Source organism: Haliotis rubra, unplaced genomic scaffold (genome assembly GCF_003918875.1).
Source record: "Haliotis rubra isolate DU_JTF1 unplaced genomic scaffold, ASM391887v1 Scf247, whole genome shotgun sequence".
Taxonomy (NCBI): Eukaryota; Metazoa; Mollusca; class Gastropoda; order Lepetellida; family Haliotidae; genus Haliotis; species Haliotis rubra.
Window position 1 is genome coordinate 314,125 of NW_025766525.1, and position 288,358 is coordinate 602,482.

At 43.9% G+C, this 288,358-nt stretch overlaps 13 protein-coding genes and 1 long non-coding RNA gene across 24 annotated transcripts; 10 read left to right on the forward strand and 4 right to left on the reverse strand.

Annotated features, from left to right (window-relative positions):
- Positions 1 to 1,693: 1,693 nt before the first annotated feature.
- On the reverse strand, positions 1,694 to 27,844 carry LOC124279135 (WD and tetratricopeptide repeats protein 1-like). Of its 2 annotated transcripts, none has more exons than XM_046714927.1 (14): positions 27,451 to 27,844; positions 25,000 to 25,083; positions 17,971 to 18,017; positions 17,239 to 17,350; positions 16,878 to 17,065; positions 12,260 to 12,484; positions 12,007 to 12,092; positions 10,303 to 10,503; positions 9,823 to 9,988; positions 8,496 to 8,678; positions 7,084 to 7,319; positions 5,925 to 6,093; positions 4,160 to 4,352; positions 1,694 to 3,508 (listed from the first exon to the last, which is right to left on the reverse strand). In XM_046714927.1, the coding sequence occupies exons 1-14, from the start codon at positions 27,496 to 27,498 to the stop codon at positions 3,320 to 3,322; spliced, it is 2,127 nt and encodes a 708-aa protein (XP_046570883.1). In that variant the 5' UTR covers positions 27,499 to 27,844; the 3' UTR covers positions 1,694 to 3,319. The 2 variants fall into 2 exon arrangements, with proteins under 2 accessions (XP_046570883.1, XP_046570882.1); XM_046714926.1 differs by having other exon boundaries at positions 9,823 to 9,994.
- A 160-nt stretch (positions 27,845 to 28,004) lies between these two features.
- LOC124279136 (proteasomal ATPase-associated factor 1-like) lies at positions 28,005 to 36,090 on the forward strand. Its single transcript, XM_046714929.1, has 11 exons — positions 28,005 to 28,083; positions 28,643 to 28,683; positions 29,289 to 29,392; positions 30,217 to 30,316; positions 30,919 to 31,016; positions 31,598 to 31,748; positions 32,119 to 32,313; positions 32,448 to 32,539; positions 32,850 to 32,965; positions 34,656 to 34,738; positions 35,765 to 36,090. Exons 1-11 carry the CDS (start codon positions 28,028 to 28,030, stop codon positions 35,923 to 35,925), a joined length of 1,197 nt encoding a protein of 398 aa, XP_046570885.1. The 5' UTR covers positions 28,005 to 28,027; the 3' UTR covers positions 35,926 to 36,090.
- Positions 36,091 to 36,478: 388 nt separating this feature from the next.
- On the forward strand, positions 36,479 to 40,336 carry LOC124279157 (agglutinin-like protein ARB_02240). Its single transcript, XM_046714958.1, has 2 exons — positions 36,479 to 36,575; positions 39,111 to 40,336. Exons 1-2 carry the CDS (start codon positions 36,479 to 36,481, stop codon positions 40,334 to 40,336), a joined length of 1,323 nt encoding a protein of 440 aa, XP_046570914.1.
- Positions 40,337 to 50,756: 10,420 nt separating this feature from the next.
- On the forward strand, positions 50,757 to 122,544 carry LOC124279137. 9 transcript variants are annotated; one of them, XM_046714930.1, is made up of 4 exons: positions 50,757 to 51,358; positions 76,887 to 76,943; positions 113,877 to 120,571; positions 120,609 to 122,544. In XM_046714930.1, the coding sequence occupies exon 3, from the start codon at positions 114,119 to 114,121 to the stop codon at positions 115,220 to 115,222; it is 1,104 nt and encodes a 367-aa protein (XP_046570886.1). In that variant the 5' UTR covers positions 50,757 to 51,358; positions 76,887 to 76,943; positions 113,877 to 114,118; the 3' UTR covers positions 115,223 to 120,571; positions 120,609 to 122,544. The 9 variants fall into 9 exon arrangements, with proteins under 9 accessions (XP_046570886.1, XP_046570889.1, XP_046570891.1 ...); XM_046714931.1 differs by lacking the exons at positions 50,757 to 51,358; positions 76,887 to 76,943 and adding exons at positions 89,466 to 89,568; positions 89,931 to 90,137; XM_046714938.1 differs by lacking the exons at positions 50,757 to 51,358; positions 76,887 to 76,943 and adding exons at positions 104,487 to 104,498; positions 111,927 to 111,937.
- LOC124279158 (proline-rich receptor-like protein kinase PERK2) lies at positions 79,173 to 86,754 on the reverse strand. The gene is made up of 3 exons (XM_046714959.1): positions 86,535 to 86,754; positions 80,145 to 80,164; positions 79,173 to 79,760 (listed from the first exon to the last, which is right to left on the reverse strand). Exons 1-3 carry the CDS (start codon positions 86,752 to 86,754, stop codon positions 79,173 to 79,175), a joined length of 828 nt encoding a protein of 275 aa, XP_046570915.1.
- Positions 122,545 to 133,863: 11,319 nt separating the features above from the next.
- Positions 133,864 to 135,262, reverse strand: LOC124279160 (proteoglycan 4-like). Its single transcript, XM_046714960.1, has 3 exons — positions 134,895 to 135,262; positions 134,662 to 134,778; positions 133,864 to 134,191 (listed from the first exon to the last, which is right to left on the reverse strand). Exons 1-3 carry the CDS (start codon positions 135,260 to 135,262, stop codon positions 133,864 to 133,866), a joined length of 813 nt encoding a protein of 270 aa, XP_046570916.1.
- Positions 135,263 to 137,254: 1,992 nt separating this feature from the next.
- LOC124279139 (WD repeat and coiled-coil-containing protein-like) lies at positions 137,255 to 184,119 on the forward strand. Its single transcript, XM_046714939.1, is given in 17 exon segments — positions 137,255 to 137,433; positions 151,855 to 151,972; positions 160,041 to 160,201; positions 165,987 to 166,101; positions 169,341 to 169,413; positions 170,472 to 170,539; positions 174,857 to 174,911; positions 174,913 to 174,982; positions 175,875 to 175,990; positions 178,345 to 178,467; positions 179,037 to 179,132; positions 179,472 to 179,649; positions 179,929 to 180,464; positions 181,289 to 181,335; positions 181,884 to 181,942; positions 182,457 to 182,588; positions 183,714 to 184,119. Coding segments are annotated over 17 exon segments (2,175 nt in total). The 5' UTR covers positions 137,255 to 137,378; the 3' UTR covers positions 183,887 to 184,119.
- Positions 184,120 to 189,111: 4,992 nt separating this feature from the next.
- Positions 189,112 to 201,423, reverse strand: LOC124279141. 2 transcript variants are annotated; one of them, XM_046714941.1, is made up of 4 exons: positions 201,325 to 201,423; positions 194,899 to 195,092; positions 193,730 to 194,117; positions 189,112 to 189,873 (listed from the first exon to the last, which is right to left on the reverse strand). In XM_046714941.1, exons 1-4 carry the CDS (start codon positions 201,415 to 201,417, stop codon positions 189,805 to 189,807), a joined length of 744 nt encoding a protein of 247 aa, XP_046570897.1. In that variant the 5' UTR covers positions 201,418 to 201,423; the 3' UTR covers positions 189,112 to 189,804. The 2 variants fall into 2 exon arrangements, with proteins under 2 accessions (XP_046570897.1, XP_046570899.1); XM_046714943.1 differs by lacking the exon at positions 201,325 to 201,423 and adding an exon at positions 199,799 to 200,095.
- A 142-nt stretch (positions 201,424 to 201,565) lies between these two features.
- Positions 201,566 to 239,917, forward strand: LOC124279143 (protein mono-ADP-ribosyltransferase PARP4-like). Its single transcript, XM_046714945.1, has 28 exons — positions 201,566 to 201,682; positions 207,294 to 207,431; positions 208,156 to 208,356; positions 208,748 to 208,890; positions 211,949 to 212,086; positions 212,500 to 212,664; positions 213,044 to 213,181; positions 216,377 to 216,544; positions 216,836 to 216,996; positions 217,345 to 217,482; positions 217,918 to 218,016; positions 220,853 to 221,036; positions 222,027 to 222,183; positions 222,437 to 222,570; positions 223,055 to 223,279; positions 226,117 to 226,281; positions 226,490 to 226,603; positions 226,726 to 226,840; positions 227,548 to 227,567; positions 228,891 to 229,077; positions 232,200 to 232,273; positions 232,984 to 233,171; positions 234,756 to 234,855; positions 237,657 to 237,827; positions 237,942 to 238,022; positions 238,393 to 238,473; positions 238,954 to 239,055; positions 239,610 to 239,917. Exons 2-28 carry the CDS (start codon positions 207,305 to 207,307, stop codon positions 239,781 to 239,783), a joined length of 3,750 nt encoding a protein of 1,249 aa, XP_046570901.1. The 5' UTR covers positions 201,566 to 201,682; positions 207,294 to 207,304; the 3' UTR covers positions 239,784 to 239,917.
- A 13,308-nt stretch (positions 239,918 to 253,225) lies between these two features.
- Positions 253,226 to 257,869, forward strand: LOC124279161 (sialidase-like). Its single transcript, XM_046714961.1, has 3 exons — positions 253,226 to 253,259; positions 253,433 to 254,260; positions 256,521 to 257,869. The coding sequence occupies exons 1-3, from the start codon at positions 253,226 to 253,228 to the stop codon at positions 257,867 to 257,869; spliced, it is 2,211 nt and encodes a 736-aa protein (XP_046570917.1).
- Positions 257,870 to 257,882: 13 nt separating this feature from the next.
- On the forward strand, positions 257,883 to 263,691 carry LOC124279140. The gene is made up of 3 exons (XM_046714940.1): positions 257,883 to 258,383; positions 258,643 to 258,742; positions 261,841 to 263,691. The coding sequence occupies exons 1-3, from the start codon at positions 257,949 to 257,951 to the stop codon at positions 262,257 to 262,259; spliced, it is 954 nt and encodes a 317-aa protein (XP_046570896.1). The 5' UTR covers positions 257,883 to 257,948; the 3' UTR covers positions 262,260 to 263,691.
- Positions 263,692 to 270,342: 6,651 nt separating this feature from the next.
- On the forward strand, positions 270,343 to 271,312 carry LOC124279144. The gene is made up of 2 exons (XR_006899302.1): positions 270,343 to 270,726; positions 270,788 to 271,312. It is a non-coding gene; the product is annotated as an uncharacterized LOC124279144 (long non-coding RNA).
- Positions 271,313 to 275,919: 4,607 nt separating this feature from the next.
- LOC124279162 (DNA-directed RNA polymerase II subunit RPB1-like) lies at positions 275,920 to 278,486 on the forward strand. The gene is made up of 2 exons (XM_046714962.1): positions 275,920 to 275,956; positions 276,556 to 278,486. Exons 1-2 carry the CDS (start codon positions 275,920 to 275,922, stop codon positions 278,016 to 278,018), a joined length of 1,500 nt encoding a protein of 499 aa, XP_046570918.1. The 3' UTR covers positions 278,019 to 278,486.
- Positions 278,487 to 279,571: 1,085 nt separating this feature from the next.
- LOC124279142 (DNA-directed RNA polymerase II subunit RPB1-like) lies at positions 279,572 to 287,389 on the forward strand (the record flags this gene model as incomplete). The annotated part of the gene is made up of 2 exons (XM_046714944.1): positions 279,572 to 280,950; positions 287,281 to 287,389. A coding segment is annotated over one exon (1,254 nt), but the record flags the coding sequence as incomplete, so codon positions are not given.
- Between the last annotated feature and the right edge of the window lie 969 nt (positions 287,390 to 288,358).

Genomic DNA, 288,358 nt, shown 5'->3' on the forward strand with positions numbered 1-288,358 from the left:
CAATATTACCAATATGACAGCGAGACACAAACCATTCCAGTCATACTACCCCGTGTTCGACTCAAGTAGAAGGGAGACTTAATGATAACACTGTGAGGATGTACCACAGCATCCTGCTTACAACCCTACACATATACTCAGCCTATCAGGGGTCGGAACCAGTGATTATCCTACATAATCTAAGGTACCATATCTCCTTTCCACACCCATTGTTTCATTTGAGCCTGATGCTAATAACATCCATCTGATCAAATCACTCACATTTCTTGGACATTGTATATAAGGAGGTGGTTACTTCCAGAGCAAGGCCTGGCGGTTCAGGGTACTGTAGCATGGAGGTGTGATTCCCGGGACTTACAGAGCAAGGCCTGGCGGTTCAGGGTGCTGTAACATGGAGGTGTGATTCCCGGGACTTACAGAGCAAGGCCTGGCGGTTCAGGGTGCTGTAACATGGAGATGTGATTCCCGGGACTTACAGAGCAAGGCCTGGCGGTTCAGGGTGCTGTTACATGGAGGTGTGATTCCCGGGACTACCCAGGATGGAGGTACAGATGTTGCCTCGTCAGCAGAGACCATCGTCACCCGAACACACACTGTTTAAATAAGTTTCCATGTCTGACACACAGTGACGCTGCCATGGAGATACTCCTAATGAGGATGGCCAATGGCCGAGTGTGTTAGTGGTCAGCTATACGACAGATTCATAAGGGTGATACCTGGTTGTATACACAGAAGTCTTGAAGTGATTCCACTGTTCATCAGTAGAGTTTACGGCAAATAATTAACATCTGATCATTCACAAATATTTGAAAGATATTCCAGATAGGTGTGCTGACTATATAGTGTACGTAGTTGTATGATATAACTATAGAACAATACATCCATGCTTCATCCATACTGCTTAGTTGTACCCAATACCTAACCAGTCACATATCTGTGGCTTTACAGACTGAACTGATCACCACTAACATTTGATCTAATTGAATCATTACATGAATAGCTGGAAGATCTGTCGTGAAGCAATATGAACTCTCTTGCCATAATCTGATCACTAGCCTCCTGTTGATTTCAGTCTACCTTTCAAACCTTTCAACTGTTCAGTAAAAGTGAAAACTTTCTGTTCTCTCTTGTTTAATTAAAGTTAATGTTTGTAAACACAATATTCATCATTAGTCATGCTGTGGAAATCCTTGCATCACATATAACCAGAAAGCAGACAGATACACAAGTATCCATCCTCTGGAGTTGAATGAAATTAATGTCCTAACAAGTGCTCCAAGGTCTTCTTGATCTGAAATACTTGCAGGGGATGTGTATATTTATACTACCCATTAAAAGTTTAAACTCACTTAAAGCACTCACCATATGTTAAGTATATATATATATATATACTTAACATATGGTGAGTGCTTTAAGTGATGTATATGAATTTCTCCACTAACTTGGGTGAACCAACTGCAAACCTTATGCAGATGAATTGCACGAGGATCATGCATCAAATTGCTGAAAAGCATGTGTACATATAGAGCATGTGAACAGCAGCGTTTAGGTGTAAAGTTTTGTTAAGAATTCGCCAATTTTCACTGAGTTTCATCATTTATTTAACTCATAACAATAATCTTTTCAACGTTACGAATTTGTTTTCCAATACATCAGTTCATGTGTAAACAGTACCTTTAAACAGTATGGAATATTTTGCAAAATCTAGTCAAGAACAGTTGACTGTAAGTGGCTACATTTAGGCTAGTGAGTGTAAACTTTTGATGGGTAGTATATATCAGAGAAGCTGTGGAAGGCAAGAACAAGCACCCCTATTGTTTCAAGCATCACTAGCATGTCGTCAGCTGAAGATGTGCTGGTCACTGTAATATCAGCACATGTCAATGGTTAAAATATACATGTGACTAAATTTAATGCTTTGGACCTCATTTTCAGGAAACAGTTCTTTTAATTGATCATTTCTAACGGGCGGAGGGGAATGAAAATGTAACCATTTGTAACTCTGCTCTAGTTGCATGCTCAACTAAGGGGTTAGGGTAAGCTTATCCGTAGAACAAGAACTTGTCTGGCCCTCACAGTAAGGTGTTAGGGTAAGCTTATCCGTAGAACAAGAACTTGTCTGGCCCTCACAGAGCAAACCATTACAGTCAGTAGTTGAACGACACACTCATGAAACAAATCAGTAGTGGAAATTAAACCAGGGTAGCAACACATCCATGTTGATGCTCATATAGAAAACAAACCCCTCTTTGAGACCAGTGGGCTTGCCAACTGAAATAATTCAGCCTCGGTCAGCAGTAGGAAAATAAAGTACATGAGGTCCAGTGAGTTTAGTTTCTTCTCACTGGTCACGGTTTAGATATTCTGTTCATACAAGCAAAACATTATCAACAGTATGAACATCAACAAATATGGCATTAGTCCTGGGGAACACTTTACCCAGACAATAAAACATGACGCTGTTTATCTACTTCTGACATCTTGGAGCACAACTGTGACCCATCCTAACCATATATAGACAGTGCCGTGTACCAAGCAAGCAGAGCTGGTGTGTCCAGAGAAAACATCTCACAGTTACTGATGTTCTCACATCTAGAAAGTAAATAGTATTGAAACAACCAAAAGTATATTATTGACATTGAAAGAATGTACACAATAGGAGAAAGCATACTTCGTCCAACACCCTTGTCACTCTGCAGTCACAACAAGCCTTCCTAACACTCACATTACGGTCATTTTGACAGACATTTTATCTTCTTGTGTATCTTATCATGTTCAACAAATCAGGCGTTTATCTTAAGATGTATTCAAGGATTTAAGGTACAATAACTAGAAGCAGACTTTTGGTCCAGTGGAAAATCATGAGATCTCACAGAATCAGTTTTAAATGCAACAAAATGTGCATCTGACTACGTCTTACTTGTCAGTGTTACTTAAATCAGTTCTTCACTGCCCAAACCTGACTGAGAGCCAAGCATTATTTCTGGTATAAAAGCAGTATTGTTGTGTTGTAGCAAGCAGGACCAGTGTGAGGATCTCTCTTCCCCAATCAATCCAACACTACACAGTGTCAGATCACAACACAACTTCCTTCAGAAACAAATATGACAAACAAGATCACCTATGATCACAATCCTGACATTTTGAAAAATTGTTCAATTAATGGAGAGTGTGCCTTCAAACACAAGCTAGCCATAACCAACTAAAAAAATGATTCATGTTAAAAATGATATGTGAACTTCTGACACATTCCCTGGGGAAATGCTGACATCTACTTGGTTGTCATGGTAACCAGGTCATGACACATAATGCTAGGTGATCAGGTAGGTCTACAGTTGACAGGCTGCTCGCCTCGTTCCGAGTCATCTTCGTCTACATCAAGGAATCCAGTGATACGATAACCCATATTCATGAGCATCACTTCAAGAGGATCTGCATTCATCCGCTTCTGATTGGCTGATGCAGCATCATCAGAGTTGTCAATTTCACGTTCATTTTTACTGCCATCCTTAAAAGAAGTGAAAATTCTTATCAGCACCACTGAATTCTCAAATTGATATTTAGTGTTAGTGGATGGGTAGATATTGTTTTACACTAAGTCAGCATTACTCCATCACAATCAAATAACACAGTAAGATGCAGGTATCACACGTTCCTTGTCTTAGTCTGCTTGTACAATTTGTACACAATCAACAGGATCAACTTCTTTATATTGTACCATTTTCTGTGATGCTTTGTTTTCCCACCTTTCTTATTGTTATCACATGATCATATGTACATGTATCTTGTCTATAAACTAGTGTACCCAATCATTCCCCCATATGCTTGAAAACGGTATAAGAATCTATACCGAAACGTCGCCATTGCCACAGTAAAGAAGTTGATCATCATAAAGTTTGTCATCTCTTTTTTCTGTGTAAATGAAACAATATATCACATGATCAGATGACTGAATTTAGGTGCACGACAACCTAACACACTCCTCCCCTCTGTAAGCACTCCTACTCTATGATCATTATAAGTCAAGTGTGTATAATGAAAGTTGTGGATGTATGGATGAACAGGACCCGAAAACACTTTCCAAACTGTTTTCACCAAACTGGCATATAATTCTCACTCCTCTTTGGAAACCAAACCAGAAAATCCTCACGGTAATTACCTCTGCTTTAGGACTCCAGAGTCGAACTACAGGATCAATGCCACTGGTTGCTAGGAGACATGAGTTTGGATGGGGTTGTAGACAGTTAACAATAGAGTCATCTCCCCTTAGCACCCTCACAATGTTGGTTGTCTCCTTCTCCCAGATGAAGAAGGATCCATCGTCTGATCCAGCCACAATGTACTGCCCGTTGCTGTAAGAGTTCCAGGAATCAAACAACATGTGTAAATACAAGGCTGTAACTGCCATACAGCAATGTCTGGACTGATATCCTAGTGAGTGGGAACGAAGGATGATACAGGTGTAACTGCCATACAGCAATGTCTGGACTGATATCCTAGTGAGTGGGAACGAAGGATGATACAGGTGTAACTGCCATACAGCAATGTCTGGACTGATATCCTAGTGAGTGGGAACGAAGGATGATACAGGTGTAACTGCCATACAGTAATGTCTGGACTGATATCCTAGTGAGTGGGAACGAAGGATGATACAGGTGTAACTGCCATACAGCAGTGTCTGGACTGATATCCTAGTGAGCGGGAACGAAGGATGATACAGGTGTAACTGCCATACAGTTATGTCTGGACTGATATCCTAGTGAGTGGGAACGAAGGATGATACAGGTGTAACTGCCATACAGTTATGTCTGGACTGATATCCTAGTGAGTGGGAACGAAGGATGATACAGGTGTAACTGCCATACAGCAGTGTCTGGACTGATATCCTAGTGAGTGGGAACGAAGGATGATACAGGTGTAACTGCCATACAGGAATGTCTGGACTGATATCCTAGTGAGTGGGAACGAAGGATGATACAGGTGTAACTGCCATACAGGAATGTCTGGACTGATATCCTAGTGTGTGGGAACGAAGGATGATACAGGTGTAACTGCCATACAGCAATGTCTGGACTGATATCCTAGTGAGTGGGTGGGGCGATACAAGATGATGCCATACAGATGATACAGGTGTAACCCGCCATTATGTCTGACTGATATCCTAGTGAGTGGGAGCGAAGGATGATACAGGTGTGCCATACAGCAATGTCTGGACTGATATCCTAGTGAGTGGGAACGAAGGATGATACAGGTGTAACTGCCATACAGCAATGTCTGGACTGATATCCTAGTGAGTGGGAACGAAGGATGATACAGGTGTAACTGCCATACAGCAATGTCTGGACTGATATCCTAGTGAGTGGGAACGAAGGATGATACAGGTGTAACTGCCATACAGCAATGTCTGGACTGACTGATATCCTACAGCAATGTCTGGACTGATATCCTAGTGAGTGGGAATGAAGGATGATACAGGTGTAACTGCCATACAGTAATGTCTGGACTGATATCCTAGTGAGTGGGAATGAAGGATGATACAGGTATTCTGTTTGTTGACTTACTTACAGGCCAGCAAAAGTCGGCCATTCACAACAACAGAGTCTGCTTGCTAGAAGATATACAGTAAGTGCATCAGTGTATGCTACCATGCTTCTGTGTTCGTGTTTAGAAGTCCCAAACTATTTACTGCTGATCTTTAAGTCAGTGGCTGCAGTGGAGCAGCTTGACACATTTATCAATCACATCTCAACTCAATCACAAAACACAAATAGAACTATTACCTGTACTATAAGAGGAACAAGCTGCTGCTTGTCATATGTCATGAACCAAAATATAACAAAAATAATCAAGGGCACCAGTTCAACCCTAAGATTACAAATATAGGAACGAACTATGAATAAGTTCATGGTCATTTCTAAACTCACCTGCCGAAGAAATTTGCCTCCTTGATGTCAGTTGTTGTGTTACAATGTCCACAAAAACGGAACTCATAGTCACAGGCGGTGTCTCGGAGGATCTTCTCCTGGTCTGAGATGACCGGTGTGCCGCGCCGGTTCCCGCCCTCGTCCCCCTTCCCACTCTCCTTCTCCTCACCTGTAGATCAGTGCAGGTATATACCTTCAACATGACTAAGCACTTGTTCACAAATTACAGGGACGGTGGGGTAGCCTGGTGGTTAAAGCGTTCGCTCGTCACGCCGAAGACCCGGGTTCGATTCCCCACATGGGCACAATGTGTGAAGCTCATTTCTGGTGTCCCCCGCCGTGATATTGCTGGAATATTGCTAAAAGCGGCGTAAAACCAAACTCACTCACTCACTCACTCACAAATTACAACTTTCCTTTACTTTTAACTCCTCCCATGAACATAATGTACTGATACATGTAACTAATGTTCTGTACATACACATGACATACTGACAATACACACTCTCACCATAAATAGCATTTTGCCTCTGCTGGATTTAGATAGATTTATAGGAAGATATTTCACCATAATAAACAGTGCTTGCACATCATCTTAAGAATTGACTTCTATATTATGAAATCATTCCTTACAAATAACTACGTCAACAATTATACCCTGGCAGATTGTTTCTATAATCATTAACACACAAGGCTGTAGAAACCAGGATGGAATCAATGACATCACTTCGATATATCACAAGCCCCACCCAGTCTATTGTCAGCCAATCAGGAGATAGCAGCCTAATAGTGGACATGCCCTAGTTGGTTTTGGTATGAGTGAGTGAGTGAGTTTAGCTTTACACTGGACTCCACAATATTCCAGCTATATTGCAGCAGTTTGTAAATAATCGAGTCTGGATCAGACAATCCAGTGATCAACAGCATGAGCATCAATCTACGCAACTGGGATACAATGACATGTGTCACCCAAGTCAGCGAGCCTGACCACCTGATCCCGTTAGTCACCTCTTACGACAAGCATGGGTCACTGAAGATCAATTCCAACCCGGACCTTCACGAGTTTTGGGTATGAAACATAAATGCAAACATAATGGCTTGTTAGCCAATCAAATGTCATGGAGTAACCTGTAATGTATATATTTCAGTACAACTGTACCTGGATCTGTCCATGAGAATATGGCTGCCTTTATGTCTCTGTCCAGGGCTTCACATGCGTGGCTCTTGGCATAGTCAGGAAACTTGGACTTGAAGTGTTTCAGACACTCATGTGCCTCCTGCGGCCATGCCAGCTCATACAGACATCGGGCCAGACGGAAGTGTGCCTTCAGATGGTTTGAGTCTAGACGTAAGGCACTGTGGCAGTCTCGCATGGCTGCATATAGGTCTCCGTCCCTGGAAACATGGCCGAGGAATAGAGATATACACAAATACAGAGAAACAACAATGGCTCCTAGATATTTCCACAGAATATTTCTGCTGTTCATTCCTTCAGCCAGTTAGAACAATGTCTCAAGCCACATCTTCCATACTTGGTGAGCAAAAACTTCCCCGACCCATACCAAAATACAACAAGTGTTTGCCACTAATATGGCAATGTACCCCGCCGCTAAAGAAGAATGAAATATTTATAACATATTTACTAGTTTTTATTTTTGGGTCACATACAAGATTCCTAAAATGACTGGTGTCTGCATAATTACTCAATGTAGGCTGTCAAAGATTGAAGACATTGGGTGCAATGTTTTATGAGATATCGCATTTGAAAATAAGGTCAAGGTCACCCAAATCGACTTGTGTCTGCGTATACCCCAAATGCAGGCTGTTACCAAATTCGAATATATCGGGTACAACAGTTCATGAGATATCACGTTAACAAGAATCTGGACGTACGTACGTACAGACACAGCTGAACACACAGTCCCCCTTTACACGTTGCAGCAGGGGGAAATTAACCAAAAAAGGGCTTTATGTCATTCAGTTTTACAGTGCCAAAATTGCTGGTAACTGCAAAATGGGAAACAATACACTCTCACTGTCTGAGTATATATTGCCAGACATATTACTTAAAACTTGATCAAACCTTCTAACAAACCACAAATTACTCAGCATGTAATTCAATCAATACAAATAGTAAAACTTGAAACAATTTGTTTAAACTTCTCTTACATTGCATTTGAAATGCAAGCAACCATACTGACTGGTTTTCTGTTACTAAATGGCATCATATGAAAACAACTATGGCATGACATGATCAGGGAGCCGATTTCACCAAAACTATACTTTCACTAACTAACACAAATGTTTGAAGAGCAGACCACAACATAACTGAATAAGGACAAAACATACATAAGCACCCCTGACCAGCTATTGTACAGCAAATAATTCTGCTGCCACCTGAAGGGTTGAACTTGTCCGCCAGTCAAAAGTAGAACCAGAATAAAATACTTCAAGACTATTTAAATATGACAACCATAATGTTGATGTGCCTGTAATCAGGCCGAGTTATCTCCCCTGTTGCAACATCCCTTCCATCAAGGAATACCCCATAGTGTAGGAGCAGATACACACCACTTCCTCTTCATGTATGCTGCGGCCCGGTTGCCATACAGAACTGGCCCGTGGGGGGCTCGGGCAATGGCCTGGTTGTACAACATGATAGCCTTCGTATACTGTTCCTTCTCAAAACAACTATTAGCTCGTTTCTTGAGGGTCTCCACCAGTGGGCCCAGGTTCTTGGTGTCAGCTTTGTGTCTGCAATTGTCATGTATTAAGGTAAGGTATGTGATATTCATTGTCAAGTACAGTCAAGCCCCTCTAATCTAACATTTGCATAATACACTGATCCTAACTACATTTCACATGTATTCCACTAATTTTATGTTGATTACCATAATTAAAATACTGAAATCATGTATAAATTTTAAAATTTTAATCAGGAATTGTTTATAACTTTTCCTTTCTCACTAAATCACTGATACACTTATCCCATGGTTGGATGGTGGGCCACAGATCACCCTAGTCTGTGAAATACAACAACAGTGAGAACGTGTAATGGGTTGTTTCAGAAATCACTTCGCAACACTTGACTTTACTCCCAAAGACTGGGCGATCCCGACCACCATGATTCCAGACTGTGTCATTACCAAAATGACAATGACACAGCTCAGAGACAGGAAGTATTGCTCCGCTTTGATTTCCAGCACGCCCAAGAATAGAAAGACCTTTCAGTCCTCAGACCTAGATGGCCAGTTCTTCAATACTGCACAAACGCATAGAGGTGACAAGTGGAGAATCTCAGTAATCTCTCCCTTCATGCATGTGGTTATGGATCACCCCAGTCATTACGGTTGGCTTGCCTCAGAGCCATTAGACTTTACAGCCTGTGATGATACCAGTGTCATGGCTGCACTTAGACACAACAGTAGAACACTAAGGGAGGTTGAACCCTTGAAAGGTGAGGTGAGGTGAATTGGGTTTAACGTCCTGCTTGAGAATATTTCGCTCATATGACGACGTGCATGCGTGTGTATGTGTATGTGCGGCTGCTTGTACTAGTCCAGACTGAAGCTGGTTTTATAGTGCTAGCCCACTGAGATACCACGCCGCAGTGAAGCATGAATTCCCCACTCAGACACATTATACTGACTCCGAGCCGACCAGTTGTACCCATTAATGCTGAGCGCCAGGCAGGGACCACCACCACCCTTGTAAGACAAGCCAATCAACGATAGTCATCATTCTTTATAGTAATCTACAAATGGTCTTCACAGTAGCTCTGGGTAAATATGTCTATCTGTGTCGCCAGGCTGTCCGTTGCTGTTGAGCCAGGACGAAAGGAGTTTTGGGTGGATATTTTAGACATCCGATACTGATACGTCCTGTAGATGGAACCTACCTCTTTATTGTTTTGGGCATGGCATCATCACTGTCTCTGGCTGCTACACAGGCCGCTGAAGATGTCAACACCGAATGCTTGGTTACACCGTTCGTCACGCCGTTGGTGGTGGTTCCATTTCGATGTAAGCTGAATCCGTTGGTGTGGGAACATGCTGCTGCTGCTGCTGCTTCTAGAACACGGAGGTACGAGGATGTGAACCGTACGAGGATGTGAACCGCACGAGGATGTGAACCCGTGAGGATGTGAACCGTACGAGGATGTGAACATACATCAGAGGTGACAGTGAATACGTCAGTGTATCCATACAATGTAGGCCCGCTGTTACAGATGCTCATGACATTTAATTTGGGGTAAAGGACAACTATTTTCTTACAGGCAAGTGTACACTTTAAAAGCCCATATGTTACCATTAAACCCTTTTCATAATGTTGCTGATAAACGAGTATATTTCAATAAGCTCAGTGTGATCAGTCCCACCTTTGACTACTCCATTAGGTGAGAGGAAGTTCGTCAGGTCAAACTTCTGTGCCTGCCTCTTCCTGTTGACATCAAACAGGTAGATCTGCTCCCCTCCAAGATTGACCAGGAGCTCGGCGCCATCAGGACTGAATGTGACGTACGTTGCAGCCAGTGTGCGGTATTTCTTCTTGTAGTCAGACTGCTTCTGGGGTAAATGACCTGAAAACAAGAAACGAAAATAGTTCATTTTGGAACTATCTTTGTCAATGAACACTGTGTGCTTGCAAGTGGCGTAAATGAACTTTTGATCCACAAAATTTTAACATCCAAACATTTTGGTTTTCAGCAAAACAGCAAAACCAAAACGCCATAACATCCAAATGAAAATCCACAATTCTTAGTGAATATTGTATGGAAGCGTATATAGGACGCCATGGAGGTGTATACAGGAAGCCATGGAAGTGTGTATAGGAAGCCACGTGAGTGTGTATAGAAAGCTATGGAATTGTGAATAGGAAGCTATGGAAGTGTGTATAGGAGGCCATGTGAGTGTGTATAGGAAGCCATGGAAGTGTGTATAGGAAGCCATGGAAGTGGAAATAGGAGGTTATGAAAGTGGATATAGGACTGTTTGACTGACTGACTGAGTTTGGTTTTACGCCGTTTTTAGCAATATTCCAGCAATATCACGTCGGGGGACACCAGAAATGGGCTGCACAAATTGTACCCATGTGGGGAATCGAACCCGGGCCTTCGGCGTGACGAGCGAACGCTTTAACCACTAGGTTACCCCACCGCCCGTGGATATAGGAAGCCATGGAAGTGGATATAGGAAGCCATGGAGGTGGAAATAGGAAGCCATGGAAGTGGATACAGGAAGCCATGGAAGTGGATATAGGAAGCCATGGAAGTGGAAATAAGAAGCCATGGAGTGTGTACAGGAAGCCATGGAAGTGGATGTAGGAAGCCATGGAAGTGGATATAGGAAGCCATGGAAGTAGAAATAGGAGACCATGAAAGTGGATATAGGAAGGGAAGCCATGGAGACCATGAGAAGTGGATATAGGAAGCCATGGAAGTGGAAATAGAAGCCATGGAAGTGGATATAGGAAGCCATGGAAGTGGAGATAGGAAGCCATGGAAGTGGAGATAGGAAGCCATGGAAGTGGAAATAGGAAGCCATGGAAGTGGAAATAGGAGGCAATGGAAGTGGATATAGGAAGCCAATGTGGTGTATATACTTGGTTATGCTTGAGGCCTTAGTAGTGTAAATAGGAAGTCAAAGTAGCGTATACAAGTCAAATTACTGTATATAGTAGAGTATAACTCTTGATGTATAAATAGGAAACCAGGTGGTGTAAATGCCATGGTGGTGTTTATAGGAAGCCACAGTGAAGTAGAATGGTGTAGAAGAAGCTATAGTGGTGTATACAGGAAGCTAAGGTGGTGTATATAAGAAGCTAGGGTGGTGTATATAGGAAACTAGGGTGGTGTATGCAGGAAACTAGGGTGGTGTATATAGTGAATGGGAAGCTATAGTGGTGGATATAGGAAGCAATGGTGGTGTATAAAGAAAGATACAGAGGAGTATACAGGAAGCCATGGTGGTATATACAGGAAGCTTTAGTTGAGTATCCAGGAAGCCATGGTGGTGTATATAGGGAGACACAGTGGAGTAGATAGGAAGCTATAGTGGTGTGTATAGGAAGCCAGGTGATGTACCTGCGACGTAAAAGCTGACGCAGCCAGGAGGCAGGGTGTAGTCTTCCCCATCCATCAGCTCCAGGTGAGGATGCTCCCATGGGAATCTGTAATCAAATGGTGAATTAGAGAGACCCCTTGTACTCCCAGGCATCACATCATGTTACTGGCTGCAAGATTTATCATGACAATAAGGTTTACCTACTGATTTAATACCCAGGGGACAGAGGAAGCGTGCAACCACTGTTACCGATGAAGTGGCGTATGTACTCACCTGTTGTTGAAGTCTCCAGGGAACTTCATGCTGCGGCAGGTGAGCATGCGTCTGTCGTACACCCTCACATACGGGTCATTGGCCCCGACCGCTATAAGTTCCGGGCGCAGCTGGTTGATAGAGATACACTTTGCCTCAGCATACTCTCCCATGTGAGCAAGGAGGTTGATGAGGACATTCCGTGGGTTGTTTTGACTCGACTCAGGGCTGCGGAGGTCAAACTGCCTGTAAATGTCAAGAGAAACATTAAGGACAGTGTTACTGTCAAGTATAAGCAGGCTATAATCTAGAATTCACTACTTGGCAGGCAAAGTCGGCATCAGTATTTCTTTAAAGGTGCTGTCTTAACATGTTGCCTGCTTAGATTAACTGACTAGCCCAGCCTAGCTTCAAACTGGCAATACAAAAGCGTCATGGCTCTTATAGTAATCAAAAACAGAGCCCCCAGTAGAGGCTTCCTACTCATCAAAACACATGACACTGCCATCAACATAACGATGCCATCCACGGCCACCATAATTAGTATCTCACATAACGATGCCATCCACGGCCACCATAATCAGTATCTCACATAACGATGCCATCCCACCATAATCACATACTATGCCATCCACGGCCACCATAATCAGTAACTCATATAACGATGCCATCCACGGCCACCATAATCAGTAACTCACATAACGATGCCATCCACGGCCACCATAATCAGTAACTCACATAACGATGCCATCCACGGCCACCATAATCAGTATCTCACATAATGATGCCATCCACGGCCACCATAATCAGTAACTCACATAACGATGCCATCCACGGCCACCATAATCAGTGCCATCCACGCCACCATAATCAGTAACTCACATAACGATGCCATCCACGGCCACCATAATCAGTATCTCACATAACGATGCCATCCACGCCACCATAATCAGTATCTCACATAACGATGCCATCCACGGCCACCATAATCAGTATCTCTCTCACATAACGATGCCATCCACGGCCACCATAATCAGTAATCTAACTCACATAACGATGCCATCCACGGCCACCATAATCAGTATCTCACATAACGATGCCATCCACGGCCACCATAATCAGTAACTCACATAACGATGCCATCCACGGCCACCATAATCAGTATCTCACATAACGATGCCATCCACGGCCACCATAATCAGTAACTCACATAACGATGCCATCCACGGCCACCATAATCAGTATCTCACATAACGATGCCATCCACGGCCACCATAATCAGTATCTCACATAACGATGCCATCCACGCCACCATAATCAGTACTCATATATGATGCCATCCACGGCCACCATAATCAGTATCTCACATAATGATGCCATCCACGGCCACCATAATCAGTATCTCACATAACGATGCCATCCACGGCCACCATAATCAGTATCTCACATAACTATGCCATCCACGGCCACCATAATCAGTAACTCACATAACGATGCCATCCACGGCCACCATAATCAGTAACTCATATAACGATGCCATCCACGGCCACCATAATCAGTAACTCATATAACGATGCCATCCACGGCCACCATAATCAGTAACTCACATAATGATGCCATCCACGGCCACCATAATCAGTAACTCACATAACGATGCCATCCACGGCCACCATAATCAGTAACTCACATAACGATGCCATCCACGGCCACCATAATCAGTAACTCACATAACGATGCCATCCGGCCACCATAATCAGTAACTCCATGCCATCCACGGCCACCATAATCAGTAACTCACATAATGATGCCATCCTCACCATAACACCATAATCCATAGCGGCCATCCACGGCCACCATAATTAGTAACTCACATAACGATGCCATCCATGGCCACCATAATTTATACAAACCTTTATACAGAGAATTCATAACCTCTACAGGTTTGTATAATTCCTCTTGGGGTACATATAAGCATATGACAGACTCCCAAAGATATTAGGACCGCCTCCGTGGTGTAGTGGTTAGAGCGTCCGCCCGGAGAGCGGAAGGTCGCGGGTTCGATACCCGACCACGTCATACCAAAAGACGTTAAAATATGGTACTTGTTGGTCCCTGCCTGGCGTTCGGCATTAATGGGTACAACAAGGACTGGTCGGCTCGGAGTCAGTATAATGTGTCTGAGTGGGGTATTCATGCTTCACTGCGGCATGGTATCTCAGTGGGCTAGCACTATAAAACCAGCTTAAGTCTGGGCTAGTACAAGCAGCCGCACTCATACATATACACACGCATGCACGTCGTCATATGAGCGAAATATTCTCAAGCACGACGTTAAACCCAATCTCACTTCACCTCACCTCACCTCACCCAAAGATATTAGAGACGGGAGTGGCATTCTGTCTGGCAACAACTAAACCCGTGGTGGAGTGAAATCTACAACCCGATACGGAAATAGAAAACACACACTTACCGAGCCACCTGACCGCTGATGTCAATCAGGTGGGGGCATGGCTAGGGCGGGAACTAGAGAGCCCAAGCTTATACGTCAATTGGCTCAAACAATTATGACATAAAACCCCACCCCCGACCATTACAATCGAAAGGAATGTATGGGGACATGCCGAAACAACTCCCAACCCTAATATAGCCCCAACCAGAGAAGTGTGGCGAGAGGTATAAGGGTAGGGAAAGTGTAAAAATTTAAACGCTTAAAAGCCAAGCTAATAAGTACTGCAAACTAATGCTCGAATGCACCCCTCCTGTTTGGAAGAGGGCTTGCCGGGACCTCAATAAAACCCAGAGAAATTATTAGCCTCGCTAAAAACTTTCTGAGGAAATCGAACGAGTACAAACGCCATGCATTGTACGAGTGAAAAACAGGATAAAACACCCTCACCAAACACTCTCAGCGTGAGGAGGGTAAGTGTAGACCACCATCCCACAAAGTGCTGATTAACACAGACTCCCAAATACCGAAGTCTCGGGAAGAGGGAAAAAACTGTTAGCGTACAAAAATCCCCTGAATAGCGAAAAGCGTAGCCGAACATGTGTTGGCTCACTATTACACTAACCATGTCACGTGACATGCATCTCGAAGAGAGGCATACCAAACAGTGACCCGTGGGGGGTTCGTACCCAATTCCGTCGCAAGACGGGTTAATAGCATATGACTGGTTAAAGTGCTCAAAACCGGCCCCGCCCTCTTGCCTTTAAGTGAAGAGGACGTAAGGGACGTATATACACCCAAACCCGACCCAACCGGAAAGGGTGGTAAGGCTTATACGATGTAGTGATATGAACCATATCGACATTGAACACAGATCCGATACCAATGACCAGTTACTAACTTGGTCAGGGTGGTAGGACACTCTCCACTGGAGAGAACCGAAAGGCCAAACCGAGCACGATCCTTAGAATGCGTATCAAGTCGGTAATGGCGAATGAAGGCGTTCTGCCGGGTCCAAAGAGCGACAGAACCGATCTCTTCATTGAGCAGTGCCGCTGTGAATTGCCAACAAAGCGGCATCTGCCCTACCCAGTCTGCCTTCAACCCCTCGGGGGAAGGTAGACCTTTGCATTGTAACCGAACAATTACGGAAACGAGCCAACAACGAAAGTCCGCTTGCTTGCAGACTCCCCAGTCTGGGTACCCGTACGGATTCCTTTCGTTCGTTCGTCGTCACGGGTGAGCAATCAAAAGATTGGTCCCTGGTGTGGAAGGCTGGGTAAGGTGTGGAAGTTCGATATGAACAGTCACGTGGAAAGCAATATCGAACTGAGAGTGGTAGGTATCCAGGAGGCGAATACGGACATGATCAGTATAAAATACTGTCAGTGTCGGGTCAGTGGGTATCGCATGGATGTACCCCACCACAAGTAAAGCCGTCTTCCACGTCAACAAGTGAAGTGAGAGAGACGATATACTTGAAAAGTCAGGACCAGACAGCCAATTGAGAATAATTGGCAATTATAAGGTGGGCTGGGTCGCCGCCGAGGCGGTCGAACCCTGTTCATGCCAGCTACGCAGCGCTGTACGAGAGGGTGCTGCCTAGGCAGAGCACCATCGAACGAGGTGTGAAGCGAACACCACGAACGTCTATTCAACAGAACGACAGCATGAAAAGTGACGTGCTCTTGGCTGTAGGGGGTCCAGTGGGGCCCTGTAGGGGTGGTCTCACAAGACAAAACAAGTGTTTTGTTTTGTAAATATTTTATTGAAAAATATTCAAGTTACAACTGTCGTAGGATTTAAAATGGACATTTAAATGCCTATATGTACCCCAAGAAGGACTTCTTCTGAAAAAGAATAGTAACTCACAGAATGGTTCCATCCTCAGCCACCATAATCAGTAACTCACACAAAGGTGCCATCCACGGCCACCATATTCAGTAACTCACATAACGATGCCATCCACAGCCACCATAATCAGTAACTCACAGAATCGGTTCCATCCACTGCCACCATAATCAGTAACTCACACAAAGGTGCCATCCAGGGCTACCATAATCAGTAACTCACAGAACGGTTCCATCTTCAGCCACCATAATCGGTAACTCACATAACGATGCCATCCACAGCCACCATAATCAGTAACTCACACAAAGGTGCCATCCGCGGCTATGATAATCAGTAACTCACATAACGGTCCCATCCTCCGCAGCGCTCCAAAACATGAAGGGCACATTGGGTGCAGTGGCGATCCTCTTGACCCTCCCAGCATGGCAGCTGAACACTTGCGTTGTGTCCTTGAGGTTGAGGTCATGGACCCGAATCTTGCAGTCAGCTGCCCCAGTCACCACAATGGAGTCATTACAGTTGGGTAGGAACTGCACATCAAAAGTCAGTGTAAATCTCTCAAAGACAAGCAATTCAAATCTCTCACTGAAAACCAATTCAAATCTCACATCAATAACCAATTTAAATCTCTTACAACCAGTTCAAATCTTTCACTGATAACTAATCTGACAGAGATAGTATTTTCCTAATAACTTGTTCTCACCTTGACAGAGAAGATGTTTCCCTGATGACCTGTTCTCACTGTAGTCTGACTGCGATGATGGAACGGGTCCCAGATGATCACCTGAACATCATCCGAGCCACTTGCCAGTCGCCTGCAGACACAAATATTCTGATAGATCAACCTGTATCAACACTGAAATATGATTCATGATTTTCCTGAATTTGTTACACACTCGTAGCAAAGGTTATCTGTTGATAAATCTTGCATAATTGAATTTGAACACATCATGCAGCAATCAATCATGCATGTTTCAATCAGGTATTTGGTTTTGAAAAACTTTTGATTGACCAATAAAAACAGCATTTTCCAAATTCCTGATAGAATTATTTCTATATGAGGCTTAGTTATTAGTAAGTTTTTGATCAACAAACATAATGGTCGCTAAGATAGCACAGCATCTATTCTCAGGACTATGATGACAGCGTGTTGACCATTAGTGAGTGAGTGAGTGATTTTAGTTTTACCCTGCTTTTAGCAATATTCCAGCAATACCATGGTGGGGGACTCCAGAAATGGGCTTCACGCATTGTACCCATTTGGGGAATCGAACCTGGGTCTTCGGGGCAAATACTTTAACCTCCAGGTCACCCCACCGCCCTGTTGACCATTACAAACATGGAAACATTAATAACAATAAAATAGTATGAATAGAATCATGTAACAACCACACTTTACCGTGTCCATATTCTGAATGTTTTGGTTGGTACTTACGTGCCATCTTCATTCCACTCCAGGCAGTTCACACAGCCTTGGTGCCCCTACAACACCACAACACAATCACATGGCAAGTGCTTGCTGGGACCCTATAACTACTCACTATTACATAAAAGCAGGTACTTGCTGAACCCCCTATAACTATTCACTATATCAAAACTGCAGGTACTTGCTGGGACCCTCCAACTACTCACTATCACATAACAGCAAGTACTTGCTGGGACCATCCAACTACTCACTATGACATAACAGCAAGTATTTGCTGGGACCCTGCAACTACTCACTATGACATACCAGCAAGTATTTGCTGGGACCCTCCAACTACTCACTATTACATAACAGCAAGTACTTGCTGGGACCCTCCAACTACTCACTATGACATAACAGCAAGTACTTGCTGGGACCATCCAACTACTCACTATTACATAACAGCAAGTACTTGCTGGGACCATCCAACCACTCACTATGACATAACAGCAAGTACTTGCTGGGACCCTCCAACTACTCACTATGACATAACAGCAAGGACTTGCTGGGATCCTATAACTACTCACTATGACATAACAGCAGGTACTTGCTGGGACCCAATAACTACTCACTATTACATAAAAGCAGGTACTTGCTGGGACCCTCCAACTACTCACTATTACAAAACAACAGGTACTTGCTGGGACCCTCAAACTACTCACTATTACATAAAAGCAGGTACTTGCTGAACCCCCTATATATTCACTATTACAAAACAACAGGTACTTGCTGGGACCCTATAACTACTAACTATGACATAACAGCAGGTACTTGCTGGGACCCTCCAACTACTCACTATGACATAACAGCAAGTACTTGCTGGGACCCTCCAACTACTCACTATGACATAACAGCAGGTACTATACTCACTATGACATAACAGCAGGTACTTGCTGGGACCCTCCAACTACTCACTATGACATAACAGCAGGTAGTTGCTGGGACCCTCCAACTACTCACTATGACATAACAGCAAGTACTTACTGGGGCCCTCCAACTACTCACTATGACATAACAGCAAGTACTTGCTGGGACCATCCAACTACTCACTATTACATAATAGCAAGTACTTGCTGGGACCATCCAACTACTCACTATTACATAACAGCAAGTACTTGCTGGGACCCTCAACTACTCACTATGACATAACAGCAAGTACTTGCTGGGACCCTCCAACTACTCACTATGACATAACAGCAAGTATTTGCTGGGACCCTCCAACTACTCACTATGACATACCAGCAAGTACTTGCTGGGACCATCCAACTTCTCACTATTACACAACAGCAAGTACTTACTGGGGCCCTCCAACTACTCACTATGACATAACGGCAGGTACTTACTGGGGCCCTCCAACTACTCACTATTACATAACAGCAGGTACTTACTTGGGCCCTCCAACTACTCACTATTACAGAACAGCAGGTACTTACTGGGGTCCTCCAACTACTCACTATGACATAACAGCAAAAGTACAGGTTTGCTGGGACCATACTCAACTACTCACTATTACATAATAGCAACAAGTACTTACTGGGACCATCCAACTACTCACTATTACATAACAGCAAGTACTTGATGGGGACCTCCAACTACTCACTATGACATAACAGCAAGTACTTGCTGGGACCCTCCAACTACTCACTATGACATAACAGCAAGTACTTGCTGGGACCCTCCAACTACTCACAATGACATAACAGCAAGTACTTACTGGGGACATCCAACTACTCACTATGACATAACAGCAAGTACTTACTGGGGTCCTCCAACTACTCACTATTACAGAACAGCAGGTACTTCCTGGGGCCCTCCAACTACTCACTATGACATAACAGCAGGTACTTGCTGGGACCCTACAACTACTCACTATGACATAACAGCAAGTACTTACTGGGGACATCCAACTACTCACTATGACATAACAGCAAGTACTTACTGGGGTCCTCCAACTACTCACTATTACAGAACAGCAGGTACTTGCTGGGACCCTCCAACTACTCACTATGACATAACAGCAAGTACTTGCTGGGACCATCCAACTACTCACTATGACATAACAGCAGGTACTTTCTGGGACCCTCCAACTACTCACTATGACATAACAGCAAGTACTTGCTGGGACCCTCCAACTACTCACTATGACATAACAGCAAGGACTTGCTGGGATCCTATAACTACTCACTATGACATAACAGCAGGTACTTGCTGGGACCCAATAACTACTCACTATTACATAAAAGCAGGTACTTGCTGGGACCCTCCAACTACTCACTATTACAAAACAACAGGTACTTGCTGGGACCCTCAAACTACTCACTATTACATAAAAGCAGGTACTTGCTGAACCCCCTATATATTCACTATTACAAAACAACAGGTACTTGCTGGGACCCTATAACTACTCACTATGACATAACAGCAGGTACTTGCTGGGACCCTCCAACTACTCACTATGACATAACAGCAGGTAGTTGCTGGGGCCCTCCAACTACTCACTATGACATAACAGCAAGTACTTGCTGGGGCCCTCCAACTACTCACTATTACATAACAGCAGGTACTTGCTGGGGCCCTCCAACTACTCACTATGACATAACAGCAGGTACTTGCTGGGACCCTCCAACTACTCACTATTACATAACAGCAAGTACTTGCTGGGGCCCTCCAACTACTCACTATTACAGAACAGCAGGTACTTGCTGGGACCCTCTACTAACTACTCACTATGACATAACAGCAGGTACTTGCTGGGACCCTCCAACTACTCACTATGACATAACAGCAGGTAGTTGCTGGGGCCCTCCAAATACTCACTATGACATAACAGCAAGTACTTACTGGGGCCCTCCAACTACTCACTATGACATAACAGCAAGTACTTGCTGGGACCATCCAACTACTCACTATTACATAATAGCAAGTACTTGCTGGGACCATCCAACTACTCACTATTACATAACAGCAAGTACTTGCTGGGACCCTCAACTACTCACTATGACATAACAGCAAGTACTTGCTGGGACCCTCCAACTACTCACTATGACATAACAGCAAGTATTTGCTGGGACCCTCCAACTACTCACTATGACATAACAGCAAGTACTTGCTGGGACCATCCAACTACTCACTATTACATAACAGCAAGTACTTGCTGGGACCCTCAACTACTCACTATGACATAACAGCAAGTACTTGCTGGGACCCTCCAACTACTCACTATGACATAACAGCAAGTACTTGCTGGGACCCTCCAACTACTCACTATGACATACCAGCAAGTACTTGCAGGGACCATCCAACTTCTCACTATTACACAACAGCAAGTACTTACTGGGGCCCTCCAACTACTCACTATGACATAACAGCAAGTATTTGCTGGGACCCTCCAACTACTCACTATGACATAACAGCAAGTACTTGCTGGGACCCTCCAACTACTCACTATTACACAACAGCAAGTACTTGCTGGGACCATCCAACTACTCACTATGACATACCAGCAAGTACTTGTTGGGACCCTCCAACTACTCACTATGACATAACAGCAGGTACTTGCTGGGACCCTCCAACTACTCACTATGACATAACAGCAAGTACTTGCTGGGACCATCCAACTTCTCACTATTACACAACAGCAAGTACTTACTGGGGCCCTCCAACTACTCACTATGACATAACGGCAGGTACTTACTGGGGCCCTCCAACTACTCACCATTACATAACAGCAGGTACTTACTTGGGCCCTCCAACTACTCACTATTACAGAACAGCAGGTACTTACTGGGGTCCTCCAACTACTCACTATGACATAACAGCAGGTACTTGCTGGGACCATCCAACTACTCACTATGACATAATAGCAAGTACTTACTGGGACCATCCAACTACTCACTATTACATAACAGCAAGTACTTGCTGGGACCCTCCAACTACTCACTATGACATAACAGCAGGTACTTGCTGGGGCCCTCCAACTACTCACTATGACATAACAGCAGGTACTTGCTGGGGCCCTCCAACTACTCACTATTACATAACAGCAAGTACTTACTGGGACCATCCAACTACTCACTATTACATAACAGCAAGTACTTGATGGGACCCTCCAACTACTCACTATGACATAACAGCAAGTACTTGCTGGGACCATCCAACTACTCACTATGACATAACAGCAGGTACTTTCTGGGACCCTCCAACTACTCACTATGACATAACAGCAAGTACTTGCTGGGACCCTCCAACTACTCACTATGACATAACAGCAAGGACTTGCTGGGATCCTATAACTACTCACTATGACATAACAGCAGGTACTTGCTGGGACCCAATAACTACTCACTATTACATAAAAGCAGGTACTTGCTGGGACCCTCCAACTACTCACTATTACAAAACAACAGGTACTTGCTGGGACCCTCAAACTACTCACTATTACATAACAGCAGGTACTTGCTGGGACCCCCTAACTACTCACTATTACAAAACAACAGGTACTTGCTGGGACCCTCCAACTACTCACTATGACATAACAGCAGGTACTTGCTGGGACCCTCCAACTACTCACTATGACATAACAGCAGGTACTTGCTGGGACCCTCCAACTACTCACTATGACATAACAGCAAGTACTTGCTGGGGCCCTCCAACTACTCACTATGACATAACAGCAAGTACTTGCTGGGACCATCCAACTACTCACTATTACATAACAGCAAGTACTTGCTGGGACCATCCAACTACTCACTATTACATAACAGCAAGTACTTGCTGGGACCCTCAACTACTCACTATGACATAACAGCAAGTACTTGCTGGGACCCTCCAACTACTCACTATGACATAACAGCAAGTATTTGCTGGGACCCTCCAACTACTCACTATGACATAACAGCAAGTACTTGCTGGGACCTCAACTACTCACTATTACATAACAGCAAGTACTTGCTGGGACCATCCAACTACTCACTATGACATAACAGCAAGTACTTGCTGGGACCCTCCAACAACTCACTATGACATAACAGCAAGTACTTGCTGGGACCCTCCAACTACTCACTATGACATAACAGCAGGTACTTGCTGGGACCCTCCAACTACTCACTATGACATAACAGCAAGTACTTGCTGGGACCATCCAACTACTCACTATTACACAACAGCAAGTACTTGCTGGGGCCCTCCAACTACTCACTGCTATGACATAACAGCAGGTACTTACTGGGACCCTCCAACTACTCACTATTACATAACAGCAGGTACTTGCTTGGGACCCTCCAACTACTCACTATTACATAACAGCAGGTACTTGCTGGGACCCTCCAACTACTCACTATGACATAACAGCAGGTACTTGCTGGGACCCTCCAACTACTCACTATTACATAACAGCAAGTACTTGCTGGGACCCTCCAACTACTCACTATGACATAACAGCAAGTACTTGCTGGGGACCCTCAACTACTCACTATGACATAACAGCAAGTACTTGCTGGGACCATCAACTTCTCACTATTCCTGGGACCATCCAACTACTCACTATTACATAACAGCAAGTACTTGCTTGGACCCTCCAACTACTCACTATGACATAACAGCAGGTACTTGCTGGGGCCCTCCAACTACTCACTATGACATAACAGCAGGTAGTTGCTGGGGCCCTCCAACTACTCACTATTACATAACAGCAAGTACTTACTGGGACCATCCAACTACTCACTATTACATAACAGCAAGTACTTGATGGGGACCTCCAACTACTCACTATGACATAACAGCAAGTACTTGCTGGGGCTCTCCAACTACTCACAATGACATAACAGCAAGTACTTACTGGGGACATCCAACTACTCACTATGACATAACAGCAAGTACTTACTGGGGTCCTCCAACTACTCACTATTACATAACAGCAGGTACTTGCTGGGACCCTCCAACTACTCACTATGACATAACAGCAGGTACTTGCTGGGACCCTCCAACTACTCACTATGACATAACAGCAAGTACTTGCTGGGACCCTCCAACTACTCACTATGACATAACAGCAAGTACTTGCTGGGGCCCTCCAACTACTCACTATTACATAACAGCAGGTACTTGCTGGGACCCTCCAACTACTCACTATTACAGAACAGCAGGTACTTGCTGGGACCCTCCAACTACTCACTATGACATAACAGCAGGTACTTGCTGGGACCCTCCAACTACTCACTATGACATAACAGCAAGTACTTACTGGGGCCCTCCAACTACTCACTATTACATAACAGCAAGTACTTGCTGGGACCCTCCAACTACTCACTATTACATAACAGCAAGTACTTACTGGGGCTCTCAACTACTCACTATGACATAACAGCAGGTACTTGCTGGGACCCCTCCAACTACTCACTATTACATAACAGCAGGTACTTGCTGGGACCCTATAACTACTCACTATGACATAACAGCAAAGTACTTGCTGGAACCTCAACTACTCACTATGACATAACAGCAGGTACTTTCTGGGACCCTCCAACTACTCACTATGACATAACAGCAAGTACTTGCTGGGACCCTCCAACTACTCACTATTACATAACAGCAAGTACTTGCTGGGACCCTCCAACTACTCACTATGACATAACAGCAAGTACTTGCTGGGACCCTCCAACTACTCACTATGACATAACAGCAAGTACTTGCTGGGACCCTCCAACTACTCACTATGACATAACAGCAAGTACTTGCTGGGACCCTGCAACTACTCACTATGACATAACAGCAAGTACTTACTGGGGCCCTCCAACTACTCACTATGACATAACAGCAGGTAGTTGCTGGGACCCTCCAACTACTCACTATGATATAACAGCAGGTAGTTGCAATAAAATCAGCACAGTGCTCTAAACCTTAAGAAAATCACTTTAAGAGCATGATGAACTTTCATGGGTTGGTAATTATTAACAAAAACAAACATATCTTATTTGAGGATCTAGGATGATGAAAGCATACCTCTAATTCTTTTTCCAACCCAAGACGATTGATCAAATCTGGGGTGACCTGCAGAACACGTTGGAAACCTGTGTGCAGTTTCTCCTGAAAGAAAATTAAATCTAGTTACCTAACAACTTACATACTTAGACACATGTTACGAAAAGTAAAAAACAATTTGACACACATACTCCTCCTCGCCTTGTGTGTAGAAGAGAAGTACGAACAACTCTCAAGGAGGTGATTATACAAAATATGAATCTACCTGCATAAAACTTTCCAGTTGACTAAGAAGATACTTTGTGTATTTATGAATACAATATGGTGTAATACACCTGTATTTCCATCATGAAGACCCCACGACTGCAAATGTGGTCCAACAACAGTTGAAAAGATGCTGAAGTTGTACATATGATGTTGTTCTTTTGAGGAGTCATTATTTAAAAATTGACGTCATAAGCAGGAAATGGTGACAAATATTAGACTAGAAAGTATTTACACGTTTCATGTTAACATAGGTGAGTTATGAGAAGAGTTCCACCATTCCAGGAGTTTACAGCTTGAGACCATTACAAGAGTTTAATTTCACTGTATGCAGCCTAATGCTGTGAGAGTCAAAACACACAAAAATTGGGTTTTAGCTACTTTTAGTTCTTTGAAAAACATTTCCTAACTGAATTCACTAAACTAAGGGGAAGACCCATGTAAACCTGAACACAAGAAAATACCTGATGGAACAATTGATGAAATCATCGTCAGAAGGACTGTTCTTACTGATCTGAGAATCTACTGAAATCTACATGGAAGTTTGTCTGAGATCATTTTGTATATGAAGCATTAAATATTTAATTCACTGTCCATCGTATATTATGGTCTGTTTGCTTGGCATTTTAGAAGCTGATGAATACTAAGAAAGGTAGGATACTCTATGGATAACAACTTCTTTATTAGATTATGCTGCAACGTTTTGGCATAAATTCTAAATAAGAATCTATACCTAAATATTGCATCACAATATAATACAGAAGTGGTTATCTATAAAATATCATACTTTTCTTAGTATATTATGGTGTAAAAAAAAAAAGGTAACCTACCTGACAGGTGTCATTTCATATCAAATTAAAAAAATACATTAAAGTATGGTTCTTGGCGAGTGTGGCAGACTCCCATTACAGCATTTGTACATGTCAAGAGTGATTAAATTCTGGTGTAGACTTATACATATGCCACAAAATAGACTCCCACATCAATTTTATTTAATGTTAAGATCATTAGATAGCTTAGGCTATAATACCTGGGTAACAAAATTTCGACACATCCCATTTTAATATGAACTTGGTTATGCTTGCCTAAGCCAAGAAATTGGAAATGTGGAGTATTTTGTTTATCTATTCAAGCTAAGGCTAGGAGATAATTTAAAACAATCTTAGTATTCATCAATCTGTGAATCTCCTAAATGTATATTTTATAAGGAATTTAAAACTTTGTTATATGTTGAAAGATATTTGTGTTGTGATATCCCTATGCATTTATTCATTTAAGAATTGCTATATCAAGGTTTAGATTCAGTAATGTTAATACTGCGGTTGAATGTGGTAGGTATAATGAAATTGAATATAACGAAAGACTATGCCCATTTTGTAAAACCAGAGGTCAGCATTATATAGAAAATCAATATCATGTACTATATATTTGTAATGCCTATGATAAACTTAGAGCTAAATATATAACTAATATGTTTATTACTCTTTTGTAAATCTCTTGCAAAACAAAAATGATAATGTTACATACAAGTTGGCCTATACTTTTATCATGTACAGAAATTGATAAAATCCAGGAAGTAGAGTTGCAAAGTTAAACTGCACACCCACTAAATACATTGTCATCTGATTGTTTTATGCCTCTTTACTGAATAAACATTGTCTGTCTGCAAACTAGGTCTAAAGCAAATTGTGTTTAGCCATTATTTAATAAGAACACTAAAGCTTATTGTAAGTCAAACTAATCATTAGTTCATGCTGCTTGTGATCTAAAAGTTCAAGAGGTCTTTTACTATGATTGCTAAGATAATGCAGAAAAGTCAGTAACATTTTCATACCATGCACACCAAAAATATTCTGTCAATGTGGGTGTGTGGCAAGAAAGGAAGATGGCACTTTGGGTCTTAAATCGGTAAAGATAGATAACCTAAAGACTAATGACTTGAGCTGGAAAATCTCAGAAAGCTATCCATGTTTATGCACTAAATATTGTTGACAGATCCTTCTGTACAGATGCTGTCCACATCAAAGCACATAAGAAACAGAAAATCTGAAGGAAAACTCCTAGTAACATGAAATCATATGGTTACCTAAATGTATGCAACTGCAACTCAGCAGTTTCCCAACATCTCAAACAAAAAAGATGAAAAGGTCTTTGTGCATGACAGTAAATCCTTCATATCAACTATAGTTTTAAGTCGTTTTTACTCACATCAATTTCTCGTTGGAACTTCCTCTTGAGAGCCCAGGAAGTGTTCATAATGGTGTAATAGCCGTGAAAATGTCTCCGTTCACATCAGGTAAGAACTATTATTGCTTGTAACATTGTAGTTCACGTGGTAAATTGTTTGTAAACAAAACTACCTACGCATGAGTGATTGTGCGGCGCAGTCTGACGTTTCCTGTTAGGTGAAATAAAAAAGGTATTCCTACGTACTGAGTCTCGATTGACAGTATCTATCGACTACACATGAAAACAAAGACTAAACTTGTAAACAAATCCCAACACGACAACCTCCGTATGTTGATTACAGTCCGTCTAAAGAATCTGTATGAAACGTCAATCAAAACATTACAGAACAAAACCGGAAGTTGTAATTTAGTAAGCTATTCATTTATGGCTGTTGTTACAAAAGTAAAGTTTACTCTTTGAGCATAATAGCGGAATTAGAGGCTTTTTGTTTCGACGATAACCTTGTTATTATAATTATTTGAAATTAATATTTTTGGTGAAACTGAATAATTTGTTTGTGTCGCAAATCATCCTTTTCGTGTAACTTTCCGGCAAAATGGCTGCGCCCATGGAGCGAATGATTTTGCAAAGTGACTGGCAGTATTCTTTGAGGTAAGTACGCGATAAAGAAACATCTATTTATACCATCTCCTACGATTTTTTAATGAATAGACCTTTCTCATTTGTGATGAGTTGCATATGTGAAATGTCAGTGATGTAGGCTATTTTCAGCAACGTTAGTAAATCGTTTCAACCTATGGGCACCAAATTCACCATTTTTCAGCTGTAGCTAGCTGTAGATCCCATATATTTTGGGTAAGACTTCCGCCCGTATCCCCCCTAGATGTTAACGATAAAGAAACATGTCTTTGAGTGGCATTTCTAGAAGTTGAATGTGTCTTTCAGTATGTTTACATACAATTAAAGAAACATGTTAAAACTCATCCTTATCCAGATGAAGAATATTTATTCAGGTGATATGATTTTACAAAAATGAAATTTAAGGGGGTATATGGGCGGAAGTCTTTCCATATTTTGGAAACCCAATTAAGATATGATTATGAATATGTACATGGATAGCCATTTCTAAATGTATTTTTGTTTGCCCAATATGTCTGATAGTATTGAATATGCAACATGAGATAGCCGAGATATATCATTTGAATTTCAGAGAAGAGAAGGGTCGAGCATGGATAACATACAAGGGTACAAGTGAGTGAGATATTTTCATTTTGCAAATATATGCCCTGGTATGCATATTTCGAACTCTTGCACTTGTCATGCAAGAACATAAAATATATTGCGATTCCAGGTTAAAGCCTCAGTTGGTCATAATGCTAATAGGTAACCAGATAAGTGGATAGACTCAGGCACTTCATGTGCTCATACCATGCTCATACTATCAGTCACTGGTCATAAACAGACACGTTTTTGAGTGACATGCAGGATTTCCCTGTCCATGGTCAGATGGTCACGCGAATGAGTGACCCCTCTCAGGTAATCTTCTACTGAGACTCAGTTGTTTACAGGCCACTGTGACACAAGAACCAAAGACAACAACAAAATAGTGACACCTGATGTTTGATGTGTTTCCATTTCAAACTTATGGCATGAAATGAATTTTCAAATGAAATACTATAGAATGTAGCAATGTGTTTTATATTTGTTTGTATGTATAATTCAGTCTTCAGTATGATGGCATTAGTTTATCAATACTCAGCCGTGAGAGGGGGATTGGTTTCACTTATGGATAAGCCAACCATGATGCTGAGCTGCTGATAACAGTAAAGAGTTATTTACTGAGGTATATGTTGTAGACTGTCCGAGTGTGCATGGCCACCTGGACACACAGGGCATATCCCGGGAAGGGCTTCCGGAACTCACTGGTACAGATGGCTTCACTGTACACAACATCTCTAAAGTAAGTTGACATCATGTTCAGAACTGTTCATCTGGTAGGTAGATAATTCTACTTGGTACGCTCCATTATTGTTTTAATGGGCTTCAAAGGGAGAAGGGGAGGCCCATTCCTCAACAGCATGGCAATTGGTATCAAAAGTTACATCCCTTTTATATCATATGGGCATACCAGATGTATCTGATAACGGGTTGGAATCTCGTGTTGGACCTTATAGTTACACATTGTCAGCTACCATTGCTACAATACTCACTGTTTTGGGCTTCACCATAGTGGTAACATTTAAGACATGACATTTGAGTTTTCTTTCCATATCAAACTAGCACTTCAAATGTAAGTGAAACATTGTCCAAAGCATCATCATTATTAAACTACCGTTAGTCACTCACTGATAGGCTTATCACTAGTACAGTCTCAGAGACTGTTTGATAATGTTATTGTTTGCTGAGTGATTAATACTGATATGTTGGACCAGCAAAATGTTTTAGCAACAGATGCTGTAGCTTAATTTGAATTAAACATGGGATTGTTATTGTCCATTTATTTGTTTACTGCAGTGGTATGTGTTCCTGAATTTATTAATTTGAAAGCTACTTAATCTAGACAGTGGTCATCCACAATCAGAGATAGGAATTATCATTACCCTATACACCTTCCAAAAGACTGTTGGTAGTAAAACAGGAGGCAGTGTGACATGTGGAGGGTTGTGTTACACTGTAAGCATGGTAAGTGAACACTGTTTGGCGTGGTGGAGTTTACAGGTTAAAGTACTCGTTACTATCGAACCTACCTCGACTGTAACATGTGTTCCCACTGTGTATTTCCAGTACACACTAACAGCCCAATACAGCGGGGAGCTTGGAAGCCTCACCAGGAAGTTTGTGGCCCCACAGATCTCATTCTCAGCAATACATAAACAGAACAAAAGTGTAAGTCTATTGTTTACATTTTGTTTTTTGAACAAGACAGACAACTGGTCCGGCTGACAGTTGTTTGTTTTTTCCCGGATGCCATGTGTCGATGTGACAACCGGTTGTCTGGGAGTGTCATGTGACACTTGTTTGTTTATTCCCAGGTGCCGTGTGTGGACGTGACAGCCGGTGGTCTGGGTGTGCCATGAGACAGTTGTTTGTTTTTTCCCAGGTGCTGTGTGTGGACGTGACGGCCAGTGGTCTGGGTGTGTCATGTGACACTTGTTTGTTTATTGCCAGGTGCCAGGTGTGTGTGTGACAACCCGGTGGTCTGGGTGTGTGGCTCGGGCGGTGGTCTGGTGTGGATGTGACAGCCCGGTGGTGTGTCATGTGACACTTGTTTGTTTATTCCCAGGTGCCGTGTGTGGATGTGACAGCCGGTGGTCTGGGTGTGTCATGTGACAGTTGTTTGTTTATTCCCAGGTGCCGTGTGTGGACATGACAGCCGGTGGTCTGGGTGTGTCATGTGACACTTGTTTGTTTATTCCCGGTGCCGTGTGTGGACATGACAGTCGGTGGTCTGGGTGTGTCATGTGACACTTGTTTGTTTATTGCCAGGTGCCGTGTGTGGATACGTGACAGCCGGTGGTCTGGGTGTGTCATGTGACAGTGGGAACCAGCTTCTGGTGTGGCAGACCAGTGATGGAGAAGTGAGGGTATGTACATCCGGCCAGCAAAGGTAGCGTGTGAGTTACATGATCAAGTATTTGTCAAGTATCAAGTATTTGTAAGTATTAAGTGTCAGTCGACACAATTCACACTTCTAGTTTGCATCTGAACATCTGGAGGTAGTCATGTCATACACAAATATCACTGAAAACAATTCATTGCAGTTTTTGAATGCATTATTTGTTTGATGTGTTCAACTTAATCTCGAGGTATGCTGGATTTTATGAGAAGCATGTTTGTGTAAATTCTTCAATCTCATGTTGTTCAAGCGTAGCCATCTTGTAAGATCCTGTACAACCCTGTAGTGATACATGCATGTCATGGCATGACTGTGATCTAATGGCCGTTAAGAGGCCTTGTATGTTAAAGCCAGGACTGTAACACACATCATACATCAGCACAGCCTCTGGAAACAATTATTTGAAGTCTTGCTTGATTCATATCAAGTTGGCATGGTTAATGGTATTTGGCTTTCTCATGACTTTTATATTGCCATAAATTTTGTTCTTCAGAGTTTGTGTTCATGTTTGTGTTCTTTATATATCGTCTACATGTTTGTTGCTGTCAGCGGAGACTTGAAGGCCACAAGGGTGACGTGTACACGTGTCAGTTCTTCCCGTCGGGCGTGGTCATCCTGACCGGTGGGGCAGACATGCAGCTGAAGATATGGTCGGCGGAGACAGCAAAGTGTGCAGCAACACTCGTGGGACATACAGCTGGTTTGTAGCCTCATGTTGCCATTTACTTGGATATGTTTTACATCAGTGACGTTCATGTGTATATCATAACTGTTAACATGGTTCATGATGTGTAGCCTGTTGCAACTGCCGAGTTTGGATCCAAGTGATTGATTTATGTTACGGATACGAGAAACATCAGGTAAGACACACAAACCATTTTCTCTTGTTTTCTTTGTCAGACTTTCAAATATGTTAAATGATGCTCAGGTTAACTTCTTTGAGTGGCATTTTAGAAGTCAATTTTGATGCTCAGGTTTTCGGGACAGATATACATGTATCCAAATTGTTTGTCAAAGCCCATAATAAAGAGAAATTGCATGGATAAATTGATGGATGCCATCTGATGTAGGTATCCTGGAGACAGCAGTGATCGACAGAGGTCGGAACATTGTGTCCTGTGGCAGGGACGGCACTGCCAAACTGTGGGATGTAGGTCAGAGTTCAGTGCTGACAACTTTCAAGGACTGTGGCGGCATCGTGAACAGCTGCTCCGTGGAAGTGATGGACAACTCCATTGACCTTGGTGCGCCTGACAACCCTCCCAGTAAGTGAAACTCACAAGTAGGTGATGTCTCCCGATATATTGTTGTTTTACCATTAAAATCATAGCTAGTTCACATAATTGTTTCCAGGTGTCTTTGTTTGAAGGAAATCACTTCCTATATGTGTTGTCCCCAGGTGAGAGAGAGGTGTCAACAGAAGGCAAGATGCTGCTCCTGGGATGTGAGAATGCTACACTGCAGGGTTACGGGCTACGCAGTCGTCAGAAGGTGAGTCTCACAGTGTTTCACTACAGATTCAGTCTAGAGTATTTATCGTTGTACCATCTATAACTTGGATAACCCGAGATGGTGATCAGCAGTTTCATGTCCCTGTCGTCCCCCTGATTTGTAGGATAACTATTACTGCAGCCAACCAGCCATTACAGACCAACACAACACAACACAATCTATTGCCAACACAAGCCATTCCCATCTCAACACAACACATTCCCAACACAACACAACTCAAGAGATTAAAAGATTTAAAGATTAAGATTTAGTTAAATATTGTTAACCCATGTTTTTTGTTTTCATCCAGATATTTGAACTTGACTGCCACTCTGCTGTCAACGTTGTAACCTTCCTATCAGACGTTCAGGCAGTATGTGGGACACAGGATGGTCACGTGACCGTTGTGGACATCAGAAATGTGAGGTAAAGGGAGATAACTTTTGACATGCTGAACACACACGCAACAGTAGTGAAGACAACCATGATCTCCCACTTCATCTGAATATACTGTTGTGATCATGTCAGTAGAGATCATATGCTGGGTTTTACAACTGGTGATCAGGTGACCAAACTGTCTGACAGTATTGATTCAGAGACTGACTGCAGCAGGTGTGTAAATGATTGCCTGGCTAGCCACAGGGATGAGAATACTGTAGATGGTGTGAAGCAATTCTGTAAGCCACGTCACTACATCACTTAGTAAGGGACATGTGTGATAAACAGACAGTTCCTTAGCTTCTGGATGGTATTTTCAGTTCACCTTGACATTGTCAGAATGTTGTGCCCTTGAGCATGTTGACCCTTCATGGTATAGTGGCTAGAGCACCTGCCTTGAGTGCCAGTGGTTCAATCCTCTGCCGTGTCATACTGAAAGATGTTTAAAGATGGCACTTGTTCTCCTGCCAGGTGTCTGTATTAGGGGATATAACAAGATGGTCCACTTGTACGTGTTAACCTGCAGCGTGGACGAGTACGATCAGCCACACACACCTCACACATGTGCTGGTATCTCGCTATGTCATGTATACATTGTATCCTGAGTCTGTGGGGGAGCATTGTGGTTAAAACATACCCTCAGCATACGGATGCACATACCCACTCTAATGTTTTAAGAAACAACCTAGTCCACGATCTGTTTCTTGGAATTAATTTTAAACAACATCTTTGTTCTGTCAAAGTATAGGTAAATTGATTTTTAACATTATAACAGAAATCTGATGTTATGCAATGACTTGATGCATGTGTAGTGTAATATAATATATTTGCACGGGGTATGGGTCCTATGGCCTTGTGGTCAGGCTTGCTGACTTGGATGACACATGTCATCGGTTCCCTATTGAGCAGATCGATGCTCATGCTGTGGATCACTGGATTGTCTGGTCCAGACTTGATTATTTACAGACCGCCACCATATAGCTGGAATATTGCTGAGTGCGGCATAAAACTAAACTCACTCACTCACTCCTATGGCCTTGAAAACAATAAACTGATTAATCGCATAACATAGACAATGTTAGCCATTTCTGTTTTCTGTATTGTAGTGAGTGAGTGAGTTCAGTTTTACACCACTTTAGCAATATTCCAGCAATATCACGGCAGGAGACGTCAGAAATTCTACATTGTAAATATCGTGTATTATTAATATGAATTGTATTATGCAAAGGTAATAATCTTTGGGAAGCTGTATCTAAACACAATGGGAACATCAGTCTATAGTTTCCTGACAAACAAAACATTGATGTACTGAGTGTGAAAACAGTTCCTGTGTGGTGACTTCTTTTGCATATTAAATTGGAGCATTATGTGAAGTTTATCAATGTTTATAACTATTAACAGTATTAACACCCCAAACACAAGTCTCTTGGTGATGAAGCCTACAAGCTGTAGTTCATACTACATCCCTTAAAAGTTTTTGTGATGCCAGATGTGGTAGGAGAACTTCACAGACAATCCAGACAATGGATACTGGTGCTGACACAACGTTCGTCATAATGAAGTGTGTGTGACCACATATTGGTGCCTAAAGACATAACTCACAGATTGTTGCCGTGGTTACATTGTGTTGATGTTTTGATGTTGTGCTGATGCGTTGACACCATATTGTATTTGTCAGAGTGCCGCTGAAGGAGTGGCAGGAGTCTCGGTCGGCCATCTTGTCTCTGCTGCCACACAAACAGGGCTTCTTCGCATCAACAGGTAGTCTGCTTCCTGACAGTCCGTGGTACATCAGCACTGTAAAACTGGATAAGAAATGTGTCTATTCTCCAAGGAAATGTGTTTCAAGATATATTTGTACCTTCTTCAACAACAACAACCCTAACTTGAATGATGGACAGAAAGACAAGGGACTTGCCTGTCTGCTGGTGTAGTTTCTTCTCAGGCGATTGACAACATCATGTGGGCTGGGCTGGGCTGGGCTCTGGGTGTGTGTGTGTGTGTGTGTGTGTGTGTGTGTGTGTGTGACTCACTCACTTTGTGCAGGCATGAAGGCAGTGAGACAGGACAAAGAGTGTGTCTGTGTTGTGTCTCTTTGTGTTTGTGTGTGCATACATGTTTATCTGTGTCTTTGTTTGTGTTTGTATGTGTGAGTGTGTGTGTGTTTTGTGTGCACACATGTTTATCTGTGTCTGTGTTGTCACTGTGTGTGTTTGGCTCTCTGTGTGTTTGTGTATGTTTGTGTATGTTTGTGTGTGTGTGGTTTGAGGTTTGAGGTGAACGAGTTATACAGGCCAGTAGACCTTCCTGGCAACTGATGCAGGGCAGTACTGGGTTTGATTCTCAGCAGTAAGGACCGCCGCTGTGCTGTTCTGAGCTGCAGTTCCATAGTTGTAGTTAATGTGTTAGGATGAAACCAGGCCACTGTTGTAATTATTGTCCACTTTGAGGTACTGGCATAGTTGAGTGTTTTCCTGCTTTTTGTATATTGTAGCATTCACTCTATGTATTCTGTTTAGTAACTGAAGAAAGAATTATAGCAATTTCGTAAAAACATAAAAAGCAAGCAGGTGCATAAAAACTAATTCTAATTGTATTCTACTATGACTTTCAAAATACTCTTTTATCAGTTATTCAGACGTAGGTCTCAAATCGCAATAAGAAGAAATAGAAACACCTCATTTTAAAGATCAGTTCAAAATTCATTCAAGCCCCATTCAGTTGGCATTACATGCCATAGTCCTACACAAATAATGTTTTGATGATGATGAGTTGGCTAACTTCCAGGAGATGGTTCCTGCTTCTACGTGGACGAGCGTCAGGAGACGAGGGCTGAGCTGACCGGTGCGGACTGCGACCCAGTGTACAAGACTGTGTGTGACGGTAGCCACGTGTACACCTCCTGCCGAGATGGCACCATCAGGCGCTACAGTTTGCTACATGTCTGACACTGACTTGTACTACCCATGGCTTTGTTCATGAAGGCCTGAGAGACACGAAGCAGGTGCTACAATTACTGTGTGTGGGTACAAGAGACACCATTGTTGAGTTTAGCAGACTTTACATTGCTGTTAGGTTGGACAGTTTGATGATAGCTGAGGTTCAGAAAAATAAAGTTCCAGCATGAAGCCTTCCTACCTGTCTGTGCAAGTGCTTGCAGGTCATGTGATCAGTTCCAGAGGCTCTTTTGTACAGGTAACCGAGCATCTCCTTGAAGTACCTGCTGCTGACATAAGCTTTATTTAGACATGATAAGAAACCATACATCTACCAAGTGAAGCGAGTGAGTTACAAACTATGACTGCATCAGTATTATGTGATACAGTGACCAGACCAACTGAAGGCGACGGTGAAACCTGCACAGGGACAGCACAACGTGCGCATGGATGACTTCCTGCTCAACCAATAGCTTTGTTGAATTTGGACTTGTTGAACTACAGTTAATTCTAAACTTTAATTCTAATTCCATTTAGTTTACGTTTAATCAGCACACAAACTTGAATGTACATTGCAAATTCCAAAGACAAGTTCTGTTTCTCGTATCCATCTTGGAAGATCCACTTCAGGTTCCACATCCCAGCAGAGCTGTGTTCCTTCAGTAATGCTGTATATATGTGGATGTCATGTTGTAGCCTCCCCCTTGTTGTTAATGTCATCTTTGTAAGTTACAACATTTTGTAAATTGAACACTTGTTTTACTGCATAAAGATTGTAATATGGCAATGGCAATTCTGTTCTGGTATTCTCCAAATCCATACAACCTCACTCACCACCACCCGGTCCTCCTCTCATCCAACCTCACACACCACCACCCGTACCTCCTCTCATCCAACCTCACACACCACCACCCGGGCCTCCTCTCATCCAACCTCACACACCACCACCCGGGCCTCCTCTCATCCAACCTCTCACACCACCACCCGGGCCTCCTCTCATCCAACCTCACACACCACCACCCGGGCCTCCTCTCATCCAACCTCACACACCACCACCCGGGCCTCCTTTCATCCAACCTCACACACCACCACCCAGGCCTCCTCTCATCCAACCTCTCACACCACACCCCGGGACCTCCTTTCATTCAACCCTCACACACCACCACCGGGCCTCCTCTCATCCAACCTCTCACACCACCACCCGGACCTCCCTCATCCAACCTCACACACCACAACCCGGGCCTCCTTTCATTCAACCTCACACACCACCGACCGGACCTCCTCTCATCCAACCTCACACACCACAACCCAGGCCTCCTTTCATCCAACCTCACACACCACCACCCGGGCCTCCTCCTCTCATCCAACCTCACACACCACCACCCGGGCTCTCCTCATCCAACCTCTCACACCAACCCGGGCCTCCTCTCATCCAACCTCTCACACCACCAGCCGGGCCTCCTCTCATCCAACCTCTCACACCACCACCGGGCCTCCTCTCATCCAACCTCACACCACCACCCGTGCTCCTCCTCTCATCCAACCTCTCACACCACCACCCGGGCCTCCTCTCATCCAACCTCTCACACCACCACCGGGCCTCCTCTCATCCAACCTCACACCACACCACCACCCGGACCTCCTTTCATCCAACCTCTCACACACCACCGACTGGACCTCCTCTCATCCAACTCCTCTCACACCACCACCCGGGCCTCCTTTCATCCAACCCCTCACACACCACCACCCGGCCTCCTCTCATCCAACCTCACACACACCACCCGGCCTCCCTCATCCAACCTCACACACAACCACCCGGGCCTCCTCTCATCCAACCTCACACACCACCACCCGGGCCTCCTCTCATCCAACCTCACACACCACCACCCGGGCCTCCTCTCATCCAACCTCACACACCACCACCCGGGCCTCCTCTCATCCAACCTCACACACCAACACCCGGGCCTCCTCTCATCCAACCTCTCACACACCACCACCGGGCCTCCTCTCATCCAACCTCTCACACCACCACCCGGGCCTCCTCTCATCCAACCTCTCACACCACCACCCGGGCCTCCTCTCATCCAACTCCTCTCACACACCAACACCCGGCCTCCTCTCATCCAACCCTCACACACCACCACCCGGCCACCTCCTCATCCAACCTCACACACCAACACCGGCTTTCATCCCTCCTCTCATCCAACTCCTCTCACACCACCACCCGGGCCTCCTCTCATCAAACCTCACACACCAACACCCGGGCCTCCTCTCATCCAACCTCACACACCACCACCCGGGCCTCCTCTCATCCAACCTCACACACCACCACCCGGGCCTCCTTTCATCCAACCTCTCACACCACCACCCGGGCCTCCTCTCATCCAACCTCACACCACCACCACCCTTCCTCCTCTCATCCAACCTCTCACACCACCACCACCCTCCTCTCATCCAACCTCTCACACCACCACCGGGCCTCTCTCATCCAACCTCACACACCACCACCCGGGCCTCCTCTCATCCAACCTCACACACCACCACCCGGGCCTCCTCTCATCCAACCTCTCACACCACCACCCGGGCCTCCTCTCATCCAACCTCACACACCACCACCCGGGCCTCCTCTCATCCAACCTCACACACCACCACCCGGGCCTCCTCTCATCCAACCTCACACTCCACCACTCGGGCCTCCTCTCATCCTAACCACCCACGCAGCTACCCACCTACCCACTTATCTCTATACTGCCTCGTGCATTGAGAATACTGTCCGCATTGAGAATACTGTCCTCCCGGAGAATACTGCATTCTCCGAGAATACCGTCCTCACTGACAATACTGCTCTCCCTGAGAATACCGTCCTAACTGACAATACTGCTCTCCCTGAGAATACTGTCCTCCCTGAGAATAGTACTCTTCCCGAGAATTCTGTCCTAACTGAGAATACTTTCCTCCCTGAGAATGGTACTCTTCCGGAGAATACCGTCTTTTCTGAGAATACTGGTCTCCCTGAGAATGCCGTCCTAACTGAGAAAACTGCTCTCCCTGAGAATACTGTCCTCACTGAGAATACTACTCTCTCCTAGAATACCCTCCTCACTGACAATACTGCTCTCCCTGAGAATACCGTCCTAACTGAGAATACTGGTCTCCCGAGAATACTGTCCTCATTGAGAATACTGCTCTCCCCTGAGAATACCGTACTGCTCTCCCTGAGAATACCGTCCTCACTGACAATACTGCTCTCCCTGAGAATACCGTCCTCACTGACAATACTGCTCTCCCTGAGAATACCGTCCTAACTGAGAATACTGCTCTCCCTGAGAATACCGTCCTCACTGACAATACTGCTCTCCCCGAGAATACCGTCCTCACTGACAATAATGCTCTCGAGAATACTGTCCTAACTGAGAATATTGCCCTCCCCAAGAATACCGTCCTCACTGACAATAATGCTCTCCCTGATAAAACCGTCCTCACTGACAATACTGCTCTCCCCGAGAATACCGTCCTCACTGACAATACTGCTCTCCCAGTGAATACCGTCCTCACTGAGAATACTGCTCTCCCCGAGAATACCGTCCTAACTGAGAATACTGCTCTCGCCGAGAATACTGTCCTAACTGAGAATATTGCTCTCCCCGAGAATACCGTCCTCACTGAGAATACTGCTCTCCCCGAGAATACCGTCCTAACTGACAATACTCCTCTCCCTGAGAATACTGTCGTTCCTGAGAATAGTACTCCTCCCGAGAATACCCTCCTTACTGAGAATACTGCTCTCCCTGAGAATACCGTCCTAACTGAGAATACTGGTCTCCCAGAGAATAGTACTCTTCCCGCGAATACCGTCCTTACTGAGAATACTGCTCTCCCTGAGAATACTGTCCTCACTGAGAATACTGCTCTCCCAGTGAATACCGTCCTCACTGACAATACTGCTCTCCCCGAGAATACCGTCCTAACTGAGAATACTGCTCTCCCCGAGAATACCGTCCTAACTGAGAATACTGCTCTCCCCGAGAATACCGCCCTAACTGAGAATACCGTCCTTACTGAGAATACTGCTCTCCCTGAGAATACCGTCCTAACTGAGAATACTGCTCTCCCTGAGAATACTGTCCTCACTGAGAATACTGCTCTCCTTGAGAATACGGTCCTAACTGAGAATACTGCTCTCCCCGAGAATACCGTGCTTACTGAGAATACTGCTCTCCCTGAGAATACCGTCCTAACTGAGAATACTGCTCTCCCCGAGAATACCGTCCTCATTGAGAATATTACTCTCCCCGAGAATAATGTCCTCACTGAGAATAGGACTCTCCCGAGAATACTGTCCTCACTGAGAATACTGCCCTCCCAGAGAACACCCTCCTCCCAGAGAATACTGCTCTCCCCGAGAATACTGTTGAGCTTTTAACTAGTCAGACAAGTGTGTTTTCACACGTACTTTGGATAGACGAAAACATTGCCAAGTGCGTCTAGTGAAGCGTAACGCCAGGCTACATCCACCCTTCTCGACTCCTTGTCTCTGCCCATGTAAACAGGTTGTTTACCGCTGATGGGTGGTGATAGGTACAGACTGCAGTATTCACAGCGAGCACCGACTTCACTCGGGTCACGAAACTCCCTCCCCAAACACAGCTTTCCCAATCACCACCAATATCAGCTGAGTGTGAGATAATATCCAAAGTGATGAGACCCATGACCCAGGTTTCACTCCTACAGACAAGGGATGGTGTTTCCTCCGAAGCTTACAGTCAAACTCAGATCAGCAAATCCTAACATTACTAAAGGGACACAACTCTATGTAGATGATTTCCGCGCCTTAAACCAATGTAACCTTTGCTATCGAGCTTATTTATAAACGATTCACGCGTAGTGTCAAGTTTTGATGTTCAAACGAAAAGCTATTTCATTTAAGCTGATCCAATTCACAATAATTTCATCGCAATCCCCATTCTCAGCTTGCATCAACAAGACTCTGCTGACGTCACTAGTTCATCTTGTGTAGACGGAGAGACTCCAGACGACCTCCATGTTTGTGTATAGAGCTCCTGACCCGAGAGCATGAGGTCACCATATGAAATGCGTTGAAAGGCGGTACTAGAGTTCCTGTATGGCACGTGACATTCATGGGATAAAACAGGGCCTGATGAGCTCCAAGATGGTAGACTGTATGTCAGTGGGTCTCCATGTTACCCGGCGGTCTGGTATCCCTGTTGTAGCACGTGGAATCCGCCATTAGACCACTCTCGTATAAACAAAGAAGTACGCACATGCGTTAAAACTGTTTTCATATTTCATTATTAAGTGTAAAACTCAACCTGTGTTAGCCTTCCGCTTAAGGCCTAACGTTTACCCAATACAGCCTCGAGTTGACAGACTCCAAAAATGGTTAGACCTCTTGCTCCCAACAGAGTTGTGACATCCGAACAGGGGTCCACTGGACATTTGCCAATGTGTCCCTACAATTGTTCATGCTGTCAGTCATCAATGTCTAGGACCAGACACGGCAGTAATAAGTTGAGACTGTGAGATATATGGGTCATGTATCATGCTTTGTCAATCTGTTCAGAGTGATGTGTGGTTTAACATGAAGCCTGATGTATACACTGAGCGTATTTGTGTAAGACATTCCACGACACTAACAAGGAGACATTTTTTTTGCTGCCACTTCTTCCACAAGTGTTTACGATCTGTTCAGTGACTAGTGACTACTAAAGACATAATAGGTATTTAACTTTCCTGAAATGTTGTACACTGTGTGTCTGTCTTTCTACAGTAATGCGTTAGTAGTATTATACTCAGGTGTGGTTACACATTAGTGTTACATGAGTACCGTAGCGTTATTGGCTTGGCGCCACCCCGACAATGTGAGTATGTTGTTATGTATTTGATCTACTCTGAGGCGACGACAATACAGAAGAGAGGGTATAGTCCAAACTGAATAGACTGTTACACTACGTTGTACTTGTTCCAAACATTTATGGCCATCCAACAGCTGCCGAGGTGCGTCGAGATGCTGATGTTTATACCGTGTTAATAGACTGACGTGATACAGCTGGAACAGTGCAGACTACTTCAGCCAATCACGAACCACTGTCGGGGCAGTTCACACTACTTCAGCCAATCACGAACCACTGACAGTGCAGACTACTTCAGCAAATCACGAACCACTGTCGGGACAATTCACACTACTTCAGCCAATCACGAACCACTGACAGTGCAGACTACTTCAGCCAATCACGAACCACTGTCGGGGCAGTTCACACTACTTCAGCCAATCACGAACCACTGACAGTGCAGACTACTTCAGCCAATCACGAACCACTGTCGGGACAATTCACACTACTTCAGCCAATCACGAACCACTGACAGTTCAGACTTCTTCAGCCAATCACGAACCACTGTTGGGACAGTGCAGACTACTTCAGCCAATCACGAACCACTGTTGGGACAGTTCAGACTTCTTCAGCCAATCACGAACCACTGTCGGGACAGTTCAGACTTCTTTAGCCAATCACGAACCACTGTTGGGACAGTGTAGACTACTTCAGCCAATCACGAACCACTGTTGGGACAGTTCAGACTTCTTCAGCCAATCACGAACCACTGTCCGGACAGATTAACCTTACTGGATGTATTACCGTCTTCCCACAGCATGGGGCTTTGCTCCGAATATCAACCATTGGTTTATCTGGTCCATACTCGTTGAATAGGCAGCAAACGTCAAAACAGGTGGACTATTGTTGACAGCAGCGTTAAACAACATGGTGTTGTCAGACCGACAGGTACCAGCACAGTGTTGTACTTTCATGGCTTTGTATTCCCTTATTCGTTTTTATGAGTATATATGACGTGATTACACAATGCCATTTAGAAAGTGATCAAGTGTAACATATGTATTTGGGCTTATACTTTCTCAGTAAAGTACAGATTCTAGTACTTTTGTTGGGTTGAGTCCCATCCGGGATTCGAACCCACACCCTCAGAGTCAGGCACCTAATCGCCAGCACACAAAGTCAGCCGCCTAACCCGCTCAGCCACCGCGACGTCCAATGGAGCGGGTGTAATCCCAAATATAACATATGTTACATAGAGTATATATGACGTATGAGTCACTGTTATAAGAAGAGATGATTATCCTTTTGAGTCAATCTGTATGATTGTAAATCATCTCACGTTTCTCTCCTTTATAGACTTCCAGACACCCGAGAAGTACATTTGTGGAAACCGGTTTGACAACAACGTGTTTGTCCCTCGGAGATACAAATAATAATATCTTGGCCCTGTACCCGTGTTTGGTATAGTGCACGTAGAACTAGTCGATTGCAGTGCAGCTGTCAACGCGATACAGTGCAGGTTCCACATGAGGTGACGCAATCACAATGACACTTATTTCTGGTCAGTGCTGTAGTCACTGATTCCTTGCAATACACTCTGTATACGTCGTTACTCAATCATACTGGCACTTATTTCCGACCAGTCTTGTATTTATCGCCTCCCATGCACTACAGTCTGTATATTCCACTGCTACGGGTCATTCAGACCAGCATGTATCCATGCTTTCACAGACCGGGATTTAAATGAATTTAAATGACTCGAGCCTGTTCTGGGAGATTAAAGACTTATCACCAAGCCTGTGGTTCCTGTGGGAACTGTTTCAGACAACGGCGCAAGGCATTCTCCCTATTGTACATTATTCAATTGTTTGAATAATGTATGATTTAAGTATTTTCGCTCCATAATTTGTCTGCAAAATATGCAAATTGTTGATTGTAGTTTCGCACTTTAATTTAGTCCGAGCATATTTAGTTTGTTGTCAGTTACAGAATTGTAGTTAAATAACAACTAATGTGTCAAAAATGTGGATACTTTACGAAGTATTCTTTTGATCTGGATTATTCATCGTTTCACTACCACTTGTCTTCGATCAATTGCTTAAATATAATCATGTCCTGCGAAATGAACAATGTTGCCCAGTGTGGACCCTTCAGGTCTGGGTTGACCATCTGACTTTCTAGGTAGGACTGGGATTGGATTTTTTTAAAATTAATTCCAGTAAACGCTAATATCTAGTTTAGTTAGTTCCCTGTTTATGCTGAATGTCCAGAGCAATTGTCTTGTTCCTCCCTTCTTCAATGAAAGAAATGTCTTTCAATAAAATAGCAGTTTTATATAAATTTATTAGTTACATGTAACAACAAAAGAGCGTTACTGGTGCGTTCAGCCAGGCAACATTGGCTAATTTAATGAAAATGTATAAAAACATATCAGATCCATTATTCAAGGCCGACGCCGGATAATTCATGTAACACTATTCTCAACCTGTTTGTATATCAAAGTGTTTTTGTGAATCGATATTTTAAAATTCAATATGTCCCGAGTGGAGCAGACCGTAAAATGTTTATCATGTATTTCCTTTTTTCAGTCACGAACCATAATGATCACATATGATCAATGATGGAAGTGTCAACTGTATATGGTTCCAGGTGACAATATTCAAATGTACTGTGTATTTGTACAGATGTTTCTGCCACGCAGAGTGAGTGAGTGAACATCAAGTCCCAACAACAGGTCTGCTGTAACAGGACAGCCTTGTCTTCATAGCTAGTTAATTGACTAGATATCTCACATTCCCGTCTTGTAAAATACTTGGCCGGAGAGAGTTGGCCATCTTGTCTGTCACACAAACACCATCCACTTCCACCAACTGTCACTGACAAGAATGGATACGGACGTTGTGGACAAGGTGGGACATGTTTGTAGTATTTCATATGTGGGTTTTAAATATCACAGAATGATCAAGGTGTAGAATTTTTCTACGATTATCACTACGTTTAATACAAGGTTTTGGGCAATAATCACGCACTCCCCTTTTCTATCAATGTATGGAGTATGTAGATTCTGGGTAGCGTTTACAAATGTGAGAGTGAGTTTGGATTTACCCCGCTCATGGCAATATTCGACTTTTACCCCGACACCAAGAACTGGCATTGTAATAACCACATCGGGAATCGACGTGACGAACGAGCGCTTCACCCACTTCGCCATTCTTCCCTCTCGACGGCATTGCTGACATCCTGTGACCGAGTAACTGTCTTTATAGACTGGTCACGTGTCCTTCTAACCGCTGTGCGGCCAGCTGGTAGCCGAGTATTATACCGGTCACATGCCTCTATATTAGTAAATATGACATATAAGTAACATTAACCTGTGTAGATAACTGCCATACTGTGTACAAATGGACGTTAGAGGCACCTGTGGCTCGACTCCCAGCAGGGGGCGCTGATGATACACGTATACATGCTTCTCCCACTCGCCTATAATGTCGCTCCAGCACCCGTTTGCGTGTTTGTACCACTGCATGTCCGACAAACAGAAAGCACAGAACAAAACTGTTATTGTCGCTGACCGAATTCTTTGGCATGCGAGGTACAAATGTCAGTGTACACAATGTGGATGGTGGATACAAGCTTGGCAGGATGTGTTAGTATGTTCCGACGTAAATGTCTTTAAGATAATACTTCTGACGGATTCGTATAATTAAATGGTTGCTTGAATTTCACATGTTTCGTCTTAAATATCCTGTTGGTATATACCCTGAATGTATATTATCCAAGTGGTTAAACATGCCACAAGTCCGTGTGTGCAATGGAGTCATTCAGACGTATTGGTTTGAATCTCAGCCTCGTGATCCTTACTTTACCAGATAAACGTATAGATTCATAGGAAGCATTAAGGTAGCCTAGTGGTTAAAGCGTTCGCGGGTTCGATTCCACGTATCAGTACGGTATGTGAGCCCAATGCTGGAACAATGCGGCGTAAAACCATACTCACTCACGGGACCAATAGTCCGTACTGCCATGTAACTTAGAAATACAGGACATATGTTGATGTTATGGTCTCAATAAGTCTAAATAAGTGAGTAGAAATCGGTCTCAGTAAGTCTCAGTAAGTGAGTAGAAATCGGTCTCAATAAGTCTCAGTAAGTGAGTAGAAATCGGTCTCAGTAAGTCTCAGTAAGTGAGTAGAAATCGGTCTCAATAAGTCTCAGTAAGTGAGTAGAAATCGGTCTCAATAAGTCTCAGTAAGTGAGTAGAAATCGGTCTCAATAAGTGAGTAGAAAAGTCTCAGTAAGTGAGTAGAAATCAATAAGTCTCAATGAAGTCTCAGTAAGTGAGTAGAAATCGGTCTCAATAAGTCTCAATAAGTGAGTAGAAATCGGTCTCAATAAGTCTCAGTAAGTGAGTAGAAATCGGTCTCAATAAGTCTCAGTAAGTGAGTAGAAATCGGTCTCAATAAGTCTCAATAAGTGAGTAGAAATCGGTCTCAATAAGTCTCAATAAGTGAGTAGAAATCGGTCTCAATAAGTCTCAGTAAGTGAGTAGAAATCGGTCTCAATAAGTCTCAGTAAGTGAGTAGAAATCAGTCTCAATAAGTCTCAGTAAGTGAGTAGAAATCGGTCTCAATAAGTCTCAGTAAGTGAGTAGAAATCGGTCTCAATAAGTCTCAATAAGTGAGTAGAAATCAGTCTCAACAAGTCTCAGTAAGTGTCTCAATAAGAGTAGAAATCGGTCTCAATAAGTCTCAGTAAGTGTCTCAATAGAAATCGGTCTCTCAATAAGTGAGTAGAAAATAAATGAGTAGAAAGTAGTCGGTCAGTAAGTAAGAGTAGAAAGTCTCAATAAGTGAGTAGAAATCGGTCTCAATAAGTGAGTAGAAATCGGTCTCAATAAGAAATCAGTCTCAATAAAGTGAGTAGAAATCGGTAGAAATCGGTCTCAGTGGAAATCAGTCTCAATAAGTGAGTAGAAATCGGTCTCAATAAGTCTCAATAAGTGAGTAGAAATCGGTCTCAATAAGTCTCAGTAAGTGAGTAGAAATCGGTCTCAATAAGTCTCAATAAGTGAGTAGAAATCGGTCTCAATAAGTCTCAATAAGTGAGTAGAAATCGGTCTCAATAAGTCTCAGTAAGTGAGTAGAAATCGGTCTCAATAAGTCTCAGTAAGTGAGTAGAAATCGGTCTCAATAAGTCTCAATAAGTGAGTAGAAATCGGTCTCAAATAGAAGTCTCAGTAAGTGAGTAGAAATCGGTCTCAAGTAGTGGAAAGTCTCAATAGTCTCAAAGTGAGTAGAAATCGGTCTCAATAAGTCTCAGTAAGTGAGTAGAAATCGGTCTCAATAAGTCTCAATAGTCTCAGTAAGTGAGTAGAAATCGGTCTCAATAAGTCTCAGTAAGTGAGTAGAAATCGGTCTCAATAAGTCTCAATAAGTGAGTAGAAATCGGTCTCAATAAGTGAGTAGAAATCGGTCTCAATAAGTGAGTAGAAATAAGTCTCAATAAGTGAGTAGAAATCGGTCTCAATAAGTCTCAAGTAGAAAGTCTCAATAAGTGAGTAGAAATCGGTCTCAATAAGTCTCGGTAAGTGAGTAGAAATCGGTCTCAATAGAAAGTCTCAAGTAAGTGAGTGAGTAGAAATCGGTCTCAATAGAAAGTCTCAATAAGTGAGTAAGTAAGTGAGTAGAAATCGGTCTCAATAAGTGAGTAGAAATCGGTCTCAATAAGTGAGTAGAAATCGGTCTCAATAAGTGAGTAGAAATCGGTCTCAATAAGTCTCAGTAAGTGAGTAGAAATCGGTCTCAATAAGTCTCAGTAAGTGAGTAGAAATCGGTCTCAATAAGTCTCAATAAGTGAGTAGAAATCGGTCTCAGTAAGTCTCAGTAAGTGAGTAGAAATCGGTCTCAATAAGTCTCAATAAGTGAGTAGAAATCGGTCTCAAATAAGTCTCAATAAAGAGGTAGAAATCGGTAGAAATAAGTCTCAAGTAGAAATCGGTCTCAATAAGTCTCAATAAGTGAGTAGAAATCAGTCTCAATAAGTCTCGGTAAGTGAGGTCTCAATAAGTCTCAATAAGTGAGTAGAAATCGGTCTCAATAAGTCTCAATAAGTGAGTAGAAATCGGTCTCAATAAGTCTCAATAAGTGAGTAGAAATCGGTCTCAATAAGTCTCAATAAGTGAGTAGAAATCGGTCTCAATAAGTCTCAATAAGTGAGTAGAAATCGGTCTCAAGTCTCAAGTAAGTGAGTCGGTCTCAATAAAGTCTCAGTAAGTGAGTAGAAATCGGTCTCAATAAGTCTCAATAAGTGAGTAGAAATCGGTCTCAATAAGTCTCAATAAGTGAGTAGAAATCGGTCTCAATAAGTCTCAATAAGTGAGTAGAAATCGGTCTCAGTCGGTCTCAATAAGAAATCGGTCTCAATAAGTCTCAATAAGTGAAAGTAGAAATCGGTCTAGAAATCAATAAGTCTCAGTAAGTGAGTAGAAATCGGTCTCAATAAGTCTCAGTAAGTGAGTAGAAATCGGTCTCAAGTAGAAATCGGTCTCAGTAAAGTGAGTAGAAATCGGTCTCAATAAGTCTCAATAAGTGAGTAGAAATCGGTCTCAATAAGTCTCAGTAAGTGAGTAGAAATCGGTCTCAATAAGTGAGTAGAAATCGGTCTCAATAAGTCTCAATAAGTGAGTAGAAATCGGTCTCAATAAGTCTCGGTAAGTGAGTAGAAATCGGTCTCAATAAGTCTCAATAAGTGAGTAGAAGTGAGTCAGTCCGCAGTATCAGTCTTCCAGCAATCGCAGGTGACACCTTCACTGTGACGATAGCCTCAGGACACACCTGTTATAAGCTGTAGTACAGCACAGTCGCTCCATACTATAACTTTACTGTAAGTAGATTGATTTATTCTATATTATAAACAATGTAACTACTTTTATCAAGCCTTTTCAACTTGTGAAAAACAACGTTTCAAAGGTCGTTTTCAGGACCTGAGTATTTAAAGCACTAGGACAATGCCGTCAAAGAAAAACAAAACGGCTATTACATGTCCGTATGTCAGTGAGATGGCGGAGTTGCCGGAGTTCACAGTGGGTGAAGTCAACCTCTTGTGTCGGACGCTGTGGTATTGATGGAACTATTCTGAAAGTGGTGAAGCCCCATACTCACTCACTCTGTACGACTGGTGTATAGAGGCAACATTGGTTAACACTGAACTCACAATGACCCTATTGACGTGGGTACCCTATTGGCGTGGATCGTTGTTGATCGGGTGTCTGGGTACCCTATTGGCGTGGATCGTTTGTTGATCGGGTGTCTGGGTACCCTATTGGCGTGGATCGTTGTTGATCGGGTGTCTGGGTACCCTGTCGGCGTGGATCGTTGTTGATCGGGTGTCTGGGTACCCTGTGGGCGTGGATCGTTGTTGATCGGGTGTCTGGGTACCCTATTGGCGTGGATCGGTGTTGATCGGGTGTTTGGGTACCCTGTGGGCGTGGATCGTTGTTGATCGGGTGTCTGGGTACCCTGTGGGCGTGGATCGTTGTTGATCGGGTGTCTGGGTACCCTGTCGGCGTTGATCGTTGTTGATCGGGTGTCTGGGTACCCTGTGGGCGTGGATCGTTGTTGATCGGGTGTCTGGGTACCCTGTCGGCGTGGATCGTTGTTGATCGGGTGTCTGGGTACGTTGTTGATCAGGTGTCTGGGTACCCTATTGGCGTGGATCGTTGTTGATCGGGTGTCTGGGTACCCTGTCGGCGTGGATCGTTGTTGATCGGGTGTCTGGGTACCCTGTCGGCGTGGATCGTTGTTGATCGGGTGTCTGGGTACCCTATTGGCGTGGATCGGTGTTGATCGGGTGTCTGGGTACCCTGTGGGCGTGGATCGTTGTTGATCGGGTGTCTGGGTACCCTGTCGGCGTGGATCGTTGTTGATCGGGTGTCTGGGTACCCTGTCGGCGTTGATCGTTGTTGATCGGGTGTGTGGGTACCCTGTGGGCGTGGATCGTTGTTGATCGGGTGTCTGGGTCCCTGTCGACGTGGATCGTTGTTGATCGGGTGTCTGGGTACCCTATTGGCGTGGATCGGTGTTGATCGGGTGTCTGGGTACCCTGTGGGCGTGGATCGTTGTTGATCGGGTGTCTGGGTACCCTGTCGGCGTGGATCGTTTGTTGATCGGGTGTCTGGGTACACTGTCGGCGTGGATCGTTGCTCATAATCTCAATCACTGGATTGTCTGTACATAGTCGAGAATTACCTGCCGTCGTCATGTAGCTGTATATTATTCGGCAACAAACACACAGGCAGTTTTCAGGGCCAGATCTCAGTATAGCGAGTTAGGCAATTCTCAACACGCACTGCTCCCATTCACGTCTATGCATATATCAGGATTGTAAGTTTAATTGTGTCGTTCCTCTGATAGACGTATCTGTCATGCATATGCTAGACATCTCATGTTCCCAGTGAAGATAATGTTAGATGCACTGTACAGAGACAGCTGTGATGTGTCACGAATCACATGGCGATGTTGGAACTGCTAGCCTGTCCTTGTTCCTGTATTTATATGACAGCTGGATTATAATCAATTTTAGCATCCCGTCAATTTGAACCCCCGATAATTTGCTACTGCGACGTTTTGAACGCGTTTGGCTGACAAGAACCTGTCCAGATTAATCAGGTTGCACGGTAATGTATGCGCATGGCAAAAGGTCGCCCAGAGTTACAGTACAGTAATGTGGAGACATCCTGCCAGTTGATATGATCACGTTCACAGTGACTTCACAACACCATCATGGCAACACATCCATCATCCTAACACATGTGAGTAGGCCAAAACGTTGCCTTATTACACAGCCATTACATCAGACAGTAATATACGTATTCCTGTCATGGGTCACCAGGGAGGTCACTTTGACCCGATGAACCAAACTCTCGATCCCTTGAACCCTCACATTCCATCAGACCTTCAGATCGGCTAGGTTATCGAGAAACACGTTGTCCAGTAGCCGCTAATTCCGCAGTGGAGTCTGGTGTAATTACAGTCGCTGGTTCCGCTGTAGGTGTGCTGCATGTGAGTGTAAGCAGATCCAGCCAATATGCATACGATGACAGACGATAAAACACAAGCAGACGATCGATCGGGAATGATTGCTCAGCAGTTTCTGTGTACCAGGGCTTGCATCAGAAACCCAGCAGGATGATTACATCATTACATGTTACAAACTTATCGGACAGACAGTTGGAAAGTGCTGGGAGACGTCTGGTATAATAATATTCCCTGTTTGCTATAGGGTATATACCCGAAAGGAAGGTGGGCTTATTTGGCGGGGTGATAATCTCGTCTGCTCGCACACACCGCCAGGACAGTTGGACTGCCACGTCCGTTGCAGTAGTCGTGGGATCAGCTGGCTGCCAAATATACCTGTGGTTTCACTGACAGCGTGGAGACCCCGATATACCGCCGTCCTACATTGGAAGTGTCACGTGACCTATTCACGGTAGCTGTTTGCCAGTGGAGAAGCGACTGTGATATTGTGTAGTCTGTTTTTGTTGCAACTTAATTAATCTGGATTCTTCAGCAGTGACAACCAGTGATTATAACAGATAAGGTAGGTGTGAGGCTATTTGTACTTTATATCTACTGTAACATAAAACGTCTTGTGTCCACCGGTGTATTTATATGTATACTACAGGTACATACGGTGTTGTGCCCACCGGCCCGCCATTCAGGTGAAGTCTTATCGTATCAAGATCTGGCAATATGACGAGAGGGGCTAATGTTTTATATATATTTAATGAAATGTGCCATATCACTTCACGTGTCTCCGATAGTGTTCGTGTTAACAGAAATTACCTGACACGTATCCTATTTCAGGATTAAAGTGTCGGAAGCTTGATGTGAACTTGAAACATGTTGTCTCTAAGGAACTAACGCTTGGTGTTCTATCCTGGGTTCAGTTCCTCGCTCATTCTCATCAATTCCCTGACTGATTACTGTTTCTGTACTGAAATATTGCGTGGGTGAGCTACTCGCCCAAACGATAAACAACGGTCGTCCTCGGTGAGACGAGCCGGAAGCACTGGCGCGTGAAGCGACGAGCAGACGACATGGAGACCAATGAAGGGTGACACTATAACATGATGGCGGAACCAACGTAAAACCTGAATCGCAAACTACTGTCATTATATTGATGTTTTTACTGATTCTATGGTCCTGAGGTATACATGATTTCATCGTTGGGGTGGTAGTTCACTAGTCCCGCATTTTTATAGAAAAACCTCCCAATATTTAGCAGACGACAAATTAGCATTCTGACGAACGTGTAGCAATGCTACTTTATGTCAATGTTAACTACTCAATTCTAAAAACAGTGGTTTTGTTTGAATATAAGGTTTACTAGGTTGGGAAATACTTAACTTATGCTGAGAATACATATCTTCGGGAGAAATAATCCATACTGCTTTATATGAAACGTGTCATCCAGTTCTCCTCCCGTAACAGTTCTCTATTTTATTTATTTGGACACTTCAACACATCGATGTGTCCATGGAAACCGGTAAACACTCACATTAATGTATCCATTTACCTTGATAAAATGTAGAAATTCGTCTCAAAAGTATTGTCGAAAACATACGTGATATTATATTGATGCTACCTGTTTTCCGCGCAGGATTAAATATTTTATCCTGACATCACATAGGCTTGGCAATCTTTGCAATAGTTTGTTGTTTAAAGAACCAGTTAGACTCATCTGTTGGTGATACCCTTAATTTAGCGATGAAAATTTCAGATAAATATGACAGGCCTTGTGAAAAGTCCTCATGGTTTCCTTATGCAGTGAACGTCAATGTGAAATATATTATGCACACGTGTATTTTGAAACTTGCTGTGGATATACCCACCATGCAGTTCTGGAATATGTGCAACAGCAGGCCCACTCTCACCGTGATCTATTTACGTACCCTGGATATTCACACTACACAGCTTCTAAATACAGTGTTCGGGAGATGGGTGTCCTGTGTTATTGGAAATATCCCTCACAATAAGTTCACCAACATCATTTCAGCGTGGGTGACTTAACAGCGCAGTGTTAACTAGTCACGCCGACTATTGACCAGTATCAGACATAAGTAGCCCATCTATAAACTGCTGAGTGAGCTATCGACCCGCTCTATTGTGTGTGTATAGGCTGTCTAACATAAATATATGTAAAGACGGGATATATTGAACTATCTGTCCCACACTGTCCTCATTGCCGATCAGACAGTAAACAGTTTATACTCTACTGTACTTTATATAGAGTAGTATATATATCAATGTGATGGATTAAAGATACGAGAGCCCGAGGCAGTGACGAAATATGTCAATGACTTTAATAGAGGCTTCATTGTAGCCCCGCTCGTCAGTTTGTCTCGGGGAGAGTTTTTTCACCTTAATCTGACCTGTCAGTGTTAGGTATGAGTCTCCCCGGGCCTCTCTAGGGCTGAGTGGCAGGCTGGGACATCATGGCGATCACCTAGTTTATTGGAGCTCGTAATATGAACACTACCTTCGTTTCCTTATCTTCACATATTTACCTGAGTAGTAAATTGGGTGATTTCTCCATGTGACTGCAGAAAGGTGCTGGTATGGCCTCTGGTTGTACACCTGACTGTGTGAACCACCCCACGGTGTTGTGGACGTCCGTGTGATATTGATTGTATGTTATATATGTGCTGGTATTGAAGTCGTTATAAAGTTATATCGACACCGCTGAATACAATAAAGGGTCTGACCAAAATATTTAGTTTTTCTCAGAAGTGACACCTTCTGGTAGATTACAGATGGACTTGTCAAATGTGAGTGATTAGAGTATCTATGTATATTCATATATATTTTCCCAAGTCCCTACCCCTGTGGTAATACCCACACTGTTGTATATACCCTGATACAGGGGGGGCGTGGGGTAGCCTAGACGTTAGAGCGCTCGCTCGTCACGCCAAAGGACCGTTTTCGATTTCCCACATGGGTACAATGTGCGAAGCCGATTTCTGGTGATCCCAGTAAAATTGCTGGAATATTGCTAAAAGCGGCGTAAAACCAAACTCACTCACTGATACAGTCGGAGTCTTACGACGTAGAACCATACTCACTCACTCGTTGTAGCCATGTAAGTTTATGTATTTGGTTTACATTTTTGCCGAGTTATCAGTAGAACATTACAGCTCTATTCTGAAAGTTGCGAAGTCTGAGAAAACTCACTACAGACTCGTCGGTGGCAGAAGATATCACGAGTTATCTGGTTGATGTGTGGTCACACCCTCTGGTCGTTAACCCTGGTAGTTGTCAATTTATGCTGGAACATGGCTCCTGTGGCTGTACGAGGTTCCACCGAATTGCGGGTGCTACTGGCGGCAGGGTCACGTGATACACAGTACAGGTGGCGGGAATATTACGTGTATCCCTCGGCATCCACTAAATATGGAAATGTCCACGATCAGGGATATCTATAAGTGTGATGTTGGGCCAGGTGCAGTATTGATTGCACGTGTGCAGAATATATAGCCAGCCCTGTGTTAAACTGTACTGTACGTTCACCCCCCAGGTACACACAACGTCCCCGCGATGGTGGGTGTATGTGGGTTGGCCTCCTGAGCTTGTACCGAATACAGTCAGGACCACTCGAAGAGTCCGTCACATGTACACCTAGTACAATAAATAATCCATAAAATACATCTCAGCAACAATCTGCCGATATCACAGTCTTCTCCACTCGTATTCGTTGTCCCTGTCCATCGAGCCTTCCATCATTCATGTTCCACGTTTTTCTATAAACGACCCCTTGACCCTGTTGATGTCAAAGGGAGTTCTTCAGAGGGACAGATTCAGTATAGACAGAAGGACACACGACAATACTACCAGAAGATATTGCTAATATATTTGATGTTCTATAACAGCGGTGCAAAACGTCAGCATTGTGGCCAAGTGCCCTTGAATACATCTGTTCACAAGGGATACAATGCCTGTCTGTGTTGGACAACCTCAAGCAAGATCTGCGATTAAGATATGGCGATGACAGGGCTAAGATTTACAACCCACCTGGATATAGATACGAGGGTCGTAGTGGACCTTTTCCAACGCTATGTTTACAATCATACACAGGAGCCCACACGCCAATGTTTGCCATGTATAGTACTGTGATTGTTACATCGAGTTTCACCGTGCACCGTAAGTCTGACCTGAAGTCTCAGCACCGGAACCTGTTGCTGCCAGCTCCTCATTGTTCTCCCCGGGGCTGACACCAAACTGTGGGTTCCACATGCGATTGTGCTCCTCACAGTTAGTTCATTGTTGGTGTAATACGATTGTTCTAGTAATTGTCTCCCATGAATTTATTTCACTAAATAAGTATTTCAAGAAGAATTTGCTGATGTGCTCCACATTGTAACAAGTCTATTCCTGACAAGGACATACTATCTTGGAAGCTTCATGTTACGTATGGTCTGTGGTCACAAATGTACAAAGCCACCATCTGATTGTTCATTTTCATCAAGCTTTACCTATAGTTTTGTTTGCATTTTAACAAGAAAAGAAACAGTTTAAAGTCAGAGCGGGTTCTTTCGGGAATAAAATAGTGTAGTATTGTGTGTTAGCAGGACACCAATAATTCAGCAGTGTATTTCTAGTGACATATATCACAGTGGATTCCCGGGAACATTCCGGGTCGCCAGGTGTGTTTCCGTACTGTCGGATCTTCCTTATTTGTACAAGCCCAACTATCTTGTTAACAGTGTTTTTGATTATCAGAAACACCTTACTGAGGACGAGTTGAAGGTACGGAATATCTCCCTTATTACAACCTAATGCTCATAGGAAATATACTCTCGACGAGCAAATGCAGATGTAACTTGACTACCATGATTTGTATTGTTTATCGCCGCACTCTGAAACACAACCCAGTGACTGACATCATGAGCATCGATCTGCACAGTCAGGATACGATTACTTGCATCAGCCAATCCACTCAGCCTGACCACCCGATCCAACTAGCAGCATTGTATGAGAAACATTGGCTGCCAAGTCTAACCTTGATCATGAATACGTGAAATGTTTAATACTGGGGCCACCTCTGTGATTGAACGCTTCTAAATCAAGAGTCATTGAAGGGCATGTAGAAGGGCTTCTAAATCAGTTCAGCTTGTTGACCTCAAGTATGCACATAAAGGGTAATGTTTACTTGATAAGGAATGTCCTTTGTTTAGTACGTACATGCAAGAAACAGTCATGACTCACAAATACACAGTGTCAGATGAATCAGATTTGGTTACCAGTGCACCAGACTGCCAGGGGGCTAGACACTGACCCCTGAAAATAACATTCGGGTCCCCTGGAGAGAGATTTCTAACACCCTGCCTGTTATGTTCAGCTAATTGGTCACGTGTGCCATGTATTATGTCCGTGAATGTGGAGGTGTGTCTGCTACGGCACTGTGACCAAACCGGAGTACGGAGGTGTTTATGTTGCCCCACTGTCGGGGAGGGACTTACGTGAGACAAATTTTCAGTCCGCCTTACAAGACGGCGCTTTTTCATATTCCAGCATTGTTAACAGCAGAGTACTGGGAAAGTCGCTAGTGTGGAGGGACGGCTCCCAAATAGCATCAATAAAACCACCTCGATATGGACATGCCTCATGAATCTACGTCATCCGATGTGGTCAGCTGGACAGAAGTATCGATAAACTGGTGTTTATCTACAATAAAGTCGGACAGCGCCACGGGCGTCGACTACGGCGGTCCGTCGGTGACCGCATAATTGCGCTAGTTATGCGCTTATCGCTGTTCAGGGGGTGTCAGGGGAATCAGATGGAGCCGGTGCCTTGTTTTGTCTTGTCAAGGCATGGGGATTCTGTTCAGCTATCCCAATCATTAGATAACCTCGTACATATGTGAGGTGCAGGTTCCCGGCGACGGAGGTATTCTCAGTAATGTCAGTACAACATTGCTCGACATAGCTCTGGATTCACTGACCACGTCCTCCGATACCCGCATTCACTTGACCATGCCTTGCATTCACCTCGGTATAACCCTGCATTCACAGCATCCAACCCTTGATACGCCCTTGGTCAACACATTCATTTGACCATGCCTTGCATTCACCTCAGTATAGCCTTGCATTCGCGGCATCCAACCCTTGATACGCCCTTGATCCACGCCTTCATTTGGCCATGCCTTGCATTCACCTCGGTATAACCTTGCATTCACAGCATCCAACCCCTGATACGCCCTTGATCCACACATTCATTTGACCATGCCTTGCATTCATCTCAGTATAGCCTTGCATTCACGGCATCCAACCCCTGATACGCCCTTGATCCACACATTCATTTGACCATGTCTTGCATTCATCTCAGTATAACCTTGCATTCACGGCATCCAACCCCTGATACGCCCTTGATCCACACATTCATTTGACCATGCCTTGCATTCATCTCAGTATAGCCTTGCATTCACGGCATCAACCCTGATACGCCCTTGATCCACACATTCATTTGACCATGCCTTGCATTCATCTCAGTATAGCCTTGCATTCACGGCATCCAACCCTGATACGCCCTTGATCCCATTCATTTGACCATGCCTTGCATTCATCTCAGTATAGCCTTGCATTCACGGCATCCAACCCCTGATACGCCCTTGATCCACACATTCATTTGACCATGTCTTGCATTCATCTCAGTATAACCTTGCATTCACGGCATCCAACCCCTGATACGCCCTTGATCCACACATTCATTTGACCATGCCTTGCATTCATCTCGGTATAACCTTGCATTCGCAGCATCCAACCCTTGATACGCCCTTGATCCACACATTCATTTGACCATGCCTTGCATTCATCTCAGTATAGCCTTGCATTCGCGGCATCCAACCCTTGATACGCCCTTGATCCACGCCTTCATTTGGCCATGCCTTGCATTCACCTCGGTATAACCTTGCATTCACAGCATCCAACCCTTGATACGCCCTTGATCCACACATTCATTTGACTATGCCTTGCATTCATCTCAGTATAGCCTTGCAGTCACGGCATCCAACCCTAATGGGGCGTTGGGGTAGCCTAGTGGTTAAGGCGTTCGCTTGTCACACCGAAGACCCGGGTTCGATTCCCCACATGGGTACAATGTGTTAAGCCCATTTCTGGTGTCCTCCGCCGTGATATTGCTGGAATATTGCTAAAAGCGGCGAAAAACCAAACTCACTCACTCACTCCAACCCTTGATACGCCTTTGATCCACGCATTCATTTGACCATGCCTTGCATTCACCTCAGTATAGCCTTGCATTCACGGTATCCAACCCTTGATACACCATTGGTCCACACATTCATTTGACCTTGCCTTGCATTCACCTCAATATAGCCTTGCATTCAGGGCATCCAACCCTTGATACGCCTTTGATCCACACATTCACTTGACAATGCCTTGAATTCACCTCACCACGACTTACATGCCCAGCACCATGCCCAGGATTAACTGGCCACGCCCGCTATCCCAACATTCCTATGCTTGGTGTATGCAGAAGGCGCAGATCCAGTACAACTCCTCACAAACACAGCAGCCATGGAATCACCTCCTTTATCCTAATGCTAGCTCACATTAAGGTATGATTGGAAGTCTGTTTTGGAAATTCTGACCTGTGGGCTTAGGAGAAAGTTTTTCGCATAAATAATTTGATGGTATTTGATGATAAGCTGATGTACTCAATAAACTATTTCTGTTTGAATCGGATACCTAAGATAAATACAACTTTTCTTCCTTGACTTTAACCTTTCCCTGGATTACCTTTCACCTGACCCCGACCTTGACCCTGACCCTATGTCTTTCGTGTTGCAATGTTACCGTGTGGTTGGTTCGCCACGTGTTGTGTCTGGCAGCCGTGGGTGTGTGTCCGCTACCACCCACAGAGCATTAATGTTGGATAGACTACGTCACTCAGCCTCGAAGTCCTGTTATATTGTATAGGTTAACACATATTAATCCAGTCTTCATTAGCCAGTACAGGGGTTTTGTGAGACGTTTGGTCCTGTATACAATACCTGACACGGCGTTAATTAAAGTTAGTGTGTTGAGGGTATAGGGACTCAGCGAGCTAGTCACCCCCAGATAGGGGTTTTAGTCACCTAGCTCATCTGCTGTTTGTAAGACTAAAGCGAAAAAACACTCACCAAACACAACTGCGTAAAGCATATGTCGATATTTGTGTTGGTGTGGGTTTGACCACATTTGTAATTAGTGGCCTTAATTCCAGGTGAAGACCCATGTAGAATTTCAGTTTTGGAATAGTTTGTTTGCCATTAGTGTAATACCGTTCCCAGGAGGGGTTGAATGGATAGGCTAATCAGAAGATGGGGACAACCCGGCGAGGAATGTCGCCTTTATCGACATTATTATATACGTTTAATCACCTCGTTAAGTACATAGTTAAAACCAACCCCGTCTAGATCCAATATAACTAAATAATTAAAGCATGAAGACGGATCAGATGAAAGAGCCCTTACGTCAGATGTGTTAGACGCGCTTTGCTGCCGGCATTACTGCCCTGCTATTGGCTGAGATCAATACGAACTCCACCGCAGTGCTGAGTGGAAACGTTGCTGTATTGTCCACATCCACTCGGACTTGGGGCGCCCTTTTTCTTCTGGGTACATGGAAGATTGTGCAATATAACTTTCCAGGACTGTAAATCTGTTACTAACGACTGATATATAACTGGAATCTATTCACACTCTTTGTTTACTTTAATAATGTATTCATTTAGAAATATTAGTTTAGAATGCCGCACACTTTTTACAAACCTTAGTCGGTATTGATTGGCGTGAAGACATTAAAACCATTTTTGTTTCATTGATTTGACAATTCTCTTTTCAAAATTTTCACCCAACTCAATATTACTCAATAAAGTTCTCAGTTGAACAAATGCACCCACCGACTGCTACATTGACGGGACTCAGCGACTGGGGGGGTCCAGCGGGCACAGCTAATGATGCCATTGACGCCGTTGGGAGCGACTTCATCGCCTACCCAACAGAAATCCGCTGAATGATTAAGCACTAGCACTGAGTGCGGAGAGCAGATTCCTATTCATTCCATTGAAATTATATTCCAAGGTTTAACATTATCGGACGTCAAGGTGGTAGGTGGAGGTTAGAACTAAGTGCGCCATATTGATGCCACTGTATACGGCTGATGCACCCATAGAATCTTCATGTAACATCACCTCAGTCACGGTGTAATTCCTTTGTTTCACAATCAGTTGTGCCTTTCAGTACAGATAGAGGGTGAGTAGAAGGTAAAATCTCTGAGAACGTTTACCTAACAACGATTTGTGTAGGTCAGGCACGATGTATGCAACAGGTTATGATGGAGCACTCACTCACTCACTCACTCACTACCTCACTCACTCAACGTGTGACGGACATGGTGTTCAGTGACACCTCGTGCACCTGTTACTGATCGATAATGTCTCGAGCTATCCGAGGTTCGGCATAACAAGACTACCAATGCAGGACTAAAGTTCATCCACTGATACAACGTTTCACAACTTACTGTATACGTCTTTCATTACGACATCTGAACAGTCGGTGTGAGGACATATATTGTTATGTCCAGTGGGGCAGTTGCTGTGTGATATTACGATGTAGTGTAGTAGGGACCACGGTATTGGCCAGTTGTCCCACAGAAGCTTTAGATGCGTGGTCTTATCGCTGAGTCCTCTGACAGCAAATCTATGCGCGATGTTTTCAGCACCTACTCAAAGAAAAGGGGGCACATCATGGAGGTACCGAGGGCAGAATGTTAACGATCTGGATAAATTAACTACTGTTGTTTTAATTTTCTTTTTTCCTACTAGTTTATGTAAAGAGGGTATTTCCTCCTGTGTCCTGGCTCCGCCAGTAGATCCAAGCTCTCATGTTGGTCTTTCAACCTGTGGTCGGCAGTCAGTGTCTGTTGACTTGCGTCTCACCTCAGTGTTGACACGTGGCTTAGAATCCCGGCCTTACCTTAATTAAGAAACTCTTGTAACGTACAGGTAACACACAGGTAAATGGCGGCTTCTTGACTCAGGTGTTGTCAACAGTCAGTATGTTGGGCCATAATGTACAACGTGAATGACCCCCACCACCCCTAAAATATATGTACAAAGTAAGTGACCCTGGCCTGCATGTCATGTACAAAATCAATGACCCCCTTCCCCTCCCTTCCCATAATGTTTAAGCATAAGTTTTTAATACTTCTATGTACAAAATTGCTGACACACCCCACACCCCGCCTATTACATGTGTACAAAATTGATGACCCCTTCTGCCTCCCCAGCGTGGAGCTACCAGCGGAACTTAATGTGGTCAGAACATTTACAATCATATCCCTTGTGTTTATAGTCTTGTCCTTTATAATCGGGACATTCTGAATCTGATTCTGACATTCTAATACTCAGACTAGCCCGCCCTGCATGTCTGCATTATATCACTGTCACCTCGGGAGAAAAACGCTTCGTCTAATCTCCTACTTGTCGTCTGCACACAGGGAACGCTCGATCACAGAAAACAGTTCCTAACTGGACCGGAGAGTTATCTGCTCCTCGATATTGACAGTTGACCTTGACTGATGAAAGGCGGTAGTAACAACGTATGACGTCACAACGCGCGCGAGGTGTGATGACTCCACGGTGATTTTGATTCTCGCAGATCACAACGGGGACTGTGTTTCCTTTGGGCGGGAAATGCCGATCAAACTCTACCACGCGCCGTGACCAACAGGCGGGTATGCGTGACATCCTGCAAATGTCAGGTCATTGTAGAAAACTGGTCAGTGCAAATATTGCGGGTGGGCCTCACTTTGCACGGAGTGTGGATGATGGACAGTACAATGCTAGTGAGTACAAGCACTGTTTGTCTGACCAAAGGTCGGCTTGGTAGTTCGCCATGTATATATGCTTCTGTGTTATTTCTCCAAGCAACACTTGAATTGTCAACGGGAGTCCACCATCAGCAGTCATTACCTAGATTCGAATGATAATGTCTGCCGTCATAAGGTCCGCCTGAGTGATTGGCACGTCCTGAATAGTCAGCTAAGATAGTACACTTATTCCTTACCCGTATCCAGGGGAACGACGCAAGGTAAGCTGTCATTGATGTGTATGTCGTTTCCACACTCGACCAGTTTGTCAGATGTGGCGTGTATATCCGCGTGTTCTACAATGTATTTACTACGTCGACCCGTGAGGTAGACTCATAGTTAAAGCATTTTCTTGTCACACCGACGGCTCGGCTCTGATCAACGGATGGAGCAGAGGGTGAAGCCGATTTCTGATGCCCCCGCTGGAGTTTACGAGGGAGATATGGCAGTCGTAAGTGTATGTTGAAGTATGGGTGTTATGACAGACGTACGCGTGTTTACGAGGGAGTTACGGCAGTCGTAAGTCTATGTTGAAGTATGGGTGTTACGACAGACGTACGCGTGTTTACGAGGGAGTTACGACAGTCGTAAGTCTATGTTGAAGTAGGTGTTTACGAGGGAGTTACGGCAGTCGTAAGTCTATGTTGAAGTATGGGTGTTACGACAGACGTACACGTGTGTACGAGGGAGTTACGACAGTCGTAAGTCTATGTTGAAGTAGGTGTATTACAACAGACGTACACGTGTGTACGAGGGAGTTACGGCAGTCGTAAGTCTATGTTGAAGTATTGGTGTTACGACAGACGTACGCGTTACGAGGGAGTTACGACAGTCGTAAGTCTATGTTGAAGTAGGTGTATTACAACAGACGTACGCGTGTTTACGAGGGAGTTACGGCAGTCGTAAGTCTATGTTGAAGTATTGGTGTTACGACAGTCGTATTACGAGGGAACAGAGTCGTATTACAACAGACGTACACGTGTACGAGGGAGTTACGCAGTCAGTCTATGTTGAAGTATTGGTGTTACGACAGTCGTACGCGTGTTTACGAGGGAGTTACGGCAGTCGTTAGTCTATGTTGAAGTAGGTGTATTACAACAGACGTACGCGTGTGTACGAGGGAGTTACGACAGTCGTAAGTCTATGTTGAAGTAGGTGTATTACAACAGACGTACACGTGTGTACGAGGGAGTTACGGCAGTCGTTAGTCTATGTTAAAGTATGGTGGCTGTAGGGTTGAGATTGCCAGGGCCATGCACCTGTATCCTGCAATGGGGAACAATGGGGAGATTTCTGGTTTCTTGAGGTACTTTGCCCGTCCGGCACCATCAATGGATGGCGACACTCTGATTCTCAAGCTAACTTGGTATGTTTCATGCTGTCCTGAAACTGTTACAGGTCATCAAGACAAGAATCTACGTACAGATAAATACATTATGTGTAGGGTTATATTATTATTATTATATTATTATTAATATAGGATATTTATATAGCGCACATATCCATGCAACCATTGCTTGCTCAAGGCGCTGGTATTTGTTTCCCTCGATCATTGGATGTCAATCTCAACGTCACATCGTGTTATCAATCTCAACTCCCTGGGGAGTATACAACTCTTGCTGCCACTAGGCGCACCGAGTTTATTGTGGCTCTCTCATCCTAACGAGGTACCCAATTCACAGCTGGGTGGACTGGGACACATAGTCACAGTACTTTTCACTGCACGTTGCTGTACCCGCAACTAGGTGTTTGCACGTATTCATGTGGCCACCATCTGGTCATATACCAACGGATTCGTGGGTTCTTTTAAGTGCACAGGGTTGTGTACTGTACACTAGGGGTTGTGACTACACGGAAAGAGTCTGCACACAAAGTTGACTCCAAGGTTTTTACACCCCGGTCACAGGTGGGCTCGATCCCGACATCTTCAACCTCGCTGGATCACTAGCCTGGCGCTTTAGCCAGCTCGCCCACCGCGCCCCCATCGCTCGTGAGTACGTCAAGCAAATCCAATAATTCTTTGGAGACATTGTTCTTAACTATTGCTTGTATAAAGTAAAGGGAGAGGGCTTTTTCATGATAGACAGATGCATGTATTATTCATTTAAAATCCTGTCTTAACGTTAACGAAACCACGGTACTTCAAAACAACACCATTCTGAACAGCATGCCATGCATGATACCTTCCGCTTTGGTGAACGCAATACGATTAATTAACCAGACGTTTCAGTTCTTGAATGTCCCTGAACTATCACTGCCATGTCGCCTGGCTCATAAGGAACCTTTTGTTGCTATCTCTTGTTCTTCAAATTCTTCGTCCGCCCACCGTCTCCCTGGAGACACGTGCTGCTAGTTGACAACCGGTCTTCCAGAACGTGCCCCAAGTGACGTCACAATACGTGGCCTCGCCAGAGAAGGTCTTTGTGTACTGCTACCTTTAATTTAAAACGTAATCTAGATTTAGGCGTGGCTTACGTTCTACATTGTTGATATTTGTGACACGAACCCGACAACTCTCGCCATGTCATCACACATCGTCTTTGGTGGCGACCTCTACTCGGTGATCGTGGCAGATCAGACACGTTACATAAGAAGGCAATCACATGAGGAGAGATCAAGGGCACACGTACTGATACCACGTTTGCCTGGTCTGTTATTTGTGTTCAGTCTGTGTTGTACAGGCACTCTGCAAGGAGTCAAGTCTGGATCAGACATTCCCGTGATTGATGTTGTGAGCATGGCTCACTAAGCCAGTATACAAAGACACCATATCCACCATAGCGACCGTTTATAGCGTTCAATTCCAACTTATTTTCCTGCCGGACACAACTTTATCATTTCACCTTATGGGATGGTTCTGGTCAGTCGGCAGACAGGGGCACCGATGGTCCAGCCGTGTTGTCGAGAGTTTTGTCCCTTTGGCGTGCCAGACAACAATGATCTGGGTTCGAATCCCAGTTCTCCCAGATTATGTTTGTAGTTTTGCCAGCACCATACCGGTGTTTGTAGGTTTAGGAAATGCATTAGTTGAGACTTTCTTCTCACTTCAAGCTCAAACACATAGATGTAACTGGGTTACTGCTGACAGAGGCGTTAAACTTAATTCACCCTCTTATCGTCAACGTTTCCAAACAGGACGTTTCATTCTGACACTTGAACATGAGTCGCCACTATTCGCCATGTTTCAGGCTTCTAGACAATTGTTCTGCTGTTCGATAGCACTTCAAGACAGAGGTCCTGCACTGTTTGCCCAGATGGATGACCTTTCATCTTTTTCAAGCAAAGCTCCTTTCATTAAAACACGCTTTCAAAACAAGCAAGATAAATCTGGTTATAGAATCTAACTGTGAATGCTATCATGTCGCGGGTATAGTCATCAATAGCACCTTTGTCATTGTGCAACGTACCCGCACAGATAACCAGGCAGGTCAAGGACGTCCGGGATGTATTCAACAGCTTACACTGGAAAAACCTGTTTAAATTTGTTTTTTAACAAAAATGATATTTTGGGATACCTATTTGAAGCACAACATCAATAAACATCTACCTGAGAAGTGAAATAGGAGACACTGACTAAAGCAAATAGATTAAATGGAAGGACTATTACATTTTTTTAAATACTTCAGGTTTTCATGACAGAAAGCAGACAAGTGAGTGCACCGTTCCAACGCATAATCACACAATAGAAGTATACTATTATTTGTCGAAATTTTGTAATTGTTACAAGTATACGCCCTGTGGGATTCCAAGTGCACAAATAATCGCTTGTTGTGTGTCTGACAGTAATACATAGGATACATGCCTCCGTGAACACCCGGGCTAGAACTGATCTTCACACACACAGTGTTTGTGGTAAGAGTCGACTTACAGGCTATGTTGATGGATGTTGTTTTGTTACCTGGTATGAATCAGGATGTTAGTCAGTTGACTGTGTGGTCCACACTGGATTAGTTACAGGTGTAAACCCATATACGGTCCCAGAGGTGTAGCACTGTTGCCTAAAACCGCACTTACTCACTCACTACACACCCGTCAGATGACATATCTGCCCCATGAATCATCCAAAGATTATGCACTGCGTTAAACTTATTTTCGATAGAAGATCACAATATAAACTTTTATCTCATTATCACCGGCAGATTTATCGTGGTTGTGTTGACAAGAAAATTGTTAATCTCCGCCTGCTTTCTTCCCATGTCAGATGGCGGAGTCCTGACATGTCATTACTGGCAACAATGCAGGACAATTTCCACTTTATACCGTCCGTAGTAAATAATAAACCACAATCCATTTTCCCCCGCCTACCTATTGCCAGACGTGCTTCAGTAAACCTGCCTCAATCTGGCAACACACAGTCATTTATAGCCAAACATAATAGTCTTTACTTCAATATGTAGCAACTTGCCCAAAGTTACGGTTAATATGGTGTCATATCTTAAATGAAAACCTATTGTAATCATCTGTTATTATGTGTCTTGTTATTTATGGACGTCTAGCTACATAGTGTTAACATCATTGATTCTAATAAAGGGAAGGTGGAGTAGGCCTGTGGGTAAAGTGTTCATCATCACCAAGAGGGTGTACAGTGAACGGACAAAAGGACTGTTTGTTTTCTGAATAGTTGGACGTCGATCTGCAGAGGGGAGAGACTTTATCGCTATAGTAAGGATACAGGTTTGCTGCCGATTTGGAACTGCTGCCTCGTGTCCTGCAATGGTACTATGTGTGATGGCTGATTGTCGTGGAGCCTCCAGGACGTGACAGGTCGTTCTTGTACACGGGGTGACATGGCTAGAACTTTGCCTGGCGGCGGCGTCAAACGACAACTACACTTTTATCAGCGGCTGTGGACGCACCGTGGTCCACGAGCGTGGATATTAAGGTTGAGTCTTCCTTCCGATACAGTGTATTAAGGCTCTGTGTATTTCATATAGGTCTTCCATAACTTGTTAGCTAGGATATTCAGCAACATGGCAGACAAGATATCATCGTGTAGTATTGACGGTTTTTCACAATTATTATACATTATCTATCGACCATATAAATTATTTTATTTCATCATGCCAAATAATATTAGTAAACCTTGAAATATAAGTTTAACAGGCTAGTTTGATATAGTAAAGGAAGACACAACCACGTGCACTGGTGACTAAATGCCTGCTGCAAGAGGTGGCATACGTTACCTGCAGGCACGAGGTTGTTCCCGCGCGTCCCGAGGTCAATCAGGGTATCGTATCGATCTTTCGGAATTCAGCAAGTGGTGTCTGTGCACCGTTGCTTCGTAGTCTGCATCATCAATACCAAATATGGTAGCAGGTTGTGAGGTTAAAATCTATCGATTGGTATGTTATTGAACAGACGGCATGACATCCCCCTTTCGTGGATGCTGAACAATGGTGTTGTAGGCCTTACGGGTTTAATGAGGGTAGCGACCGGCATGCGTGACATCTCCCTTTCGTGGATGCTGAACAATGAAGCTGTAGGCCTTACAGGTTTAATGAGGGTAGCGGAGTTTGTGGGGACACGGTGCTTATGATTAAATGAAATAACAAATGCTAAATACTAGATGGACAAAGTTTTCTGCCCTATTTTATCAAAATATCATTTTATTCTAATTGTATGATAATGCTGAGCCTTGAAGCAATGCCTGATGTACCTATATTCATGATTGGTAACTCCCAGTTATTGCTGTTATGCGCTCATGTTGGTTTATGCTTTTGCGAAAATATCTGCTTGGTTAGGTGTTAATGGTTTTGGTAGAATCATTACAGTCATAGAAACGTCAACCAGTAGCAGAAATGCAAGCTGAAAGCCAATATTTTACCCGGTTAAACTAGAATGGTCCTAATGGAGAGGTCGTATGCGTACATTCTGGATATGTAACAATCATGAACAGGTTTCCATTTATGAGGTGGAGACTGCCTACTGTCTCCTATGACGAGAATACTATGCAACTGGTGTTGCTAATGCCAGTCTTTGTGCGCCTGAGTGTAAGGCTGTATATCATACAGTGATGCTGCTAATGGTTTGATGGCGCTGTGACACAAATACTGCACTGCAAAACGACACAGACACTAAATGTCATTTTTGCGGCTGTACTTCCGGTCTGTTGGACAGACGAGACCGAGGCTGTCACCTGAAACTACTTGTTGTTCGTAAGACATTTATCGCAAATCAACGAAGATTTTTTTTCAGTTTAAAAATGGAGTTATGACTGACGACTTCTCGTGGCGTCCACGATTTTCACTAACCGTCTGCACTGCCGTTATCTGCATCTTGAACAATAGGGCACTTTGCTGGCTTTTCTACACATTTTGGTCAGACCAGTGAATATGACATAGGTATAGTTATGTAATCAATTCAATTCGTTCAAGATAAAAACATATTAACCCTTTGGAAGATTTGTAATCATTTATTCTCCAACTTTGAAATGTTGTTTGTTTGAAAGGGCATTATCTGTCCCTGTTCTTGTGTCTGGTAGTCTGGTCAGCTGACATACCAAGACGCCACAATGCCAACAATAAGAAACTGATTAGATATTGAGCTAGTATTGATAACGGTCACTTCAAGAAGAAATTACGTATGTATTAAATTATAGCAAGATTCCTAAAATTGCAGCCTTGACGAGTGTTGAATTGCCGTGGTGTTGTTGCTGGAATAGAGATGTAATCACATCGACAAACACCGCCTACGTGCTCACATCTGTTGTTGCCGTGATATTAGATGATTATTGACACACATCATATTTACTCCAGTATAGAAACACAAGATCACCTGGAACCGCTGCTAGCTCCTGATTGTCAAACCTGAAGAACGCTGTGATAGATAGATGTGTTTGTTGGTTTGTTTTCTTTGTTTGACGCCGCAGTCAGCAATATTCCAACTATGACGGTAATCTGTAAATAATCGAGTTTGGACCAGACAATCTGGTGATCGACACTACGAGCGTCGATCTACACAGTTGGCGCATGATGACATGTGTCAGCTGAGTCACCGAGCCTGGTACACCTACTAGGCGGGGACATTTCTATAAATGTTACATTGATGCATCTGGCGAATCATTTCAGTTGACACAAGCGGATGATGTTTGAAGTGAGGGATCAGGTGACAGGGAGGGAAGAGTGAACCCTCTTTAATTGACCAAATGTCGTATCAGCCTGACCCTGTATATACCATAGTTCACCGCGTCAAGGACTGTCGACTGTATGTGCTTGCTGTGTGCCTGCAGTCACTCCGGGAGTATAGTGACACTGTGAATGGCATTGATACAGATTGCCAATTATCTTGTTTCCTGATGCCAAGGAAGCTCATACTTCTGTATGTTCAATCTGTGCCCTTAAATGTTGCTATCGTGCCATTGTATTTGATTCCACTGTTTTTTGCTACGTTGTTGATGTGCTTGTATTTAGACCCACCGCTATTGGCACCAGTGAACATTACAACCGACATTTGTGTACAGAGCGCTCAGGGCCGTGTCATTGTAACTGACGATTATTACTCTCCTAGTTATTGATGTCGTCGTCGTCGTCATCATCATCGTCATCACCATCATCATGGTCATCAACATCACACTTATTCACACAACACATACATCATCATTATTCAGCACGAGTAACACTACAACGACGATGTTTATGATGATGTGTGAAGGGTTGTCTATGTCTATCCCAGCTGGTGTAGGAGGAAAGTTTGAAGTGATGGTTTTTGACGTTGGCCAACACAATGGGGCAACCAAGAAATTATCGGGGCGAACCTAGATTCGAACCAGTGATTGCAGGTTCCTGACCCGTCAAGGGGCCGTGACTCTGCAAAACGAATAGCAGCGCCAAGCCAACCGTCCTTGTCCCCTTATGAGGATGATCATATGTGACTGGTAACACAGTTGGACATTGTATGTGTCCAGTGCCCCACCCCACTGTACGTGGGTAGGCAGGGAGCCTTTATAGGCCGTCCAGGGACTCACTTGTATGGGAGCGTGTTGAGGTGGCCCTGCTTGATCTGACACCTCGTGTGGAGATCACTGTGCATCCTGCTGACGGCGACCATTTTCAAGGTCAAACCAAAATACCAGCATTTATCATTTCAAATGAGGCTGTTTCTGAAAACAGGGAATGTTTTAAGCGATTTAGATATAGTTTTGAAAACATATTTATGAAGCATCGGAATGCCACCTGATGATTGTTTGAGTGAGTAAGTGTAGCAGTGTGTCACGTGTCAGGTGTGTGTCCAACTGATATGTGGGGCGTGTGTCTGGTTAAGGGGCCATCACTGTTATACGAGGTGTTTTATCTACATTTACGAGGCATACATGTTACTTTCGTTTACTTTCTTGATATTGAATTCTCTCAACCCACAGTAACGTGCAACTGTTAGATAACGTGAAGTATCTTCTAGATCGTATAGTGTTTCCAGACCCCTCTCTGTTAGACTAGACTTCCGGGAACCGGTGTTCAGGTTTCTTTGAGAAGACAGACCCCGACAGCGTTGCTCGTTGTTTATGGTTACAATCACAGGTTCATCTGGTCCACACTTGCCATGATATAACTGAAATACTGCGGCATTATAACTATTTCACTAATATTATATATATATATCGGTTCCCAATTGCGCAGATCGATGTTCATGCTGTTGATCACTGGATTGTCTGGTCCAGACTTGATTATATACCTGGAATATTGCTGAGTGCGGCGTAAAACTAAACTCACTCACTCGTCGCATCTGATGCCATTCACAGCAACTGTGTCCTTCACTCAACGTTCTCCTCACCACGACACTCACATGTGACATGCACAGATCTCTTCCCGCACCACTCGGTGATGTGCTCATCTCTTCTACACAAATACCATGGAGTGTGTGAATTCAAGTGATAAAAGGGAAACTGGAAAATTAATTAAATTCAAAACCAGCATTATGGAGTAAGTATTATCTCTGTGAACATATCTGCCATTGTGAACGAGCCCCATCCCCACGCCCACGTCCGCTGTTCCCGTGCCAGGTCCCCGTGTGCATGTCACCATGCTCTGACAGACGGGATGACAGCTGATCGTTATTGCATGTAGCAACTGGCATGTATAATGTATTTAAATAGGTCAGGTTTGTCTAACTCAGTAGGAAAGGGCAGACACAGGACCACTCGTTGTAGTCGTAGGACAACTTGCTTTAACATACAGCCACAATACAACACGCACCCTTGGACCATATTGGCATATATTGAACCAAGTCCACCATGTATTACCATCAAGTAAAATACACAGTGAAAATACCCATACACTCACCTTCGTTCATCTGACGACAATATCCTTAACTAGATATACATATTTCATTTAAGGACACAAATGATTTCAGAAGATATATTCAACCTATTTGAAATTCAGATTTGGTGTTAACAGCAATACCATTAGCGGCAGGTTGATGCAGCATTATATTGACAGGAGTCGTGGAATCTGTCAAATCCGGACTCTGTGTAATCCGGTTTTCTCCATACCCGGACTACTCACTGCGTCCCGGCAAAATTGTTTTTAATTTATCATTAAAGTGTGCTTTATAATCCGGACTCTCTCAATTACGGATTACGGACTAAAATAACTGTCCCGACAATCAACTTGCTATGAGAACAATGTATTATTGAAAGACAAAGCCTTAGTCTAATCACGCTATGTTGTTTTGGGATGGTAAATATTTGGGGCTCCTTTACAATTTAAATGACGATGTTTTTTAAGCGGGTTAAGCTTTAGCCTTATTATGCTTGTATATTTTGGTAAGGTAACTGTATCGTTTTAACACTAAACCATGACTCTCTAAATACAATGTTTACCATCCAAAGACGTACGGGCCTGGTGTAGTAGGATGGAATTCCTAAACCCTAGCATCTAAATCAGTCGAGTGTTATTTTAGTGCATTGACATAGCTTGGGCTGGAGACTGGTTTCGGTCTGGGTCGAAATACAAATATAAGTATACTGTTTATATTCAACATGTAATTAAATAGTTTTTTTCTGTGTGTCGGTTCGACAGTAATTATATCCCCAGTCAAGGCACCCCGCTTCAAAGAGTGCTAGATAGCCATCAGTAAACGCCCTCTCATAACAAACTGATCGTTGTCAACATGTTTTCCCGCCAATAAATAGCAAATCCTTTGATCTGCTTCAATTTCCGCATGACTGAAAATGCTGACTTGACATTGACGACCTGAGCGATTGACGTGACCTCCAGCAACCCCGATATAATCTGGCATGTCCGCCACGGGTTACATGTAACAAGGGGAGATAATCCTATAAGGTTACGCATGATCCAGCGATCTGTCCTCTAGATGTGATGGCTGGCCCCTCTGGTATCAGATGCCTGAAAGCACTGTAAACAAGGGGAGATTATCATTCAGAACAACTGGGCACACGCCTGCTGGACAGTGGTACAATGGTCTGTGTCGAATCATCGCACTTATGAAATATAAAAAAATTGTTTTCCATTAATCTCTTCATAACTATACTTCTTAATGCCTCTAGGAGAGGTGGTCAATTGTAGACACAGTGTCACATGCAGTAGCTCCACAGTTAGGGTGCTCATAATCTGTCGTACAGACCTTGAAGCAAATTTATCCAAGAAAGCCCACACAACTCTAGAAAATGTGGCAGGTCTAGATTTCCTCAGAAGAAAGTCTCAGGGCTCCTTTTCATTATATATTTTTTTTTTACTATGAACTTTTTTCAGTAAAATATGTTCATTTCAGAGACTAGTTGTTAGTCTAGGGTGCTCACTACTTCACGGTCCAGTACGTGGATATCCATATTTGTCTTATCAGTGGTTAGAGACGGGTATCACTCCGTTATATTATTCCAATTTATCACTGCTAATCTGGCATAGATGTCACGATGATCTAGCGTCACGTCGTTTCTTCAGTCTGACATGTGTTTGCGAAATACACAGTATTATTGGCCTTTTCCTAGTGTACCATCAGATAGGACCATCAGATAGGACCTTGTGTACCTTTGTTTCTATAGTTGTATTACATGCTGGTGGAGGCTGTGTCTCTGTTTCATTAAACGTCATGTAAATGTTATGTGATTTCAAATAACAACATAACGTAATTCGTTTAATCAACGTTTTACCGTATTAAACGTATTAAAATCCATACTGGTTTTTCATTGCTACTAACAAATATGGATTGCTTCTTGGAGAGGCACGTTGGAGCAGTAAGGAAGGATAACAATATATGGATGAACAATTTCTTTATTACAGTCAGAGCAACGTTTCTGGGTAGGTTCGTTATCAAGTAAGTGTTGAACAGAATAAAGACTGGGAGGCATATATACAGGTGTATAGAAATGTATGCCGTCAGTGTCTTCACACTTCCATCCCAAAAAGCTCAAACGTTTTCCTGAACATCTCTAGACCCATGCACGACCGTCAGAGCTGTCCAGACGAAACCTGGACTCATCTGTGCATAGTTGACTGTCTCAGTTCGTATATTGTGGACCTCAAATGTCTTCTGAAGCCAACTGGTGTCGATTCCGTAGATGCAGTAACTGAATATGGTTGTGTGGCAGAGGTGACGTGACTTGACTTGACGTGACGTGAGACGTGCACGGTCGACCTTCACAAGTCACGAGTGTTGCTTTGGTATTGATAACGTCTCCGTAAATATGATATTATGTTTCGGTAAGTCATAAAGTGTTTTATGGAGACCTGAAATGTAAACAAACATTGTGTGCTGCTCACACCAGATACCACGTAGCCATGTATGATCTCTGTTCACATTAGTGAGTGAGTGAGTTTAGTTTTACGCCGCACTCAGCAATATTCCAGCTATATGGCGGCGGTCTGTAAATAATCGAGTCTGGACCAGACAATCCAGTGATCAACAGCATGAGCATCGATCTGCGCAATTGGGAACCGATGACATTTGTCAACCAAGTCAGCGAAACTGACCACCCGATCCCGTTAGTCGCCTCTTACGACAAGATAGTCGCCTTGTTATGGCAAGCACATGGGTTGCTGAAGACCTATTCTACCCCGGATCTTCACGGGTCCTGTTCACATTAACGTCATTATACACCGTGTATCAAATATATGTGCCAATCGTGAATCACGAATTGACCCTGTGTAGGATTTATTACATATAGAAGAAACTGAAGTCAAACGGTCTCTGGCGGGGTAAATACGTCGTTTATCAACATAGTCTCTTGCCACTTACCCATAACAAGCGGAAAATAAAAACCGTTTCGCCGTTTCGGTCACCAGTCCTACAGTCGTGATGTGTTGAGACAACGTCATGCACGTCAGCTACATCATCCTGCGCGTGACCACTCGTGCCGCCATCATTTCATCACATTCATTGCCAGCGTTGTCCGTCATGTTTATACAGACAAGTGGACAGTTGAGCCAGGCGTACAGGCAGTGTGGGTAGCAGCTGATTGTCTGTAATCCCCCATGGCTTTGTGGAAACATACAAACCCAGTGCCCTAAGCCACTTGATATTGTCAACACTTGATATATCCCGGGATGACAATATGTGTTTGTTCTTATGACAATATGTCATATTTATATCACGTAAATATGGAAATAAGCTCACAGTACAAATATGACATGTTTGAGATAAGTGTTTCGAGGGTATCACTCATAGTAGTGTCTTCGTGTGTGGTCGCGTGGCTTCACAATCAGTAATGTGTATGTTGGTAAACAAGAGTCGGCTAATTCAGAAAATATTAGGAACAGATATAGTTTCATGACAGGAGGTCGCTTTAGCTCAGTCTACGGCGACACAATTCGCTGTGCAGAGTTCCGCCCCTTGGGCGCGCCAGGAAACTATGATCACAGGTTGGAATTCCGGTCCTTCCCGGTTATTCTTCTAGGTTTGTCAGCAACGTACAGTGGCTCGTGGCTTTCATCAAAGTCGTAACGTCTAGCACCTGCATCACTTCGGGTTTTCCTCCCACAGTAAGCAGACACGCCATGATGTAACGGGAATACTGTTTAAAGCAACGTTACCCCAAATCACTCATTCACTCAAGGCATGGTGTCAGTTTGTGTGTCAACGCTTCTGAGTTCACACACTAACCTCTTTGTAAAGAATGACCTGCTGTCTCACCTGAATGACTACGGTTTTACGCCGATTATGGCAAAACCCACAAATATGACTATGTAAAAATTATACTCATGGGGAACCGAGACGATCGAAAGATTAACCCGCCAGGCTCCCTGTCCAATACAAAAGCACAGAAAGGTTATCAAAATCATAGCGGCCTATAGATACGCCACCATACACGGCACCACGTGAACTTCCGGTATCTCTGCTACCAGCATGGATCCCCAGTGGCCCATCCTTTTGGCCATCGAAGATTTTCAATTGACATTCTACTATTCTTCAGTGGTATATAAGAAATAAGTTTTTCTGTATTTTACAAGAAAATAAAGGAAGATGTGACACATTGCAAGTGTTTAATCGCAACCACTGCGCCCTTTCCAAAGACCAATATCTGACTTTCGCCACCAATGCTATTTTGTCGCCTGTTATGGATTAATACTCTTGAATATCTTCCTATTTGTAGACCGAGATCTTTGTAAGGCGAAATCAGACGAAAATTAGGCTTTAAATTTCTGAACTTTAAGTTGTCTTCTCGCCACCACATGACTCTCCGTTACAACCAACGTACTGTTCTCGGGGAGACGAGGATTCACTGCTGACCTACAGTGTTTCAACACCTCTCTGTTGCCAATGTAAGACGACACCTGGTTGACACCTATTTCCACTGTCGCTGCTCAACCCGGTCTGTCAACACCTTGTGGGAGGAGAGAAAATGACAATACACCGTACAAACAGCAATATCGCTTACTAATCCCTCCATGCACGACGATCTAGGTCACGGTGACCTTGGTAGAAGGACACTAGACTTGCGACGTTCTTACGTCAGAGGAATTACACATAAAGACAGATCCAGTTTCTTGTAGCAAACATAATGATGGTAAGCTTGAAGTGGGAAGTGTCTCCATCATATCCGGGACCATGTGATTGTATGATGAACCACACCCTATTACAGTTCTTTGCAAGCGGTACCCTTCCAGCTAAGGCTATGTTGAGATGACAAGAAATCTGGGCGTGGACATACCTGCACGGTGAACAACATTGTCCTCATCCACATTCCAACTGCATGACGGGAACCCGTATGTCATCGAGTAAGAACCAGACAAGCCAGTGATATATATAGTGCGCACCATCCCAGTCCGCTGGGTCACGATGACCCGATATGTGCGCAGATACCGACCGGGATCACCCGATCCACTTGCCCCGCACAACATACGCCGGTTGCTTGAGAACAATGTACAGCACGGAGTCCCTTTGATTTAGGTCTGAGATGAACCAGCTTGGACGTGACCGATCGTTGTCGGTCCGATATATACACAAACCGATTTTACCTATGACAAATACTACAACGCTTGGAGTCCCGGAGAGATGTCAGTCGAAAATCAGGAGCGTTTTGTTTCTGTAACGTCTCTACTCTATTTGTTTTGTCAGTGAATGAATCCTATCACGGCTTGATGTATAAGTTTACTATTCACCATTACATTTGGTTGTGAGATGGCTGCCGTACAAGATTCTGTTACTACCCTGAGAATGTACGCATTTTTAAAAGTTGTATTTTGACGTCTAAATGTTTGGAGGGACGGAGAAAAGGTCTGATGGAAGTGTTTCCAGTCTTGGTGTACAGCCAGTCTATAACAGTAGACACTTTACTTCACAGAGTTGAAAACCATGTCCGCATTCACCAAGAGGTCACGTTCCTTGTGCATGTCGTTGCATGTAAAGTGAAAGTGTCACACCGGCAATTCTCATGTAAAGTCTGAAAGTGTCACACCGGCAATTCTCATGATAAGGATATGTAGGCTAGTATTACATGTACCTACACAACACATTTACCTGCCTGTTACATACGTTTAGGTGTATGATACACGTATTGACACAAGCTACCGTAACCAGTTCCCTGAGTAACGTGGTGCCCACTTTAACATGTTCATGTCTCGGTCATTACTGGGTACCTGCCGTCCAGACCACATGTACTGACACAACAGTAGTCACTACCGATTGCCGGGCAGTCTGTACCATTCCATGTGAAGGATTATCTACCTCTCGACCCATACCCCACTGATCAGATATAGGCTGAGTATCACAGTAGATGAGATTATAGTGTTGTATTGTGTCTTGTTGTAGGAGCAGCGCGGAACGAGGAATACCATTCCAGAGGGAAACCCAACAACCCTGGTTACTGTAAGTACCATATGACAAAAGCTACCAGCTTGTAATCTCTAGTGCTGCTTCCACTGTATATCTCCCCGGGTTTCACCAGGGTGTTAAGACACAAGGCCTTGCTTCCACGGTATCCCCCCGGGTTTCACCAGGGTGTTAAGACACAAGGCACTGCTTCACACACACACACACCCCATCCCACCCCCGAGCCAGATGACACGGCAGTGTATGACTGACATGTTGTTCAAGATGCGCTAATCTCTACTCACTCACTCACTCACTACGTTATGATGTTGGTATGTCAGTACTATAGCCGTGCTGCGGGCTCGCACCAAATACCAGTCTATGCCCTGTGTAGTGACAGGTTTCTGATCACTGTTATAGAAACACTGTGCAGTAAGGCGGCACACCCAAACTGATCACTCACTTGTATTGTAGGACCGGTTGGTCAGGCAAACTGCGGCATGAAGGAAACTAAGTTATATGGGTAGTCAACTTTTTTATTGCAATAAAGAAGTTGACCATCCATAGAACTTAGTTTTCCTTCATCTTCACAACTTCTAAAATGCCTCTCAGAGAACAAGCAGCAGCATCTGAAGCAGATGGTCTGTCTGGGATCAACCTCTTGTTGATTACAACCTGAGCCAGCTTTTGTCAGCCCCACTCATTATGGAACGGGGGGCGGTGGGGTAGCCTAGTGGTTAAAGCGTTGGCTCGTCACGCCAAAGGCCCGGGTTCGATTCCCCACATGGGTACAATGTGTGAAGCCCATTTCTGGTGTCCCCCGCCGTGATATTGCTGGAATATTGCTAAAAGCGGCGTTAAACCATACTCACTCACCCCCCCATTATGGAACGTATCAACCAACGTATCAGTTTGTGGTGATCCGGACTTGATACAGGACATGACATCTAGGCCCGGCACCTGGACATAGATTCCCTATATTGTTTAAGTAACCTGTCCCTGTTCCGGATTTGAGTCCCAACAGGGGTACAAAGAGTGAGGCCCACCCCCTGATATTGTACTGCTGGAATATTAGTTACAGGAAATTATTTCTTTTGACTTAGACGTCTCAGTGTCAGTATCATAGAATCTTGAAGAATATTACTGACTTATATCTTGGTTAAATAAGTGTGGGTTGTTATGGTATATCATTGATGTCACTGTCGATCGTTCTAGAAACTCTTAAGCAAAGCGTCACGAAATTCGTGATCCGACATCTTCTGATGCACGAGGGAGTGTGTCCTTGACCATCTACAGGAGCACTGTGTTCTCTGTACAATCTGCAGTTGCACGTGGGTGTGTGCCCTGTACAGTCTGTAGTTGCACGTCGGGGCATGCCCTGTACAGTCTGTACTTGCATGTGGGGGCGTGCCCTGGGCAGTCTGTAGTTGTATGTGGGGGCGTGCCCTGTACAGTCTGTAGTTGTATGTGGGGGCGTGCCCTGTACATTCTGTAGTTGCACGTGGGGGCGTGTCCTGGGCAGTCTGTAGTTGCACGTGGGGGCGTGTCCTGGGCAGTCTGTAGTTGTACGTGGGGGCGTGTCCTGGGCAGTCTGTAGTTGTAAGTGGGGGCGAGCCCTGGGCAGTCTGTAGTTGCACGTTTGTGTGTCTGTCGTGGACGATACACAAGTGACAGGCTATCTACCTACAAGGTGTGTTGAGACTCATTGTGAAGCGAGCAAACAGCTTCAAATCTTAAGAGGATTATCGACTACTTTATAGAAGAACCTGCATGCAAACATCGCTCTCTAATAGGCCTTTATTAAATTGTCGAGCTTATTTCTTTAATGCCTGTGAGAGACAGCCAGTCAATAGCGCACTGTGCGCTCTCTCGACTGGGGCAGTGGTTCCTGATAGATCGGGTTACCAATAAACAGGCTCTGCTGTACGATTAAACTGCTCTCAGTAACAAACAAGGACGCAGTCTCAGATTTCAGCCCTTGTATATTATCAAATATTCACTTCACGGAGACTTAAAATAAAAACACGATGGAGACATAAGGTTGACTGAGTGATGCCACTCCACTGCATTGGTTGGTAAGTGGAGGTACTCCACTATGGAATGTTTAGACACGAGAGTGTGTACTGTTCCTGACTTTAAACAGGAGGTTATATCATCAAAGTCACTGTTATTCCGCACGATCACATGATGTGTGATCACTGACAGGCCGTACGACTGACGACATACGAAGTGTCTGTGGTGGGAGGGTGGCACTGTCTGGGTGTGTTGGAGGGAGAGGGGCACTGTCTAGGTGTGTTGGAGGGAGGGGGGGCACTGTCTGGGTGTGTTGGAGGGAGGGGCACTGTCTGGAGAGGGTGTGTTGGAGGGAGGGGCACTGTCTAGGGTGTGGAGAGAGGGGGCACTGTCTGGGTGTGTTGGAGGGAGGGGGCACTGTCTGGGTGTGCTGGAGGGAGGGTGGCACTGTCTAGGTTTGTTGGGGAGGGTGGCACTGTCTAGGTGTGTTGGAGGGAGGGTGGCACTGTCAGGGTGTGTTGGAGGGAGGGGGGCACTGTCTGGGTGTGTTGTAGGGAGGGTGACACTGTCTGGGTGTGTTGTTGGGAGGGGCACTGTCTTGGTCTGTGGAGGGAGGGGCACTGTCTTGGTGTGTTGGAGGGAGGGTGGCACTGTCTGGGTGTGTTGGAGGGAGGGTGGCACTGTCTGGGTGTGTTGGAGGGAGGGTGGCACTGTCAGGGTGTGTTGGAGGGAGGGGCACTGTCTGGGTGTGTTGGAGGGAGGGGGCACTGTCTGGGTGTGTTGGAGGGAGGCGGGCACTGTCTGGGTGTGTTGGAGGGAGGGGGGCACTGTCTGGGTGTGTTGGAGGGAGGGTGGCACTGTCTGGATTTGTTGGAGGGAGGGTGGCACTTTCTGGGTGTGTTAGGGGGGAAGGTGGCACTGTCTTGGTGTGTTGGAGGGAGGGTGACACTGTCTGGGTGTGTTTGAGGGAGGGTGGCACTGTCTGGGTGTGTTGGAGGGGGGGGGCACTGTATGGGTGTGTTGGAGGGAGGGGGGCACTGTCTGGGTGTGTTGGAGGGAGGGTGGCACTGTCTGGGTGTGTTGGAGGGAGGGTGGCACTGTCTTGGTGTGTTGTACAATAACGTCATTAAACGTGGCCACACGGGTTATATAGTCTCCCTGGTTATAGTGAATATTACACTTCTAGTATGCCCAGGTCGGTGTACACTCCAGTACGGGATTATACGTTCTCGTATACACAGATACTTGGGCCGACTTTGCCACACCTGAAAAGGACAAGCCCTCGTCTATAAGACAACATGTGAAGTCCTTTCTTGTTTTTTAAGAGAACATGTGAAGCCCTTTTGTTGTCCTTTAATAACAACATGTGAAACCCTTATTTGTTCTTCAAGTGCAACATGTGAAGCCCTTTCTTGTCCTTTAATAGCAACATGTGAAACGCTTAGTTTTTTTTCAGGTGCAACATGTGAAACCCTTACGTGTTCTTCAAGTGCAATATGTGAAACCCTTACATGTTCTTCAAGTGTAATATGTGACCTTCTGTTCGACTGTACACTTTTAAAGCCAGTGCTTGACTGCTTGGAGCCATTTGGAGGCCATTTTGTCCCTCTGTACAAATTCAAAAAGTTATCTCCGCTCGTTGTAGAAGACTGGCAACACCCGTAACAGAAAAACCAAGGAGTCTATAACTGTCCGGTCAGGGCCAGGTTGTATATTTATTGGCCATGCTGTAGTTGACGTGGTGGCCGGTGTCCCAACAGGTGTACACACGCCAGGTGTACACACGTCATGGTATCAGTGGCTGTCACTGAAGGGGATACGGGACACAAGAGAACTGTAAACATGGCCTCAAACAACCAGGCTTTATCTCTGACAAATGACACAAGCGTGTGTGTTGTATCAACTTACAGCAGAGGAGTGGGCTGTCCACGGGTACCCCACAGCTACCCCACAGACACTCACCAAGTGCGCTCGCTGTAGTACTGTACGGGGTGGGGCAGTATGTCTGGAGGGAGAGGAGTCAACCCTGTCACAATTTATCTTACATGGTGCCATGCTTGCCGACTTTTTGCGAAGGCCTGATGTCATCACTGACTCTCTGTGAGCCATTCCTACCATCTCCGCCACTGTACTACGTTCAGTGGAATTATTGGACCCGGTTATTCTCTGACGTCAACGTGTTGCTCCTTTAAACACCCTGACACATTCCGTCAAGCATCAGCATCTGGTCACATAAACTCATCCTTCACAGGTTTGAAGACGGACTCAGCTACTGTAGGCTTCTGGGTGGTGGACTTTGTAATCAAGGGAACCATCTAAATGGACTTCGCATAGTTGCATACTTCGTAATTGAACAACGCATGGCTGTAATTTATGTCACCGACAAATACGGGCATGAACAGTACAGTATTTTATGTTACTGAATTATAAAGAGCTTTGTTATATTTTACGGGAAAACGGCGTTGTGTATGACAGAATTGAACGACTGGTTGATTACGGAACTGAACGGTAAGGGGTTCTACATTGGGGCATTGAGCTGTAAGCGACTCTATTGCACAATCAAACTGTACTCGGTTTTCATGTTACGGAATTATTATAAGAATTTGGAACTGTACAGAGTGTTTCTGGTTCTATGTTACGGCAGTGGGCTGTTCGGGGTTGTATGTCATGGCAGGTGGCTGTTCGGGGTTGTATGTTACGGCAGTGAGCGGTTCGCGGTTCTATGTTACGGCAGTGGGCGGTTCGGGATTGTATGTTACGACAGTGGGCTGTTCGGGGTTGTATGTTACGACAGTGGTCTGTTCGGGGTTGTATGTTTCGGCAGTGGTCTGTTCGGGGTTGTATGTTACGGCAGTGAGCGGTTCCCGGTTCTATGTTACGGCAGTGGGCGGTTCGGGATTGTATGTTACGACAGTGGGCTGTTCGGGGTTGTGTGTTACGACAGTGGTCTGTTCGGGGTTGTATGTTTCGGCAGTGGGCGGTTCGGGGTTGTATGTTACGGCAGTGAGCGGTTCGCGGTTCTATGTTACGACAGTGGGCGGTTCGGGGTTGTATGTTACGGCAGTGGGCTGTTCGAGGTTGTATGTTACAGCAGTGGGCGGTTCGGGGTTGTATGTTACGGCAGTGGGCTGTTCGGGGTTGTATGTTACGACAGTGGGCGGTTCGGGGTTGTATGTTACGGCAGTGGTCTGTTCGGGGTTGTATGTTACCACAGTGGTCGGTTCGGGGTTGTATGTTACGGCAGTGGGTTGTTCGGGGTTGTATGTTACGACGGTGGGCTGTTCGGGGTTGTATGATACGGCAGTGGGCTGTTCGGGGTTCTATGTTACGACAGTGGGCGGTTCGGGGTTGTATGTTACGACAGTGGGCGGTTCGCGGTTCTATGTTACGACAGTGGGCGGTTCGGGGTTCTTTGTTACGGCAGTGGACGATTCGGGACTGTATGTTACGACGGTGGGCTGTTCGGGGTTGTATGATACGGCAGTGGGCTGTTCGGGGTTGTATGTTACGACAGTGGGCGGTTCGGGGTTGTATGTTACGGCAGTGGGCGGTTCGCGGTTCTATGTTACGACAGTGGGCGGTTCGGGGTTCTGTGTTACGGCAGTGGACGATTCGGGACTGTATGTTACGGCAGTGGGCGGTTTGGGGTTCTATGTTACGGCAGTGAGCGGTTCGCGGTTCTATGTTACGACAGTGGGCTGTTCGGGACTGTATGTTACGACAGTGGGCTGTCCGGGACTGTATGTTACGGCAGTGAGCGGTTCGCGGTTCTATGTTACGGCAGTGAGCGGTTCGCGGTTCTGTGTTACGGCAGTGGGCTGTTCGGGGTTGTATGTTACGACAGTGGTCTGTTCGGGGTTGTATGATACGGCAGTGGGCTGTTCGGGGTTGTATTTACGGGACTGTACCTTACAGGGTTGTAGGGCTAACTGTCTCAATACACAGTTGGAGGAGCTTTGAGATAATATAATTCAACCCTCAGGTGTAGATATAATTAGATATACATTACCATATATGCAACAGTGAGATGAATGACTATAGGTTTCTGTGTAATGAGTCATGACGTGGGTATGACTCGCATCTCTCTGCATACATGCAGGTAAACACAAGGCGGACCTTTAGTCTCCCTGAACGCCGTGAGTCCGCTCAAAACACTTTCATCTATAGTTAGATCCACGTGTATCGATACACATGCCCCCTCCTACCACTGACACAGCATAATTCCGTCAAATACCTGCCTACGTCCTTAGCCGACCTTACCTGGCTGTAAGACGTGACACCTGGCCGTCGCTATGCATCAAAGAGAAACACGAGTTCAAAGCTAATTGTTTCCGCGTGTCTGTATGTGAGTAACAACAGGTAATGGTCAGCTTGTGGCCGGATTGTCTCACCTGAGAGCGCGTTGTAAAGGATAATTCTGAATGAAGGCGGAATAGAGCTGGATTTCCTGAAACCCCCTCCTCCATCTGCAGGTAATTACACGTGTGTTTACGGGGCAGGTAAGCCGCGATGACATGGGATGTGTGTTATCTTGTAATGTGATATAGATAGCCTGTTATATTGCTGTTATATCACTGATGTGGCGAGTTAGGCTTTAGCAGGGAGACTATTTAACGTTGTACAGTATCCCTTGGCTTTAGATACAATACATTGGTGTGGTGTTACGAGACGACACACAGTGGAGAGTGAATTACCTGACTTGAACTGTTGTTACATGCTGCAGCACTAGATGGACCCATCATCTGCGGCAACACAGCCAATAATATCTCATACTGAATGATATGGAAGAACACAGTCTGCTTGCTGTGGTGATTTATTCAATCTGTTTCTGTTCAATAGGTACCTGAAGTTAACGACTTTCTGGTATTCTAAATTTGTATTGCAGAAAATTCAGATATGAGATTTAAACGACTCATACATAGATTACATTTAGAAGTCTGCTTAAATTCCCTGCGATAGTGCTGCCAATCTGTTTAGTTGCTTCTGTCAACATCCAACTAGATGTATCAACGTAAGAGACAGTTTGAGGACATGATGTGTATAGCAGAACTGGTTAAAGAAGATCTGTCATGAACTGTCCTTTCTTTGTTGATCAACATGACTTGATTGTGAAAAGTCGAACATGCTTTACAAAACAAGGGCTTAACATCTCTAATTACACAGAACTGGTTAAAGAAGATCTGCCATGAACTGTCCTTTCTTTGTTGATCAACATGACTTGATTGTGAAAAGTCGAACATGCTTTACAAAACAAGGGCTTAACATCTCTAATTACACAGAACTGGTTAAAGAAGATCTGCCATGAACTGTCCTTTCTTTGTTGATCAACATGACTTGATTGTGAAAAGTCGAACATGCTTTACAAAACAATGGCTTAACATCTTTAGGTATCAAGTGGTGGTTCGACACCATATCAAATGTGCAGACTCGGGTTTCACGCTTTGTCATGTTCTTTGAACAAATCCCTCTGCCCCACTAAGACTTCCTCTAGAACTGTTTTTGAGTGTTTTGGGGGTAATCTATCGAAGCCATGATGTTCTCATGTGTATCACATTGTAAGTAACTAACGCTAGTGTTGTGTGGAGGCGGGGAGAGTGGAATGAGAGGGCTTGCTAAGTCACGGTGTCACTTCGTCACGCAAGTGTCACAGTGGCCCTAGTCACGGATATCGCGTTGTAAAAGGGATGATAGACGGAAGACTTCAGATTAATCCTTTCAAATACAAATATAAATGTTCGTTATAATCAACAATCCTGTACACACTCAAGTGTAATCATAATAAAATACTTAAATCTGTAATACTTACCTCTCAGTGTTATAAGGATAATTGCAGAAATTTCATGCAAAATAGAACTGGGCTTTTCTTTTCTTTGTTTTGCATTTTGGTCTGGGGATTTTGTTGTGTGTTGCTGTTGTTTGTTTGTTTTGTGGTGGTGTTGTTTTTGGGAGAACTCTCCCTACTGTGGCTGTAAGAGCAGACATGGGTTGGCTGTCAAATATAACAAATTAAAAATAGAAGTTGTTCGTTGCTTGAATTCCTTGAATACAGCCCCTCCGGATAGACTGACTGCTTGAATTGAAAACCGGTCGTCCCGAAGTCCTGTGATGGTAGAACGTTAAGGCAACGTGGCTGTTTGGAATTGACAGATTGGGGTGTTTATAATATACTGAACGCCATTGAAAACGCACCAGTCTAAAATTGTTCATATTTTCATCAAGATGGATTTCAGCATGACAATGATCAATGAATATAACTAACATGAAGTCGAAAGGCATGTCCAGTTGAAAAAATGCTTTAGAAACAAATTCTTGTCCACAGTATGACTCTTAATTCCAAAATGCATCAACATGCAGCCACGCCATGAAAAAAGCGCGAATTTCATTCTGAAATCATACTGACTGTGATATTAAAAGCAGGTGTATGAGAACCGATTCTCATTGCTTCACTAACGATTGTGAAACGAGGACAGAGATGCCGAGGTTAACACTTCAAGAAAGAGAACGTGCACTAGGCATGATTCAGGTTGGCACCAGCAGCAGGGATATTGCTCGACAACTTGGACTTGGCCACTCTTGGATGATGGGAGTGTCATGGTTTGGGGTGGAATAAATTACAATCACAGGACTGCCTTCATGTCTGTCAAGGGAGAGTTAATGCCCTTTATTACCGTGAGCAGATTCTTCAGAATCACATCGTATCTGTCTTCAATCGCCACCAAGATGTCCATACTTTTCAACAGGACAACGCACGGGCACACACAACAAGACCTTCCATGCAGTATCTGGCCCAGCAACACATCCAGGTTATTCATTGGCCAGCACAGTCGCCAGATGTATCCCCCATGGAGCACTTGTGGGACGAAATTGGTCAAAGTCTTTTTGGACAACAGATGCGAAACATCCGGGAACTTGAGGCTGCACTACTGCAGAAGTGGAATGCCATCCTCAAGAACTCTATTCGGACGCTTACTGACTCAATGAGGAGACGCTGAACTGCATGTGTCAATGCAAATGGCGGTCACACGCGATATTGACTTTTCGATTTGACCCCACGTGTGTTTGATCCTTTCTGACTGTGAAACGTTTCAATGAATGAGCGTCTTTTCTGTGTTGTTATTTTTGTCAGTCGTCCATCTGTTATTATCCACTCAATAATTATCAATTCCTTACACGTGCTTTTAATAATCTGAACTTTTATAAGTGGTGTATTTTCAATGATGTTCAGTATATATTTAATTTAGATTTTCAAATTGATAACTTCAAATCTCAGACATCGATGTGGAAAAATGGACAAGATCAACCTTAAGGGCAAAATATACAGTATTTTTTTATTAGTTAAGGTAGAGTGCATCAACCCAACTTCAGCTACACCTTTGCTGGACACACATGCTATTTCCTTGCTCGAGCCGATGTCTAAATGTCTAATAGATGTCCAATGAGTCAACATAGAGGTCGTTATATATGTCCGAAAACTCTGACCGTTAGCAAATTATGCAATACTCAAAATGTTTGAGTAAGAGACCAGTTTTAAGAGACATGTAATTGTCATGCTGTCCATGATTACATCTGTGGCAGACAACACCCATTGTGATTCCTCTGTGTATCACCATGACATCAAATGAACAAACAACGTACTTGCAGTGTGATGAGCGAGGAGGTTAACCTCTTGCTGCACCAATCTTCTCCTCTTGCTGCACCAATCTTCTCCTCTTGCTGCACCAATCTTCTCCTCTTGCTGCACCAATCTTCTCCTCTTGCTGCACCAATCTTCTCCTCTTGCTGCACCAATCTTCTCCTCTTGCTGCACCAATCTTCTCCTCTTGCTGCACCAATCTTCTCCTCTTGCTGCACTCATGCTCTCCTCTTGCTGCACTAATTCTCTCCTCTTCCTACACTAATCTGCTCTCCTCTTGCTGCACAACTAATCTCTCCTCTTTCCACACTAATGCTCTTCCTCTTGCTGCACCTAATCTTCTCCTCTTGCTGCACTAATGCTCTTCTCTTGCTGCACTAATTCTCTCTCTCCTCTTCCTGCTAACCCCTACACTAATCCTCTCCTGTTGCTACACTAATCCTCTCCTCTTGCTACCCAATCCTCTCCTCTTGCTACACCAATCCTCTCCTCTTGCTGCACAAATCCTCTCCTCTTGCTCGACTAATTCTCTCCTCTTCCTACACTAATCCCTTCCTCTTGCTGCACTAATCTTCTCTATATTTCAGAGAAGGACACATGATGCAATATACACTTCCTGATTCTTCTTTATGTAATATAAGCTCGTGTTTAGCTGTGTTTAACACTCTGTGAACGAGTATTGGGTTCTGGCATGTGTATGCCAGGTTGTATTGCATGGCAGTGTTTATACGGCTGTATGATATACTTGCGTGTGAGGGTGATTGGTGGTGCTGTATCACGCGGGTAGGCTTGTGCCAGTGTGTCTTGTGTTTGTAGTATGTGACTGTTTTGTAGTTGGTTGTGTTTATGCATGTGTATGGGTCTGTGTGAAGGTGTGCAGGTGTCCATATTCGTGGGAATGGTCTTACGTGTCCCTAGAAACAGCAACCTCTGCCTGGGTGGATGTACATGATGTTTCAACCTAATGTAATTACAGCACAACTAAAGTACCCTTGTACTTTATATAAGTCTCTACTGTGTACAGCGGCTGACACTTTAATATAATACACCCCCCCTCTCTCTCTCTCTCTCTCTCTCTCTCTCTCTCTCTCTCTCTCTCTCTCTCTCTCTCTCTCTCTCTCTCTCTCTCTCTCTCTCTCTCTCTCTCTCTCTCTCTCTCTCTCTCTCTCTCTCTCTCTCTCTCTCTCTTAACACAACGGCACTCACACTTGGAACTTGCTTAAAACATTGCATCATTATGCCGAACACCCGAACTGTATTCAGCTTTAACCTGTGTCTACCCACGCATTAAGGTGTGTTTCACATCTGTTGTGCCTGAGGGAGAGCTTTATATATAGTCCTCAATAACCCTATCAAGCTGTAGATAACTTTCCTATAATAGATTGATAAAACTTTTACAAAAACACTGCTGGGAATTTGGTTTCGATAAATTTGTATTGCATTGCAAATGTTCTTTTTTTAAACATTTAAAAACCTTTACACATCAAAGCAACCACTTTTCTAAATTATATGAGATTTCAGGACATAAATTCTGCGCTTTTCGCTTTTGTAGTTTCCACTTTATACAGTCCCACTGGCACACCAGAATTACATTACAACCCTACCCAGTCTCGGCCCGCGATATTAGTGACATTAGATATATACAGCTTGGTTGTGGACAAGGTGGTGGAGCAACAGTCGTAAGCTACCACCATATATAATTGCCTCGACTGCATGTGAATATTCAGTCCTGTGCACTGAATTGCATTACTCGCATTGTTCAACGAGATTCCAAGCGGACCAAACGAGACTATCAGGAGGTGCCTATGTATATAAGCTGCTTTGTAAGCAGCGATTAAACCACAACCAGGGACAAGCGTTATATGACTAACTCGATTACCGTTCTGTTTCTCAAAGGCTACAATAAGATCGATCCCGCGGCGAAAACACCACAAAGGACTGACTGATCTGACTATTGGGTAAATGATTAATGGACGATATACATCTTACGAGGGTTTTAGGCTACAGTTATGAGGAACTAACAGTAAATCTGCTGATTCAACCTCACAAACTGTTGCACAATACCAGATACACTGAATAATTAATCAATGGACGTGTAGATCATCGAAATAGGGAATATCTTAATCCAAAACTATAAATAATGAACAGAAAGAATGTTCTTTTAGGCCGCAGTTATATACAGCGTCAATACATTGTAGTTAAACCAGTGGTTAATAGTGTGAGCGACGATGCAGATCAGGGCACGGAGACATCAGCCAGTCGCACATTGGTACTATCTGATCTTCAGCAAAGTTGGTGACGTGCGGTGCCGGGGAAGTAATGTGTGTCGGAGTATCAGTGGGGAGAGAAAGAATGTGTGTCGGAGTATCAGTGGGGAGAGAAAGAATGTGTGTCGGAGTATCAGTGGGGAGAGAAAGGATGTGTGTCGGAGTATCAGTGGGGAGAGAAAGAATGTGTGTCGGAGTATCAGTGGGGAGAGAAAGAATGTGTGTCGGAGTATCAGTGGGGAGAGAAAGAATGTGTGTCGGAGTATCAGTGGGGAGAGAAAGAATGTGTGTCGGAGTATCAGTGTGGAGAGAAAGGATGTGTGTCGGAGTATCAGTGGGGAGAGAAAGAATGTGTATAGCAAAACACAAAACAGAATTCCTACGTCTGTGAGACTGGAAACACCGAGTCTCCTACAGCAGTCACGACAACGTCTAGAACTCTCTGGCCCTGCACTCGTTATACCCGGACCAGAACGCCCTGTTCTTTTCCATATATGATTAATGCATTTCACGAAAATATTCAAAGACGTTTTGTACATGAATCATACTGTTTAGGTCCAGGCTTTCACACTGACTGCATTGATTTGTGTCATTCTGTGCATACCCGTGTAAATGTCTTGACGTAAGGACCGCACCCGCAACTCTCCCACAATACCGGTTACATAGAGACCGGGTACACCGACACACGTCCCAGTACCGACGGCAGTAGAGTGCTATCGACCAACACAACTCACTCTCCTAACTTTGTCCTTCCAACAAAAAGAGCAAGGTAAATTTTATCTACTTTCTCTTATTGATTAGTTTTTTGCATGTGGTAACTCTATGATATATGGGATTAGCGTGTCTCGGGCCTGTAGGATTACCTTAATGGATTAATCCTTTGATCTCTAACCTCAGGTAAACCTATTCTGATCCTTATCGTATTATTCATCCAATCCATGATTTAATCAGCACAACGCTTTCAGTTTGTACCAAACACGCAGCTTCCTCGTTATTACGTCGTTTAGTTTACCGTGACTAATATTTCTATACATACCTCCAACGTCCCATCCGCGGAAACTGCATTATAACGAGGCGGCCTAGTTTATGAATGACGTTGGGCTCCGACTATAGTAGTCGATATGTCTATAGATGGCGGTGTCCAAAACACGATATGAATGACTGACTCGACGATCCCCAATAGACGGCGTTCACAGAGCATCCCCCCCTGACACGTGCCGGCAACGAAGGCGCGCTTTGTCCTGCGTGAGTTACCTGAATCGGGACGGAAGCAGAAGCTCAGGTGTGGTGTAGAACGCCGGCTGTAAAATACAGCCTGGCATGGACGTGTGACTGCAGGTAGGTCTGTTTACTTACACCACCAAACATCTAGTGATTGTCATGTGACAGGGATTGTAATAAGCCAACGTGTTGGGTCAGAAGTAGATCCGATCTGTGTTGATATTCTGTACACGTTGTTGACCGGTGACTACATCAGCGACGACAGGTGAGAGTTGTCTTGTCACGGATCTAGATCAGCACATTATGTGAACTTGTGGATGTGCATGTTATGAATGGCGCGTTACGGCGTTGTTTGAATCCCTGGCCTGTAGTCGAGTTGTTTCCTTGCCCAGAAGTCGAGTTGTTTCCTTGCCCCTGGAGTCCAGTTGTTTCCTTGCCCTGGAGTCCAGTTGTTTCCTTGCCTTGGAGTCGGGTTAATTTGGGACATGTAACCTGTGGACGTTGGTCGACGTAAGGAGGTTATTGGTCATCGGAACAGCTGTCACCTTGATTTTACCTGGATCTGTGACAATACTAGTTGTGTTCGTAGGTAGGTGTGTCACGTATATCTACCGCATGGATACATATAACAGTAACTGGAAGGCTGTACATATGACACATGCTGTACATGTCGTAGCTGTAGCTGCAGCCGGTGTTGTTGGAAGCCGTGCATGGTGCATGCCATATGCCACATAACCATCATCATCAGCTGGTTCAGTGAATAACACGAATGGGTTTCGCGATGAAATTCACATGATCCGCCATTCATTGTGAAATCGTGATGTAAATCACATTTGAGAGGTCACGTGACGTCAACGAGATATAATTTGAATTTCATCAAAACATTCATTCTAGTGAAAACAGATAGTATTTAGATGTACAGTATTTAACAGATTATATGTCGGTTTGGGAAGTCATGTTAGATCTATAATCACCACAGTATTGACTAAATGTTTGTTTGTTGGCTGCTCATGTTAATTTGATGATCAAGATTGGAAAGCTGAAATCTGAAATCACCTACCGCCATACACCAGTACCTAAAATCACGTTTTAATATCATCTTCAACAGCATCCACACAACACGCGATTATTATTATCATTTCACATGTAGATTCCGTTCTCAGAAATAGGTTGTTTTAACTGAATTTTGTTTAGGGGATTTCATGAAAACCACTGCAGAATTTCTGCAAGGTTTTGAAAGGTTTTGAGTTTCTGCCTGAGATGGTCCAAGCATTTCTGTCTATATTCACCTAGGTCTACACGTTGTCGGTACAGGTATATATGCTACCTATGTATCATGTCCCGGGTAAACAGCTGTGTCGTCGATTGTCGCCTTCCTACTGTCTGTAGTACACACTGGGCACAGACTCAGTGTCCATCTGGTAGCGGCGGTAGTCCGTGTCTCATGATGTGTACTTTAACACGCCGGCCATGAGATATGGGCTGTATACAACATACATTGACATTAAACTGCACCGCCAGCTCTGCTAACTGTCTCGGAGCTCATTGTGACGTCGTCACGTACAATGTAATCACGAGGTGTGACCACTGCTTTTGAGAGAATGAAGTGAAGTGAATTCGCTGTACCTGGGAGAACCTACATATCAAGTTGTAGAAGTGAATATAGTGTTGACCTCGGTTCTCTTTCCCCCTTGCTGACCTCGGCCGTATACATTCCGTGGAGTAGTTCCCCGACTGTAGGGAGTTATTGCATGTACCAATGTCCTGTATGCCATATGGAAATATACAGGTGCTACACCCCCCGTTCTTCTCCCTGTCCTTGTAGTATTTGCACGTGACTGTATCCACTGGATATTAATGCAAATTAGTACAATATTCCCGAAGTGTTACTGACAAATATAGTTCTGTTACATAGCTGGAAGTGTACACTGGACTCCACCGACGGACATATAGCAGAGACAATAGTTCCGTCGCTTTCATTTGCTAGGTTGTGTGCCCCACCAGATCAAATATACCCTATGGGCCGAAGCCTGGATCTATGTATCATCTACGAAAAATACATTTGGACGGAAAAGGCAAGATATTTTAGTGATATTTAGTGACTTCACATGACACCAAAGTACTCCCCCGACGCCATGACGTCAGCAAAATAAGGCACTCTGTTGACGAAGGTCATCACACCCTGTCTGTCCTGGATGTAAAGTCGAGCACTAGTACCAAGGCAGTCTATGGGCCAGGGTCATCACACCCTGTCTGTCCTGGGTGTACAGTCGAGTGCTAGTACCAAGGCAGTCTATGGGCCAGGGTCATCACACCCTGTCTGTCCTGGGTGTACAGTCGAGTACTAGTACCAAGGCAGTCTATGGGCCAGGGTCATCACACCCTGTCTGTCGTAGATGTACAGTCGAGTGCTAGTACCAAGGTCCCTGGATATACAGTCGGCAGTCTTTGGGCCAGGGTCATCACACCCTGTCTGTCCTGGATGTACAGTAGAGTACTAGTACCAAGGCAGTCTTTGGGCCAGGGTCATCACACCCTGTCTGTCCTGGATGTACAGTCGAGTACTAGTACCAAGGCAGTCTATGGGCCAGGGTCATCACACCCTGTCTGTCCTGGATGTACAGTCTGTCCTGGATGTACAGTACTAGTACCAAGGCAGTCTATGGGCCAGGGTCATCACACCCTGGTCTGTCCTGTACCAAGGCATGGGCCAGGGTCATCACAGTCTGTCTGTCCTATGTACCAAGTACCAAGCAGTCTATGGGCCAGGGTCATCACACCCTGTCTGTCCTGGATGTACAGTCGAGTGCTAGTACCAAGGCAGTCTATGGGCCAGGGTCATCACACCCCTGTCTGTCGTTGATGTACAGTCGAGCACTATGGGCCAGTACCAAGGCAGTCAAGGCAGTCTATGGGCCAGGGTCATCACACCCTGTCTGTCCTGGATATACAGTCGAGCACTAGTACCAAGGCAGTCTATGGGCCAGGGTCATCACACCCTGTCTATCCTGGATGTACAGTCTAGAGCACTAGTACCAAGGCAGTCTATGGACCCAGGGTCATCATCACACCCTTTCTGTCCTGGATGTACAGTCGAGTACTAGTACCAAGGCAGTCTATGGGCCAGGGTCATCACACCCTGTCTGTCCTGGATGTACAGTAGAGCACTAGTACCAAGGCAGTCTATGGGCCAGGGTCATCACACCCTGTCTGTCCTGGATGTACAGTCGAGTACTAGTACCAAGGCAGTCTATGGGCCAGGGTCATCACACCCTGTCTGTCCTGGATGTACAGTCGAGTACTAGTACCAAAGGCAGTCTATGGGCCAGGGTCATCACACCCTGTCTGTCCTGGATGTACAGTCGAGTACTAGTACCAAGGCAGTCTATGGGCCAGGGTCATCACACCCTGTCTGTCCTGGGTGTACAGTCGAGTACTAGTACCAAGGCAGTCTATGGGCCAGGGTCATCACACCCTGTCTGTCCTGGATGTACAGTCTATGGGCCAGAGTCACACCCTAGTAGCACTAGTACCAAGGCAGTCTTTGGGCCAGGGTCATCACACCCTGTCTGTCCTGGATGTACAGGCAGAGTCACTAGTACCAAGGCAGTCTATGGGCCAGGGTCATCAGTCGAGCCCTGTCTGTCCTGGATGTACAGTCGAGTGCTAGTACTAGTACCAAGGCAGTCTATGGACCAGGGTCATCACACCCTGTCTGTCCTGGGTGTGTACAGTCGAGCACTAGTACCAAAGGCAGTCTATGGGCCAGGGTCATCACACCCTGTCTGTCCTGGATGTACAGTCGAGTACTAGTACCAAGGCAGTCTGTCCTATGGGCCAGGGTCATCACACCCTGTCTGTCCTGGATGTACAGTCGAGCACTAGTACCAAGGCAGTCTATGGGCCAGGGTCATCACACCCTGTCTGTCCTGGATGTACAGTCGAGCACTAGTACCAAGGCAGTCTATGGACCAGGGTCATCACACCCTTTCTGTCCTGGATGTACAGTAGAGTACTAGTACCAAGGCAGTCTATGGTTCACAATGTTTGATATGCAGGCTGATGTGATATGCTCTATTTGAAAACGGCAAACCATTTGTAAAGTAGGCTAAATGAATTTTCACATTCTTCCCAAGCACGGTGTTTTATTTGAACACTGACGTTTATGCTGGGTGTTGAGTTTGACGTACAGGTGAGAGAAATCCTATACGTCCACAAGAGATGTAGTTAAAGAAACAGCTTCCTTGATCGAACCTGAGAGTCATTGATTTTTTTACTTCCCACGCAACTCAGTACCACATGTCAATACAACATAGAGTCCGCTAGATATTACATGTGTCCGCCATCAGTCGATACAGGTCCAGTGTGGACCACGGTCCTCACTCATCAGAAACATGGACCCATCGCCACGGAAGGTAATCCTTACATGGAATTCATTTTAACACATTCGATAAAATAGTTGTAGTCTTTTAACATTTCATAGAGCTCTAGTGGTCTTGCGTTTTGGTAAAATATTATTTTTAGAACAATAATTACTTTCTTTTCAACAGTTGTAATGATTTTCGAGTGAACTGATCCTACAAACTGTGACGAAAACCGCTAGCCTAGTGATACCGGCACATACAGAGTTACTGCCAAGGATGAATTACTTTGTTTCAAATTTCATCTGACGCTATTGATTTAGTCAACATTCCAAACAACTGTGTAATGCCACATCCCATGACGATGTAGCAGGTGCTGTGGCCGTGAATGTCGCTGTCCTGCTTCTCTGTGCAGGAACACAGCGTGTCTACAGCGTCATCCACATAGCCAGCCACGCGAGTCCAATGTTTAATTGATTACACGCGATGAATGCACTTGGTACCGTGTGTAATCTTCAAGATACGGATGGATCTATGCTGTATTCAGACAAAGGATTTCAATCAGGTATTAACTGCCTTTTGAATATATGTTCTATTACGCCATTACTATACAATGAATATGTAATACGTGTTGTTTATGATCAGCCATATGAATGGTCTGCTTTCTAGAAGTTTTTAATCTGTGACATGTTCTGTAAGCGTCTTGCGACTCGGTCTTGGATGTACACAAGGGATGTATGCTGTCTGACCGCATCAGGTAGTACACCGCACATCAGCATGCCTGTATCTGCCGCTGTCTGCTTGTGGTAGTTACATCTGTTTTATAGCGTCAAAGAAGAACGACGGATATTTGTTTTGTCCGCGATATAACGATGATTGTCCATGCTGCGATCACGTTACATTCCCATAACAATTACATACTGTGTTGTCAGGTGAACGTTACCTGTACAGTGTACTGGCATTAGTCACCGCCGTACATTCCCATAACAATTACATACATATACTGTGTTGTCAGGTGAACATTACCTCTATAACGTCATCTTGGCAGAGTCACCTCGGTGATGGGATTCTACTTCAACACCTGAGGTCGTGTGAAACATATACTTCTGGTTCAGGTATTATACTATAGGGAAATGGAGCAGGTGCTTTACTGATCGGTGACTCCCTGCTGTATTCAGTGTCGTGGGTAGTGTCTATACATAGTTCTCGGCAGTACAAAAGTCAGAGAGTCTGGCCTTTTACAACAAACAAGACTTGTCGAAGATCAATTCTAACCCGGATGTTCACGGGGGAGTCCATCTGACAACACAGAATATAGATTCTGCTAGGACCATTACCTAACGGTGCCACATACAAAACTTCCTGATAATGGAGTGCGAGTAAACGAGGTCCACTTTAACCTTGACGAACGACGCCAAGCTATCCCGTGTACAAGAGGTTGTATATGGTCCAAATAGTTGATATGTCATCATGAATATGTGTGTGTACTTCAAGGAACCACATCAACACATTCGGTGCATTGCAAATGACCTTGACATTCCGCTATGCTTGACCCTGATGGTTGCCTGATGGTTGCCAGTGGGGTACCTGTAGCAGGGTGTCAGTAATGAATATTGGCACAGCAGTGATGTGGGTCACGTGGCGAAAGAACGCCGCGACCTGTGGAGGTCAAGCTGTGCTGGGGGAAGGATTAATGAATATTCATGTACAGATTGGGGGGTTCATCTCCGAACGCTCCAGCCGAATCACGGGCAATCGCTTAATCCGCTCGACCTCAGTCACTTTCCTGAGTGTAACTCGAATTGCTGAAGAGCGAAAGAAAATGGAACGCCGCGGGTTTAGTTGGTGTTGTTGGTGTTCCTCTGTGTTTAGAAGACCTTACAGTGAGAAAAACAACAATAGCAATGTAAAGTATCATCAGCTGAAATGTATATCGGTCTCCATTCCATTTGTTGAAAGGAAAACAATGGTGCATCCACTGTTAGTGCCACTAATGTTTTAACTTTTACTCGTGTGCTTCTATAAGCATGTTGACAACCTGATTTTACCAAACAATGTATCCCCAAAACGTAATGGAATTTTATTTTATGTCTCGTGTGGACGTCTACATGTGTAAAGCAGCAGGTATAATAAATCCTGTGTACCTTTGGCCTTTAAACAGTATCTGTAACTGATGATGTTTGTAACCGTGTACCGTTGGCCTTTAAACAGTGTCTATAACTGATGATGTTTGTAACCGTGTACCGTTGGCCTTTAAACAGTGTCTTTAACTGATGATGCTGTAACCGTGTACCGTTGGCCTTTAAACAGTGTCTATAACTGATGATGTTTGTAACCGTGTACCGTTGGCCTTTAAACAGTGTCTATAACTGATGATGTTTGTAACCGTGTACCGTTGGCCTTTAAACAGTGTCTATAACTGATGATGTTTGTAACCGTGTACCGTTGGCCTTTAAACAGTGTCTATAACTGATGATGTTTGTAACCGTGTACCGTTGGCCTTTAAACAGTGTCTATAACTGATGATGTTTTGTAAACCGTGTACCGTTGGCCTTTAAACAGTGTCTATAACTGATGATGTTTGTAGCCGTGTACCGTTGGCCTTTAAACAGTGTCTATAACTGATGATGTTTGTAACCGTGTACCGTTGGCCTTTAAACAGTGTCTATAACTGATGATGTTTGTAACCGTGTACCGTTGGCCTTTAAACAGTGTCTATAACTGATGATGTTTGTAACCGTGTACCGTTGGCCTTTAAACAGTGTCTATAACTGATGATGTTTGTAACCGTGTACCGTTGGCCTTTAAACAGTGTCTTTAACTGATGATGTTTGTAACCGTGTACCGTTGGCCTTTAAACAGTGTCTTTAACTGATGATGCTGTAGCCGTGTACCGTTGGCCTTTAAACAGTGTCTATAACTGATGATGTTTGTAACCGTGTACCGTTGGCCTTTAAACAGTGTCTATAACTGATGATGTTTGTAACCATGTACCGTTGGCCTTTAAACAGTGTCTTTAACTGATGATGTTTGTAACCGTGTACCGTTGGCCTTTAAACAGTGTCTATAACTGATGATGTTTGTAAACCGCGGTACCGCTGGCCTTTAAACAGTGTCTGTAACTGATGATGTTTGTAACCGTGTACCGTTGGCCTTTAAACAGTGTCTGTAACTGATGATGTTTGTAACCGTGTACCGTTGGCCTTTTAAACAGTGTCTATAACTGATGATGTTTGTAACCGTGGTGCCGTTGGCCTTTAAACAGTGTCTATAACTGATGATGTTTGTAACCGTGTACCGTTGGCCTTTAAACAGTGTCTATAACTGATGATGTTTGTAACCGCCGGTACCGCTGGCCTTTAAACAGTGTCTATAACTGATGATGTTTGTAGCCGTGTACCGTTGGCCTTTAAAACAGTGTCTTTAACTGATGATGTTTGTAACCGTGTACCGTTGGCCTTTAAACAGTGTGTATAACTGATGATGTTTGTAACCGTGGTACCGTTGGCCTTTAAACAGTGTCTATAACTGATGATGTTTGTAACCGCGGTACCGCTGGCCTTTAAAACAGTGTCTATAACTGATGATGTTTGTAACCGTGGTACCGCTGGCCTTTAAACAGTGTCTTTAACTGATGATGTTTGTAACCGTGTACCGTTGGCCTTTAAACAGTGTCTTTAACTGATGATGCTGTAGCCGTGTACCGTTGGCCTTTAAACAGTGTCTATAACTGATGATGTTTGTAACCGTGGTACCGTTGGCCTTTAAACAGTGTCTATAACTGATGATGTTTGTAACCGCGGTACAGTTGGCCTTTTAAACAGTGTCTATAACTGATGATGTTTGTAACCGTGTACCGCTGGCCTTTAAACAGTGTCTATAACTGATGATGTTTGTAACCGTGTACAGTTGGCCTTTAAACAGTGTCTATAACTGATGATGTTTGTAACCGTGTACCGTTGGCCTTTAAACAGTGTCTATAACTGATGATGTTTGTAACCGTGGTACCGTTGGCCTTTAAACAGTGTCTTTAACTGATGATGCTGTAACCGTGTACCGTTGGCCTTTAAACAGTGTCTATAACTGATGATGTTTGTAACCGTGTACCGTTGGCCTTTAAACAGTGTCTATAACTGATGATGTTTGTAACCGCGTACCGCTGGCCTTTAAACAGTGTCTATAACTGATGATGTTTGTAACCGCGGTACCGTTGGCCTTTAAACAGTGTCTATAACTGATGATGTTTGTAACCGTGTACCGTTGGCCTTTAAACAGTGTCTATAACTGATGATGTTTGTAACCGTGGTACCGCTGGCCTTTAAACAGTGTCTATAACTGATGATGTTTGTAGCCGTGTACCGTTGGCCTTTAAACAGTGTCTATAACTGATGATGTTTGTAACCGTGTACCGTTGGCCTTTAAACAGTGTCTATAACTGATGATGTTTGTAACCCGTACAGTTGGCCTTTAAACAGTGTCTATAACTGATGATGTTTGTAACCGTGTACCGTTGGCCTTTAAACAGTGTCTATAACTGATGATGTTTGTAACCGTGTACCGTTGGCCTTTAAACAGTGTCTTTAACTGATGATGTTTGTAACCGTGTACCGTTGGCCTTTAAACAGTGTCTATAACTGATGATGTTTGTAACCGTGTACCGTTGGCCTTTAAACAGTGTCTATAACTGATGATGTTTGTAACCGTGTACCGTTGGCCTTTAAACAGTGTCTATAACTGATGATGTTTGTAACCGTGTACCGTTGGCCTTTAAACAGTGTCTATAACTGATGATGTTTGTAACCGCGGTACCGTTGGCCTTTAAACAGTGTCTATAACTGATGATGCTGTAGCCGTGTACCGTTGGCCTTTAAACAGTGTCTATAACTGATGATGTTTGTAAACCGTGTACCGTTGGCCTTTAAACAGTGTCTATAACTGATGATGTTTGTAACCGTGTACCGTTGGCCTTTAAACAGTGTCTATAACTGATGATGTTTGTAACCGTGTACCGTTGGCCTTTAAACAGTGTCTATAACTGATGATGTTTGTAACCGTGTACCGTTGGCCTGTTAAACAATATCTGTAACTGATGATGTTTGTAACCGTGTACCGTTGGCCTGTTAAACAGTATCTATAACTGATGATGTTGGTAACCGTGTACCGCTTATCTTTAAACAGTGTCTATAACTGATGATGTTTGTAACCGTGTACCGTTGGCCTTTAAACAGTGTCTATAACTGATGATGTTTGTAACCGTGTACCGTTGGCCTTTAAACAGTGTCTATAACTGATGATGTTTGTAACCGTGTACCGTTGGCCTTTAAACAGTGTCTATAACTGATGATGTTTGTAACCGTGTACCGTTGGCCTTTAAACAGTGTCTATAACTGATGATGTTTGTAACCGTGTACCGTTGGCCTTTAAACAGTGTCTATAACTGATGATGTTTGTAACCGTGTACCGTTGGCCTTTAAACAGTGTCTATAACTGATGATGTTTGTAACCGTGTACCGTTGGCCTGTTAAACAATATCTATAACTGATGATGTTGGTAACCGTGTACCGTTGGCCTGTTAAACAATATCTATAACTGATGATGTTTGTAACCGTGTACCGTTGGCCTGTTAAACAATATCTATAACTGATGATGTTTGTAACCGTGTACCGTTGGCCTGTTAAACAATATCTATAACTGATGATGTTTGTAACCGTGTACCGTTGGCCTGTTAAACAATATCTATAACTGATGATGTTTGTAACCGTGTACCGTTGGCCTGTTAAACAATATCTATAACTGATGATGTTTGTAACCGTGTACCGTTGGCCTGTTAAACAATATCTATAACTGATGATGTTTGTAACCGTGTACCGTTGGCCTTTAAACAGTATCTGTAACTGATGATGTTGTAACCGCCTCACGTACACATGCCCTATAGCGTGGGTCACCTTTGTGTACGACTGGGATCATTACAAAGCGTTTTGCTTGATCTTTGAACAAACGAAAGCAGGTGTTACATTCTGTTCAAGGCTCGGCAATATTCACAAAATATTAGTTTTACTCTATCAAAACGTTGTTACAACTAGCCAACATCAGTTGAAATGTCCTATTGAAGTATGCTCAAGATAGTGTTATTTCCTGGATATAACAAAGCTGTTACGCCTGTCGATAAAGGATTTATTTTGAAAATGCGCTGCGGTGAATGAAGGAAGCCCTTTGTCCCAACACACATGAACGAGCTTATCCTCTAATATCTATTTATGTTTTATTTGCCTAAGATCTTTTTTATGTCTGGCTATGACTAAATGTCGTGAAAACGCACCCAGGCGTAAAATGTAGACTTGATTCTGTGTGATGTATAAAATAGATCAGGGCGTCTGCGCAAACCCATGCTGGAACAGGTTCTGTTTGTGCCGATGATGAACGCGTTTCCGGGAAGAATGTTATAAAAACCCGACCCCTCGTCGATACACTTGATCTTCCTCACTACTGGAACCTAACGTCCGCTATACATAGACGAGCGTTTTGTAAGTCCGGTATTATGATGTATAAATGTCCGTGGCGGTTATCGGATTATCGTTAAAACGAAATCTTCTGTGAAGAGTGTCATCATAAAGACCCTATATGTGGCTGAAGAGACGCACTGGGGCGAGACCACTTTGACATGTTATGGGCGGGCAGCTGTGCTTCATGGAATTGTAGTTTCGGTTAACAAGTTGTTATTTGTTAGCCTTCAACAGCACACCAAGTGACGCTCAGTTTCAAATGTGTATATTTTGGCGACGCTGCACAAGGTCATGTAAATATGAAACGTAAAGTCAGATATTAAGTTTTAGTAACAGATTCAAATAGGCGCAAAAGCCCCAAGTAGTGACGTAATTTATATGACTGGATCACAGAAAAGCAGTTATAGATTTGCGGAAAGGGTTGGTGATGCATGCCACCAGTCCCGCGGACGAATGATCATCTCAGGTCATACAGACGAGTGTGTCCATGTAATTACACAAGCTATATACATGTCGATTCTACACGTTCTTCAAGTTTAATTGGATGGATTCACCTGAACTGCAGGTAGATGGGCAGGTCTGTGATTTCCCCTGAGACATGGGAGGAGACTCTCCGTCACCCTGTATATAGCAGCCAGACACGGTAGGACCAAGCTGTTTAGGTAACGTCCAACGTTGAGTATTGACTCTTCATTGTCATCTGATGTTGTTTTGTGTATATTTGGAGATTTGCAAATTGACTTGAAAACAGACATCGACAGGATTAAAATACGAGCAAGAGAAAGAAGAAAATGTGAGGCACAGCGCGTCGTCGACAGACATATTATGCTCCACTTGTAATAGTGAATACTTCAAGTCGTTAAAGGCAAGAATTTTATGGATGTCAACTTCTTTATTGTGATGGACACGACGTTTCGAAGTATATTCCTACTCCTTCATCGGTTCATTTCTCCTTCATCAGTTCATTTCACCTGATGAAGGAGCAAGAATATACTTCGAAACGTCGTGTCCATCACAATAAAGAAGTTGGCATCCATAATCCGTTATGTGTATCACTTCTCAATGACATTCAAAGACTCTTCAAGTCCTTAGGTCTAATAATACATGACTTGTGTTATGATTAGTTGAGTGTACGGGATGTTAGAAGCTGGGCAGGCCTTGGACCACGTGTATGTCACCCACATGCCATATGGCGATACACATGCGTTGACTATCAGAACATGATATACGGATAGTTATACCCACCAGGAAAGAAGAACGGGTGATAACTGGGTGCGAATTTCATTATCACATCCACACAGTGTGAGTATACATATGTATGATGGTTGTAATTGACGGGTGGCAGCTACAGCGGTCCGTGCTGCTACAGGGAATTATTGATATGTAAATGACCACTGTCGGGACAGACTGTATTGTTATTTATTGCCTATATCCGCACATGTCCAGGGTCACGTGGATAATGATCGAGAACTGATTGTGTGAATAACCAGGACATTGATCAGACGATTTCCCACGAGCTGAACAGCACCACTGGCTATTCCGCCATGTTGAAGCACATGGCCTTGACCCAGGGGAGATAAGTGTCATGGGCATGATCAATAGTAACAGTAAAGGTCACGTTGTTAGTATTTCCTTCATCCGACATTGACAAAAGCTGGCGGAGCTGTGTGGCTATATGGGGGAAGATTGCAAAGTTGTTGGAGAAAACAGTTTTTGACAATCATATAATTTCATATATATTTTTCTTCATTGCTATATGGTAAGTAGTTCAAAGAGTCTGCCCCAGAATGATCTAGCGTATTTATGTTACACGAACTTCCTATAATAATCCAGTTAAACTGTACTATGGTTGCACGATATCGATCACACCTGGAAGGAGCTTGGTGATGCACTCTTTATTGACGCTCATGCTCCCGCTAACATAGCAGCTCTATAAGTACTGAACCAGGGTCACAGGTGTCCAACATGTACGACTGGACCGTCTCTACGTGGTAAATGTTCACCGATCGTGACTGAATTACGTCCCACTGTCAGTGACCTTGTCACCTTGACGCCATAGGTCATCGTGACTTTGCAAGCACTGTTGGACCAAATAGCTGACTCTGCAATATAGAAATGATGACTTCATCATGTATAGATAGAATGTCGAGGTCGAATAAGCCAGTCACCAGTCTGCCGCTGGATGGCATTAAACACGCGCTATGGTCGTTATCGACAAGAAATACATGGAAAACAACGCCTGTTGTTCAGGACGAGAGTGATTTCAGTAAGAAGGATGCTCCAGACAATACTTTAAGTAGAATGTTCTGTGCGTGGCAGGGTACCCCCGAAGGAAATAGCAGATGAAGATAGATAGGTTTGTATGTGGCTCGCTGCTCGTCACGAAGCAGCCGCTGGTGTAATGCCATGGGGATGACTCAGGGGTGGGGTGGGGGTGGTGGTATATTCTTAATCATTGCACCATCATCAACATCGTTCACCACAAACGTCATCAACATCAACATCGTTCACCATAGACGTCATCAACATCAACATCATCACCATCAGCATCCTAAGACCCCAATATCGTCATAACATTAGCATTGTGGGAGATGAATGCACGTAAATGTAAAACGTTCCACCGTGTAAATACACCCCCTCAATCAACAACATGGTATGCGTCAGTAATATTTGACGTAATACTTATTAGTTCCTAGGTTAAAGCATCAATTCTCTTGTTTTCATCTTCAAATTTATTAAGATTGCCGTGTTTTTCTGTGACCGAGTTGAGTTTGTTGTTCAACCTGAAGTTTCTAGGTAATGTCAAGAACTGTGCAGTGGAAACTGTTGGACGTTAGAGTATCACTATTGATCTGGGCCTCCTTTCACAAAGCACTAAGGTGATCGTAAGTCACTCAGGTAACCTTAGTGCAATGTTAAAGAATGGGAGTTAAGGCTAACCTTAGTAAAGGTTGCTTCGTGAAAGGGGCCCCTGAACATTACTGATAACGTAAAGTCTATCAACATTAGTGTGTTGCTGCTTGTGGGATCTGCTATACCCGCCATCTGGTGCACGGTCAATTAGGCGATTACGTCAACATGTAAAACATCAGCCCATCGTGTACATTGGAGAAGGTGAGGTAGATAGCCGTATGTAGAAACACACGTGATACTGATCAATATCCCCAGTGGTCAATACAACCTGTAGTGTCTGACAGGTGTCGCTCTCTCCAAATCCTTGTGCATGGGAATTGATTAACGCTCACGTGATGTCTTTAACAGTGAAGCTTGTCACGAAAACTGTGTAGATCAATGATGTTTTGTAGTTGAAACCAGAAGGTTACTTGCAAGCTAGTGATGACTAATGTTTAGTTACTAGGACAAATAATATCTTTATTTGGTATCCGTGCATTTTGTATAGACGTGACGTTCGTTCATCTCTAAAATGTACGCTGGTATTTGTTCTTATCTAACCATGGTAATTACGGTAACTGTTTAAAATACGAAAACTGTAGTTGCCAATACATGTTGGAGGAGGCAGGGGGTAAGGTAGCCTTGTGGTTAATGCGTTCGCTCATCACGCGGAAGGTCCGGGTTCGATGTCCCACATAGGTACAATGTGTTAAGCCCAACAAGTGTCCCCCACGTTGATCTGGAATGTTGCAGCGTAAAGGTATACTCACTCTCCTTGTGGTTACATGTATCCAGAGTGAGTGTATTGATGCTTGTGTGTTAATCATGAGTGCATCACAGTGCACACGCCATCATATTCAGACCACCGTCGGAATACTGCTGCGGACAAACACTCCGACTTGATGGTGCTTCAAACAAACATGGGGTGTATCGTCCATAGATTCTAGTGTAGATTTGTGGGATCCTTTCCATAATCAGAATGAATCTCGTTTAATAGTCTATTGTACCATTCCGACTTTGTGATAGACAGGTTTATGAATTAGCATGGTATCATTATGTTTTCTTCCTTTGACCATGGCTGTGGGGGCGTCATCTGAATACCGGAACATACTGACTTCACTAACATTGGCAGTTTCATGGGTATAAAGACTACCTACGTTCCTTGTTTGTTATTACATCCATATTGCTTTTCTGTACACAAAAGTCGAAAGCAAAGATTTTCTTGCCATCCCTCAAATGTATATATTTTGTAATGTACCCATGTCTATATTAACCTATTGTTTCAACTTTGGAAACGACACTGTGGAGCATACCCCCCCAGCAGCTACCAGGTCGCCACAGTAGGTTGGTGCAACATACACAATCTTGTAGACAGCCAGCTACCAGGTCGCCACAGTAGGCTGGTGCAACATACACAATCTTGTAGACAGCCAGCTACCAGGTCGCCACAGTAGGCTGGTGCAACATACACAATCTTGTAGACAGCCAGCTACCAGGTCGCCACAGTAGGCTGGTGCAACATACACAATCTTGTAGACAGCCAGCTACCAGGTCGCCACAGGCTGGTGCAACATACAATCTTGTAGACAGCCAGCTACCAGGTCGCCACAGTAGGCTGGTGCAACATACACAATCTTGTAGACAGCCAGCTACCAGGTCGCCACAGTAGGTTGGTGCAACATACACAATGTTGTAGACAGCCAGCTACCAGGTCGCCACGGTAGGCTGGTGCAACATACACAATCTTGTAGACAGCCAGCTACCAGGTCGCCACAGTAGGCTGGTGCAACATACACAATGTTGTAGACAGCCAGCTACCAGGTCGCCACAGTAGGCTGGTGCAACACACAATCTTGTGCTACCAGGTCGCCACAGTAGGCACAATCTTGTAGACAGCCAGCTACCAGGTCGCCACAGTAGGCTGGTGCAACATACACAATGTTGTAGACAGCCAGCTACCAGGTCGCCACAGTAGGCTGGTGCAACATACACAATGTTGTAGACAGCCAGCTACCCAGGTCGCCACAGTAGGCTGGTGCAACATACACAAGCAGCACAATCTTGTAGACAGCCAGCTACCAGGTCGCCACGGTAGGTTGGTGCAACATACACACAATCTTGTAGACAGCCAGCTACCAGGTCGCCACAGTAGGTTGGTGCAACATACACAATCTTGTAGACAGCCAGCTACCAGGTCGCCACGGTAGGCTGGTGCAACATACACAATCTTGTAGACAGCCAGCTACCAGGTCGCCACAGTAGGCTGGTGCAAGCATACACAATGTTGTAGACAGCCAGCTACCAGGTCGCCACAGTAAGGCTGGTGCAACATACACAATCTTGTAGACAGCCAGCTACCAGGTCGCCACAGTAGGTTGGTGCAACATACACAATCTTGTAGACAGCCAGCTACCAGGTCGCCACAGTAGGCTGGTGCAACATACACACAATCTTGTAGACAGCCGGCTACCAGGTCGCCACGAAGTAAGGTTGGCAACATGCACAATCTTGTAGACGGCCGGCTTCCGGTCGCCACAGTAGGTTGGTGCAACATCTACAATCTTGTATGACCAGCTACCAGGTCGCCACAGTAGGCTGGTGCAGCATACACAATCTTAGCCAGACAGCCAGCTACCGGGTCGCCACAGTGGGCTGGTGCAACATACACAATCTTGTCGGACAGCCAGCTACCAGGTCGCCACAGTAGGCTGGTGCAACATACACAATCTTGTAGACAGCCAGCTACCAGGTCGCCACGGGTAGGCTGGTGCAACATACACAATCTTGTAGAGCCAGCTGCCGGGTGCTACAGTAGGCTGGTGCAGCATACGTACAATCTTGTAGACAGCCAGCTACCAGGTCGCCACAGTAGGCTGGTGCAACATACACAATCTTGTAGACAGCCAGCTACCAGGTCGCCACAGTAGGCTGGTGCAGCATACCACAATCTTGTAGACAGCCAGCTACCAGGTCGCCACAGTAGGCTGGTTGCAGCACATAATCACAATCTTGTAGACAGCCAGCTAGCCAGGTCGCCACAGTAGGCTGGTGCAGCATACACAATCTTGTAGACAGCCAGCTACCAGGTCGCCACAGTAGGCTGGTGCAGCATACACAATCTTGTAGACAGCCAGCTACCGGGTCGCCACAGTAGGCTGGTGCAGCAACATACAATCTTGTAGACAGCCAGCTACCAGGTCGCCACAGTAGGCTGGTGCAACATACACAATCTTGTAGACAGCCAGCTACCAGGTCGCCACGGTAGGCTGGTGCAACATACACAATCTTGTAGACGGCCAGCTACCAGGTCGCCACGGTAGGCTGGTGCAACATACACAATCTTGTAGACAGCCAGCTACCAGGTCGCCACAGTAGGCTGGTGCAGCATACACAATCTTGTAGACAGCCAGCTACCAGGTCGCCACGGTAGGCTGGTGCAACATACACAATCTTGTAGACAGCCAGCTACCAGGTCGCCACAGTAGGCTGGTGCAGCTACCAGGTCGCCACAGTAGGTTGGTGCAACATACACAATCTTGTAGACAGCCAGCTACCAGGTCGCCACAGTAGGCTGGTGCAACATACACAATCTTGTAGACAGCCAGCTACCAGGTCGCCACAGTAGGCTGGTGCAACATACACAATCTTGTAGACAGCCGACCCTTGTCCTGTGTTTGATTTTCACATGGAAAGAAATACTCCACATTGAAGTAAGGGTGTGTATCTTAGTTGTACAGGTATGTTTACGTGACGAGTGTTTGATACGTGATGTTATAGGTTAGTTGTTAAACAAACATCATAAAGAAAAAGAATTCGCCTCCTCGTGTTAAGTTTCGAATTCCTATGTACACCCCATGTATATGTGAAGTTTATTTGACGTAAATTCTATTCCTGATAATTGTCAGCAGACATGACTGGCACAGAAAGTGACGAGTTCATATTTTAACTAAAGAAATGATCTGATAGTGTTGATGATGTTTGTGGTTGTGCTTTGTATGTGGTGTTATAATTTCTGGTGTAATGTTATCTGTGTAGTTCGGTCAGTACTGACCGCGGCGTACTGATACGTCACGTCCGTGTAGCCCCGGAGAATACCGTGACATCTCGTGCAACACTAGCCGTCACACAGTTGTCAATTACAGAACACATATATTTCACAAAATGAAGTCACACCCGATGATTAGCTCGGACTGAAAACCAATCAGGGTCAAGGGCATTCGTTCTTTGTATGACCCATACACTTATACCGTATGTCATCACGGCTGTATGACAACAGACATACTTGTGTCACGTGCTTCACCCTGATCTGGTTGTTGGGTCGAGGAGACATTCCGACGTCGCTACATTTTTTTCTCCTATGTCATATTGAATGTAGTATAGATATTTGTGTCCATCGCTATCAGGTGTAAATCTGGATGAACTTCACAAATCATTTAGTGTAAGACGAAACGAGGTCAGCACCAGTTAACCAAAGTGGTCAACGTCCATGACTTGCACTGCTTCGTTCTTTCCATGTAAATCTAGTTGGACAGTGGTAGGTAGGAGGTAGGTAGAAGGTAGGAGTTTCATCTCCGACTGCTTTATACCACAAGGAGTTTAAAGATGGTACTTGTTGTTACCCTGGCTGATGTTCGCCATTAAGGGGGTGAAATAAGGGCCGATTAAGTATCCATTATAGAAATGCTGCATGCTCTCTGAGTGAGCTGGCTCTTCAAAACAGCTTACGTCCGGATTATACCTACACACGCTCTTTGTGACGTCAGAGTCGGAGGTGCCTGTGCTGCAACAGTTCATGTGTTGAAATGAGTGAAGCCAACCCTGCCATAATTCAATAAATGTACCCATCCTTCATAGGTTGTCGACAACTAGCTAGACAACTGGCTGGCAGTGATCGATGGGTCATGTTTCTCACGTGTGTGGGTATCGACTCTAGACCAACCCGCCATAACCTCGTCTCTGGTGCCGGCCGATCTGCCCTGATATTCCTCGCTACGTATTATACACCTTGTGGCAGAAATACTCATGCATTTGGTTCCACTCAGAACAACATCAATCAGTTCAAAACAACAGTGTCATTGTGAGATGTTATCAAAGTTTGAGTTATTTTCCTGATTCCAGTCTCTCAGTGTTCACAGTGCTAAACCCCCAAGGTCACTGGTCACTTGCTGTTGCTGTATGGCCACTGTGTACTCCATCGTTGGGAGTGAGTCACTGGTGTGTCGGTGACCGCCATGTGTACACAGCGCCCCTGGTGGTGTACAATCATGTGTACTGTACTGTATGTTGATACATGATCCACCCACGTGTTGTATAGATCCAACATCCATCTCAGGACTGGCCTGTATGTTTACTGTACTTTGTCTTCGGACAATAGTATGTGGCCAGTACTACATTCCTGACACCTGACTACGAGATTATTGTACTGTTTTACCGCATTTATTAGCACGTTCCGTGGAATTATGTAGCAAGGGCGGGTCGCACTTCTTTGATCAGTCCCAGATATCCCCGCGCCTTCATAAACCGAGTACTACGTCACCTGCTCCCGGGAAGACGTGGTGCCGGGGGTAAAGCAATCACCCTCATCATCAAACACATGGCGGTGTGACTGCGTATATTATATGGTAATAGTATCATTATTATATTGCCATATTGTTCACCCTGCATACAAGATTCACCCACATTGCTCGTGGCTATGTCTAATGTTTGAACACAGGTGTTTGCTGTGAAGGTTCACGTACCCATCCTGGATAACGTCAACTTTTCGCCAACCAGCCTGTATTCAAGTCTCACCCTCGGATCCCATGTTAATACTTAGCATCTGAACACCGTGTATGCGTGTTGAGGCCAGCTTACAGCGCCGCATAACGCAATACTTAGCATCTGAACACCGTGTATGTGTGTGTTGAGGCCAGCTTACAGCGCCACATAACGCAATACTTAGCATCTGAACACCGTGTATGCGTGTTGAGGCCAGCTTACAGCGCCGCATAACGCAATACTTAGCATCTGAACACCGTGTATGCGTGTGTTGAGGCCAGCTTACAGCGCCGCATAACGCAATACTTAGCATCTGAACACCGTGTATGCGTGTGTTGAGGCCAGCTTACAGCGCCAGATAACGCAATACTTAGCATCTGAACACCGTGTATGCGTGTGTTGAGGCCAGCTTACAGCGCCGCATAACGCCAGATTAAGTCTGAACAGATTAACGCAGGTTTACACGGATCATTTGGTTCCTGACCGGATTGGGAATTGTTTATTCTCCTTCCCTGCATGGCTGATCCAGCAACATGTCAGGCGAATACAACCTGATGAGGGTATGTATGTAGGTACTGATGGATTGTGGGAAACGGCCTGGTGAATAGTTCTAGGTTTTGTAATTACTGCTGTTTGATGACCATTAATTGATACGCATCATTACATGTGCGTTAGCAGAGAAATAACTTGGTTATTGTAAGTGGTTAATAACCTGACTCGACTTTTCCCGTGTATGAGTTGTGTCGTCTCCCTATGAGTTGTGTCGTGTCTATATGAGTTGTGTCGTGTCTCTATGAGTTGTGTCGTGTCTATATGAGTTGTGTCGTCTCCCTATGAGTTGTGTCGTGTCGATATGAGTTGTGTCGTCTCCCTATGAGTTGTGTCGTGTCTATATGAGTTGTGTCGTCTCTATATGGGTTGTGTCGTGTCTATATGAGTTGTGTCGTCTCCCTATGAGTTGTGTCGTGTCTATATGAGTTGTGTGTCTCCCTATGAGTTGTGTCGTGTCTATATGAGTTGTGTCGTCTCCCTATGAGTTGTGTTGTGTCTATGTGAGTTGTGTCGTCTCCGTATGAGTTGTGTCGTGTCTATATAGGTTGTGTCGTGTCTATATGAGTTGTTTCGTGTCTATATGAGTTGTGTCGTCTCTATATGAGTTGTGTCGTGTCTATATGAGTTGTGTCGTGTCTATATGAGTTGTGTCGTCTCCATATGAGTTGTGTCGTGTCTATATGAGTTGTGTCGTCTCCGTATGAGTTGTGTCGTGTCTATATAGGATGTGTCGTGTCTATATGAGTTGTGTCGTGTCTATATGAGTTGTGTCGTCTCCCTATGAGTTGTGTCGTCTCCCTATGAGTTGTGTCGTGTCTATATGAGTTGTGTCGTCTCTATATGAGTTGTGTCGTCTCTATATGAGTTGTGTCGTGTCTCTATGAGTTTTGTCGTGTCTATATGAGTTGTGTCGTGTCTATATGAGTTGTGTCGTCTCTATATGAGTGAACTGCTTCAAGCATGGTAAAGTACAAGAGTTGCGCCAGGCGTCTCCTCAGAGAGAACTGGAATTGTCCCGTGGAGCACATGGGCAGGGCTGTTGTTATTATGCAGCCAGGTTTGTACTGAGCACTATATCCGTCAACAGAGTCGCCCTGCTTGATGTTGTGTTCGACGTGGATGCACCATTAACCGGGGTGAACACTGCATTACCTTCAGTGAAAACAGGACAACTTACCTCATAGCAGGGCCAATACTGCGGTGGTGGTGAACGTGGAGTGTACTGGCGCGTCCCTTTCTTAATCACCAGAACACTTTTATATCCAGATGAAATGTTGATGTATTCATGCGCACAGATCCCCAAGAATAACGCTACTGCTTAGACAAACACCGCTTTGTGTTGCGCTGCCGGACAGTAGAATGCGATTAACGTTTTGAAATTGGTTTCTTATTTAGTGATCAATCATATTTTCTAAGTTTTACAGTCAAGACTATTTTGATCATGTTCGAGTTTGTAAAGAGTATGCACTTGCCCAACCCTGCCTCTTGGGCCCTTATTGCCTCGTGCAGTATGGTTGGCCATTGCTTCAGGTGCCATCTCATCTTACTCAAAGACCTTGTTTGAGTCTTCAGATCGCTGTAAATGCCTTCCTCACACAGTATATGCATGGGGTATTGCAAAATGTGAATTCTTATGACACATTTACTTGCGACATACGAGTATATATGATTGATATGTGTGTTAGTCTGTGTGTTCTCAGTTGACAGTAACACGAGTCGGTGTGGTCAGATACGATGTCCAGATTACAGATTCTATGGGTTGGCTTATTGTTGAAAAACCTGTGTCCGATTGACCACAGTTTACTCGCTATTTACAGAATGAAGCTCTTCTTGCCTTGAAGTCCTGATCACTGTTTGCCTGGAAACATAGTCAGGCGTCATCTGATCACAGTTTGCCTGAATGAATGATCCTGATCACTGTTTGCCTGAATGAATGATCCTGATCACTGTTTGCCTGAATGAATGATCCTGATCACTGTTTGCCTGAATGAATGATCCTGATCACAGTTTGCCTGAATGAATGATCCTGATCACAGTTTGCCTGAATGAATGATCCTGATCATCACTGTTTGTTTGCCTGAATGAATGATCCTGATCACTGTTTGCCTGAATGAATGATCCTGATCACTGTTTGCCTGAATGACTGTTTGCCTGAATGATCCTGATCACTGTTTGCCTGAATGAATGATCCTGATCACTGTTTGCCTGAATGAATGATCCTGATCACTGTTTGCCTGAAATGAATGATCACTGATCACTGAATGTTTGCCTGAATGAATGATCCTGATCACTGTTTGCCTGAATGAATGATCCTGATCACTGTTTGCCTGAATGAATGATCCTGATCACTGTTTGCCTGAATGAATGATCCTGATCACTGTTTGCCTGAATGAATGATCCTGATCACTGTTTGCCCTGAATGAATGTGATTGCCTGAATGAATGATCCTGATCACTGTTTGCCTGAATGAATGATCCTGATCACTGTTTGCCTGAATGAATGATCCTGATCACTGTTTGCCTGAATGAATGATCCTGATCACTGTTTGCCTGAATGAATGATCCTGATCACTGTTTGCCTGAATGAATGATCCTGATCACTGTTTGCCTGAATGAATGATCCTGATCACTGTTTGCCTGAATGAATGATCATGATCACTGTTTGCCTGAATGAATGATCCTGATCACTGTTTGCCTGAATGAATGATCCTGATCACTGTTTGCCTGAATGAATGATCCTGATCACTGTTTGCCTGAATGAATGATCCTGATCACTGTTTGCCTGAATGAATGATCCTGATCACTGTTTGCCTGAATGAATGATCCTGATCACTGTTTGCCTGAATGAATGATCCTGATCACTGTTTGCCTGAATGAATGATCCTGATCACTGTTTTCCTGAATGAATGATCCTGATCACTGTTTGCCTGAATGAATGATCCTGATCACTGTTTGCCTGAATGAATGATCCTGATCACTGTTTGCTCCACGTCTTGCTCACTGAGTTGGTTAAAGTGGTAGTGGACGTGTTTCGGTGAAATCATTTCCCACAATAGGGGGCCGGCCTCAGACCATTTCCTGACTTGATCTCCGTAATGAGTGCCTTGTATCAAGCTGGAACATTGTCTCTGGTACTAAGGAAAGACTTTATTGCAATAGGTTTGAAGTTACAAACAATAACGTGTATATATATATGTACTTGAGTCAACTGCCAGAACTCGAGCCTAGCTGCCATGTAAAGACTGCGTCAACACTAGCTCCCTGTAGTCCCGTGGACAGCAACGTCCACGACCACGGCTCAACAACGTGATCTTCAGCAGATGAAACATCCCCCCTCCCCCTCCCCAACATGCATGCTGTCTGGTTTAGCGATACACGTGACGCGACACCTTACAATGAAGGCCTCCTTTCTCTTGCCTACACAACACCTGACAACAGGCTAATTGTAGGTATCGTGGTTTCATCCCGCATAATTCATTCTGATCCTCAAAGTTACACTGGAATTAGATTTTATTAAGCCCGACTTGGTGTTAGGATCTCAGTATTACAACATTCCTGTAGATGCTCAGTATGCAGGCCATGTATTCGTGTATTGACGAGATGTCCTCCACAAGGGCTGTGTGTGTTGTATTAATATTTACACCGCGAGGAAGGTCAGGTGGGCGACTTCTTTAAGTAACGAGCAAGTTTCAACTGTGCCACCTTTCTCTGCTTTCATTCATTGTAGAGAATAGGTCCTTTATATGCTGCACCGTCTCAGCAGGTTCACTAATACTTTTCGTTTCTTTTCAGGACCCTTTGCAGTGCAGCGCTATTGAAGCCCGGACAGACAAGGGTGGAGAGTGAGAAGATACGCAAGCTTTTTCCCGCCAATAAGTGACAACACGTGAGACGTCTCCGAAGAGGACTATATGTGGTATTTCTGTGGAACTCCGGTTACTAAGACAAGTAGTTATTGATTGGCCTGATGTTACGTCGGAGATGTGAGTCGTCAGTGTGTAGTTTTAGGTGTGTGTGATACCCGCGCCGTCATCATGGCAGGCCGTCCCATCAAGCTGTACGACGCCTCGGAGACGAATGGGGGTGGGGGCTCCTACCAGCCCACGTTCATGTACGAACCGGAGAGTCCGGTGCAGCTGTTCGATGCGGCCAAGTATAGGGAGAATGATAATGTAAACAATAACAACACGACGGATTACTCTAAGACCGTCCAGGTGAGCAAAGCCCCCGACACCTTCCCTTGCGGACATGTCCTGTGCCACCACTGCCTTCGGAAACACATGGCTAGACGGTATACCAGTCTGAGGTGTCCCATCTGTTTCATGAGGTTTGACTATGGGAGCGTTCCACCGTCACCGATGTCGCCAATGTCCCCGCTGTCACCCATGTCCCCGCTGTCGTCAATGACGCCGAGTACATCAATGTCTTCTGTGGCCTCCTCTTCGGCGTACGACAGTGAACAAGATGCAAGTATCTCATTGTTGACCAACTTCGACGAAATCGTGAAAAAGTTTAATGGAGTGAACCACAACTTGAGGCGTTTGAAGAGCGAGAGTGTTCAGAGCCGGAGCCTTGGGATGACTTACACCAGCACACTGTGTGACCTTTGTGGGGAGGATCACGGAACGCTCAAGGTCATCCAAGAGTTCAATCAGTTGTCCTTGAACCATGAACGGCCAAGCAGACTGACCACCTACTTCTACCGTCTGGCCCAGGGGAAGATGCAGACGACATTCTTCACGAAGGTGAACAGCGCCTGTGTCTGCGTGCCCTGCTCATACAAGGAACTCCGCGAGACCAACAACTTCCCAGAGCTGCAGTACATCTCGGACACAGATGCGATATCAAAGCCTCAGTCTTGCTTGGCTGAGGTCGGGAAGCTGATTGCTAGGAACGCCGCTCCAGTCATGGCGCTGAAGGGGAAGAATGTCATCGAAGTTGACCACACTATCACCATCAGGGAACGCGCCGACCAGTTTGACTTCAATGACACGGTAGAGCGCGTGGAGAAGATGGTCAAGCAGCAGGAGAAAGACTTGGTCAACATGGCCACCAAACAGATCCGAGACACTGGCAAGTTGTACCACGTTCAGGAGAGCAATGAGGTGGAGATGGACTTGGATGAAACCGTTGTGTAGATGAAGTGGTTGAACTACATCGATCTGTGAACGCTTGTATATAGACATACGTGAAGGAAGTCTGCTAAATGAGCAACTACGTTGATTTGTGAACTGATGTAAATAGTGTAACTTATATGGAACTTCTCGTTTGCAGTTCTGATAATCTGATTGGATGGTGTGAGTTCATATATATAGTAAGTAATAACATGGCTAATGCCTCGTCACTCCGAGAAAGAGATTCTTTGGTGGCAGACTCTCGGTGCAGGACTATCGGGTCATGATGTTCTGGATTCCTGCTGTTTCTTGAGTGGCATTCTGCAAGTGAAGTTGGACAATATAGTGACATGCTTCGATTAACTGTTTTATGCAACAAGTCAGTAGTTACACGCAAGTGTTATCAACGTGTGTACGTACATGTACCCAAATCAACATTTGTGGGTAGGTGTTAAACAGTAATTATATGCATTTGTTCGACCTACATTTAAGACACCCTTGTATAATAACCAGTGATGCAACAGGATTGATGATGATGATGATGATGATGATGTGTACACTAACAGGAGCATGGGATAATGGATGTAACGGTCGCCAAAACAAGAGCCAATATTTCCTGGAACACCATTCAGCATGGCATGTGTATAGATAGTCTGGTGGCGGAGTGTGTTGATGGAGTTACCCCTGGTGTATAATAGTGGAGCGGTTCTGTGGACATCATCATCACGTGTGCATCTGCATCAGCTGTCAGGAATCCGTCTCCCTCCGTCGCCAGCTCTATCCCAGGTGTTGTCAGTGTTCTGTACAAAGCCCATCATTTGCATTCCAGTGAGTTAATGGTGCAGCTAAAACATAATGCTGAAGTCGACTGACCACTGCCTCGTGTTTCCTTGGATGTGCCCGGTGTGACCTGGCAGCGTCTGTGGTGCCCGCGGAGCTACACCCAGCAGATGGCCCGACCACAGACGAGGAGTAGTTACCACCTATAACCGCCTAGATGCTGCTCGAACCACACCTTCAGGGAGATTAGTGACGTCATAGTGATTGTGTGTGACAGATTCGAGTGACGTCATAGTCATTGTGTGCGATGCATATGAGAACTAGTAGTGACCTAGGTGTGTTGTATACAGGAGTCAAAGAACGGCGTGACTGACTTGGATTACCCCAGGTTATACCAGGTTACCCCAGAAACGTGGTAACAAGGTGTGAACAGGTCTGTCCTTGTTCCATTTTGTATGCGTCGTTCAGGAAGCTGCATTCACAACGGACACATTAGCGAGTCAATTTGGACTTCATGGCAAACAACTGTGAATAGAGTGACTTGTAGCAATAGATGACTGTGATTTATGACACGGCCTTTCATTGAAATGTCTTTCTGACAACAACAACATGTCCTTCTCGGAGGAAATAGACGCGGTAAGCAAGCGGGCAGGTATGTCGACCATCACGTGACTGGGAAAGCGACATATTTGTGTTCTAGTGCATTCTTAGAAATATTCCACTTGACATATTAACTGAACATAGTTCATTCGTTTTGACCATGATTTTATCCCTCGAACACTAGGGGTGAGTGCGCCACACTGTCTACGTTTCTGAATGTGGCAAACTCTTGACTTGTTTTAGTTGTCTGCTGGTTGACAGAGGGTAATGCTGAGTCAGGGTGTTTTAGATGTGCCTGTTGCTGGCGACATAACATGGGTGTTAGGTTCGCATAGTCATAATATGTACATACACCGGGAAATGGGCCAACATCCCTCTATTGCATATGCAAGTCTAACATCATTGTTCTTACTTCCGTTCTTTCACCATAGTGCTATCAGAGAATATCTGGGATCTTCTTTTGCCGCAGCATAATGTTGGATACTCTATAATCAAACTGTTACCATAACGATCACCCGGTTCATCTGACCTAAATCACCTGGATTCTAATTTGTACTGTACTGGGTTGACCTTGGCACACTGCCATATGTAGCATTTCGATTGGAACATATGGTGTTATTGTTAACTGGTACACATGGACTATTGAGTGCCGGGAAATGACTCGGGTATCCGCAACTGTTTTGATGTACAGCTACAACTCTCACAAAATAACAATTTCTTGACCACTTTCTGAAACCTCTTTCAATAAATATGTTATTTCGAAATGAGTACGTCATCAAGTACGGAATGGATCAGTAGGTGTAGCCGTACATCAACACTGTCCCCGACAACCTAGTAGGCGACGCCATGTTGACGATGTAGCTATACTTGAATTTTGTTGTTGCCGTAATTGTTGATTTATATGCAAAAATATGACGTGACTCCTGGCAAGTGAAAATATTTGACGGAACTCAACCTAGCTACTGAGCACAGAGCTGATTATTATTTTGTATGATTAATATCATTTTCCAAAAGAAACACCGGGCCCCCACTTCCACCCCACCTGGTCGGTCCCACCACTAGCCCAACCCGTTCTCTACTGGGGTGAATGTGAAGCCGACCTACAGTGGCAGGGAAGTCAAGGTACCATGGACGTTTTAACGGGGGAGATCCGAGAAGGACTCCCTCCATATTAAGCTACCCTCGATATACCGTGGTGTGAACGAGTTTCGGAATATACATGTACATGCACCTGGTTTTGAGGAGGGAATTTATCTTCATGATATTTTCATTTTTTATTGTTTTACGGGTAAATTGAGTGAGAAATTGCTGCCTGAGGATCCGTTATAACACTTGCCAGTTGAATGTCTTGATATTAACAATGTGATGAATGTTTAATTACGGTCCGTCATATTCGTGCTCCGTCTCAGGCGCCCGATCAGTCTTACATTGTCGTATTTCTTCATCGTCTAAACTCCCAAACATACTCAACTGTGTCTTCACCTCTGTAAATCCTGGCTTTTTTCTACACATATTCGTCAGCAATACGACCCGTCTCTTGTACCCATCATCCGTGCTTTGTACATTGAGCAAGATATAGTCAAGGGAGATTTGGATCTGGCCCCGTTGCTATAGCAACAGTATACCCACGTGTCTTTCAGGATGTGTTTAGGGTGGTCTGGGGCCTGCATGGTGCTGTTGAGCTGTATATTGTCATGTTGTGTATAATCATTTACCGTCGACACCACATAATATTACGATATTACCTAATTAAAGCAGAATACACATCGATATCAAGAACGACAACTGTGCAGTTCGGGGATGGGGTGGGTCTCATAATTCAATGTTGGAGGGGTTCTATGCACAGTGCGTGATTGCTGTTATTGATAAGTTATGAATGAGTCATAATGATTTATTTATGAGGCAACAGATGCTACACAGTTGTGTCTTGCTCGGCGTGTATTCTGCCATATTCACCTATGCACAAGTTTTGCCAGAACCAGGGATAATCTACAACATATATATAGTCTTATAGTCTCCCTGCCAGAACGTACCCAGCATAACGATAAAGTGCTATGAAGTGTACAGCAAGATGAACAGCGAGTTGAGTGTTTAGCGTAGTGATACATGTGCAGATTTGTCTCGGCTTTGTACATACCGTCTTGATCTCGTGGCGATGTGGAATATAGTGCATCTAGTTTGGTTTAAATATTTATGATATACAGCTTTTGAGTTAATGGAAATATAGTCGGATTGTGATAAGTTGTTGAATTTAACATATTCAGTTTCCTACTTATAAGGCTGGTGTGATTTGTCGAGTTAAAGTTGCATTGTGGAAATGATCTCATCGACATACATCGACTCTCGTCGTATTGAACGCGGATGTCTCGAAGTAACGAATATGAAAGTAACAAGTTATTCCAACTGTGTCTCTACTGTATGCAATGTGGAACACGTCCTCCAAGCAGTTAGCTGATCCTGCCATACATACATCATGGTATAGGGCATGGGCAGGTATCGCACTCCGAAATGAAAACTTGAAGTGTAGGAAACATGGAAAGCTGGTGTGGTGACAGCAATGTTTCCCAGAAACCATCTTTACATCTACAGAGATTCCTCGTCAGTTCGGACACCTCGGGCTGATTACCGAGCACTTTGCCAGCATAACAATGTATCGATAATCCAGATTTTGTCCATGAGAACCCTACTTGTCCGGATTTCATTGAACCGTCATTTATTGACGATCAGTCGTATTTCAGTGTATCGCCATGACTGGCTGGAGTCACGGCTGTGGGTGTGGGGATGGCCAGACGTAGCATTGTTTCTCGGTCACGTCGTAACGGAAACTGACTGTGACGTCACAGAGTTACCCCCATACTCCACTCTACACCATGCGAGCTGATAACACCCGCTTACATGGGGGTTTTCTAGCTGTAGTCTCCGCTGATAAGGTTGGGACATTTACTGTTGAAATCAGTCAGTTGAGACACTGTACACTCAAAGTAAACAACACTTTCAAGCATTCAAACACTGCAGCGAAGGCAGATAACAATTGTTGAAAATCCAGGTCATTCAATTCTGTTTTACATGTTTGACACAAGTTGTAAAAAACCCGCAGTCTTTCTTCTCCCTGTGCGTGGGCGAATATACGTTCCGAAGCTAGGCGTGTCTTGCTACACACGCACAACAAAGAGAGAATGCACTGAAAAGGATATTAAAATAGATTTGTAGAGTTTTCTGGAAGAAGAGTCAGTGTGCCTACATGCATGTTGGTCCTCGTTGACAAAATGATCTTAGCGGTCTTCGTAATCACAGTTCCAATCGCCTTAGTGCTAAAGAGAGAGGCGGTGGCCTGAGGGCAGTGGACAGAGCGTTCGCTCTTCACACGGAAGGTTCGCGTCCGAACAGGTTCGGTTATACTGTGTACCATTTCTACACGTGAAGCAATACTTTAAACTTATATAATGTACTATTCAGCTGGTTAAATCGGATGTGTAAATGACAACATGTAAGATTATTACGATAAATGACAGTTTCCATGATGCTTCTTGAGATGGGTAGCCGGCCTCCACTGCAGCGCCAAAGCAGGGCAATCTCATGGCGACAGTTGAGTACATAGCATTGTTGAGTCATGCAGGTATTGAATTAGCCGCCCTTCTATACCGCAACACATTAACATAACGCTGTACTTACCTGCTGGATATACGCGGTCACGTGACCTGCACAGCTGGCGGTACGCTGAATACGACATCATGCCACCGTTTATTGCCAATAACATCAACACCACCAAGTGAATGGTGGATCGTGACTTGAGTTTTAATTTGGTACAGAAAGTAAACAAAACGATACACATATATAATTGTAACGGTGCTTGTAAATCAATATCTCGTCTCTCGTAATGACAACAGGATGGAAGTTCTTTCTAACACGTGGTGTAACTCATATTCAGTTTCAATAGCATGGAATTAATGCATTTAATGTCAGGTTTTACAGACGAGGGGTGGAGGTGGGTGGGTGGGGTAGAGGTGGGAGAGAAGCTCGAGGTGGGTAGGAGAGACGCTGTGGGTGGGGTAGAGGTGTATTCGACCATCTTCAACACTCGTGTTGAAACATATTTGTGCAGTGTGACTTGTATTTGGAGTCTATAGTGATTTATGATAAAGGCTTGAGTGTTTCTCTCCAGATTTGACCTATTTGTCAACAATGATCACTTTATACGGTAAAATGCTCTGTCAAAGTTGGAAAAAAAGAAATTTTGAAAGGGTTTTCATTTCAGAACCAATATTTAAAGACCTTTCAACACAAATGTACTTAAGAATTTACGTTGTTATTGTGTTGGACGGGGCTGTTGACAGGGCGAAACGGTGCGAGATTTACAATCAGGTTTTCAGTGTAAACCCCAAGGCCTTATTTATCACGTGTTTCAAATCACAGGGTTTCAGGGACTGTCGTTGATAAATTCCTGTCACTCGGATACACTCTACCCCGTATCTGGGGACACGGGTATTGAGTGGTTGTGCATTCGGTACACCTCGTCACTCTCCGTTCTGAAGGTATCCCCTCGGTGCTGCTGATGAAGGAAGAGCTGGGCCCACCTGCACGACCTGGACTAAGTTTTGAGACTAGCGTAACTCCGACCCGTCAACGTGGAAACACAAGGATCTCTGTACACTTGTATCGTGTGCCTTTATAGATGTTACGATGATCGTAAGGAGACAAAGGAATTTAAGTTTATTGTAACCTATATGAAACCTATCGTGACACCGTAATCCCATTTGAACCAAGTTTCGACATCGCATTACAGGTCGTATCTATTCCTATTCACGAACAGATTAGTGTACTAAACTTTCACCAGACTGACAATGCAAGGATCGACTCCACATTGTGTAGGTTTCATACTGGTCGTGTTCAACATCGCTCGGGAAACATTCCAATGCATGTTTGTCATATATAGTTTTCTGACCAGGACGAAGTTCATGAAATAGTTGTACCCGTCAGACGTGACGTGCATGTCGGATCCGATCGTGACAGTTCGTGACAACTCGTGTCATTCCGTAGAGTACGAATGATGGATCGACACCGGTTGTCACTTGACTGGAGATTACATAGACTGGTTCTGTAGACGATGTTATATCCTAGTGGCGCATCCTATTGAGGTGTTATGTTTACTGCATCTACCAACGTGCTTTATTTGCTTAAAGAGGTGTATTTAAAAGTGTTTTACTGCCAATATCATTTATCATATTTAACCACATGCTGATTATTAGTTGACGAAAAGAGACGAGTGGTTACGATTCGTCACGGAATCAGGCCTGAAATATGCTTACATTTTCGCTATATGTTATGAAATTTAGTTGCCCATAATTCCTTTTTCCAGCTGACTCTTACTGCGAGTGGTACTAGAATGTTATATTCACCGTGCTTATGGAAATCATATCTTGTCACTGAGTTTGCCTTAGGTTGTAAAAACTACACTTGTTTGCATAGATATTTATTTTGCTAGTTGTACAGTATGTATGTGTGGATGTCGAAGGGCAACGCCCTCGCGAGCTGCGTTGTACACTAGGATATTGTCCACGAGAGCTGCGTTGTACTCGGGGTATAATGTCCTCGTGAGCTGCGTTGTACACGGGGATATTGTCCACGTGAGCTGCGTTGTACTCGGGGTATATTGTCCACGTGAGCTGCGTTGTACTCGGGAGATAATGTCCCCGTGAGCTGCGTTGTACTCGGGGTATATTGTCCCCGTGAGCTGCGTGGTACTCGCGGTATAATGTCCTCGTGAGCTGTGTTGTACTCGGGGTATATTGTCCCCGTGAACTGCTTTGTACTCGGGGGACAATGTCCCCGTGAGCTGCGTTGTAAAGAGTCGTGGATTTGATATTTGTTAGACTGTCAATTGTATAAAGTGTACAGAAAGACCGACTATATTTTATCATGTCATTTATCGTTGTTAGAATCTCTAAATAAAGTCTGCTTGTCAAAAATGGTGTTACGTTATGTTTGCCCTGGAAGATCACTCCAAATCTTTCACCAAAGGGTATGGTGGTATAACCTCAGTCTAAAATACAGTACAGATGTGTTAGTTCGACTTAACCCTCGCTATCTACCAACATCATGCATGGTTCATCGTTCTGAGTCTAAGGCAGCTTTGACCGCGAGTCTGGGATTCGAACCGACGACCGAATGATTCTGGATGCCTAAGAACGTAGCTCAGACTGGACAACCTTGAACTGGGCTGAGCCAAGGGTGTATGTTGCCAGCAGTATAGCGTGTGTTCTGTATGTGTGAGAGTGAGTTTAACGCTTTTAACAATATATCGGCTATCTCGCGGAGTAACAGCTTAATGTGGGAGGAGTACCAAAGAGAATCCCGCATGTGATGACCTTGAAAGATCCTAATCCATTAGCTATCATTAATGTGACCATGCATGCCATGTGACATCGGACAGGATGTTTGCAGATGGACAAGCAGCACCATGACATCAGCTTACTGAACTAACGACGAACATAGGCGGATCCAAGTGGTGTGTGTGTGTGTGTGTGTGTGTGTGTGTGTGTTTTGCAAAGATTAGTACATGACCCGTGAAGACGGGTGAAAATCAAGTGACACACACCCCCAACCCCCTCTCAAAAAGCTGTATCCACCCCTGACGAAGAGGATGTCCCGTTTTACAAAGCGACTGTAGTGTATCGGCTATGGTCAGTATTGTACCTTTTGTAGCACTGCTTCAAGCTAGGGGATGAGTACAGAGTTCGTATCTCTAGGACATCGGTGAGCGTCATGAAACGTCCTCAATCTCACCGATGGAAGTCAGGCGGCGTCAAAACAACTACATATACAAATTTTAGTCAATCGCAAATCCTTGAAGACCTGGTTGAGATTGAGTGTGTCTATGCTGTCAGTGCTACACAATTCATGGCAATTCGCCGAACCCTGAACGTCAAGGACATAACAGCTTGATATCTGCTGCATAGGTAATTTTCTAAATGTTTAGTGTGTAAGGCTCGCTTTACGGTATTGTAGGCCGCTTCAAGCAAAACAAGGAACAGGCAGCTGCAGATTTTACACACACTTCAGTTACACACAGGCGTAACTCATCACACGCTACACACAAATATACTATTGTAAATGTCAGTTTCTAGTCATAATCATAAGTGTAATGTCTGGAACAGACCATCAATATTGGACCAGCCCTTCCATATATACACTTACACCAAAAAACATAGCATTCCGCCCAGAGACTTCAACTTGCCCATAAGGAGATGTTGAAGCGTACCTTCCTTGTTCCATCGTTCAGTGCGCGTCAAACCCTGGTAGTTGTAACTGTGTGAGACCTATAACATGTGTTGTCCACAAACAAAATGAACACGATGGCACTGTGAAATGCCTTTTTCTCTGTTCTGATATTAGAAATGAGAAAAAGGCATTTCACAGTGCCATCGTGTTAATTTTACAGTCTTGTATACATTCCTGTTCATGACTTATTTTATAAATCCAAATAAAGAATACTGTCCTCGACGACTTGTCCAGCTGTCCGACTCCCCTTCCCATTGTGTCCATCTTGTTGATCAAGTCAATTACAAACATGATGAAAAGTAACGGCGAGAATATGCGACCTTGTTTAACACTTGTTTGAGTGGCATTTAGAAGTTGGTGTGATGAACAACGAGGAGAGTTCTATGGATATACAACTTCTTTACCTTGGTGAAAGACGATTGATACGGACTGGGTATCGACCTGAGCAGAGACCATATAATAGATGTATTATTATATGGTCTCTGACCTGAGCGACTTGAGAACCTGTAACATTTCCCCGCCCACTCTGATTCACCTTGTTCTATAATGTCGATATGTCAACGTCGTCGTACCCTTCATACAATCTATAATGCATGAAATGTTGACTGTTTTTATCAACTTTCTTGACAATAATTATGTTGCTGGTGAGAAAACTCGTATCATCCATCGTGTCATCGTGTAAATTCACGTTGGTTAATATTCAATAAATGTAACTCTGCTCCACACGTGTTAGCAATCTTTTGTTTAGTAAATTGCAGTGAAGCTATGATAAAGCGCTACGAATTAGATGATTCCCTAGCACGGCAGTTGAAGACTTGTATAATGGACTGATGAAATAATAACACTACATATATTGCACAGATTGTCGATGAGGGTCGACCAAATTGAAACAATGAGTTAACCGAGAAAAGCGACCTTTCGATTCTTCCCCAGTTGTCAAGCTCGACTGAGGTTGTATGGAAACATGGCAGTCAACACCATCAGCAACCACAATGGTGAGTGAGTGAGTTTGGTTTTACGCCGCTTTTAGCAATATTCCAGGTGGGGGACATCAGAAATGGGTTTCACACATTGTACCCACGTGGGGAATCGAACGCGGGTCTTCAGCGTGACGAGCCAACGCTTTAACCACTAGGCTACCCCACCACCCCGCAGCCACAATGGAGGTCGATGACGGTGTGGGAATCTTCATGGTCCCTCTGTACAATAAACAAGACGATGCTATCCATAAAGTCCTATGCTTCGTCGCACCAACTTCTAGATTGCCGATCAAACAATGACACGCAAAGACTTCAGTATCAAATGGAAGTGTGAAATGGCAAAGGAGTGTTACACGTGTAACAACTGCATTAAAAAAAAATCTTACAAAATCAATAAAAAAAATGGAAGGATTTATAACGTCAGTAGTTGCTAGAGTGGCAGTGCAAACTTCAATGACAGTAAACTTACACCAGCAGTGGTTAGGTGCTAAGTCAGTGGTAATAACATTCACCCGGCAGCGACAGTCGTACAGCTTCCATATAAGGCTGGATCTCCACGGTGATAGTATTGTCTTCACACAACCCCTGGTCTTGATGTCATGTGATATGAGAGGCACCAGCCGTATGGTCGTAATACATTTTAGAAAATTGTATACCATACTGTATTAGTGTAGATTACAAACCCTGGGCCTGAGGAAATCTAGACTTGCTTCATTGAGGGGCCTGAGGAAATCTAGACTTGCTTCATTGAGGCCTTTAACATCTCAGAAAGGGCAGTCGGTCATTTGACTCAGCGACTGAGGCAGACATCCCGTCAAGAATAGGTTACAGGGTACTACCCGGAGTGCCCGCAGGGTGGTCTACTGCCGTTATGGACGGAACTTCTTGCAATATCTGTTACTCACGTCTGAATCACTTAAGTCGAATGTAAAACGACTTCTCAACACTGACTAGTCACCGGAAATTCAAGATGGTCGCCATTTTTCATTCAGAAAGCGTAACGGTTGTGAACAGTGGACAGTAACTTATCACCTGCACACGTGACACTGCCTCAGTTGCATCTGACAATCCGAGAACACTGTCTCATGTATATAGGTCTGTAGCCAGTAAACATGTCTCTATACATAACACGACACACCCATTAGTCCAGCTTCCTGTCAATCAGGGCATTATCAGATCAACGGGGAAACTAATTGTCCCGTGTCCTGCATGTTGTGTTTTATCGAGAAGATATTCGACGAAGGAAAACACTTGACTTCATGCTTTGTTTTCCGTCAATTAAACCTCTCCATCCTTATCGCCTTTAAGGTTCCCAACGCCGACACAGCAACATTTGTACTTCTATGTAAACTTCTAATATATTCTGACGGTAAGAACTTGAGTAAGTATCTATCCATGTTTGACGGTGGCGAAGTTGTAAAAATAATAGTTTTTTTCAGCTGGTGACATACTGATCAGAGAGAGGATGGTATTGTCACGATCGCTTGGAGCCTGGTCACATACCAGTGTTCTCATAACGTTTATATAAATTTATTTTGTTAAAAGTCCTGTATTCAAGTGCATGCTGCCAGGGAGACTATATAAGGTAGAGTATCCCTGATGCTACCTGGTGGCCGGCTGTTTTGCACAATATAACAGTCAACATTTCAGCTGCATTTTCAGACAATTGACGTTTCTCCTGCTTGATGCGCAGCAAGATCACCTACAAACTAAATGCTTCCCATCACTTGGCTAGTTCCTTGAAATAAACGAAACATTCGTAAAATCTGCATGAGTTACACGCCATGGCTACTTTTCGATTCAGTGATGGATGGACCCGTCTGCATTATCCAGTGTGCTCTCCATCCTTTCATGACTGAACTCAATGAACTATTTTTCCCTCAAGGCTACAAGACATCATGTTGGGGGTTAACAGAGGTCCCTATAGACACATACATGGCGGCGGTGTGTGCAATGGTCACTTATAAGTATAACAGAGGTCCCTATAGACACATACATGGCGGCGGTGTGTGCAATGGTCACTTATAAGTATAATAAAACATTTACAGAAAATTAAAATTTCATCATGGGAAGTTTATTTCTACATTCCAGCAGTTTCACCAGTTTGAACATGGAAGAGGTCCTTGTATAATCAAGATATATTTTGAGCGATAAGTGACCAACTGTTCACAGATTAACAGTGTCATTGCACGTACAGAAGGTACAGGTATGTTTATCTCTACCTGATTCAACTGGACGCCTGTAATAGTGCCATGTGGTATTGTGGGGGTAAATGGTCCAGGTAGAATCCTGTCATAAGTTCATGTTGGATACGTTTATAGAATCCAGAATTGTGGATGTCTCCATATCACAGAGTCCATGTGGATGAACTGATCTTCAAGACATATCAACCATACATTTACAAGATATGTTTGGTAATTGATTTATGTTTTTTAAATTACACTCTTCAAAAAAAGAAACGCATATGTGATTTTGAGAATATTGGACGCATGCAGCTGTGGCAAAAACAATGCAAATAAAAAAATTCTTTTCAAACGTCATCTTTGTGTGATTGTAAACAGCTTTGAAACCTTAGCTTAGCCAAAACGCGACAATTTTAATTTTTTCCCTTATTTTAGAAGCGTTTGAATGAAATATTCGCCAAAACGTCACCAAGGACACATGCAAAGCACACTGCACGTGCAATTAAACGGAAAAGCATGCGATATCGATCACTATAAAAATGCAAACGTTGTGTTTAATTTTGTCATGCTGTTTTGCCTGGAAAAGAGAAAATCATCATGCTACGACTGAGTGCCGCCAATCGAAACATCGCCATAGGCCGCCTTGAAGCTGGGGAGCCGCAGTCTGCTGTTGCCCGACATTTCAACGTTCATCAGAGCCCCATATCTCGCCTTTGGGATCGTTTTCTGCAGACCAGTTCCGCGAAAGATCACCCGAGAAGCGGCCGTCCAAGAGTTACCCCCAAGCACAGAACTGCTATATCCGGGTAGCTCAGTTGTGTCATCCTGCCAAACGCATCCCTGGTTTGAGAAGACTTTCCAACCAAACTGTCAGGATCGATGCTTGAAGTGGGAATTCGACCAAGAAGGCCAGTTGTCGCCTCTGTTTTGAGAGACTTCCATCGGCGCAATCACTTGCGGTGGTGTCGTAAAGTAACCAGCTTTGAAACCTTAGAAACTGAAGGCGATCTGGTTCAGTGATGAATCACGATTTCTTCTTCATCGGCGAGATGGAAGACAGCGTGTTTACCGTCGGTGAAATGAACGTTTTGTCCCTTATTGCATTCGACAGGTCGACAGATTCAATGGAGGCAGTGTCATGGCGATATACAGCACACAGACATCTGATATAGTGGTGGTTCAGGGGAATTTTACAGCAAGTCCTTGCACGTCACATGATTCCGATTATGGACCGACAGAGGGAGCTGTTCCAGCATGACAACGCTACTTCACAAACGGGACGCGTCACGGTTCGCTACCTTGCCAATTCTAACGCCAGTGTCTTGCCATGGCCTTCCCAATCACTAGATCTAAACCCGATAGATGGGATGAACTCGGTCGATGTGTACGTCAACGTCAAAACACGCCTCAGATACTTCCACAACTGGCCATCGCATTGCAGGAAGAGTGGGGAAGGATTCCGCAAGAGCGACTTCGTCGACTTTTCCAGTCTGTGCCGAGACGGTGCCGAGCAGTATTTCCTGGCAATGGTGGCCATACAAAGTACTGACTTTGACGCCATCTTGTGGACTCTCAAATAAACAGGAGCACAACAATTAAGGTTGCTGTTGTGCTGGCGAGGTCTTTGTCTATAGACGTGGGAATTTCCACCGTTTTACCATTGAAATTACATGAAATAATTGCCCTTAAACTAACGCAATAAATTCTTCTAAAATGGCTTATGCGTTTCTTTTTTGAAGAGTGTAATTATAAGAATAATTATTGTTGCATTTATCAAATAATATGTTATACATAATAGAGGATATTTGTGACGATTTTCCAGTGATTAATCTTGTCCTGAAGGCGATGATTTTACTCAATTTATCACAGTGATGTCAAGTGATTTACGCGCCATTTCTGCATGCAACATGTGTAAGGGAGTGGTCTTTTTGATAGGTAACAATTTTCTGATGCAGTCAGGTGAATCTTTTCATTTATACAGCTATTTTTAAAAAAAAACAGGTTTCAGAACCTGGGATGGGATTGTAATTGCATCAAGTAATTTTAATTAGAAGGTTATCTAAATGTTGTATACTGTAGCTTTAGTCAATAGAAAACGTAGTGCTTTTGATGCTTCTTCACACAGTAAGTGTTTTACACGTGTATCTGTCATGACGGAACGGAACATACTCTAGGATCATGAGAATTTTGTGAGAACGTGAACTATTTCTACTCAGGGATACAACCTACCCCGAATGCCTTGTTGCACACAACCAACCTACCCTGAATGTCTTGTTGAATGGAAGAATTTTTGAAGAAACATGTGATAAACTATTTCTACTATGTACTTCAGGAACAATTTGTTTTCAACCAAATTGTTGCACATAACCAACCTACCCTGAATGTATTGTTTCACATAACCAACCTACCCTGAATGTCTTGTTGCACATAACCAACCTACCCTGAATGTCTTGTTGCACATAACCAACCTACCCTGAATGCCTTGTTGCACATAACCAACCTACCCTGAATGTCTTGTTGCACATAACCAACCTACCCTGAATGTCTTGTTGCACATAACCAACCTACATGCACATAACCAACCTACCCTGAATGTCTTGTTTGGTGCGCATAGCCACATAACCAACCTACCCTGAATGTCTTGTTGCACATAACCAACCTACCCTGAATGCTTGTTGCACATAACCAACCTACCCCTGAATGTCTTGTTGCACATAACCAACCTACCCCTGAATGTCTTGTTGCACATAACCAACCTACCCTGAATGTCTTGTTGCACATAACCAACCTGAACCTGAATTGTCTTGTTGCACATAACCAACCTACCCCCTGAATGTCTTGGTGCACATTGCCAACCTACCCTGAATGTCTTGTGCAATGCGCCACATAACCAACCTACCCTGAATGTCTTGTTGCACATAACCAAACCCATGTCTTTTGCACCATAACCAACCTACCCTGAATGTCTTGGTGCACATAACCAACCTACCCTGAATGTCTTGTTGCACATAACCAACCTACCCTGAATGTCTTGTTGCACATAACCAACCTACCCTGAATGTCTTGTTGCACATAACCAACCTACCCTGAATGTCTTGTTGCACATAACCAACCTACCCTGAATGTCTTGTTGCACATAACCAACCTACCCTGAATGTCTTGTTGCACATAACCAACCTACCCTGAATGTCTTGTTACACATAACCAACCTACCCTGAATGTCTTGTTGCACATAACCAACCTACCCTGAATGTCTTGTTGCACATAACCAACCTACCTGAATGTCTTGTTGCACATAACCAACCTACCCTGAATGTCTTGGTGCACATAACCAACCTACCCTGAATGTCTTGTTACACATAACCAACCTACCCTGAATGTCTTGTTGCACATAAGCAACCAACCTACCCTGATTGTCTTGTTGCACATAACCAACCTACCTGAATGTCTTGGTGCACATAGCCAACCTACTTACCCTGAATGTCTTGTTACACATAACCAACCTACCATGAATGTCTTGTTGCACATAACCAACCTACCCTGAATGTATTGTTTCACATAACCAACCTACCCTGAATGTCTTGTTGCACATAGCCAACCTACCCTGAATGTCTTGTTACACATAACCAACCTACCCTGAATGTCTTGTTGCACATAACCAACCTACCCTGAATGTCTTGTTGCACATAACCAACCCACCCTGAATGCCTTGTTGAACGTAATGTTACGTGTCGATTCCCAAGTTGGAACTGAAAAGTTAACTGGGAATCAGTCCTAGGTGTGAAACAAACATACAACAAAGACATCTTGGAATTAATCACTGTGTTCCAATTAACTTAGCTCACAAATCAACACAAACGTATCACTATTGCAGTAGAAAATGTGTAGCAGTACAAATTCAAAGACAGTATAATACAAGAACAGTGATTGCTAAAGAAAATTATGGTAAAATTCACCTCTCAGTAACAGTAATCCAACTTCACAAAATAAGTGTGAGCAAAATGATCCTGGGGTAGGGAGTGATCACTGTGATCAGTTGCTGGTGTTCTTGTGGCTTTGGTAATGTGAGATGAGTGGCAATAGCTAGCACCCATTATACCTCCTCACAGACGATTCTAGGGTAACGACCTTGTGACCATTTCCAGACCATTCTGTCTAAATCTAGAACAAGCCTAAATATAGCACACCACTTTCCCTTACTGAATCTATAAGTAGAATGTGTAACCGCTGAAACATGTTGCCCAACGTATAACACTGCCTCATAACAGTAATATCTAGAACCCACAAGAACCCGCATTATCCGCCTGAAGATACCTACTACCCCATGTACCTAGTACCCACGTGAACTAGTACCTGGTACTTACGTCGCAGCTGTAGCTGAGCTGGCTTAGTCAGAGTTCGGGGGATTGGCCCTGACACCATACAATAACACTCACTGAACCATTCCTGTCACGTAAGTAAAAGTATTAGGTCTATTCTATATGAAAATATTGATTGTTTGTTCGTAATAAAACAACTGAAGTGAATGAATTGGATTCAACCAAAATCAGACAAAGGTTCAAAACTGGCACATGACAGGAAAATAATGAAATATCAGCAAGATATCGAGCGTCGTTGTGTTTGCTAGGGAGAAGGAAACTGGGTTTGGCAGGTGATATATGGTAAGTTAGACAGAGGTTTTCGCTGGAAAGCTTTAAGCAGTGTGTCTGAAGAGACATTCGGATTTATCTTGACGAGCAGAAAGTCAATCAGTTGCACCAAGCTGCTACCCTGCCAGGGGATTATTATAGTTTTAGGTAGTCAGTGTTTTCAGGCAGGAGTTCCCAGGGTTATAAACCATGCAGGGATAGTCTAACCTTCCCAGTGTGTTTTCAGGCAGGAGTTCCCAGGGTTATAAACCATGAAGGGGCAGGCTAACCTCCCCAGTTGAACAAGTTACAGGGAGTAGGCCCAGAACTAAAAAATTTTAGCCAACATGGCACCCAAGACGATGACAATGTTCCAGTGTGCTGTTACTTCCGTTTTGAAAAGGTATTGGAGGCCAACAGATGCACCTGCTGATAAAGAATAGAGGATTTTTTTATGACATTGTACTTCCAAATTCAATTCAAAAACATGTTTTGCGTTTGTGAATTTTGCCCCATTTTCTTTTGGTCTAAATCGCGCATGTCCTTGCTGAACTTTGCAAAACCTGCCAAGTGTGTAAAATGGTTGGCAAACCTTATCAGCTAAGGTTTCATTTATTCTGACCTGGTCTTTGGGCATACTTACTGTTCTTGGATCAAAGAAGCGCTTGAGGGAGCACTGGGTTTTTATTATGTGTCTGAAATGAGTTTGTTAGATTATGTTTCCTCTTTTCGGACTAGGCTTTTGAAAGCTCCTGAATTTGTTAGGCAATAGGCATAATTCGAAAGGATCCCAGGACATGATGAAAATAGATTATGATAAGATGACAAGAAGTCTTGAGACAGAAATTTCAGTCCTGGCAATAAAGTGTTTTTTGTTTTCCCTAGTCAGCCATTACAAGCTAGGTACCATGAGCCATGTGTTATTGATAAGAAAGTCAGTGATACTGACTAAGTTGTGCTGGCACCAACTCGTCGTAAACAGACACAACATTGCCATCCCAATATGACAGTACGGACATAATAGGTGTGAGCGTTGTTTCTAAAACTGTCTCTTACCGAATACCAGAATTGGTCAAACCAGGTACGTCAGCATGTTTGACTTAATGAAGGGGTACTGGCAGATTCCACTGACAGAGATTGCCAAGCAGGTTACAGCGTTTGTATCTATACAAAGTAATGCCACCTTCCAGCGACGACATTACTGACAAGCTAGTTGGAGATGGCGCCTACATCGTTCATACCATCACTCATTCCGTGGACTGGGAAGACACTGAAGCCAAGCTGACTGTGGATTTAGCAGAATGTGAATTTGCATAGGTACAGGTACAATGTGTAGGTCATGTCATAGGCCTGGATCAGGTACCGCCGTTTCAAACGAAGGTGGAATCAAGTTCGAAATCCCCAGGTCCTCAAAAACAAGTGAAACTCATGATATTTTAGTGAACGGCTGATTTACTACGTCTCAGTTGTAGCAGACCCTCCCACTGATATTCTCGGCACCTAATAGGCTGGAGCTTGTTTTTGCAGGAATTTGATTTAGACATCAAACATATTAAAGCCAAAGAAAATATTATCGCTGATGCTTTAACAGGATATGGTTGAGGGTGATCAGTTTTGACAAGATTTGAATTTTGGGTGAACATATCTTATACTTATTGTATCGTTGTTCAACACCATTTCAACTGCCACACAATCTGCCTATATATTCAGTAAGAAGCAGTGATGTGCTGTATTGAAAATAGATTTAGACAGAATGATCTGGAAAGGGCTACAAGATCCTTATTCCAGAATCACCTGCCTGATAGAAGTATATACATGTAGGGGGGTCTACCTATTGTCTCTTAGTTCACTTACATCTCAAGCAACAAGAGGGCCAGCATTTTGTGTCATAGCTTTCTACGCTAGTACTCACCCTGAGTAGCCCTGGAGTACTGTTACTGTGAATATCACCATCACTGTCTACATTGCTGTAACTACTGTCTTGTACTGCCTCTCTCAGTTGGTACTGCCACTTGATTCCGCCCTGCCCTACTGATACCTGTGTATTGATTTGTGGGTTCTAGGTGCTGGGTACCTGGAGTAGTGGTTCATGGGGGTTCTAGGTGCTGGGTACCTGGAGTAGTGGTTCATGGGGGTTCTAGGTGCTGGGTACCTGGGAGTAGTGGTTCATGGGGGTTCTAGGTGCTGGGTACCTGGAGTAGTGGTTCATGGGGGTTCTAGGTGCTGTACCTGGAGTAGTGGTACCTGGGTACCTGGGAGTAGTGGTTCATGGGGGTTCTAGGTGCTGGGTACCTGGAGTAGTGGTTCATGGGGGTTCTAGGTGCTGGGTACCTGGAGTAGTGGTTCATGGGGGTTCTAGGTGCTGGGTACCTGGAGTAGTGGTTCATGGGGGTTCTAGGTGCTGGGTACCTGGAGTAGTGGTTCATGGGGGTTCTAGGTGCTGGGTACCTGGAGTAGTAGTGGTTCATGGGTAGTGGTTCATGGGGTTCTAGGTGCTGGGTACCTGCTGGGTAGTGGTTCATGGGGGTTCTAGGTGCTGGGTACCTGGAGTAGTGGTTCATAGTGGTTCATGGGGGTGCTCTAGGTGCTGGGCTACCTGGAGTAGTGGTTCATGGGGGTTCTAGGTGCTGGGTACCTGGAGTAGTGGTTCATGGGGGTTCTAGGTGCTGGGTACCTGGGAGTAGTGGTTCATGGGGGTTCTAGGTGCTGGGTACCTGGGTAGTGGTTCATGGGGGGGTTGGGTACCTGGAGTGTAGTGGTTCAGTTCTAGCTGGGTACCTGGGGTAGTGGTTCATGGGGGTTCTAGGTGCTGGGTACCTGGAGTAGTGGTTCATGGGGTTCTAGGTGCTGGGTACCTGGAGTAGTGGTTCATGGGGGTTCTAGGTGCTGGGTACCTGGGGGGGTAGTGGTTCATGGGGGTTCTAGGTGCTGGGTACCTGGAGTAGTGGTTCATGGGGTTCTAGGTGCTGGGTACCTGGGGTAGTGGTTCATGGGGGTTGCTAGGTGCTGGGTACCTGGAGTAGTGGTTCATGGGGGTTCTAGGTGCTGGGTACCTGGAGTAGTGGTTCATAGGGGTTCTAGGTGCTGGGTACCTGGAGTAGTGGTTCATAGGGGTTCTAGGTGCTGGGTACCTGGAGTAGTGGTTCATGGGGGGTTCTAGGTGCTGGGTACCTGGAGTAGTGGTTCATGGGGTTCTAGGTGCTGGGTACCTGGAGTAGTGGTTCATGGGGTTCTAGGTGCTGGGTACCTGGGGTAGTGGTTCATGGGGGTTCTAGGTGCTGGGTACCTGGAGTAGTGGTTCATGGGGGTTCTAGGTGCTGGGTACCTGGAGTAGTGGTTCATGGGGGTTCTAGGTGCTGGGTACCTGGAGTAGTGGTTCATGGGGGTTCTAGGTGCTGGGTACCTGGAGTAGTGGTTCATGGGGGTTCTAGGTGCTGGGTACCTGGGGTAGTGGTTCATGGGGGTTCTAGGTGCTGGGTACCTGGAGTAGTGGTTCATGGGGGTTCTAGGTGCTGGGTACCTGGAGTAGTGGTTCATAGGGGTTCTAGGTGCTGGGTACCTGGGGTAGTGGTTCATGGGGGTTCTAGGTGCTGGGTACCTGGAGTAGTGGTTCATGGGGTTCTAGGTGTACCTGGGTACCTAGGGGGTTCTAGTAGTGGTTCATGGGGGGGCTGGGTACCTAGGTGCTGGTTCTACCTGGGTACCTGGGAGTAGTGGTTCATGGGGGTTCTAGGTGCTGGGTACCTGGAGTAGTGGTTCATGGGGGTTCTAGGTGCTGGGTACCTGGGTAGTGGTTCATGGGGGTTCTAGGTGCTGGGTACCTGGAGTAGTGGTTCATGGGGGTTCTAGGTGCTGGGTACCTGGAGTAGTAGTGGTTGCATGGGGGTTCTAGGTGCTGGGTACCTGGAGTAGTGGTTCATGGGGGTTCACCTGGGGTAGTGGTTCATAGGGGTTCTAGGTGCTGGGTACCTGGAGTAGTGGTTCATGGGGGTTCTAGGTGCTGGGTACCTGGAGTAGTGGTTCATAGGGGTTCTAAGTATTAGGTACACCTGGTACTAGTTCATGTGGGTCTTTGGTATTGGGTACATGGGGTGGTAGGTATATATCTACAGGCTCATATTAAACCTCGGATGTGAGGTGTTGAAAATCCCTCAATGTGTGTGTGTGTGTGTGTGTGTGTGCGCATGCGTGCATGCATATGCGTGCGCGTGAGTGTGTGTGCTTGCTTGCGAGTACCTGCTGTGATGAATCGATGTTTTCTACCCTTGTTGGCGAGCGCCATGGAGGGTAAAAAGTACCATCGTTTATCGTATTTTAATATAATGCTGACCACGGAAGCGGTAAAATGTAACGTGTGTTGAACTTAAAGGTTTTAACTATCGAAATATGAACTATGTAGAATAGGACGTGGAACAACGCATCATATATTTTCCCTGTGCATCCGGGTCCTGTCGCCCTTGCTTGTAAGAAACATTGAGGAGAGGGTTGTAGGCATCTCCAATGCGTTATGACCAGTTATTACCCAGCAGCTTTCTGACGTTAGTAGTTGTCTAGTTCCCCCGTCGCTGCCTTAGCATAGGAATCCCTCGCTTCATAGTCTGCATTGATTGGACAGCTAGTTTAACAGTTGCGTCACAAGTTCGAATCGATCGCTAAACGGAGTATCGAACAGATCGGGGGTATTTATCATGATAGTATTGATACCCTTGATGATGGAGGGTGGGGATATTCTAATACAGACTAACTGATAGTCTATTTTGTGACGGGCCACAGGTCCACAATACATTAACATATAGCATGGCATTCCACGCTTGCTGGAGTAAAGTATAAAACAGTTGTTTAATTCAGGAAAACCTGGGCAATTAAAAATATACTAAGAACGTTCATGTGAAGGTTAACGTCAGTTTGCATTAGTTGCGTGGTCTAAAAATGGCGATTCAGTGTTAACGACCTATTTGGATACATTCCTTGAATCGACCCGTGAAGATAAGGGTAGAATAGGTCTTCGGCAACCCATGCTTGCCACAAAAGGCGACTCTGCTTGTCGTAAGAGGCAACTAACGGGATCGGGTGGTCAGGCTCGCTGACTTGGTTGACACATATCATAGGGTTCCCAATTGCGCAGATCGATGCTCATGCTGTTGATCACTGGATTGTCTGGTCCAGACTCGATTATTTACATATGGCCGCCATATAGCTGGAATATTGCTGAGTGCGTCGTAAAACTAAACTCACTCACTCACTCATTCCTTGAACCCGAATGTTTCTACCAATTTACTGAACATACACTCCAAACAGGTTTCAGACAGAGAGCTTTGAACGATACGCTCGTAAAATATGACTGGCATTTCTTACTAAAGACCTTTTGAAATCGAACTTCTAAACAGCGTTTGTGATTGAACATTGTTCGAGTATATTGTCATCCAAGTTACATGCCGCAGAATAAGCTTTCAAAAATATAACAATCATCTCTGAAACATCCGCATTTATTTCAAATTAGACACAGATCCACGGGGTTGTTTAGTCGGAGCCCATGCAATCTTAGCGGTCGCTTGCTGTAGGTCACGTGGTTTTGTTGTGGAACTCTCTCTCGAGTGGAGTTAATATTTTGCACTCCACGCGGTAACAGGTGCGCGACGAGTTGCTGAGAGAGTGCGGTAATTTCAAGCACGACGTACCACGGCTGTGATATGGATACGAATATAGACTGAAACTGCGCTGTGTTGCCACCATGGAGTTAGGGAGAGCAACATTGCGCGGGAATGGACTAAATCTCCTTCTAAACGGTAAGATGTGTGAAATGTTTACTTTCATATGAACTTTGACAAGCGCAGTGGCATGTCTATTGCGTGATGTCGATCTGAACGGCCCATCATTTGGTGAGTTTCCAGTTTGTAGATGTCTGTGTGAACGAGTAGAGATGATGCTGGCATCAGTTATAGGCCTGTCAGAGTGTTGTATCAAGTCTCTGCTAGCTGTCAATGTACAGTTTACACTGAAACCTAACCTATCATTGATTGACAACATTTGTCATCAAATCTGATAGCCATCTCCGTTCTCAGCTACTAATCGGAGAACGGCTTTTTTGTGTATTTTCACAGGTTTGAATTGCTGGTGTTGTTACATCTTAGTTAATAAAATAGTTCTACAAGGCCTACATCTATTCAAAACATTGACAGTGTTGATTTGTAAAAATGTCCCGAGCGTACTTTACAAACTTCTAACTTGTGTGTATTAACAAGTGTATCAGCAATTCAGACAAATCTTGTGTGAAGTGTGTGCTGCAGACATATCAAGTGAATGTCCAGTAGTATAGCCCACCAGACCTGTCATTATTGTAGTGCAACATTGTTTAAAAGTGTGTAGATGTTGGGGGTGCTCAAGTGGTTCTACATTGAATATACTGTGATAGCAGGTGTCGTGGGGTGGTGTCAAGTGATCATCGATAATTAATTCACAGCAAACACATTAATTCAAATTTGTAATGATGATTGACAAGTTGCCCTCCTCAAATCCAGGAAATAGATATTCTTCTATTACAAGGTATGCAGGCCTATATGTTATTTGCCGTGAAACAAGTGAGTCACCAAATCAACAATTCAGTATGTTTTTTATTTCATTAATTATATTATTCACTGTGATGACTACTTCCTCATACTTACAGAGACTGAAAGTAACGAAAATCACAAATCTATTGATTCAAATTCAAAACCTGTTTTTAATATGTTGTTTTCAAACTGTACTGTGTAGCACAGAGCTGGAATGAAAATGAGTTCCGGAGTGGAGTGCCCAGCTGTAGAGGGTGACCTGTTATGTAGACAATAGACACACTTCCACCAAGAATGTTAATGCTGTATTGTTTTTTACTTGTTGCCAAGCAACTGTTCAGACATATGGACCTGCTAGCCGTGTAAGCAGGCATGGGTACATCAGGCTCATGCATCATCTGTCACAGGTATTGTTGACTTACAGGGTCCATTGTATAATGTGTGGTGGATTTAACTTGCAATGTTTGTCAAGTTTTAATTAGTTTAATTAGTTTGACATCATGAGGATGACTACTGCTTTCCCTGCTATGCATTACTGAATACTCCAGAAAGATTTTCCAGTGTCCCTTTAGGAATTAAAGTGTGGCAACAAGAAGACTTTTGTACCCAAACTTAGTGAATGTCATCTGGTCGTGTGCTAGATAGTAAGTGGCCGTAGTGTGTATGTGACATAAAATATGATCTCACTCACTCACTGTAGTGTATATGTTTTTCTCATTCTCCTGGGGTGGTTGGTTTATGAGTGAATTTCCTGTGTATATTTTATCTTTGTCCATATGACAACATGCTTGTGTGTGACATCATGAACTCAGCTGTGAGACCTGCATGACAAGCATTTGGATTCAAACCATACCAGCAGGCCAGACAGGCTACCACATGCAAGATGGGTCTCCCTAGCATTTGTTCAGACATCAACACCTTTACTCCCTAGGACCCCAAACACTCTCACAGAATTCTCATTGGATTTCATTTTTATGGCTTTTTGTAGGTATCTATTTTTTCTCTAAAAAATACAAGGATTGGCATATGCTGAGTGAACTCACAGGGGATCAGGTTATATATGTTTGATTTATTGTTTGTGATCCCCTTTTGTCAATGTGACACTGTCCCAGTTATGTGGAGTGTGTGTACACTGGGTGTATGAATGGAGATGTGAGACGCTCTCGGAGGTTGAAGTATAAATCTTCACTTAGCGTAGAGGGCGTGTCCTGGGACCCTCCGACAGTGATGGGAATGGATGAGTAATTCTTTTAACATGACAGTGGTATTCCAAGGAGTACGTGAGGACTGCTTGTTGTTTGTTTACAACGGTGGAATTCCTATAAATCTCTATCATGTCTCTGTGGCCGGCACTCATTCAGTGTCTCTGTATTTTGTTTGGGGTTATTTTCTGTTGGATTATGTTTGATATAAGTCAGATAACAGGTTACATGAAACAGTATTCTTTAACAGAACAGTTAATCTCCTCTTAAAAGATTGAGTTAAGTATTAATTCACTCTTTCAAGAGGAGATTTACCGTTCTGTTAAAGAATACTGTTTCATATAATTTGTTATCTGACTGAAATCAAGCATAATCCAGCCTGGTACTCTGTAGTTATGTAAGTTACTATATGATACTTCTGTACTGAGATGATGATGTATGATACCAGGTGTCCAGCCTCTGTCAGTGTTCATCACTGCTGGCTCCTGTCAGACTGTTCGTCTAAACTGACACCATCAGTTTCAACCAGGAAGAAGTTGTTACTTTGGATAATTAATTAAAAGAAAATCTTAACTTGAGCTTTGTGAAGTGCAAGGGAACTTGTCATGTGTGTTGTGATGTACAGTTCTGTAACAGTCAAGGACACTTGTCACCGTGATTGATACATGAAATCAGGGTCCCTAATAATCGATTCAGATAAGTTAAGCGTCTTAATGTTTGCCTGTAGTGACAGAGTTTACATGACGCCAGTTACACACAGTTCATATAATGCAAGCTTTCCCACTGAATCACCCTGGAATAACAAAATAAGGATCTTCTTCTCTGAAGAAGCAGTGACAGATAAGTTGACTGAGAGCAGCTGACTTTTATGCTGTTATTAAACAGCCCTGCCCCATGTGTAAGACTGAAAGAATGCTGCATCCCTTAGAAGTGAATATACATGATGAGGATGTTTTGTCAGAAGGTCACTTATCTTACATTGTTTGTTCTGTAGTGTATGAAAACACAGATTGAATGATAAATGTGACACTGTGATCTACCCAGGAAGGGGAACATTCTCAGGTGTACCAAATGTAACACAATTCATGTTTTGACTGCAAAGATATGTCTCAACTAGTCTGAACCAAATAATGGTGTTCCCAAGCAGGAATAAAAAACTCATTTTATCAAATTATTCCTTAAGTAAGGCTGTGGCCGTGGATATACTATCAACAGGAGATGATGTGTAGTTCTACTGTATTGAACATGTTGACTGCACGTGAAAATATATCTGAAGTTTAGAAAATCTGAATTGCAAACAAAATATTCTCCCTGTAATTAATGGGCGTCATGTCAATTACAGAAGCGTGAAATTTCACTGTCAAAATTGGGACTAAATCATTTTGTTCACAACCCTTTGTAAATCCCTGGGTTTAAGTTGTGTTGTGATGTTTAAGTAGAAGAAACAGAATTTATCTATATTTGACATTATTTTGTATGAACCTTAGCTTCTGAGATGTTGTCAGATACATGTATTATTATGGCTGTAAGAGGGCAGGCAAGTAACATGGTTGTCATGGTGACCGGGGGTTTGACATCAGGGGCTTATTGTTTCCTCATCCCAAATGAATGGCATCAAGGACTTATGAAAGCAGCCCCTATACGCATCAGGGAGACTGGGATTAAGTGGCGAGGAGATTGAGACTGGGATTACGAACAACTGTAGCCATAACGCAGATTCCTAGACAGCTATTGACAATCTCCTCCAGCTGTTTGTGTAGACTAAGGGTTGTCATAGATATGTTGACACATCAAATTGTCTTGATAACCTAACAGTTACACTACATATATTTGATAGTGAGAGAACGTTTTAGTTTTGATGGTATTTTGAAACTGTTAACTCTTCAGGCACTGTATTTTGTGGCTGTAGACAGGGTTTCAGGTCTCTTCACTTTCTAGGACATTCTTGTCATAGAAGATGTCCCTAAAAATATTGATATCTTTGGATAACAAGAAGACAAGATGTCCTGTCTGAATTTGCTGCTGTTCTGGTGGTGCTTGTCTCCAACTAAATAGTGTCAGTGTGACTGAATTATTCCGTCAACATTATCTCTTGTGTTCTCTTATTATCAACAGTACTAACATACTTAGATGACATTGATTGATGGCAGAATGTTTGAGTATTGTAAGTAAAATATTGATTGACTGTGATCTTTTCAGTACTTGATTAGAGTGTTTAAACATTGGTATGGCATGACCAGGGATCTAAAACAGTTGTAAGTGTATACATGCATCTTGTTGATGTGTTATGTAATCAAGTTGTAAGTCGTAACAGTAAATCCACATTTAATTTCTGCAGGTGTTAGACACTTGAGTAAGTCTAGGTGTATAATTACCTGCTTCATGGTGTAAGCAAGGGATAGGGTGGATTGTATTATTTAAGCATGTTTACCTGAACTATAGGCTTCATTGTGGATTAGGCTCGTGGCCCGTAGATATTTTAAGAGGAAATTCTCATTTGGTGTTGAGTAGAGCGGAACTGTTACTCTGGTATTTGAAATATTCGCGTGTAACAATGTGTCGGCCTCGTCTGATGTGGGTTGATAGTGAAAGGTGCTGCTGCAGATAGTGAAACACGTGGATACATGATACACGTGGATACACGATACACGTAGAAGTTAGTTGTGTTTTATCAATATTCCAGTAAATCCAGGCATGGCAAACCAGGAATCATCTTCATATATTTTACCATGATGGGAATCAAACCCAGACCCTTGGTCTGACAAACACATGCCTCAGCCACTAGTCTAGTGGTCACGATGTAGTGGTTATAGGTGACTCTTGTATCAAACTCACTTCACCTCCTCGTTCAGCCACAGGTGGTGGTGGGGTAGCTTAGTGTTTGCTTATCACGTCGAAGACCCGGTTTGATTCCCCACATGGGTACAGTGTGTGAAGCCCACTTCTTGGTGTCCCCCGCCATGATATTGCTGGAATATTGCTAACACCGTGTAAAACTACACTAACTCGCTCATTCAGCCACTCAGGGAAATATGGATTAGATTGACCAACCCAGAAACAAGTGTCTGTTTATTATCCACATCTGTTCGTAATCTGATCTGATGACCTACAATTAAGCAAAAAATAATATTGGAAAGTGTCTGTCTATCTTTGAATATTTAGGTGTTTTGTAGGAGGTTAATCTCTCAATATGCTAAGTTAAAGACTTGAATACATCTGGTGACGTCATCCCATTCAGGGCTGGAAATAACTTTAAAATTGCTAGTGTACTCCGGTACAGTGGCACAAGTAAAATCACTTGCCCTGATAATTTTTCCACTATACTGGCCGATTTTCTTGTTGATTTTTTAAATAAACAACATAATTAGGATGGGAAAGTCAACTGGACACCGGTACAGTGTGATAGACAAATATGCTTGCCCGACAGAAAAAATACTGGACTCTGGCATCGGGCAATGGGTTATTTCCACCCCTGCCATTGTTCCGGCTTTCTCCTGTCAACAAGTATATGGAATGGGTGTTTTGAGGAGAATTGGGGGTTCTACTTTTGAACAGGAGTCAAGGATCTACCACCACATATATCAGTATTGTAAGCCAGTGTTTGCACACAGATTCTGCATAACCCCTCAGCCATAGCAACTTCCACTAAGCGGGTTTTGCGGCATTTGTGTGCTGGCGATTAGGTGCCTGACTCTGAGGGTGTTGGTTCAAATCCCGGATGGAACTCAACCCAACAAAAGTACTAGAATCTGTACTTTACTATGAAAGTGTAATCCCAAATATAACGTATATTACATTTGACCACTTTCTAAATATCACTGTGTAATCAAACCTTTCAGTCGTGGGAGCCGTGCCAATTTACATTTATCAGAGGGGTACACAAAGTCTGCAGTCTAGACTACCAGTTTTCCAACTTCCATTTTGTAGAAGTCATGATGGCTGAGCGGGTTAGGTGGCTGACTTTGTGTGCTGGCTGACTCTGAGGGTGTGGGTTAGACTCCTGGATTGGACTCAACCCAACAAAAAAGTTCTACAATACGTATTTTACTGAGAAAGTGTAATCCCAAATGTAACATATGTTACAAGGGCTACAGTAGCTCACCTTCACAACTGTGTGTGTATGGGTACAGTTATAACATGGGAACGTTTTGATGGTATTTCTGTTGAACAAGGGCAACTGTAGCTCACCTGTGTATGGTACAGTTATAACATGGGAACGCTTTTGATGGTATATCTGTTGAACAAGGGCAACTGTAGCTCACAACTGTGTGTGTATGGGTACAGTTATAACATGGGAACGTTTTGATGGTATTTCTGTTGAACAAGGGCAACTGTAGCTCACCTTCACCACTGTGTGTGTATGGGTACAGTTATAACATGGGAATGTTTTGATGGTATTTCTGTTGAACAAGGGCAACTGTAGCTCACCTTCACAACTGTGTGTGTATGGGTACAGTTATAACATGGGAACATTTTGATGGTATTTCTGTTGAACAAGGGCAACTGTAGCTCACCTTCACAACTGTGTGTGTATGGGTACAGTTATAACATGGGAACCTTTTGATGGTATTTCTGTTGAACAAGGGCAACTGTAGCTCACCTTCACAACTGTGTGTGTATGGGTACAGTTATAACATGGGAACATTTTGATGGTATTTCTGTTGAACAAGGGCCACTGTAGTTCACCTTCACAACTGTGTGTGTATGGGTACAGTTATAACATGGGAACGTTTTGATGGTATTTCTGTTGAACAAGGGCCACTGTAGCTCTTTTTTTCGGTTATCATAGGAAAGTGGTGTGATGTTATCTGTTCGACAATACCCTGCTTGTAGTATGAGATCTATTATAACAAATTAGCTCTGGCTATTTATGTATTCATGTTAAAACTCCTACAGTATGAAAGGGATGCAGCCGAGAAGGGAGACAGATGACATGACTGAGAAAACACACACAATGACCCTGTATGCACACGCTGACGTCACACTTACTTTCCTGCAAGTTATACGACAATATTAACATTCACCCTCCATCAACATGCTCAGATTGTGTAAAAGGTTATTTTTATGTTGAGAAGTTTGATGTTGACAAGGCAGCCATTTACTAATTTAGCATTAGACGTTTAGGCGTACAACATAAAATATTCTACCTGGAGTATGTGATTTTCTGGTATGGGGAGTGTTGGTAAACCAACCTTGTGATGTTATTTACAACAGTCCTGTAATGATGTAGGTGTTTCCCTTTTTATCCCCCCGGCATGTAATGCGTGTGTGTGTGTGTGTGTGTGTGTTTATATAATCGACGCCCCGTCCGTCTGTCCGTAATCATTTTGTTTTCAGAGCATAACTCCAAAACTGTTCAATATTTTTCAACAAAAATTGGTTAATATATCAAAAAGAACCTAAGGTGGTGCATTTTGCTATTTACAGATTTTTGTCATTTTTATTCTCCTGGCATGTAATGTGGGGGAATATAGTCGTTGCCTCGTCCATCCGTCCGTCCATCCGTAATCATTTTGTTTCCAGAGCATAACTCCAAAACCGTTCAATATTTTTCAACAAAAATTGGTAGATATATAAAAAAGAACCTAAGGTGGTGCCTTTTGTTATTTACAGATTTTTGTCATTTTTATTTTTCCCGGTTTCCATGGAAACGTTTTGGACTTAGTCTTAATGGGGGGTGGGCTTCGTTTCTGGAGCATAACTCAAGAACCGTTCAATATTTTCCAACAAAACTTGGTAGATATATCAAACAGAACCTGAAGTGGGGCCTTTTGCTATTTGCAGATTTTTGTCATTTTTATTTTTCCCGGTTTCCATGGAAACGATTCGAACTTAGTCTCAAAAGGAAGGGGTAGGTTTCGTTTCCGGAGCTCAACTCAAAAACTTCTTAATATCTTTCAGCAAACCTTGGCAGATATGTGAGGCAGATCCCAAAGTGGTGCCTTTTGCTATTTACAGATTTTTGTCTTTTTATCCCCCGTAACGCGTTTTTGCGGGGGTATTAAAATGGACTCCGTCCGTCCGTCCATCCGTGCACTTTTGTCTTTTCCGGAGAACTCTAAAACCGTTCAATATTTCTTCACCAAACTTGGCACATAGATAGATCTGGTGGTGTACTGGTGCCTTTTGGTAGTTTTGGAATTCTGAATAAAACATTTTTGGCGTTTCCATGGCAACAAGTTCGACTTAGAATGAAATTAGTGGTAGTGCTCTTTTCCGGAGCAGAACTCTAAAACCGTTCACTATTTCTTCACCAAACTTGGCACATAGATTAGATCTGGTGGTGTACTGGTGCCTTTTGGTAGTTTTTGAATTCTGAATAAAATATTTTTGGCTTTTCTGTGGCAACAAGTTTGACTTAGCCTGAAATTGGTGGTAGTGCTCTTTTCCGGAGCTGAACTCTAAAACCGTTCACTATTTCTTCACCAAACTTGGCACATAGATTGGTCTGGTGGTGTACTGGTTCCTTTTTGGTAGTTTTGGAATTCTGAATATAATATTTTTGGCATTTCCATGGCAACAAGTTTGACTTAGTACCATGTTTTAACGTCTTTTGGTATGATGCGGTCGGAGATTGAACCCGCGACCTTCCGCTCTCCGGGCGGACGCTCTAACCACTACACCACGGAGGCGGTCGCAACAAGTTTGATATAGACTGAAATTGGTGATAGTGCTCCTTTCTGGAGTAGAACTTAAAAACCTATAAATACTCTCCTTCCACTTTTCTATATACACACCTAAATATTTGACATAATCATAACTCGTAGACATAATCATCAGTATTTTGTCCTTGCGTGGGATATTGATGACTTTGTCTCTTGTTTATTTTTCTAGGTTTCCATGGAAACGATTTAGACTTAGTCTCAAAGGGAGGGGTGGGTTTTGTTTCAAAAACTTCTTAATATCTTTCAGTAAAACTTGGCAGCTATTTGAGGCAGATCTTGAAGTGGTGCCTTTTGCTATTTGCAGATTTTTGTCATTTATGTTTTTCTTCATTTCCATGGAAATGATTTGCACTTAGTCTAAAATCAAGCTGGACTTTAAGTAACTGTCAGATGATTTGTTCTTTCAAAGATGTGGGGGCCCGGGGGATATGTCATCTTCTGATGACTCTTGTTAAAATAAAGACAGCCAAGCGGAAATTTTTTTCCCTTTGGAAACTGAAACCGCAATTATCTGGACTTGCTAATTATTATAAAGTAACATGGACTGTATTGGATAGATTTGTTTCAGTTTCTGTATGGCAGAAAAGGTTTATTAGGAAACGGGCATTTTTTAATTGAAGTATTTATGCAAAAATAAATGTTTTGGCTTTGAGGGATATGTGTGTTTGGTTTCATGCTGCTTTACACAATACTGTACAGCTGTATCATGTATAGATGGTGGGGGTGGGGGTTTGAGGGCGGGCTGTATCATGTATAGACGGTGGGGGTTGTATTTGTATCCGGTGTATATACTTCAGGTGATTCTGGTGGTCTTTGAAGCCTTTTCCTGAAGTGTTCATAGTGTTGAAGTGCAAACGGTCATATCACGTTGACTTTAGGGTAAAGGTCCCGTTAACTGTGGTTACGTATTTCCTCGACTGTCTGTATGTGAGGTCCATCAGGATGCATGTTTAGTAAGGTAACACTTAGAAATGATTCCTGTATATTAAGAACTTTTCTCTTGGATACCTTTGCGTTTTTTTCCATAAATGGCGTCAATTAATACAATTTGTATAGGGTACCTTTCTGCTGAGACCCTAGCCTCTGTATGATGCATTGTGTTGTGTGTTGGGCTGTTGTTCATGCTGTCAGCCTCTGGTTTGTTTTAATCAGATTCAGTATTTAGTTTCTAAGACCTCAGTAGAATTGTAATATGTCTGACTGAAGCTCACTACAGTGTCACTCAATCACTCATGCTAGACCACAGGCAGTGTTGCTTAGACCAACTGACTCATGCTAGACCACAGACAGTGTTACTTAGACCGACTGACTCATGCTAGACCACAGACAGTGTTGCTTAGACCAACTGACTCATGCTAGACCACAGGCAGTGTTACTTAGACCAACTGACTCATGCTAGACCACAGACAGTGCTACTTAGACCAACTGACTCATGCTAGACCACAGACAGTGCTACTTAGACCAACTGACTCATGCTAGACCACAGACAGTGTTGCTTAGACCAACTGACTCATGCTAGACCACAGGCAGTGTTACTTAGACCAACTGACTCATGCTAGACCACAGACAGTGCTACTTAGACCAACTGACTCATGCTAGACCACAGGCAGTGTTACTTAGACCAACTGACTCATGCTAGACCACAGACAGTGTTGCTTAGACCAACTGACTCATGCTAGACTACATGCAGTGTTACTTAGACCAACTGACTCATGCTTCGCCACAGGCAGTGTTACTTAGACCAACTGACTCATGCTAGACCACAGGCAGTGTTGCTTTGACTGACTCATGCTAGACCACAGACAGTGTTGCTTAGACCAACTGACTCATACTAGACCACAGGCAGTGTTACTTAGACCAACTGACTCATGCTAGACCACAGGCAGTGTTACTTATACCAACTGACTCATGCTAGACCACAGACAGTGTTGCTTAGACCAACTGACTCATGCTAGACCACAGGCAGTGTTACTTAGACCAACTGACTCATGCTAGACCACAGGCAGTGTTACTTAGACCAACTGACTCATGCTAGACCACAGGCAGTGTTACTTAGACCAACTGACTCATGCTAGACCACAGACAGTGTTACTTAGACCAACTGACTCATGCTAGACCACAGGCAGTGTTGCTTAGACTGACTGACTCATGCTAGACCACAGACAGTGTTACTTAGACTGACTGACTCATGCTAGACCACAGACAGTGTTACTTAGACCAACTGACTCATGCTAGACCACAGGCAGTGTTGCTTAGACTGACTGACTCATGCTAGACCACAGACAGTGTTACTAGACAACTGACTCATGCTAGACCACAGGCAGTGTTGCTTAGACACAGGCACTGACTCATGACTCTAGACCACAGACAGTGTTACTTAGACCGACTGACTCTTAGACCACAGGCAGTGTTACTTAGACTGACTCATGCTAGACCACAGGCAGTGCAGTGACTGACTCATGCTAGACCACAGACAGTGTTACTTAGACCCGACTGACTCATGCTCATGCTAGACTCAGCTAGACAGTGTTACTTAGACCAACTGACTCACATGCTAGACCACAGGCAGTGTTGCTTTTAGACTGACTGACTCATGCTAGACCACAGACAGTGTTACTTAGACTGACTGACTCATGCTAGACCACAGACAGTGTTACTTAGACCAACTGACTCATGCTAGACCACAGGCAGTGTTGCTTAGACCGACTGACTCATGCTAGACCACAGACAGTGTTACTTAGACCAACTGACTCATGCTAGACCACAGGCAGTGTTACTTAGACCGACTGACTCATGCTAGACCACAGGCAGTGTTACTTAGACCAACTGACTCATGCTAGACCACAGGCAGTGTTACTTAGACCGACTGACTCTAGCTAGACCACAGGCAGTGTGACATAGACTCACTCAATCATGCTTCGCCACAGGCAGAATGACATACTCACTCACTCACTCACTACAGGCAGTGTGACATAGACTAACTCACTCATGCTTTGCCACAGGCAGAATGACATACTCACTCACTCATGGTAGATCACACTCAGTATGACTTAGACTCACTCACCACAGGCAGTATGACGTAGACTCACTCACTCAATCACCACAGGCAGTGTGACAATGACAAAGACTCACTCACTCATGCTTCACCACAGGCAGTGTGACACAGAAGCTATGGGGAAGAACTGCTGAGTCATCAACAGCTGATATATTCATATATTCCAGGCCTCAGGACAGAAACATTTATTTTGTGTGTTTTATTATGAGAATATTTTTGACAGGTTTAAATGAGAACTGTTATGAAGGCTCACTGGAGGTTTGGGAGGCCTACCATGACAAAGCTGTTGGTTTAGTTGTCATAACACATTCACTCATCTGTGGACAGATTTCCCTTGCATATGTTATTGTGAATATTTCCAGGCAGGTCATCTTGTGATCAGGAGCAATACATGTGTGATAAACTATTTACCATGGTGCAGTTCGATGGCTAGTTATGAATATCTGTTTCTCGGTGACATTGGACCTGTGCAGTATGGCCAGTTATTACCCACCATTGGGTTGATGTACAACAAGGTGCAAGTTAACAGCTTAGGTTTTTAAGGACTAGAATAGAATTAATTGACCATAATTAACTGGATACCAAATATGGTCACATGAAATTTAATGCTAACATCCAATGTTTTAGAAATGTACAATACAATGCATTGGTTGATATTCTAAGAACTTGTCCTCTTGTGAGTGTCCTCTTTAGTGGCTAGAAGATTCTTTTTTATGGTTCAAAATAAAAAGGAATAATGTCTATAAACAATTGTTAGAATCTTAGTATTATTCATTTGGAAATAAATAAAGCCAGGGAGAAATGTGTAGTTGAATAATATTCTGTCACTCGCTTGAAGTCAGCAATAGAAGAAGCAACAGTTCCAAACATTGCATTGAGATAATATAGAAGTTCACATTCAATGATTCACAAGTCAAGTTTGTCTTCATTGATTCTTGAGGTTCCAAAATGCCATTTCAGATATTCTGTTAAGATTGTAAGGTACTCTGTGAAGATTGTAAGATATTCTGTGAAGATTGTAAGGTAGTCTGTTAAGATTGTATTCTGTGAAGATTGTATTCTGTGAAGATTGTAAGGTATTCTGTGAAGATTGTAAGATATTCTGTGAAGATTGTAAGGTAGTCTGTTAAGATTGTATTCTGTGAAGATTGTAAGGTATTCTGTGAAGATTGGATGATTGTAAGATATTTTTTGAAGTTTGTAAGGTAGTCTGTGAAGATTGTAAGGTACTCTGTGAAGATTGAAAGATAGTCTGTGAAGATTGTAAGGTATTCTGTGAAGATTGTAAGGTTCTGTGAAGATTGTAAGATGTTTTGAGAAGATTTATGAGATTTCTAGGTCAGTGTTTCTGTGTGGACACAAAATGGTGGCAGACCCATGTGATAAATATGCACCTGTGTACCACTCACTCACTCACTCCACTCTGACAAGCATCTCCAGAAGGACAGTGTAGTTGTTGTTAGTGTAAGGGTGACATAAACATGACTTGGCCTGAATGCTGCATCGTGGTGCTGTCATCTTGTCATGTCACCATGTCACCATGTCACCTTGAACAACCACCTGTATGTCTCCCACTTCCACACAGGACTGAGACCGGATGGGGGGAGGGGGAGGTGGAGTGGGAGAGGTAGGTGGAGTGGGAGAGGTGGAAGATGACACCCTTGCCTCTCAGTTTGTATTACCTTAGATCTAAAGGTCTGTGGTTTAAAATCCCATCATTGGATCCATCGCCCCAATGGAGTGATGACTGGTTGACAAGGTGATCATGAAAGATTGCTTGTGAATTGTAAAATGGTTGGATGATTTTGGTATTAGAGTGTGTAATCCATGATTGTTTAATGGTCAGTGTTTGAAATGTGGTACATAGGTTTGCTGTTTGTGTCACAAAGTGCTAGGGAGCTGAGGGTATGAGTGCTGCCTTTTGTCCATGCCACTTATTTGCAGGAGCATAAAATGAAAAAAAAAAAGTATTTTCAAAATGGGAATTTTTGCCATTGTGGAATTCTGAAGTTTATATTTTTTCCAGTTTGTGTGACTACATATTGAACAAAGGTTCAGGTGCAGGTTCCAAAGCATCACTCAAAGAGTGTTCGATGTTCTTCATCAAAGTTTATATATGCAGTTTATATGTTTATTATGCAGATAACAATGTAGCCATAACTGGTGCCATTTGCTATTTATGAAATATTTGCATTGTAGGTTTTCATCATTCTCAATGCATGACCATGAATTCAAACCATGACACTCACAAACCAGTTGTATTTTCTATCAAATCAGTCAAGTGATTGACTCAATATCTTCATAATTTTGAAAGTTTTATAATTAATGTTTTTGTGTAATTCCATCAAAAACAAATAAAAAAGCTCAGTGTATCCAGTGATGACCACTGCTCCCAGCAATAGAAGCAGCATCCTACATTGGTTGCTAGGAGGTGCATCCTGTCAACTTGCTGTGGATTGTACTGGGTTTGATTCTTTGTTGCTTATGCTTCAGTACATGTGGGAATAAGTTGCCATTGGTAGGGGATACGAGTATCTCAGTCTTGTTGGAACATTCAAACTAAGGACATGCAGGACTTCCACATTGTGTTGTGCCAAGTGTGATCTCTAGTTCCGTGAGTCAGTACCGGAACAAAGTATGAAAGATGTTACGAAGACAGGCATGGACATTCCCTGTACATTTTGGGGTTACCATGGCTACAACAACCTAACTTGAGTTTACTGTTGCCGTGTTGCAGGTATCCATCCGCGACATGGGTTGGTGTGGACAGACGGGAAGGCCATCTACCTAGCACCTGTCCGACTGTATGGCAACAACATCGACAACGCCAAGTCTCTCAAGCTTGGAGAATTTGAGTATGTGTTTTGGAGAAACAATATTTTGAACTATAAAATTACTGCAAACACAAATATATTGACTTAACTTTGATATGAAGATATTTATCAAGTTAATGATTTGTTGTTAGTTTCACGCTCCAGACATCTTAGACCTCTTATCTACATCTGTACCTTGTAGACAGTGTGGACTTGTGGACCTAGATCTGTAAACAGTTGCTCACCCACCCAAAACCCACCCAGCCACCCACTCACCCATCCACTCACACCCATTCACTCACTCACTCACTCACTCACTCACTCACTCTCACTCTCACCCACACACTCACTCACCCACCCACTCAGACCGATGTTCACTTGCTTGTCTCCATGTGTTGTACTAACTTGTAGTGGGATCCAGTTGAGCACTACAGATGGGGTGTTACTTTTAGTTATTCAAGCTGCTGCAAGGAAGGTGTGTTGTTACGCTCAAGCTCACCCTTTCTCTCCCTCAGCTGCTGACATACTATTGAAACCTATATATCCGGTCTGTCTTGTGATCAGTGAAGCGTCCACCGACTGTGACAGCCGCTATACTAGTGTCTTAGCTGTGTTGTGTGTACCCAGCATGCCGAGGGGTGTACGGAGATGGTATATCGCAGCTGTAATACTGATACCCATGAGTCATGTACGTCGTGGATAACGGCAGTGTTCGGCTGTGTACTCACTGTTGACATCCATGGCAGTCATCGCTGCACAAATACCTGTGATGTTTATTGGAGCTTTTAATACTTTATTTGAACTTTCTGCAGAATAAATACTTTTTTTATGATGATCTTTTATCTATTACTATGATTACCATGCATGAATGACTTCCCTCGTGGACGTAGACTGAATGTATATAGACAGAAGGGGTAGGCATGTTTGTCTGGAGTCTACATGAAATGCATCCAGTAGGACATTCCTCCCAAGTATTTCCTATTGAGACATTGATGACTGGTCACAGCATGGGACTAGGGTTAACATACTACTTGGGCAATTCATTTACAGTTGGCAGAAAACAGGCAAATATTGAACAGAGACAGAGGTCAGCCATTTTGGGCCAGGGTTGGGTCTACATATTGAATATGTGATTGTGTGAAACCTGCACATTGTAATAAGGGGAGTGACTTGTGGCAGCTAAAGGCATCCTGGGGACTTTGTTGGGATTGTATTTAAAGTGACATCCCTCCCGTTCATTGTAACCTAGGTCTGACTGATCGCTGTTGGCCAGTACACAGTATGGGGGCAAACATTAAGTCATCTATTCTGATTTCTTAAGTTTAGATAGAATGAAAAGCTGAATACATATGCTATGGCTAGCAAGTATTAAAGGGAGACAATTCATGGCATCCAGTGTTTCTGACCAGGTCAAGACATGGCATTGTAGTCATTGTCTGGACACATTGTCTCTGTGTATAGAGGGTAATTATTTATAACTTTGTTGACAGGGTTATCTGTAACCTTTATTGTATTTGGTGAACTCATTTTAAATTTGCCGGAAAGAGTCAAGTGTTAAAGGAGACGAGGTTCAAACATCTTGGGCCAGTTTCTAGATGTGGAAGTGTCGTGTTTTTGTGACAGTGACACATTGTTTCTCTGTGGTAATGGTATTGGTTGCTAGGTTGGTCAACGCCATGATGTTTGAGTTTGGGCAAGTGAAGTGGTGTTTAAATGAGTCATTGGAGTCAAACTTTCTTAAGTTGAATGTATCTTGATGTCCCTATCTTGAAATACACAGCAAATATGATACTAGTGGTCAGGTATACAGTGTTGTATGTTAATGGCTGACAAGTGGTTATCATTCTGTTGCATATGACAACATAAAGAACATATCTCCATGACTGACTCACGCACGCACGCACACCTCTAATGTAAGATTACTAAGGAGGTACATATAGCCCAGTGGTGAAAGATGCTGCTGTTATCTGTTGTCACATAACTATGATCAGGTTTTCAAATCCCAGTTGACCTGATGTGTTTCAAGCACCACACCCACACAGTGCTGGGATTAGAGACAGGGTGCGTTCAAGAGGTTGACAATGTTTTCAAACATGGCTGTTGTGTAGATAAGTCTTTATTGTTGATATACAAGTTCACATACTTTGTGACACATCAAGCTTGCCGCTGCATTTCATGTAGAAGAAGGACTATGATAAAATGATGCTTATTTCATTCCAGATCTATATGTACCAATACTGATAAAAACAACAAATTCTGTATGTTTCCTTGACCACCCAGGCCGTGAAGAACGCCTTCTGTTAGTTTCACCTTGTTCACCTGGGGCAGTTCATGGCAAGTTGGTTGTGATGAATTTACCAGGTTGCCTGATCCGGAGTGACAGGCAATTAGAAGCTGTCAGTGTGGGAGCTGCTTGAGCCAGATGAGGATCAAGCTGCCCTGTGTTTACCTTGCCTTAAAAAGTGAACAATCAATATTCATCTTGTCTGCTGGCCTATGTCTCCTCTGCCCACCATGTCACAGAGAGCTGGTTGTGTCCACATTAAACAGATCTATTTGTCTGTTGCCGACACCAGCATGGTAAATCTTTAGACAAACTCATTCAAGTTTACTTGCCCACTTTAAAATGTTTCCAGCTACAATATTTGCAAGTTCAAGTAAGCTTGTTACCGTGATCTAAGTTTAAGAGAAAGTAATGAGATTGTATCAGAATGTGGTGTTGGATATTTGTAGAAATGGCAACCTCACCATGACTCCCAGAGACTGCCTGAGAGTAGATTGACTCTGTAGGGTACAGAGTTGTTTGTTTGACTGCACAACCTGCAAAACATGCAGTTCTGTTTAAACATGCTACAACTGAAATTATTAAGGTTGATGACTGCAGGTTTCAGGGGAGCTTACTCCGTGTGAAAACTTCACCATGTCTACTTATCATTAGTCATCCAGCCAGTCGTCTTTGTATAGACATTATCATTGATAAATCCTTTCACAAGACCGTGATACAGTATAGTTTGCAGACTACAGTGACAAAAACTTAAACAGCATTCCAGCCATATCAAGGGAGCCTGCAGATGTTGAAGTCTGGATGAGACTTACCAGTGGTCAGTGCTGTGAGCAGCATCCCGATGATCAGAGATGTAAGGGCCCCATTGCAGGCATGCATATAAGGAACTTGTTGATGTACAGAAAACCCTTGACTGACTTCCCTGTTTAAATACACACTTGACCAAGTAAACTTCTGTATCCTCTAGAAATAAGTATGGAGTAATGATAAAAAAAGAAAATATTTTACAAATCAAAATACTTATCCATTTCATTTATGCTTTTGGTGGTCAAACATTCATTTGACCCAGTAGCGGAGAGATATGCAGTTTCTGTGATAGTTTACGTTATGCTTTGGTTCCGTGTGCATCGGTCTGTGTGCATCATGTACAGAAGGTACATCATTACCTGGCTCTGCTATAAAGAGGTCCACACCTGTGTGAGAAAACACACCTGCCCAATTATATCAAGGTGTTGCACAAACATCTACTGACTGCACTATTGTGTGCAGGCAAGTACCCTTGTTAGTGCACAGGATCAGCTTCTATATACACAAGCTTTGTTGACTTGCTGGGCATGTAGCCGTGGTAACTATAGTTATAGAAGTGAGTAAGTACACCCACCAAGACTTATCATCAGCCATCAGTATCCAGCTCAAGTGTAGCAGTGGTCAGTGGTCTATGTACAGCTGTATTGTGGCAGCTTGTCTGTCAGTGGTCTATGTACAGCTGTATCATGGCAGCTTGTCTGACAGTGGTCTATGTACAGCTGTATTGTGGCATCTTGTCTGTCAGTTGTCTATGTACAGCTGTATCATGGCAGCTTGTCTGACAGTGGTCTATGTACAGCTGTATTGTGTCAGCTTGTCTGTCAGTGGTCTATGTACAGCTGTATTGTGGCAGCTTGTCTGTCAGTGGTCTGTGTACAGCTGTATCATGGCAGCTTGTCTGTCAGTGGTCTTGTACAGCTGTATCATGGCAGCTTGTCTGACAGTGGTCTCTGTACAGCTGTATCATGGCAGCTTGTCTGTCAGTTGTCTATGTACAGCTGTATTGTGGCAGCTTGTCTGACAGTGGTCTATGTACAGCTGTATTGTGGCAGCTTGTCTGTCAGTGGTCTATGTACAGCTGTATCATGGCAGCTTGTCTGTCAGTGGTCTATGTACAGCTGTATTGTGGCAGCTTGTCTGACAGTGGTCTATGTACAGCTGTATTGTGGCAGCTTGTCTGTCAGTGGTCTATGTACAGCTGTATTGTGGCAGCTTGTCTGACAGTGGTCTATGTACAGCTGTATTGTGGCAGCTTGTCTGTCAGTGGTCTATGTACAGCTGTATTGTGGCAGCTTGTCTGACAGTGGTCTATGTACAGCTGTATTGTGGCAGCTTGTCTGTCAGTGGTCTATGTACAGCTGTATTGTGGCAGCTTGTCTGATGAGGCAACCTGTCAGTTGGTCAGTGGTCTATGTACAGCTGTATTGTGGCAGCTTGTCTGACAATGGTTGTCTATGTACAGCTGTATTGTGGCAGCTTGTCTGTCAGTGGTCTATGTACAGCTGTATTGTGGCAGCTTGTCTGTCAGTGGTCTATGTACAGCTGTATTGTGGCAGCTTGTCAGTGAGTGGTCTATGTACAGCTGTATCAAGGCAGCATGTTAGCTGTCTCGTCAGGGACAAGCAGTCAGATGGTAGATGTTATGATCAGCAGGTCCAGCTATTGGGACCATAATCTTCGTTGGAAGATTCTTAGCTTATATGGAAGTAAAATTTAATGACTGAAAAAAGTAATTTTGAATCTTTTCCTGTCAGATAAAAAATTGGACTTGAAAATATTAGTGGGATGTGTGAGGTTAAGGCATGTGTGACTTTAAGCTGCATGAGGAAGCTTCTGAATTAATCTTCAAACCAGAGATCAAACATCTAGGTTCAGCTGGGGTTTGCCACGTAAGGATGATGGTATTTCACGGTTTTCATTACTACCTTTTTCTGGTTTCAAGCTACGTTCCCCAGTAGCCTTTGTACTTCAGATTTGTTTGGAAATAGCGCTGTAGTAATACTTCAGTTAGGAGACTGGGTACAGTCTATATTTGTTGTACCAAGTAGCTGATACATTATCCAGGAGACTTGGTCTCGATCCACAAAACGTTCGTTAAAGGTCACATGCAACGTAAAACACAACTTTGCAGATTCTGATACCTTTCGTTATGGACTTACCGAAACAAATCATCAAAAATGCAAATTCAACTTATAAAGTTGAAAAATAACGTGATAAAAAAAGCCGTGCGAAATTGTAGTTCAAACGATTCACTAATTTTCCCCAGCGTTTGGGGGGAATTCAAGTGGTTTCAACAGCTGGGCTGCGCTCATAGTACGTGCGCAAGTGAAATAGGTTCAGCGCAGCTTGGAAGCGGGTTGTCCGGTGAATACTCGGTGAAGGCTTTGGTGTGAGCTATTTTTCTTATTTTTTGTTGATATTTCACAGGCGCAAGCTTTTTATATGTTATGACAGTAGATTAACTGTTTATATAATTTCATTTGTCTATTTCACCACACGTTCTTCTTACCGAGTCACTTTCTCAGTTCGATGCTTAAAAGCAATGTCATTATTTAGCATTGACAGAATTTCTAACTGTGATATAGATATGTCGTTGTCACAGACAAAACTCAGTGTCTTGTTTTATTGACACCTGTGTGTCTGCCTGCCTGTCTGCTAATGACAATATTCAATACACAACTGCAATCACTGACCACATGCAATTTGAACTTAACACCTATCAGTCTATACACCATAAACAAAATGCATTGATTTATGGCCCGAGTTTGGTCTCTGTCACATTATGTAATTACACAGACAGGCAGGTGTGATACTTGAACACATGACATGTTATGATGTCTGTTGATGGCAAAATGTTATACACAAAAAGTGAGCATGTATTTACACAACCCAACATCTCTATATATACACACACACAATGAGCTGTGAAGGCATCTGCAAATGAACCAGCCGTTACACTTGAGTGCACACCCACCCGCTCTGACTGGGTTCGGTATCCCGGCTGCTTCGTTTCTTGGAAAGTGAACCCAAGTACACAATATTGCACTTTTGATTTGCGATTGTACGCTTATAATTTTGTTTATATGTTTTTTCATAACCAGCAATGTATATTATATGTCATGAATAAGTGATAATTGTGTTTTAATTATGTTTGATTTTTTGGTCGCATGTGAACTTTAAGCTACGATCTGTCATAACTCTATAGTTTATCATAAGTTTACAAAGGTCGTAGCACTATGAATATTTTGTGGATGGGGACCCTGGATACTGTCTCAGGGATTGGGAAAGGCAGGGGCCATGGGCCATTTTTGCACATTTGAATAAAAATGGCCCATTAAAATTTTGAAGTTTACTATTGATACAAGGGCAGTGGCCCATTCTAAATTCAGAAAATGGCTAATAATCCTGAAAATGGCCCATTGTGAAAGTTCTCTATCCCAATCCCTGCTGTCAAAGCAATCAGTCTGGCTGGGCCAGCCTCTGTACACCTGTTGCACTGCAGCCACAGCCACAGGATGACTGACACAGGATGACTGACACTGGCTGCTGGCTGCTGGCTGCGGTGTTGTGTCAAGCGGTGGTTGTGACATTTTGTGAAACATGTGACAGATCATGTCCCAGAAATCAATTAAATCATGATAGTTGGAAAAGTATGTGTTTTGTCAACCAGCAGGCTAGACAATATGCATAGTTTTCCTGTCCTGCCCTTAGCAAATGGAAATATTTAGCACATGTACGTTTGAGATTAAACATCTCTGTCAGTGTCTGATATCTTCAAGTAAATATCAGGCATTACTTCGTCTTACACTGGCGTTGATTAATTTTCCCTACAATTCATTGGAAGCAGTTTTTAGCAGTTTATCCTCAATGCTTCATTTACTTTGTGAGAATTTGTTTTTTTATACTTTTTGATCATGTTTAAGTGGTAACCTGATGTACATTGATGATGTTCAAAGTTAACCTGACGTATCGTTTAAAAGGTGATCATGATCATGTTTAAAAGTTAACCTGTTGTATGTATCATGTTTAAGACGTAAGCTGATGTATGTATCATGTTTAACATGTAACCTGATGTACTTTTATCATGTTTACAATGTAACCACATTTAGCATGGCAAGCTTTTTAGTATGTTGAAAATCCCGGGTTTAGACAAAGAGGATTACAGGTCACATTGACCACGTGAGAAAGCCTTGAGACAGGGATTTTGTGGTGACACTGCATTATTGCAGATCTTGTTGTGTCCATGCAAGGTGTGTTTTACCAGTAACAAGTAGAACACAGTCTCACTTAGTTGCTGGGTTTCCTTTGGTTCCAATGATATTCTCCCTAAACTGTTTGATATGTTTGTTTGTGAAGGCAACAACTTTAGGGTACGTAAAGGGTATTTCCTGGTATTTCCTGGTTAAGTGAACAGCATTTTCAGCTAGGAGACCCTATTAGTGAAACAAATTGCTTCCCAAACAGACGGATGTCAGGAAAGTCGATGCACAATGGTTACTCTTTATTAGGTGTAGCAACAGAGATAGTGTGCCAGTGACAGGAGTCAAACTATGAGTAGCTGTGTCTACTCAACCACGTCACACTGTTATGTCAAACTGTACTTATACTTGTGAACATGGGGAAGTGTTGAACCTGTTCAATGAAAGTCATTTATGAGGAAAGAGCCTTCAGTTGGCCTTCTTAGGTGACAAACTCCATTTTCAGCTGACTACAATGAGGATTGGGTGGACACGGGATGATGATGATGATGTCCTGAAGGCAGGAAATTAATGCTGTCACTTGGCCATCAGAAGACCTGATTAGTTAAGAATTTGTGAAAACTGATAGTATTATTGTCATTGTTGTTATGGAAACCGTCTTGAAACTAGTATACTACCTTACAGAGTCTCTACTCTTCATGATGGTATTCTCTATTATTATTACAGTATATATTGTTATAGTCACGATATGGCTGCAATATTGCCGATGTGACTCTAAATCTTAACTCACTCAATCATGACGTTATTGTTGTGTTGGCAGCAATGTGCAAAGCCTGCACTGGAGCGTTGACGTGGACAGTGACACCAGCTTCCTGTGTGCCATCCACAAGCAGAACGTCACAGTGTGGAAAGTCACGGGGCTGGCTCCAAAACTAGGATTCAAGCAAGTCCGCAAACTCAATGTGCAGCCCATTCCCCAAGGTAAAGTTGTCTAGGGATTTCATGAAGATTTTAATAACTTGATAGTTTAATTAGAACCACAGACCAGTCAGGCCTGATCAGTGCCTTCAGTGAAGACTATGATATCTGGATATCGTTACTTTGGCCTACGCCATACTTAAAGTTTGGCGTTTGTAGGATTCTGTGGGAGGTACCCTGTACTCCGCACTTTCCCATGTTATCAGTAAGAGCTGTGTATTGTGGCCTAAGTGATGAGACGATATATCCCGATGCCAGTTTGATGGGGCGAGACGATATATCATGAAAGTATTGGCAGGGCGATGATACATATCCCGATACTTTACATTTTCTGAAAACAGATATGATCGATGAAATGACTGATACATTGTTATAGGCTAGTACAGCAGAACTTGTGTTACGTTCACACACACTTCAAAAGCTGTTGATCTCATAAAATTGCAGCATTTAATGCTAAAGAATGTACAGTCAAACATACTAAGTATACAGTATACTTTGATCTAATAGCTGTAGATTTGAAACTGAAGTTTCTCTTGAAGTTGTGTTTCTATACCAATGCTTTCACAAACAATTCAGTGTAATTTATATTTGAATTCGGAATCACTGAAAAAAACTCTAAAGTCTGCTTTCTAAATTTTATCTATCTTTGTTCTCTCTCGCATAAATGGTGTCATTTGTTAACTAAAACATATTTCAATTACTTGAAGACAAGTATTCTACAGTTCACAGAGTTTGAATGTTCTCACTCTTTCACTTATACACTAACTCCTTTGTTCATGTAACAAAGATATCAGATACAAACAAATTCGTATAAGGTTCAGTTTGTTTTTGAAATTCAGAAGAATTTCAAAGAGACTCCCCTCCTATTCCTAATGAAATACTCCTTACAACTTTACTTTTTTATTGTTAGGGCATAAATTCCGCAAAAAAAATCACAGAGTTGGTCTGATGTTTTGATTATGATCAGTGTTTCATGGAGTATTGTATGTTAGTAGTTTTCGAGCTAGATTGCAATTCATCGGTCCGATTTTGAGCCAAACGGACTATAATGAATTTATAACAGGTATAATTAGAGGTAACACCCCTCAGATTACCTGACAAAGTTCCCATTTTGCATTTCTCGTGTCTGGAGTAATACTGAACATTATAAATTAAGGTCTGATGTGACAAATGTATTACATGTTATGTAATATGCACATGGAAGTGCAGCAAGAGGAATTATCAGCTGAGTTACATAAACAAACATCGATCAAAGAATTTACCGATAACACTCTGATTGATTAATTACTTTTATCTAGCACAGCGGATTTATCAAAGGTAGTGTTTATGTATTTAGATTTACTAATCTATACTGAATACCCCCTGTCTTAATGTGTCTGTGTAAAAACGTCCTTCATTCAAAGAATGACGACATTAGAATCTATGTCGAAATGTCGCCTATCTAGAATAAAGAAGTTGTATATCCATAAAAATAATCCTCATTCTTTATTCCAAGGATTAACCGCCAATATGTTGATTGATTGCTCATTATTGGCTAACTAAGTTACTTTTTTAAAGAATGGTGGACATCATGCAATTAGTTGTCAGGTGTTCTACCTTGGCTGACCAATGAGACTATACACCACTGTGAAAAACCTGAAGCGATATATCACTTTTAGCATACTAGACTGTTAAGACACATGACATGGAACAGGATTGTTTGTCAGCTGCAGATGAATGGCATTTCGTTTCTTTATGTGGATATATTGATGGATACATTCCTCGAAATGGCATATCGTTCCTTTATGTGGATATATTGATGGATACATTCCTCGAAATGGCATATCGTTCCTTTATGTGGATATATTGATGGATACATTCCTCGAACAAGGTAATAGCCTGACATTGTTGCTATAACTTTAGTCTTGTTTTAATTCTAATATTTGCATTTTGTTTTCATTCATTTGTTGTGGCATTCAACAGAATCATTTTTCTTTCGACACAAAGTGTAATGTGACAGACAACATACACTAGGTCGCACTTTGGGCTTGTTTGTGAAATATGATTCACGATGGAAATCCATAAAATGTCTAGAAATTACAGTCATGTTATAAATTCACGATACGTATAAGGAGAATGTGTGCTTTTTATTAAGCTTCAAAATGCACACAAATATGATACGTAACTAATTAGAATCATAAGACAAAATATAAAGACTACATTGACTTCGTTATTTTTCAGTCCTAACAGTTTTTACCACTGGCAGATGGTTAAACTTCAAAATATTCTCATCTATTATCATAATAATGACTGACTGAGTTTAGTTTTACGCCGCTTTTAGCAATATTCCAGCAATATCACGGCGGGGGACACCAGAAATGGGCTTAACACATTGTACCCATGTGGGGAATCGAACCCGGGTCTTCGGCGTGACGAGCCAAAGCTTTAACCACTAGGCTACCCCACCGCCCCTCATAATAATGAAGATGGAAACCCAGTAAAAAGATTTCATCTTTGTTGATCAATGAATACTTATACTACCAATTGAGCATGCAGATGGCGCAGCAGAGGTCACAAACCCATCAAGAATTCTGGGATATCATCTGGGTACTCACGGGAGAAAAACAACGACAAAAGTAACAACCAGTCCACAGAAATTGCTCTGGATCAGTGCCCCTTTAAGTAGTACTTAAGTAGTATTGGGATATATCGTCTCTTGTGGCGATACTTCGATGTATCATGGACCCTCGCAATATAAATATCCTGATATATTGCCTAAATATGTTTTGTATTGATGTACTCGTATCGTGTAGTTGACAATGCAAACATTGATACTATCGATGATACGTTACACCACTAGTTGTCAAGCAGTTGTTTGTCAAGACTCTAGTGTACTGTCATGTGTATGTAATTGTCTCTCTCTCAGCAGTCTCTGTGTGACATGATGGTGGTATTAGACTGTGTGACATGGTGGTGGTATTAGACTGTGACATGATGGTGGTATGAGACTGTGTGACATGTTGGTGGTATTAGACTGTGACATGATGGTGGTATTAGACTGTGTGACATGATGGTGGTATTAGACTGTGTGACATGATGGTGGTATTAGACTGTGTGACATGATGGTGGTATTAGACTGTGTGCCATGATGGTATTAGACTGTGTGACATGATGGTGGGTGATAGACTGTGTGACATGATGGTGGTATTCTACTGTGTGACATGATGGTGGTATTCTACTGTGTGACATGATGGTGGTATTCTACTGTGTGACATGATGTTGGTATTAGACTGTGATATGATGGTGGTATTCTACTGTGTGACATGACGGTGGTATTCTACTGTGTGACATGATGGTGGTATTCTACTGTGTGACATGATGGTGGTATTCTACTGTGTGACATGATGGTGGTGATAGACTGTGTGACATGATGGTATTCTACTGTGTGGCATGATGGTGGTATTCTACTGTGTGACATGATGGTGGTGATTAGACTGTGTGACATGATGGTGGTATTAGACTGTGTGATATGATGGTGGTATTAGACTGTATGACATGATGGTATAGTGGTATTGTGTGACTGGTGTAGACTGTGTGACATGATGGGTGGTATTAGACTGTGTGACATGATGGTATAGTGGTGGTATTAGACTGTGTGACATGATGGTGGTATTAGACTGTGTGACATGATGGTATAGTGGTATTCTACTGTGTGACATGATGTGGTGAGTATTAGACTGTGTGACATGATGGTGGTATTAGACTGTGTGCCATGATGGTGGTATTAGACTGTGTGACATGATGGTGGTATTCTACTGTGTAGACATGTGGTATTAGATGACATGGTGGTATACTGTGATGACTGTGTGACATGATGGTGGTATTCTACTGTGTGACATGATGGTGGTATTAGACTGTATTGACATGATGGTGGTATTAGACTGTGTGACATGATGGTGGTATTAGACTGTGTGACATGATGGTGGTGATTCTACTGTGTGACATGATGGTGGTATTAGACTGTGACATGATGGTGGTATTCTACTGTGTGACATGATGGTATTAGACTGTGGTATGGTGGTATTCTACTGTGTGACATGATGTTGGTATTAGACTGTGTGACATGATGGTGGTATTCTACTGTGTGACATGATGGTATTGACTGTGTGACATGATGGTGGTATTAGACTGTGTGACATGATGGTGGTATTAGACTGTGTGACATGATGGTGGTGATAAGACTGTGTACTGTGTGACATGATGGTGGTATTCTACTGTGTGACATGATGGTGCTATAAGACTGTGTGACATGATGGTGGTATTAGACTGTGTGACATGATGGTATTCTACTGTGTGGCATGATGGTGGTGATAAACTGTGTGACATGATGGTGGTATTAGACTGTGACATGATGGTGGTATTAGACTGTGTGATATGATGGTGGTATTAGACTGTATGACATGATGGTATAGTGGTATTAGACTGTGTGACATGATGGTGGTATTAGACTGTGTGACATGATGGTATAGTGGTATTAGACTGTGTGACATGATGGTGGTATTAGACTGTGTGACATGATGGTATAGTGGTATTAGACTGTGTGACATGATGGTGGTATTAGACTGTGTGACATGATGGTATAGTGGTATTCTACTGTGTGACATGGTGGTATTGGACTGTGTGACATGATGGTGGTATTAGACTGTGTGACATGATGGTGGTATTCTACTGTGACATAATGGTGGTATTAAACTGTGTGACATGATGGTGGTATTAGACTGTGTGACATGATGGTGGTATTAGACTGTGTGACATGATGGTGGTATTCTACTGTGCGTGATGGTGGTATTCTACTGTGTGACATAATGGTGGTATTCTACTGTGTGACATGATGGTGGTATTAGACTGTGTGACATGATGGTGGTATTCTACTGTGTGACATGATGGTGGTATTCTACTGTGTGACATGATGGTGGTATTAAACTGTGTGACATGATGGTGGTATTAGACTGTGACATGATGGTGGTATTAAACTGTGTGACATGATGGTGGTATTAGACTGTGTGACATGATGGTGGTATTCTACTGTGTGACATGATGGTGGTATTAGACTGTGACATGATGGTGGTATTAGACTGTGTGACATGATGGTATTAGACTGTGTGACATGATGGTGGTATTAGACTGTGTGACATGATGGTGGTATTAGACTGTGTGACATGATGGTGGTATTCTACTGTGTGACATGATGGTGGTATTAAACTGTGTGACATGATGGTGGTATTAGACTGTGTGACATGATGGTGGTATTAGACTGTGTGACATGATGGTGGTATTAGACTGTGTGACATGATGGTGGTATTCTACTGTGTGACATGATGGTGGTATTAGACTGTGTGACATGATGGTGGTATTAGACTGTGTGACATGATGGTATTAGACTGTGTGACATGATGGTGGTATTAGACTGTGTGACATGATGGTGGTATTAGACTGTGTGACATGATGGTGGTATTAGACTGTGTGACATGGTGGTGGTATTCTACTGTGTGACATGGTGGTGGTATTAGACTGTGAAGTTAAGATGATATTGTGTGTTCTGTGATGCAGGATGTCTATGGCACCCCAGGTATTAGACTGTGAAGTAAAGATGATATTGTGTGTTCCATTGATGCAGGATGTCTATGGCACACCAGGTATTAGACTTTGAAGTAAAGATGATATTGTGTGTTCCGTGATGCAGGATGTCTATGGCACCCCAGGTATTAGACTGTGAAGTAAAGATGATATTGTGTGTTCCGTGATGCAGGATGTCTATGGCACCCCAGGAAGGACATCTTGTGTCTGCTGAGTCAGCAACAATGCAGCTTCTACTTCCGACACACTCACAACAAGAGCAGCTATGCCTTCCCTCAGTTGGAAAGGTGAGTTCATTTTGGAGGTGAAAGTCACTCCATTTTGTCCACCCCTTAATGACCCCTCCCATCATTTGTCAACCCAACTGTACCACTGCACCCTGGGCTGTACCACTGTACCCTGGGCTCTCCCACTGTACCCTGGGCTGTACCACTGTACCATGAGCTCTCCCACTGCACCCTGAGCTCTCCCACTGCACCCTGAGCTCTCCCACTGTACCCTTGGCTCTCCCACTGTACCCTGAGCTGTACCACTGTACCATGAGCTCTCCCACTGCACCCTGGGCTGTACCAGTGTACCCTCGGCTGTACCACTGTACCCTGAGCTGTACCACTGCACCCTCGGTTGTACCACTGTACCCCTCGGCTGTACACACTGCACCCTGAGCTCTCCCACTGTACCCTCGGCTGTACCACTGCACCCTGAGCTGTACCACTGTACCATGAGCTCTCCCACTGTACCATGAGCTCTCCCACTGTACCATGAGCTGTACCACTGTACCCTGAGCTCTCCCACTGTACCTGAGCTGTACCACTGTACCCTGAGCTCTCCCACTGTACCCTGAGCTCTCCCACTGTACCCTGAGCTGAACCACTGTTCCCTGATCTGTACCATTGTTCCCTGGGCTGTTCCCTGGGCTGCACCACTGTACCCTGAGCTGTACCACTGTTCCCTGAGCTGTACCACTGTACCCTGAGCTGGACCACTGTTCCCTGAGCTGGACCACTGTTCCCTGAGCTCTCCCACTGTTCCCTGAGCTCTCCCACTGTTCCCTGAGCTCTCCCACTGTACCCTGAGCTGTACCACTGTTCCCTGAGCTGTACCACTGTTCCCTGGGCTGTACCACTGTTCCCTGAGCTCTCCCACTGTACCCTGAGCTCTCCCACTGTTCCCTGAGCTCTCCCACTGTACCCTGAGCTATACCACTGTTCCCTGAGCTTTACCACTGTTCCCTGAGCTCTCCCACTGTACCACTGCTCTCCTGAGCTGTACAGACTGTTCCCCTGAGCTCTCCCAATGTTCCCCTGAGCTGTACCACTGTTCCCTGAGCTGTACCACTGTACCCCTGAGCTCTACCACTGTACCCTGAGCTAAACCAGTTCCCTGATCTGTACCATTGTTCCCTGGGCTGTTCCCTGGGCTGTACCACTGTACCCTGAGCTGTACCACTGTTCCTTGAGCTCTCCCACTGTTCCCTGAGCTCTCCCACTGTACCCTGAGCTGTACCACTGTTCCCTGAGCTGTACCACTGTTCCCTGAGCTCTCCCACTGTACCCTGAGCTGTACCACTGTTCCCTGAGCTCTCCCACTGTACCCTGAGCTGTACCACTGTTCCCTGAGCTCTCCCACTGTACCCTGAGCTGTACCACTGTTCCCTGAGCTCTCCCACTGTACCCTGAGCTGTACCACTGTTCCCCTGAGCTGGACCACTGTTGCCTGAGCTCTCCTAATGTTCCCTGAGCTCTCCCACTGTTCCCTGAGCTCTCCCACTGTTCCCTGAGCTGTAACACTGTTCCCTGAGCTGTAACACTGTACCTTTGGTTCTTCCACTATACCCTGAGCTGTACCACTGTACCCTGGGCTCTCCCACTGTACCCTGAGCTGTACCATTGTACCCTTGGCTCTCCCACTGTACCCTGAGCTGTACCACTGTACCCTTGGCTCTCCCACTGTTCCCTGAGCTGTACCACTGTACCCTGAGCTGTACCACTGTTCCCTGAGCTGTACCACTGTTCCCTGAGCTCTCCCACTGTACCCTGCGCTGTACCACTGTACCCTGATCTCTCCCAATGTTCCCTGAGCTGTACCCCTACCCTTAGCTCTCCCACTGTACCCTTGGCTCTCCCACTGTACCCTGAGCTGTACCACTGTACCCTTGGCTCTCCCACTGTACCCTGAGCTGTACCACTGTACCCTTGGCTCTCCCACTGTACCCTGAGCTGTACCACTGTACCCTTGGCTCTCCCACTGTACCCTGAGCTGTACCACTGTACCCTTGGCTCTCCCACTGTACCCTGAGCTGTACCACTGTACCCCTTGGCTCTCCCACTGTACCCTGAGCTGTACCACTGTCCACTGTACCCTGAGCTGTACCACTGTACCCTTGGCTCTCCCACTGTACCCTGAGCTGTACCACTGTACCCTTGGCTCTCCCACTGTACCCTGAGCTGTACCACTGTACCCTTGGCTCTCCCACTGTACCCTGAGCTGTACCACTGTACCCTTGGCTCTCCCACTGTACCCTGAGCTGTACCACTGTACCCTTGGCTCTCCCACTGTACCCTGAGCTGTACCACTGTACCCTTGGCTCTCCCACTGTACCCTGAGCTGTACCACTGTACCCTTGAGCTGTACCACTGTCTGGCCCACTGTACCCTGAGCTGTACCACTGTACCCTTGGCTCTCCCACTGTACCCTGAGCTGTACCACTGTACCCTTGGCTCTCCCACTGTACCCTGAGCTGTACCACTGTACCCTTGGCTCTCCCACAGTACCCTGAGCTGTACCACTGTACCCTTGGCTCTCCCACTGTACCCTGAGCTGTACCACTGTACCCTTGGCTCTCCCACTGTACCCTGAGCTGTACCACTGTACCCTTGGCTCTCCCACTGTACCCTGAGCTGTACCACTGTACCCTTGGCTCTCCCACTAGGCACTGTGTGTGTGAACTACAGCATGAACCTGCATCTGCATCAATAGTTTCATTTCCTCCCCTGCACCCTGATCTCTGCACCTTGATCATGTTGATGATTGAGTGCGGTCTGACAGCTTTTGTCAATTAATTGTGATAAAGAAATGATATGTAGGGTAACCGGGACATTTAGATCTCATTTTCAGATTCAATTTCCTCACAGCATGGTGATAAAGTCAATATTTATCTTAACCTTTGTATGTTCAAGGTTAATAAAATAAGTAAGTTTCGCTAGTCGGTGAGTAATACCTCAGTTATTTTGAATACATGTAGAATGATTTGTGAGTTGGAGAGTTATGTTATTTCAGCATTTCATAAATTAAATTTGTGTAAGTGTTTAGATGACATAGTTGATGTAGTGTTTGCCTGTTAATGTTGTGTATGGTTACTTTCAATTATCATCTAGAATTTGTTTGAAACCTGGCCAGATTTCTATTCATAAATCAACTGTAAATAGGTGTTGACCATCCCAGGCATAGTGTGCTTCCTGGAAGATAATATGCTGTTGTTGATGGTATATTGTAAACCCCCTAATATGGTGGATCTGTATTTCAGTGGTAGAATCACCTGCGGTACATGGTCGGAGGATGGACAGAGGCTGGTGCTGTGTGTGGGCACCGTGGTGCTGGTAAGACTACTTCAGGTCTTCAGCAAACAGTCGTCTGTTGTGGTGCCTGTTGTTCGACCCCCCCAAAGTACTAGAATCTGTACTATACTAAGACAGCGAAACCAAAGTTGCTGAAGTATGAGCATGAAAACAGAAACACAACAACATGACAGAAGTCATTAATACATTAATACATGAACAGTAAACGTTCACAGACTATGCTTCATCAACACAAAATGTCAACACCCTTGAAATGCGGAGTAATGGAACTCAAGCACCTGCCCACTATATCATCAGTCAAACAGTTGTCTATAGGCACCCAGTGCTTGTTCGCCTGTATGGATGCAATGGAAAGAGTAGGGTCCCAGATCACAGTGCTTGTTCCCCTGTATGGATGCAAGGAAAGAGTAGGGTCCCCGATCACAGTGCTTGTTCCCCTGTATGGGTTTCAAGGAAAGAGTAGGGTCCCCGATCACAGTGCTTGTTCCCCTGTATGGGTTTCAAGGAAAGAGTAGGGTCCCCGATCACAGTGCTTGTTCCCCTGTATGGGTTTCAAGGAAAGAGTAGGGTCCCAGATCACAGTGCTTGTTCCCCTGTATGGGTTTCAAGGAAAGAGTAGGGTCCCCGATCACAGTGCTTGTTCCCCTGTATGGGTTTCAAGGGAAAGAGTAGGGTCCCAGATCACAGTGCTTGTTCCCTGTGTATAGGTTTCAAGGAAAGAGTAGGGTCCCCGATCACAGTGCTTGTTCCCCTGTATGGGTTTCAAGGAAAGAGTAGGGTCCCAGATCACAGTGCTTGTTCCCCTGTATGGGTTTCAAGGAAAGAGTAGGGTCCCAGATCACAGTGCTTGTTCCCCTGTATGGGTTTCAAGGAAAGAGTAGGGTCCCAGATCACAGTGCTTGTTCCCCTGTATGGGTTTCAAGGAAAGAGTAGGGTCCCAGATCACAGTGCTTGTTCCCCTGTGTGAATGCAAGGAAAGAGTAGGGTCCCAGATCACAGTGCTTGTTTTTTTAGTGGAGATTCAAGGGCAGAGTGGGTCCCTAACATCTGGGTGTGTTAATTAAATGTTTTTGTTTCAGGTGTACATATGGCCAAACATCGAGACTTCAATATCTGACTTCACCCCAGCAGCCTGGAAGGTTCCTGGGTAAGGCACCATAAACTAGGGTGGGGATTCATTATGTACCAATACACCAGGGTGGGGATTCACTATGTACCAATACACCAGGGTGGGGATTCACTGTGTATCCTGTACACCAGGGTGGGGATTCACTGTGTACCCAGTACACCAGGGTGGGGATTCACTGTGTACCCTGTACACCAGGGTGGGGATTCACTGTGTACCCAGTACACCAGGGTGGGGATTCACTGTGTACCCAGTACACCAGGGTTTGGGATTCACTGTGTACACCAGTACACCAGGGTGGGGATTCACTGTGTACCCAGTACACCAGGGTGGGGATTCACTGTGTACCCAGTACACCAGGGTGGGGATTCACTGTGTACCCTGTACACCAGGGTGGGGATTCACTGTGTACCCTGTACACCAGGGTGGGGATTCACTGTGTACCCAGTACACCAGGGTGGGGATTCACTGTGTACCCAGTACACCAGGGTGGGGATTCACTGTGTACCCTGTACACCAGGGTGGGGATTCACTGTGTACCCTGTACACCAGGGTGGGGATTCACTGTGTATCCTGTACACCAGGGTGGGGATTCACTGTGTACCCTGTACACCAGGGTGGGGATTCACTGTGTACCCAGTACACCAGGGTGGGGATTCACTGTGTACCCTGTACACCAGGGTGGGGATTCACTGTGTATCCTGTACACCAGGGTGGGGATTCACTGTGTACCCCACTGTACACCAGGGTGGGGATTCACTGTGTACCCAGTACACCAGGGTGGGGATTCACTGTGTACCCAGTACACCAGGGTGGGGATTCACTGTGTACCCTGTACACCAGGGTGGGGATTCACTGTGTACCCTGTACACCAGGGTGGGGATTCACTGTGTACCCTGTACACCAGGGTTGGGGATTCACTGTGTACCCAGTACACCAGGGTGGGGATTCACTGTGTATCTTGTACACCAGGGTGGGGATTCACTGTGTACCCAGTACACCAGGGTGGGATTCACTGTGTACCCTGTACACCAGGGTGGGGATTCACTGTGTCACCCAGTACACCAGGGTGGGGATTCACTGTGTTCCCTGTACACCAGGGTGGGGATTCACTGTGTACCCCTGTACACCAGGGTGGGGATTCACTGTGTACCCTGTACACCAGGGTGGGGGATTCACTGTGTACCCACTGTACAAGCACACCAGGCTGGGGATTCACTGTGTACCAAGTACACCAGGGTGGGGATTCACTGTGTACCCTGTACACCAGGGTGGGGGTGATTCACTGTGTACCCAGTACACCAGGGTGGGGATTCACTGTGTACCCTGTACACCAGGGTGGGGATTCACTGTGTACCCTGTACACCAGGGTGGGGATTCACTGTGTATCCTGTACACCAGGGTGGGGATTCACTGTGTATCCCTGTACACCAGGGTGGGGATTCACTGTGTACCCTGTACACCAGGGTGGGGATTCACTGTGTACCCAGTACACCAGGGTGGGGATTCACTGTGTACCAAGTACACCAGGGTGGGGACCCTGTACACTGTGTACCCAGTACACCAGGGGGTGGGGATTCACTGTGTACCCAGTACACCAGGGTGGGGATTCACTGTGTACCCAAGTACACCAGGGTGGGGATTCACTGTGTACCCAGTACACCAGGGTGGGGATTCACTGTGTACCCTGTGTACACCAGGGTGGGGATTCACTGTGTACCCCTGTACACCAGGGTGGGGATTCACTGTGTACCCTGTACACCAGGGTGGGGATTCACTGCCCTGTACACCAGGGTGGGGATTCACTGTGTATCCTGTACTCCAGGGTGGGGATTCACTGTGTACCCTGTACACCAGGGTGGGGATTCACTGTGTATCCTGTACACCAGGGTGGGGATTCACTGTGTATCCTGTACACCAGGGTGGGGATTCACTGTGTACCCAGTACACCAGGGTGGGGATTCACTGTGTACCCTGTACACCAGGGTGGGGATTCACTGTGTACCCAGTACACCAGGGTGGGGATTCACTGTGTACCCAGTACACCAGGGTGGGGATTCACTGTGTACCAAGTACCCAGTACACCAGGGTGTGGGATTCACTGTGTACCCTGTACACCAGGGTGGGGATTCACTGTGTACCCTGTACACCAGGGTGGGGATTCACTGTGTACCCTGTACACCAGGGTGGGGATTCACTGTGTACCCTGTACACCAGGGTGGGGATTCACTGTGTACCCTGTACACCAGGGTGGGGATTCACTGTGTACCCTGTACACCAGGGTGGGGATTCACTGTGTACCCTGTACACCAGGGTGGGGATTCACTGTGTACCCTGTACACCAGGGTGGGGATTCACTGTGTACCCAGTACACCAGGGTGGGGATTCACTGTGTACCCTGTACACCAGGGTGGGGATTCACTGTGTACCCTGTACACCAGGGTGGGGATTCACTGTGTATCCTGTACACCAGGGTGGGGATTAACTGTGTATCCTGTACACCAGGGTGGGGATTCACTGTGTACCCAGTACACCAGGGTGGGGATTCACTGTGTACCCAGTACACCAGGGTGGGGATTCACTGTGTACCCTGTACACCAGGGTGGGGATTCTCTATACCCGATTATTCCTGGAGGGAGATGCACTCTTTGTTGTAAAATGTTATTTCACAGCATGATAATGTAGCCTGGTGCACTGATCCATATAGCTATGTTAGGAGTGTTACGAGTGGAGAGATCACACAACAATTTAAAATAGTTTTAATACTGGCAGTCTATACATATATACAAATGTGCAAAACAAGTATCATGGTATATGTTAAAAGTCTTACTTTGGTTATCGCATGGATATACAATTGTTCCTGCTCCATCACATTCCTCAGAATAATAACACATAGAATCCTTCACATGAAATTCACTCTATGCCGACATGGCATATTCAAGTAGACAGTTTAAACTTGCCGACATGGCCAATCCGTTCAGTTCACTCCCGACCTGGGCACTGATCACTGTGTGTGTTACCTTGCTTGAACAAGTCAAAAACCCAAGCTACAATTATATAACATCGTTGTTTCATTACCCCAGCTTACTTATAGACAATGGAGAGTGGTCACTGGTAAGCATAGCTTCTCAGTTAAGGTGAACAGGTATTGTAGGGAATGTAAATATATTTTAGAATGACTTCAGATTTATAAATATATATACAGAATTATGTATAGATATACAAGACATTCTCATAACAGGAGACTGGAGCCACACGTCCACCAGCTGTGCTGTAATGTAAATAATCCCTCAGTGTATTGAGTGTTGTTGAGTCAGCCATACAGCATCCCAAATAAAAGTCAATGCTGGAATTTTATGTTTCAGTCAACGTCCATTCATACTTGAACATGTGGACTGTCTGTACATAATTCACTGCTGTGTTTAGACAACAGGAAGCCCCAGGGAGTAGAGCTCCTTTATTACCCAGTATGTCCATGTAGGTTAAAATTAGGCCATGTATTTGTTGTGGAAAACAGTGTTCCCTATGTTTACCTTTGCTAGTAGAGCTATACTCAAAGATCAGGTGTATGTATTTAAGACAACTTATAATAGCCTACCGTCGTCCCTCTATGTTCATAGACAAAGGATTCAATGAACACAGGATACATTTATGAGTTTTCATTGTTATTCCAATGTTTTAAAACATTTTCTGAAGTTACTGTCCATTATACATCCTCAAGTCAATTATAAATGTGACAAATTGTACTGATACTGACAGAAGATTGCATCAGTCAGTCCTGAACTGTAGTTACAGACACCACTTATGAAGTAACAACAGAATCTGTTACTGATATCTATACAGGTCAGAGCTACGCCAGTTTGATGAAAGTATTGCACCAGCTTTATGCTAGATACAAGGTTGTTTTGTGAATGTTAAGAAGTTATACTTCAGATATATCCAGTATGTTTTTATAAACTTTATAGATCAGGAGGGCAGACTGGGTGTTTGGTTTTTTTCTGGTAATTTTATGTTGTTGCTCATGATGTCAGGCCATGGATTGACTTGACTATACTCAGTTACGGACAGGCCAACTTATGCCTGGAATATTGCTGAGTGCCTTGTCTTATCCTCAACAATGCTCTCAGGTGTGGAGTCGTTATCTCACCTGTGTTGCTCATGATGTCAGGCCATGGATTGACTTGACTATGTTCAGTTACGGACAGGCCAACTTATGCCTGGAATATTGCTGAGTGCCTTGTCTTATCCTCAACAATGCTCTCAGGTGTGGAGTCGTTATCTCACCTGTGTTGCTCATATCAAGGATGACGATGTAGACCTGCTGTTGTTATGTTGCAGCCTGGACGGCAGCATCACCTCCATCGTGTCCCTGTCCCATGATTCCCTTGTGTGTGCGACCCATGAGTGCGACCGAGTTGCCGCTAGAGTCACTGTGTAAACAGCGGGACATGTTTGTTGTGCCAGGTAATGTACCCATGGAAACTTAGGATAGTGATACAGGGGTGCAATACGGATGACCTGGTCACATTCCGTATTGCACCCCACATTCCGTATTGCACCCCACATTCCCCACATTCCGTATTGAACCCCACATTCCGTATTGCACCCCACATTCCGTATTGAACCCCACATTCCATATTGAACCCCACATTCCATATTGAACCCCACATTCCGATTAATGCAGATATGAGGGTATGTAATAAATATAGAACATCATACTAGGGCATTTGGATGTTTTGTATTGGACTCAAAGCATTTCGTTGTTTCCCTGCTCCCATGACATCTTCTTGTTCAATACAAAACATCCAGCTGCACTAGTATGACGTTCTATATATTTATATCATCAAATATACCATGGTACATGGCCATTGTTAATAGAATGAAAAGCGTGTGGTGTTCCCTATCTTCTTTTGAGCAGTATTTGTAACTGATATAGTGCAGTATTCACTCAGTGTGTATAGTACATTCTATATGTTGTAAGGTTAGTTGATAATAGCCCTCTAGTCGTCACGGTTTGACTGCCTTCTTCATGTTGCATGTTATGCAGTTGACGAGAGGTTGTCACTATCAATATGGTCAGCACATTTGTGTTTTGTCTCAACCAGTCTTTCCATGACAGATAGTGAGGTAACCTTGGTAACACCTTCTCCAGCAGTTGGTGCTGGATTATTGTACAAGTTTGTAAACATTCCTGACTGAATATTGATACAGATTTACTTGACTGATTACATGAGTACGACTGCCGTATGGTGTGGTGTTGCACCATGATACATCAGGACACCGTGCCTCTATATACAACCCTGACGGATGGAGTCTCATATGTTTCAATGGAGTCAACAGTGAACTACAATTTCAGATGTGGTGAGCTCCAGTGAAGACCGTGCCATAAATGGATCTGATGATGTCATCGCCCCTAGAGGGAGCCAGGTGTCTGCCAAGGACAGCCTCCTGAATCTGGAGAGAAACCCACAGGTAGTGTGTGTTGACTGTACAGTCGCTACCAGTCATTGACCCTGTTGCCTTGTCCTTCAGCTGTAGGGAGTCCAGGCTACACAGTTGGTCCCCAGCTCTGCTCACGTCATGGAACCAGTGGTCAAATACTGGTCACTTGGTTAACTGATTGCTGGCACACAGCTGAAATATTACAACAAATACTGGTCACTTGGTTAACTGATTGCTGGCGCACAGCTGAAATATTACAACAAATACTGGTCACTTGGTTAACTGATTGCTGGCACACAGCTGAAATATTACAACACTGGCTTGAAATATTACAACAAATACTGGTCACTTGGTTAACTGATTGCTGGCACACAGCTGAAATATTACAACAAATACTGGTCACTTGGTTAACTGATTGCTGGCACACAGCTGAAATATTACAACAAATACTGGTCACTTGGTTAACTGATTGCTGGCACACAGCTGAAATATTACAACAAATACTGGTCACTTGGTTAACTGATTGCTGGCACACAGCTGAAATATTACAACAAATACTGGTCACTTGGTTAACTGATTGCTGGGCACACAGCTGAAATATTACAACAAATACTGGTCACTTGGTTAACTGATTGCTGGCACACAGCTGAAATATTACAACAAATACTGGTCACTTGGTTAACTGATTGCTGGCACACAGCTGAAATATTACAACAAAACTGGTCACTTGGTTAACTGATTGCTGGCACACAGCTGAAATATTACAACAAATTGGTCACTTGGTTAACTGATTGCTGGCACACAGCTGAAATATTACAACAAATACTGGTCACTTGGTAACTGATTGCTGGCGCACAGGAAATATTACAACAAAACTGGATTGTTAACTGATTGCTGGCACACAGCTGAAATATTACAACAAATACTGGTCACTTGGTTAAGCTGATTGCTGGCTGACACAGCTGAAATATTACAACAAATACTGGTCACTTGGTTAACTGATTGCTGGCACACAGCTGAAATATTACAACAAATACTGGTCACTTGGTTAACTGATTGCTGGCACACAGCTGAAATATTACAACAAATACTGGTCACTTGGTTAACTGATTTAACTGATTTACAACAAATACTGGCTTGGTTAACTGATTGCTTTGGCACACAGCTGAAATATTACAACAAATACTGGTCACTTGGTTAACTGATTGCTGGCACACAGCTGAAATATTACAACAAATACTGGTCACTTGGTTAACTGATTGCTGGCACACAGCTGAAATATTACAACAAATACTGGTCACTTGGTTAACTGATTGCTGGCACACAGCTGAAATATTACAACAAATACTGGTCACTTGGTTAACTGATTGCTGGCACACAGCTGAAATATTACAACAAATACTGGTCACTTGGTTAACTGATTGCTGGCACACAGCTGAAATATTACTCATTGCTCTACACAACAACAAACTAGCAATGTGTTAAGTGCTGAGAGAACATCAGGCGTTCTCTATCATCATGTACGATTTCTGTTCCTTAACTTTATGAGCAGTGACCGCCCTCGTCTTCACCACCTGCCCTCTTCATCACCACCTGCCCTCTTCATCACCACCTGCCCTCTTCATCACCACCTGCCGTCTTCATCACCACCTGCCCTCTTCATCACCACCTGCCCTCTTCATCACCACCTGCCCTCTTCATCACCACCTGCCCTCTTCATCACCACCTGCCCTCTTCATCACCACCTGCCCTCCTCATCACCACCTGCCCTCTTCATCACCACCTGCCCTCTTCATCACCACCTGCCCTCTTCATCACCACCTGCCCTCTTCATCACCACCTGCCCTCTTCATCACCTCCTGCCCTCTTCATCACCACCTGCCTCTTCATCTCCACCTGCCCTCTTCATCACCACCTGCCCTCGTCTTCACCACCTGCCCTCTTCATCACCACCTGCCCTCACCACCATCACCACCTGCCCTCATCACCACCTGGCCTCTTCATCACCACCTGCCCTCGTCATCACCACCTGCCCTCTTCATCTCCACCTGCCCTCATCACCACCTGGCCTCTTCATCACCACCTGCCCTCTTCATCACCCACCTGCCCTCCTCATCACCACCTGCCCACTTTATCACCACCTGCCCTCCTCATCACCACCAGCCCTCCTCATCACCACCTGCCCTCTTCATCACCACCTGCCCTCTTCATCACCACCTGCCTTTCTTGAACAAAACTGAAATTCTACAACATGAATGCCTCACATTTCAGAAAGACATATTAATATGAAAAAATATTTGTCAAAAGTTCTTATTCATTCTACTAAAAACATGTAAAATCAGTATGGCTGTGAAGTTAATGTGTGTTGCCATGGTGATGTGCAGAGCCTGGTGCAGGATACGTCACAGTTGGTGGTGATTCGACTCCACGACAAGTTGCAGGACCCTAGTGTCATCAGTCGCACCAACGTCAGGGGCGTCCTTGTGCCAGATGTGCTTACGCATGAGGTCAGTGGATATTTGTGGAAATATGCAGGTCTTTAAGATTTTGATGGTTTGTTACTAATATGGCAATTCAAGGTGATATGACCAAATTCATTGTGTGGTCAGGCTTGGTCATTGTACCCGTATAGGTCAGTGTCAACAATGCCAGTCACTGGATTATCTGGTCTAGATGTGATTATTTTCAGACCTCAGTCATGGAGCTAGAACTGTGCAAAGTGCAGCATTAAACAGCAAGAAATGAACTGATTGGTGTTTTGAGAACTGTTTGGCTACAGGTGGTCCTACTTAGTACATGTGTACTCGCATACATGTGATGATCCTGGTTAGAATTGATCTTCAGTAACCCATGCTTGTCGTATAACGGGATCGGATGGTCAGGCTGCCTGACTTGGTTGACACATCATCGTATCCCAATTTTATGGATCGATGGCCATGCTGTTAATCACTGGATTATCAGGTCCATACTTGATCATTTCCAGACTGCCACTGGAATACTGCTGAATGTGGCTTTAAGCAACAAACAGACAAACGTACTCTGCTGTTGTAAATATTTGTTGAATGTTTTCACACAGCCCCGGACCAATTCTGTCATCGTTGGGGGCAACAACCAGAGTCTGTTGCAGATCTTTACTTTCCTGGGTGAAGAGTTACACAAAGTCTCAGACATTGTGAGTATTCTGTCTTGTCTTTTTCTGTAATAGCCTTTCTTTACTAGTGGCAGCACTCAAAGGAAAGACTGGTAATGCACACCCACCCCACCACACACCCACACACCCATCCTTCCACACACCCACACACACACCCTCCACACACCCACCCCCTCCACACCCACACACACACCCACACCCCCTCCACACCCTACACACCCCTGCTGCTTGTTGCTATTGTTGTTTTTCCTATTTGCAAATACATTAGCAGTCTCAAATTGAACCAATGCAACAAGAGAATGGAGGGGAAGACATTTCTCTTTTTAAGTTGAACACATTCTAGTTGTTGATGTTTTACAGCAACTTGAGAAACACCAGCGGCCCAAGGGATCCTGTAGACTGCCTCCCATCTTCGCCCAGACAAGCTCGGGTGTCCTGGTGATGGTAGGCCAGAGAGATATTTCAGATTCAGCGTTTCCTTCGTCCACCAATGAAGCAAGGTTTACTCTACTTATCAGATACTTCCCAATCAAATTAGGTAAGAAAATGAAGATGTGATCTAAAACTGGTTGGTGCAGCTGTAGAAATAGTTTGTAGTTTGTAGAAATAGATACGAGAAGATGTAAGAATGTTTGGTTCAATTGAAGTTTGTAAACTGGTAGACTAGGTGCCTAGTATCTGAGGCTTGTGAGATTCCATGGTAGAATAGTTGCCCAGTATCACAGGCTCATGGGATTCCATGGTATAATAGGTGTACCTTTCACTAAATATGCATCCTTTATCACTGTTGAAGGGCAATAACTCCTTCACATTTCAGACAAATCTCACCTTCGTAACAGTTTCTCTGTGATGCCCAGCAACTTGACGTCTGACACTAAACAACAAGAACAGAAGATCAAGAGTCTGAGTGGTTCCAACCTTCCAAGCAGAACTCCCTCCAAGTCCAGAGTTACCTCCCCTTCAGTGGCTACTCATGATACAAGTAACATCAAGATCTCAGTTGCCCCTTCCTCTCGGTCTTCTAGAGATGGAGGAGACACCAACAGACTTGTGCTGGACCTTAGTTCTAATGGAAAGGCAGAAAATCTTGAAACAGAAACAGTGCAATTTTCAAGTCAGACTCCCAAATTCCAGAATTCTGATGTGGATAAGTTCTTTGATTCTGTGGACAATGGAAGGAAGGTGAATGGTTGTAGAAATGTGACAATGAATGCTGAGCGGGACTTGCCGAGTGATCTGAGTCGTGTGAGGAGAGTGGAGCAGGACGATGTCTGTGTAGTAGAGGACTCCAACAGTGTGCCCACACAAGACCAAGCTGGTTGTGACCAGTTGGCGCTGCTTGTCAACTCACAGGTCAGTAGCCAGGTCCAAGTCTTTTAGAAAGCTGAAGGGATGGTACTGTATCCCTTTTCAACATCCTTGCTTGAAAAATTGCTTTCTAGAGTATCTGACATTCAATATTTTACCTCATTTGAAACTGAAATTGTCGCTTGCAGACAAGCTTGTGTAAACAACAATCTGAAAAATGTCTTTTTTCATGGTGTTATTTATGATGTGTAGGTTATAACATGACCCGTGGGCATATCCCAAGGGAAGAGGGCTTACTGTTCAATAATGCCCACGGGTCATGTTATATCCAACTTTTAAATGGATCCAAGGTGTGATTCAATATTTGGTATTTACTGTTGAAATCAACTAGGATGAGACTGGCAGCCGACACCTTGCCTTGCACGCGAAATGCACCTGTTCTGCACGCGCTACCCGTGTCCTGCACGTGCATTGCCCGCACTACCCGTCTATTGAGGAACACACGGTTCATGCTGACAAACAATCTTATTCTTCACAGTGATCCTTCGTAGCCTAATGGATAAAATCGCCAAGCTAGAGAGCGAAGGGTTGCGGGTTTGAAACCAGATATCGGCACTATATGTTGGAAGTTTTCAATAATGTGATGTTTTACGATCGCATTCAGTGATAGCAAGACAAAGTTATATCAATCTTCAAAACAAGTAATATTGAAGTAATATCCCGGGGCAGAGGGACAATATTTAAGTAATATCCCGGGGCAGAGGGACAATATTTAAGTAATGCCCCCTGGATATGTCTAGAAATACTGCCTTGCAAGAACAATAGAGTGACGTCACTGTCGGTTTATAATTTATGTTGATGTCTTTCAGAAAGATCAGATTGCTGCATTACAGAAGAAAATAGATATGTTATCTCAGTAAGTATTGATCTCTTCCTTGTTACAGTGGTTTGTTGAGTGAGTGAGGGAGAGTTTAGTTTTACGCCTCACACAGCAATATTCCAGCTATATGGCGGCGGTCTGTAAATAATCGAGTCTGGACCAGACAATCCAGTGATCAACAGCATGAGCATCGATCTGCGTAATTGGGAACCGATGACATGTGTCAACCAAGTTAGCGAGCCTGACCACCCGATCCCGTTAGCCGCCTCTTACAACAAGCATAGTCACCTTTTGTGGCAAGCATGGGTTGCTGAAGATCTATTCTACCCCGGATCTTCACAGGTCTACAGTGTTTTTTTGGTTCAGGTACCTGTTACGGGAAACACAAGTTACAGTATTTCAGAGTTAATTAAACTCGTCTGGCATGAGATCAACACTTTAGCCACTGGGCAACCCTAAAAACCCACACATTTTCAGTAGGTACAGCATGATATATATCGAGTTTTCAGTAGGTACAGCTAGTGTCTAAAGATGGGAATGTTATATGATGTGCAAGTGATTATTTTCCCTCCTGTCTGTTGTAGAGCTGTAGAAAACACATCGTGTATATTCCCAACCAAATACCAGAGTCCCGAGCAACCAGGTAAGTCTTGTTCAGTGTGCAACTGCTTCTTGGGAGTCCATTGTGTGTCATTTTGAAATCAGTTGTGCTAGCTTGTAAACAAAGTGTACTGGCTGCCGGATGATCAAAGGCACCACAGGAACTGTGGAGAGTTATCTCCCCTGGCCAGTTCAAAACAAATGAGTACTTCCTTGATTTTTGCTTTAACAAAAGTGGTAAAATGTATTCTGTTTACAAGACCAAAAGCTTTCCTGTCAAGTGACCCACACTCATATGACTGAAATACCATTCAAACTTTAACTGAAACTCACTTCAAACAAACAGAGCTTGTCTTCGATTTCCGTAAAGTTTGTTTGATATTAGAGTAACAAGTTTCAGAATGTTTAGACTGCAGAAATTCTGTTTGTGTCAAGTAGATTAAAGCACTTATGTCGGTGTCGTCAACCAGGAGGTATTATTGAAGTCGATTTCCATAGATTTGTCATTGGCTTGTTTTGATGCTTGTGAAAGTATATTTTGTTATTTTGACTCTCAGAGAAGGTGAAGGTTATCTATGAGACATCTGATGGCCACACTCTGACCAGGTCATTCCTGCTGGACTCAGGCCGACTGCAACTTGATCCTGTCAAACAAGCGTTCGGTCTCGCCACAGTCGAACTTATCATGGGTGAGTACAGCAGACCTCTCTTCAACTCGTCCTACAGGTCACCACTGGGGTTACTCTTCCAGTTGTCCTACAGGTCACGACTGGGGTTACTCTTCCAGTCGTCCTACAGGTCTCGACTGGGGTTACTCTTCCAGTTGTCCTACAGGTCATCGACTGGGGTTACTCTTCCAGTTGTCCTACAGGTCTCGACTGGGGTTACTCTTCCAGTTGTCCTACAGGTCTCGACTGGGGTTACTCTTCCAGTTGTCCTACAGGTCTCGACTGGGGTTACTCTTCCAGTCGTCCTACAGGTCTCGACTGGGGTTACTCTTCCAGTCGTCCTACAGGTCATGACTGGGGTTACTCTTCCAGTTGTACTACAGGTCATGACTGGGGTTACTCTTCCAGTCGTCCTACAGGTCTCGACTGGGGTTACTCTTCCAGTCGTCCTACGGGTAACGACTGGGGTTACTCTTCCAGTCGTCCTACGGGTCAACGACTGGGGTTACTCTTCCAGTCGACCTACAGGTCATGACTGGGGTTACTCTTCCAGTCGTCCTACAGGTCACGACTGGGGTTACTCTTCCAGTCGTCCTACGGGTAACGACTGGGGTTACTCTTCCAGTCGTTCTACAGGTCACGACTGGGGTTACTCTTCCAGTCGTCCTACGGGTAACGACTGGGGTTACTCTTCCAGTTGTCCTACAGGTCATGACTGAGGTCAGGTTGTTGAAATACTGCAGCAGTTAGACATGTGTCCCTCGTTTATATATCGACACAGAAACACTGATTCGTTTCATCAAGGGTCAGCTAAGGAGGGGCAGTGGAGTAGTCTAATGGTTAAAGCGTCCCCTCGTTACGCTGAAGATCCAGATTGGATTCCCCACATAGGTACAATGTGTGAAGTACATTTCTGGTGTCCCTCGCGGCTATATTGCTGGAATATTGCTAAAAGTGGCGTAAAACCATACTCATTCACTCACTCACTCAACTTAGGATGGGTGTTTAAATTTAGGGAGTTATTTGGACCAAGTATTTTCATAAACATTAAATATAAAAACATGATATTCTCAGTTAGTGGTTAGTCTTGCATCACGTGTATTCAGATGTGTAATGTTGTAGGAGTTGTCCCCCCTTTGTTGTCAGATGGTGACCCATGTGTTCTTGGTGCTAACATCGATGGCTACATCCCAATGAAGTTCGGTGCTGGATCCACTCTCAGCATCACTGGAGTCCCAGCATGCATCTCTCCATCCTCACCAAGGGACACAAACGGAGTGCTAGACAAGGATCCAGTGTCAGGAGCCAGCAGGTGCTAGATCCACCCTGTCTGCAAGTCAGGGGGATTTGGGTAACCTTGGTGTAAGAATTGGTCCTTGGTGTAAGAGATGGGTACAGTGTTTCGTTCCCTGCCATGATATTGTGTGAATGATGCTATACTCTCTCTCTCCAACCTGTCTACAACTGATGGTGGTTGAGTGACATTGAGCGTCTTCACAATGTTCTACGTGCAATAGACAAGCAATTATCCATTTACTTTGGCAAATTTGAACGAAGCAACAGCTGAAGTGGAACACGTTTTATGGATAGACAACTTCTTTGTTGCAGTAGTAGTTGCGACGTTCCGGTGTAGGTCCTAACACCGTTATCAAGAAATTGACAACTTTTTTGTTGCAGTAGTAGTTGCGATGTTCCGGTGTAGATCGTAACACCGTTATCAAGCAAATGATGTCGCAACTACTACTGCAACAAAGAAGTTGTCTATCCATAAAAAGTGTTCCACTTCATCATACCAGTTTAAATGCCACTTAAGGAAGAAGAAACAGCTGTTTGGAAAATTCTTATGATTCTGAATGTGACACAATCAGAGAGTTTAGGAAACAGTGATGTGTTTTCTTTACCTATCGTGGAAACAACAGAAATTGTCTTTAAAACTGCATTGCTTGTGCAAGGCCCTGATATGGTGAGACTTGTGGACATGTACTGCCATGCCTGGCTTTGAAGTTGAGAAACCAGAGGCAGATATCACCACTGTCAGTGAGTCTGTGGCAGCTTTATCAGTGACTGCACAACAGCGATGACATCATCATGTAGAATAGAAAATTGACATGTTGAGGGCCATCTGCAGAATACCTACATTTGTATTACTTGCTCCATAGAGGCACGTGTTCACTGGGAAATAACAACATCTTTGTCAGTTGCTGAATCTCTCATGTCCTACTTGTCTTTTGTAGAAGTCAGTTAACACATGTATATATCTGCTGAATCTGTGTAGAAGTCAGTTAACATGTATATATCTGCTGAATCTGTGTTTATAAGTCAGTTAACACATGTATATATCTGCTGAATCTGATGTCCTCCTGTATTGTATATATTAGTTATCACATGTACATAACATTAGAATGTTTTATATTGTTGCTTTATGATGTTTTATTATCATATACTTAAGTTGCTTTTATTCCAAAGAATAGATTTTTCAGGTGTATTTTTCACTACAGGGCACCCAGCTTCTGTGCAGAGTTGCCTCCCTTTGGTGTGCAAGACTCGGGGTCCCAGATTTACCCTGATTATCTTTCCAAGTAGGCAGCACCAAATCTTTCTGTTGGTTTTAACAAAATGGTACATATCTAACCCCTGCAACCCTTCTGGTTTTTCTCCCACTTCATTCCAACATGTCGGTGTATTGCCGAATTACTAACCAAACCCGGGAACTCCTTCACTCGCTGCCATGACTCGACCATGGAAGGCAGAGCTGAGTATTTGTTTCCTCAGGTTGAGTGTTGGTCAATTTAATGAAGTGGTCCTGTCATTGATACTTGCAGTTTGACAGAGAGATGGTGTTTCTAGGAGAAACACACCTAGTATACTGTCGCATGTGTGTCTTCTGTTTGCCCAATATGTTTATATTTTATCAAGCTCCACCTACATTCTGTCCCTCATTTCACTCGGTGCTATGCAGATATCTATGTAGATCCTCATGTATTGTATACTCAAGTCCAGATGTCGTGTTGGTTGTGTTGGCTTGTGGCTGGTAAGTTACAGCACCCAGCTGCATCATCAAACTATAGTGTGTGTGTTCCACTTCATGCATGCAAACTATTCCAGATTCCACCTCTCTATGTGTAAGTCCAGTCCTTCTGGACAATGCCTAGAATCATGTTCCAAGGTTTCGATGACCACCAAAAGGAAATATGCCATGAGATGACAAAACTTAGTCACTGAGCAGTCAGTGTTTTCTGGGTTTGAGCTTGTACAAGCAGTTCCTGGTTTTCTGGGTTTGAGCTTGTACAAGCAGTTCCTGGTTTTCTGGGTTTGAGCTTGTACAAGCAGTTCCTGGTTTTCTGCTCCTGTAAGTTTCTCCTCACTTGCAGCAAGTGTTTCCAAGGTTTCCATGGTAATGTGTGATCCTAACCATCTGGTTTTAGCTCGTTCTATCTACAATGTTGTACATTTAGATTTTACGTTGTTATGCTTGTATATCAGATTCCAATACGTCATTGTTACTGCTTGTATGCATTAAAACAATATCAAAAATAAATTATTCTATGAATTTGTTGTGATGCTTTGTGTCATAATATGTTTTTCTTGGAATTGTAACATGGTTTTTCACTTGATGTTACACATATAGGTACGAGCATTAATTAAGCACCACCTGATCAATTGTCACAATGTTGGTCCAACTAGAGGATCATACCCCTGCATACCAAGCACATACATGCAGTTAATATTGATTATGAGGACATTTGTACATGCTGCAGTTAATGTCAAGAATGAGGACATTTGTACATGCTGCATTTAATGGCAAGAATGAGGACATTTGTACATTCTGCAGTTAATGTCAAGAATGAGGACATTTCTACATGCTGCAGTCAAGAATAAGGACATTTGTACATGCTGCAGTTAATGTCAAGAATAAGGACATTTGTATCTAAGTTATTGTCAGTGTCAGTAATAACATTTGCACAGTGAGACCCTGGATACCTGGACACATTTGTTTTTGGGTAAATCGTCCGGATAACTGAACATCCAGATATATGGCGGCGGTCTGTAAATAATCGAGTCTGGACCAGACAATCCAGTGATCAACAGCATGAGCATCGGTCTGTGCAATTGGGAACCGATGACATGTGTCAACCAAGTCAGTGAGCCTGACCATGTTCTTTATTTGTGACCATGTCGATGATTAAATCATCTGACAAGAGCCTTGCCAGTCTCAACCTGGATGTCAACGTCGACAAGCTCAGAAAGTACCAGGTCTTCGTCTGGTTGAGACAGGATATCAACGTGGCAGAAGCAGTAAGCTAACTGCATCTTAAGCTTGTTTAACCAGCACATAAAGCTACAGTTACTCTTTCTTTGGATCTTTTCCTTCACGGAACTGGTTTTTAAGCCAATGTGTAATTTGGACCTAACTTGTAGAACAGACCAGTCTCATCCGTGTTCAAAATGTCATTATGGTCAAAATTGTCCAAAACTTTCTTCAGCTCCACCCTCCCCTTAATAACTGCATCTTTATCTGCATTAGCAGCATTGCCTTGATAGTTCTTTTTCGAAATGTTATGGCGAGATTTAAAGCATGACAGCCAATTCCGAGAATACGTGAAGTCGAAAACATTTAACTTTTCCCCGATTTCTTTTGCCTTTTCTGGTGGCATTTGATCATTTACCAGTACATTTTGACTTGAAACACCGCTAAGCCAAGATTAAGAGGTTCTTCAAGTTTCTGATGTTGACCATTTCTCGATCGGGATAGGTCCGAAGAATTGCCTGGTGTGTCAAGCCATTTTTCTTTTTCTTCTTTGATTGGCATTCTAGAAGTTGGGTAGACGAGGAATGAGGACTTTTTATGGATATACAACTTCTTCATTCTGTATTGACGATGTTTTGACATAGATCCTATGACATTAGAATCTATGTCGCCTATACAGAATAAAGAAGTTGTATATCCATATAAATAGTCCTCATTCTTCATTTTTCTTTTTGCTTGATTATGTTGCCGATCGTTGACTTTCGAATCATATGTCCAAAAACCTGTCGAAAATGTTTGCTAACTAAGCTTACTTTGGGATTTTGTTCTTTGTAAACACAGATCTCTTCTTTTCCTTGGCTGTCACTGCATAGCGTTTGCGTTTAGTAGGTTGACTGGCCATTGGGGATCAATTTTGAAAGACAACCAATGCTAATTTGAAGGATGCCTCACAACTGACTTGAATATAAACACACTGCACTTTATCGCTTTGACTCGATAAACAACTTAACAGCTAGAACTCAATGGTTCACTCCGTGTCAGATAGGTCTACTACTCACCACCAATACCCTGCTGACCGGTCAATAATCCGGATTAGCAGACATTGTCTTGTGTCAAGACACGTGGGACTCTTGCACTTCACTTCGCACAGTCAACGGAAGATCAAGGCTTTGTGCGGTTAAGAGAGTCAATTTTATTTAGCCGGTTGATTTGTAAAATTTACCGTCTGGAAATGGACGTTTTTGACAGTCACTTTTATAACGTAAGACATTGTTTTTTTCCTGAAGATTGACCAGATGGTAAGGTTTCCTGATAGCCGGGGTCCCACTGTATACATGTTACAGTCAATGTGGACAATAAGGCTATTAGTATACATAACGCCTGATTACAGACCTTGATAGTAGCATGGACTCTACTTAGCACTTGATTTCTCCAGACCGGATCAATCGGACGGGATGTTTGAAAATATTTTTGTAAGAATAGGATGCTATTTGGGTGTGTTAGGTTTCACAACACAGAATGTCACTTATTGTAAATATGGAATTGGACATACTGTGTCTGTTGCAGGTATTGCATAAACAGCAGTGATCGAGTTGAAACTCAGGAAGTAGTTAATCTTCACTCCTCTCACAAATAAAGACAAAAGTCACGCTAGTTCTCAAGTTCTGACAAGTTTCAGATGTCAGCCCTGTAGTTATTAATGCTAAAGGAAGCTGTTCAAATTCAAGTTTTGGTTTTTCAGTGACTGTTTGAAAGCTGATTTTTCCATTTTAAGAGTGAGTGAGTTGAGTTTTACGCTGCACTCAGCAACATTCCAGCTATATGGCGGCGGTCTGTAAATAATTGAGTCTGGACCAGACGATCCTGTGATCAACAGCGTGAGCATCGATCTGCGCAATTGGGAACTGACGACATGTGTTCCATTGTACGATTCAGTAGTTGATTTGCCACAAGTCTGCGATGGTTTTGGTGATGTCTTCTGAAAGTATTTGTAATAAATAGGTCATAACAATAACTAGTTGTCAGGAATGTATTAACATCAATGGAATCAGTGGTGTGGGAGGTACTATATAATTATGCTTATTGAATCTTAAGACTAATAAAACATTACTGATATCTTTCTAGAATGTACTACGCATAGGGCTAAGTGTATGCCTCTATTATATCACATTACATCAAAATCAGTGGTGAGCAGCTCATCTTCTCACTCTGGAAAGCCTAGGCTTTCGGAGCCTTGACCACTTGCTGCTACGTTTATAAATACTATCACTGACTTTTAAATTTACAACAAAGTTGTTAGTTTTATATTTCTTTGTTATTTATTGCTTTCACACACATATCTTTTGCAAAAAGATGCAACATGTCAGCATGCAACACATTATACACTCCGTCATATTCCCACCTGAAGTTTGGGCCAGTCAACTCCGATGTTTATCGCAGAGATGGCATCATGTGTAAATCGAAGACATTAACACTATCAAGATGGACCATCATTATGTTTGTGTGGCTGCAAAACCTGTACAAACTTAGTAACCATAACATCGGGAACCAGTCTTGTGTAACCATGACAACTGGAGCTCGGTATGCCATCAAACTTCTTTTATTGTGTAACCATGACAACTGGAGCTGGGTAACCATCAAACTACCATCAAACTTCTTTCATTGTGTAACCATGACAACTGGAGCTGGGTATACCAAACTTCTTTCATTGTGTAACCATGACAACTGAAGCTGGGTATACCATCAAACTTCTTTCATTGTGTAACCATGACAACTAGAGCTGAGTATGCTATCAAACTTCTTCCATTATGTAATCATGACAACTGGAGCTGGGTATACCATCAAACTTCTTTCATTGTGTAACCATGACAACTTCAGCAAGGTATACACTTCTTATATTGTGTAACCATGGCACTGTTTACCATGGTCTGTACGTATAGTCTGTGTTCTGACATCTGGAGCCGGAAGATACACATACAACCTACACTGCTAGGGCCAAGATATCCGCTTCAACTTGATTTTTTTGTTGGGTGTTTCTTGTGGCAAGTCCGGCACCACCTGCAGACAAACACAGCTCTGTAACATGTGGAATAGGATGCGTGTGACAGACATTACACCGTAACTACAAATACTAGGTGAGAGTTGGGCACATACTTTGTGTGTTTATAAATTGTTGACAGTGAGGATTTAACCAAACCTGAAGAGGTTTTCAATTCTTTGAAGAGAGTCGTCCTTGGGGTACATATATGCATTTTCTGCGCTGAAAATGTCCTGTGACAGTTGTATCAATGTTTTAATAAAAATATTGTACAATAAATAAAATCTGTTTTATCTATTATACGGCCCCCACCTCGTGGAGTTACCTCCCGCTACGCATGAGCAGCCAACCAGGTAAGCACCTAGGCCCGTATCATCATTCCTTCTGCTGTCACTCCATTGAACGGATTGCCGCGGTCAGAGCTGAACTCCTTCCTTGGGTTAAAGAGAATAATGTCTGGGACACCACCACCTGTATGTATGGTCTTTATTTATGTCCTATGAACAGAACAGTAAGGCCGGAGGCGGAGGAGGAGGGAATTCTCAAAAACACACAAATTGTATTAAAGAATAATGTGACTAACGCCACAATCACGCACTTGTCACATGTCCCGTTTTGAGCTTCCGCGAGAGGCATGATGGGAGGGTAACCGACAGGGAGGAAAGGTACTGAGAGTTGACCTCGCAGGTTAAGCATAAGAGAACGCACAGAGTGCGAACGTAAACAACCCCACCCACCTTATGGTCTATCAGAGAGCACCGTAGGGGGGAAAAAACACTCACTACCGACTATAATCTCCGTAGAGAATCGAAAGGAGGTATTACACCCAGCAGCGGACATATCAATAAAACACAATTGAAAGCAGCGTCAACAAAACCAGATAACCAAGACTCACTCGGTCAGGGTGGCAGGACACTGTCCACTGGAGAGAACAGAATGGCCAAAGCTCGCACGATCACGTGAATGTGTATCGAGCTGATAGTGCCTGATAAAAGTGCTAGGCCGGCTCCAAAGAGCGGCAGAGCATATCTCTTCAATGGGTAGTGCCGATGCAAAAGCTTTTGACGTGGCTACTGCCCTGACCGAGTGAGCCTTCAACCCCTCAGGGGGAGGCTTGCCCTTAGCCTGATAAGCACCACAAATGACCGATACAAGCAAGCGAGACAGGGTCTGCACCAGATGTTACCGCCACCAGAAATACAGCCTTCCATGATAACAACTAAATGGAAATAGCCGATAGACGTGAGAACGTAGGACCGGATAGCCAATCTAGCACAATTGACAAATCCCAAGGTGGGCTGGTTCGCCTGACAGCAGGTAGAACCCGATCCGTGCCAGCTGGGAGAGGACCAGGGGAATGAAAGCGCTTGTACAAGAGGGTGCTGCCCCAGAAGAGCACCATCGACAGGGGTGTGAAAGGTGGAAATAGTGGTGGAGTAGCCACGAATGGTCGAAGCCGCCAGGCCTTCTTCCAAACGAGCTTGCAAAAACTCCAATACTCGGACTAAATCTGCAGCCCAGAAAAGAGATCTGCAATCCCCTATCTGCACCGGCCCTGCACCAGGGACGGCAGGATGCGGAGGCGGTGAATTATGGTGGGCCTCCCTTCCACAGTGGTAGGTGGCCGACACTGACGGTGGACCCCAGCACCCAAGTGTTGCTTGTAGCCTTTCCCCTCCGGCAGGGAATAGAGGCGGCCTCCCACTGGGGCGATGTGGTAAGAGAGGCGTGAGTGGTCCGAGTAGCTTGAGCTGGTTGGGACGGACCTAATGGCGACAGCCTGCCAAGAGGGTTAGCAAGGAGTGGTCGAGGGGCAGACCTCAGCGCCCTTGAAAAGGCTGGGAGCCAGGCTGAGAGGGTTGCCTCCAACAAGGCCTTAGAATCCTTGAAGGAGGTAGCTGCAGTGGGCAACGCCTCCCCAGGCTGGAGGAAGGGCCAGGCAAGGTCTGCTATGCTAGCTGCCAAAGTGGTAAGGGCGCGCCTGGCAGGCGGAACTCAGCCGAGGCAACCCGGAGTGTCCCAACCAGGAGGGGGATCCACCGCGTCCTGCACCTGGTAGGGCACTGAGTGGTTGGTAGGCAAGCGCCTGCGCCTGGATAAACTCAGCAATGCTTTGCCGCACCTCCCTCAGAGCGTTGCCGCCTCCCTCAAGCGGAAAGCGCCCTCCGGCTCCTCTACCTCCCCAACGTCCATGGACTCGGCAGCCCGAGAGGGCTGGGACAGCGTGAGGGACCGGAACCCCAGGAATCCAGAGGGAACGGACCCTGGAAGGAGCTCCCGCCAACACCGTGAACCAGAGGGGACTGGGAGCGAACCCTCCCTCTCATGGGGCGTAGCGGGCGAGGACTCGGTCCCGAGGAATCCGACCGGGCCAGAGGCAACGGACTCTACAGACGCCTCCGGGGGTAGCCGAGGATCGAGCCGGCTCGGGCGATCCCACCAAGGGAGGACTCTCCGGACCTCCTGCTGCTCAGAGTGGGCGAGGAACTCCTGCCGGAGACCTCCAACCGACTCATGAACAAGGGACTTCACTGAGTCCATGTGCTGCTGAAAAAGCTGTGTTATTACGGACATGTCAAAACCGCTGGGAGCAGTAGAAGGCGCGCCTTACTGCGCGACTTAGCCTTTTTGCCTGTTTTTTGGCTTTAGACGGGGGGACCTGGGTCAGTTCCCCTCCCGCCTCTCGCATTTCTCTATAAAAGAGGAAATCGGCAGCCCTTCTTTTCTGGGCTCGGGGGGAGAAGCCCATACAGAGTTCACATATGTCGGGATTATGTCTGACTTTCTCCAGACAAACGAGACACTTGTCATGCTTGTCTGCTCTGGGTATACTTTGTCCGCAGACAGTACAACCGGAAAACGCCTGAAAGCAAACACGCAAGCATGTAGCTAACAGCGGAGCCAGCAGCATAAATATACACATACAAAACATTGAAAATTACGTGAATGCGACCACGGGAAGAAATACTTGGTTAAAACGCAATATGACAACCACGTGGCACGCTAAACTTCCCGCCATGGCAAAGCAACAAGTGCGTAAACCACGGGAAAGTTAGCGGAAAATATTTAATACAAAGTCACAATTATGAGACAACCGACCGCAAAGCCTTACTGTTCCGTTCATAGGACAAAATAAAGACCATACATACAGGTGGTGGTGTCCCAGACATTATTCTCTTTAACTTCGTTTTATGGAAGGAGTTCAGCTCTACACGGCACATCCGTTCAATGGAGTGACAGCAGAAGGAATGATGATACGGGCCTAGGTGCTTACCTGGTTGGCTGCGCATGCGTAGCAGGGAGGTAACTCCACAAGGTGGGGGCCGTATAATAGATAAAACAGATTTTATTTATTGTACAATATTTTTATTAAAACATTGATACAACTGTCACAGGACATTTTCAGCGCAGAAAATGCATATATGTACCCCAAGGACGATCTCTATGAAAAAGAATTAACAGATTGTCAATGAATTGTCCTGTTTAGAAAACAGGGTTCTGCCACTTGGAATACTGTTGATCCATCGTCTAACTCGGGGACTGTCACAATGAGCAGATAGATAATAAGCAGACATAACTTAGAAACTTAAAACCTCTTCCTTTTCATTGAGACTGAGAACTAACTTTTCAATTTTTGAATCCCAGAAATATTTTGTGAATCATAACAGCATGTTTGTAATGAATTCCATGTATTTGTCTGATTTCGTAGTCACTTGTGCATTTATCTCTGACTTCACATATTTAACATGTCTGTTATGGAATATGACAACACAAGATGACCCGAGGAAACATGGATGCGAAAGAGCTCGAGGATTCTATATGTTATAGTATGTGGAATCGGACTTGTATTGATATATTCAATGTAACCATGGTTACCTTGTTTATACTCTCCTGTACATCCTTCATTTCAACATCTCCGTTCTCCTTCACTTTTGAGAGCTTCCCCTGACTTGGGCATTCCAAATGTTTGTTAATTAACTTAATAGTACTATTTGTACTTGGCTTCTTTTCTTTAGAATCTGATGTAGGAGACATTGTAATTTTCACAATCTTCTTGGATAGTGTAGAATCATCTTGAGATACTGATTTAGTCGGGGAACCTGGTGTGGTCGACTTAGACCCTGATCCAAGCTTGATCACCTTCCTACTCGTATCAATACAAGATGGCGGGGGCTTCAGGCGGTCACCACCACCCTTGCTGGGATCACTGAATGATGTTAAGAAACGAGAAGACGAGGAATCTAACCCAGCGATTTTCTGTTTTCTGAAATACAAGGATATCATGAACATAAATATTGTTAAAATCATGACATATGTCATATTAACAAAACTTTGCTCAGAGTTGGGTTATGTATGAATCACAAATCCTGGGTGTTGACAACAAAGGTGTTGAGCTACACAATGATAAACACCGTGACAGTCTGGCAGGGACAACTTTACCTCCAACATCATGGGGCAAACTCAAGGTGAATCTCATCCCTGTAACAACATGAAGGTTTAGAACACATGGTCATCCGTCACCACAGCAGTCAGTACCGCAGCCTTCACCCTGATCGTATCTAATGTAAAACACTTCCCTTGTCATGCTCATATTGTTCCCAGCAATTGTATGAACTATTTTCTGCAACATAAACAATCTATAAAGAAGTCCCCATTTTCACTCAATCTGAAGCAAGTATGTTTAATACGATCGGCAAAATGAGACAGTCATTAAACAATCGAACAAGGAATTCAACTTTTAATCTTATCACTGTCACATTGCTCAACATCCAAAAGTTTGGTTTTCAAAATGACTGGCAAATGAACAGGGAATAAACCTGTGACGACCTTTACACTTCTTTAAACATGGTTGGTAGTCAGGGAATGAAACCTGTGACAACCTTTAGACTTCTTTAAACATGGTTGGTAGTCAGGGAATGAAACCTGTGACAACCTTTAGACTTTTCAAACATGGTTGGTAGTCAGGAAACTAACCGAAACTTAGAATGATCACATAAACAAAGACAGATACATGCAACATGTGTAAGCATGACATGATTACATACTTTTGTGGAGGTTCATCCATGTCAGGAGCTGTGATGCGTCTCTTCTTGGCCAGAAGGATCTGTTTCTTAGTCAAGTCTTGTCCGCGGCGGTTCTGACGGTACTGCCTCTGAGGGAGGGGCAGGATGTACTTGTAGTAGAGCTGGAGGAGCTCTTCCTTATCCAGATCCTGCAGGTTGGGCATCTGGATGTACCTCTGAAAAACACAGAATACACCATCAGTATCAGGAGCAGCAATGGTATTGATAATCACAAACACTTTAACTTGGACGATGATGAGTAAATATGAATTAGGTGGACACTTTGATACATTATCTCCAAATGGCACCAATGAACACTGATGAATGCTGAATCAGGTGGTTGTCTTAGTGCTAAGATTCATATAAAGGTGTTGTAGCAAGAATAAATCTTTGCTGAGTCTATACTTGAAGCTGCCTTTACACTAAGATATCTTACATTTACAACAACAATACTTGAGACAGGGTCAGACTTGTGTTAGAAGCTTTAAATGGAACACAAGAGACAGCATGTTAAAGACAATCTTAATTTTAATGTTAAAGGACATTATTCAAACGAGTAGTTTCCTCAAGCACTAAGGAAAAACAAACCACAGATCCAACCAGTTGCGCCACCCAAATGTTGGATTTACTCATTAAGACATGGTGGCTAACAATCATTCCATACAAAATGCTAAATGAATCAACATAGCCTTCCCATTTATTTTGGTTGAAACCCAAGCAGCATGATTGAAAGACAATGCCTTTTTCTTGTCAACATGGTCAACAGAAGAGCAGAGCTAGATGTCAAGCTGCTTTAAAACAGCTTTAACAAGTTTATGAATAGGTAAATATTTTTCCTTTACAAATGAAAATGATTCTAGTTTGTGTTTCACCACTGTTGTGTAGAAATTACATTAGATGTATCAGGTCAGTTTACAGTCCAGATACCTTGAAAGTTGAATCCCATTCATTTCCTTATACAATCATATATGGTTGTTTTGCATAAACCATGTGGCAGGTTTGGAACATCCTGTCTGTATACATATATAGTCTATATGTATACATGTTGCATTGTTGTTCAGGACGTCCTTCTTCCTTCTACCAAAAGGATGTTGTTCCATGTATTTAAAGCAGTGACACAGGTCTTGTCCTGATAGATAATTTCAGCGTAAAGGACATCACAAGGACATCACAAGGACATCACAAGGAAGTCCTGAACATACAACAATGAAACATGCCTGCATCAAGGATATGAAATAGCTATCCATGATTTTCAACTCCCAACCTTTTTTCACACATATTTTTACTTCTTAGATGCTCTGAAGACATGCACAAATAACAAACATATGTTAAATAAATCAGATCACTATGACTAGTGTAGAGGAATCTGTATTCTGACTTACAGTCAAGCTTTTAGTAAGAACTGAGCATCGCTCTTCTATCAAGCATGGCTGCGATCAGAGCGTGCAACATGTATCATATCACCAAGTACATAAATGATTGAACCTAACAATCAGTGTTGGATAACATCATTTTATATTGTGTCAGAAGTTACGTACAATAACATTAACTGACTTTTGTGCAGTGTCATGCTGAGAACTTTGTAACAGTGTGTGGTTTTGTGACTGTGAAATTTGTTGTTTGATCTGCGAGCATTTGCTCCAATGGCGGACTGTCTGAACAGACCGAAACCATTCTCCTGTGAAAGGAATGTTGCAGAAAACAGGCGACAGTTTGAGCAGGAATTTGACATTTTACTTGTTGCTGCCTATAGCGACAAGTATGATAATACTCAAGCTTACATTTTCTTCAACACTGCAGGCAAGGAGCACACTGAAAGGGGCAAGTCATTTCAGTACGTGGGTGAGGAAACAAGTGAGAAATTGACTGTGCTCAAAGATATATTTAGTAACTGTGCATTCCTCAAACAAACATTACACTTGAGAGATTTAGATTCTTTTCATGGAATCAAGAAAAAGGTGAACCATTTCAAACATTTTATCCAGATCTCATCAACAAAGCTAATTCATGCAACTTTGGAAATTTGAAAGATGAAATGTTAAGAGACAGGATAGCACTGATAAACACTGATGGTTTGAGAAAAACATGATCTTAATCTACCAGAGGCTGTAGCCCCAGTTGTACAGTAGGACACCTCTAGCAAGGGTATATAGGAGCTGTGGACCACAGAGGCTCTAGCCCCAGTTGTACAGGCTGTAGGACATCTCTAGCATGGGTATATAGGAGCTGTGTAAACCTACAGAGGCTGTAGCCCCAGTTGTACAGTAGGACATCTCTAGCAAGGGTATATAGGAGCTGTGTAAACCTACAGAGGCTGTAGCCCCAGTTGTACAGTAGGACATCTCTAGCATGGGTATATAGGAGCTGTGTAAACCTACAGAGGCTGTAGCCCCAGTTGTACAGTAGGACATCTCTAGCATGGGTATATAGGAGCTGTGTAAACCTACAGAGGCTGTAGCCCCAGTTGTACAGTAGGACATCTCTAGCATGGGTATATAGGAGCTGTGTAAACCTACAGAGGCTGTAGCCCCAGTTGTACAGTAGGACATCTCTAGCATCTAGCATGGGTATATAGGGAGCATGTGTGTAAACCTACAGAGGCTGTAGCCCCAGTTGTACAGTAGGACATCTCTAGCATGGGTATATAGGAGCTGTGTAAACCCACAGAGGCTGTAGCCCCAGTTGCACAGTAGGACATCTCTAGCATGGGTATATAGGAGGGTACAGAGGCTGTAGCCACAGTTGTACAGAGGCTGTGTAGGAAACCTACAGAGGCTGTAGCCACCAGTTGTACAGTAGGACATCTCTAGCATGGGTATATAGGAGCTGTGTAAACCTACAGAGGCTGTAGCCCCAGTTGTGTAGGACATCTCTAGTGGGACATCTCTAGCAGGACATCTCTGGGTATATAGGAGCTGTGTGTAAACCTACAGAGGCTGTAGCCCCAGTTGTACAGTAGGACATCTCTAGCATGGGTATATAGGAGCTGTGTAAACCTACAGAGGCTGTAGCCCCAGTTGTACAGTAGGACATCTCTAGCATGGGTATATATATAGGAGCTGTGTAAATCTCCTGTAAACCCACAGAGGCTGTAGCCCCAGTTGTAGCACAGAGGCTGTAGCCCCAGTTGTACAGTAGGACATCTCTAGCATGGGTATATAGGAGCTGTGTAAACCTACAGAGGCTGTAGCCACAGTTGTACAGTAGGACATCTCTAGCATGGGTATATAGGAGCTGTGTAAACCTACAGAGGCTGTAGCCCCAGTTGTACAGTAGGACATCTCTAGCATGGGTATATAGGAGCTGTGTAAACCTACAGAGGCTGTAGCCACAGTTGTACAGTAGGACATCTCTAGCATGGGTATATAGGAGCTGTGTAAACCTACAGAGGTTGTGTAGCCCCAGCTTGTACAGTAGGTACACATCTCTAGCATGGGGTATATAGGAGCTGTGTAAACCTACAGAGGCTGTAGCCCCAGTGTGCACAGTAGGACATCTCTAGCATGGGTATATAGGAGCTGTGTAAACCCACAGAGGCTGTCTAGCATGGGTATATAGGAGCTGCCCCAGTTGTACAGTAGGACATCTCTAGCATGGGTATATAGGAGCTGTGTAAACCTACAGAGGCTGTAGCCCCAGTTGTACAGTAGGACATCTCTAGCATGGGTATATAGGAGCTGTGTAAACCTACAGAGGCTGTAGCCCCAGTTGTACAGCCCCAATTGTACAGCAGGACATCTCAGGACATCTCTAGCATGGGTATATAGGAGCTGTGTAAACCTACAGAGGCTGTAGCCCCAGTTGTACAGTAGGACCCCAGCTGTGTACAGTAGGACATCTCTAGCATGGGTATATAGGAGGCTGTAGCCCCAGTTGTACAAGGACATCCTACAGAGGCTGTGTGTAGCCCCAGTTGTACAGTAGGACATCTCTAGCATGGGTATATAGGAGCTAGCATGTAAACCTACAGAGGCTGTAGCCCCAGTTGTACAGTAGGACATCTCTAGCAAGGGTATATAGGAGCTGTGTAAACCTACAGAGGCTGTAGCCCCAGTTGTACAGTAGGACATCTCTAGCATGGGTATATAGGAGCTGTGTAAACCTACAGAGGCTGTAGCCCCAGTTGTACAGTAGGACATCTCTAGCATGGGTATATAGGAGCTGTGTAAACCTACAGAGGCTGTACAGAGGCTGTAGCCCCAGTTGTACAGTAGGACATCTCTAGCATGGGTATATAGGAGCTGTGTAAACCTACAGAGGCTGTAGCCCCAGTTGTACAGTAGGACATCTCTAGCAAGGGTATATAGGAGCTGTGTAAACCTACAGAGGTACATGCCACAAGTAACTAGAACTTTTCCTAAGTGTAGAAACTGTTGTTATGAACATCCTATTGGATGTGGCCCTTCCAAAGGAAAGAAATGTAACAAGTGTGAAAAAAAATGAATCACTTTGCCAGTGCTTGCAAATCCAGATCTAATGCAAGACAAGACAAACAAACACATCATCGCTGACAAACACAAGGCAGACAAGTCAAACATACACCAAGATGCACAGTATATGACACTGGTGAACAATCAGAGTATGATGATGATGATAATGAAGATAATTATTTCCTCACTGATTCCCTAGAAGTTTATGACATAATTCACCGCTGGAAGCTTATGCAAGTGTCCTTATCAACAATGAGCAAGTTCGACTGAAGGTTGACAGAGGAGCTACATGCAACGTTCTTCCTTTTGCCACATTCAAGAAAATTAGAAGAAAAGAAAAGATTGATAAACAGAGCACTCTGTAAATTTTGTTAACTATGGAGGTAGCTCATGAAGAACACTGAGCAGAACCAAATTGATGTGAAGTACAAGAATGAAGGGGAAACTCTCACATTTCATGAAGTCACTCAAACCAATCATCGGATTGAACATGTTGAAGGATAGTGTACGAAGGCACAGATTCTGAAAGTGAAACAGTGCTATACACTGTTTGATGGCAGGCTAGGAATCCTACAGGTGGAGTATAGTGCTGAACTAGATAATGACAAACTACCTGTGTATGACTTCAAGTTATTGTCTTTTGATGAAGATGTATTCAACATTTGTGAACACTCTTTGAACGAGAAGAAGACACAGCCTCTGACGAAGGCACAGATTCTGAAAGTGAAACAGTACCATACACTGTTTTATGGCAGGCTAGGAAACCTACAGGTGAAGTATAGTGCTGAACTAGATAGTAGTGTTGGGAATTGGTTAAAATCTCATAATTGATAATTGGTTCATTACTACCGATCAATCATCGAAAATAATTGGTTAGCGTCATTATTGAAATGTGTTAATGCACATAACAAAAAGGGAAAAAATGCAGTTCTTTGGGGTTTTTTTGGCAGAATTTCACATCTTTAATGGATGACTAGTATGTTAGGAACCTAAATTTCTTGGAATCTTTAAGATAAATTCAATCATGACTTGAAACGAGCTTGTTGTGCTTACGAAATGTAACAGACAAAACCAACCATGTGAAAAATATTGTTAATGAAAACAAGTGTTCCAGAATTGTTTGTGTTCGATTATGAGAAATTATGATCGATTGCTTGGTCGTTTAGTCACTACGACCAATCTTCGATTATTTCAATTAATCGGACCACCACTACTAGATAGTGACAAACTACTTGTGATACATGCTCGATGTCAAGTACAGAAGTGAAAGAGGAACTGGACGAGATGGTGCAAGGAGTCATAGCCAAAAAGAAGGATACCAACAAGTTACGAATATAAAAAGATCCTATGGACCTAAACAAGGATCTTAACAGATAGCACTATCCCAGAGGACAGTGTGCCCAATGGCAAGAATGCCCAATGCCAATTAAGTGGTTTACAAAACTTGATTCATCACCGAGGAGTTTGGCAGATTCCTCTCTAACACAGCACATCACTGTTGACCACTTTCAATACTCGGCACATGTATCTCAGAATGTCCCCGTTCGGCATCACCCCAACAAGTGAGGGGTAAGGTTTCCTTACGTACCCCCCACCTAATTTTTAACTATGCACTATTGACTAAACTATAGTGTTTGCTCATCACAAAAATAGGAGGGGTACGTAAGGAACTCTTTCCCGGCTAAGGCTACCCGTGCCGACAACGACCCATTAAATTCTTTTGAAGCGAATTAAAGCCCACAAGCGGATTGCTATTAATAGATCCCCATCGTGGGGGTAGGATACTAGGCTATTATGTGCCAAGATGTGCATTTGACATGTTGTCAGCATGTGGAGACTGATGCAATATTCCCTAGGTGTGAGCCACACCGCTCATGCACGCCTTGGCCTGTGTAATATTTCATGTCTCCTGAACAAGGTACTGACAAATGGAAAAGATAACTTGAGGATGCCACAAAATACAACCGCAAACATCCACCTGCTCAAGTATGTACAGAAGTCCATCTTTCGTTAGTAATTCAGGATGAAGCCAGTCAATATCAACATGCTTCGAGTCCGAAGAAGACGCCATTTTGAAAAATACACCACGCAGTAAATGGCTTCCTTTTATTTCATTGGTTAATATGTGTAAACTCTTTGCCGACATTCGGGGGGGCCTTAGAGGGTTCGGTAATCTCCTCAAAAATGCAACCGCATACAATGTTAGTGCTGTAGTAGAGTATGTGTCGACTATGTTACTATGTATAGCTTGTTTACTCACGCCTACATAGTGGTACATTGGGATGTAGTTGTTTGATGAAAGAAATTAGGTTCTAACTTGTTCATCGCCAAGAAAGGTATTGTTCTTGACTTAGTAATAATAGTTTACTTCTGTAGTACATGACATTGGGGATGTCAGAATATACGAGCGTTTCAGCATTGGTATCCCTGTTGTCGATTTCACTTCCGGGACAGGAAATAAATGTGTAAAAATATGCTGACAGTCCATTTTAATACGTGTTGCCGTCAAAGCATATATTTAAAATCCTTTATATTTTGAAACTGTGATAAATAGTTAGGTCCCCTTCGACAAAAGTTCAAATGTTTCCTCCTAAAAATTGCCACCCATCCCACCCGGATACTGCTTGCATCGTGATACAGAAAGGCAGACATACCTGAGGCGTGTTCAGAACCGCGAGCGCCCGTGCGATTGCCTCCCGCGAGCGCTCGCATCGGCCCTGAACGGACGCGAGCGCTTGGTTACAATAAACCATTCGTGACCAACTCGTGTTGTTCCGGGACAAGCCGAATAGCTTCTTTTATTATATTCTTAAGGGTGAAATACTGACATTGGTGAAAAGAAAAATGGTATTTTCATTTTCACTGAGTAGAATATCACTTTTGCCTGGAACAACGAAACGCGAACTACGAAATCGATGTCTCGATCATTTATAAACATTGATCAAAATATCATAAATAGAATATATTTTGTTAATGTTGTCAATGGTTACGCCACTCGTGAACATATCAACTTTGTCAGACCACTCGATGAAATGTACATGTTATTTGACAACATTAACAAAATATCCTCCATGCCTTCTTTTTGGAGGTTACGGAAAGGGGCGAGTGGTGACGAATGACATTAAACATGATCGCCATGTTGGTTCGCTTGGCGAGGCACCTGTGAGGATGGTTCGCGGGCGCTCGAACGGGCACAGGCGTTCAGGATCGAGCGTTCGCTAGCGTTCGCGGGCGCTCGCGGTTCTGAACACGCCTCTGGTTGTATACATATCCGCCCACATTTCCTTCTATCTTTTATTCACACATAACACATCTCATACAATTCAGCTCAGCACTTTTACGGTACCAATGAATACTGTACATTCTGCAATGCTATATCTGGAATTCCTGAAATAATCCAAATTAATTCATTGAATCATGGGAAAATGTGTTGTCTCAGCTGTATCAAAATACAAAAATGTTGACTGGTTGCCGAACAGTTATAGCCTTGTGACAGTTATCGCCAAAACATCAATATCACATGTGCACAATTCCGGTCAATCACAATTCCAGTATTTTTTCCACAGTATTTGACAACAATAAAGGACAGCAAAAGAAACTTCTTCATGGTAAGTAACATAAGGCCAGACCAATTTTATTTCTTGTTTTATGGATTTTTATCCTCCAATAACCTAAAGGCAGAGAAAAAACATAAGAATAAAATCACCAGTCAAAGTAATATTCCTTCTAAATATTAAAGGTATTTTACTTTTGGTAAATTGTGAAGTGCATATGGGGCAAAAACACAATTTATAAAAAACATTTTCTTACAAGTTTACATTTTTCCAAATAAAAACATAAGGATTTTATTTTTGGAGCAGGAAAAATTAATTATTATTTTTTTCTTATTCTTGAAAAATTATGACCGGCTGATCCGTAAAACAAGAAATAAAATTGGTCTGGCTTAAGAGAAAAATTAAAGATAAAGTTATGAACCCAAAAACCTTTTTTAACTTAGTCTGGGGGAATATCACACAATCTATATAATAGCAAGTTCAAGTTATAAGAAATCATTAAAGGTCACATGCAACCAAAAAATCAAACATAATTAAAACACAATTATCCCTTCTTCATGACATATAATATGCATTGCTGATTATGAAAAAACAAATAAACAAAATTATAAGCGTATAATCGCAAATCAAAAGTGCAATATTTTGTACTTGGGTTTACCTCCCTCGAAACGAAGCAGCCGGGATACCGAACCCAGTCAGAGCGGGTGGGTGTGCACTCAAGTGTAACGGCTGGTTCATTAGCAGATGCTGCCTTCACGGCTCATTGTGTGTGTATATATAGAGATGTTGGGTTTTGTAAATACATGCTCATTTTTTGTGTATAACATTTTGCAATCAACAGACATCATAACATGTCATGTGTTCAAGTATCACACCTGCCTGTCTGTGTAATTACATAATGTGACAGAGACTGAACTCGGGCCATAAATCAATGCGTTTTGTTTATGGTGTATAGCCTGATTGGTGTTAAGTTCAAATTGCATGTGGTCAGTGATCGAAGTTGTGTATTGAATATTGTCATTAGCAGACAGGCAGGCAGACACACAGGTGTCAATAAAACAAGACATTGAGTTTTGTCTTTGACAACGACATATCTATATCACAGTTAGAAATTGTGTCAACGCTAAATAATGACATTGCTTTTAAGTATCGAACTGAGAAAGTGACTCGGTAAGAAGAGCGTGTGGTCAAATAGACAAATGAAATTATATAAACAGTTTATTTACTGTCATAACATATAAAAAGCGGCGCCTGTGAGATATCAACAAAACATTATGAAAATAGCTCACACCAAAGCCTTCACCGAGTAATTCACCAGACAGCCCGCTTCGAACCTATTTCACTGCGCAAGACGCTATGAGCGCAGCCCAGCTGTTGAAACCTGTATTCCCCAGAAAAGTCTGGGGAAAATTAGTGAAACGTTTGAACTCCGATTTCTCGCGTTTTTTTCATCGCGTTATTTTTCAACTTTATAAGTTGAATTTGCATTTTTGACGCTTTGTTTCGGTAAGTCCATACCGAAAGGTATCAGAATCTGCAAAGTTGTGTTTTACGTTGCATGTGACCTTTAATTGTTTCATTCACTATCAGTCTACTGTGAAAAAAAAAAAACACTCAGTAAAGTCATGTATTCAATTATTCGAGGTTACAGTTAGTTGTGAGAAAAGACCTCTTTGAACTGACATGATTTCCTTCCGCAGCGTTATATAAAAGCATGATTGGCCTCAGTGAACTGGCTGGACACATTGGTGAATGGCTAATTAAGTATGATAGTTAATTCTTTTTCATAGTAATTTTGTAAATACCGCTCAAATATGGCGATAACTTTTCAGCAGCCAGTGAGACATTTTGTGCCATTCATCACCACTCATTTATTTCTGTAACCTCTAAGAAGACTTGTCCTCTCGATGAATGTTGAGACATTTATGTGACTTAAACCTTGTAGGATACACAAGTCAATATATATACTACCCATCAAAAGTTTAGACTCACTGAAAGCACTCACTATATGTTATGTATATGTATGTGGTTACATCGAAGATGAATTTCTCCACCAACTTGGGGGAACCAACTGAAAACCTTATGCAGATGAATTGCACAAGGATGATGCTTCAAATTGCGAAAGGCATGAGCAAATGTCGTGCATGTGAACAGATTTGTTTTGGTGTAAAGTTTTGTTAAGAATTCGCCAATTTTCACAGATTTTAATCATTTACTGAACTCATGACAATAATCTTTTCAATGTTACGAATATGTTTTACAATACACCAGTTCATAACTAAACAGTACCTTTAAACAGTATGGAATATTTTGCAAAAAGCTAGTTTAGAACAGTGGACAAGTAAGTGGCTACATTTACACTAGTGAGTCTAAACTTTTGATGGGTAGTATATATTTGTCTATTTTTGTACAATGCCATGTTCTTATTCAATGACGTCTCATGTTGTCAGTCAGGGTTAATCACAGGCTTGAGATTGGTTAATATGTTCTCTGCATGATGATCTGTTCGTGCATGTTGAAGTATAGCAGTCAGAAGTAAATACATCAAGCCTGAAGAACACAACTCTACACACCTGTACACACCTGTACACACCTGTACACCTGCCCAACAACCTGGGTTTGGACCTGGTGAGGGAGTGTCTTCTTGAAAACCATTGTATAGGAATTTGTGTATTTGATAAGAATGTATGTACAAAAATCTTTCATTTGCAAATACATTAAAGAACATGAACAAAGATGTCACACGTACTATCTCAGCTGACCATTGAGGCCTGACACTGATGTGAACTACCTGAAATAAACTTTTGTGATCAGTTGAGAGACAAGCACGAGGTCAAATATCCTGAAATGTTTTAGATATTTTTAAGCATTAGATTGCCACAAAGACATGTGACATTGAACAAGTTTGTTTGCACAGCTTTAGATGTATGTGATATTGTTCCTATATGGGATATTGACAGATGTATTCCATCGAACAATATTCCTTTTGGTTTCATTCATTTGCTGTAGCAGGAATGCCTGAAGCCTCAGCGGTTGCTGATCATATGGTTCCATGCATAGAATTATTTAGCAGTGCAATCAATTATTCCAAAGTGGTAATATTTTATCAAATATGTTGAGTATAAGCTGCAACTAAAATAACTTGATACTGGGATATATAATGCCGTATAAAATTTTCATTCAATCATTGCAACCCAAAAATTTAATTGTATATTATTGTACAATATAGAACAAACTTTATGGATAACAACTTCTTTTTATTGGTGAATGCGACGTTTTGATACAGATTCTTGTACCGTTGTCAAGCATAATGGAACATGAAGAAGGGGGAAGTATATATATACTGGATGTAACAATGGAACAAAGAAAACAACATAATTAACATAATTGGCTAGGCAGAAAGCTGATGAAGCCAGAGAGTAGACAAAGGACAGGCGTGGAAGCCAATGATGTACAAATAATAATGAGATGTTTATACAGCAGAGTTTATACAGTAGATTGGGCTTGGTGGATGAGTGCATCATAAGCGGATGGAATGAAGTATCCTTGGTCTCGGTTGATGGTGGGCTTTTGGCGTTTGATGTGGATGGCTTCGGTCATCTACAAAATATACTGTGATTGTGGGCAGAGCTACATAGGCGAAACTTCCCGACCCATCAACACCCGAGTGAAAGAACATCAGACCTCTGTTACCAATTCCGACAGCAAATCAGCCATTTCCGACCACATCAAAGCAAGCCCCAATCATCAAATAGAGTGGTCTGACATCACTATTCCCTCTAACAAACAAACAGACTTCACTAACCGCAAGCTCACCGAAGCCATCCACATCAGCTTTCTGCCTAGCCAATTATGTTAATTATGTTGTTTTCATTGTTACATTGTTACATCCAGTATATATATATACTTCCCCCTTCTTCATGTTCCATTATGCTTGACAACGGTACAAGAATCTGTATCGAAACGTCGCACTCACCAATAAAAAGAAGTTGTTATCCATAAAGTTTGTGTCTGTCACTAAGCATAATACTGATGTTAACAATAGCATTACACTTTGATGTTTTGCAGAACAGGGCGAAACAAAGTAAACCTGTCAAAATTATTGCCCGTAACAAGCAAATTTGTATTCAGGGAAGAAACAACTGATCCATATTTCAACACATTCAGTGTTTGAGTTTTGTTTCCCTTTAAAGCTAGCATGTAGTATATCATTACTACAAGCATTTAGGTGCTGTAGACGCACATGGTAGGCCCCCTGTGAGTGAACTACGTTACTATGTGACACGTTAGAAGTGTACGTGTATCACACCATTGTCAGTAAACCCTCATGGGTTCTTCTTGCTCCCGCCCCAGGAAGGATGTGTAATGATCACGGTATTGACATCTGCTTCAGCTGATGTCAACATGGGGGTTTTCTCCACTTGTGTGATTGCCCTTGACCTCACAACCAGCGTCAGTTTCAAGAAGAAAGTTGAGATAAAGAAGAAGATACTGGACAATGGGGGCATTGTTTCTTTCATCGTCACAAAAAAAGGTACTACTTTCTTGATGATAGATATGCTGGATAGATGGCTTGGAAAGGTGTGATAGAGGTGTTACGTTTCTGAAGGATGGGAAACATTTACTCACGTTTATTTCATGAAAGTTCTAAGGCTCTGGAAGAATTTGATAAAATGGATAAGGTCATGAAAGTAGAAATGCATGTATCAAGTGGCAAGTGAGGTTTAAAACATCTTGCAGGGGTTCAAAAATCCCATCGCCCGACGGGCAATCAAATAATGGTATCTTACTTGTCCGTGGGCTACTAGGTAATTTCCATTTATGGTTTCAAACTGCAAATAAACTTTGATTTAATTTCATATCTGCTCAAAATGTAGCTATTAAATTTCGCAATGTAAAGTAGAGTTATCTTTCTTTGCTATTTAACACTTTTCAATAAATAGTCCAGTAAACATTAACATCAAATACCATGTTGATTTCTTCTTTCATAATTACATCATCATAATTATGTCATAAAATCATGGCAAGTGGAAAATTAGTCAGGACAAGTTACTTTCTTAAAGTCACTTGCCCTGTGGCAAGTGGCTTTTTAAAAATAAATTTGAACCCCTGTCTTGATTTGCTTGCTGACTAAATAATTACTTCCAGAGTGGTTGCAGATATTGTAATTAATTCAGCTTTTGTTTTTTAGAAGACTATTTACATTATATATCTAAGATATATATAACACTAAAACATTCCTGATTACTTGACACAGACAACACATGTCGTTGGAAATGATCCAGAGAAGTTTGACGTGTCATCAAAATGCAGGATGGCTGTCAAGTACGGCATTCCAGTTGTCTCCCCAGAGTATGTGTCTGACGCCATCAGGCATGGCCAACTACCACTTACAGATGAGTACATCATTGGTGGGAGAAGCAAGACATCAGATTTCAAGTCAGGAAAAATTACAGGTAAAATATCATCCAATTTTAACCACTGAGTCTACTAATGACCAGTGACGAGGAACAAGTTTCTCACAAGGATCTGTTGGTAGTGATGTCAGTATTAGACACAAAGTTTGTTGAGAAGCAATGAAACCATCTCTCTGTCTGTTGTCTCTCTGTCAATGGTGTCATTTTATTGGACACATGTTTAGCATTCTGTGATTTGAATTAGACTTAATACAAACATTTTGTTGAGAATCAGATGTAAATCCTGGACCATTAAGAATTTTCTTCGTGTTGACTATGTGTAAACGTGTTGACTATGTGTAAACGTGTTGACTATGTGTAAATCTGCAATATTGATTACTTGAACATGTTGGTGGTTTGGTGGCGTTTAAACATTCACCCTTGATTCCAGCGCTAACGCCAAAGACAGAGCAAAGGAAGAAGACCAAGTCCATTTTCAGCATCAAGGGGGTTAAAGTATGGCAGTATGGGGACAATAAGGCGCCATTCTTTGATGAAGACAAATATGAAGTTGCCAAGTATGCCATGTTTGAGGTTGGTGTAATTATAATGTTGTGGGTGAGTCAGCTACCTAGGTCCAAGGTTTGTTTGGAAGTCTAGTGAGTGAGTGAGGTTATTTTTATGCCGCACTCAGCAATATTCCAGCTATATGGCGGCGGTCTGTAAATAATCAAGTCCCGACAAGACAATCCAGTGATCACCAGCATGAGCATCGATCTATGCAATTGGGAACCGATGACAAGTCAGTGAGCCTGACCACCCGATCCCGTTAGTCGCCTCTTACGACAATCATGGGTTACTGAAAATCAATATTCTAACCCAGATCTTCACAGGTATTTGGAAGTGTAGACTGCCAGTTGTCCGACTACCATTTTTGTGGAAGTCGCGGCAGCTGAGTGAGTTAGATGGCTGACTTTGTGTGCTGGCGATTAGGTACCTGACTCTGAGGGTGGGGGTCCCTCATGGGACTCAACCCAACAAAAGTACTACAATCTATACTTTACTGAGAAAGCAGAATATAATCCCAAATATAACATATGTTACATTTGACCACTTTCTAAATGGCATTGTGTATTCATATTCTATTCCTATTAAATATAAGTGTACACATAACTGCATGGTAACAAGGTTATATACATTACTACTTAATAGTAACTATTCTTAATCTACCAAATCTTTATTAAAAGATATAAGACATAAGTCTGCTTAAATTTTCAGCAGTATGACTTTTTTCCCAATTTGCCTGCACTTGATGTGGGATCCATGGTGTGACAAACAAGTTACAACTCAACTCCAATACAATCAGCCTAAACTCAATCCTTTACTCAGTTGCTCTTTCCCTCTGTCGACCCCTGTATCCACAGGCAAACTGTAGCACTAATAGGGTTGTGCATCAGAGAGTAAATGACCAGGAAGTATGTTGCCAACCTTTGTTTGTTTTGCTTGCAAATAGGAAGCCTGGTCATTTTTCTCTCTGTTGAGCAACCATATATGTGCTGCGGTTTGCCTGTGATCTATCGTGACCAGTAGCAGATTCAGCTGCGGTTTGCCTGTGATCTATCGTGACCAGTAGCAGATTCAGCCACGGTTTGCCTGTGATCTATCCTCACCAGTAGCAGATTCAGCTACAGTTTGCCTGTGATCTATCCTCACCAGTAGCAGATTCAGCTATGGTTTGCCTGTGATCTATCCTGACCAGTAGCAGATTCAGCTATGGTTTGCCTGTGATCTATCCTCACCAGTAGCAGATTCAGCTTTGCCTGTGATTATCCTCACCAGTAGCAGATTCAGCTACGGTTTGCCTGTGATCTATCCTCACCAGTAGCAGATTCAGCTATGGTTTGCCTGTGATCTATCCTCACCAGTAGCAGATTCAGCTATGGTTTGCCTGTGATCTATCGTGACCAGTAGCAGATTCAGCTATGGTTTGCCTGTGATCTATCCTCACCAGTAGCAGATTCAGCTACAGTTTGCCTGTGATCTATCGTGACCAGTAGCAGATTCAGCTGGCCACAGGACAGTACATGTAGGACTGGGCACAGGGGCATTTCACACTGAGAAACAGCGTTAGAAAGACATATAGGTATATGGACCCTACCCTAGTACTATATAAAATGAAAGGGATGTAACGATGGAACCACCCCCTGCTCAATCAAAGTTAGATTTCACTGCGTAAACTATATTTAAGGACCCGTCGAGGCCTACGGATCGAAAGCGAGATGATTTCCCTACAAAGAGAACTATAAATGGTCACAAGCGGATCATTATTTCAAACGTTATACGCCACAACTCACCGAAAACAGCTACCTCTGCAATTCCAAGCCAAAATCATGGATCACCCAAGACAGCAAAAACTCACCTTTTAAATTCATTTATTAATTCCAGCCACGTTGACAGTACCTATGTAGGGCTAGATTCGATCGGCAGCGTCATTCCACGGGTCTAAAAACTCATTGCAACATCTACAAATCATTTCCTCGACAGTAAGTAGGCATTTTCTCCCAAACCACCGGCAATCATAATCACTTGTTGGCCATAGATGGCCTTGACATTCAAGTGATCTGAGCAGATCCGCAGAAACTGAACTGGGCCATCCGATTGGTGGAAAATATAATATACTGTAAGATTTTGCCTGTTTGCTAAAGGGCGCAAAATATGAACTTTGTAATATTCCTTCTATTCTGGATGATATAAGAATAATTTTAGAGGTTGTAAAAATGCATTCGATATTGATTTATTTTTAGGAAAATTTATTTATAAATATTTAACCTCTAAATTATTCTTACCAATTTACTGCTCAGGTCTCTTAAATGTCAAGGCTATCTATGTCCGACAAGTGAGTATGATTGCTGATGGTTTTGGAGAAAAGTCCAGCTTACTGTCGAGGAAATGATTTATAGATGTTGCAATAAGGTTTTAGACCCATGGAATGCCGCTGCCGATCGAATCTAGCCCTACATAGGTGCTGTCAACGTGGCTGGAATTAATAAACAAATTTAATAGGTGTGTTTTTGCTGTCTTGGGTGATCCATGATTTTGGCTTGAAATTGCAGAGGTAGCTGTTTTCGGTGAGTCATGGCGTATAACTTTTGAAATAATGATCCGCTTGTGACCATTTATAGCTCATTTTGTAGGGAAATCATCTCGCTTTTGATCCGTAGGCCTCGACGGGGCCTTAAAAATAGTTTACGCAGTGAAATCTAACTTTGATTGAGGAGGTGGTGTTTCAGTCGTTACATCCCTTTCCTTTGATATAGTACTAGGGTAGGCTGTATATACCTATATGGCTTTCTAACGCTGTTTCTAAGCGTGACACGCCCCTGTGGGACTGGGAGGTACTGTCCACCTGCTTTGAGCAGTACTGGTATGCTGAATACTGGAGGCTCACTCATTCACTCACTCACTCACTCACTCACTCAGCTACTGTCTACCGTTGTCGTAACTCCTCGAACATAGTCTCTATGATCACTGCGTGAACTTAGCTCAATCACTTCTTGTCCCATGTTGTTAGATTTTATACAATGTTGTCCAGTGTTGTCAAGTCTTGTCCCATGTTGTCCAGTGTTGTCAAGTCTTGTCCCATGTTGTCCAGGGCTATGATAAGAAGACAGATGCAGCTACTTTCTTTGTGGTGGAGATCCACGTGACTCAGTCCCAGGACCAGAACAAGGACTCAGAGGACCCCCGCTTCAGGGTGTACACACACCACGGCAGTCTCAAGGATGCTCAGGTGATGTCATGTAACACGTTTGAATAAAGTATTTTCCAGTTTAGAGAGTGCCTCAAAATGAAATGTATTATCCGTTATATATTGTGATATGGCTTTTGCAACACAATAGTGCATTCTCTTAAAAGGTAGTAGTTACAATAGACTGGAATAGATAATTAAAAGAACGTTGTGAGACGTAACACTTATTGATGCACCCTGTGGTGGGTATGTGTGGCATTCAGTGTATCAAACGTTGTGAGACGTAACAGTTATTGATGCACCCTGTATGTGTGGCATTCAGTGTGTGGCATTCAGTGTATCAAACGTTGTGGTTCTACAAATATCTAACATGAGTTTATGAATGAACTGTGTCATTTCCAAACAAGCTAACATTTCAAGGCATTAGTGATTGTTATTGTATTTATCTGTTCCAGGAAGGGTATGACTGTTGTAGGGAGTGTAGATATGCCAAAACATCGGAGGAAATACTGGCCATATTTGGTAATGTGCACAAGGAACAGACGCTGCCAGGCAAGAAGATGGCCGTGGTTACAGGGAGGAAAGTCAGCAGGAATATTGGATCTCCAAAACTGCAAAAGGTGAAATACCTCATGCAAACATGAACCCTGAAGCTTGTGTGTTGACATCAAATGCATTAATATTTTTGACATTATTGTATACAAATCTTCATAACATGATACATGATACACTTACATAAATAGATGTTTATATTAAGTAGTAGTATATTTCCTGTCTGTGAATGTGGTCATTATAACTCTTCAAACATTTGAGGATCCCACATGATGAATTCATCATTTGTAGTGAAGTGACAACACCCTATCCACATTCATAAGAAAGGTGTACAAGGTGATCGTACAATTCTCATTATACTATGAGCATCTGTTTGTTTGTTTATTTACCTGTATGTTTAATGCCACCAGTCTGTAAATAATCATGTTTCATGTCCATGTGTTCCAGATTTTGGCAGAGTTACCTTCTGAAAGTAATGACCTTGACCCCCATGTGTCCGACCTTGTTGAACATGTGTGGCGTGAGGTTGCAGGGGAGATAACTGAGGTTATCACAATGCCAGTTGACAAAGTGAAGATGGACCAGGTAGGACTTCTATTTGGGTTGTACCACCTCACATATTATTTGCTGGAAATTAGTTTCGATGTCCACAGTGTGAGGATAGTAGTACAAGTTGTTATTTCAGTGAAGTTTTATTCTTTCCCAGAGAAAGTCCATATAAGCACTATGCACTTGTCCAGCAACTTCTAGAATACAACTAGGATACAACTAGTTGTGTTCCAGCGTTACTATGAGGATGTGGTATCTTCTCACCTTGGAGGAACCTCAGGCTCAAGGACGACTCTGGGCGACTGGGTTTACTTGTAGAGTTCCTTCCCTTACCTGTGATTGATCCACTGATAGTGGATTTGAATTTCAGATTTGTTTGGGGGATAAGCCTTGGTTTGTCAACACCAGATCTATAACAGAATTAACAGCAGCTCTTGCTTAGCCTGCCTAAACAGATGGGTCGGTAGAAACATGCAGGGTGGCAGCCTAAACAGATGGGTTGGTAGAAACATGCAGGGTAGCTGCCTAAACAGATGGGTTGGTAGAAACATGCAGGGTAGCTGCCTAAACAGATGGGTTGGTAGAAACATGCAGGGTAGCTGCCTAAACAGATGGGTTGGTAGAAATATGAAGGGTAGCTGCCTAAACAGATGGGTAGGTAGAAACATGCAGGGTGGCAGCTTAAACAGATGGGTTGGTAGTAATATGAAGGGTAGCTGCCTGAACAGATGGGTTGGTAGAAACATGAAGGGTAGGCAGCTAGGATTATGGCACCTTAATTGGGTCGTATCGCCAAAGAATTGATGTGAGGTGCTACTAATGTGTATTAAAGTGCAAGAGAAGTACGTAGGAGGTTGCCTACTGGTGTATCCTGGGAGAAGTGCGTAGGAGGTTGCCTACTGGTGTATTGGGAGAAGTGTGTAGGAGGTTGCCTACTGGTGTATTTGGGAGAAGTGTGTAGGATGTTGCCTACTGATGTGTTTGGGAGAAGTATGTAGGAGGTTGCCTACTGGTGTATTGGGAGAAGTGTGTAGGAGGTTGCCTACTGGTGTGTTTGGGAGAAGTGTGTAGGAGGTTGCCTACTGGTGTGTTTGGGAGAAGTGTGTAGGATGTTGCCTACTGGTGTGTTTGGGAGAAGTGTGTAGGATGTTGCCTACTGGTGTGTTTGGGAGAAGTGAGTGAGAGGTTGCCTACTGATGTATTTGGGAGAAGTGTGTAGGAGGTTGCCTACTGGTGTGTTTGGGAGAAGTGAGTGAGGAGGTTGCCTACTGATGTATTTGGGAGAAGTGTGTAGGAGGTTGCCTACTGTGTGTGTTTGGGAGAAGTGAGTAGGAGGTTGCCTACTGATGTATTTGGGAGAAGTGTGTAGGAGGTTGCCTACTGGTGTGTTTGGGAGAAGTGCCCTACTGATGGTGAGAGGTTGCCTACTGATGTGTTTGGGAGAAGTGTGTAGGAGGTTGCCTACTGGTGTGTTTGGGAGAAGTGTGTAGGAGGTTGCCTGCTGGTGTATTTGGGAGAAGTGTGTAGGAGGTTGCCTACTGGTGTATTTGGGAGAAGTGTGTAGGAGGTTGCCTACTGGTGTGTTTGGGAGAAGTGAGTGAGAGGTTGCCTACTGATGTATTTGGGAGAAGTGTGTAGGAGGTTGCCTACTGGTGTGTTTGGGAGAAGTGAGTGAGAGGTTGCCTACTGATGTGTTTGGGAGAAGTATGTAGGAGGTTGCCTACTGGTGTGTTTGGGAGAAGTGTGTAGGAGGTTGCCTACTGGTGTATTTGGGAGAAGTGAGTAGGAGGTTGCCTGCTGGTGTATTTCGGAGAAGTATGTAGGGGCTTGCCTACTAGTATATTGGGAGAAGTGAGTAGGAGGTTGCCTGCTGTTGTATTTGGGAGAAGTGTGTAGGAGGTTGCCTACGGGTGTGTTTGGGAGAAGTGAGTGGGAGGTTGCCTACTGATGTATTTGGGAAAAGTGAGTGGGAGGTTGCCTACTGATGTATTTGGGAGAAGTATGTAGGGGGTTGCCTACTGGTGTATTGGGAGAAGTGTGTAGGAGGTTGCCTACTGGTGTATTTGGGAGAAGTATGTAGGAGGTTGCCTACTGGTGTATTTGGGAGAAGTATGTAGGAGGTTGCCTACTGGTGTATTTGGGAGAAGTGTGTAGGAGGTTGCCTATTGGTGTATTTGGGAGAAGTGTGTAGGAGGTTGCCTACTGGTGTATTTGGGAGAAGTGTGTAGGAGGTTGCCTACTGATGTATTTGGGAGAAGTGTGTAGGAGGTTGCCATTTGGGAGGAGAAGTGGAGGTTTACTGGGAGGGTGAAGTGTAGGAGGTTGCCTACTGGTGTGTTTGGGAGAAGTGAGTGGAGGTTGCCTACTGATGTGTTTGGGAGAAAGTATGTAGGAGGTTGCCCACTGGTGTGTTTGGGAGAAGTGTGTAGGAGGTTGCCTACTGGTGTGTTTGGGGGAGAAGTGTAGGATGTTGCCTACTGGTGTGTTTGGGAGAAGTGTGTAGGAGGTTGCCTACTGGTGTATTTGGGAGAAGTGTGTAGGAGGTTGCCCACTGGTGTGTTTGGGAGAAGTGTGTAGGAGGTTGCCTACTGGTGTGTTTGGGAGAAGTGAGTAGGAGGTTGCCTACTGGTGTATTTGGGAGAAGTGAGTGGGAGGTTGCCTACTGGTGTGTTTGGGAGAAGTGTGTAGGAGGTTGCCTACTGGTGTATTTGGGAGAAGTGTGTAGGAGGTTGCCTACTGGTGTGTTTGGGAGAAGTGAGTGAGAGGTTGCCTACTGATGTGTTTGGGAGAAGTATGTAGGAGGTTGCCTACTGGTTACTGTGTTGTTTGGTAGAAGTGTGTAGGAGGTTGCCTATTGGTGTGTTTGGGAGAAGTTAGTAGGAGGTTGCCTACTGATGTGTTTGGGAGAAGTGTGTAGGATGTTGCCTACTGATGTGTTTGGGAGAAGTGTGTAGGAGGTTGCCTACTGGTGTGTTTGGGAGAAGTGTGTAGGAGGTTGCCTACTGGTGTGTTTGGGAGAAGTATGTAGGAGGTTGCCTACTGGTGTGTTTGGGAGAAGTGAGTGAGAGGTTGCCTACTGATGTATTTGGGAGAAGTGTATAGGATGTTGCCTACTGGTGTGTTTGGGAGAAGTGTGTAGGAGGTTGCCTACTGGTGTGTTTGGGAGAAGTGAGTGAGAGGTTGCCTACTGATGTGTCCTGGAAGTATTCAGTCCTATTGTCCTTGCTGCAGCTGGAGAAGGCGGAGGCCATCTTGATGCAGATCCAGGACTGTTTAATGGCCAACAAGACAGACCAGCTCAACTCCCTAACGAGTGACTTCTACGAAGCCCTACCACACAGATGTCCGGACCAGGGTGTCAGCAAACAGTGGGTGGCCACTAAGCTTGACCTGTGTCAGGTGGGTCAGTTCTCTTACAGCTGGAATATGTGTGTTAATGCAGTATTTTGTTTGTGTAATACTCTGCAACACTACAGCTATATGTCAGTATGTGTGTAATTAAGTGTGGACCACACATTCCAGTGATTGCTATGATCATTGAGTTGGGATATATTGACATTCAGCTTCTGTGTATTGGATGGTACATTTATGTAATACAGTAGACATACAGATACTTGGCACTGATGCCCAAACAATAACACTGGTTGGTCATTGCGTGGGAGTGCTCACATTAATCATGGACTGTTCCAGTTGATCCGGGATATGATCTCCGTGAGCGAGGCCACTAATTGGTCAACTAGAAGCAGCACTGAGGCCAAATACCGAGCCCTGCGATGCAATATTGGCCATCTCGAGTCACATGACCCACAACACAAGTTGGTGAGAGACCTTGTGGAATCGTCCATCGAAGGGTAAGTTTCACAAGTCTTTATTGCATGTTTTTAACATTCTGTAAGTGTGTGCTGCAGTGTGCCTGGATGGAACTCTACATTCAGCCACTGAGGTAGCTGTTTTCACTGCATGTTAGATCAGCCTTGTCAGACACTGTAACAAGCTATTTGTCAGCTCAGCAATATGAAGGCGGTATTTGAACAGATCTGGCCCACAGTTCCTGAGGGAAACCTCCACTTTGAATGCATAGAAAATAGTCAGAATCAGCAGCAAGCATTGGTAGAAAGACTATAGGACTGATACCTATCGTGATTTGGTTATTCGTTTTGTCTGATGTTCTCTTGAACAAAATGTCCTTGTTTTGTAAGCGATTTAAAGATGGAGATCAAAGCTGTGTACGAGGTGCAGCGACCCATCGAAGAAACCAACTTCCGTCATGATATTGACCCCAAACGACTCCTGTTCCATGCATCCAGGCCAGAAAACTTTGTCGGAATATTGTCACGGTTGGTTTTGTTTGGTAATAATTGAAATTACTGTGGTATTCATGTGAAAAATATTGAAAGAGTTTTAGCTGTTATTGTGATAATTATATTTACCTGATGACTTGTTCATCTGTCTGTGTCGATCCCCGACCGCGTCATACCAAAAGACGTTAAAATATGGTACTTGTTGGTCCCTGCCTGGTGCTCGGCATTAATGGGTACAACAAGGACTGGTCAGCTCGGAGTCAGTATAATGTGTCTGAGTGGGGTATCCATGCTTCACTGCGGCATGGTATTTCACTGGGCTAGCACTATAAAACCAGCTTAGGTCTGGGCTAGTACAAGCAGCCGCACATACACACACACACACACGCGCATGCACGTCGAAATATTCTCAAGCACGACGTTAAATCCAATTTCACCTCACCTCATCTGTCTGTTTGTTCCTGTTTTCAGAGGACTGTTGTTGCCGAAAGTTGTAGTGGAGAACTACGGGGGTCAGAGGTCAGACGCAGGGATGCTGGGAGGTGGACTCTACTTTGCCAGTGCTGCCAGGTTAGCTTGGGCTCATTGTGGTCATTATTGAGTACTCACTGAAGAAGATAATGTTATGTAGTTAGCTCACCTGATGCAAGTGCCCAAGACAATGTTATTAAGTAGTCTCACCTGATGCAAGTGCCCAAAACAATGTTATCAAGTAGGCTCACCTGATGCAAGTGTCCAAAACAATGTTATCAAGTAGTCTCACCTGATGCAAGTGATGTTAGAGTGCCCAGGTGAAAGGTGCCCAAGACAATGTTATTAAGTAGTCTCACCTGGTGAAGAGTGCCCAAGTCAATGATATCAAGTAGTCTCACCTGGTGAAGAGTGCCCGAGACAATGTTATCAAGTAGTCTCACCTGATGCAAGTGCCCGAGACAATGTTATTAAGTAGTCTCACCTGGTGAAGAGTGCCCAAAACAATGTTATCAAGTAGTCTCACCTGATGAAGTGCCCAAGAACAATGTTATTAAGTAGTCTCACCTGGTGAAGAGTGCCCAAAACAATGTTATCAAGTAGTCTCACCTGATGCAAGTGCCCAAGACAATGTTATTAAGTAGTCTCACCTGGTGAAGAGTGCCCAAAACAATGTTATCAAGTAGTCTCACCTGATGCAAGTGCCCAAGACAATGTTATTAAGTAGTCTCACCTGGTGAAGAGTGCCCAAAACAATGTTATCAAGTAGTCTCACCTGGTGAAAAGTGCCCAAAACAATGTTATCAAGTAGTCTCACCTGGTGAAGAGTGCCCAAAACAATGTTATCAAGTAGTCTCACCTGGTGAAAAGTGCCCAAAACAATGTTATCAAGTAGTCTCACCTGGTGCAAGTGCCCAAAACAATGTTATCAAGTAGTCTCACCTGGTGAAAAGTGCCCAAAACAATGTTATCAAGTAGTCTCACCTGGTGAAAAGTGCCCAAGACAATGTTATCAAGTAGTCTCACCTGGTGAAAAGTGCCCAAAACAATGTTATCAAGTAGTGCAGAAAAGTGCCCAAAACAATGTTATCAAGTAGTCTCACCTGGTGAAAAGTGCCCAAAACAATGTTATTAAGTAGTCTCACCTGGTGAAAAGTGCCCAAAACAATGTTATCAAGTAGTCTCACCTGGTGAAAAGTGCCCAAAACAATGTTATCAAGTAGTCTCACCTGGTGAAAAGTGCCCAAGACAATGTTATTCAAGTAGTCTCACCTGGTGAAAAGTGCCCAACATAATGTTATTAAGTAGTCTCACCTGGTGAAAGAGTGCCCAAGACAATGTTATCAAGTAGTCTCACCTGGTGAAAAGTGCCCAAAACAATGTTATCAAGTAGTCTCAAGTAGTCTCACAATGTTATCAAAGTCTCACCTGGTGCCCAAAACAATGTTATCAAGTAGTCTCACCTGGTGAAAAGTGCCCAAAACAATGTTATCAAGTAGTCTCACCTGGTGAAAAGTGCCCAAAACAATGTTATCAAGTAGTCTCACCTGGTGAAAAGTGCCCAAAACAATGTTATCAAGTAGTCTCACCTGGTGAAGAGTGTGCCAAAGACAATGTTATCAAGTAGTCTCACCTGGTGAAAAGTGCCCAAGATAATGTTATTAAGTAGTCTCACCTGGTGAAAAGTGCCCAAAACAATGTTATCAAGTAGTCTCACCTGGTGAAAAGTGCCCAAAACAATGTTATCAAGTAGTCTCACCTGGTGAAAAGTGCCCAAGACAATGTTATTAAGTAGTCTCACCTGGTGAAAAGTGCCCAAGATAATGTTATCAAGTAGTCTCACCTGGTGAAAAGTGCCCAAAACAATGTTATCAAGTAGTCTCACCTGGTGAAAAGTGCCCAAGACAATGTTATCAAGTAGTCTCACCTGGTGAAAAGTGCCCAAAACAATGTTATCAAGTAGTCTCACCTGGTGAAAAGTGCCCAACATAATGTTATTAAGTAGTCTCACCTGGTGAAAAGTGCCCAACATAATGTTATTAAGTAGTCTCACCTGGTGAAAAGTGCCCAAAACAATGTTATCAAGTAGTCTCACCTGGTGAAGAGTGCCCAAAACAATGTTATCAAGTAGTCTCACCTGGTGAAAAGTGCCCAAAACAATGTTATCAAGTAGTCTCACCTGGTGAAAAGTGCCCAAAACAATGTTATCAAGTAGTCTCACCTGGTGAAAAGTGCCCAAAACAATGTTATCAAGTAGTCTCACCTGATGCAAGTGCCCAAGACAATGTTATTAAGTAGTCTCACCTGTGCAAGTGCCCAAGACAATGTTATTAAGTAGTCTCACCTGGTGAAGAGTGCCCAAAACAATGTTATCAAGTAGGTCTCACCTGATGAAAAGTGCCCAAAACAATGTTATTAAGTAGTCTCACCTGGTAAAAAGTGCCCAAAACAATGTCATCAAGTAGTCTCACCTGGTGAAGAGTGCCCAAACAATGTTATCAAGTAGTCTCACCTGGTGAAAAGTGCCCAAACAATGTTATCAAGTAGTCTCACCTGGTGAAAAGTGCCCAAAACAATGTTATCAAGTAGTCTCACCTGGTGAAAAGTGCCCAACATAATGTTATTAAGTAGTCTCACCTGGTGAAAAGTGCCCAACATAATGTTATTAAGTAGTCTCACCTGTGAAAAGTGCCCAACAAATGTTACAAGTCAAGTAGTCTCACCTGGTGAAAAGTGCCCAACATAATGTTATTAAGTAGTCTCACCTGTGAAAAGTGCCCAACATAATGTTATTAAGTAGTCTCACCTGTGAAAAGTGCCCAACATAATGTTATTAAGTAGTCTCACCTGTGAAAAGTGCCCAACATAATGTTATGATTTATTAGTCACCGAAATGTTAATGACATGGTATTTAGCTCACCTGGCTCTGTTGCAGCACCAGTGCCCAGTACTCCCGTGAGAGCAAGACAAAGGGCACACGGCTGATGCTGGTGGCTGATGTTGCTCTTGGCCAGTGTAAGGATCTGTTTAACCATGACAGGACCCTCAAGTGCCCCCCAGAGGGCTATCACAGTGTACATGGTGTCAAGAACTCTCCCAACACACCATCAGACTTCATGGTAGGATGCTTTGACTGCCAGGCTGATGTTTGAGTATGTTTTGATTGCAAGGCTGATGTTTGAGTATGTCTGACTGCCAGGCTGATGTTTGAGTATGTCTGACTGCCAGGCTGATGTTTGAGTATGTTTGACTGCCAGGCTGATGTTTGAGTATGTTTGACTGCCAGGCTAATTGTTTAGTATGTTTGACAGCCAGGCTGATGTTTGAGTATGTCTGACTGCCAGGCTGATGTTTGAGTATGTCTGACTGCCAGGCTGATGTTTGAGTATGTCTGACTGCCAGGCTGATGTTTGAGTATGTTTGACAGCCAGGCTGATGTTTGAGTATGTCTGACTGCCAGGCTGATGTTTGAGTATGTCTGACTGCCAGGCTGATGCTTTAGTATGTTTGACTGCCAGGCTGATGTTTGAGTATGTTTGACAGCCAGGCTGATGTTTGAGTATGTCTGACTGCCAGGCTGATGTTTTAGTATGTTTGACAGCCAGGCTGATGTTTGAGTATGTTTGACTGCCAGGCTGATGTTTGAGTATGTTTGACTGCCAGGCTGATGTTTGAGTATGTCTGACTGCCAGGCTGATGTTTGAGTATGTCTGACTGCCAGGCTGATGCTTTAGTATGTTTGACTGCCAGGCTGATGTTTGAGTATGTTTGACAGCCAGGCTGATGTTTGAGTATGTCTAACTGCCAGGCTGATGCTTTAGTATGTTTGACAGCCAGGCTGATGTTTGAGTATGTTAGACTGCTAGGCTGACGTTTTAGTATGTTTGACAGGCTGATGTTTGACTGTTTGACTGCCAGGCTGATTTTTGAGATGTTTGACTGCCAGGCTGATGTTTGAGTATGTTTGACTGCCAGGCTGATGTTTGTGTATGTTTGACTGTCAGGCTGATGTTTGAGTGTCAGGCTGATGTTTGACTGTTTGACTGCTAGGCTAATGTTTGAGTATGTTACTGTGCCAGGCTGATGTGTGATGATGTTTTTACTTCCAGGCTGATGAGTATGCTGTGTACTGCGTCAAGCAGCAGCGTCTGAGATACCTGGTGGAGTTTAGCCTGCAGGGGGACCAAGTTCGGGATGTAATTCTAGCAGACATCCAGCAAGACTTGGAGCAGACGGCACTGGCTGACATGTTGCAGGACAACTTGGGTATGTAGCGTCCACGTTTCAGTTGTGCCAAACACCAGTGAACACACAAGTGTTTTGGCCTACAACTATATAACCGTCTCTCCATCTGTCCATCCATCCATTCCTGTTCACTCCTGTCCTTGTCATTCGTCATTCTTGTGCAATATTCACTATATTCCCTGTATTTAGTGTGTTCACTATATTCCCTGTATTAAGTGTGTTCACTATATTCCCTGTATTAAGTGTGTTCACTATATTCCTCCCCCTACGGCAGACTTGTCGGACGTGCTGGGCATTGAGGACCCTCTGTCTAAGGTGGAGGCTGGTCTGGTTTCCGAGGGCAACAAGATGGCTGTGGAGCTGCAAGGAGTTCACATCCGCTCCAAACTGGTGGACCTGGCTGCTCAGGTGGGATTCATTGATTATTTGCAAGAAGTCAATAAGTCAATAAGTCACGTACTGCTGACCATCCCTTACTGGTGACACCTACAGTGTGCTGCTTGACACTGCATGAATGTAGAGCTTGTTCCAGTGGCCAGTTGATATTTCCTTCATAAACCAGAAGACAGCATGAATATTACATGTTAGCACATTGTCATCTGCAACATTATGTTGTATAATGTGTATACATTTTTCTTAGGTTTCAGGAAGAATTGCTTTTTCTCATATACTACCCAGACTAAATCCTATCACTTCAGGTGAATTAACTGGAGATCAGAAACTGGAACAATGTTAGTGTCAAACTAAATAATGACTTAAAATGTTGACAATTGTGTTTGTTATTGTGGCATTTCTCAAACATGAGAAAAACTTCTCTAACCTTATTCCAAGGTGCAGTAAGATATTTGTAAATGACTGACCCTGACTGATGTACCGTGCAACACATCTGCAGGTGATAGTTCTCCAGGAGTACTACAACACCAGTGACACTGCTGTGGAGGCCAAATATGTGTTTCCTCTGGACGACATGGCTGCTGTGTGTGGGTTCGAAGCATTTATCAATGACAAGCACATCATAGGCGAGGTCAAAGAGAAGGAGCAGGCTCACAAGGAGTACAAGAAGGCTGTCAGTGAAGGTCATGGAGCTTATCTGATGGACAGAGATGAAGAGACACCGGTAAGTTTGGCTGAAGGTCAACAGTGAAGGTCATGGAGCTTATCTGATTGACAGAGATGAAGACACCATTCTTTTCCCACAGAGGTTACTCCTGTCATATCTTCCCACATGTAACCTCTGTTCTAATAATGCCCTTTCATGGTGTGAGCTGCTTCAAGACTCCTCGGATTGGAGACAATCAGATTTAGTTGTGCAATCAGCAACGCTTGTTTCAAAAGTGATCATTCGCAAGGCCCTCGGTAATTTCCGTGATACTTCGAGAAAACTAAACCTTCTTCCCGCGCCGATGCGCTAAACGCTTCCTCTAGACAGAACTCAGTCATGTTATGGCGGATCAGTGGATCTCCATCGCCTCGCTGACAACGGACAAGCTAGCCATTAAACGCCTTGTGTGTAACATCAACACAAGTCCCCGCAGATGGGGATATTTGTGGCTTCACATTTGCTTGTGTTAGTCAAGTTGAATCTAAGTCGATGTAACACCTGTTCTGATTGGATAGAAAGAAGGGAGATAATTCATTTTGCGATCTTTGCCGCTTAGGGATTTTAAGAGAACCGGGAAATATGGCCGTATTAGAACAGAGGTTACGTGTAGGAAGATATGACAGGAGTAACCTCTGTGGGAAGAGAATGATGAAGAGACACTGGTAAGTTTGGCTGAAGGTCAACAGTGAAGGTCGTGGACATTATCTCATGGACAGAGATGAAGAGACACTGGTAAGTTTGGCTGAAGGTCAACAGTGAAGGTCATGGAGCTTATCTCATGGACAGAGATGAAGAGACACTGGTAAGTTTGGCTGAAGGTCAACAGTGAAGGTCATGGAGCTTATCTGATGGACAGAGATGAAGAGACACCGGTAAGTTTGGCTGAAGGTCAACAGTGAAGGTCATGGAGCTTATCTGATGGACAGAGATGAAGAGACACCGGTAAGTTTGGCTGAAGGTCAACAGTGAAGGTCATGGAGCTTATCTGATGGACAGAAGATGAAGAGACACACCTGTAAGTTTGGCTCAAGGTCAACAGTGAAGGTCATGGAGCTTATCTGATGGACAGAGATGAAGAGACACTGGTAAGTTTGGCTGAAGGTCAACAGTGAAGGTCATGGAGCTTATCTCATGGACAGATTAAGAGACACTGGTAAGTTTGGCTGAAGGTCAACAGTGAAGGTCATGGAGCTTATCTGATGGACAGAGATGAAGAGACACCGGTAAGTTTGGCTGAAGGTCAGTAGTGATGCTCATGGAGCTTATCTGATGGACAGAGATGAAGCATTCTCTTCCCACAGAGGTTACTCCTGTCATATCTTCCCACGTAACCTCTGTTCTAATAATGGCCCTTTCATGGTGTGAAGCGTTCAAGACTTCGTGATTGGAGACAATCAGATTTAGTTGTGCAATCAGCGGCGTTGTTTCAAAAGTGATCATTTGCAAGGCCTCGGTAATTTCCGTATACTCGAGAAAACTAAACCTCTTCCCCTGCGCGCGATGCGCATAGCGTTTCCTCTAGACAGAACTCAGTCATGTTATGGCCCGGATCAGTGGCGTCTCCATCGCCCTCGTTGACAACGGACAAGCTAGCCATTAAAGCGTCTTGTGTGTAACATCAACACAAGTCCCCGGCAGATGGGGGATATTTGTGGCTTCACATTTGCTTGTGTTAGTCAAGTTGAATCTAAGTCGATGTAACACCTGTTCTGATTGGATAGAAAGAAGGGAGATAATTGCATTTTTGCGATCTTTTGCGCTAGGGATTTTAAGAGAACGGGAAATATGGTCAGATTAGAACAGAGGTTACGTGAGGAAGATATGACAGGAGTAACCTCTGTGGGAAGAGAATGAGATGAAGAAGAGACACTGGTAAGTTTGGCTGAAGGTCAACAGTGAAGGTCATGGAGCTTATCTCATGGACAGAGATGAAGAGACATTGGTAAGTTTGGCTGAAGGTCAACAGTGAAGGTCATGGAGCTTATCTCATGGACAGAGATGAAGAGACACTGGTAAGTTTGGCTGAAGGTCAACAGTGAAGGTCATGGAGCTTATCTCATGGACAGAGATGAAGAGAGAATGGTAAGTTCGGTCATCAGTGAAGGTTATGGGGTGTGTTGTAAGAGAAGGTCATTTATCCATTCTGATGGACAGAATTTTAGGATTGCAGTAAGTTAGAGGTGAAGGTCTGACAGGGATGTTGTCAGGGAAGATTGTGGATCTTGTCTGATACAGTAAGTTAGAGGTGAAGGTCTGACAGGGATGTTGTCAGGGAAGATAGTGGCTCTTGTCTGATACAGCAAGTTAGAGGTGAAGGTCTGACAGGGATGTTGTCAGGGAAGATTGTGGATCTTGTCTGATACAGTAAGTTAGAGGTGAAGGTCTGACAGGGATGTTGTCAGGGAAGATTGTGGATCTTGTCTGATACAGTAAGTTAGAGGTGAAGGTCTGACAGGGATGTTGTCAGGGAAGATTGTGGATCTTGTCTGATACAGTAAGTTAGAGGTGAAGGTCTGACAGGGATGTTGTCAGGGAAGATAGTGGCTCTTGTCTGATACAGCAAGTTAGAGGTGAAGGTCTGACAGGGATGTTGTCAGGGAAGATTGTGGATCTTGTCTGATACAGTAAGTTAGAGGTAAGGTCTGACAGGGATGTTGTCAGGGAAGATTGTGGATCTTGTCTGATACAGTAGAGAATAACGTCTTGATTGAAAGAGAACAACAGGGCTCCCACGGGTCAGGGAAAAGTCAGAACCAGGCATATTGATATTGCTGTCATCACTAAGAACCAGTTTCTGTGAGCATGTTTAATGTTTCAGGATGTTTAATGTTTCAGCATGTTTAATGTTTCAGGATGTGTTCACAGTGAGTGTTGGCAACCTCCCACCCCATGCATCTGTCCTCATCAAGATTACTTACGTAGCTGAACTACAGGTTGAAGCAGAACTTATAAGTTTCCGGTTACCAGGCAGTGTGGCACCATGGAAGCAAGACTCTGCAGCTGATGAAATCACTCAGGTATTTATTGATCTGAACTATTCTGACACTAAAACTATGTGCTTGTGAAATAATTGCAATTGTAGTGAAACTATGGAATTTTCTTTACATTTGATTTTTCAAATGATGTCTAAGAAATTATAAGTTTTGTTTTATATAGATGTTCTTATATATATAATTTCTTGTGTTGCTAGTTTGAAGTTTTGTCAGTTGTTGCTAATGGTTACAGACTGAGCTGGAAACACACAAGGTTCAATCAGGGGACACCACTGTGCAGGTTGCCGTGGAGATGCCATTTGACATTCGCTCAATACAGTGTCCTTCACACAAAGTCCGAATCAAGGTGAGAAGCACTCAAGCATTTTCAGTTTTTTTGTGATTTCAAATATTGTGTTGTCATGTAGTGCTGCCATGTTGTACTGTCCTGTTGCTGCTGGTCTACATTGTCTACTCATGTTCTTCCAGAGAACTGCTGCCAAGGCTGTAGTGCAGATGTGTCATGGACAGTCAATACAAGATGGCTTCCAGCTCCTGATTGGGCTGGCTGAGATACACGTGCCACGGATGTGGGTAGAGAGACATCCAGAGAGAGAGACATGCATCAGGTAGGCTGGCAGAGGAATGATGGTCTAGTTTGTGGGTAGAGAGACATCCAGAGAGAGAGAGACATGCATCAGGCAGGCAGGCAGAGGAATGATGGTCTAGTTTGTGGGTGGAGAGACATCCAGACAGAAAGAGACATGCATCAGGTAGGCTGGCAGAGGAATGATGGTCTGGTTTGTGGGTGGAGAGACATCCAGAGAGAGACATGCATCAGGTAGGCAGGCAGAGGAATGATGGTCTAGTTTGTGGGTGGAGAGACATCCAGAGAGAGAGAGACATGCATCAGGTAGGCAGGCAGAGGAATGATGGTCTAGTTTGTGGGTAGAGAGACATCCAGAGAGAGAGAGACATGCATCAGGCAGGCAGGCAGAGGAATGATGGTCTAGTTTGTGGGTGGAGAGACATCCAGACAGAAAGAGACATGCATCAGGTAGGCAGGCAGAGGAATGATGGTCTAGTTTGTGGGTGGAGAGACATCCAGAGAAAGACATGCATCAGGTAGGCAGGCAGAGGAATGATGGTCTAGTTTGTTGGTGGAGAGAGACCAGAGAGAGAGAGAGACATGTATCAGGTAGGCAGGCAGAGGAATGATGGTCTAGTTTGTGGGTAGAGAGACATCCAGAGAGAGACATGCATCAGGTAGGCAGGCAGAGGAATGATGGTCTAGTTTGTGGGTGGAGAGACATCCAGGAGAGACACATCAGGTAGGCAGGCAGAGAGATGGTCATGCATCCAGAGACATGCATCAGGTAGGCAGGCAGAGGAATGATGGTCTAGTTTGTGGGTGGAGAGACATCCAGAGAGACATGATCATAGGCTGGCAGAGGAATGATGGTCTTGTTTGTGGGTAGAGGACATCCAGGCATCAGAGGAATGATGGTCTAGTTTGTGGGTGGAGAGACATCCAGAGAGAGACATGCATCAGGTAGGCAGGCAGAGGAATGATGGTCTAGTTTGTGGGTAGAGAGACATCCAGAGAGAGAGAGACATGCATCAGGTAGGCAGGCAGAGGAATGATGGTCTAGTTTGTGGGTGGAGAGACATCCAGAGAGAGACATGTATCAGGTAGGCAGGCAGAGGAATGATGGTCTAGTTTGTGGGTGGAGAGACATCCAGAGAGAGACATGTATCAGGTAGGCAGGCAGAGGAATGATGGTCTAGTTTGTGGGTAGAGAGACATCCAGAGAAAGACATGTATCAGGTAGGCTGGCAGAGAAATGATGGTCTGGTTTGTGGGTGGAGAGACATCCAGAGAAAGACATGCATCAGGTAGGCAGGCAGAGGAATGATGGTCTAGTTTGTGGGTGGAGAGACATCCAGAGAGAGAGAGACATGTATCAGGTAGGCAGGCAGAGGAATGATGGTCTAGTTTGTGGGTAGAGAGACATCCAGAGAGAGACATGCATCAGGTAGGCAGGCAGAGGAATGATGGTCTAGTTTGTGGGTGGAGAGACATCCAGAGAGAGACATGCATCAGGTAGGCAGGCAGAGGAATGATGGTCTAGTTTGTGGGTGGAGAGACATCCAGAGAGAGACATGCATCAGGTAGGCAGGCAGAGGAATGATGGTCTAGTTTGTGGGTGGAGAGACATCCAGAGAAAGACATGTATCAGGTAGGCAGGCAGAGGAATGATGGTCTAGTTTGTGGGTAGAGAGACATCCAGAGAGAGAGAGACATGCATCAGGTAGGCAGGCAGAGGAATGATGGTCTAGTTTGTGGGTGGAGAGACATCCAGAGAGAGACATGTATCAGGTAGGCAGGCAGAGGAATGATGGTCTAGTTTGTGGGTGGAGAGACATCCAGAGAGAGAGACATGCATCAGGTAGGCAGGCAGAGGAATGATGGTCTAGTTTGTGGGTAGAGAGACATCCACAGAGAGAGACATGCATCAGGCAGGGGATGCCGCATGCGACATGTTATATGTGTGTTTGGATCGTTGTTGTTGTTTGAGTAACATCATGGTGTGCCAGGTTCATGTTGGGTATTCCCTCCACAATCATTCTTTGTTCTTCATTCTATATTCTAGGCCTGCATGTTGACATTTTACCCTGAGTTTGAGGCTGACGAGGACGATGATGTGGAAATTGTGTTCGTCCTTGACCTCTCCAATTCCATGTCTGGTGATGCAGTGCTGGATGCCAAGAAGCTGTTGATGATGTTGCTGCACAACTTGCCACCGCGCTCTACCTTCAACGTCCTCTGCTTCGGAACAGGTCAGTGTCATCCACAGAGTGTGGTCCTAAGTATGTGATTTGACAATGAATTGTTGATGGGGAATGATAAGACATATAAAGGAAATAATTAGTAAACTTATTCAATGACATAATACTTAGATGATGGGGGGATGTTGTGGATTGGTAACGTCATGACACAAGGTTGTGGGAAGGTTGTAGATTGGTAACATCATGACACAGCGTTGTGGGAAGGTTGTAGATTGGTAATGTCATGACACAATGTTGTGGGAAAGTTGTAGGTTAGTAACATCATGACACAACGTTGTGGGAAGGTTGTAGATTGGTAACGTCATGACACAACGCTGTGGGAAGGTTGTAGATTGGTAATGTCATGGTACAATGTTGTGGGAAGGTTGTAGATTGGTAACATCATGACAACATTGTGGGAAGGTTGTCGATTGGTAATGTCATGACACAAGGTTGTGGGAAGGTTGTAGATTGGAAACGTCATGACAACGTTGTGGGAAGGTTGTAGATTGGTAACGTCATGACAGCAATTTTGTGGGAAGGTTGTAGATTAGTAACGTCATGACACAAGGTTGTGGGAAGGTTGTAGATTGGTAACATGATGACACAGCGTTGTGGGAAGGTTGTAGATTGGTAATATCATGACACAGTGTTGTGGGAAGATTGTAGATTGGTAACGTCATGACACAACGTTGTGGGAAGGTTGTAGATTGGTAACATCATGACACAGCATTGTGGGAAGGTTGTAGATTGGTAACGTCATGACACAACGTTGTGGGAAGGTTGTAGATTGGTAATGTCATGACACAATGTTGTGGGAAGGTTGTAGATTGGTAACATCATGACACAATGTTGTGGGAAGGTTTTAGATTGGTAACGTCATGACACAATGTTGTGGGAAGGTTGTAGATTTGTAATGTCATGACACAACATTGTGGGCAGGTTATAGATTGGTAACGTCATGACACAATGTTGTGGGGATGTTGTAGATTAGTAACATCATGACAACGTTGTGGGAAGGTTGTAGATTGGTAACGTCATGAAACAACGTTGTGGGAAGGTTATAGATTGGTAATGTCATGAGAAAAGGTTGTGAAAAGGTTATAGATTGGTAACGTCATGACACAATGTTGTGGGAAGGTTGCAGATTGGTAATGTCATGACACAATGTTGTGGGGATTTTGTAGATTGGTAACGTCATGACACAATGTTGTGGGGATGTTGTAGATAAGTAACATCATGACACAGCGTTGTGGGAAGGTTGTAGATTGGTAATGTCATGACACAACGTTGTGGGAAGGTTATAGATTGGTAATGTCATGAGAAAAGGTTGTGAAAAGGTTATAGATTGGTAACGTCATGAGAAAAGGTTGTGGGAAGGTTGTAGATTGGTAATGTCATGACACAGCGTTGAGGGAAGGTTGTAGATTGGTAACGTCATGAGAAAAGGTTGTGGGAAGGTTATAGATTGGTAATGTCATGACACAGCGTTGTGGGAAGGTTATAGATTGGTTACGTCATGAGAAAAGGTTGTGGGAAGGTTGTAGATTGGTAATGTCATGACACAGCGTTGTGGGAAGGTTGTAGATTGGTAACGTCATGACAAAGGTTGTGGGAAGGTTATAGATTGGTAATGTCATGACACAGCGTTGTGGGAAGGTTATAGATTGGTAACGTCATGAGAAAAGGTTGTGGGAAGGTTGTAGATTGGTAATGTCATGACACAGCGTTGTGGGGATGTTGTGGATTGGTAACGTCATGACACAATGTTGTGGGGATGTTGTAGATTGGTAACGTCATGACACAAGGTTGTGGGAAGGTTGTAGATTGGTAACATCATGACACAGCGTTGTGGGAAGGTTGTAGATTGGTAATGTCATGACAGCGTTGTGGGAAGGTTGTAGATTGGTAATGTCATGACACAGGCGTTGTGGGAAGGTTGTAGATTGGTAATGTCATGACACAGCGTTGTGGGAAGGTTGTAGATGTCATGACACAGCGTTGTGGGAAGGTTGTAGGTTGGTAATGTCATGACACAGCATTGTGGGAAGGTTGTAGATTGGTAACATCATGACACAACGCTGTGGGAAGGTTGTAGATTGGTAATGTCATGACACAGCGTTGTGGGAAGGTTGTAGATTGGTAATGTCATGACACAGCGTTGTGGGAAGGTTATAGATGTCATGACACAGCGTTGTGGGAAGGTTATAGATTGGTAATGTCATGACACAGCGTTGTGGGAAGGTTGTAGGTTGGTAATGTCATGACACAGCGTTGTGGGAAGGTTGTAGATGTCATGACACAGCGTTGTGGGAAGGTTGTAGGTTGGTAATGTCATGACACAGCGTTGTGGGAAGGTTGTAGATTGGTAATGTCATGACACAACGTTGTGGGAAGGTTATAGATTGGTAATGTCATGACACAGCGTTGTGGGAAGGTTGTAGATGTCATGACACAGCGTTGTGGGAAGGTTGTAGATGTCATGAGACAGCGTTGTGGGAAGGTTGTAGATGTCATGACACAGCGTTGTGGGAAGGTTGTAGATGTCATGACACAGCGTTGTGGGAAGGTTGTAGGTTGGTTATGTCATGACACAGCGTTGTGGGAAGGTTGTAGATTGGTAATGTCATGACACAACGTTGTGGGAAGGTTATAGATTGGTAATGTCATGACACAGCGTTGTGGGAAGGTTGTAGATGTCATGACACAGCATTGTGGGAAGGTTGTAGATGTCATGACACAGCGTTGTGGGAAGGTTGTAGATGTCATGACACAGCGTTGTGGGAAGGTTGTAGATGTCATGACACAGCGTTGTGGCAAATTGCCAAATAAACATTGAAGTGAATTTCTGCTTTGTTTCTTACTACTGGGAAAACAATTCAACTATTAACATAAATAGAACGTTAAGTCAACGTAAAATACGTTAGTGTCAAATACCTTAACGTAAATGGGAGCCCATCAGAATAACGTTGTAACAGCGAAAGCATAATGTGGTGACTTCATTTTGTAGAATAGACGAATATGGGTCTGAATGATGACATAAAGGAAGACACCCTAGTTTGTGAACTATGATAAATTGGGAGTAATATTTGAGTAAGTTATGTTCCTGTACATGGTGTTTGGTGTGTTGCCAGGCCACAGGGAGCTGTTCGCAACCAGCCAGTCGAACACAAACACTACCATCCAGGCTGTAGAGACATTCCTCAAGGTAGGAGGAATCTGAAACCATGACACTTTCTGGATATTACAGGGAAGTGAGGGAACTTCTACTTCTGTCAGAATCATTACAGTAATTGTGGACTCTACTGTCAGCTGGTTATTGCAGGGCCTAGATTTTCAGAGCTCTCTTAGCGCTAAGATTGTCGTAAGTTAATGTTAATATATGGCACAACTATCTTAGCGCTAAGAGACCTTCGGAAATCTAGGCCCAGGAGTGAAACTACTGTAGTGTCAGGATGAAATAAGTTGATGTCGTTCTATTGACTTCCCACAATGCACCAGTGCTAGCTCTATTGCTGTGCCATGTAAGTCCATATATCCTCATCAGTTCAGTAGTCTGGAAAGGTGTTACTCCAGGTGTGTGTAGGATCTCAGATGTACTCCACAACATAAGACCAGAAGTTTTTAGTATCTTTGTGTAGCTGTCAGAATTTTAAATAATCTTGTTGTGCATCAACGTCACCTAGCAATATTTTATGTTTGGCCATCAGAGCATGAACTGTTCATATCCAGTTCACAGACTGACTCGAGGCTTAGAGATCTGATTGTACCAGTGTAGATTCACTGGAATGGAGGATTATATGATATTTTGTTATCCGATGACTAAGATGAAGCTCTGAGGTTGAATATTGATAATGTTGTGGTTAGTCTTCCTTCCACTGGGTTAGAGATTAGTTGGCAGCTCATCTTGTTGTGCAGACGGCGTGTGCAGACATGGGCAACACGGAGGTGTTTAAACCCCTCCACTCCTACCACCTGCTAGCCTCCACAACAGCAACACGCAACATCTTCATCATCAGTGACGGACACTTCAACAACGAGGACAGTGTTCTCAATGCTGTCCTCAACAACGCTACTCATACTCGAGTCTTCACGTTGGGTGTCAGGTATGGAGATTAGTCGACTTCTGTAAGTTCATCAGTAACAAGGAGATAAACAACAGTATACTGGTTCACGGATCTAGGTTGTTGTATAGGGCACTGAGAGTTTAATCACTTGTTATCATTCACTTTGCTTATAGTTTTCTTGGGAGCTTCAAGAGATTTTTACTCTCCAGGATCCAGTCAGTTAGGTTTTCTCAAACAACTGAATAGACAAGAAAGTAAGATTATATATGGCTTCCTCTTATTGTCACTACATCCATTGTTGTTGTAAATCCCCTTGATTCATACCTACAGGTTGTTATTACTTGATCCCTGTTGATGTATGTAAGTCCCTCCTGTGCTGTACTACCTCACTCTTGCTTGACAACGGTATAAGAATCCATATTGAAACGTGGCACCATATATAATAAAGAAGTTGTTTTCCATAAAGAAGCTTACTTTCTTATTACTCACCAACTTCTAAAATGCCAATGAAACCGATCAATGGAATTGACATATTTAAGAACAATTGCACTTAAAAAGTGAGACCCAGTCACATGAACAGCAGCGAAACATGGAAGAAGTTTGATGTAGAGCTTCGGTGGGTAATACACTGCACCCAGTCCCAGACCGCGTTGTATCACTAGTACCACACAACATGATATTGATTTATCACATGATATTGCAGTAATAGCCCACTTTCCTTAGAAGAGGACTATAATGAAGGAAAAACAGAGGCACAACTGTGGATTTAATGGCCGAGGGTGTGAAGGTTCTAGTGGGCTACCCCAATCTTGAAATAGAATGCTAATAATAAGCCTAAAAGATTTTAGCTATGTGGCAACTTGCGTCGCCAACATAATTGTTACCAGCCAAAATTGCTGAGGCCCAAATGATGGAAACGTCGCAACCCGACCAACGCTGGGGGTCAACAATGGGAGCGAACGCCGCCAGGCCCCGATACTTAACTTAACTGTTACTAGATTCCCCGAGTGAAAACCTGGGAAAGACTGGGTTCCAACTGGTAAGAAGGTAACCCAGCCGAGGTTCTCGCTGGAAAGCAGGTAACCGGAAACCCTAATTAACATATATATATTCTTATGAGTTATGTTGAAAGGTACCCACAAGAACCACGCACTCCACGACATGATTTATTCAGGAACTATAATCAAAATATATATACAGTATGTTGAGGTAATAGATATGTACAATTGTTCATGTCCGGTACCTATAATGTACAACAACACGAGATGGACAATGAAATTTGATAGATGGAGGCAAGCAGGGCGGGAGGGTGGAAAGCGAAAGAGAAAACGGTACGAGTATGCCCGGTGAACGGCTCACGCGAAGTGATGCGTAAAGAATTACTGTTAGATTGATGACGTAATGCATGAGGTGTTATGCATGAGTGCCGTAATTTTCAGGGAGCTGCGCGTGCAGCTCCACTCATGTGCGAAGTCAAAATGTAAACATAAGATAGCATACCTGCAATAAAAACATTTAATAACTAGTACTTGATGCCATTAGTCATAACACATGCATACCAGCTGTATTGTTAGTCTTTTCTACCGGGAATCCCAGTTCCTGAACTCCTGTGTTTTTCTGTAGTTCCACTGCCAACATGCACCTCCTGCGAGCCATTGCAAGAGTTGGAGGGGGAGCATTCGAATTCTTTGACCGGAAAGCCAAGTCCAAGTGGGAGAGGAAGGTAAGCTGTGGTAGCATCACTCTGCCCTATGTGAAGAATGGGTCCTCTTGTTGTTAGAAGTGACGTCACACGTGGTAAAGTGTCACTGTACCTCAATGGTGTGGGATGTTTTGTCTATAAGTCACTGGTTTGTGTGGGCCTGACTGTTGACAGGCCATATAGTGGGGCATAATGGTCTCATATATCATGTTAAGTCAGTCTGATATTTCTCTGTTCTGATTGGTCAGTTAGATATTTCAAATTACAAAAACTACCTGTGAATGAATTTTTGCCGATTTCACTCCTGCATCACTGTGAAGCTGATACATGTATTAAAGAGGTTGAATGCCGTGGTTTGTGGGCATACCGTATGTGACGGGATGTGACAGTAGGAGCGTGTAGTTATGTTACGCAGTTATTTCCCTTTATCTTGCTTCTAATCATACTTCATGATATTTTGGCCACACAAGCATTTGTCCTGAGGTAAACCTGGGCAAGAGTTACCTGCCCTTAACGTTTTCTCATCGATGAATCAATACTTTTTTTAATATTAGTATGTCAATAAAAACATACTGCCTTGAAATTTGATTGTCCTGCTTTATTTCATATCAGTACTGAAATATCTTTATAACAAAACACATACTGAATAATAAAAGTAAACAATGTACTTTTCAGAGAACTTTTATTGACATAATACATTTTAGAGATGGTTCAACAAGAGGGCGCCACTTGTCAAACAAATGCGGTGACTTGCTATTTTTTTACAAGTCAAGTTACATTATTAGATTTGGGACACATTTTCCCACAAAATGATACCAAATTTAGCAATTTTTTGACGTTTTGATATTTTGTATCTAACCTCCTTAATAGAAATTCCATCTCAGTCATTGTTGGAAGCATATTTATATATTATAAAATATTGTGTTTATGACCATATTTAGTGTGTACACTGTAGTGAGAACATGTGACTGTAATCAACAGACAGCTTAGGGCTCACAGTATGTTTGAGATTTGGCACTATTGTGCAGCTGACTGTGAAGTCCTATTGTTTTAGTGGTGGGATGTTGTAACAGTGATGTGTTGTGAAGGCTTGTCCATGTTGAAGTATATGGCTTTATGGCACATGTTTCTGTTGTAACTATGCTACCTTCACAGTTGATAGCCTACATGCTTTGTACATTACCAAATTATTCTCTGCAAAACAACAGGTTCGTCTTGTGTTTGTCATCATTAATTATTGATAATAGGTCATATTCATGCAGTCAGTTGTTGGAACATACATGCTGAAAATATTGAATCTTACAGTGATGTTAGCATTGTGTAAAGAATATACATTCTGAAAGTACAACTATATCTGCTGTGTTTAAACACTGTCAGTGTTGTGGGGTGGCTTATCTCACCACTGTGGGATGGCTTATCTCACTTCTGTGGGGTGGCTTATCTCATCACTGTGGGGTGGCTTATTTCACCACTGTGGGGTGGCTTATTTCACCACTGTGGGGTGGCTTATCTCACCACTGTGGGGTGGCTTATCTCACTACCGTGGGACGGCTTATCTCACCACAGTATGATGGCTTATCTCACCACTGTAGGGTGGCTTATCTCACCACTGTGGGGGAATTATCTCTTTTCCGTTGGGGGCTTATCTCACCACTATTGGGTGGGGTATCTCACCACTGTGGGGTGGCTTGTCTCACCTCTGTGTGTGTGTGTGGGGGGGCTTGGGGGCCTTATCTCACCACTGTAGGATGGCTTATCTCATCACTGTAGGGTGGCTTATCTCACCACTGTGGGGTGGCTTATCTCACTTCTGTGGAGTAGCTTATCCCATCACTGTGGGGTGGCTTATCTCACCACTGTGGGGTGGCTTATCTCACCACTGTGGGGTGGCTTATCTCACTTCTGTGGAGTAGCTTATCTCATCACTGTGGGGTGGCTTATCTCATCACTGTAGGCTGGCTTATCTCACTTCTGTTGGGGGCTTATCTCACCACTATTGGGTGGGGTATCTCACCGCTGTGGGGTGGCTTGTTTCATGACTGTGGGGCTGCTTATCTCACCAATCTGGGGTGGCTTATCCCATCACTGTGGGGTGGCTTATCTCACCACTGTGGGGGTTTATCTCACTTCTGTGGAGTAGCTTATCTCATCACTGTGGGGTGGCTTATCTCACCACTGTTGGGGGCTTATCTCACTTCTGTTGGGGGCTTATCTCACCACTATTGGGTGGGGTATCTCACCACTGTGGGGTGGCTTGTCTCACCACAGGGTGTGTGTGTGGGGGGGCCTTATCTCACCACTGAGGGGTGGCTTATCTCACCACTGTGGGGGGCTTATCTCACCACTGTGGGGTGGCTTATCTCACCACTGTGGGGTGGCTTATCTCACCACTGTGGGATGGCTTGTCTCATCACTGTGGGTGGCTTATCTCATCACTGCGGGTGGCGTATCTCACCACTATTGCTTGGCTTATCTCACCACTATTGCTTGGCTTATCTCACCACTGTGGGGTGGCTTATCTTACCACTGTGGGGTGGCTTGTCTCACCACTGTGGGGTGGTGTATCTCATCACTGTGGCTTATGTCGACACTTTTGGGTGGCTTATCTGACCCCTGGCTGATCACTGTGGCTCGATTCCCCATGGGAAGATAATGTTTGAGGCGGGTTCCTAAAGCCCTTGCTAACAGGACCCAAGTTAAAACAGTACATTGATTGGATAATACATTGTTTAATGGATTAAAGTTATTGATGTTGCAAAAACCATACATGTAGAAATGTTCCTATTTTCCCTGATGAATAAACTGAAGCCTTCCATCAACAGGTGAAGTCTCAGCTGAGTAAGGCCTCACAACCAGGTCTGACCTCGGTGGCAGTTGAGTGGCAACAATTTGACAATGATGCAGCAACATTGCCACAAGCTCCGCGGCAGATCACAGCTCTATTCAATGGCTCACGTCAAGTTGTATATGGACTGGTACCTAACTGCACCATGGTGGGTATATATGGGTAGTAGATGTGTTAACGCTTTAGGATGATGATGATGATGATGATGATGATGATGATGATGATGATGATGATGATGATGTATCTGACTGTTTCGATGTAGGCAACCTTGAAAGCTGTTGTTGGGGGACAGGAAGTGTCAACAGTAGTCTCGACGTCTGAACTTAGCATCACAACAGGAATGGTAAGATATTTTAGTGTTGTTTTCATTCATGCTGAGAAGTAGTGAGTGTGTTGTTCACTCCTGTGACTCACAGATAGACATGTCTTCATTGTTTGTGTATTGAATGTAAATACATATCGATGCAAACATATTGATATCTCCTTGTCATATATTATCGTTTTTTATGATCCTATTTCATGTGTAACTAGTAAAATCAGGCCTACTGGCCTAACATCAAATGCTTCCCTTGTATGGCCCAGTGGTAGGCTCATATATAATCATCATGATGCACCTATTTGTTGTAATCCCACAGGTAAATCACTAAATAGGTACAAATAGTGAAAAACATCTTAACCTGGTATCAACTGACCCCTGTATGTCCTGATTACAGATCGTTCACCGCCTGACAGCGCGGTCACTTATACGAGACTGGGAGGATGGTATGCTGTCTGCAGATCGCACACAACACGAGGTCAGTCCCATGATGCACTGTCACTTCTTTTCTCGAAACTGAAGAAATGAGTTAATCTTTATTTCTGAACCCATCTCTGTGACTTCAAATCTGTATAAAGCTAGACCAGTTATATTTTCCCAACATACTTGTACCTCTGGTAGGATCAGGGCTAGCCCACAAAGTGATCCCAGCGCTACAACTATCTTAAGCCTAGGTTGGAGAAACGGAGTTACAATCATCGTAGTGCTAAGATCGTTTTGTGCAAGTGAGCCCTGTAGGAGAAATATATAATGTTGTTGAAGTTATTTAAGGATGGTTATCTTCTTGAAAAGTGTTTCATTAAAAAATGAAGACAATGAATTTAAAAGGTTCTGCTTGTTGTACCTTTAACATATGGAGTCAACACTTGTTTGTAACGTTAGAAAATACAGTTCACCAAACTTGGCACTGTAGATACATGTGTTTAACATTCTACCAACAAGCACCTGTATGTTGTAGATTTTGAAACTGAATCTGAAGAACTATGTGATTGACTTGAGCAAGGAGTATTCCATTGTCACTCAGTTCACCAGCTTTGTTGCCATAGAAACCAGAGATGAGGTAAGGAATTTCTTCCCCACCATCAGGGCCTGTCAGTTGGAGTGATCAGATGAGTTAGGAACCGTACGTGTCTTGTCTGAGGGAAGAATCCGCTGCCTGCTGATCAGGTGCTCTTTAGGATCTGTCCAGATTTATTATTTGGGGGTTTATACAGAACCAAAAGTGTTGCAAGAAAAATGTCTGCTGCTCTAAGTAGATATTCTCACCTGAAATTTTCAAGCTATGAATACGACTTTAAATAATGTATTTGAAACAGATTAGTTTTTCAGTCAGACTTTCAGTTTAACATGCGCTGTCAATGGAACAAGGAAGTCTGCCATGTTGTGGAGTGGTAGCGCGCCATCTTCCTGAGGAGCAGACTGCTACAGAGTATGTGGCCCTGACGTTGACATTGATGTAATTGTCCGTCTCGTACCCAGATTCTGATGTTTTGTGCTCCTTTTCTGGAAGGAGGCGTCAAACCAGTTAGTTACTGTCATACATGATATTAGTAGACTCTGTCCACTGAGAAAATATTCAAGTTTTGATCTGAGTAATATTTGTATCCCGGCTAGGATGAGAAGAAAGGCCTGCGGGAGTCAGGTGGCCCCAGCATATTTGAGTTGGTGAGTGGTCACAGCATGGACATCCTGGACTACATGGGATGGGAGGGGGGACAAGGACGAGGAGAAGATGAGCAGGTCGGAGGAGGAGCTGGAGGATTTGATGATGGAGCCGGAAGAGCATGACTCATTGATGGAGGAGCTGGACTACTTGATGGACGAGCCAGAGGAGTATCAAGCGATGATGTTGGACCTGGACGAGGCGAAGATTATGGAGGAGCAAGGGACAGGGATGGAGCTGGACAAGCTTCAGTCTGAATTTGTAAGAATACCTCAGTAAAACTCTGTAGTTGCAGACAATAGAAAGCAAACTTAATACTCCCCCTTGATCTATTTGACTAGGAAGATATATAGACATCTTGCATTTCATTCTGTATTGATATATTACGTCAATAAATCTAGATACCAATGTACTTGGTTTGTTGCCAGTGTAATGACCAACAGTTTGTCAACTTGTGCGTGGAAATATACCTTATGTTAGCATGTACATTAAAACATAATAAGATTGGTCTCAGGATGCAATGTTTATGTGTAAAGTGTATATTTTTCCTTATCCTGACTCATGCTCTTTTGCTTACCTCATGAGTCAGGATAAGTATAAAATATCAATTTTATTCAGAAAATTACATGTTTTTATAATTGATGTTATTCTTTCCAGGCAACCTCGCCCCCGTCGATGCAGGGTAATGATATTTTACATTTTTATGGCAAAGAGTATTTTTTCAAGTGATGGACATTTTGTTATGACATATGTGTTTCTGTATTTCGTAAGTGTTTTTGATTGATCTGTCTTAAACAAAATAGTAGAAGTTGTTAAAGGTGACTGAGCTTTGTCAAAATGTCAGTCCTACTGTTTTGTCTATGTATTAAATATATGTCAATGCATATCAGTTTGACACAAGGCTGAGTTCTAGAAGAAAGATAATGAATATGAGTAGATGTTGACAGTGAAAAGCAGAACCCCCTTTAACACTGTAGGACAATATCCAGGAGTAGATGTAAAACAAGATGTGTAGTTTGACAATGAGATGTGTTCTTGTGTTTACAGAAAAGCTGATGGCTTTCAAAGGAGCTGATTTCTCAGCCTTTGATGATTATGATTCTAGTGAGAGCTTGGATGATGAATGGGATGACGGAGCCCAAGACAGTTTGCGGACATCTTATTTGTAGGTTGATTTACCCTTCGTACTGCTATAGGGACATCACAATCCCTGTGGAGGGTTGCTTCCCCTTGATGTACCAGGAACCTATGATGGTTGGTTCACATCAAGTTTGTGCCCTCTGTGTCCTGTATTAATATCTGTATTATTTTCACATTGGTGTATAGTCTCATTGGTCACCCAAGATAGCACACCTGGCTAGCTATTCTCGAAACGTTCGTAGCCCTACGGACTTCTTATTCCCATTCTTAAAACGTTGGCTACGATCAAACTTAAGAATTCTTAGGGCTACGAACGTTTCGAGAATAAGGGCACTGGCAACTAATTGCATAATCTCCCCCATTCTTTAAAGAACAAGTAAACTTTGTTTTTTTAACTATTTTTTACGATCTCTTTTAACTATTACATATGAAAGATTTGTGGTTAGTCTTATGTGGAACACCAAATTAATTCTTAAAAAACTTGTGATTAATTAATACCGAGCGATTAAAAGTTGCCAAAAAGTAGCCTGCTTCACTCTCGCCCGCAAACGAAACCACAGACAGGTTACGTAACTCTGTCGCCAGAGCACTGCAGTGACGTCATATGAGGAACGATTTTCAGTTAGTTGTATAGAAAGTGTGTAGCAAGCTCGTCATTTTGATGCTTTCTCGACATCAACGAAGACATGCCGAATCGTTGTGTTGTCATCAATTGCTCCTAGGGGTCGGGTGATGGTGTCACCATGCACAGATTTCCACAGGACCCCGCAGTTCGTGCTAAATGGGTTATGTTTGTGAGTGCGAAGCGAGCGTTGTGGAAGCCTGAAACGATATCTTACTTGTGTTCAGATCGCTTCACGGAAGTTAAAGAATCAAAACTACTTACTAGTTGTAGTGAAATATGTATATGATTTATGACATAAAGATTGTCCATGACACAACTTGTAACATAACGATTTCTTTCTCGGAAGCGAGGTGGTCGAAGTAACAATAATACTGTAAGTAGTATTATATTGACACCCACCTCGATTCCACGAGAGAAATGTTATGTTATATCCTATGTCATGCAAAATGCTATTGGCCATCAATCAAATACATATTTTACTACCAGTAGAAAGTAGTTTGGATTTTGTAACTCGGTGAAAACAAACCTAAACAGCATTTATCCTCACACTGGCCGATGTTCGCGACAGGGCGCCGCAATTTTTTAAATACGTGAAGTCACGGGCTAAAGTCTGTTAGTATTAATGAGATTATGGTTTGTTTTCATCAAGTTAGAAAATCAGAACTACTTTCTACTCGTAGTTAAATATGTATTTGAATCATGACCAAAAGGATTTTGCATGACACAACTTATAACGTAATGATTTCTTCCACGGAAGCAAGAAGGGGTTCAAAGTCACAATACTGCGCGATAACTTTCTTGCTACATTCACGTGGTTAACGTCTATTCACCAGTATGCAGATACTAGTCAATGTACGTCTTTATATTTGGTCTTATAATCCTAATTAGTTTATTATCATACTTGTGTGCATTTTGAAACTAAATAAAGAGGAGACAATCTGCTGATACTTATAACAGGACAGTAATATCTAGACATTTTATAGTTTGCCAATGTGAATCATAATCCGCACACACGCCCTATAGTGTATTCACGGCGAAAACAATGATTCTGTTGAATGCTACCACAAATGAATAAGAACAAAATGCAAATATCAAAATTAAGACAGATTAAAGTTATAGGAACAATGTCAGGCTATTACCTTGCTCGGGGAATGTATCCATCAATATCCACAAAAACGAGATGTGTCTTTTAACATTCTAATATATGAAAAAGTGACATATCGTTTCAGGTATTTCACATTGGTGTATAGTCTCATTGGTCACCCAAGATAGCACACCTGGCAACTAAATGCATAATGTCCGCCATTCTTTAAAAAAAAGTAATTTAGTTAGCCAACAATGAGCAATCAATCAATGTATTGGCGGTCAATCCTTTGAAAGAAGGACGTTGTTTTTTCGCAGACACAGACACGACAGAGTGTATTCAGTATAGATTAGTAAATCTACATACAAAAACACCACCTCTTGACAAATCCGCTGTGTAAGATAAAAGTAATTAATCAATCAGCGTGCTATCGGTTAATCCTTTGATCCTTTGATCGATGTTTATAATTTTGAGTATTTACTCCTGACACAAGAAATGTCAAATGGGAACCTTTGTCGGGTAATCTAAGTAGTGTTACCGCTAATTATTCCTGTTAAAATTCATTAACTGACCATCAAGTGAATGATGACAAATAACATGTGTAGGTTTATACCACCTAATCAGGTTACAGAATCGTCTATGAAAACAAGTTGTAACTCGGAAACTAGGCAAAGTAGGAGACAAAAATAAATGACAGTAGATTGTGAGAACATATAGCTTTCATTTTTTTTTACAACAGTTGTCACGATTTCAGGTTTATACAAACCTGTAAACAAGATAATTTACCCCCTGAAATGTACATGAATTCTGCATCAGCCCTCATATTTATTCCTCACATGATGTCACAGAGACGCATCGCTCTGATTAGTTGAAATTTCATGCGCGGGTGAGAATTGTGCACTGTTGTCAAAAAGGTCAATTTAAGTTAATTAAAGATCAAAATGAGTAGTTTTAATGACAAAGTTTCATTTATAACAATGCGACTAACAGGATCGGGTGGTCAGGCACATTGACTTGGTTGACACGTTATCATATCCCAGTTGCATAGGTTGATGCTCAAGCTGATTGTGTGGATTGTGTGGTTCATTTGTTGATTATTGACAGATTTTTAACACATTGCTTTGTTTCACCAGAACTGGGACTGAAATTGAAGAAGCATATACAGCTGGTGAGAAGAATAGTACCGATGACAGTCTAGAATCTGGTAGGTGTTTCAGGATTGTAGTTCTGGGCCCTTATTCTCGAAATGTTCGTAGCCCTAAGAATTCTTAACTTTGATCGTAGCCAATGAGTTGAGAATGGGCTTAAGAAGTAGGGCTACGAACGTTTCGAGAATAGCCAGCCTGGCTAGTAACATTGTCTTGAATGCACATGTTAAAGATGCACTTCACACAATGCCTCAATAGCTGACATGTTCATGTGTTGTAAAGGCACCAAGCACATTAGGGTATAAATGTTCAATTTAGTTTCCTGTGAGGAAGTGTGTGGTCATCACTGAGGTAAAAGATCATGGCAGACCTAGAAGACCGAGGAAGACCAATGACTGTTATGTTGTGACTGTTAAGTCCACACTGCTGGTGTGGTGTTGTGTGTGGCCATCAGTGAGGTAAAAGATCATCGCAGACCTAGAAGACCGAGGAAGACCAATGACTGTTATGTTCTGACTGTTAAGTCCACACTGCTGGTGTGGTGTTGTGTGTGGCCATCAGTGAGGTAAAAGATCATCGCAGACCTAGAAGACCGAGGAAGACCAATGACTGTTATGTTGTGACTGTTAAGTCCACACTGCTGGTGTGGTGTTTTGTGTCAATGAGTTGGATCTCGTTACCGGGCGGAAGTACTGGATACTGCAATCATGCCACATTTGATCACCATCCCAATTCCAGGCCCAGCTTGTTACTGTAAAGGGCACTTGCTCTTCAGCCACTGGTGCTCCACAGGGATGTGCCCTTTCTCCTATCTCGTTTATTTGCTCTACAAATAACTGCCAGTGTACAATAACTGTCTTATGATGCAGCTCAGCTGGTTTTGATAAGGATTCAGAACTGGAATACAAAGCAGAGATTTCTAAATTTGTCATGGTGTAAAGGTACTTTTCTATTCTTTAATTGTAACAAAACTACAGAAATTAGTATAGATTTCAGAAAATGGAAATGGTCTTAGTCTTTGGTTCTGAAATTTTAAACTTATCCTATCTCACAGTATGCACCTCTCCTCTTCTTCTACGACCATGTTTGGAAAAGTGCTGTAGGCTAAGTTGAATCAAATCTTGCTGGCCTCTGACCCGCCCTGACCTCTGCCCCCACTCCGACATCAGCACCTGTCAATCATCTCCGCAAGTGTGGAGCTCGCTCAGATGATCATGTGACTACCTGTGCCTGTCATTCTCTTTCTTGTCACTACGTGGTGTGGACGTGTGCTTGTCTCTAAGAAAGTTTGATTGTGTTTCCAACAATGGGAAAATCTAATCGCAGTGGTTCTAAGAAGCGCAAACATCGCGGTAATTGTAACAGTAACTTCTCGGCGGCAGACCCACATGCTTAGGTCGTTGTGAGTGGTCTCAACGTTGTACTTTTTGTGCAGACCTCAACGACGATGATTTCTCTGAATACCGACGGGTGGCTTGTAGACGCATGTCAGATAGGGATCGTTGAAAACCATCTGAGGGTCCATCTGCATCCGTCGTTCGAAGTCCCCGACTCCTAATGAAGATTTCCTAGGGGAGGCGTCTGATTCTTACCTCAGTGGAAACTTACGGCAACTTTTCCGACCGCATGCCTCTAACCCCATAACTTTAGAAGACTCTTCTCCACCTAGGGTTGTCGTGTTATCTACATCTTCTCTTCAGCCCCGTCCGTCTTCGGTGATAGCTATCCCTCAGTGCACTTTGGGTCCTGAGGTGGGGATTTCTGGTGCGGCGATGGTGTGATTCCTAGCATTACATCTCAAGTGACGCTTCCTTGCAGTGCGGCGCTTTCCACTTTGGTGGTTGTTACTACGTCTGTTTCCCATTCGGTGTTTGCGTCGAATGTGTCACTTGCTTTGGGTACAGGGGATAGTTTTGATGCGGCGCTTTCTCATCCTCCGGTGGGGTTGACAAGTGTGTCGATGATTCCCAGAGTACCTTTTTCCACTTCTATCCCGTATCCTGTACCGTTTGGTTATGGGCCACCATTCAGCGTTCTTGTTTGCCCCCAGTTCAGTGCTTACTACTGGTGCTCCTGGTTCGGCGCTTCCTCTCGGTGTTCCCGGTTCGGCGCTAATTCATGCAGGCTTGGGTTCGGTACTTCCTCATGGTGCTCCCGGTGCGGCGCTTACTCATAGTACTCCCGGTTCAGCGCTTCCCCACGGTGTTTGTGCTTCGGTGCTTAGGCATATTGTTCCTGGTTCGGCGCTTTCTCATAGTTCACTGGCTTCAAGATTGACTCATGGGGCGTTTGGTTCGCTGCTTCCTCAGGGTTTAGTGCTTACCTATCATGTGTCTAGTTCAGCGCTGGGTCCGCTCAGCTCAACTTTTGCTGTCAATGCCCGGGACCTTACGGCTTCATCGTTGCTTCATAGGGGTGTGTCTCAGTCTGCTAGAGGTCCGTCTTCTCTTAGTGAGGTGCCACATCATCTCTCGGTGTCTGCTTCTGTTTCGTCGGTTCCTCCTACAATGGGATCGGTGGCCAGACCCATTTTACCGGTATCCTGGAATCTGGGGTCTGAGGTTTCGAGTTCTCAACCTATGGACCTATGTTATTGTGCTAGCGGTAGCGTCAGCATTACGACAGCAGGTGTCAGCATCTTCCTCTGCTAATCAGTCATCAGGTCCTTTGACTACTCCAGTTCCTCTTTTAGAGGAGGTTCATCGTTCGACGACGCCATCTCCTTCGTGTGATGATACGGCACTATCCGATGGGTGCATGGATGCTGTTGACACACCTCAACTACTTGTCTGGATTGCCGATAGCCTTCGTTTACAGCATAGTAGTTTGCCGGGGGATTTATAATCCAGTTTTGACATGAAGCCAGGTGACTTTGGCTCTATCACGTTCCCGCCTCGTCCGTGTATTACTCAATTGGCAGCATCTCTGGATGAGGCTTTTGGTAACCTGAGGAAGGTTAAGGATGGGTTTGCGGCTCCTCACTTCAATTTAGCATCTGCTCATGTTCATGGTTTTTCTACGCTAATCGTCTCCCCTCCGGTGGATGATGATATTGCATTGCTGTGCACTAAACAGAAAGCCTACTCGCCGTTGCTGGTTGAGGATCGTGAGCTTTTGCATTTGGATGGTGTCATAAGGAAGATTATGCCGCCACTCAACATGTTGTTGAGGACTACCGAAGCGGTGGCTATGTCGGTTGCGCATGCTACGTCCCATCAACATGTGTGTATATTCGGGCAGCTATGGTCTTATTGCAACAGCAATTCCAGACCATTCTAGATCAGTTGGCTCACTTCTTTTCGTACATCACAGCTGTGCGTCGCATGGGGCCTTTGCACTTATCCTCTTTGGAGGATTGGTTCCGTATTGATCTCTTTCGGCAGCCATGGTCTGGCAGATAAATTTTCAACGGGGCAGTTAGAGATGTCGCCAACAGAGTAGGTCAAGATGCTCATTTACAAGTGTCAGTGGAATTGTTGAAGTTCCAGCGTTTGCAGGTGGAGGAATCATTGCGCCAGCGACGGCCAGCCCGTTATGTCCATGTGAATCCGGACCTTCGTGCGGGTTCTGCTGCTTCCTTTCGTGGTAATGGATCCTTTGGGAGAGGACGACTCAACCATCAACGTCGGGCATCCACTGCTTCACAATCAGCTCCCACTTCCGACCAGCCCACTTTGCAAACACCTGACAAACAGTGACTTGAGGACATTAGCAGGCGACTTGGTTCTTCCACCTCCAGTCATGCCCATTCTGACTTCCCCAGTAGGCGGCTGGCTTGGGACTTATGCTCCCAACTGGACCATCTTGGGAAACCCCTTCGTCCTCTCCATGTTGTCCATGGGTTTTCAGCTGCCACTCATCGGGGATCCTCCTCTCACTTTACTTCCAGATCGCAGAACGTATCCCGCTCAACAAACGGCAGTTCTGCGATCCACAATAGACACCTTACTCAAGAAACTTGCGATCGAATCCCTGGGTCCGGCTCCCACCGCCCCGGGGTTCTATTCTCCAATCTTTCTGGTCCCCAAGAAGGATTCGGACAAACTGAGGTTAATCTTCAACATGAAGATTTTCAACGAGATGTTTCTGCAGCCTCCGCCCCATTTTCGCATGGTATTGGTGGCACTCCTCAAGACCATTATCAAGCCGGGAGACTACATGGTCAGTTTGGATCTCCAGGATGCGTACCTTCACATCCCGATCTTCCTGGCTCATCACAAGTTCCTTCGGTTTGTCTTCGAGGGCACCCACTATCAGTGGCGTGTCCGCCCGTTTGGAATTTCTTCAGCCCCGTGGCTGTTTACATGGGTAACGAAACCTATCACCAGCTTCCTTCACCACAAGGGGATAGTGTTCGAAGCTTACATTGACGACTGCATTCAGGCGCAGACCGATCATGCCCTTTTGCTTCGTCACATGCAGTTACGATACAGCTTCTTCGCCAATTAAGCTGGTTAATCAATCTGCAGAAATTGGAACTAGCCCCTATGCACCATCTTCAATTCATTGGAGCAGTGTTCGACACAGAGGCCAACAAACTCTTTGTCCCGAGGGATCGTTTCTACAAGATTCAGCGATTGGTTTCTCTGGCACTGGTGCAACCCAGGACGCTTCGTCAGTGGCAGGAGCTCCTGGGCCTCTTGACGTCGGCTCAGGCGTTCACCCTCAGGGGTCAACTACAACTTCGTCCCTTGCAGTTCTTTGTAGCGCCTTACATCAGAGTGGGAGATCCCGTTGCCTTGATCACTCTACCTCTGCAGCTCCATCCCCATCTCCTGTGGTGGATGGCAGAATTGAATGTTTGCGACGGAGTTTGTTTAGGGCCGTTTGTTCCGTCTTACCACCTGTATGCGGACGTGTCTCTACACAGGTGAGGAGCTCATCTTCTCAATCAACAAGTGGCAGGGCGGTGGTCTCCCATCGATCGCGCCTGTCACATCAACGTTCTGGAGTTCAGGGCGGTGATGCTTGCAATCAGTCACTGGCAGGATGTCCTACGAGCAACTTCCCTCATGATCCGGTCGGACAACGCAGCGGTGATTTGGCATATCAACAGGATGGGGTCCACGGGGTCAACTCAACTGCTGCAGTGGACCCAACGGTTTCTTCGATCTGGTGGACTCTCTCCACATCATGGTATGAGCCAACTACATTCCGGGGGTGAAGAATGTCATCGCAGATTCTCTGTCCCGACTGAGTCGTCCCTCTCCAACGGAATGGAAATTACATCCTCAGGTGTTCCAGACCTGTTGCCTTCCATTGACGACTCTGACAGTGGATCTCTTCGCCACTCAATTCAACCATCAGCTGCCTCGGTTTGTGTCACCGATTCCGGATCCTCTGGCTTGGGACCTCGATGCCCTAGCCATTCCGTGGGAGGACCTGAACGCTTACGCGTTTCCACCAGTGGCCCTTCTTCCTCGCATATTAGTGAAGCTGCGTGCAACTCAGAGGATGACTCATCTTTTGGTCGCGTCCTATTGGCCGGCTAGAAGCTGGTTCGTAAACCTTCAAGACATAGCCGAACCAGATCCCGTGCCACTTCCTGTTCGACCTGATCTACTGGTACATCCGCACACCGACCAACTGCATTGGTCCCCGATGACGCTCCATCTGCACGTTTGGTGCATCTACATCGGTCGTTAACGGCTAAGACCTATTCTAAGCGTGTGGCTACTGCCATTACTACAGCGCATCGTACTTCTACGAGGTCACTCTACGATGACAAATGGAAGAATTTCAAAGCGTATTGCAGGAAGAGGGGCGTCTCATCCCTCACTACGGCGTCCCCGCAGATGGTGGCAGAGTACCTTTAGCATCTCTGAACCTCCAGAAAACTCAAAGGTTCTTCACTAGCTACCTATCTGGTGGCTCTTAACACGGTTATTGCAGCGGCCTCAGGTGTGAAGGTGTCCACCGAGCTGAACTCGAGTCTCTCCTCCGGTCTTACACCCGCCGTGATGTTGCTGGAATATTGCTAAAAGCAACGTAAAACCAAACTCAGTCAGTCAGTCTTACAAACTGGCTCACCAATCTCGGAAGTTCCGGCCTCCAGCTTGGAATCTTTCCGTTGTACTTGCTCATCTCACGTCAGCTGATTATGAACCTTTGGAAGAGAAAGATTTCGAACATGTCTCCTTTAAGATCTTCTTTCTATTGGTCTTGGCTACGGCTGCTCGTATTTCTGAGTTGCATGCTCTTGATGATTCTCGGGTGCGGTTTGAAAGGTCTAGACATACAAAAGTTTTCCTTGGTTTGCGGTGGGATCTTCTCGCCAAGAATCAGTTACCAGGACAGCCGGATCGCACATTCACGATTCCGCCGTTGTCCTCTATCTTGGGCCCATATGACACTGAGGATCTGTCCTTATGCCCGGTGCGTGCATTAAGGATTTACTTAGCTGCCTCACAGGATCGCCGCAGACTGCGTAAAAGATTGTTCATTCCATTGTCTACTGCCTCCACCTCGGAAGTCTCCCGTACTACCTTGGCGTTTTGGATGCGAACTACAATCCTGCGTGCTTATGCCTTTGCTGACCTACCTCCACCGTCGAAGGTGAAGCGTCATGAGACTCGAGCTCTTGTCTCCACCATGGCTCTTCACAGAAATTGTTCCCTGCAGTCCATCATGGAGGGCTGTTTTTTACGATCAGATACGGTGGAAGGTCTACATCAATTCGGCCCCCTGGTCCTGGCGCAGCAATTGTCATCGGCCCGCGTTCGCAGATAAAGCAATCCTTCTTTGGTCGGTGTTGCTCTGTACATAATAAAAGATATCGATGTAATCCATGTCTTGGTACTTTTTTCTATTTGTGCTTAGATTATTCTCACCTATGGGAATAGAGCGTGTCTGCACTGTCATCAGTTATGACTTAATAGACTGTGAGGCCAGTCTTGTGCTACATGCAGAGATGATCGACACTCCACTTACTGACCTCTACGCTCTGAGCAATTACGTCAGTTAAGTGTTGATTTCCGATTACATACATGGTTTTCAAAGCGTTCTGCTCCTGATTCCTTTCTCACCTTTGGTACGTTAGGGAGATTGGTACTGAACGTTAAACTAGTTGAGCAACCGAACTATTCCCTCTTTCACCGCCTTCCAGCGTGTGTCTGTGGGGGGTAGTTTCGAAGCAGGGACTGGCCAGATTAAGGTCCTCAACTTTAATTCACTGGGGTCACCTGATAAATCGCGGGACGGCGGTGCCTAGTTGCCGAACTGCATCCTTTTGCTTGTCAAAAGTTGCGGCTGAAAACCACATTAATTCGGGAACACCCACTCCCTAGAGTTTTTGTGCTGTGTAAGCCAAGGGGTTACGTGAAGAAACCCATCTCAAGTTGGAGTTTGCATATCGGGAGTTGGTGCTTTCTCCTGGCCTCCTTGGGTTATGCGTTTTTCCTAGTGGTAGTAACGGGGTAATCTGCGACTTGCCTACCAGCCGTGGGATTATGCATACCGTGAGATAGGATAAGTTTAAACATTTGAAAATTTTATTATATATTGTATATTTATATACTTATCCTATCTCACGCGATAGGACCCACCCAACCTGCCCCACATCACAGATTACTGGAAGCTCCAAGACGAGAATGACAGGCACAGGTAGTCACATGATCATCTGAGCGAGCTCCACGCTTGCGGAGATGATCGACAGGTGCTGATGTCGGAGTGGGGGCAGAGGTCAGGGCGGGTCAGAGGCCAGTAAGATTTGATTCAACTTAGCCTACAGCATGTTTCCAAACATGGTCGTAGAAGAAGAGAGGTGCATACTGTGAGATAGGATAAGTATATAAATATACAATTTATAATAAAATTTTCAAAATTTGAAACTGTTTATCAGTACAAGTATCTTGGTACACTCAGAACATATTGTCTTTAGTACAAGGTGAATTTGCTTAAGTATTCATATAAAACATGGCATGCACACTGTGTATGTACACACACTGAAGTCGATTCTTATAAACATATGCATCGTCTTTTCAGATTGCTAATGTAATAATGAGCTTGCAGAATATGTAGATAACTCTACAAAATCAGTGCAATAAGTGCAATAATGCAACACAAGCCCCGCCCATTGTTTTTCCAGCCAATCAGGCAACAGTTGTTTGTTTGTGGGTACAGCGCAATTTCTTTTTAGTTTTTGGAAACAATCTTGTTTAACTAATCTCTTGCAATTAGTGAATTTAAAAATGTAAATGTGATTCATATTTTAATGTAAATGTATGTGTTTTTCTTTCAGGCTATAGTCTCCTTGGACTACAACGTAAATTGTTGCGGGAAGAGCCCGCTGAGAAAAAGAAGCAACATGGAGCACAATTTGCAACAGGCAATAGAGGTAGTACAAGACGCCCGCTTCCTCCATTGACTGAGACTGGGGGTCTTGGCCAGGCAATGGCAGCTGAATGGATAGCTGAACAGTGTGGTGAGTTGGAGGAGTCGGAGGATGAAGACATGGGGTTTGGATTGTTTGATGATGACACTCCCACAAGTTCCAAATATGCCGCTCCTGATGGACAGGAGGTCTTGCCTGGAAACACAGCAGTAGGAGGAGGGGCCCCACCCCACTTGCCAGTCCGAGCTGTTACAGGCATTGAAGGAGTGGAGTTTGGTCATGTTGCAGCGAAATCAGTGAAAATGAAGAGAAAGTCCAAATTATTCTTTCCTCCTCCACTTCCAGTCATCCATCCAATGATGTCTGCAGGGCCCCCAATACCCACTGTGGCACCTGCAAGTCATGGTCGTGCTTCTCTGCTTCAACAAATAGGCAATGGCAAACAGTTAAAGAAAGTTATTGAGCCTCAAATTGCTCGTATACAAAGTAATGCACCCATGCACTTTCAAGCTAAACAGTTTTCTGATGAAGCATTTCGCCCTTATGCCAGATGTACCAGTTCGGACACAGCCTCTCCAAGAGCAGGACTAGCTTCAAGCCATCGTAAAGCCCCACCTCCACCACCTCCCCCTCCTGGACGTCATGCAGCTCCACCTCCCCCTCCAGGACTAGCTCCTCCTCCACCTCCCACTTCTAGCCATCATGAAGCCCCGCCTCCACCACCTCCCCCTCCTGGACGTCAGGCAGCTCCACCTCCACCACCCCCTCTTGGACATCATGCAGCCCCACGTCCCCCTCCAGGACTAGCTCCTCCTCCACCTCCCACTTCTAGCCATCATGAAGCCCCGCCTCCACCACCTCCCGCTCGTGGACTTTATGCAGTCCTCCCTCCACCATTTCCTCTAGCATTACGTCAGGCAACCCCACCTCTGTCACACCGAAGAGGTGTCGAAAATCACATTCCTCCACCTCCCCCAGATGTCTCCAGGATGTCTCCTCCTTCACAAGTTGATGAAGACAAAAGATCAGGAAGATCAAGAAAATCAACAAGTAGAAGCAGAGATCGTGATTTAGCAGGTAAGATAAGAAAATCTGATTTTCAGTGTCAACAGTTTTACAAATCTTGGCATAGAGAGATACCAGGGGTCTTTTTCACAAGTTGATTTTAATCTTAAGCCCCAGATATAACAACATACGACTATTAGCATTATGATGGCCACACGAGCTCTGTTTTAACAATGACTTTTGATTTGCTGTTGACAACAGTATTTGGTAGAGTTGTTCATGCACTGTCAATGCCAATGTTTGATAGGGTCGTTGATGCACCTTCCACACCAGTGTTTGATAGGGTCGTTGATGCACCTACCACTCCAGTGTTTGATAGGGTCGTTGATGCACCTTCCACTCCAGTGTTTGATAGGGTCTTGATGCACCTTCCACACCAGTGTTTGATAGGGTCGTTGATGCACCTTCCACACCAGTGTTTGATAGGGTCGTTGATGCACCTTCCACACCAGTGTTTGATAGGGTTGTTGATGCACCTTCCACACCAGTGTTTGATAGGGTCGTTGATGCACCTTCCACTCCAGTGTTTGATAGGGTCGTTGATGCACCTTCCACTCGAGTGTTTGATAGGGTCGTTGATGCACCTTCCACTCGAGTGTTTCACAGGGTCATTGATGCACCTTCCACACCAGTGTTTGATAGGGTCGTTGATGCACCTTCCACACCAGTGTTTGATAGGGTTGTTGATGCACCTTCCACACCAGTGTTTGATAGGGTCATTGATGCACCTACCACTCCAGTGTTTGATAGGGTCGTTGATGCACCTTCCCCTCCAGTGTTTGATAGGGTCGTTGATGCACCTTCCACACCAGTGTTTGATAGGGTCGTTGATGTACCTTCCACACCAGTGTTTGATAGGGTCGTTGATGCACCTTCCACTCCAGTGTTTGATAGGGTCGTTGATGCACCTTCCACAGCAGTGTTTGATAGGGTCGTTGATGCACCTCCCACACCAGAGTTTGATAGGGTCGTTGATGCATTTTCCACGTCAGTGTTTGATAGGGTCGTTGATGTACCTACCACAGCAGTGTTTGATAGGGTCGTTGATGCACCTTCCACTCCAGTGTTTGATAGGGTCGTTGATGCACCTTCCACACCAGTGTTTGATAGGGTCGTTGATGCACCTTCCACACCAGTGTATGACAGGGTCATTGATGCACCTTCCACACCAGTGTTTGATAGGGTCATTGATGCTCCGTCAATGGAGTGTTTGGTAAGGTTGACTATGAAAAAACACCGTAGTCAAAGTGACCAAGTAATTTTCTGGGATATTAAAGTTCATGTGTGCATGTGCTCATTATAACATTTCATTATTTGGTCATCTTCTTCCACATACCACATACTGTCTCCAGTACCCCATGCTTGTCAGGTCACACCTGTCTCCAGTACCCCATGCTTGTCAGGTCACACCTGTCTCCAGTACCACATACTTGTCAGGTCACACCTGTCTCCAGTACCCCATACTTGTCAGGTCACACCTGTCTCCAGTACCACATACTTGTCAGGTCACACCTGTCTCCAGTACCCCATGCTTGTCAGGTCACACCTGTCTCCAGTACCCCATGCTTGTCAGGTCACACCTGTCTTCAGTACCCCATGCTTGTCAGGTCACACCTGTCTCCAGTACCCCATACTTGTCAGGTCACACCTGTCTTCAGTACCCCATGCTTGTCCAGGTCACACCTGTCTCCAGTACCCCATGCTTGTCAGGTCACACCTGTCTCCAGTACCACATACTTGTCAGGTCACACCTGTCTCCAGTACCCCATGCTTGTCAGGTCACACCTGTCTCCAGTACCCCATGCTTGTCAGGTCACACCTGTCTCCAGTACCACATGCTTGTCAGGTCACACCTGTCTCCAGTACCCCATGCTTGTCAGGTCACACCTGTCTCCAGTACCCCATGCTTGTCAGGTCACACCTGTCTCCAGTACCCCATGCTTGTCAGGTCACACCTGTCTCCAGTACCCCATGCTTGTCAGGTCACACCTGTCTCCAGTACCTCATGCTTGTCAGGTCACACCTGTCTCCAGTACCTCATGCTTGTCAGGTCACACCTGTCTCCAGTACCCCATGCTTGTCAGGTCACACCTGTCTCCAGTACCCCATACTTGTCAGGTCACACCTGTCTCCAGTACCCCATGCTTTTCAGGTCACACCTGTCTCCAGTACCCCATACTTGTCAGGTCACACCTGTCTCCAGTACCCCATACTTGTCAGGTCACACCTGTCTCCAGTACCCCATGCTTGTCAGGTCACACCTGTCTCCAGTACTCCATACTTGTCAGGTCACACCTGTCTCCAGTACCCCATGCTTGTCAGGTCACACCTGTCTCCAGTACCCCATGCTTGTCAGGTCACACCTGTCTTCAGTACCCCATGCTTGTCAGGTTACATCTGTCTCCAGGAGCTTGTCAGGTTACATCTGTCTCTAGTACCCCATGTGAGTCGAGCTAGGAAGTACATTTGTTACCCAAATGGTGAAACATAACCAGTGTCATATATATCATATGTGCATATGTGTACATATCACTTTTGCCTAGCAACCGTTGTTTCTGTGTTTCGTTGTGTGTGACATCATTAAATAATTGAACTTGATTTAATTTACAGGGCAGTCACACTTGCTTATGGTGTTTTGCTGCATACATTTACATGAATAAAATGATAATAAAGAAAGTATTACACTCACAAGTGTGTCATACGACTTATATGAAACTCATGCAAAATTGTGTATTGCCCTCTTTCACGCTTGGACAATGCAACATATATTTACACACTTGTTTCATTTAAGTCGTATGACACACTTGCTTGTGTAATAATCTCTATCTATGTACTTGTCATCAGTATCCATGTTTACATTTTAATGTTTCTGTTTCTAAAGTGGGAAACTCCTATTTGACAGATGGAGCTATTGAATGTACCACCCATAATCTTTACCACTGTGAATCTTTATCCCATTACTTAATATTTACCTTGCCACAGACTTCACAAATTTTATAGTGTTATATAATAATAGAGTAATGTAACATTTAATCTATAATAATTATGTATTATGATATATACATTTAACTAACACTTGGTTAATATTTCTTATTTTACAAAAGTTTGATCATGAATCTTGAATGTAAATATGTTTACCTGAGTGATCTGTCACTCTGTTGTTGCTTAGTGTTCAGACTTTGTTTATCATTCTGTCACTGAATTTATGATACAGCATTGGCATCCTGTCATGGCAAAATATTATATTGCAGCCATTTTTGTAAACAAAATAGTAAAGTGCATACAGTGTAAGGTGTGATGAGTTGATAGTTGTATATTTAATGACATTGCTGTAAGAAATGCTGTATCCATGTCAACTACTGATAATTATCCTTGTTATCGCGATTGTCCTCATGGTGTAAGGACATTCCATGAATAGTTTGGCAGCCGTCACAGCCTTATAATACCCTGGCGGCTATGTTTCTACAGGTGTGGAAGAGGAAGGGAGGACATTTCGCTCCAAGAGTGCATCTCTGTTAACAGCAAGAGACCAGGCAGAGGAAGATCTGCTTGGAATGGATGTGGAAATGGCTTCCTCTGTTCATCCTCCTTCCTCGGTTGCAGGACATGCAACCATTCTACCACAAGGAGAAGTCATTCAAACTGGTATGGCGTTCTACCCAACATCTGCTTCAACGACTTTCTCGTCTGGGCCAGTAGGGAAATTTAAACATGCTGAAAAATCCTCTTTTGGATCCGGATTTGGTAGTTCAGTGCTACCTGCTTCACAAACAATCCAAGCAGACAGACAAGTGGCGACACCTTTTTCAACGGGTTTCTCATTTGGGGCAGTAGATATGTCTAAACATGCTGAAAAATCATCTTTTGGATCTAGATTTGGTAGTTCAGTGCTACCTGCTTCACAAACTATCCAAGCAGACAGACAAGTGGCGACACCTTCTTCAACGGAGTTTTCATTTGGGGCAGTAGATATGTCTAAACATGCTGAAAAATCATCTTTTGGATCTGGATTTGGTAGTTCAGTGCTACCTGCTTCACAAACTATCCAAGCAGACAGACAAGTGGCGACACCTTCTTCAACGAGTTTCTCATTGGGGGCAGTAGATATGTCTAAACATGCTGAAAAACCATCTTTTGGATCTGGATTTGGTAGTTCAGTGCTACCTGCTTCACAAACTATCCAAGCAGACAGACAAGTGGCGACACCTTCTTCAACGAGTTTCTCATTGGGGGCAGTAGATATGTCTAAACATGCTGAAAAACCATCTTTTGGATCTGGATTTGGTTGTAATGTACAGATGCCATTTCACACAGACATCATGAAGCACAATCTGCCAGGATTCCAGGATTCACAGAGCTTCATGTCATCTCTTTCATCAGATGTCATGCAGCAGCAGCAACAACAACAGCCTCCAGTGAAATCTAATTCCCGGTTTGTAAACAAGCATGCAGATGAACAACTGTATCAGAGTAGTACATTTGGCATGCAACAACAACAACAGCAACAACAGGCATATCCTTCTGAGGAAAGGAGGCCCCTGTTTGGACAAAGCTATACAAAGGAACAAACATATCAGAGTGGTATGTTTGGAATGCAAGAGCAACAGCAGCAGCAACAAAAGAGCCCTCCACAACAGATACCCTTTGGTGGACAGCCACTATCATTGGAAGGAGGAAGAGGAGGAGGATTTGGAGGACTATCTCGTTTCAATCAGGAATCTTTTAGTGGACAGTCGCTGTCATTTGGAGAAGGGGGACTTGGAGGAGATGGTGTAGGATTCGGAGGACTATCTACGTCCCCATCAGACACCTTTTAGTGGACAGTCGCTGTCATTTGGAGGAGCGGGACTTGGAGGAGATGGTGTAGGATTTGGAGGAGCTTTCTCTGGGAGTCAGATGACACAGGGTTTTACTGCAGGCAAGAGGTCAGAAAAGACTGAAGTAACTCCAGTCAAGTTTTTCAGAGATTGGGAAGTACCAGAGAAACCAACTACTGGATTTGTTAATCAGAGTGGAATATTCCAGGGGTCTGACCCTTGCATCACCATGTTTCCTACGTTGTCCACTGACCAGGTGATGACTGAACCTCTAGCTGAGCCGACAAGCAATAAATTCACTCAGGGAGGCTACGGAGGAAAGATGCCATTCAGCTTCCAATCTGGATCTAGCAGTTTGAAGTATGGTGGCACCATGGGGATTGTTTCAGGGGATGTGACAAGAAGAGCAACACCACTAGAACTTGGGGGTCATGTGACAGGTGCTGCAGCAGCTCACTATAGGAACCCCTTACCTCAGGGCAACATCCAGATGGTCCTCCAGCTGCAGCATCAGGTGAGTGGGAGTACTAACACTTGTCCTTCACTATCCTCTAGTAAATACCATAGAGACATTACAAAAACTTCACCGGACTCTGGTTCAAGTGCTTCAGGTAGCTATTCAATCTGTTTTCTGGAACCAGTAGACTCCCCCCCAAAATGAACCAGAATTTGTTCTGGACTAAGAGTAATCCCAAATAGAGCAGATGTTATATAACGTAATGTGTCATGTGTATTATGTTTCTCGTGTTCTGTATGATGATGTCTGTTGTCAGGATGGGTCATGGAGATTCTGTAGTGAGCTTGACACAACTCTCTGCATCAGGAGCCTTGACTACAGAGAGATGTTGATGATGGCGGGGCTTCGGTCTCTAGGTAATGGTTTCCTCTTACAGAAAACAGTCAAATTTGTAAAACTGATCACTCAGTACAATATCACTCTGCTAGTTCATAGTGTGTGTGTTAGAACAGGGAGGAGATCCTGATATTACTCTGCTAGTTCATAGTGTGTGTGTTAGAACAGGGAGGAGATCCTGATATTACTCTGCTAGTTCATAGTGTGTGTATTAGAACAGGGAGGAGAGCCTGATATTACTCTGCTAGTTCATAGTGTGTGTGTTAGAACAGGGAGGAGAGCCTGATATTACTCTGCTAGTTCATAGTGTGTGTGTTAGAACAGGGAAGAGAGCCTGATATTACTCTGCTAGTTCATAGTGTGTGTGTTAAACAGGGAAGAGAGCCTGATATTACTCTGCTAGTTCATAGTGTGTGTGTTAGAACAGGGAGGAGAGCCTGATATTACTCTGCTAGTTCATAGTGTGTGTGTTAGAACAGGGAGGAGAGCCTGATATTACTCTGCTAGTTCATAGTATGTGTGTTAGAACAGGGAGGAGAGCCTGATATTACTCTGCTAGTTCATAGTGTGTGTGTTAGAACAGGGGAGAGAGAGCCTGATATTACTCTGCTAGTTCATAGTGTGTGTGTGTTAGAACAGGGAAGAGAGCCTGATATTACTCTGCTAGTTCATAGTGTGTGTGTTAGAACAGGGAGGAGAGCCTGATATTACTCTGCTAGTTCATAGTATGTGTGTTAGAACAGGGAGGAGAGCCTGATATTACTCTGCTAGTTCATAGTGTGTGTGTTAGAACAGGAAGAGAGCCTGATATTACTCTGCTAGTTCATAGTGTGTGTGTGTTAGAACAGGGAGGAGAGCCTGATATTACTCTGTTAGTTCATAGTGTGTGTGTTAGAACAGGGAGGAGAGCCTGATATTACTCTGCTAGTTCATAGTGTGTGTGTTAGAACAGGGAGAGGGAGAGCCTGATATTACTCTGCTAGTTCATAGTGTGTGTGTTAGAACAGGGAGGAGAGCCTGATATTACTCTGCTAGTTCATAGTGTGTGTGTGTTAGAACAGGGAGAGAGAGCCTGATATTACTCTGCTAGTTCATAGGGAGGAGAGACTGTGTGTTAGTGTGTGTGTTAGGGAGGGGAGAGCCTGATATTACTCTGCTAGTTCATAGTGTGTGTGTTAGAACAGGGAAGAGAGCCTGATATTACTCTGCTAGTTCATAGTGTGTGTGTTAGAACAGGGAGGAGAGCCTGATATTACTCTGCTAGTTCATAGTGTGTGTGTTAGAACAGGGAGGAGAGCCTGATATTACTCTGCTAGTTCATAGTGTGTGTGTTAGAACAGGGAGGAGAGCCTGATATTACTCTGCTAGTTCATAGTGTGTGTGTTAGAACAGGGAGGAGAGCCTGATATTACTCTGCTAGTTCATAGTGTGTGTGTTAGAACAGGGAGGAGAGCCTGATATTACTCTGCTAGTTCATAGTGTGTGTGTGTTAGAACAGGGAGGAGAGCCTGATATTACTCTGCTAGTTCATAGTGTGTGTGTTAGAACAGGGAGGAGAGCCTGATATTACTCTGCTAGTTCATAGTGTGTGTGTTAGAACAGGGAGGAGAGCCTGATATTACTCTGCTAGTTCATAGTGTGTGTGTTAGAACAGGGAGGAGAGCCTGATATTACTCTGCTAGTTCATAGTGTGTGTGTTAGAACAGGGAGGAGAGCCTGATATTACTCTGCTAGTTCATAGTGTGTGTGTTAGAACAGGGAGGGAGAGCCTGATATTACTCTGCTAGTTCATAGTGTGTGTGTTAGAACAGGGAGGGGAGAGCCTGATATTACTCTGCTAGTTCATAGTGTGTGTGTTAGAACAGGGGAGAGAGAGCCTGATATTACTCTGCTAGAACAGGGAGGAGAGCCATGCTAGTTCATAGTGTGTGTGTTAGAACAGGGAGGAGAGCCTGATATTACTCTGCTAGTTCATAGTGTGTGTGTTAGAACAGGGAGGAGAGCCTGATATTACTCTGCTAGTTCATAGTGTGTGTGTTAGAACAGGGAGGAGAGCCTGATATTACTCTGCTAGTTCATAGTGTGTGTGTGTGTGTGTTAGAACAGGGAGGAGAGCCTGATATTACTCTGCTAGTTCATAGTGTGTGTGTTAGAACAGGGAGAGAGAGCCTGATATTACTCTGCTAGTTCATAGTGTGTGTGTTAGAACAGGGAGGAGAGCCTGATATTACTGCTGTTCATAGTGTGTTGTTAGAACAGGGAGGAGATAGTGGTTCATGTGTGTGTTAGAACAGGGCTAGAGAGCCTGATATTACTCTGCTAGTTCATAGTGTGTGTGTGTTAGAACAGGGAAGAGAGCCTGATATTACTCTGCTAGTTCATAGTGTGTGTGTTAGAACAGGGAAGAGAGCCTGATATTACTCTGCTAGTTCATAGTGTGTGTGTTAGAACAGGGAGGAGAGCCTGATATTACTCTGCTAGTTCATAGTGTGTGTGTTAGAACAGGGAGGAGATCCTGAAGCCATGCATGTCAGAGACATATCCCATGGCTTGTGTGGAACCCACAAGCAGGGGAAGGTACTGGCATGACAGTCTGGTCTTCCTTCCAAACTGGAATACTGTTTTTGGTATTTCTAAAACACTTAATTACTCATGCACATTCAAGGACACTTTGTCTTTAGATATGTTGCCATTCCCTCTTTATACTTGGTTCTGACAAGGTGTCATACCACTGATTCCCATAAGCATGTAGACAGTAGCTGATTGTGTTATTTCAGCTTCTGTATGCTCAACACTATCTTAGTCAATATGGAACAAGTTTTTATGGATAACAACTTCTTTATTTCTTGAGTGCGACGTTTCGATACAGATTCTTGTACTGTTGTCAAGCAAGAATGTGACTCTTGCTTGACAACAGTACAAGAATCTGTATCAAACGTCGTGACTCACGAAATAAAGAAGTTGTTATCCATAAAAACCTGTTCCATATTGTACGTCTCAACTTCTAAAATGCCACTCAAACAAACTATCTTAGTCGGTTGGATTTCTATAAGTTTGGGTAATGATTACATGACCAAGTAAAAAATCTTTCTGAAATTCAGTCTCCAATGTTTTCCAGGAACAACTGTCGCAGAAGAAATCCAACGTCTAGTTTCCACCTTGCTGGCTATTCTTGTCATCTTGGAGGCTCTCTGCCCAGAGTTATTTCCCCTGACAGATGACAGTTTGCACAAAGACGGTGAAAAGGATTTGGGCAAAATTCTGTCTAGTAAAATTGAGTTAGCAGTCATATCTTGGAAAATAGACGTGGCTGAGATGTTTTTAGCATTACATCAAGGAATCAAGTTTTGCACTGCGCTGGATGAAAAACACCCACTTGTGTGTAGATCCTTGGAGCTGGCTGATGATTGGCTGTCTGCAGTGGCGAAGATGTTGGGTGATTTGGGAGAAAGTCAGAAGACAAAGGCGGTGGGAAAAGTCTTTCATCTTCTGTTTCCAGAACTTGAAAAAAACTTTGGAGAGGAAAAACAAACTTAGAACAAAACCTAGGTTGTGTTAGACTGGTGTATTGGGATATGAAAGATGGTTTTATTATTTTTATTGTACTTTGTATGCTGCATAATGGATGGTGTAATCATTTAGGTAAACAAAACTCTATCTAGTGTGTGTTGATGATGAAATACTGGTTGGTCACAGGCACAGATAGTTTGTACAGAATCAACATTGTCTTCTTGAAAGCCTTTGTCTGCATATGGAAAATGTGTAACAGAAGCATTCTGATTGTATTGATATGTGATATCATCGGTGCCTAGAGTCAGTTGGCTTGAGGAGAAGACTAAAGTAAATCATGACATTAATGCGAGCATTTTATTAATGCGAAAAATGTGTCTGTACTCTTCTTGCATTATTATAATGACGCATTTCAGTCTGACCATGTCTACTTTCGAGGACTTAATGAAAGACAGAAAACATAAATCTCTTGTCGTCTTTATTGTCTTCAGGTTAGCATTCATCATAACAATACAGAATATAACAAAGACTTAGACATCTCTGAAAAAATTTATTGACAAATGAGCTCTAATTTCCATGACACTAACTGATATCCATTGAACTTATTCATCAGTAAATTATGTAACAATAGCGGAAGTGTTGACACTACACATTACACCAGTACAGGTCACTTCCTCATTACAGGTATCTCAAGCCACATGTAATTTTCACTGGTTACAATCACTGGTCATTATTTAAAGTCACTCGCACATCAGTCAGACCGGACATTCTCCAACAAGGCAGGATCATTTCAATAGAAGAAGTCTTTCAAATCGGATTATATGTATAAATGTTGTAGCAAGCAATCATGTGATCAAAGATGGCAGCATAATCAAAACATCGTCAGCTCATTTCCATTTGTGGTTTAACAAGCTCAATTCAGGTTATTTGGTAAATAACAAGTGTGAAAAGAAAATGAACAACCTCAAAGATCCAGGATGTCACATTTTATCATCAACACAGATTCCTGAAAGCTCAAATTAATTTTGTGATGCATTTTAGACTAGACCCTCGCACTCGCATTAATTTCATGATTTACAATATACTGATGGCTAATAATAAAGGAAGTGTTATGGAGAGTGTGTTGGCTGCGTGTTCTGCTATTGCTTTTTGACCAGTATTTGAGTTACAGCCTCAGTCTAACCCTGTTAATCCAGTCTAACCCTGTTAATCCAGTCTAACCCTGTTAATCCATGCTTTATGGTGCCTGTTCTTATTTTGTTTTATCATCTTAACATTCCAGCGTATTGACTGTGATACACGTAGCTAGTGAGGAAATTACATTTATTTTGTTTGAATGACATGAGGTTGCATTATGTTTCTCACTTAATACAATTAAGCAGACCTTCATGATCTATCTCTGACCCTTACTTGACCTTTGTGCAGTGTTAAACAGGAGTGAATAAATATATTTACTACATATGTTTGTCGTTCATAGAGTTGCTTGTCATGTTGTACCATGTTTTAAGTAATATGTGAGATTTCCTGTAAATACAAATTCTTCTCTGTATTTGTCAGTGTAGAGTTCTCCCTGGTGAACCTGAGGACGTCCCAGGTCGCATCACAATGACATTTAGTCCTCCCCACCATTACACATAAACCTGAGGACGTCCCAGGTCGCATCACAATGACATTTAGTCCTCCCCACCATTACACATAAACCTGAGGACATCCCAGGTCGCATCAGAATGACATTTAGTCCTCCCCACTATTACACATAAACCTGAGGACATCCCAGGTCGCATCAGAATGACATTTAGTCCTCCCCACCATTACACATAAACCTGAGGACATACCAGGTCGCATCAGAATGACATTTAGTCCTCCCCACCTTTACACATAAACCTGAGGACATCCCAGGTCACATTAAAATGACCTTAAGTCCTCCCTACCATTACACATAAACCTGAGGACGTCCCAGGTCGCATCAGAATGACATTTAGTCCTCCCCACCATTGCACAGAAACCTGAGGACATCCCAGGTCGCATCAGAATGACATTTAGTCCTCCCCACCTTTACACATAAACCTGAGGACATGCCAGGTCGCATCAGAATGACATTTAGTCCTCCCCACCTTTACACATAAACCTGAGGACGTCCCAGGTCACATCAGAATGACATTTAGTCCTCCCTACCATTACACATAAACCTGAGGACATCCCAGGTCACATCAGAATGACCTTTTGTCCACCCTACCATTGCACATAAATCTCAGGACATGCCAGGTCACATCAGAATGACATTTTGTCCTCCCTACCATTGCACATAAACCTGAGGACATGCCAGGTCGCATCAGAATGACATTTAGTCCTCCCCACCATTGCACAGAAACCTGAGGACATGCCAGGTCACATCAGAATGACATTTAGTCCTCCCCACCTTTACACATAAACCTGAGGACATCCCAGGTCGCATCAGAATGACATTTAGTCCTCCCCACCTTTACACATAAACCTGAGGACGTCCCAGGTCGCATCAGAATGATCTTTTGTCCTCCCTACCATTGCACATAAACCTGAGGGCGTCCCAGGTCGCATCAGAAGGACCTTTTTGTCCTCCCTACCATTGCACATAAATCTCAGGACATCCCAGGTCACATCAGAATGACCTTTTGTCCACCCTACCATGTGCACATAAATCTCAGGACATGCCAGGTCACATCAGAATGACCTTTTGTCCTCCCTACCATTGCACATAAACCTGAGGGACATCCCAGGTCGCATCAGAATGACATTTAGTCCTCCCCACCTTTACACATAAACCTGAGGACATCCCAGGTCGCATCAGAATGACATTTAGTCCTCCCCACCTTTACACATAAACCTGAGGACGTCCCAGGTCGCATCAGAATGACCTTTTGTCCTCCCTACCATTGCACATAAACCTGAGGACGTCCCAGGTCGCATCAGAAGGACCTTTTGTCCTCCCTACCATTGCACATAAACCTGAGGGACATCCCAGGTCACATCAGAATGACCTTTTGTCCACCCTACCATTGCACATAAATCTCAGGACATGCCAGGTCACATCAGAATGACCTTTTGTCCTCCCTACCATTGCACTGGAACCTGAGGGACATCCCAGGTCACATCAGAATGACCTTTTGTCCACCCTACCATTGCACATAAATCTCAGGACATGCCAGGTCACATCAGAATGACCTTTTGTCCACCCTACCATTGCACATAAATCTCAGGACATCCCAGGTCACATTAAAATGACCTTAAGTCCTCCCTACCATTACACATAAACCTGAGGACATGCCAGGTCACATCAGAATGACATTTTGTCCTCCCTACCATTGCACATAAACCTGAGGACATGACAGGTCACATCAGAATGACATTTTGTCCTCCCTACCATTACACATAAACCTGAACCTGAGGACATCCCAGGTCACATCAGAATGACCTTTTGTCCACCCTACCATTGCACATAAATCTCAGGACATGCCAGGTCACATCAGAATGACCTTTTGTCCTCCCTACCATTGCACTGAAACCTGAGGACATGCCAGGTCACATCAGAATGACCTTTTGTCCACCCTACCATTGCACATAAATCTCAGGACATGCCAGGTCACATCAGAATGACCTTTTGTCCACCCTACCATTGCACATAAATCTCAGGACATCCCAGGTCACATTAAAATGACCTTAAGTCCTCCCTACCATTACACATAAACCTGAGGACATGCCAGGTCACATCAGAATGACATTTAGTCCTCCCTACCATTGCACATAAACCTGAGGACATGCCAGGTCACATCAGAATGACATTTTGTCCTCCCTACCATTACACATAAACCTGAACCTGAGGACATCCCAGGTCGCATCAGAATGGCATTTTGTCGTCCCTACCATTACACATAAATCTGAGGACGTCCCAGGTCACATCAGATTGACGTTTTGTCCTCCCTACCATTACACATAAATCTGAGGACATGCCAGGTCACATCAGATTGACGTTTTGTCCTCCCTACCATTACACATAAACCTGAACCTGAGGACATCCCAGGTCGCATCAGAATGACCTTTTGTCCTCCCTACCATTACACATAAATCTGAGGACATGCCAGGTCACAGCAGAATGACCGTTTGTCCTCCCCACCATTGCAGAAAAATCTGAGGACATCCCAGGTCACATCAGAATGACGTTTAGTCCTCCCCATCATTACACATAAACCTGAGGACATGCCAGGTCACAGCAGAATGACCTTTAGTTCTCACTACCATTACACATAAATCTGAGGACATCCCAGGTCACATCAGAATGACCTTTTGTCCTCCCCACGATTACAGAAAAATCTGAGGACATCCCAGGTCACATCAGAATGACGTTTAGTCCTCCCCACCATTACACATAAACCTGAGGACATCCCAGGTCACATCAGAATGACCTTTTGTCCTCCCTACCATTACACATAAACCTGAGGACATCCCAGGTCGCCTCAGAATGACCTTTTGTCCTCCCTACCATTACACATAAACCTGAGGACATCCCAGGTCGCATCAGAATGACCTTTTGTCCTCCCTACCATTACACATAAACCTGAGGGACATCCCAGGTCACATCAGAAACCTGAGGACATTGCCAAATCTCTAGGACATCAGGTCACATCAGAATGACCTTTTGTCCCACCCTACCATTGCACATAAATCTCAGGACATCCCAGGTCGCATCAGAATGACATTTAGTCCTCCCCACCATTGCACAGAAACCTGAGGACATCCCAGGTCGCATCAGAATGACATTTAGTCCTCCCCACCTTTACACATAAACCTGAGGACATCCCAGGTCGCATCAGAATGACATTTAGTCCTCCCCACCTTTACACATAAACCTGAGGACGTCCCAGGTCGCATCAGAAGGACCTTTTGTCCTCCCTACCATTGCACATAAACCTGAGGACGTCCCAGGTCGCATCAGAATGACCTTTTGTCCTCCCTACCATTGCACATAAATCTCAGGACATCCCAGGTCACATCAGAATGACCTTTTGTCCACCCTACCATTGCACATAAATCTCAGGACATGCCAGGTCACATCAGAATGACCTTTTGTCCTCCCTACCATTGCACATAAACCTGAGGACATCCCAGGTCGCATCAGAATGACATTTAGTCCTCCCCACCTTTACACATAAACCTGAGGACATGCCAGGTCGCATCAGAATGACATTTAGTCCTCCCCACCTTTACACATAAACCTGAGGACGTCCCAGGTCGCATCAGAATGACGTTTTGTCCTCCCTACCATTGCACATAAACCTGAGGACGTCCCAGGTCACATCAGAATGACCTTTTGTCCACCCTACCATTGCACATAAATCTCAGGACATGCCAGGTCACATCAGAATGACCTTTTGTCCTCCCTACCATTGCACTGAAACCTGAGGACATCCCAGGTCACATCAGAATGACCTTTTGTCCACCCTACCATTGCACATAAATCTCAGGACATGCCAGGTCACATCAGAATGACCTTTTGTCCACCCTACCATTGCACATAAATCTCAGGACATCCCAGGTCACATTAAAATGACCTTAAGTCCTCCCTACCATTACACATAAACCTGAGGACATGCCAGGTCACATCAGAATGACATTTTATCCTCCCTACCATTGCACATAAACCTGAGGACATGACAGGTCACATCAGAATGACATTTTGTCCTCCCTACCATTACACATAAACCTGAACCTGAGGACATCCCAGGTCGCATCAGAATGGCATTTTGTCGTCCCTACCATTACACATAAATCTGAGGACGTCCCAGGTCACATCAGATTGACGTTTTGTCCTCCCTACCATTACACATAAATCTGAGGACATGCCAGGTCACATCAGATTGACGTTTTGTCCTCCCTACCATTACACATAAACCTGAACCTGAGGACATGCCAGGTCACAGCAGAATGACCGTTTGTCCTCCCCACCATTGCAGAAAAATCTGAGGACATCCCAGGTCACATCAGAATGACGTTTAGTCCTCCCCATCATTACACATAAACCTGAGGACATGCCAGGTCACATCAGAATGACATTTAGTCCTCCCTACCATTACACATAAACCTGAGGACGTCCCAGGTCGCATCAGAATGACCTTTTGTCCTCCCTACCATTACAGAAAAATCTGAGGACATCCCAGGTCACATCAGAATGACGTTTAGTCCTCCCCACCATTACACATAAACCTGAGGACATCCCAGGTCACATCAGAATGACCTTTTGTCGTCCCTACCATTACACATAAATCTGAGGACATCCCAGGTCACATCAGAATGACGTTTAGTCCTCCCCACCATTACACATAAACCTGAGGACATCCCAGGTCACATCAGAATGACGTTTAGTCCTCCCCACCATTACACATAAACCTGAGGACATGCCAGGTCACATCAGAATGACATTTAGTCCTCCCTACCATTACACATAAACCTGAGGACGTCCCAGGTCGCATCAGAATGACCTTTTGTCCTCCCTACCATTACGCATAAACCTGAGGACGTCCCAGGTCGCATCAGAATGACCTTTTGTCCTCCCTACCATTACACATAAACCTGAGAACATCCAACGTTGCATCAGAATGACCTTTTGTCCTCCCTACCATTACACAGATACCTGAGGACATCGTAGGTCTCATTAGAATGACCTTTGGTCCTCCCCACCTTTACACATAAACCTGAGGACATCCCAGGTCGCATCAGAATGACATTTAGTCCTCCCCACCTTTACACATAAACCTGAGGACGTCCCAGGTCGCATCAGAATGACCTTTTGTCCTCCCTACCATTGCACATAAACCTGAGGACGTCCCAGGTCACATCAGAATGACCTTTTGTCCACCCTACCATTGCACATAAATCTCAGGACATGCCAGGTCACATCAGAATGACCTTTTGTCCTCCCTACCATTGCACTGAAACCTGAGGACATCCCAGGTCACATCAGAATGACCTTTTGTCCACCCTACCATTGCACATAAATCTCAGGACATGCCAGGTCACATCAGAATGACCTTTTGTCCACCCTACCATTGCACATAAATCTCAGGACATCCCAGGTCACATTAAAATGACCTTAAGTCCTCCCTACCATTACACATAAACCTGAGGACATGCCAGGTCACATCAGAATGACATTTTGTCCTCCCTACCATTGCACATAAACCTGAGGACATGACAGGTCACATCAGAATGACATTTTGTCCTCCCTACCATTACACATAAACCTGAACCTGAGGACATCCCAGGTCGCATCAGAATGGCATTTTGTCGTCCCTACCATTACACATAAATCTGAGGACGTCCCAGGTCACATCAGATTGACGTTTTGTCCTCCCTACCATTACACATAAATCTGAGGACATGCCAGGTCACATCAGATTGACGTTTGTCCTCCCTACCATTACACATAAACCTGAACCTGAGGACATGCCAGGTCACAGCAGAATGACCGTTTGTCCTCCCCACCATTGCAGAAAAATCTGAGGGACATCCCAGGTCACATCAGAATGACGTTTAGTCCTCCCCATCATTACACATAAACCTGAGGACATGCCAGGTCACATCAGAATGACATTTAGTCCTCCCTACCATTACACATAAACCTGAGGACGTCCCAGGTCGCATCAGAATGACCTTTTGTCCTCCCTACCATTACACAAAAATCTGAGGACATCCCAGGTCTCATCAGAATGACGTTTAGTCCTCCCCCACCATTACACATAAACCTGAGGACATCCCAGGTCACATCAGAATGACCCTTTGTCGTCCCTACCATTACACATAAATCTGAGGACATCCCAGGTCCCATTACACATAAACCTGAGAACATCCAACGTTGCATCAGAATGACCTTTTGTCCTCCCTACCATTACACAGATACCTGAGGACATCGTAGGTCTCATTAGAATGACCTTTGGTCCTCCCCGCCATTACACATGAACCTGAGAACATCCCAGGTCGCATCAGAATGACCTTTTGTCCTCCCTACCATTACACAGATACCTGAGGACATCGTAGGTCTCATTAGAATGACCTTTGGTCCTCCCCGCCATTACACAGAAATCTGAGGACATCGTAGGTCACATCAGAATGACCTTTGGTCCTCCCCGCCATTACACAGATACCTGAGGACATCGTAGGTCTCATTAGAATGACCTTTTGTCCTCCCTACCATTACACAGATACCTGAGGACATCGTAGGTCGCATCAGAATGACCTTTTGTCCTCCCTACCATTACACAGATACCTGAGAACATCGTAGGTCTCATTAGAATGACCTTTGGTCCTCCCCGCCATTACACAGAAATCTGAGGACATCGTAGGTCACATCAGAATGACCTTTGGTCCTCCTCGCCATTACACAGAAACCTGAGGACATCGTAGGTCTCATTAGAATGACCTTTTGTCCTCCCTACCATTACACAGATACCTGAGGACATCGTAGGTCTCATTAGAATGACCTTTTGTCCTCCCTACCATTACACAGATACCTGAGGACATCGTAGGTCTCATTAGAATGACCTTTCATGAAATTAGCTGAACTAATGAAGAACTAGCAAAACCCTGAAAGCAGCCTATAATAACGAGATTTCTCAGGCTCCACGGCACAAGTATCAGACCAATTGCATGAACATCTCCTTGCAGCTGAGTGCATTGACGAGGTGTGTATCACAGTATACCATGAATACAGACATTGTAAAATATTTAGTGTTTGACTAACTTATTTCTGTTTTAGAATATGTTGTAATGTTATAAATTATATTAATATGAGATTACAGTTTTATGATCTGCCTGTTGAGAAAGAATTATTTTTGATAGTTTGATAAATCATGAAATATTTACAGCTGTATTGTTGGTGAACCTTTGTTGATTGGTTCTGGATAGTTAGCTAGAATGTTTGCTGTGTCTCAGTTTCCATGAAAACACTGCTGACATTTGTTTTCCACTGTTTCTGTCTTGTTCTGTCGTGTTGTTCATCATGTGGGTTGTACTGAAATTATTGTATCTTGGAATAAATTATGGTTAGAAGAGTTTGTTTTATTGCCGAAGTGTGACAAAGCATTGCCGTTGCCAAAATATGTGGTGTTTACAGTCTGTTTGGGTCAAAATGATATCGACGAATCACAAATGATGTGACGTCACAAGTGCATGTGATTCCCGCCCCCTGAGGCTGTTCCTGCAACTGTTACTTTACTCACAGAAAACCAAAACAAAATCTTGACAGTTTGTTAAGTAACATTTTCATTTTGGAGACAAAATATGAATCTTTTTCATTACATTCTGCGTTGAAATGAATGTTTTATCATTAACGGATTGTGATTCATAGGTATGATTTTGACCCAACAGACTGTAACTAAGGGTAGTTCCAAGCAGTGGTGAATATACAAGACACAGTGAAAAGGAATGTATGTTACCAAATCTGATGCTGTTGAAGTCTCTTAGTTAAGGATTACATGATCCACAGCAAGTGACATGCCCAGAGGGGTAGAAATATTGTGTGGAGACCTCTCTTGGTGTGGAATGTACACAGACCTCTCTTGGTGTGGAATGTCTGCAGACCACACTTGGTGTGGAATGTGTAGAGACCACTCTTGGTGTTGAATGTGTAGAGAACACTCTTGTTGTCGAATGTGTAGAGACCACTCTTGTTGTGGAATGTGTGGACACCACTCTTGGTGTGGAATGTGTAGAGACCCCTCTTGTAGTGGAATGTGTAGAGACCACTCTTGTTGTGGAATGTGTGGAGACCACTCTTATTGTGGAATGTGTAGAGACCACTCTTGTTGTGGAATGTGTAGAGACCACTCTTGTGGAATTCGCACAGACCACTCTTGTTGTGGAATTCGTAGAGACCACTCTTGTTGTGTAATGTGTAGAGACCACTCTTGTTGTGGAATTTGTAGAGACCTCTCTTGTTGTGGAATGTGCACGGACCACACTTGGTGTGGAATGTGTAGAGACCACTCTTGTTGTGGAATGTGTAGAGACCACTCTTGCTGTGGAATGTGTAGAGACCACTCTTGTTGTAGAATATGTAGAGACCACTATTGTTGTGGAATGTGCACAGACCACTCTTGTTCTGGAATGTGCACAGACCACTGTTGTTGTAGAATGTGTAGAGACCACTCTTGTTGTGGAATGTGTGAATACCACTCTTGGTGTGGAATGTGTAGAGACCACTCTCGGTGTAGAATGTTTTGAGACCACTCTTGTTGTGGAATGTGCACAGACCACTCTTGTTGTGGAATGTGTAGAGACCACTCTTGTTGTGGAATGTGTAGAGACCACTCTCGGTGTAGAATGTTTTGAGACCACTCTTGTTGTGGAATGTGCACAGACCACTCTTGTTGTGGAATGTGTGGAGACCACTCTAGTTGTGGAATGTGTGTAGACCACTCTTGTTGTGGAATGTGTGGAGACCACTCTTGTTGTGGAATGTGTAGAGACCACTCTTGTTGTGGAATGTAGAGTGTAGAATGTGTAGAGACCACTCTTGGTGTGGAATGTGAAGACCACCACTGTTGTTGTGAGAACTCTTGGTGTAGAATATGAAGAGACCACTCTTGTTGTGGAATGTGTAGAGACCACTCTTGGTGTAGAATATGTAGAGACCACTCTTGTTGTGGAATGTGTAGAGACCACTCTTGTAGAATATGTAGAGACCACTCTTGTTGTGGAATGTGCACAGACCACTCTTGTTGTCGAATGTGTAGAGACCACTCTTGTTTTCGAATGTGTAGAGACCACTCTTGTTGTGGAATTGTAGAGACCACTCTTGTTGTGGAATGTGTGGAGACCCCTCTTGTTGTGGAATGTGTAGAGACCACTCTTGTGGAATGTGTAGAGACCACTCTTGTTGTGGAATGTGTGGAGACCACTCTTGTTGTGGAATGTGTAGAGACCACTCTTGTTGTGGAATGTGTAGAGACCACTCTTGTTGTGGAATGTGTAGAGACCACTCTTGTTGTGGAATGTGTAGAGACCACTCTTGTTGTGGAATGTGTAGAGACCACTCTTGTTGTGAATATGAAGAGACCACTCCTTGTTGTGGAATGTGTAGAGACCACTCTTGTGTGTGTAGAAGACCACTCTTGTTGTGGAATGTGAGACCACTCTTGTTGTGGAATATGTAGAGACCACTCTTGTTGTGGAATGTGTAGAGACCACTCTTGTTGTGGAATGTGTAGAGACCACTCTTGTGGAATGTGTAGAGACCACCACTCTTGTTGTGGAATGTGTGGAGACCACTCTTGTTGTGGAATGTGTAGAGACCACTCTTGTTGTGGAATGTGTGCTCATGTTGTGGAATGTGTAGAGACCACTCTTGAATGTGTGTGGAATGTGTAGAGACCACTCTTGTTGTGGAATGTGTAGAGACCACTCTTGTTGGGGAATGTGTGAGACTCTTGTTGTGGAATGTGTAGAGACCACTCTTGGTGTAGAATATGTAGAGACCACTCTTGTTGTGGAATGTGTAGAGACCACTCTTGTTGTGGAATGTGTGTAGTGTAGAATATGTAGAGACCAGGAATGTGAAGAGACCACTCTTGTTGTGGAATGTGTAGAGACCACTCTTGTTGTAGAATGTGTAGAGACCACTCTTGTTGTCGAATGTGTAGAGACCACTCTTGTTGTGGAATGTGTAGAGACCACTCTTGTTGTGGAATGTGTAGAGACCACTCTTGTTGTGGAATGTGTAGAGACCCCTCTTGTTGTGGAATGTGTAGAGACCACTCTTGTGGAATGTGTAGAGACCACTCTTGGTGTGGAATGTGTGGAGACCCCTTTTGTTGTGGAATGTGTAGAGACCACTCTTGTTGGGGAATGTGTAGAGACCACTCTTGTTGTGGAATGTGTAGAGACCGCTCATGTTGTGGAATGTGTAGAGACCACTCTTGGTGTAGAATGTGTAGAGACCACTCTTGTTGTGGAATGTGTAGAGACCGCTCATGTTGTGGAATGTGTAGAGACCACTCTTGGTGTAGAATGTGTAGAGACCACTCTTGTTGTGGAATGTGTAGAAACCACTCTTGTAGTGGAATGTGTGGAGACCACTCTTGTTGTGGAATGTGTAGAGACCACTCTTGTTGTGGAATGTGTAGAGACCACTCTTGTTGTGGAATGTGTAGAGACCACTCTTGTTGTGGAATGTGTAGAGACCACTCTTGTTGTGGAATGTGTAGAGACAACTCTTGTTGTGGAATGTGTAGAGGCCACTCTTGTTGTGGAATGTGTGAAGACCACTCTTGTTGTGGAATGTGTGGAGACCACTCTAATTGTAGAATGTGTAGAGACCACTCTTGGTGTGGAATGTGTGGAGACCACTCTGTGGAATGTGTGGAGACCACTGTTGTGGAATGTGTGGAGACCACTCTTGTTGTGCAATGTGTAGAGACCACTCTCGGTGTAGAATGTTTTGAGACCACTCTTGTTGTGGAATGTGCACAGACCACTCTTGTTGTGGAATGTGTAGAGACCACTCTTGTTGTGGAATGTGTGGAGACCACTCTTGTTGTGGAATGTGTAGAGACCACTCGTGTTGTGGAATGTGTAGAGACCACTCTTGTTGTGGAATGTGTGAAGACCACTCTTGTTGTGGAATGTGTGGAGACCACTCTAGTTGTAGAATGCGTAGAGACCACTCTTGTTGTGGAATGTGCACAGACCACTCTTGTTATATCATTCTCTCCTGAATAGTCCATCAGCTTGGACTGTGTAATAAGTAAACAACAGGGCCCTCCTGCTGTCTAATTTTTCTAATTGTTCTAATTGTTCTAACCAGCCGTGTGTATTTTGTTCTGCTCTCACATACAGTTGGTTTCCTCGTGTTTTTTCGGTATTAATCACAAATCCTTGACTGTTGTTAATCTATTTCGTGCATACACTTATATTACTGAATCTGTATTAGATGTATATAATCCATATTTGTTGTATATAATACATATTAGATATATATAATCCATATTAGATGTATATAATCCATATTAGATGTATATAATCCATATTTGATGTATCTAATCCATATTTGTTGTATATAATACATATTAGATATATATAATCCATATTAGATGTATATAATCCATATTTGATGTATCTAATCCATATTAGATGTATCTAATCCATATTAGATGTATATAATACATATTAGATATATATAATCCATATTAGATGTATATAATCCATATTAGATGTATATAATCCATATTTGATGTATCTAATCCATATTTGTTGTATATAATACATATTAGATATATATAATCCATATTAGATGTATATAATCCATATTTGATGTATCTAATCCATATTAGATGTATCTAATCCATATTAGATGTATATAATCCATATTAGATGTATATAATCCATATTAGATGTATATAATCCATATTTGATGTATATAATCAAGAGATATATATTCTGTGCTGTTACTTTGTTCTTGCTTAGAGCAGTATATAGATGTGTGCTGAAACATCGAAACATAATATGATAAAGGTGTTCTCATCCATAAAATAACTTCCGTTTATTGTTAACAGTTCAGTGATCTCATGGAAACATTAGCTCAAGATTGTGCTGGGGTACTTTTCAGAGACTGTGACACAGTTTTCATCAAATGAGCTGCAATCACGAACCAAGGCTGTGTATGAAGCATCACCCAGCTACTCACCGACTTCACCCAGGTACTCACCGACTTCACCCAGGTACTCACCGACTTCACCCAGCTACACACCGACTTCACCCAGCTACACACCGACTTCACCAAGGTACTCACCTACTACTCCCAGGTACTCACCAACTGCTCCCAGGTACTCACCGACTTTGCCAAGGTACTCACCGACTTCACCCAGTTACACACCGACTTCACCCAGGTACTCACCAACTGCTCCCAGGTACTCACCGACTTCACCAAGGTACTCACCGACTACTTACAGGTACTCACTGATTTCACCCAGCTACACACCAACTTCACACAGCTACACACCAACTTCACCGAGCTACTCAATGATTTCACCCAGCTACACACCAACTTCACCGAGCTACACACCAACTACACCCAGCCACACACCAACTTCACCCAGCTACACACTAATTTCACACAACTACACACTAACTTCACCCAGCTACAGACCAACTTCACACAGCTACACACTAACTTCACCCACAGAAAATCTAACTTCACCCAGCTACACACTAATGTCACACAACTACACACCAACTTCACCCTGCTACACACTGACTTCACACCAACTTCACCCAGCTACACACTAACTTCTCCCAGCTACACACCAACTTCACACTAACTTCACACAGCTACACACTAACTTCTCCCAGCTACACACTATCTTCACCTATCTACACACCAACTTCACCCAGCTACACACCAACTTCACCCAGCTACACACTAACTTCACCTATCTACACACCAACTTCACCCAGCTACACACCAACTTCACCCAGCTACACACCAACTTCACCCAGCTACACACCAACTTCACCCAGCTACAAGCCAACTTCACCCAGCTACACACCAACTTCACCCAGCTACAAGCCAACTTTACCCAGCTACACACCAACTTCACCCAGCTACACACCAACTTCACCCAGCTACACACCAACTTCACCCAGCTACACACCAACTTCACCCAGCTACAAGCCAACTTCACCCAGCTACACACCAACTTCACCTATCTACACACCAACTTCACCCAGCTACAAGCCAACTTCACCCAGCTACACACTAACTTCACCTATCTACACACCAACTTCTCCCAGCTACACACCAAGTGCACCTATCTACACACCAACTTCACACAGCTACACGCCAACTGCACCTATCTACACACCAACTTCACCTATCTACACGTAAACTTCATCCAGCTAGTCACCGACTTCACCTATCTACACACCAACTTCATCCAGCTACACACCAACTTCACCTATCTACATGCCAACTTCACCCTGCTACACACCAACTTCACCTATCTACACGCCAACTTCATCCAGCTAGTCACCGACTTCACCTATCTACACACCAACTTCATCCAGCTACACACTAACTTCACCTATCTACACGCCAGCTTCATCCAGCTAGTCACCGACTTCACCCAGCTACACACCAACTTCACCCAGCTACACACCAACTTCACCTATCTACACACCAAATTCACCCAGTTACACACAACTTCACCTATCTATACACCAACTTCACCCAGCTACACGCCAACTTCACCCAGCTACACACCAACTTCACCTATCTACAAGCCAACTTCACCTATCTACACACCAACTTCACCTATCTACATGCCAACTTCATCCAGCTACACGCCAACTTCACCCAGCTACACACCAACTTCTCCCAGCTACACACCAACTTCACCTTTCTACACACCAACTTCACCTATCTACACACCAACTTCACCTATCTACAAGCCAACTTCACCTATCTACATGCCAACTTCATCCAGCTACACACCAACTTCACCTATCTACACGCCAACTTCATCCAGCTACACGCCAACTTCACCCAGCTACACACCAACTTCAACCAGCTACACACCATCTTCACCCAGCTACACACCAACTTCAACCAGCTACACACCAACTTCTCCCAGCTACACACCAACTTCACCCAGCTACACGCCAACTTCAAACAGCTACACACCAACTTCTCCCAGCTACACACCAACTTCACCCAGCTACACACCAACTTCACCCAGCTACACGCCAACTTCACCCAGCTAGTCACCAACTACTCTCAGGTACTCACATCTACTCCCAGCTATAAACCGACTTGACCCAGCTACTCACTGACTGAGCTACCCACCGACTTCACCCACTACTCCCAGGTACTCACCGACTTCACCAAGGTACTCACCAACTACTCCCAGCACCGACTTCACACAGCTACTCAGCAAGACCACAGAAGCACTCACAATCTCCCCATGTTTCTCACTGACATCACTTAACCACCCCACCCACATCTTACTGACATCCACCCACCCCTAACAAACACTCATGACCCCCTCACAGATGCTTACTGACTCACCCACATCTTACTGACGTCCACCCACCCCTAACTAACACTCATCACCCCCTGACAGATGCTTACTGACTCACCCACATCTTACTGACGTCCACCCACATCTTACTGACTCACCAACATCTTACTGACTCACCCACATTTTACTGACTCACACACATCTTACTGACGTCCACCCACATCTTACTGACGTCCACCCACATCTTACTGACGTCCACCCACATCTTACTCACGTCCACCCACATCTTACTGACTCACCCACATCTTACTGACGTCCACCCACATCTTACTGACGTCCACCCACCCCTAACTAACACTCATCACCCCCTGACAGATGCTTACTGACATCAGCCCACATCTTACTGACGTCCACTCACATCTTACTGACGTCCACCTACATCTTACTGACGTCCACCCACCCCTAACTAACACTCATCACCCCCTGACAGATACTTACTGACGTCCACCCACATCTTACTGACGTCCACCCACATCTTACTGACGCCCACCCACATCTTACTCACGTCCACCCACATCTTACTGACTCACCCACATCTTACTGACGTCCACCCACATCTTACTGACGTCCACCCACCCCTAACTAACACTCATCACCCCCTGACAGATGCTTACTGACATCAGCCCACATCTTACTGATGTCCACCCACATCTTACTGACGTCCACCCACATCTTACTGACGTCCACCCACCCCTAACTAACACTCATCACCCCCTGACAGATACTTACTGACGTCCACCCACATCTTACTGACGCCCACCCACATCTTTACTGACTCACCCACATCTTACCACGCCCACCCACATCTTACTCCACGCCCACCCCACATCTTACTCACGCCCTCCCACATCTTTACCACGCCCACCCACATCTTACTGACGCCCACCCACATCTTACTGACGCCCACCCACCCCTAACTAACACTCATCACCCCTGACAGATGCTTACTTACGCCCTACCACATCTTTACTGACGCCCACCCACATCTTACTCACATCCACCCACATCTTACTGATGTCCACCCACATCTTACTGACGCCCACCTACATCATCTTACTGACATCCACCCACATCTTACTGACGTCAGCCCACATCTTACTGACTCACCAACATCTTACTGACGTCCACCCACATCTTACTGACGTCCACCCACATCTTACTGACTCACCCACATCTTACTGACGTCCACCCACATCTTACTGACTCACCCACATCTTACTGACGTCCACCCACATCTTACTGACGTCCACCCACATCTTACTGACATCCACCCACACTAACTTCACCTATGTACACACCAACTTCTCCCAGCTACACACCAACTGCACCTATGTACACACCAACTTCACCCAGCTACATGCCAACTGCACCTATCTACACACCAACTTCACCTATCTACACGCCAACTTCATCCAGCTAGTCACCGACTTCACCTATCTACACACCAACTTCATCCAGCTACACACCAACTTCACCAATCTACACGCCAACTTCACCCTGCTACACACCAACTTCACCTATCTACACGCCAACTTCATCCAGCTAGTCACAGACTTCACCTATCTACACACCAACTTCATCCAGCTACACACCAACTTCACCTATCTACACGCCAACTTCATCCAGCTAGTCACCGACTTCACCTATCTACACGCCAACTTCATCCAGCTACACACCAACTTCACCTATCTACACACCAACTTCACCCTGCTACACACTAACTTCACCTATCTATACACCAACCTCTCCCAGCTACACACCAACTTCACCCAGCTTCACACCAACTTCACCCAGCTACACACCAACTTCACCTATCTACACACCAAATTCACCCAGCTACACACAACTTCACCTATCTACACACCAACTTCACCCAGCTACACGCCAACTGCACCCAGCTACACACCAACTTCACCTATCTACACACCAACTTCACCTATCTATACACCAACCTCTCCCAGCTACACACCAACTCCACCCAGCTACACACCAACTTCACCTATCTACAAGCCAACTTCACCTATCTACACACCAACTTCACCTATCTACATGCCAACTTCATCCAGCTACATGCCAACTTCACCCAGCTACACACCAACTTCTCCCAGCTACACACCAACTTCACCTATCTACACACCAACTTCACCTATCTACACACCAACTTCACCTATCTACAAGCCAACTTCACCTATCTACATGCCAACTTCATCCAGCTACACACCAACTTCACCTATCTACACGCCAACTTCATCCAGCTACACGCCAACTTCACCCAGCTACACACCAACTTCAACCAGCTACACACCAACTTCACCCAGCTACACACCAACTTCAACCAGCTACACACCAACTTCTCCCAGCTACACACCAACTTCACCCAGCTACACGCCAACTTCAAACAGCTACACACCAACTTCTCCCAGCTACACACCAACTTCAACCAGCTACACACCAACTTCACCCAGCTACACGCCAACTTCACCCAGCTAGTCACCAACTACTCTCAGGTACTCACATCTACTCCCAGCTATAAACCGACTTGACCCAGCTACTCACTGACTGAGCTACCCACCGACTTCACCCACTACTCCCAGGTACTCACCGACTTCACCAAGGTACTCACCAACTACTCCCAGCACCGACTTCACACAGCTACTCAGCAAGACCACAGAAGCACTCACAATCTCCCCTATGTTTCTCACTGACATCACTTAACCACCCCACCCACATCTTACTGACGTCCACCCACCCCTAACTAACACTCATCACCCCCTGACAGATGCTTACTGACTCACCCACATCTTACTGACGTCCACCCACATCTTACTGACTCACCAACATCTTACTGACTCACCCACATTTTACTGACTCACACACATCTTACTGACGTCCACCCACATCTTACTGACGTCCACCCACATCTTACTCACGTCCACCCACATCTTACTGACTCACCCACATCTTACTCACGTCCACCCACATCTTACTCACGTCCACCCACCCCTAACTAACACTCATCACCCCCTGACAGATGCTTACTGACATCAGCCCACATCTTACTGACGTCCACTCACATCTTACTGACGTCCACCCACATCTTACTGACGTCCACCCACCCCTAACTAACACTCATCACCCCCTGACAGATACTTACTGACGTCCACCCACATCATACTGACTCACCCACATCTTACTCACGTCCACCCACATCTTACTCACGTCCACCCACATCTTACTCACGTCCACCCACATCTTACTCACATCCACCCACATCTTACTCACGTCCACCCACATCTTACTGACTCACCCACATCTTACTGACGTCCACACACATCTTACTGACGTCCACCCACCCCTAACTAACACTCATCACCCCCTGACAGATGCTTACTGACATCAGCCCACATCTTACTGATGTCCACCCACATCTTTACTGACGCCCACCCACCCTTCTAACTAACACTCATCACCCCTGACAGATACTCTTACTGACGCCCACCCACATCTTACTGACGCCCACCCACATCTTACTGACTCACCCACATCTTTACCACGCCCACCCACATCTTACCCACGCCCTCCAAAAATCTTACTCACGCCCACCCACATCTTTACTCCACGCCCACCCACATCTTTACTGACGCCCACCCACATCTTACTGACTCACCCACATCTTACCACGCCCACCCTCATCTTACTGACGCCCACCAACCCCTAAATAACACTCATCACCCCCTGACAGATGCTTACTGACGCCCATCCACATCTTTACTGACTCACCCACATCTTACTGACGCCCACCCACATCTTACTGACGCCCACCCACATCTTACTGACGTCCACCCACCCCTAACTAACACTCATCACCCCTGACAGATGCTTACTTACGCCCTACCACATCTTTACTGACGCCCACCCACATCTTACTCACATCCACCCACATCTTACTGATGTCCACCCACATCTTACTGACATCCACCCACATCTTACTGACGCCCACTCCACATCTTTACTGACGCCAGCCCACATCTTACTGACTCACCCACATCTTACTGACGCCCACCCACATCTTACTGACGCCCACCCACATCTTACTGACTCACCCACATCTTTTACTGACGCCCACCCACATCTTACTGACGTCCACCCACATCTTCCTGACATCCACCCACATCTTACTGACTCACCCACATCTTACTGACGTCCATCCACATCTTACTGACGTCCACCCACATCTTACTGAATCACCCACATCTTACTAACGTCCACCCACATCTTACTGACGTCCACCCACATCTTACTGACATCCACCCACATCTTACTGTCCACCCACATCTTACTGACTCACCCACATCTTACTGACGTCCACCCACATCTTACTGACGTCCACCCACCCCTAACTAACACTCATCACCCCCTGACAGATGCTTACTTACGTCCACCCACATCTTACTGACGTCCACCCACATCTTACTGACTCACCCACATCTTACTGACTCACCCACATCTTACTGACGTCCACCCACATTTTACTGACTCACCCACATCTTACTCACATCCACCTACATCTTACTGATGTCCACCCACATCTTACTGACGTCCACCCACATCTTACTGACATCCACCCACATCTTACTGACGTCAGCCCACATCTTACTGACTCACCCACATCTTACTGACGTCCACCCACATCTTACTGACGTCCACCCACATCTTACTGACTCACCCACATCTTACTGACGTCCACCCACATCTTACTGACTCACCCACATCTTACTGATGTCCACCCACATCTTACTGACGTCCACCCACATCTTACTGACATCCACACACATCTTACTGACGTCCACCCACCCCTAACTAACACTCATCACCCCCTGACAGATGCTTACTGACATCAGCCCACATCTTACTGATGTCCACCCACATCTTACTGACGTCCACCTACCCCTAACTAACACTCATCACCCCCTGACAGATACTTACTGACGTCCACCTACATCTTACTGACGTCCACCCACATCTTACTGACTCACCCACATCTTACTCACGTCCACCCACATCTTACTCACGTCCTCCAAAATCTTACTCACGTCCACCCACATCTTACTCACGTCCACCCACATCTTACTGACGTCCACCCACATCTTACTGACTCACCCACATCTTACTGACGTCCACCCTCATCTTACTGACGTCCACCAACCCCTAACTAACACTCATCACCCCCTGACAGATGCTTACTGACGTCCACCCACATCTTACTGACTCACCCACATCTTACTGACGTCCACCCACATCTTACTGACGTCCACCCACATCTTACTGACGTCCACCCACCCCTAACTAACACTCATCACCCCCTGACAGATGCTTACTTACGTCCTACCACATCTTACTGACGTCCACCCACATCTTACTCACATCCACCCACATCTTACTGATGTCCACCCACATCTTACTGACGTCCACCCACATCTTACTGACGTCCACCCACATCTTACTGACGTCAGCCCACATCTTACTGACTCACCCACATCTTACTGACGTCCACCCACATCTTACTGACGTCCACCCACATCTTACTGACTCACCCACATCTTACTGACGTCCACCCACATCTTACTGACGTCCACCCACATCTTCCTGACATCCACCCACATCTTACTGACTCACCCACATCTTACTGACGTCCATCCACATCTTACTGACGCCCACCCACATCTTACTGAATCACCCACATCTTACTAACGCCCACCCACATCTTACTGACGCCCACCCACATCTTACTGACATCCACCCACATCTTACTGTCCACCCACATCTTACTGACTCACCCACATCTTTTACTGACGCCCACCCACATCTTTACTGACGCCCACCCACCCCTAACTAACACTCATCACCCCCTGACAGATGCTTACTTACGTCCACCCACATCTTACTGACGTCCACCCACATCTTACTGACTCACCCACATCTTACTGACTCACCCACATCTTACTGACGTCCACCCACATTTTACTGACTCACCCACATCTTACTCACATCCACCTACATCTTACTGATGTCCACCCACATCTTACTGACGTCCACCCACATCTTACTGACATCCACCCACATCTTACTGACGTCAGCCCACATCTTACTGACTCACCCACATCTTACTGACGTCCACCCACATCTTACTGACGTCCACCGACATCTTACTGACTCACCCACATCTTACTGACGTCCACCCACATCTTACTGACTCACCCACATCTTACTGACGTCCACCCACATCTTACTGACGTCCACCCACATCTTACTGACATCCACCCACATCTTACTGACGTCCACCCACATCTTACTGACATCCACCCACATCTTACTGACATCCACCCACATCTTACTGACTCACCCACATCTTACTGACGTCCATCCACATCTTACTGACGTCCACCCACATCTTACTGAATCACCCACATCTTACTGACGTCCACCCACATCTTACTGACGTCCACCCACATCTTACTGACATCCACCCACATCTTACTGTCCACCCACATCTTACTGACTCACCCACATCTTACTGACTCACCCACATCTTACTGACGTCCACACACATCTTACTGAGGTCCACCCTCCCCTTACCTATGACTTTTACCCCGTGTATAGCAGTATAAAGGCAAGCATCACATCCGGTGTATGTGTCCAACATTAAGCCAGTATGAAGCTGTAGTACACTTTTCTGACTTTTCAGTAGCTTGGAAAGTCAGTTGATTTCATTGTTGATAAGGAAATATAGGGCTTCCTCAGCTGACAACTGACAAGGATAGTTAGTTGTTGGTGTGAGGACATTTAGGGCTATTGCAAGAGATGATGGTTGTCATCCATCCACTAGTTTGCTGTTTAGCCAGAAAACATAATCAAAGTAATGATTTTAAGGAAGGCTAGTGTTTAGGTCCACCACGAGTCACTATTCGGAGGGAGCTTACAGCCCTTCCCTGGCTTCCACATTGTTGTTTGACCAACAAAACACCCCAGATCAGCCCAGATCACCTCAATATAGAACCCGTTGTTATCTCCAGGGTACAACAAAACACCCCAGATCAGCCCAGATCACCTCAATATAGAACCCGTTGTTATCTCCAGGGTACAACAAAACCCCAGATCAGCCCAGATCACCTCAATATAGAACCCGTTGTTATCTCCAGGGTACAACAAAACACCCCAGATCAGCCCAGATCACCTCAATATAGAACCCGTTGTTATCTCCAGGGTACAACAAAACCCCCCAGATCAGCCTAGATCACCTCAATATAGAACCCGTTGTTATCTCCAGGGTACAACAAAACCCCCCAGATCAGCCCAGATCACCTCAATATAGAACCCGTTGTTATCTCCAGGGTACAACAAAACCCCCCAGATCAGCCCAGATCACCTCAATATAGAACCCGTTGTTATCTCCAGGGTACAAAGCAACACAATGTGCTTGGGGTCAAGTTCAACGTCACTGCAATTTGAGGGCATGGGGAAGGGTCCACTGGTCAGACAAAAGGCGATTTCTTCTGTTCCTGATAGATTCCCGAGCTTGTGTTTGGTGCTATAGGAACACTGCACATGCACAATTGAATACCTCGGAGCATGAATCATTCAGCAGGAGTTTATTCATTGTAGACTTGATCTCGTGATGATCACACAAAATCTGAATGGACAACGCACATCACTGATATTGTAGACAGGGTGCATGCCGATGGTGATTTCTTACGTCAAGGAGGGGTAGCAGCTCTTCCTTGGCCCACCAGGAGTCCCGATCACAGTACACCCTGGCAGACAGATGCTCCAGTACAAAATCTTGATGTATTGGTACAAGCCTGCCATCTAGAATGGAACACAATGCCTTGTAAACTTCAGCAACTGATAGTCATTGAGGAGTAGGGTGTGGGATGTTGTTGCTGATGGCGGAGGTTACACCAGGTGTTGACATTGTGCTTGCTTATTGATACTTATGTGATCTCTTGTAGAGGTGAGGTGAGGTGAAATTGGGTTTAACGTCGTGCTTGAGAATATTTCGCTCATATGACGACGTGCATGCGTGTGTATGTGTATGTGCGGCTGCTTGTACTAGCCCAGACTTAAGCTGGTTTTATAGTGCTAGCTCACTGAGATACCATGCCGCAGTGAAGCATGAATACCCTACTCAGACACATTATACTGACTCCGAGCCGACCAGTCCTTGTTGTACCCCTTAATGCCGAGCGCCAGGCAGGGACCAACAAGTACCATATTTTAACGTCTTTTGGTATGACGCGGTCGGGGATCGAACCCGCGACCTTCCGCTCTCCGGGGGGGAACGCTATAAGCACTACACCGAGGAGGCGGTCGATTTCTTGAGGATTGTAGGCCAGAATCTTGTTGACATCTTAGTTATCAGTGGTACAAAGTGAATCAATATTTTGCCATGATTGCTTCCATGGATACACTACAGTATTTCGTTCTTTTTGTGTTTAGATTTGCCATTTTAATATTCCTTTTGGGTCAGTTTATCTAGATAGTAAGTCGAATTTAGGTTTGGATAGGTTCCTATGCTATGGTTAGTGGGAACATATTGATGACGCTATGAAATATATGGGGTGTTACAATACTTTTTTCCATGTGTATGTTATGTATGTAATCCCAGGAATGTGGTCTTTGAAATATGCTCACAGAAATATGGATCGACTATAAACATGGCTGTCATCTTAAACATGTGGACTCCACCACTGCTGAAACATTCTGCATGTAGCATTATATGAAATTTGAAATAAATTTGAAAGACTGTAATTTTGGACTGACTAACCAAACCCAATTTATTCCTGGAGTGTCTGGAGTGTCCATGTCATGTCTGATGGAACATGGTGTTGCAGTCCTGTGTTCTTCTTTTAATGTTCCTCGAATGACTTCCTATTATAATTCCACAGTAGCTATCGCTTCGCGGACACAAGGATGTCTTCAGAGAGAGACCCACCCCGCATAATGCTGTCAGTGAGAACTCCACGGAGAGAAATGTTTTGGATGAAAGAGATGGAGGTTTCAAGTCCACGTGGATTCCAAAGCAAGATTGCAATGAGTGAGAAAGAAACCGACCGTACACTTGAAAGACATACTGACTCTGCTTCACTTATAACCACATCAATTATGAAGAAGCCCAGCTATCTTGACATATCTCTGGAATCTGTGGCTGCTCTTCGTAAGAAAAAAGCCAAAAAACTATCTGGCAAAAGAGTCGGACTAGAAGAGTTAACTGGAGATAGGCCACTGGATGTGAATGATGAATCCTTGTTGGACATTGTACAGGACAAGAATACACCAGATGCGGTGGTGTTGCCGATGATGGAGTTGGGTGTCGTTGTGCCGTGTATACGCGAGTACAGGGTGGAACTCAATACTGCTCGCATATCAACACTTCTCACCATGCAGCAACAGGTAGGTCGACCAGCTGTATGTCATCCAAATCTCTTGCACAGTTATAAATTTAGGCAGTCTTGTAACTATTTATGTTTTGTGACACAGGATATTTTTATTTATCATCCAAAACTGTGTTCCACAGGAGATATCGCTTGTGTGAGATCAAACGATATCTCCTAGGAGATATCGTTTTGACAGTAGATTTTGTACAATGCCCTGACAATGCTATGACGTCATGTACTTGATGACGTCACAATGCTATGACATCGCTGCACTGCAAGTCTAATGGCAGTACCATGTTCAGAGATGTACATATTTCATTGAAAATTAATGAAGTGTGATTTTGGATGATAAATAGAATCTCACTCTCGTGTCTTCTGATATCAAATATATCAACACTCGTTGATAAAAGTAAAAATTTGTAACTTTATCAACTCGTGTTCATATAATTGATATCAGAAGACACTTGGGTGAGATTCTCTATGTATTTTATAGATGTATATATTATCTCCACAATGTTTTATCATGATTGTAAAGATAAAAGTTTGATCAGATTTGAAGTGTTCCATGTGTATGTTCAGTGTTACTCAT

What these genes read in the sequence shown, in the direction of transcription:
- LOC124279136 (XM_046714929.1), top strand. Translation starts at nt 28,028, where the DNA reads ATGGCTGCGCCCATGGAGCGAATGATTTTGCAAAGTGACTGGCAGTAT. An exon ending in GACTGGCAGTATTCTTTGAG is followed by an intron (nt 28,084 to 28,642) that starts GTAAGTACGCGA and finishes TTTGAATTTCAG; the next exon opens with AGAAGAGAAGGGTCGAGCAT. An exon ending in GGCTACGCAGTCGTCAGAAG is followed by an intron (nt 32,540 to 32,849) that starts GTGAGTCTCACA and finishes GTTTTCATCCAG; the next exon opens with ATATTTGAACTTGACTGCCA.
- LOC124279160 (XM_046714960.1), bottom strand. Translation starts at nt 135,262, where the DNA reads ATGAACCACTACTCCAGGTACCCAGCACCTAGAACCCCCATGAACCAC. An exon ending in CCCATGAACCACTACCCCAG is followed by an intron (nt 134,779 to 134,894) that starts GTACCCAGCACC and finishes CCACTACTCCAG; the next exon opens with GTACCCAGCACCTAGAACCC. An exon ending in CCCATGAACCACTACTCCAG is followed by an intron (nt 134,192 to 134,661) that starts GTACCCAGCACC and finishes CCACTACTCCAG; the next exon opens with GTACCCAGCACCTAGAACCC.
- LOC124279137 (XM_046714930.1), top strand. Translation starts at nt 114,119, where the DNA reads ATGGCAGGCCGTCCCATCAAGCTGTACGACGCCTCGGAGACGAATGGG.
- LOC124279140 (XM_046714940.1), top strand. Translation starts at nt 257,949, where the DNA reads ATGACACAGGGTTTTACTGCAGGCAAGAGGTCAGAAAAGACTGAAGTA. An exon ending in TCCTCCAGCTGCAGCATCAG is followed by an intron (nt 258,384 to 258,642) that starts GTGAGTGGGAGT and finishes GTCTGTTGTCAG; the next exon opens with GATGGGTCATGGAGATTCTG. An exon ending in GGCGGGGCTTCGGTCTCTAG is followed by an intron (nt 258,743 to 261,840) that starts GTAATGGTTTCC and finishes AATGTTTTCCAG; the next exon opens with GAACAACTGTCGCAGAAGAA.
- LOC124279161 (XM_046714961.1), top strand. Translation starts at nt 253,226, where the DNA reads ATGACTTTTGATTTGCTGTTGACAACAGTATTTG. An exon ending in GCTGTTGACAACAGTATTTG is followed by an intron (nt 253,260 to 253,432) that starts GTAGAGTTGTTC and finishes CTTCCACACCAG; the next exon opens with TGTTTGATAGGGTCGTTGAT. An exon ending in TGATGCTCCGTCAATGGAGT is followed by an intron (nt 254,261 to 256,520) that starts GTTTGGTAAGGT and finishes ATGTTTCTACAG; the next exon opens with GTGTGGAAGAGGAAGGGAGG.
- LOC124279162 (XM_046714962.1), top strand. Translation starts at nt 275,920, where the DNA reads ATGAAGCATCACCCAGCTACTCACCGACTTCACCCAG. An exon ending in TACTCACCGACTTCACCCAG is followed by an intron (nt 275,957 to 276,555) that starts GTACTCACCGAC and finishes AACTTCTCCCAG; the next exon opens with CTACACACCAACTTCACACT.
- LOC124279157 (XM_046714958.1), top strand. Translation starts at nt 36,479, where the DNA reads ATGTACATTGCAAATTCCAAAGACAAGTTCTGTTTCTCGTATCCATCT. An exon ending in AGCAGAGCTGTGTTCCTTCA is followed by an intron (nt 36,576 to 39,110) that starts GTAATGCTGTAT and finishes CTCTCCCCTGAG; the next exon opens with AATACCGTACTGCTCTCCCT.
- LOC124279135 (XM_046714926.1), bottom strand. Translation starts at nt 27,498, where the DNA reads ATGAACACTTCCTGGGCTCTCAAGAGGAAGTTCCAACGAGAAATTGAT. An exon ending in GAAACATCTTCTCTGTCAAG is followed by an intron (nt 17,066 to 17,238) that starts GTGAGAACAAGT and finishes TTTGATGTGCAG; the next exon opens with TTCCTACCCAACTGTAATGA. An exon ending in ACCTAATGGAGTAGTCAAAG is followed by an intron (nt 9,995 to 10,302) that starts GTGGGACTGATC and finishes TCCGTGTTCTAG; the next exon opens with AAGCAGCAGCAGCAGCAGCA.
- LOC124279141 (XM_046714941.1), bottom strand. Translation starts at nt 201,417, where the DNA reads ATGGCGTCTTCTTCGGACTCGAAGCATGTTGATATTGACTGGCTTCAT. An exon ending in ATGGATGAACCTCCACAAAA is followed by an intron (nt 194,118 to 194,898) that starts GTATGTAATCAT and finishes CTTGTATTTCAG; the next exon opens with AAAACAGAAAATCGCTGGGT. An exon ending in TACAGGAGAGTATAAACAAG is followed by an intron (nt 189,874 to 193,729) that starts GTAACCATGGTT and finishes GTTTGTCTGCAG; the next exon opens with GTGGTGCCGGACTTGCCACA.
- LOC124279158 (XM_046714959.1), bottom strand. Translation starts at nt 86,754, where the DNA reads ATGAGTGCAGCAAGAGGAGAAGATTGGTGCAGCAAGAGGAGAAGATTG. An exon ending in CCTCGCTCATCACACTGCAA is followed by an intron (nt 80,165 to 86,534) that starts GTACGTTGTTTG and finishes TGTCCTTTTCAG; the next exon opens with GTGTGGCAAAGTCGGCCCAA. An exon ending in GTGTGGCAAAGTCGGCCCAA is followed by an intron (nt 79,761 to 80,144) that starts GTATCTGTGTAT and finishes CAACAAATCCAG; the next exon opens with ACAGTGCCACCCTCCCTCCA.
- LOC124279143 (XM_046714945.1), top strand. Translation starts at nt 207,305, where the DNA reads ATGGGGGTTTTCTCCACTTGTGTGATTGCCCTTGACCTCACAACCAGC. An exon ending in ACGGATGTGGGTAGAGAGAC is followed by an intron (nt 226,841 to 227,547) that starts ATCCAGAGAGAG and finishes GGGTGGAGAGAC; the next exon opens with ATCCAGGAGAGACACATCAG. An exon ending in TTAGCATCACAACAGGAATG is followed by an intron (nt 238,023 to 238,392) that starts GTAAGATATTTT and finishes TCCTGATTACAG; the next exon opens with ATCGTTCACCGCCTGACAGC.